The sequence below is a fragment of the Oreochromis niloticus genome, linkage group LG17, assembly GCF_001858045.2.
Source record: "Oreochromis niloticus isolate F11D_XX linkage group LG17, O_niloticus_UMD_NMBU, whole genome shotgun sequence".
NCBI lineage: Eukaryota > Metazoa > Chordata > Actinopteri > Cichliformes > Cichlidae > Oreochromis > Oreochromis niloticus.
Genome location: NC_031981.2, coordinates 37,165,646 through 37,454,003, shown reverse-complemented (window position 1 = coordinate 37,454,003; position 288,358 = coordinate 37,165,646). Strand labels below are relative to the sequence as shown.

General features: G+C 42.1%; 6 protein-coding genes and 1 long non-coding RNA gene across 13 annotated transcripts in view; 3 read left to right on the top strand and 4 right to left on the bottom strand.

Annotated features, from left to right (window-relative positions):
* Window positions 1-49,160, top strand: part of chst11 (carbohydrate (chondroitin 4) sulfotransferase 11) — an 85,602-nt gene extending 36,442 nt beyond the window's left edge. For both annotated transcript variants that reach the window (XM_005475587.4, XM_003449783.5), the window contains exons 2-4: window positions 20,425-20,510; window positions 42,805-43,034; window positions 43,141-49,160. In XM_005475587.4, coding sequence (XP_005475644.1) covers window positions 20,425-20,510; window positions 42,805-43,034; window positions 43,141-43,762 — 938 coding nt within the window. In that variant the 3' untranslated portion in view covers window positions 43,763-49,160. The remainder of the gene's footprint in view (window positions 1-20,424; window positions 20,511-42,804; window positions 43,035-43,140) is intronic.
* Window positions 49,161-70,604: 21,444 nt separating this feature from the next.
* slc41a2b (solute carrier family 41 member 2b) lies at window positions 70,605-107,055 on the bottom strand. 2 transcript variants are annotated; one of them, XM_019347075.2, is made up of 11 exons: window positions 106,903-107,055; window positions 105,318-105,959; window positions 104,069-104,176; window positions 100,845-100,916; window positions 100,133-100,277; window positions 99,830-99,976; window positions 96,067-96,214; window positions 95,498-95,577; window positions 86,245-86,376; window positions 85,534-85,682; window positions 70,605-73,649 (listed from the first exon to the last, which is right to left on the bottom strand). In XM_019347075.2, the coding sequence occupies exons 2-11, from the start codon at window positions 105,858-105,860 to the stop codon at window positions 73,464-73,466; spliced, it is 1,710 nt and encodes a 569-aa protein (XP_019202620.1). In that variant the 5' UTR covers window positions 105,861-105,959; window positions 106,903-107,055; the 3' UTR covers window positions 70,605-73,463. The 2 variants fall into 2 exon arrangements, with proteins under 2 accessions (XP_019202620.1, XP_019202621.1); XM_019347076.2 differs by having other exon boundaries at window positions 106,777-106,915.
* Window positions 107,056-115,035: 7,980 nt separating this feature from the next.
* Window positions 115,036-119,358, top strand: nopchap1 (NOP protein chaperone 1). Its single transcript, XM_019346789.2, has 4 exons — window positions 115,036-115,086; window positions 115,845-115,919; window positions 116,033-116,166; window positions 118,141-119,358. Exons 1-4 carry the CDS (start codon window positions 115,050-115,052, stop codon window positions 118,327-118,329), a joined length of 435 nt encoding a protein of 144 aa, XP_019202334.1. The 5' UTR covers window positions 115,036-115,049; the 3' UTR covers window positions 118,330-119,358.
* A 159-nt stretch (window positions 119,359-119,517) lies between these two features.
* On the bottom strand, window positions 119,518-137,657 carry aldh1l2 (aldehyde dehydrogenase 1 family, member L2). Of its 2 annotated transcripts, none has more exons than XM_025899348.1 (23): window positions 137,360-137,657; window positions 134,769-134,913; window positions 130,648-130,745; window positions 128,389-128,554; window positions 128,137-128,238; window positions 127,483-127,572; window positions 127,266-127,400; window positions 126,968-127,093; window positions 126,766-126,857; window positions 125,010-125,157; window positions 124,795-124,914; window positions 124,571-124,698; window positions 124,259-124,409; window positions 124,103-124,173; window positions 123,890-123,995; window positions 123,714-123,801; window positions 123,259-123,352; window positions 123,084-123,183; window positions 122,779-122,877; window positions 122,496-122,661; window positions 121,837-121,942; window positions 121,552-121,751; window positions 119,518-121,300 (listed from the first exon to the last, which is right to left on the bottom strand). In XM_025899348.1, exons 2-23 carry the CDS (start codon window positions 134,787-134,789, stop codon window positions 121,245-121,247), a joined length of 2,463 nt encoding a protein of 820 aa, XP_025755133.1. In that variant the 5' UTR covers window positions 134,790-134,913; window positions 137,360-137,657; the 3' UTR covers window positions 119,518-121,244. The 2 variants fall into 2 exon arrangements, with proteins under 2 accessions (XP_025755133.1, XP_005475642.1); XM_005475585.4 differs by having other exon boundaries at window positions 130,511-130,745; window positions 137,360-137,656.
* Window positions 137,658-138,520: 863 nt separating this feature from the next.
* On the bottom strand, window positions 138,521-151,325 carry samm50l (sorting and assembly machinery component 50 homolog, like). 2 transcript variants are annotated; one of them, XM_005475581.3, is made up of 15 exons: window positions 151,249-151,325; window positions 149,697-149,810; window positions 147,856-147,957; window positions 147,674-147,761; window positions 147,391-147,497; window positions 145,346-145,476; window positions 142,653-142,740; window positions 142,438-142,566; window positions 142,242-142,313; window positions 141,642-141,728; window positions 141,388-141,458; window positions 141,020-141,087; window positions 140,489-140,635; window positions 140,073-140,214; window positions 138,521-139,290 (listed from the first exon to the last, which is right to left on the bottom strand). In XM_005475581.3, exons 2-15 carry the CDS (start codon window positions 149,790-149,792, stop codon window positions 139,245-139,247), a joined length of 1,374 nt encoding a protein of 457 aa, XP_005475638.1. In that variant the 5' UTR covers window positions 149,793-149,810; window positions 151,249-151,325; the 3' UTR covers window positions 138,521-139,244. The 2 variants fall into 2 exon arrangements, with proteins under 2 accessions (XP_005475638.1, XP_003449834.1); XM_003449786.5 differs by lacking the exon at window positions 151,249-151,325 and adding an exon at window positions 150,545-150,726.
* A 1,573-nt stretch (window positions 151,326-152,898) lies between these two features.
* Window positions 152,899-278,444, top strand: scube1 (signal peptide, CUB domain, EGF-like 1). Of its 3 annotated transcripts, XM_005475582.4 has the most exons (23): window positions 152,901-153,125; window positions 157,246-157,368; window positions 178,061-178,186; window positions 190,056-190,190; window positions 228,799-228,927; window positions 231,219-231,335; window positions 236,318-236,407; window positions 242,067-242,183; window positions 262,375-262,497; window positions 265,765-265,881; window positions 267,879-268,001; window positions 268,102-268,221; window positions 269,646-269,744; window positions 270,594-270,710; window positions 270,828-270,986; window positions 271,127-271,330; window positions 271,411-271,572; window positions 271,882-272,049; window positions 272,897-273,058; window positions 273,166-273,363; window positions 273,739-273,891; window positions 274,004-274,083; window positions 274,227-278,444. In XM_005475582.4, exons 1-23 carry the CDS (start codon window positions 153,038-153,040, stop codon window positions 274,377-274,379), a joined length of 3,063 nt encoding a protein of 1,020 aa, XP_005475639.1. In that variant the 5' UTR covers window positions 152,901-153,037; the 3' UTR covers window positions 274,380-278,444. The 3 variants fall into 3 exon arrangements, with proteins under 3 accessions (XP_025755333.1, XP_005475639.1, XP_005475640.1); XM_025899548.1 differs by lacking the exon at window positions 190,056-190,190 and having other exon boundaries at window positions 152,899-153,125; XM_005475583.4 differs by lacking the exon at window positions 236,318-236,407 and having other exon boundaries at window positions 152,902-153,125.
* Window positions 246,207-248,254, bottom strand: LOC112842636 (uncharacterized). The gene is made up of 3 exons (XR_003214515.1): window positions 248,135-248,254; window positions 247,857-247,969; window positions 246,207-246,857 (listed from the first exon to the last, which is right to left on the bottom strand). It is a non-coding gene; the product is annotated as an uncharacterized LOC112842636 (long non-coding RNA).
* Window positions 278,445-288,358: the final 9,914 nt, after the last annotated feature.

The following is a 288,358-nucleotide window of genomic DNA, read 5'->3' as shown; positions in this document are numbered from 1 at the left end:
CAGAATGCTGATAATGTCGGTAATGCAAGCATTAGAAACTGGCACACTTTGGCTACGTTGAATGAATTGCATGAATCTTTCATTCCCTAACTCACTACCGAACACTTTTGGCTGAGGAACAATTGATTAAATGCTGGGCATCCACAATTATCAGTCTTTTACCACAACGACCGTCCTGACAGAGGCAGATGCTTAACTTCCAAAGAATGTCTGTAGTGACTCTAATGAGTTGTATGTCTGCTGTTGTCTGATGCTCACTGTGTAATTGCTGCAAGAAGACTTTGGGACAAAGCAAATGACTGTCTGCGAGGGTTAACAAACTGCTTTTTACCTAAAAAAAAAGAAAAGAGTTTGATTCCCTTCGGAGGAATCGAGCTTGGGCTAGTGTTGGACCAGGGTCAGGCCCAGCAGGTGTGGGCTGTAGAGCCAAGCTGCCCATCGTTTGCCAGTAGAACAACAGAAGCCAATTAACCGAGCCAGGCTTAGAAAACCGTACCCTTCAGCAGCTACACCTACACTTCCATTTCTCTCCCTTTCTCTTTGCCACCAGCGACTTTTCAGCTGCAACTTTTTTTAAACAAATGTGATCAACTATTAATTTCCAATGCATTGAATTGAATTATCGACCAGTATGAGCCATTTGCTGATCTGTTGAAACACATAACAGTCAGCTAATTTCATGGTGACTGACAGGAACCTCCAGAAACCAGTTGCAAGTGGTCTGGGAATATCCATTTCTTCCTAGAGACTGGTGGTAACCCTGTTGGTCATTGGCCAGTGTCTTTGCCGGTGTGACTAGGCTGACTAGACTAGTGTTAATCAAACAGGCTCAAAGCCTTTGTTGATTCATAGTACAGTTCAAGTCATAGATCTATTATTATTAAACTTTAAATTTTTAGGTTAGTCTGTGTATTACCCAGGCTTTCTGTCTTACCTGTTGTGTATTTCTTGTCTGTGTGTTTCCTGTTTTTCAAGCCTGTGATGTCATGTCTGTGTCTCAGTGTTTCCTGTTTTATTTTGAAAGTCTTGTGTTTCTTTGTTCAGTGTATTTAGTTTTAGTCTTCCCCTGTGATGTTGTTATGTTCATTTGTGTCAGCTGTTTCTCCCGGTGTTTCCACTTTCCCCGATCACCTCCTGTGTGTCTGTGTGTTTTCATTCAGTTGTCAGGTCGTCTGTTTTCCTCCCTTCATGTTACGTCAAACGTTCAGCTACTTCATGACTCAGTTCAGGTGATGCTCATGTCTCATGCTCATGTGTCTTTCCCGCATGCTCCTGCTCTGAATTGTGCTCATGTCTTTTTCATAGTCATCAATCCAGTCTTTCCCAATTTAGGTTTTAGTTTTCACTGTTGTTCATTTTTGGCCTTTTTTGTATTCATGTTTTTCGTCCCAAATAAACGACTCGCCTTTTGTTGTAACTCGGTTCCGTCTCCTTCCGTGTCTGCACTTGGGTCTGCATCATAATTACACTGGTGTTCCTCGCCGCGACAGGTTAGGTGGAATTAAGATACAGAGGATGGTGACTAGTGGTTCAGGTTCAGCGCTCTTGAATATAAAGAGATTTACAGACATGGAGCTAAAAAAGCATGGCAGGAGGGCAGCACTGCTCGTATAACATATCCATCTTTATGGATATATTATACCTTCATCCAATTCCCTGTGGAGAAATTTGGGTTACATCATCATAGCAGTGGTAATAAAATGTGTTCAGGGTAGCACAGTGTGCAACTCCGTTTCATGCATTTACATTTAAATCAGCAGCATAGAGCCTGGTAGTTTCACACATTACTGGCTCCTGGACTACTGGAAATGTTGCCGTTTGCTTTGGTTTCAGCACTTCTTCGGTTACCTTTCTACACTGTTGTGGTTGAAAGATTTCATCTGTTATTGAGGATTTTAGCATCACAGAGTCATTTAAAAGCTCCACATGAGGAAACGTCTTGCAAAACAGTGTCTTAAATCTAGTTTTCTTTTAAGTGATGCTGAGACAGTGCTCCGAGTTAAAGACATTGAATACTGACACAAAATGCGCCTCTGAAATGCAGATTTCTGGACAATATGCTTGAGTGCATACATGTAAAAGCACATCTCGTCAAAGGGAACACAGACCCAGAAACACTGAGCGATATGAATTAGATTGAAATCACAGCACGCATGCTGGAAGCTGTGTATGTGTTTGTGTCTACATATTGCTGCAGGGAAGCATGTTTAGATTGGACAGACAGCTACAATACTTTGCTGTTCAATATTTCAAAGGAGGTTGAGGCTCCAGCAACACTTGTGGTATGAATCAACTTTATTACTTGACCAACACACTTTGGCCTGTGGCCTTTGTCAGGGTCTGTTAATATTTCATGCAGCCACTTATAGACCTGGGTACAGATGATAATAGGAATAAAAGTCAAAATCTCAGTATTGCTCCCTAGAGGCCGAAGCTTTACTTAAATAAAAATGCTGAGAAATAATTTTTTTCACAGGGTCTCACTATGGGGAGAGAAACAAGGTCATGAATAGTAAAGTTTACCCATCAGGCAGCACGATACAACTCAAACAGGGACGTCAGTATTTCTGACTTACTGTTAAAGGTTAATCAGTCAAATCAAAACATTATGTTGATTATGTTGCATGTAAAGATCACAGAACATGATCTCCTGACTCTGCTGTTTCCCGTAGCTCCCTCAGCTGTGTCGTCCATTCAGCATGTTGTTGTTTGTGTGCCCTGCAGTTCTCATGTTCTGGTTTATCTCGTTTCTATCACTGGTTTTTAGACGTTGCAGACTGCTTTTCCAGTGACAGACAAAGTGAGCGACTAGCCAGTCACAATTAGAAACATTATCAGTAGGTGAAGGCCAAAGACAGATCTCACAGTGGAGATTCACTGTTTACTGGGTGCGTTAGTGTTTTATCTTTTACAGCATTTTTTGGTTCCAAAACAAAATCTATGTAGTTTTAAGTGTTTTTGAATTTCTCTGAGGACGGTTACAAACCTGGCTAATACGCATGAACTTTGTTTTAGATAATCACACGTCAGATCTTTTGACAAACACCTACCACTGCAGAAATGAACAATGAACATAGACATCACAACATCACCCAGTCAAGGCCTGTGGTCTCATCTCTCCAAGGATGCTGACATACAGATGCTGTGTGTGCACATGTGTGTCTGCTTTCTTTGTTAAGCTGTTTGCTGATCAGTGCGCTGTGTAAGGTTGTAACCAGTAAGTGCTGTCGTACTTACGCTGATGAGGCTGATGACTATAATGAAAGTGGTTCACGTGGTGTGTGTGATGTGTGTGAGCATGCACATGTGTGTGTCTCTTTGTGTGCTACAGAGCTCAGATGGTTCTCTGTTCTGTAGCTTTTTTGTTTTAAATACCTGGTGGATATTTTTGTATCTGAGTTATGGGTGGCTGTAGCTCAGGAGGCACAGAAGGTCATCTGCTGATTGGAAGGTTGATGGTTCAATCTCTGGCTGCCCTTGGGCACGATACTAACCCCGAGTTGCTCTCTGATGCATCCATTGGAGTGGGAATGTTAGTTAGAAAGCACTTAAAAGTAGAAGTAGTAGTAGTAGAAGACAGTGTGAGTAGAAATGTGCCATAGAAGAATCAGTGTGTTTACCAGTTAGCACTGCTTGTGTCAGTCTGTGTTTGTATTTTCATTGCAGCAGCGCTGACCTCTCCTACTGTTAATCTGACACAGTGAACTGAGCTCAGTGTAAAGAGTGTTTAGCAGTGGTGTCCACCACTATCTACATCTTTATGCAGCACTTCAAGTATTAACTGGTTCTGCACTGTGGAAACATCATGCACACATGATCCATACCATTCTGTAATGGAGCAGCCATATATTTTTAGCATGAGTGGCCCCAGTGGACATAACAAAAGCAGAGGAACTTCAAAGAAATGAAGAAAGATGTGCTTAAAACATAAAACCAAGCACTGATGATTATAAACTCTTCGCCAACCCAGCAGGAAATGTAAATGCCAAGCAGGCAGTTCTTAAAAATGGCACACTGAAAGGCTGAGTCTTAAAAGAGGCTTAGACTGATTGACAGAGGTGTAAAAACTGGATGCACAAAGCTGATCTATGAATACCAAACACCATGATCTACTGTCCAGGATCTTTTTCCACCTTAATTGTCCCTTTTTGGCCAACATGCATAAATCAAAGAACATGTAGAAAAACAAGTGATCATAACTTCTCCAAAACGCTGCGCTGGTGGGTATAAGCTTGGGTTCTGTGTCTCAGTTTTCTCAGACACACACTCAAAAAGTGTTAATTCTGTACACACTGTATTTGTTACTACATAACCAAACTAAATATGAATGTTTAATTTTAACATGTTTATTTAAATCTAGTAACTTTGTTCCGTTTAATATTGATACATTGACTTCATTTAGTGAACAAGCATGTTATAAAAGATTGGCTTCCCTGGTAGGAAGAGCTGCCAGTCCGACTTGGGATTGACTAATTGGTACCTCATGGGTGGATTAATGGATGAATGGACAGATGTGATTTTCACATACTGATCTGTGGGGTTTTTGAACATTTTTCAACAAAAACAGAGTTGTGGTTGAATCAGTGGTAAAAGCATAAACATCTTTAATTCACATGGATCCTTACCAGGGCCAGATTCCTAGAGAAGTAGGAACAAATTCATGCGTCCATTTCCTTAACCACTCATCCACACTAGAGCCTTTCCCATCTGTCACTAGGCAAGAAGCAGGGTACACAACTACTCACACTTAGGTTCCCAGTTCCTGCCGACTAACATGCATGTGTTTGGGATGAACGGAGAAAGCCGTTGCAGGCACAGGGAAAATATGCACTAAACAGAAAGACCCCACAGCTTTGAACCCAGAAGCTTTTTCCCATGAGTGTTGAACACTGCACCACCACACTGAAAGGTGAAAACTCTTAAAGATGTTCAAGAAATGACAACTCTTAATTTCATGCCCTCAGATTGTCAACAGCGGTTTGTTTATTTGCTACTCTTAACATTATGTTGGGATGACTGCAGCTCAGGAGGCAGAGCAGGTTCCAGTCAGACAGCTGGTGGTTTGATCCCAAGTATCCTCGGGTAAAATACTGACCCCAAGTTGCTCTCTGACCCCGTTTTTGGATGTGACTTTTTGATAGAAATCACTTTGGTGAAGACAAAAGTGCTTGTATGACTGAGTCAATCAGGCATGTTGGATAAAGCAGTATAAAGAGTGCTCAGGCAGAGTAGAAAAGTGCTGTTATGCGTTTCAACAGATCAGCAAATGGCTCATACTGGTTGATAATATCAGCTCACCAATAAATCAGTTGGATAATTTAATAATCATGACAAAAACACTGTAGAACTGTAATTTAGATTTGTCCACTGCAAAGAAGTTAAAGCCACTGTGTATGAAGAGAAAAAAACACTTCCCAGTTTATTCTGAACTTGTCCAGAGTGGTCAGCCAGTCAGTATTCAGCTCAAGTCTCCAACTGTGATGCTTTCAGAATAAATGCAAGACAAAGTTTTTCTTGGTAATATTCATGCAAATAGAATCACTGAAGAGTTTTTGGGAAGCTAAAAATATTCTTCCCTAACGGCCAACAGGAGAATCAATTTACTGTAAAATATTCACAACTTACCAGGAGGTCATATAATTTTGCTCTCTTTCCTCAAGCGTCAGGTTCATCCTCCATTTCTGACAGTCAGTGGCGTCATGACGGTCCACAGCACAGCTACTGGAAAACCTGTGCTGATAGACTTTTGGAGCCCAGCAAGAAAGCTTTGAATGAAAGCAGAGTCACAGAGTCTGGCATAAATTTGTCTCTTTACCTTTCACCTCATACGAACTCGTCTGGCATAAACACAGTAATAGATTGGCTGTTACTCGGCGGACTCGTTACTCTTTGCCCACCTCCGTCTTTATAACCTTCCACTACACAAAAGTCCTAAACTGAAGAATCAATTTAGGAAGTGCAGGACATCCCTGCCTACAGGAGAAAAGTTCCACTGTGAAGCAGCTCCGACATTATCACTGAACTCATGGAGTGTGTTGACCAGCACACACTGATTATGTATCAGCCTGAGTGTGTGAGGGGAGTGGGATGTCTCCAGTGCTTCTGGCCTTTGCGGGAGCTCCAACCTCCCATTAGCAGATGCATTTAACTCTGAGCTGTTAGCACAAATGCAGCTCTCACTCGCAGGAAGTCGCTGGGGCATTGCTCCACCTGTGCCTCGTTCATCTTACTCTTCTTGCCACAGGCGAGGCTGCAGTCGCTCCTTATGTTCAGTTTGAATGGATACCTCATCTCTTTACCACTCACGTCACGTCTCCCTGTTCTGACTCATCTGTCTTCATGTGACGATCCTTTGTCTCACTAAGGACACTGAAATATTCACTTCTGCTTCATACATCTGTTATCACACCCCTGTGGCTTTTCATGCTTGGCATCTATATTGTGAGTCGGTGATTTGGGGAGAGTCACGGCTTCTTTAAGCTTGCAGTTGCTGTTAAATTCTCCTGACGCTGTACAAAGCTGGAAAGTAATGTAAATGCAATAGAAGCTCTATTTGTGAGACTCCCTCAGGTTTTCTGCCTCCAGCCTGGCAGAAAACTTTAGGAAGAAGAGTTTTTCTAAATAAATGCTGGTGATAAAAACAATCGCATCCTGGGGTATTAGCACAGAATTTAGTCTTTAATATTGTCGAGTACACAGTGTTAGTGTGTGTTACTGTTGTGATCGGCTGTAGCACATCTTTAGGTGTGTTTGCAGCATGGCTCTATAGAACATCTGCTAACTGCTGTCATGACTTTTGATTTTAAGTTTTGCGATCAACAAATGTCAGTTTTATCCATCCTAACATTCTGCTGTGTTGTGCTTGTAAATCGTGCCCTTGATAACGGAGCACAACTTCAGTTATTTGAACCAAGCCAGCTCGCACATGCCTTGATTATTGCCACTCAATATCTCCCCTTCTTGAAGGATTCTCACGGTTACAAACCCTCATGAATTTCTCACCAGCTTCTCTCTTCTGAGAGCATTTCTCCAACAAGATGTTTAATGCAAAAGCCCTTGGAGTCCAGGCAGCGAGCACCAGGGAAGACAAAGATCATTTTACCCCGTAGCAATGTTGGGAATTTAGTGGCATTGCTGGTGCCTTTTCCTGTCTGAATTATTCATCTCCTTGCGCGCTGCCTGTGTCTGCCGGTGTGTGTGATGGTTTGCAGATGACAGCTCAAATTGTCAGCTTGCCTCAGAAACCTCCGTCTGATCCCAGCATGTCTTTCTTCTTCACTTAGTTGACGTTTGCTTCCATACATGCTTTTTTATTGAAGGGTGGAGTGTGGGGAGGTGGAGGGTGAAAGATGTGAAATGTGTGGATGTGTGACTCCCACAGGGCATGTGTGAAGAGGTTCAGTGAGTTCAATTTGAGCTTTCCAGCCTGTATCCAGGCAGAAGTGTCTCCGTCTCCTCCACTGTCTGACTCGCACCGTCTCTCTCTCTCTGTCTCCTCATGTGTCTGACCTGCGTGTCTGAGCCCGGGGAGCTCCAGGTTTTTTTGTGTCTGCTCCAATGCCCCTGGTTGGCCTTACTCATGTGACTGGCTCTGTCTCCACACTTGGCCACCTTTCAACCAGATTAGGCTATATCTGTGTGTGTGTGTGTGTGTGTGTGTGTGTGTGTGTGTGTGTGTGTGTGTGTGTGTGTGCATCTCGAGGGGGAGGTGGAGTATAAACAGTCATCATTCCTGCCATTCATCAAAACCTACATGAATCTCCGTCTCCCTCCACCTACTGAAATCATTATTACATTGCAAAATGTTATGATGGAATACTCTCATAAACTTTCTGTTATTTGCATATTTATTTGCTAACTTGTTTATTCAATAATCATTTTGGAAAAAAAAAACTCCAAATAAGTATATGATTTCATTTGTGGGAGATTTCCCATCATGCACTGGTCTAAATTCAGGTTCCAAATCTTTCCTTTATAAATAATTAAAGTCTGGAGACTCTAAAAGTCTGGCATGCAAACCATCAAGTTTCCTCTGTCTCACTGAGTAATGCTCAGTTTCCATGCTGACACTTACTCAACACATACATAGCTCGACTATGATACCAGCAAAACACGTGTGGTCGGTTGCCAAGCAAAGACTTAAGTGGACGTTTGAGGTCTTCGTTCCCATCTGAAGGCCACTGAGTACGAATTCCTTCCCTTTTTTGTCGCGGGAATGTTGAGTCATGCAGCGAGCTGTGACTCAGGGCTTCTGGAGCAAATGTGTAAGCAGCATGGTGGCATCATGGACAGTAGTCTGCAGCTGCACATGGGTTGGACTTTAATACTGATGTGTGAAGGTTTCATAACCGTTGGATTCATGTGATAACAAGAAATCTCACCAGATGCACATGAAAGTTAAAAAACAATAAGGAATATTTATGACATATTTCTGGTTGAACGCAGCTCTTAGATTTGCATTGATAACACACACACGACCGTCACACACACTAAATATGCACCGTGCTGCTTTTCTTATCAAATGTCTTTATTTGACACTGTCAGCTGAAAGCTTTGCTCTAAGAGCCACTTCAACACGTAGAAACACGCGAGAACGCTCCATTGACTGAGGAAGGTGTGGGTGACTAACAGTGAGGAATACTGACACTGAAGGCGCACCTGCAGGCTGTGGCAATGAAGTGGTGGAGCTGAGCCTTTATGTTTACATCCCAGCATGAGGTCATGACCTCATGTTGCAGATGCAGGTGAGTAAACTGACTCCACAGAGTCAGAAGGTCACAGGTTAGGAGAGAGGCCAGTGGAGATGGTTTAGGGTGCCTAAGTGACTCCTGTTGTTTGTGTGCTTCCTGCCTGGAGTCGTAAGCAGACGTTGGGGATATCAGCCACCTGTACTGATTGGAGGTGTTTTTCTTTCAAAGCTGGGATAAAATATGCATAAAGTTCTCACAGATACATCCGATTGCAGGGTGGGGATGTTAAAATTCACATCCTCGTGTGAACTGGTGCCTTGTATATGAATGAAGTCGTCAGTGTCAGTAGAAGATGGATAAAAGGCAATAAAAAAACAAGAGTGTTACATGTTGTTCACTTTTTCCACTCTCTGCCACCTTAGAGATATCAGTGTTACCAAAATATGAATCTATAGTCGTTTAGTGCAAATTATTAATATTGTATTAATTCCCCCATCGATTTTTTAATTATTCAGCTAATGAATAAAACTGGCCTTGAAGCTATAAATGTAATATTTATTATTTCTGAGACAAAGGCCTCGTCTAAAAGCTTCTAACATAATGACTTTATTTATTAATCCTGTAGTTCAGGATCCATGAATTCCTCTGGTAGATGTTTTTGGTGCATTGAGGTGAGAGCCAAAGTGACAGCGATCAACATCAGTACTGGATGTAGAAACAACACATCAGGATTTGATTCTGGTTCCATGTGCATTATCTACGTGTGCGTACTGCAGCAGTCCAGTTCATGTTCCTAGAGTAATGCATCAGGGATGGGATTCCTCATGCTGAATGAAAGAAAACTGACGGTAGGATGATGCCCAGGTTATCTGCGTGGCTGCCACTTCTTTGTGTTTCATGCTCTGTTGTGCTCAGTGACAGCTCTCATGTGTTAAAGGAGGCCTGAAAAGTCTGGTCCACTGTTCATGTAGTACAATGTAGATGTTTTTAGAAGCTGTCAGGTGCTGTCTTTGTGCTGCTCGTGGATTCAGCAGAGTAGGCAGAACAATGATCCGACTGAGGGCAGCTCTCCAAAAGTGATCAAGACAAATGCTGTTTTTCTTACGTAATATTAATAATTGTCAAGCTAGATTTGTTTTGGATTTTCAATGTGACTTTATTAGAAGTAGTCTTGATTTTTGGACATTCTGCTCAGACACTACGGGTCGGTTCTTGTGATACCCTCCTTTGTGGCTGTCCATAGACAGCCATGGACATGTCTGCTGTTCCACTCATTTTCAGTCCAGTCTTTACAGAAGTTGTTTGTTTCTTAAGCCTCTTGATGACACTGACCTACGGATCATTTAAGCATAAAGAGGCACCTAACTTAAAGAACGAACCAGTGCTGTGCCTGTGCCAGAAACCTCACACAAGATCTGACAGATGCATCTGGACCTTCAGCTGATCCATCTAATCAAAGCCTTATCAGAAATGGGCTCAGTGGCAGGGCGGCTGTCAGGAAGCTTCTCTTAAGGATAGAAACAAGGCTGAGGATGTCAAATTATAAAAGAACTGGACTAAAAAACCCGTGGCAGCCGGTCTTATGGAGTGATGAATCCAACTTTGTTTACAATTCTTCTTGTTTACCACTTTTTACTAGTGTTAAGATGTGAAGGCATTTCATAGAAGGCTCAATGTTCTCGTTCCACAACCTCGTCCAGTCAGCTGTTCTGTTTAGTTTGAAAAAGAAAGGGAGAATAAAACTAACTGGGTGAGATTTATATTTTCTTTATAATGAGAGAAACTCTGAATGTGTCTCAGTGATAACTTGATTATAGCTTCAAACCATGGTGATTGGCATTTCTTGCCCCCTGCTGTTCTCACAATCAGTCAAAGCTTATTATGATGCATACTGATAATAAGACTGAGCAGAAATGGAGTTTGGAGAAATATTAGATCTTTTTTCCCTCCTGACTCTGCCTGTAAGCCTCAGGTGAGGACTGTCACAGCCATAATTGCTTGTGTATTATCGTCGCGTTAGTAATCATCATTAAGGGGATTAGACTGAGCGCTCCAACCAGGAAAAGACACATGCAGTCAATCATCAGTGGAGACTTGATTGGTTTTATAGCCTACCCACTCACGCTGAGAAAATCACTTCCCCAACTTCTTATTGAGCTTTGTTTAATGAAGTTGTGCCAACATTGCTAATCACCTGTATCTCTACTTCTCTGCTCCAGTTGCATTGTTCATTTAAATCCCAATTACACTGTGGCACTTCACTTTTGTGTAGGACGATAACAAACACACACACACACACACACACACACACACACACACACAGTGTCATAAAGTAGCATACTTAGACCAAATCAGCCCTGCATGTGCATCTGTGTGTGTGTGTGTGTGTGTGTGTGTGTGTGTGTGTGTGTGTGTGTGTGTGTTGGCTGATTATTATGTGCGGGCGGCCCAGTGTGAATTGTCTCTCCTTCCTTTCCTACTGTGAAGGTAAGATTAGTGACAAGTTAATCCTCCAGTGGACCATAATCCTCTGCTGATAGATGATGGCAGATGTTTTGCTTGATTGCAGGCCCGTACTGAGCATGTGCAGAAGCATCCCTGCTGTTTATAAGGTGACTCATTCATAATCAGATGGTGACAAAATTGAATGCAGTGTAATACTTGCTGGCTGCAGTGCTTGTTTTGCATTAGGCCACTTTAAAGCTTGTCCGCTGAGACTGTTTAAACTGCAGCCTCATTTTTAAAAAGACATAATTTTCTACACTGTGCTTTTATTTTTTAACGACATAAGATTAACTTTCAAAAGAAAAGTAAATAAACCTTAACCAGATCTAACTCTCAGAAGCCTGCAGAAGGATACAGATGTTTCACATGCTGATGTGTGTGCATAATGCACATGATAATGTTTGACCTTGTTAAGGTTCATTTTGAGGAGAGAGAGATGGTGGAGATCGGAATAACACACTGACCCAGTCAGTTGGAGTCAACGAATGATTTAATGACACATGTGGAGAGATAAATCCTGTACGCAGACAGCATTGATCTCTATCTCCAAAACTTCAGAACACAGTTTTATACATCGGGGTATTAGAACGCCCCCTCTTGCGTAAATTACATGGATACGTCAACTCAAAACCACAAATGTTCTGTTTGACAACTTGTGACACAATTAAAAAGAACACTGGCTTCCATCTTCTCCCCGGTGGTTTCCCGCAAGCCCGCTCAGCTCTCGCATCGTGCACCTGCTTCTTCATCAAACAGTCACGTACACCAACCTAAAACTGCAACCCTAGCAAAACATGCTTAAACTTTCACCTACAAATGATTCCCTCTAAGTGTGTGTGTGTGTGTGGTTACGTGTGTGTCTATGTGCTAACCACAATCGCACCCCATTTCACCTCGCCGACTATCTCCTGACCTCTCCCCAGACAGAGAGACAGAAGCCGCTCTCGTGTATGTAATAACCGAACCGAAACTATGTATGTGTACTCTACTGAATAAATGTTTTCATCAAGAACCTCTACTAAAAGCTTAATCAAAAGACATAAAAGTATAAAAGATAATAGCATCATCGAAACTGCTCCTCAGACTAACTTTCACTCAGACTCTGGTTTCGGTTTCACTTCCTGCAAAGCATGTAACTTCAAAAACATGTAACTTCCTGTCTTATTTTGGCACAGAGTTACTCTTTCACCATGCCATCTGCATATAAACATTTAAGATTATAAATTCAACTCAACAGTTTAAAGTAGTTATAACTGCACCTGTAATAAAAGCTTAATTGGGTGCCAATATGTTTAAACATCTAAATGCAATATCACTATTAATAAATGCGTCAATGCAAATGCTTGTTATATGATTATGATGCAATAGTAATAACAAAATAATGAAACTAGAAATAGTAAAATGAAATAATAAAAATGGCAGAAAAATAACACCTCATTTCCTTACAACCTAAACTGAAAAAAGTGAGCTTTTTTTCATTAGCATTATTTTTACATGTTTTTTTTAGGCCTTTATTTTAAAACAGGCATCTTCTAGTCTAGAATTTGTTTACTGATAGACTTTTGGTCCTATCCTGTCTTTAAGTGATGACATATGAACCCTGCTTCTGGGCCCAAACTACTGTGTTTATTAAGGCTGGTGTGTTTTTAACATGTTTTAATGCTTTGTATCTTATTCTAGTTCACATGAACAAGCCCCTAAAAAAGGCAGTGATCGCCGTCGGCCTCTGTGGGATTTATTCCCACTGTTCATTTTAAAGCTCAGTTTAAACCTTATGATGTAACTACAGCCCAGCCCATGCAGCAGTATAGTAACAATATGTTCTCATCCCAACGTCTAACACACCAACGACAAATCGTCCGTATGTTACACGTTAGGAGGCCTGAGAGCACATCATTATATAGCAGCTAGCCCAACTTCAGTAACCCTACAAACGTCACTGCTGTTTAGTTTTCTGTCTTCATTTATGTTGGAAGTGATAGCAGAGCTGTACGTTTGAATGTGTCAGAAATCTCTCAGTCAGAACATGCTATATCATGTTTAGGTGGAAGCTAGCGAGCTAACTTCCTGCTAACTTCTAACTCTGTTAAATGTAATAAATTCTGTTTTCATGGATGCCTGGATGTTAAACTTAATTGTTACACCTGGTAAAGCAGCAACGCTGATTGTTTTATTACAGATGAAAGAATTTAGACAGTTTTTAACTCTCAGTGATGCTGCAGTGTTCGTTTGACTTTGGGACCTGAAGTGGACGGAGTTTAGGACCCAGAAGCAGCTAATGACGTCACACTTAAAGAGCAGATAGTTTTGAGCTGTAAACTTAAAAAAACAAAAAAAAAAACAACAGGACTTAAAACAATATGAGTACACATGAGGTGCTTTAACTTGATTTTTCAGCACATTATAAAACCAAAACACAACTATATGTGAAGTGAAAGTTTCCAAATGTACAAAAACTAAGATGGAAATATCATTTAAAAATGAATCTCAACCTTTTTTTCATCTCCCTTTTCACTCTTAGTCTTTGCCTTTCAGAGATTAAACCAGTTTCAGTTTGAACAGACAGGGTTATGAAAGCCCATTTCAAATAAAAGTACATATACATGAATAGTTCTGATCTTCAAAAGGCACATTATTTACTCATGTACAGTAGCATACACCATTCTGAGCACTCTCATGTTTGTCTCTGCTGACAGTCTATTAAATCCTGTCACCGGGCTGAGAAATCGCTCCATGGTACTTTCAGACAAAAACATCTTTACTAGCAAGTCTTTTGTTCTGTCTTTTCAGTAAATTGTGAAATGAGTTTGTTTTTTGTTGCTTATTTTAGAAAGCTGTTCCTCAGGAAGCAGCATGGAAACATTTCTTTTTACTTGAGAATACTTTCAGTGATTTGGCTTTTTCTCCACTTGCTTTTACAAGAGCACACACTTGAAATCAGAACATTTTTGGAGCATTTTCACCAGTGGGATGATGGTGACAGCAAAGAGGAGGAGAGGAGAAGGCATGTGACAGAATGCTGAATGCTGTGTGCACTCTTTATCCGTGGTGCGTATGGATGTTTGTTCAGTGCGCAGAGCGTCTCTTAGTTTCGAGGTAACGCTGGAGACTGCGTGGGCTGCTGCCATTTGGGCTGGCAGGGGAGGGAGTGTTACTGAATGAGGAGGAGGCAGGAACCATGTCAGTGGTGGAAGCGGAGCTATGTCTCAGTCTGCCTCAGTACCTCTGATGGGTTTCAGCTGCTTCTAACCAGTACATTCAATCCTGGCTCTAAAAAACACTTCATGTATCACAAGGAATTAAAGTGCCAGTTTGGAGCTGGTGCCTTATCGCACACCAGTTCTCAGCCAGCAATGCCAGTTTGAGAAGAACACAGAGTGGATGATCTAAAAACTACTAGCAAGAGGGACTGGAGAAGGGATCGTTGTGACTAGCAATACCAAAATATGGCAACCACCAACTATTAAAATCTACCAGCAATTTATTGTCTAATATGTCAAAGAAAAAGATGAAAAACAGGAACTATAGTAGAAAAGTATACATTTAAATAACGGTGTGGCTGGATTGACTCTGTAAAGCAAACCAGTTCGAAGTTCCAAGGCGTCTGAACAAACTCTCAGCTGGGTGAAGGAGCTATCAGATCGTGGCTGGGGTTTGATTTAAAAGCACATTTTTAACCCAGAACAGTTTTAAGTTCACTGACTCATGCTTGATGAGACAGCAGACTTAGAAGAACTGCATCTCAAGGAAAATGAAAGTGAAATAGCATCTTAATGGCTCAGCATGTTCTGCCCAGATCCCCGGAGAGCAGAGGCCAAATGAGGCAATGTCCTTAAGCTACAGAAGAAGAAAGCACTATCTCACAGCTGTAGACTGCTGCTTATATGCCATATCATATACACTAGAAACTATATAAGTTATTTACCACTTGTAGTTTAGACCTTATGCTCTCAAGTGGAGCACTTAAGTACTCAAAGCACTCAAAGTCACACAAACATTCTTACAGTGCTTTTACCTAAGCCTGAGATTTACACACAGTTGTTGTAGTTTAATGTGGAGCTGAAGTCTGTCTGCACACACAGAGTGTAGCCCACAGAGGTAAAGCTAAAGCTTGACCTCATCCAGGAGATACTGTTGGAACTAATGTAAGAAACCATTTCATGAAGACAGAGTAAAGGCTATTTTTTAAAGTACATTTTAACTGGTTATTCAATTAATCAATGGAATAATCAATACAGTACTCAATGACTAAAATCATCAGTAGCTGCAGACCTAAATTATTGTGATAATCTGCCATAGACTAATCGACAGGAATTGGCTCCAGTATTTTCAGCTTTGGCCAGATAGAAAAAACAATCCAACACTATTTCTGTACCTTTATTGTTTTGGACCGAGATATCACTGCAGTGGTGCACGCACTGAATTGCTTGCAACAGTGGGCCACCTCCCTGCCCAGGCCTGGTGCGGGGTGAGCCCCGGTAACCCTTTATTATAGAAGAAGAAGAAGAAGAAATTGTAACAGCTTGAAGAGATAGGAGAAAACTTTGCAGCTGTGTGACATGCAGAGTGCCAGTATATATGTGACAGCTGATGCACCACACAGCTAATCAATAACCAAGGATTTACTTTACTTAGTAATTCACTAACATCCACATGTACTGTACAATATGAGATGGAACTGTTAAAAGCAAACTGTACATATCAGAAATGTTTACAAACAAAGGGTAAGAAGCAGAGCTGAAGATCTGGTTATTGTCAAAGTTTATACATGTTTGTTTATACAAACAAACCATTGCCGTTAAATGTCAAGTATCTCGTTCAAACACATGCAGGGGTCCTGCATTTTTAACATGCTCTGCTAGCTGTAGCATTCGAAATGTGGCATTAGAAATGTACATGTTCACCAGTACGCTGAGAATCTGGGAGTCTGAAAGCTTATTGGCATCCACATCGTGTGTGTGCGCGTGTGTGTGTGTGTGTGTGTGTGTGTGTGTGTGTGTGTGAGTGTACATTATGATGGTGCACAATCAATACTGTCAGCACTGAGGAAATGAATAAGGTTCTGCTTTCCCATGACCTTACCTGATTCCAGAGCTCAGGCATCCAGCCAGCTGGTGCAGGTGATGGTGGAGGTTCAGCTCAGTTCCCACCAATTAAGGAGCCAGGTACTGGTAGAGGTGACCTTGTGTTCCTGTTGACTGGATTACATGCAGAGTTCTGGAAGCTGGTTTTCAGCCTTGTCGCACCAGTCCCAGGGCCTTCATGCGCTGAACCATTACTTCAAGGTAACAGACCACATGCAGGAATACTGGCAGATTAAAAAGTTCATTAGTACATCTGTGCTTGGTGGCTGTGTATATGATGCCTGGAGGCATCAGAGCAGAGAGATAAGGCCTATGTGGACAGATTTAATATAACTTGTACATTATGGTTTGTGTGTCTGTATGTGTGCTTGGGGCAAGTTCCGCACCAAGTGAGGGATTTAGAAAGATGAGCTTTTCTCTCACTTCTTTCTCCAGGGTGGTCTCATTTGCACAAACCTACAGAGAAATTAGTTTTACCTTAAAAATGGAAACACGTAGGCTGAATATAACAGTTCATTCCAGTTGATTTTAGCAGCTTCCATATTTATGTTCCTTCTTCCTGATGTTGATGTCATTTGGTATCGCTACATCGATCACTACGGCCGTCTTCTTCTGTTTATTCACCACCTCTATGTCCGGTTGGTTAGCCACCACCATTCTGTCCGTCTGTATCTGGAAGTCCCACAGGATCTTAGCTCGGTCATTCTCCACCACCCTTGGGGGCGTCTCCTATTTTGACCTCGGGACTTCCAGGTTATACTTGGCACAGATGTTTCTGTACACTATGGCCGCCACTTGGTTATGGCGTTCCACGTATGCCCTGCCTGCTAGCATCTTGCACCCTGCTGTTATGTGCTGGATTGTCTCAGGGGCATCTTTACACAGCCTGCACCTGCTGTGATAGACCCCAGCCTCTGACACACATATATATGTATATATATATATGTATATATATATACATATATATATATACATACATGTATATATATATATGTATATATATATATATATATATATATATACATATATATATATATATATATGACAGTTGGTCAGATTCTGTTATACATCTTTTTCTGTTATACATATAACTAATGCACTTTAATGGCTTTTACTGGATTTATTTAAATGCTGTATTATATTTTCATCCTCCCTGTAGCTTCTTTGTGGTCACGTTGTATCTATTGATATAACATGATAATAACGTTATATCTTTCTACATATTAACTAATATCCACGTTATTAAAAATTAAAATCATTTCTTTCATTGATTCACTGGTTTGTCTCAGGTTTTTTCACCTTCGTGTTTTTTTGCTGTGCTGTTTGTGGTTGCTTTCAGCCTCCTCTTTTATTTTATTGCATCCATTTGTCAAAGAGCATGTGCTTAGATATACAATCATTTTCACCGAGGCAGTAAATAAAATTTGTTACATGTGTAACTGTGCTCTTATGTGAAGTAACAAGTGAAAGGTCCCCGCAATAACACTAGCTCATTTATGTCTATTCAAGCAAAGCTCTTTTTCAATTGTAGTGACTGTTACCGATGCCTGATTTATTATGGCATCCATTCTAGTTAGCACTGGGTCCACTGGTGCTTGTGGATAAGAATCACCCCAGCTGTGTAACCTGTCAGTGAACACAGTGCAATCACACACCCACACAGACACTAAATCCTTATTACCTTGAGACCCACCTCAGGGCTGTGTCCACAGCAATCAGCAGTGGCCAACCGTCTGCTGATTCAGCTTGTACTGACTTCCACTGGTGCTAGAGATGTGTATGTACTGGGTTTGAGCTGGCCTGTGAAAGCATGCCTAAAAGGCAAATACTATGCAACTGCGTTATTGTGCTGCGAGCTTTTGTTCTCCAAGCCAGCATTAATTGCCTATTTACAACGTCCACAGCAGGACGGAGTGCTGAACTGCATCATTAAAGACCAGCTTTAGCAAAACTATTATCAATCACGCTCTCGTGTGTGTCTGTGCATGGTTAATTGCACATAGCGTGTGTAAAGGCATCCCTCCTCTCCCTGTCTAGCATTCCCTTTGGTGTTTGAAGGTCATTGCTGTCTGCTGGGGCTCGTTACACTAACAAGCACCCAGCTCACTCCCTAGGGTTCTGTCAAAGGATTCATGTGAACAGAGGGATTACACGTCTCTTACAAGGATCCAGGGTAGATCTGTGCTCAGTTCCAACCATCACACCCAATTCTTCAATTTTTAAGCAGGATTTGAAAAAATCAAGAGTCTCCTTTTCTGCTTTTTGCTTTGATGCTCTTCTGACGCGGAGGACGAGAGAGAGGACACGCCCCTCAATCAGTCCTGAAGGAAAGTTCTCCACGCAACAGGAAAAATAAATAACTACATAATATTCATAATAATAACAATGACACTCGCAAACAACATCTTCATCAGATATTGTTTACACAGGCTACAGCGCAGAGACAGATTTACATGTTTGCGGTCAACAGATTTGCTAGATGCTGTGCAGATGAGCAAATATCCATTTTGACATTATCAGCTCTGCACGGCAGATTTGCAAATTTGCAGCACGTCCAACTGGCAAAATGAGCACACAGACACACACACTCATAAAGTGTAGGTCTAATAGGACAAAGGTGTTTAACTGGCTTCTGATCCTGAATCATTAACCAATAACTGATAATTAATCAAAGGATTAATTAGAAGCCACGCCCTCCATGTCATGCGCAAAACTGACAGATTCACAAAACGAGATAGCATCTCTTTGTGGTCCAGTCGCTGCACTTTGTAGCCATTTAGTCTCTTTTTGTCTCTCTTGTGTGTTTTGCAGCAGGATTTTTGTGATTTTGTCTGTAATCACATTGTGTCTCTCGGTTTTCTTTTAGTGTATTTTATGTCTTTTGTGTCTCTCTGGTAATTTTGTCTTTTTCATCCCTTTGGACTTTGTTCCTCTTTATTGCAGCGCCTCTGTCTTTCTGGGACTTCCTCAGCCTCTGAGCCCTGTGGCCTGTGTGCAGTAGGCCTGTAGTCCATCCATTTCAAACATACAGTGTATATAAAACTGTGTGTTTGACTGCAGATGCATGCTTTTGTTTTCATATAATTATCGTAGATTTTAACCCATAAGAAGTCTGTTTAGAAACAGGTCTGGCTTTTATTTTAACCCCCGATCAGCTGATCGTTGGACAGTATCAATATGCTTTAAACGTAAACAAAATAATCTGTTGTCCACATATAATCCTACTTTGTTGCTTTGTGATTGGCAAACATGCAGTGAAACCTGATTCAAGGATGGAAACTCGCTGTAGAAACGAATGCACATCTCTTGTTATTCTCATCGTTAGCTTTCCTGATGGCAAGAACACACATTCATCCACGAACACGATGACGTGCAGAACGAAGTGCTATTAAACCCTCGGCTTTCTCGTTAGTGGTTCGTTTCCTTTCCTGTTGATCCTGCGCCGTTCTTGTGCGCTTTTCCGTCCAGAGTAATTGGAGAGAGTGTGCTGGCGGAGGCAAAGTGTTGCGCTGGCTGCTCCCACTGAGCCGGTGCCAGCAGCTACTGCTCTGTATCGAGTTGTATAAAGAGCTGAGATCCAGCCAAATAAACACTGAACTGTGGCTTTGCCCTTGGCATATAGTCACTGCTCTCATTATTTATCCCTGTAGCTTTCTGCTTGCCACTTGCAGCAGTTGGTTGTTCAAGGCGATGCTTCCAAATGTGGTATATTCAAGGAAGGGAGTAAAAAATAAAGGAAAGCTGGAATTTAATCTTTCATCAGTGAAAGGATAAGAGCCCCCTTGGATATAGAGAGACTCGTATTCAGTGTGAGGAATAAAAGGCATTACTATTGTGTAATTACCACATGTGGCCACAGTCACAGCCGCTGAGCAACTATGTGGTTGATCATAGACTGTATAGAAAGGATGGATGTTAACAGGGATTAATTCTCGCTTGCAGCCAGCCTCAAGTGTCAGGAACAGTGGTTGGCGTTCTCACACTGATATCTGCACGAAAAGTAATCCAACCCAAACGATATGTGTTGTATAGGATGGCGTCTGTTCTGCAGTGCATGCTGTCAACATGATTGCTGTGTCAGAACTTTCCAGCTGCAATAAGTCTGAATGTCCTCCATTCTTACTGGAGCATCATCTGTTTTCCAGTCATGCGGAGGAACCCCTTCATGGTGGAAGGCTGCTGTAGGAAAGGATCCCGCAATGCCCTGCAGGAGCTCTACAACCCCACACAGGTAGGATGCTATCTCACTTCCATAAGCGCCCTTGTCAGCTACTTTTCACCACCTGCATCTGTTTTCACGTTTGTATTTTACTCCTTTTCTGGTTTTCACCTGAAGAACGCAGTGGAAGAAGGCCCATATTTGTTTTTGCCTGCATGTTTAGAAGGCAGGTTTTTGCTTTTCTAACTGACTGTGCCCATACAGGATTGATGCTCAGTCTTTACATCAGGACCTGAGGAAACACCTGACTGTTTGTGAAAGCTCAGTATAATGGCCGTTGATGATTCTCTTGGTCAGGAAATGTTGCCGGCCTCAGGTGATAAAGTCATCCTGAGTGTATCATAAATGAGAGCAGACAATAAATCACAAGAAAGGACAGAGGTTTTTCCTCAGGTCTCACAATTTACCCTTTTCAAGGACAGCGATGAAATGACAAACTCCTACTATAAGCTCTTTTCTGCAGTATTTTTTACACATCCCATAAACAGTGAGACTATTACAGTGCTGTCAGTGTCTGTCCCAGCCAGTGAAACCTTGCTTCATCTCATTTTTCACGATTTAAAACGCTTTACAGAATGACGACCATCTGATCGCATGCTGCCTGCTATAACAGTGTGATTGCCAGCATGAAATTAAAGCATATAATGTGATGCCATTTTAATGACTCGAGTTTTACTGGACAGTTTACAGTGAAGAGACTGACACAGGAAAAATCAGAAGGAGATGCAGACACAGGCCTCAGCCTCGTCAGCTAGTTTATGCTTACAATTAAAGAAGCAAAGGACATAAAATAGAGGAAGACGCCTACCATATGAATGACTTTACAAGCAAAGGGAGGGGTACAATCAAATGAATCAAACCATATCAGTGGTTTTGCACATTACTCCTGAGCATATGCTATGTTTGCTATGATTTCCGATCACCCAGAGAGCTTTTTAATTCAAGGGTAAAAAGAAGCTTTTGGCAGCACTTTAAATGTAGCTGCCAAAAAGTGCTGCGTTCATAAGCTATACTGAAGGGGGACCAGAGAAAAGCAAATGTTTTAAAATGATGACACTAACAAAGTAATTGCTAACTTTAATACCAGCTATGGAATATTCTTATAAGTTTTTGTGACATTTTTTTATTTCATGTAAAAATGAGTCTTGTGAAAACTGCTACAATCTGTGCACAGTTAATTCTCACAGAAGGAGAAGGATTCGGCAGTGATGGCTATTATTTTGACCTCAAAAGTCTAAAATTCTCAAACAACCCATAAAGTAGAAGAAATAAATAATAAAGTTCAGCACTCGGTCTAGTTCAGTCTGTCCCTCTCAGATGAATCTTCACTTGTGTCTGTGTGCTTCTTCAAACACACGGTTAAAAAATGCTCCAGTTTGGATAAACATGCATTAAAGAGAATGCAGCGTACAGATAAAGTATAACCGAAATATAATGGATGCAAGAGGAAAGGAAATGCTAACATACAAAAATGTGTTTAATTTTAAACAAACTCATTCAGCCAACCTGATGAGCTGAGGAGGGCTGCTGCAGAGTTTAGGCACTGCAACCTGAAAGGTGTGGTCACCTCTTAATTTAAACAGACGTGCATGTACACAGAACTGAGTACAGCCAGGTTGGTGGAGGAGTGCTGGACGTCACACTCTGTCAGTAATACTGTTCTCAAAGCTGAACTCTGCATGTGCTGCCAGCAAGAGAGAAACTGACCCTCTTATGATTGTTCCCTACCAGTGGCTCTATAGTTTAGGGGTTAGCACACCACAGATCTGACACCTGGCACAAATCTCTGGAAGGGGCTTGAAGCGGGGCAATGACACCCTCTTGTAACAAATTTGCTTGGTTTAAAAAGAAATGAACTATTAGCTATGTTTTTGGATATTGGATATAACTACAAACATCACTGGAATACTTAGTAATCACTGGATTAGAATTGTTTTCTTTAATTACCAGTAAAGTTTGAAGCATGTGAGTCCACCAGTGGCTTGTTTTTTGATGAGTACGAGGAATAGACCTTGACAGATACAGACAAATAGTCAGTAACATGTTGTCAGACATGTGGCGTTACTTGGCTAGCATAATGAAGGATCTGGTTAATCTCACTAGCTGGGTTAGCCCACATAGAGTTTTTAGTAGATAAAGGTGAACAGCTTAAACATGAATTGAGTTTGGGGCCTGGCAGGTGCTCATGTACTAATGAGAAGTGCAGGGAGGCTGGGGCATGAACACGAGACGAACAGCTTGTGTGGGGAGGGGAAGGGGCGTGTTTGGAGGCGTGGTCCCGCTCCTGAAATTCACATACTTTATCTAAAGTTAGAATTTGAGTATTTTACCTTCTTGGAATCCAAATGTAACTTTTTCTCTGGAAACATTCCTGTCCGCCTTATTGCTACAAATACTGACGGTGTATCATCAGTAGGTTTAGTTTTCATCAGAAAACTGGAAGCTACAGCAAGTGAAGCAGGCCGTAGCTGAACCAGCGAGTGTGGCTGCACAGGTGTGAGTCTTCTTGACTTCAAACAGCCTGCATCAGTGAGGAGAACTTTCAGAGAAACACTGCTTGCTGTGATAATGAAACTGTGCCTCGATGTTCACTGTGATGGATTACCAATCTCAAGCAAGTGAGCTGAAACCAATGAGTGCCTCGAAGGTAGAAAATCAATTCAACAACTTAATGTTCAAAAAATGGTTGTAAAGGATGGAAAGTGTACACACTTTACAGTATGTAGTCTTAACTAAATCAGGCATATTTTGGAGCACTGTGGAGATCCACATTTTGTGCAGCTGTGGCTCTCGTGGTTGAGCCGACCTGCCAGCAGTGCAGTCACTGAGGAGAGGAGCATGACAGGAGGACACTGCTGGAGGTGATGCTATCAGGCTGATAGATTGGATAGTTTCTGCTCCTCTTCTGTTCTCTGATCAATGTCCTACCATCTATCACTGCCTGTCTGCCTGCCTCTTTCTTCTGCCGCTAACCCCGACCAGTGTCTCACACTTCCTGTTGTCCTTTATTCACTGTGTTCTGCCGCGTGCTGTCTCAGGCTGCCCTATCCGTCCCTCATCCTCTCCCTCTCTCCGTTTCATTTCACTGTTGGCCATTTATCACCCAGGACCTTTTAAAAGCATACAGCAGGAATTTAAACGGTTTGCTGGACAGCTAAGATTAGACCAGGTGCACATGGGCCCAGCATTAGTTGATTTTTCCACGTTTTCACTCATGTGAAGCACCATTGATATATTTCTGTGTAGAGGAGGCTTTTAGTGCAGCTAGGGTAAATTTTAGCAGGGTGCTTGGGGTCAGTAGTCAAAGAGAGGCATGTGTGTGTGTGTGTGTGTGTGTGTGTCTGTGTGTGTGTGTGTGTGTGTGTGTCTGTGTGTGTGTGTGTGTGTGTGTGTGTGTCTGTGTGTGTGTGTGTGTGTGTCTGTGTGTGTGTGTCTGTGTGTGTGTGTGTGTGTGTGTGTCTGTGTGTGTGTGTGTGTGTGTGTCTGTGTGTGTGTGTGTGTCTGTGTGTGTGAGAGAGACAGTCTTGGGCGTCGAGCAAAAAAAAAGAATCATAAATAGAAATAACAAATGTAAGACTCATATAAATCTAAAAATGTCACTTTGTGTTTTTAGTGCATGCATCTGTAATCCAGTTTTACAAAAAATAAACTTTGCAAGCTGCAGCCTACACGGTGGCTACGCAGCGACCTCATGCATTTATTCACAGTGACAGTAGCAGGTTTACACAGACTGTAGGCGTGTTTCTATCTGTTTTTATTTTTAACTGCTGCATGATAGAAATGATAGAAATGGAAATGCAGAAAATCTAATGAAACTTCAAAATATTGGGAACAGTTTAAATAGGTGGCATCCTTGCTAGTGAACAACATCATGTATACAGTAATATGACAGGATCCATGTAACTGTCCTGTCCTCAGACTGTTCTGTTAGCAGGCCGTGCTGTCTGAGGTATGATTCATATTTGACTGGCAAACACAGCCTGCACACACCAGCATCACTGCTGACAGGCCTGCAGCTTTACTGTCATTATTTGCATGTAGAGATTTACACATATTCATATCTATAATTTCACAGCGTCACTTTTAATACACAGCTCCAGAGTTTATTAAACAAAAGTAAATGAAAGCTTCCCTTGCAGTATTCTCATTTACCCACTCAGCTCCTTGCAGCCCTTTAATATGCTACTCTGTAATAATCTGCACTCCTCTCTCTCCTCGCCTTTCTTTTCTTTTTGGGTGTTTTTGCTTTCAGCTAATACATGCTCGCTGGTTCTCTTACAAAAAAGCTCACTTTAAATAAATCTGAAGTCAAGTGTTTAATTCAGGGCTTAACTTCCCTCTTATTGAGCCCTGGAGGCGCAGAAGGCAGGGAGCTACAAGGTCTCGCTGAGACTTCCAAAAGCTCAATGACACCCTCGTCTTTGTGACTTGAACCTGTGTGTTTTTAGAATACGTTATTTTAAAGCTAAGCTGTGAATCCTCAGGGCTACTTTTATTAACCACAATTTAAATCAGATGCTGAATGTAATAAAGTCATTTAATGTGGCCACACATGTGGTCAGATTTAATCTAAATACAGTAAAGAAACCTGCTAATGATCCTTCTTCCTTTTTAACCTCCAACCAGTAATGACAGGCTGGCTCACAGAGGCAGTTATAACAGAGCCAGAGCCCAGCTCACTCATTATTGCTGAATCAGAAATCAGACTTGAGGCTGGTGGAAAAGGATGCTCAGATCTGTGCCATAGTAAAAGGAATGACTCAGCTAACATCGTCTATGTGTGTTCATTGTGTGTGTGCTGAGCGATCCAAGGATACTCAGATGTTTCAAGTTGTTTTGATGATCCATACTTCTGTTTGGGCTTAAAACATTAGTTTGCCTTAATCGCACTGCCATCGTCTCCTACTCACATCCATATCCACCACTGACATCACCAAAGTCCAGATGCCAGGATTACTTCTACTAAAAGTTAGAGAATTATTTTCTTGTTGTTACTACAAACTTTGTGCCATTTCTGCTGCCAGAAAACCGATTACATGGGTTTGTCCAAAAGTAACAGGACAGTCTGATAGGAAAAAATATACTCGTTCAGAGTTATGCAGGTTTCCTGGTTTGTCTGTGACTTCTTCTCATCAACATTAAGTTGAAAGCCGAACAGTTCAGATATGCATGGTTGTAATTATAGTTTTTAAACAGGAGGATGAAGGTGGCCACAAGGTCAGCGGTTCAATCCCCAGCTCCTCCAGGCTGTGAGGCGTCCTTGGCAAGTCCTGACCCGTGGGTGTGTGTTAATGTTCGAAAAGGCACTTAGGCATAGAATCAAGTATTGCATTAGTGTGTGTGTGAATGAGGCTTGTAATAAGCACTCAGTAAGAGTTGAAGTAAGTACCAATCCATTCAGCATATAAATCCAAAGTCCAAGAACTCAGCTCGCTAGAGGGGCTCAAGGGGATGGCACCACAAAAAATGTCATTTCCCAGATTGATGTGTTCATTTTAAGAGAGTGAAACAGAATTAAACAATGAATACTATGAAGAATGCATGTTACAATCTACCGTTTCCATTATGATCTGCTTGTGTTGTTCCTTTGAATCTCTTTCCCTTCAGACTCTCTTATGCTCCTTTTCCGTGTCTCTATCATGCTCTTTGTTTCGCCTCTTTTTTTGGAACGCCTCCATTCAGCACAGCCACACAGGAGCTATTTGTTAGATGCTACCTGGGAATGGCTGTCACTGATGTACAAGCAGTGTGTTAGTAAAATTCTATTTAAATGTTTCTTGCATCGCATTTTGAGGTTTAAACTACCTGTTAGCTTAATAGTATATTTTTTGAAAAGGCTTGTTATCTCTGTGTTGGTGTCTCACTTTTTTCTCACATTTTCTGTGCTCGGTGTGGAGCACCGGTCAGCTGACATGTCAGAGTAGCTTCCACTTGAGTGTCAGGATCCATGTTTTCACTCACTTCACTGGTTAGCGCTGGCTGATAGGTGCATTTATATTTACATTTTTGCTTGAAATCCTTTTTATTTGAATGGAATGACCTATTTGAAGAGATGCATATGTTGGATTGAACTATGAGCAGCACTGTGTTAAAAGAGGACCAAAAAAACCGATGAATTCTTGCTCTTTCCTAGATTTCCTCAGCAGTGACGGCAGAATTTAAATGTCCCGAGAAAACATCTTAAATTCTGTGGCTCAGATTCTGTGAAAGTCTCTGAGAAAGTCGAGTACAGCACAAAGAAGCCTGAGATGAAACCCCTGTGAGGTCCACAGCAGCACAGAGAGCAGCTTTTCCAGGAGGAAAAAAATAATCAAACAGCAGATTTGATCAGGTTTCACTGGCAGTTTAAACATGTACTGTTTATGGCTGTGGAAGTTAACTTAGATAATGCCAGAAAATAACTGACTGGAAGGAGGTGTTTCAAGATGACAAAACAAAGGCTTTTTATAGGGAAACTTTTATCCCAGGTATCTGGTGTTCATAAAGGTTGTCAAAGGAGTTTGCAAAGAAAAGCGTCTGGACTTCTTTGAGTTGCTTGAAGACGTTTCACCTCTCATCCGAGAAGCTTCTTCAGTTCTAAGGTCAAATGGCCGAGAGTCCCAGATTTAAACCCAGTGGGAGTATCCCCCCAAAGAGGGACAAAGGACCCCCTGGTGATCCTCTAATCACATGCGCCAAGGTGTGAAAGTGGGTGTGGGACCTAATCAGCCAGGGTTTCGGGTGAGCCCATTGTGAAACCTGGCCCCACCTTGTCATGTGAATTCCTGAGGTCAGATGGCCCAGGATGTGAGTGGGCGTTAAGGCGTCTGGGGAGGGAACTCAAAACTGGATTATAGATGGCAGACAGTTGGTGTCGTAAACCACCGCCTCTGTACAAAGATGGTCGCTCACAGTGGACATAGATGGCCTCTTTCACTCCTCTTTCAAACCATCTGTCCTCTCTGTCCAATATGTGAACATTGGCATCCTCGAAAGAGTGACCTTTATCCTTAAGATGCAGATGGACTGCTGAGTCTTGTCCTGTGGAGGTGGCTCTTCTATGTTGTGCCATGCGCTTGTGAAGTGGCTGTTTGGTCTCTCCAATGTAGAGGTCCGGGCATTCCTCACTGCACTGTACAGCATACACCACGTTGTTCAGTCTGTGTTTTGGAGTTTTGTCTTTCGGGTGAACCAGTTTCTTTCTTTGTGTGTTGCAGCAACACACTCAGACACACTACGATGACCTGGATGACTGAGAACCTTCACAGACTTCATAAAGGTTGAATAAACTCCGTACCTGCTGAGGATACCATTCTGCCAAAGGATACTTGGTGTTTTAGGAGTGTTTTTTACAGCTCTATTCATTCATCCTCTTTCATTTCAGCTTTATACTGACATAGCAGAGAGACCCATGAAAAGATGGGTCAATGATGAAACCTGAATCTGACTAAACTTTTATCACCTGCTGTTCAAACTTCATCAGTAACGTGCTGCATTCTGGTACAACAGCCCTTTTGTAGTAACTTGAAATGGTTTCCTTTCTGTTACTGACATAATTTTGACGACTGAACAAATAAATTGATTTGAAAGTTAAGAGGAGGTTAAAGTCAGTGGGTTATGTGTTAAATGTAAAAGTTTGAAATAGGAGGATTTATTACACCCACATCAAGATTCGGAGAATTCTGAACGACAGAAACTCGTGAACCAAAAACTTAATTTAGGTGTAAAAGCTGCGTGAAAGGGCAAAAAATAGCGGTTCCATATATGAGCATCTCAAACCTTCTTCTTGACTCTGACCTCTGTCCTGATAATCACACTCAAGCTGCATTTTGTGTGCACACACATTTCTGAGGAATATCACATTAAAAAGTCTCAGGCTGTGAATTGTCATTCTTTCAGTAAATAGTCAGATCCCAGGGTAATGACTGGATGGTACAGTTGACTAATAACGTGACCGGTAATCTAGTAATCTAGCTGTTACAGTTAAGTTACAGTTCAGATGAGCGTTTGACAAAAATAATGAGGTCATCATCAGAAAGGTGAAAAAGAGCGACTCTAATTCGAAAAAGTTTGAGACGACATAGTGCTCTATGACTCATTACACCAAAGCAACTGACCAATCAACAAGGCTCAACACAAGAAGCCCGCCTCCCACAATAAATGATATTTGTTGTGTCAGTCGAACTGGACATTCATAAACAGGGTCCACCTCTGACAAGCAAAGAAGGCTGTTGTAGACAAAACTGTACATTAGTTCATATTGAACATCATGTAGGGTTGCACATTTCAGACCAGACGTTTTAGGCCACATCATTAGACTTTAATCGTGTTGTGGAGACACGTCGTTTTACTGCTTCATAAATAAATGTAATCAGTGAAAAGAGGAAAGTGTCTCGGTGTGTCTCTGCCACTAGATAATACCTGTCTGGCTGTTTCACCAGCTGCAGATACACCTCTAACCCTGCAATCCACTCACTGCAATCGTGTGTGTGTGTGTGTGTGTGTGTGTGTGCGTCCTCTCCTGCACTCCCTGGAATTGGCACCCTGGGCCAGATTATGCAGGAACACAGCAGCTGAGCCTGGCACAGACTTGAAAGAAGCGTCACACCTTTCACCCACAGCAAAAAGCCAAAGCAGCTGTCTTGAGTGTTCCTCTGCTGTAAAGCCATCAGACCGGAGCACAGCCATACGCTGTGGGTGTGGGTTCTAAGATGTGTGCGCAGGAAGCTGGATAAGTCACTCTGGGTTTAAAGACAAAGGGATTTAGAGGAGGAGGCTTTACTCTTTTTTGTCTCTGCCTATCTCTACAGGCTGCATATAAACAGGGCTGAAGAAAGGCGGTGAAAAGAGAGAGACAAAGGGATTTAAAGGAGATGAGTGCTCTGTTTTGCTCTCAGAGAAGATAAACTGTGTGCATGAAAGAGGAGCTATAGTACAGAAGGCTGCAGAGAAATGGATTAGAGAAATGCATAAATAAGACTTTGTGTGTCATCGAGATCAAAAAGCAAATGTTTCATGATCTTGAAATTACAAGCTTGTTTACTTAAAACCATAAAATAATTATATTGTGTGGTTACACAGAACACACCAAGTTCAAACCAAGCTCGATTCCAGCAGACGTCCTTCCAGAAGGTTTTGGCTCACCACTTTGAATTTTTAGAAAAACTAATCTTGAATTGGTTTTGTGATTCCACTTTAGTCTCCTTTTGTATGTAACTGTGTATTAAAGTAGGTGCTCATTAACATTACCTGCTCCACACTAAGCTTTCATACTGCAGTGGAAAGTCCCTGAAAGTGTGAGATGCACCTACTGCAGGCAGAAGAAAGCACAGCCATGTTTTTCATGCTGTCTAAAGTCTCTGTATGCGATGGATTCTCAGAGCAGAATATTTTACAGCAAAAGTGATTCAGCTGACAGATATTTCGATCTATGCCAAAAATTAAAATACTGCAAAATGAGAGATGCTATACCTGAACTCAGGTCATAATGGAATGTCTGATTCATCCCGAACTGGGTGTGACGGTGTCCAAGGAACAAACGGGAATATCTTGAATTTTCTGTTGGTTGCTTTCCATAGACAAACACTTGTGTTCTCTAACATTCATACTTCAGTGGATGCATCGGAGAACTTGGGGTTACTGCCTTGCCCAAGGATATTTGGCATCAGACTGGGAGCAGGCTGGGAGGAGGCCCCGGGGCAGACCCAGGACACGCTTGGAGAGATTATATCTGTCGGCTGGCCTGGGAAAACCTTGGTGTTGTCCCGGACAAGCTGGAGGAGGTGGATGAGGAGAGGGAGATCTGGGCTTCTCTGCTTGGGCTGCTGCCCCCGCAGATGGATGGATGGATGGATGGATGGATGGATGGATGGATGGATGGATGGATGGATGCATGGATGGATGGATGGATGGATGGATGGATGGATGGATGGATGGATGGATGGATGGATGCATGGATGGATGGATGGATGGATGGATGGATGGAGACTGGGAGCGGGCAGGGACCACTAACCTTTCAGATGAACAGAATCAGCTTTCTGTGATTTCCTTCCCTGGATTATTAAAACTAAAGATAAAAGAGTGAAATAGAAATACTTGGAATAAGTCCTGCAAGATGATGAGTTTGTATTAGTCTACATAAAAGTAGCTGACAGTGGAGTTTTTAACAGCTATAATCTGACTGCAGCAGTAGCTATTGTGTTAAGTCTCAATTGTAAAGGGACAGTTTTCCCATATTTTATCTGGTCTGTAGTGCTATTTATCCATAAAGAGTGTTTTGGTGTAAGTTGCCCAGTTTGGGAGATAAATATGTCTGAGTTCTGTGAAATCAAAAAAAGATATTTACAAGCTCAGCAGTAAGATCTCAACCATTAATCAAAAACAGAAAATCCACTTTGATTTGAGCTGTGTCATGTCAGTAATACACTCAGGGGCCACTTTGATTAGTTACACCTCGTTAGTGTGGGGCAGGGGTCTGCAACCTTTAACACCCAAAGAGCCACTTGGACCCGGCTTCCACGCAAAAGAAAACACTGGGAGCTGCAAATACTTTTTGACATCTAAAATGAAGATAACACTGTATATATTGTTTTTTACCTTTGTGTGAACAACTAAGGTGTGCTGCTTATGAAATCCATGAAGTGCTACAGAGAAAATTACATTATATTTATGTAATCAACACATTTTGAACTCTTAAAGAAATATAACAAAAGGAAAGACACCCAGCTGAACTAAAATGATCCATGTAGCAAACAAAAACTGTTGTCAGCCGCCACCCTTATATCGCCTTTGGGCTTTTGGAGCCTTGACCTGACTTTTAAAAAATAATTGGTAAAAAAGCACTATGCTGCTGAAAAATGAAAAATAGATATTTGCAAAATTCTGCCTAAATATCTATTTTACCTGGTTAATGCGTGCGGCAGGGGTGTGGTCTGCAGCGCCGCTGCAGGGGAGGCGGACGCACCTGAGCGGCACCCGCAATCTCGCCTCGCCGCCTTAAGGTCTGTGCTCTCTCTGCTGTTGTTGTTGGTGGTGTATGTCGGGCTGTGAGCTGCGAAGCTACAGCCGGCTGTATGCGTACAGCAACCATGTGTGAAAAGTGCTCAATAAAGAGATGCTGAAAAGCGCGTTCATGCAAACATCGTCGGGTCTGCCGTGATGTGTTTACAATGGGACTTCTGCTCCTGAACCTCTGCGCACAGCGTCTGCAAATCGGTGCTGTGCGAAGTCAGTTTACGCAGGACTGTAAGCTGTCGTCTGTGAGGCGTGAGCAGTGTTTGTCTTTAACATATTTCACGGTGGAGCTGCTGACATAATGTGGATCCAAAGATCCATAATTGGCCTACCTGGGGTTGAAAGTCTCGATAAATGCACGGGGTTTCGGCGGGTATACCGGCTTCCGCGAGTGTGACGCATATTGAGCGAGGAAAAAATAATAGAATATAATTTTATATTTATATTTCAATATCACAATAATCTTCCAATTTAGAACTACAAGTTAAAAAGAACTAACATAAATAAAATACACTTCAGCTAAATGCTTCTAATTTATTTTCCCAAACCACGCGGAGCCGCAGTATAAGGACTAAAGAGCCGCATGCGGCTCCGGAGCCGCGGGTTGCTGATCCCTGGTGTGGGGTTAGAATTGCCCTTATTCTTCATGGCCCCTCTTCTCTGGCCTCTGGCATCAACAAGACATTTTACCCATAGAGTTGCTGCTCTCTGGACATTTTCTCTTTTTCGAAGCACTCTCTGTAAATGCTAAAGATGGCTGCTTGGGAAATTCCCAGCAGTTTAGCAGTTTCTGAATTACTCATATTAGTATGTGTGGTACCAACAGCAACACAACGTTTGCTTGGTGCTCAGTCTGAACTTCAGCAAGTCATCTCGACTCTTTCTGCAAGCCTAAATGCACCGAGGCTGCTTTCATGTGATTGGCTGATAACAAACATTTTTTATTTTTATTTTCTTTCTTTCTTCCTTTCATTTATATAAATGCATTTGCACTCTTTTACTTTGAAAAATATTTATTTTGAATGCTCTCCGTTTCACGGTTAGTGATCGGTGCAATGACTGAAGAAAACATGGACGACCTAACAGCTCCCCAAAATTAAGCCAAAATGTCTCTATCGCCCCCTGGTGTCTGGCTGCAGTATAGGTCATAAACCCCGCCTCCCTGTTAGCGGATGGGACTGGGCTCAGACCAGTGACTGTAAAAAATGTACTCTACTGCAGTCATCGGATTATTATCCGTGAGAATAATGTCATTTGTGTAGAAACAATATTAGTCCCATCATGTATTGAGTATCGAGAATATTAGTAAATAAGACGGGCTGCAGACGTCCATGCTGAACTATCGGTCGTCTTGTTGATGGGAGCAGGAGCTAGAGGGGGCGTGTGGTTGTGTCCTTTGCCATGTTCACACTGATACCTCATCTTGGCTAGGTTTTTTTTTGGTGTTGGTGTAAAGCAACTGGAACAGATTCCTGGATTCTCTCCAGATGGAGATGGTGAACCTATGCCCAGACCGAACTAAACTCTTGTTTAAGAAACTCATTCTTCTCTCCTGAGAAACACCAAACCAAAGCAAAAAAACCCAACAGAACTAACAAGCAATCCTGACTAATGACCAAAAAGGACAAACTGAAATAATGAGCTCAATAGGACTGTGTTTTTATTATTATTGTTATTTTTGTAAATTGTATCTCATTTCATTTTCACTTTTCTACCAAAATAATAACTATTGACGCTGATTTCCTGCCTCCAGCCATTTCATTTCACACTCACCTCAGTTCCTGTTCTAATCAAACCTAGCAACCTTCCTGTACATTTGGCTTGTCCTAGACTGCTTACCCTGAGTCACACAAGCAGTTAAACATGTGTGCTTAAAAAAGTGGTCAGTGAGTGCATGTTCTTACACTAAAACCAAAGGAATCTCAGAGCTTAGCTTTAGCAGTGTTACCGATCTGAAGATCAGGACTGGACTGATAACACGCAGCTCTACTTTACACTGACAGCAGCAGAGTTAACAGTGCATAATTTTCTTGATAATAAAGACTTCTGAACCCAAACAAATACTTGTTTGCTGCATTTGAGGCCAACAAATCACAAACTCGAACAAAAAAAACAAACAGAAAAGAGAATCTAGTTGTCACTGGGTTTTATTGAAATCCCATTTCTCAGTTTTTCCTTTGACGTCTCTTTTCTGATTTTTTTCTCCCTGAGGGGTGAAACACACGATGCAGAGAGAAAAAAGTAAAGTGCTCGTGAGAGGAAGAAGAAACTTTGATTGCACTGAGGGAAAGTCAGAGCACTTTGTCATTATCTTGTCTTTGGTGCTATAATTATACCCCACACTTTTCTCTTTGCCGTTTAGTCACACAGACGCACGCTGGTTCTCTGCACAAGTGTATATTTAAGTACAACACACTCTCGATCCAGAGATGTACATCAGCACACACGTTCTACATATACAAACAGTAAACACATATCACTGCACAGTGACGGCCTCTGAGTTCATTTCATTCTCTCGTGTCACTGCGCCGCCTGCATAATTCAAACTCTTTGTTGCATTTTAACCCTGGAAACTATAACAGACAAACGTATTCTGATGATAAAGACAAAGCCAGAGGCGGCCACGAGCCTCGTATCCAGAGAGGAAGATAAATAACAAAGTAAATATGAGTAAAACTTTTTTAAGGCTCATGTTTTAACAGTCACAGGAATGCATTTTTAGTCATTAACCTCTGAATCCATTCAGATTATATAAATCCAATAGCTATGTTTTTAAAAAACAAGGATATACTCTCCGCTTTCACTCTGTTAAGCAGTCGGTGGTTCTTCTACAGACCGACAAACTAAAATCGACACTCTCCCTTGTGTAACTTTTCCTCGTCAGGTCGGGTGTAGAAACGAATCAGCTGGCAGAGCAGGTGTCCACAGCATAAAACCCTTGCACATCCAAAGAGTTTACAGTATAACATGTACATGTACATCACACCTGCAGACACTGTCATGTTCTTCACATGAACTTTAAAACATTGGGCTGACATCAGAGATAAAGTGTAAAGACTTATCTCTGTCTTTGTGGGTTAGCTTTCACCTGGGAAGGAGGTCTGTCTCCGGGCTCAGGTTGCTGGTTTAACTTTACCGTGGGATAGGGACGGCCGGCCTTACCCAGGTGTCGAATATCCTGGAGTTTAAAGAATGAAATGGCCATGCTGCAGAGTTCACTAACCTCCTGTCCTCCTGTCACATGCAGGCATAAGTAGGATCCGGTGCCTACCCCCAGAGTTACAACACTGTTAGGGTTGAAAACCTAAAGACTCTCCATAAAATCCTCTGCCAGTTAAATTCTTATGATGGTTTGTTAACAGCTCCCTTAGTGAGGGTGAGGCCTCCAGGCTCCACTGCTGCTTTTACAGACAAACATCCAGGAAGGCTGTGTGTCAAACTGTAGCCTCCAATGCAACATCTGTGTCTGACTGCTCAGGGTGGTGTTTTGGGGATTCCCAGATTATTTTTACTTTATTAACAGTACTTTCAACTGCTACTGCAAATGTCTTAAGAAGTGAACCCTGCAGCAAGTAGCATCATATCGAGCGTGTATATGTGTGTGTTTGCATGTTTACTTGACCTTGATGGCACCTGGCAGGAAAGCTCAGCGCTTCTGGCCCCTGGCATGAACACTGTCTCCATTCATGGCCTTCCCACACTGCCCTTATGTAACAGCGTCGGCACAAAAATCATGAATCAGTAGATTCACAGATTTAAAGCTGTAGCTTAGAAAGGCTGTTTTTGTGATGCTGGGTATTTAAACATTGCACCAGCTATGTTTGAGATAAAACACAGATCAGTCCGAGTTTAGGCATCTGTGGTAAGTAAGTGCATTTTGTTAACTGAATATGAGGCTGACAGGCAGATTGGCATGACATCAGTAAATATGTCAGAATCACCAGGAGCCAATTTATGTGAGTTAGTTAACTGATTATATCCAGCTAGTAGGATACAAGGTTGAGAGCATTCTTGTTCTCAGTTTCTCACTGGAGATGCTTGGTACAAACCCCTACTAATGCTTAATTTTCAAAGTATCACACAGGCAGAAGAGAAAATATGAAAAACAACAAAACTCAACATCAGGAGAGAGATGCTGGACTGCCAAACAGACCACTAGAGCTTGTGTTGGATCTAGAATCACTATCCAAAAATGTGGTGGCTCTTTAACTCTGCTGTACGTATTTGGGGAAATGTGGGCTCATCTCAAACTACATGCAGAAAAATGTCCCTTTCTTCCCATCTCACCTGTGGACTTCTTCAGCTTTAAGTGGAAAGTTGTTGGAGGCTCGACTAACAGATGTCAGTTTGTAAAAGTCTCAGTTCCTCTGAATCTGCACAACCGAGTCACAGAGTTCAACGTTAGCATGACTCACAGAATAACACTGATGGTGGGAAACATGCCTCGTATAAGTGTTTTACGTTTCCCTGAGAGCTGTTGACGTGAAGTTGCCGGCTGCTGTTGTAGCTCAACACATTACTGAAGAAGGTAATAACCACGACCACAGCTTTCCATAAAACATCAAAGCGGGACAAGAGCTCAAAAACAAACTTGACTTTCTCAGTCATCCAGTAATCTGATTTTCCAGTTTCAGTGTAGCAGAGACAGAGAGGGCTAAGATGTGTTTAAAATGTATCCAGTTACACTGTAACAGTCACACTTGCTACTTAGAATGAAGCTGCTATCAGCAGGTACACCCGAGTGCTGTCTGTGTAGAAAAGCCAGCAAGACTCAACAAATTTAGCATTACAAACATTCTGCTTTACAGTCAAATATTTAACATTAAGCTTAATTTTTCTGCAGTTTTCTGTATTTGCCTGCTCCTCCTTCAGAGCTGCTCAGTAGACAGCTGGGCTCTTTTTCTAGGTATGAATGTGTGAGGAATAAATATGAAGCAGAGTGCTTCAGAAAAAGAGTGTGTGTTCTCAGTTATCCCACTGGAAAAATACAGGTAAAGAAAAACTTTTCCTCAGATCCAGTCGGTGTCTCCGTGGCTGCAGGCGGTTATTGTGTCATGGTGACTGCTACTGGACTTCTCATAAATGACATAGTGGAAAAGTCCATGTACTGCTGGTCTTATTGGAAAGGGTGAATCTGCCTCATGAAGCTTTCATAGCAGAGCCTCATCTTGTTACCTTTCACGCAGCGACCCGTTAAGCTCTATGGTTGAGAATCAGGTGTTATTTGGTACAGTTGTGGCACACTGGCAGCTTTATGCCTGCCTGCTTTATGAATGCCAGCCTGTGCGCATAGACACAGACTGCCTTTAGTGCTCAGTGTGTGTGACAGAGAGGTGCTTTGATGAATCCTATTGATCTTTGTTTAGCTGTCTTCACAGCTGGCGAGCAGAGAGAGAAGCTAATTCAGCGACTCAAGACGAGGAGTGCAGACGGATGAATTTTTAGGAGACAAAACGGAAAAGCCATTCTTATAATATTAAGCACCATCGAGCTAAAGACAGGATACATGTTACATGTTGCTGCACTTCACCCTCTCGACATTGGACTTTCTTCTTTTCACACACCCACTGTCAACTCTTCAAAAAACGGAAGACATACACAAAATAAATAGGACGGTTAAATGTACACAGCAGTAATGACTGTTGCAGTGTTTAAATTGCAATAAGGAGCACAATTCTAACTTCATGAATGAACAATGCCTCTAAATTGAGGTATAAATCAAGTTCATTAGTTTCTCTCTTTCAGCATCATAGGGGTCACCACAGTGGAGCGTCTGGCTCCCACACTGACCCTCTGCATAGCCTCTATATTCATGTGGTCTGCTTCTTCTGCACGTGTCCAAACCATCTCAACCTTGCCGCTCTAACTGTGTCTCCAAAGCACTCTGCCTGAGCCGTCCTGATGCACGTGTTTCTAATCCTGTCCATTGTGGTCTCACTACTGTCTCATGAATCTCCCCTTTAGCTTTTGCTGCTGTGCTTCTGTCACATATTTTTCTCCTCTCTTGTGCATCGTCCATTGCTTCACACGGTTGACCTCAGGTATTTAAACTCATCCACCTCCACTACCTGTACTCCTTGCAGCAGTCACACTGTCGTCCTCTCGTTCACACACGTATTCTTACTTGCTTCTAATGAGCTTCATCCCTCTTCTCTCCAAAGCATACCTCAATCACACCAGGTTGTCTTCTGTCTGTTCCCTGCTGTCACTGCTATCTGATCTCATCTGTCAGCCATCACCATTGCAAAGGATTAGAGGCTTAGAGCTGATTGCTGATGTGATCCCATCCCTACCTTAAACAGATCTGTTCACATACTCACACATATATGAGATAATGTGTGACACTCATATATGTGCTGCACCAGCCTCACATACTTCTTTGCCACTCCTGATTCCTGCAGTACCACAGTTCCTCTCCAGGCATGCTATCATATGCTTTCTCTCCGTCCACAGAAGCACAGTGCTGCTCTCCTGACCTTTTCTATGATTCTCCATCAACACTCTCAAAGCAAACATTGCATCTGCAGTGCTCTTTCTTGGCATGGCTATACTGCTGCTCACTGATTATCAGCCCAGCCAGCAACTCTTTCACATATTTTCTTGGTATGGCTCATCAGCTTTATCTCTCTGTAGTTACTACAGCTCTGCACATCATCATTGTTCTTGAAAATTGGCACTTTGTCTCCATTCCTCAAGCATTTTTTCATCCTCCAAGATTGTGTTAAAAAAGTCCACTGCTCTGTCTCTCCTACACGTCCCCACACCTCCACAGGTATGTCATCAGGACCAACCACCTTTCCACTCTTCATCCTCTTCATAGCTGCCCTCACGTTATCCTCACTCCTCCTCTGCACTTGCTGATTCACTAACTGCCCTCCATCTGCCTCTCTCTCTTATTTTCTTTATTCACAAACCCCTCAAAACACTCCCTTCAATCATTAGTACATTTCCTTTCTAGCTGTCAGTCTAGCCAGTAAAGTCCATTTCCCCCTGTATCGACACCATTGTAGACCAGTTTGAGTCCATCTCCTAAGCTCCTAGATCCCTATGAACAAGCACTTTATGGCTGCTGGGAGGAAGAGCCCCCGTTTGACAGGAACACATTCTAAATACTAACTATAAAGTTCTCAATATTCAGTATTATTTATACACTGCCAAATTGTGATAACAGTTGTGTGCAGGTGCTTAGTTTGAAGAGATTTAGTTTCACCAGAAACATTTTTTTTAGAGATATACAAAATGTATGACATAAACCACCTGACCCCTCCCTCACTTGACTGGTCCCTGTACTGGGACCAGCTTATTAATGACTAAATACATTTGCCAACATAAGCTGATATTGCACTTTACTGTCAAGGATAACCAAGGCAGCCAATCAACAGTCTGATGAAGGCTCTGTCAGAAAGTGTCAAAGTGACCAGAGTGATGTGGAGTAACCCTGAGACTTCTTGTGTCCCTAACTTGCTTTGCTTTGTTGATACTTTAGCCTTGGATCTACATTTGTATGTAACCTAGTTTACAGACTTTCACTGGAATAAGTTTCTTCTGTCCTTTAGTAATCACTTCCTGGCTTCCTTTCTTTATCTCTTTCTTTGCTACCATCAGCAGATTAGGAGGAAGCTATTCATTACCACCGCTGCGACAAGCCGCTCAGCGCTGATACAAAGATCATATTTCAAACTCATAACAACTTTCAGAGACAATAACACAGTCGTGGTGAGGAAATGACGACTTGAAATATTGAAACACAATCTCCGTGTTGCCCTTTCATCACTTTCTCACACATTTTAACAACAAATGTGCAACAAGGAGAGCATGTGCATTTCCCATCAAATCTCAGGATAAGGAAGTAAAGTCTTCCCTGTTTGCATATACGCTGCTGACAATGACTTGGATGGTGGGATTAAGGATTTTCAGCCCCCCAGTTTTCTCAAAGTTTTGATGGTGTTTGCCAGAGAGAAATGGGGACTACACCTTCACTTCCATATCAGTCATAGTGCCTGTAACACTAATTCATCATCTAGTATACCTGCATGCAGAAACTGCTGAGCTGGATGTTCGAGGCCCTTATTGGAACAGATCAAACTAAATTAGCCATAAAATGTGACGCTGCTAACTACTTTTATAGCTGTGGTTTTATGATGTTTTATGACACTGGCTCTTATTTGGTGCCGTTTCACTAGCTTGTGTCCACAAAGTCTCAGTGAAGAAATGTGCAAGCATATTGGCTAGTGCTATAGTCTGCTGTCCAATGGGAATAGCTCGACATGGCCGGAGGTCAGTGACCTCCACCACATCTCATCTCCTCCTCCTCCTCCTCCTTTTCATCCCTGTCCTCACTCTTCATAAAAACCGCATGAGAGACTTCACAGAGCTGCCTAAAGATGAGATAAGTGGTAGAAAGTGATCCCAGAGAAAGAAGAGAGATGAGAGGAAAACTGAGGCCAATCCTGAGAAGATCCCCTTGTCTCTTTTCTCGAGTTAAATACAGTTTAAAGTGTGCTGAGATGGAGGGTTGCATGTCTGCTGCAACATTTGAGGGAATTATAGCTGGATGCTCCCACTTCTTCCTGTTCTCTAAGATTTTCATCAACAAAGAGCTGTTATGCCTTAGTGGGCTTTGATGCTTTGCAGTTGATGAACATGAATAACGACGACTGGAATATGTACAAAAGAGCAAACAAGTGGGAGACGCACAAAAGGAGGACTTCATCTTGAGTGGAGACTTTCATTGTCCATCCTGAAAAAGCTCCACTTCCCTTTCCCAAAGCAGGAGTAACAATGGGAATAAAGGACGCCAACTATTGCTTTAATTCTAATAAAGACAGCAAAGTTAGAAAATAGTCTTTTATCTTTGCCCAGTGAAGAATGTTTATTTTAAGAGATCTAGATATTACTGTTTCTACAAAAGATCTGGTGGGAATAAAATACTGTGTCTTGTGCAAAACAGATCTAAAATCAGAGCAAAAAATTATAGTTTTGTGCAGCAATAAGAGCTGTCTAATATGACAGGAAGTAATTTTTTGGTCAGGGAGAGCAAGATTGACATGTGTATTTTATTTATTTATTTATTTTACTACACAAAATTACATTTGACTGCAAAATATCGTAAGTGCTCGGCAACCTTGTTTTTGTATAGGGATATAACCAAAATACAACCAGTTGGCAATGTGTTACACTGAGACCCAGTCAGTGTGAGTCAGTGTGAGTCAGTGTGAGTCAGTGTGAGTCAGTGTGAGTCTTATAACTGAGACACTACTGTGCAAACCTTTGTCAATCTGAGAGCGACTGCGGTCAGTCAACAGCTGTCAGAGACAGGTCGGACCACCAGGTGACTCACAGTATGAAACTGCTTTGCAAACCTGTGAACAGAAAGATAGTCAGCAAAAACTATTGTGAATACTTTATTTTTTAGTTTAGTTCAAGAAGTGTATTTTATAGATATCATTGTCAAATGATTCTGATTTTAAGTCTTATGGACTTATGGGGGGCAGCACGGTGGCATTAAGGCCCTGGGTCCGACTCCCCCAAGTAGCCTTTCTGTACTCCAGCTTCCTCCCGCAGGCCAAAGACATGCCGTTAGTAGGGTTGGGTTAAATGATTATAATTGCCCGTAGGTGTGACTATCTGTTTCTGTGTGTTTGCCCTGCGATCGCCTGTCCAGGGTGTACCGCGCCTCTTGCCCCAGCTGGGTTCGTTGTAGGCTTGTTAGCTACGGGACAACAGGAGCACATCATGCAGTCCCCTACTGTAAAGGATTAACTTTCTCCCATGATGCCGTATCAAGCTGCGCATGTGATGAACTGCACACTTGGAGACATGTTTTGAAAGCTGGCTTCAAAGAGAATCACATACAAACCTCTTTAGTCAAAGCTGTCTTCATGTACAGACTCCCTGTTAGCCCCAGTGTTGTTTCATTACTTCATGTCAGCATCTGTCCCAGCCTCTCAGCCCCTGACAGTGTATCACTGAAAGGCCATGCCTGTGTGGAGTGGGACAGAGTGGTAAGGCTGCAGGCCACAGTAAAATCAATCTAGATACTGTGAGGAACCCAGAGCACTGCCCTACAGGGGAATGTAGACCCAGAGGAAAAATAATCAAGAGGCATGAGCAAACACTCCTGCCCCTAAAATGCAAAACTTCCATACTGCTCTTAGTATTCTCATTCCTTTCTGTAAACGCATCCTTTCTCTCCTGCCACGGTCCGCTTCACCACAGGCATCACTGGGAAGGTGAAATATGCCTCCGATAAATGATTACCGACTGGAGCCACTCATACTGAACTCGCAGGATCTGTAATATTCTCCAATATCATTATTTTCCTCCACACCCATGGACTAATCTCTATCACAGTCTGTGGAATGACTCAAATAAGGCAAAAAGATAGAGTGAATAAAGAGATGAGTATGATAATAAAGCCTAAGATTGATAACTCAGTATCTAACTGCCTGTCTTTTCCACATCCGTCTTCATGCCCTCTTTCTGAATCATTTCAGTTGTAGAGTGCTCTGCTGGAGCTGACACATTTTTCTCACTGCCGTGTTAGTGACCGAGAGCATTAAAACATCTTTAAGTTTCAGAACAAATGTGTGAAATAATATTTTATTATTCTGCTGTAATAACTAGGGTAGTGAGTTAAATATGAATGTTGGTGACTAATATAGTACGTTCCCATACTTGGGGAAAGTTTAGTTGAATTATTGTCAACAAAAATCCCACAATTGTCACATTTTGTTACATTTGGTACAAATTACTTGCACAGAGTTTAGCTAATGATAAAGTGTTATTTCATTTAGTTATCAGAATCTCTATCAACCTATTGGTAATAAAACCAATAGGCAGCTCATTTTTGTTTTTTTGTTCATCCCTTCACACAGATTACAGCCGGGCTTTCATTGGGACACTTCCAAACTAGTAACATGGGAATTGGAGCTTTTCATTGGGTAAATGAAAAGCTCCACTAAAACACAAACTACTGTATCTTTAATCTTGTGGTTAGCTAAACCCAATCAATCACAACTGAAAAAAAAGATTTATTTTTTACATCATTCTAAAAAGGGTTCGTTAGTTTATCTGGTAATTACCCTGAAAGATAAGTTGGCCAGCCAGCCAGTTTGAGCTGGGAACCAGTGTTTGTTCAGGGACCTTTGTTGCACATCACACTTTGTTTACTCATGGATTCTTTGCAACTCTGTGCTGTAAACTACATAATTAAAGTAAAACAGGCACTGACTGTTCACATCTTATGCTATACTTACCCTCCTGAAGCCTTTTATTTGAATTTCACAGTAGTCCTTCTCTCTCTCTCTCCCAGCCGGAGTTATCAGGAGCTGCTGTCCTCCACCAGGCCAGGAGGGATCAGGTAGTCGATGCCTGTCGGGTCTACAGCGCATCGAGTCGTAAGCGGAGAGTCCTGACACCCGGAGACCTCAAACACCTCGTGGTGGATGAAGACCATGAGCTTATCTACTGCTATGTCCCCAAGGTGGCCTGTACCAACTGGAAACGTGTCATGATGGTGCTTACAGGCCGGGGCAAGTACAGGTGAGTTTGGTACTGTACCTATTAGCCAGTAATTAGAGAACAGACAGAGAGGAAGGAAAATAAGTTCTTCTGTTGTTCTTCACTGTCTCGTGCCTCTCTCATGCAGTGACCCAATGGAAATTCCTTCCAATGAAGCCCACATTCCCTCCAACCTCAAGACACTGAATCAGTACAGCATTGCCGAGATCAATCACCGCCTCAAGAACTACCTCAAGTTCCTTTTTGTTCGTGAGCCCTTCGAGAGGCTGGTTTCTGCATATCGCAACAAGTTCACCCTCAAGTACAACTCATCCTTCCACAAGCGCTTTGGCACCCGAATCATCCGCCGCTACCGCAAGAACGCCACGCAGGATGCTCTGCTCAACGGGGCTGATGTCAAATTCAAGGAGTTCATTGAGTATCTGGTGGACCCGGCCACACAGCGGGACGGACTCAACGAGCACTGGCAGACTGTGTACCAGCTCTGCCACCCGTGTCACATCCACTACGACATGGTGGGCAAGTACGAGACACTGGAGGAGGATGCAAACTACCTGTTGCAGCTGGTGGGTGTAGGAGACTCCCTGCGCTTCCCGACCTACGCCAAGTCCACTCGTACCACGGATGCTATGACGGCTCAGTTCTTCAGCAATATCAGCACTCAGCAGCAGATCCAGCTCTACCAGCTTTACAAGTTAGACTTCCTCATGTTCAACTACTCCATACCAAGCTACCTGAGGTTGCAGTAATGGAGGACAGAGATGGGACTCTGAGAGCGGCTGATTCGGTCAAACAGATAACAGAAAATGAGTGAAGGGCAGAATTTTATGGGAACAAACTTGATTTAAAAAACTGTAAAATTGATGTGTAAACAGGTGCCGAAGGTGTGTGATTTTCTTGGAATAATTCAGAGGATGTTCAGTCAGCACTGACTGGACAGGGATGTGGGCTAAATGGACTAGACGCATGCAAAGACTGAAATGTGTGGGTGAAGCAGGTCTTCAAGGTTGTTATCCTCACAGGATGGACTGGATGAGGGATTCTCCTGATGTTGTTCCCTACACGTTTAAGTAAACTGCTGACAAATTAGGCTGCTTCAGATTCTGCAAAGCAAACAGCGTCCTCGCACGTGCCCTGACCCCAAAGCATTATGGGAGCTAAGCTTGTCTCCCCCTCCTTCTGATCAATATAGAAACTCCGCCAAATTGTAAGACACACTTCATGTCTTTCACCGAGCTCTCGGCGTGGCGAGCTAGTATCCATTATGCTTGCTCTCATTAGATTCATACAGCTGAGAGGGAAACTGCCTCATCACCACCTCGAGGATTATTGCGGTCGATGGCTACGATTCCACTCTCAAGACCTCCACATCTGTAATGTGGCGGTGCAGCCTGCAGCCGACAGCTCGCTGTCACTGGTTTCTAACATTAGTTTGTCGGCCCTTCTGCCGCAGCAGTGAAGTGCTTACGTATCATTGCCTGTAACACCAAGCATCCTTAATACTTTGAGCTACAGAACGTGTCTGGAAAGGTACAGGATTTGCTCAGCGGGCGCACCAGCCTGCCTCTAACCTACAGGACAAGAGACGGCCTGTGTGGCTGCTAAAGGGTTAAAGGCACTGAGTCTCATTACCGCCATGCCCTGCATAGAGGAGCTCAGTGGACGTGCCCCGGCTCCAACAACCAAACCTGTTTTTCAGTAAATGATCCTCTCTTCTCGTCTTCATGCTTTATTTGTTTGTAATGTCTTATGAATCATTGCTGCGAGCAGCAATGTAAAGATTATTTAATTTGCTTTGTTGTTTAAACTAAGGTGGAAAGAATTTAATATTTTATTGTCATGGGCTGAAAAACATTTAGGACACTTTAAAGAAGTTCAAACTTCCGTTGTGTCATTCTGATTTCCTACGTCACCGTTTGCCTCTGATACACTGTCAGCGTTTTCATTTCTTGTGGTACATTTTTGGCCCTTGGCTTTGTCTTTCTGTGCTTCAGATCATTAGAAATTTATGTTTTTTTACATTTCTATTGTCAGACGTTTGGTGCCATAATGGCTGAGGGGCTCGGAGACCCACAGTCACTGTTAAGTACACATCATTGACATTAGGACATCCCAAAGAAGACATGCTTCTTCTAGTATACATGTCAACAATCGACATAACAGAGAAAGGATCCTGTAATGTGATTAATGTTGTGTAATGTCAATAACTACACTCTTCATCACAGCCTGGTGTGTAAGCATTTATAGAGGAGGGAGGAGGGGCTGCCTGTCACACACTATAGCGACAGAGGGAGTCGTTCTGTCTTTTACACCAATTTGTACATTTTAATCCACTCCAGCTTCCAATTAAGAGACCTTGTTTCTATTAGCAGTGCATATGAGTGTACCAGAGATGTTCTCTGTCTCTGTGCTAGTGAGAAGACAATGGGGAAAAAGGTGTTTTAATTGTGAAGCTCTATTAGTAATGATAACTAACCACCTATCAGAGCTCATATGCTGTACTGCCTTGTTGTAAACAAATACCAAACTCCCGGGTCCTGCTCTTGATTGTGATGATATTGCATTATCAGATGTAGTCATAGTTATTTTGATGGTTTCTTATCACAAACCAGTCTCAAAGGGCTGTGAAAGCTGTATAACATAAAGTCTAACATTACACACAGCGTTAGAATATTTTTTTTATATAGCACCAAATCACAACAACAACAATCACCTCAAGGTGCTTTATATTGTGAGGGAAAGACCCTACAATAATAGAGAGAACAACAACCCCATTTGAAGCACTTTGGCGACAGTGGGGAGGAAAAACCCCCTTTTAACAGGAAGAACCCTCCAGCAGAACCAGGCTCAGGGAGATCGTCAGATCTGTTTGAGGGGGGATTGTGGTTAATATCATCAATTTAATTCAATTCCATGTTTTTGTATCGCACCAAATAACAACAACAATCACCTCGAGGTGCTTTAGGTTGCAAAGTAAAGACCCTCAAAATGTGAAATCTTTGGCTTTGACGAGAGCTTTCCAGCCGTGATGACATCCTGACATTAGGGTTATCACAGCCTGGGCTTGATCTCATCCTGAGAGATTAGCAAAACAAACGTAAATATATATTACACTACTGATTGTACTTCATTAAGGATTTTGATGGTTTTTGAGTCCCTAACTCTTTGGAGTTGCAGTATGACAGTTTCTTTCTGATAGAATAAATCCAGGTCCACTCTACTTGAAAACTGTCTCGTTATGACCCCTGGTTAGTGAACTGTCAGCACATCTAAATCAGATTACACATACACTTTTCCCCCCTCGGGCTGGATGTTTTAGCTGCAAATCCCTTCTTGTTGCTTTGGACTCATTGCTGGTGTCCCTTTGTGCACACGCCCATGTCTGGAGGTTCGAATCAAACAGCCTCAGTTTTCCTTTTTAACACCCACAGACAGCTGGCTCTAATAAAGGAAAGAGTCTGCTGGGCTGGCTTGTCGCCCCGGTCCTCATCCTCCAGCAGAAACAATGGTTATATTCAAATACACTCACACAGACACACACCAGCACTGCTGCTGAGGTTAATGCCACGCAGCGTCTTACTCAGCAGTTATAGGAAAGGCAGAGCCTCACACTGTCAGAGCTCAGTGTAAACTGCTCATTTTGCGCCCAGAATGAAAGACAAACAATGCACAAAGGACCTCTTAAACTGCAAACAAGCCATTACAGTGGTCTCTCTTTGCGCTCTGGTTTCTCTCCTCCTACATCGCTCCAGAAGTGGCCCCCTGGTTCAAAAACAAAACCAGAACAAAAAGGCTCAGTGTCAGTGATCAGTACTGTCCATGCAGGAAAACACAACCTGCCTAAGCAAACAGAGCTGCTTTAAAAAGCCCGCGGGGACTCGAGCAGCCCTGAGAGGCCCCCGCTGTCTCAGTCGCTCAGTTACAAACAAGCAGCGACATTTAAAGTTATTTTTCCCCCATAGTTGTGTCTATATTGAAGACTAGCCAGTGGGTATATTTGTGTTGTTTCTGAACGACGTCTGCTTTCAGACTGAACTACACATTTGCTGTCTTCTAACAGCAGTTTCCCTCTTAAAGATGAGTAGATGTTATTTTTCTGCTTTACTTTTATTTTATTGTATTGACATGCAGATTTTGTAATTACAAGAAAGAATCATTTCAGAAGCAGGAAAATTGTGTTTGAAGTGAAACTTCCTGAAAATTTGATGGTAGAAAGTTGAAATGGAATACTGACTCAGTTCTGTGCTTTGGGGTGGTTTGTCTGTGTGCCTGGCTCATGATATATACAGTGTAAAAGATGGACATATCTATCATAATCTGACACATTTGTTAGTGACATGCAGCTATGCAGGCTGGAGCTGAGCGTTTCTGTCATTCTGAGTGTTTTGAAACTGAACCTGAGTGTGAAAACAACACCTGGATCCAAACATCTGGATTGATCCAAAGGTTGAGAGGACTCTTTGTCAGTGATGATGTCAACAGGTTAACTCTTTTAGTGTAAATACACTTATTTGGTCAGGTCATTTCTTTGTTTTTTACTTTCAGAGTTCAGATTGTTAACATGCTAAAAAAAGAGCTGATTATAAAGGTAGAAGATCACATTTAAGTGGGTGAGCACGCTGCTAGTTTGGCTAATGACCTGCCCGTTTTCTCACCTGTTTCCACCCAAACGCTGCAAGCTCTCAGTCGGCTCACTCGCTAACTCACAGCAGTGGAGACACAAGGGTAGTTTCAAACTTGTTTTCTTAGTGTGTAAACACAGTCTCTCTCTCTGTGGGGATGCTTTTCATCAGCAGAGACACCATATTTGAAAATAAGCATCATATCATCAGCACAGAAGGACAAAGCCAGGATGATTCCTTACATTCGTTCTCTGCCTGTGTCGTGTCAGACATATCTACAGGATATTTTTGTACAGTCCAAACATGATGTCATTCATTCTGCTGTTGTTTTTTGAGCTGCGACGTTTGTATGTGATATTTATGACTTACTTTGGTTGCCTCATACATACACACACAGACACACCAGTACTCTCATTTTTCTGTGCCTTTCATTCAGAGGCGACACAGAGACACAGTGATGCAGAACGCCTGTTTCCTGCAGTCACATTAGGACAGAAGGCGTACATGCTCAGTTATAACCTTACTCGTACCTGCAATAAAGAAGTGACACCATCAAGTTTGACTTCAGCTGATACTGATAACTTTGTTATAATTGTACAAAATTAACTATCAAATTCAACTATCAACTATCAAAAAAGTGTTTATGAAGTATACAGGCCAAAAATGGTACCTACATAGTAAAGTCAGATTTCCAAAAAACTTCAATCATCTTTTCCCAGTTATTGATCCTATTTAAGATGCAAATAGTTTACTTGGTTGTAACACTGTTACTCTTGCCAATAAATATTTGATAGCAATGACTCCAAAACTAGCAACCCAAGTTATAATAAACTGAGATGGTGTTTATCATAAGTGATCTCAATCAGTGTTTGAAAAGTTAGACGAGAGCCTGAGTAGGCCTGCCCTTCATGCTCAGTGACATCTAGGCACATTTTCAAATCAGTTAGCATTAGCATGGGCATGACCTTACCTGGCCAAGCAGGTTTCACGTGTCTCTGTGCCGCCCTGACGTTGTGTACGTCCTCCTTCAGCAGAGCTCCCACACCTCTCGTGATTGCAGCTGCTTCCCATGCTGCCAGGTGGCACGGATGTTGCGCTGTAAAGTGTAGGTGACCTTTTAATTTAAATGATCAGTGTCTGATGCTGCGTTATCCCAACATCAGCGTTTGCCACCATGTGTGCTGTATCAAAGAGCTATGTGCACGTGTGTGCGCGCTACCACTGCTCCAGCAGGTCGAGACCCTCATTCCAACAGGTACCATTAATTTATTTATTTATTCCTAGATACCGGCCCATACTGCTTTCCTGCTCACGTTACCGTGGCAACACACCCAAACTTTCTATATGTTGCTTTTCCTCGTGGCACAGCCTCTCGCTGTGCTCTTTTACTCTGTTCATTTTCAGGTGTACTTTCCAAAATCATGAATAATTAATAATGTACACTGTGTGGGAGAGTGGGGTGGATCCTACAGCAGCGTGACCCGAGGTTTATCCTGTTTTCACAATAAAATGACACTGAAATTCACATTGTCTGTGTCTCCTTCTGTCTTGTGTGGAACTCGTGTACGCTTCCATCTACGGGGTTGGTGAATATCTAGCTCCTAACTAGTCTGGCCATTTTTATTGACATGCTACTTCAGAAAGGCGATGTCTCTGTCGTGATGCACAAAGTAATTTACCACACTTGTCAATATGTTTTACTGTTATGGGTAATAACTGACCATTCCAATCGCAGGGCATCGATTACTGCTGCTCTGTCAGGTGGTGCTCGGATAGGATCAGAAATTTTACTGAAAGTATGTCCCATCACAATAATCTATGCAGACAAGCTGTAACACGCTCACTGTGATTAAACCTGACTTTAAGTGTCCACATGGGACAGGTTCACAGTAACAGACCTGTTACAATAGTTATAGTGTAATATAGTATAGTTGAAACAGAGACATCTTAGGTCATCTCACATTACACCGTTTAGGATGAAACGTGATTTGGAAGTGCCGGCGTGTCAGTTGACTGAGAAGCGTTAGGCAGGTGATTTGAACATTTTGGAACTGTTTTCCTCCTGCAAGAACAGGAAACTACAATTCATACAGAGTCACCAAAATTAGAAGGAAAAAGTTTGATGATCCTTAATTTTAATGGTAGGGTTGATGTAAACACTATGGCTCTGTCATTCCCTGTTGAATGGGTGGTGTAATGGTGTGAGCTTTGTTTTTCAGCACATCACCATCTGAGCCAGCCTACCAGCTGACCTACGTATGCATCATTTTAGAACAACTTTTTACAAACAGCTCTCCTTCACCGGCCAGTTATCCAAGACCATCCAAAACTTCCCAGAGCTACAGTATCACTGCGTCTAGGCAGGGTCCTGGTTTACAGTCAAGCAGGTAAACCAAATTTCTGAGCCTGTGTTTCGTCTTGTAAATGGTAAATGGACTGGCTCTTATATAGCGCACTCAAAGTGTTTACTTACTTACTTACTATTGCAACAACACATCATCAGTAGGGTAAAACTAACCATGATGGCCTAAAACCAGCTCATATTCCCTATTAATGGGTGAATTCTGCTACAAAACAACAGAAAGAGCCGACATCGAAGGATTAATATTCCATAGGTCAGTTCAAATGAAGGTATTATTCTGTCAGTAAGTCAGCAAGTGTCTCTAAGTGTGTAATTTTTCTAATGTGTTACTATTTAAATTTTGGACAGTGAATTTGCATCAGCTGTTATTGCAGAGCTAATGTGATGTAATTATTTATAGACAACAATCTGTGTCAGGTTTATATGGTTGATTGTCATTTATGCTTAGAAATATTTACTCATATGCTTAGAGTTTATAATCGATGGCATATTGATAGGGGTCTGATCCTTAGTAGTCTGCAAAGACTTTGTGTGCATTCCAGAGTGTTCTGGCATACACACTCACACCCTAGGGTCATGAGAGAGGTCGTATCTTCTCTTGCTGATATATGGTACGGCAAACACACGTATATCTGTTTTAGTATAAGTGCCTTTTGTTTAGATGAACTGCTGGACTTCCAGACCAGCAGGATTAGGGAAGTCGTTTATGGAGTCACATCTTGACCCCACACACGCACACACACAGACGGTACTCTTTGTTCACATGTGTACCTATGTTAATGAACCTATGCATATTCATGTAACCTCAATAAAAGAGCAGGGTTACGAGGGAGCAGACGAGTGCAACTGGGGTCAAGCGAAGGAACGGCGCTCGTCCAGTCCTCTCCCTCATGCATGAGCAACACAAAGAGCTTTGCCTACTTGTGTCTTGCTTTTGCTGTGTAGTAGAATTGTCTTGAACGTTCCGGCTCGAAGGATGATGAATTTGAACTGTGAAACCATTAAAACAGCGTATCATGTAATGTGGCTCCAGCTTCCCGTTATCCCACCACATGGATATAAACTCACAATAAAAGACATTCGTGACCCGACATACTGACTCCTTAGCCTGCAAGTCTCTATGTTCTTTAACAGGCTCTCTCCAAACGGCAAGCAATTGAATGCAATTCTTACATATATAAAATGATTTTTATATTTTGTGCACCTATGGCACAGACAGTGCAGATATACAGCTGGTGGAAGACTGAATAGTCTAAATGTTTTCTGGACCATCTACTTTGCCAGGAAGAGGAATTAGAGGGAGCACATGGCATCTTTTATTCTGGATACTTGATGACACATTTAGCTTTGATGAAAAACTCTTAGCCACTGTGCAAATTTGTCTTAGACAAGAGGGTGATGATGTATCACATTCTCAAGAAGCTACAGATGCAGAGCTAGCAGAATGATGCATGAGCCAAGACAATTGGCCAACCCACTCCTGAATATGACACCTCCTTACTTCCTCATGTGATAGTTGATGGATTAGACCAAACTGAAGCCAAACTTCACCAACAGCAAACATCACTTGAGAAATTAAAAGAGATTGGTGTCCTTCTTGCAGAAGTCAGCAGAGTTATAAACATGGCATGCAGGCTATTAGCTAATCAGAAATGAGTTAGCACCCAAAGTAACAACATTTTCAAACAAAGTGATAGTTCCATAAAGATCAAAGCGTATATGATTTTACACTGAGATATTTGATGCTTTGCACATTTGAAGAGTAGATCCTGTAGTCTCTTGGTTATCTCATTACAGTGGGCCACATAGTTGGGGTTTCAAACAGGCATCTGTGTTGTAGCTGACTCAGATGATTCGTTCCACAAGTGAAACCTAACTCAGGTGCAGGTGGAGGTGGAGGGTGGAGACTTTGATGTTATTTACAGTTTCCTCAGACAGTTTCGAGGGTCCGGCTGCACCCTGCACGTCACACAGCGAGATAGAGGAGGGGTCTGAATTAACAGTGGTTGGGGGAGACTCACAAGGGTCTTGCAAGCCACTGGGTGACCATACACCCGCACACACACACAGACACAAACAACCTACCAGTGTGAGCCTGTCTCTCTTGATCGTATTGTCGTCCTCACTAAACACATGCTGGAGTGCTCTCCAGTCTCAAACCAAGACGTACATTCTTCAAGGCCTCTGGCCACAGTTACACTCTCCGTCTCGTTACACACTCAGAAAAATAAAGTCATCATCAGATCAACTAAAATGATGTGTATCCACACAAAAGAGCTCAGACCCTGTGGGGCCAGACTTTGGGAAACCTGGCTGGTCCCAGTCTGGGCAGGAGCCCCTAGAACCATTCTAATATTTACTAGTCCAAACAACCAGTCTCAATAATTGATCAACATATTGATTCAGCCTTACAGACACATGGTTACAGCAGGGTGAATGCTTACAAGAATCAACACCCCCGAGTCATGCAAACTGTCAGAATGCTGGAAGCACAGCCTGAGGAGGAGTGGCAGCAATCTGTCACCGTAGTTTATGTGTAACCACAGATTTAATTCAGCTGAAAGCCTGACTCCTTGTTCATCTTTACTGTAAACTCAAAAACCAGTAAAAGACTATTTCCTGAGAAACCTCTTCTGTCTCCCCATGTTTGGATAACATTTCCAATAATAAAAAAAAACAGGAACAACTCACGATTCAGTTTTAATCTTTATTAACATGCTACGTATCACAGACTTTTAAGGTGGCGGTGATTAAGCCATTACTTTCAAAGCAAACATCTGACTGTCTTAGCTAACTGTAGACTGATTTCTAGCCTACCTTATATTATAAAGATTCTTGGAAGAGTATTTGTCAGACAGCAACAGTGAAGGTTACAAATGATCTTCTTATAGCCTTTGACAGTGCACTCATCTTGATGCTTGTCCTGCTAGACCTCAGTGCAACATTCAGTTCACAATACAATACTGTTACAGAGAACAGAACACAGTGATGCTATTAAAGGAACTTTGCTGCAGTGGTGTGAATCACATCTATCTGTTAGACTCCAGTTTGTGCATGGACGTGTGTCTGTAACACAAAAGTTAGTCACAGAGTTCTGCAGGATTCTCTGCTGGGACCAGTGCTTCCCCAGTATTATTAGCAAAACTGCACACATTTTCATTGGAATGCAAATGATACCAGCCTTTATATATCACAGTCACAGAGACTGGTCAGTGACCCCTTGTTGCTGGAGTAAAATCCGTGTGCTGACTGTTGCAGGGTGAAACTAGTCATAAAGATCTCCCTTGTGATTATTTAGGGTAATAGCAGAATTGATGATAATTTGCATGAAAAACTCTCCGCAATTACGCTGTGGAAGTAGTGAAAGTGACGCAAACAAGAAATAAAATTAAAGTTAGACCTTGGTGCTGCAACCAACGCATTTCAAAAGGTGCAACTTTTACTTTGAGCCAAAGCGGTCTCCATTCACAGTGTCACTACTCTTAATGAGCAGCTGAACTGCTGGAAACCTGCTAGTGACCAAAGGAATCTCCAGGTGATTGTAAGTGTAACCAGTCTCAGACTGTGGTAGCAATCTCAACCAACCACTCGTCAACTGGTCAGGTAATACAGACTTTTCCAGTGAGAGACACTGGGACTCTGAACTCTTACAGACACTGTCAAAGTGTTTGTCTTTGCCTGATGAGCAGCTTTCTTTACTGTTCTTCAATTTTCCCCTTACTCTGCAACAAGTAAGATTAAAATACCTTTACTGTTGTGTAAGCATAACAATAATATCCTAAAATAGTGAATTTAAATCTTGCTCCTAGTTCACCTTACATACACTTTGCATAACAGCCGATCTACTCATTTAAATTCAGTTTTTACTTTTGTTTTTTGTTTTTAATTTTCTCTCAAACACCATTATACTTGCATCTGAAAGAAAGGGGCTTACAGTATCTTGTATGCCATGAGGAAACCTTGATCTCAGCAACACAATAATTTGTAATTCCATGTGAAAATCCGTCTTAATGATGGGATTGTGATGCTGATAAATCCAATAACTGACAAAGTAATCCTTTCTTCACCAGTTTTTCTTTCTTGCTGTCAGCAGATTGTATTTACATAGCAGTCTCCCAGCCTTACAGTCATACATGATAAATCCATGCAGAGCTTGTTGTGAACACACTTGCACACTGCAGCCCTTCTTTTGTCAAACGTGATGTTCTGCTGTCAGTGTTTGTGATAACTCTTATGCTGCCATTAGCAAGATTATGAAATCCTGGGTTTATTTGTCAAGTTGATCATGTGATGATTAGACTGACTGTCAATTTTGAAGTGAGTGAAACCAGATAATGAAAACACATGTTTGTGCTAGAACACAGGTCCTGGAATGAGAAAAAGTTATTCTTTATAAAGCCTGGATGTGAGTCAGACTGTCACTGAAGGGGCAACAGAAAGTGAGTGGGCAGTAAAGTTTGGTGAGAGCCAGGGCCCCAGAGACATGGAGACTGCTGGCTGTCAAAGTTCTAGAACAAGAGGAGAATCAAAAGTAAGTGCAGGGAAATACAAAAGCAACTTGAAAACAGTTGAACAAGCTAGCACTATGGCTGCTGTAATGACCCGGCACAGAGTGGGTGGATAAGTTGCTCCTTCAGTACTGCAGAGATGGGTGATTAGATGATGAAGTGCAAGTATGTCAGCCAGAACTCGAGCTGGAAGCAGTGAGAAGCCACACCTCTGAAAAGACCTGACAGACACAGATACATTAGGTTCACTCCAGAGGCAAAAGGAGACCACCAACCCCCTCAGAGACAGTGGGAGGGAGTCTACAAAAGTTCAACCACAGCTCATAATGACAGAGTGCAGGACTCGAGGACACAAGTGCATTATCATAGTCTCGAACTGTTTAGAGATTCATTTTTTAAAGTCTTATGTGGATGGTTACAATAATGTAACAAGGTGATGGTTTCTGTGGAATATCTGTAGAGTGCAGTCAAACTTTCTGACCTGGTGTCCAATCTGGGCAAGAGTCTTCAGCCTGATCAGCCAGTCACCAGTAACCAGTGCTGGTCTCTCTACACTTTCCAGCAATGCTGACAATGATGATGCAGGACGGCAGGATGCCCGACAACTTCTGGCCTGGAATTAAATGTGGCTGACAACCTAGAGTTTATTCCAAAGGTGATAATCGAGTAGCCATTGAGGACCTTCATTATGTGGGTAGACTGTCCACTCAGTGAGAGTTGTGTGAGCAATGTTTGGAGGCAGTGACAGAACAGCTACTAGGTCCTGGTTAGCTCTGTCTGATTGCTGGATGTGGATGAAAGGCTGACCTGCACTTACACAGCCCTACTTTTCAACTGTAGAGTTTGAGAAAGAACACCGTTAGTAACATAAAGTATCAGATTTACCAGAAGACCTGTAGTCTGAGGGTGATGAAGTACTTCCTGGACATCTATAGTACGCTGAGGGCTAATGAGAAAAAGAACCAAGGATGGTTTGTCCTTTGTTTTGTCTTCCTCCCATTACCCCCAACTGGTCACAGCAGATGCTGCCTGTCCCTGGGCCTGGTTGCCGGAGGTTTCTTCCTGTTAAAAGGGAGTTTTTCCTTCCCACTGTCACCAGGTGCTTGCCCATAGGGGGTTGTTTGATAGGGATTATCTCTGTAGAGTCTTTATCTTACAATATAAAATGCATTGAGGTTGTGATTTGGCACTATAGAAAGAAAACAGAATTGAATTCAACTGTAATAAGTACATGGAGTATGTTTGTTTGTGTGATATGGGCCCTTAACTGCTTTTGACATTTTTCTCTTACTGTAATTAAATGATCCTTTCTGATAGGCTAACACAGCTGACTGGTTAATGCCAATCTAATATTCACACAGTCCTGCCTGGGCATTAGTGGTAGCCTCAGCAGCTCGTATTGTTACTGCCTCCGATGCTCCTGCTGGTTCTTACTCCTTCTCATTAGAGCTGCAGCAGCTGTGTTTGTATCTCAGCCTACATCTGTGTTTCTGCATCACTGCAGAGACCATCATCTTTTTCATTACACCAACACTGTACTCTGCCACACTTTGTGGTTTCTTGTGCCAGCAGTCCAGGGGACAAAAAAACACCCACATTAAAAACAAGAAGACAGAAAAAGTTTGCTCTAATCTGTGACCCCGACACACAGTGTTTCTAGTACATATATAACCCACTGACTGACCTCTGACCTCTCTGTGCTTAGGGACTCCAGATCAAACTTAACTGTTTAACCTCCTCAGGCTCAATGGAGAGAATCGTTGACCTAATGGCTGCATATTTAAACACAGTTTATAATCTTTAATGCATCTTGAATGACTAAAAAAAACTGGGAACAAGAGTTTTTATTTACTTTGATTTTCTCTAACTTACACGGGGTGAAAAGTATTCATACACTAATATTTGGTTTAATGGCCTTTAGCAAGCTGAACTTCAATCAGAAGCTTTCAGTAGCCGTCAACAGGCTTCTGGCATGATCCCGGCTGGATATTTGACTCCTATTGTTGGCAGAATTAGTAGAGCTCACTTATATTGGTTGGTTCCCTGGCAGGCCTAAAAAAGTATTCACAGCACAGGTACAGTATCTGAAAATTAGCAAGCTGGCGGACACAAAGCCATTCTATAGGAATGAAGAATTTGAAGAAAAGGCTGAACTATGCCAAATGACACAAGAAGTGACAAAAGCCAGAGCATTATTGACGCAGTGTGGGATCATTTTGATGAAGGATGCCAGTCAAACATCCAAAGATCTTCTGAATGTCCTTCAAGAAGAAACCTGCAGAACTAATCCTGAAGACTATTCTAAAAATTACAAGAAAGCTTGTGTAGGAGAGTTCGGTCAGTGTTGAAGGATAACGGTGGTCATACAGCCAAATATTGACTTTTAAGTTTATTATTATACAAAGTCTGGTTTTTTTCCATGTGCTGGATTTGCACCCATTTCCCATTTTCAAGAGCTGAGGCGACTGATACCAGGTTTGGATTGTAATGCAGACACAACAGGCAGCATAATACTCAGAGTGAAAAGACTTTATTAAACACGGGAGACTTGCTTAACAGGTAATCATCAGGAGTGAGGTCTTGATGCATGCTCAATCATCCAGGTAAGTAAATCTCCAAAGGTTGATTCTGTTCATCTGGACGTAGTGTTTGGTGGCAAATGTCCTGTTTATAAGGTTTGGGGAAACCTGCAGTCAGATGAGACTGAAGAAGTCACTGGATGAGTGACGAAACATTTCTCCCACAAAACGCTACGTCCAGATGAACAGAATCAACCTTTGGAGACATCAGGAGTGAGCATCAGAGAGGATGGATTTACTGAAAGAGGACAACTGGGTTACTCCACTACATCTGAAGTAACTGATTTGAAGGAGACTTGGGAGATGGAGAGCTGAGATTCCAGGGGAAGCAGCCAGGTGAGTGTCCAACACGAAGGCCAGCATCTAGGAACCAGGTGAGTTGTAGATATTGAGCCCAGTGCAGGCAGCAGACAGTCTGGCAGGGAGTGAAGGCTCGAGTTGGTCCTTAAATGTTGGCTCGTAATCAACAATGATGACCTGCAGGTGAGATGAACCAGCAGCGGGAAAAGCAGAACTCTGCCCAGGAGGGATAAAACTGGATCCAGGGGTAGAGATGGAAAAACAGTCTCCACAACCTGACACTCACCTGGATGATGACATTTTCCTAGAAAATAAAGAAATGAAAGAGCTTGAAAGCCATTATTTGGTATTTGTTGGTTTTGGAAATTTTGCATCACAGCAACTTTAAAACTTTGTGAAACTTTTAAGTCATTAAGAACTATTAAACTTGAACAGACAGGTCTAAGCCTTAAAGTGTGACTGGACACATCAGTATCCATGTTTGCAGTCAGACCGCTCACATAATAGCTGATGTTCATTAATTATTCAGTCTAATAACTCTGTGAGCTGCTGTGACCTTGAGTAAGACACTAAATCAAAAGATTTCCAGTGATGACCTGTGTGTGTGTGTGTGTGTGTGTGTGTGTGTGTGTGTGTGTGTGTGTGTGTGTGTGTGTGTGTGATGTTCTGGTGGAAAAACACTATATCACTGCACTCATTTACCCTGGCGTTTAGTTTTGGCCTTGAATAGAACTGCTGACAAACGTTTCTCACCCCCACACAGCACCACTGTAGTAGTAGCACTGTAATATAATATGTAAACACTCCTCCTTGTAAACAAGGCGCACCGAAAGGACAGGGAGTGTATACAAGGACTGTATTTTGATGGACTACTGAGTGTACCAAGTGTAGCACTGCCTGTCCTCCTTGTCACCACATACGCATGCAGAAAAACACAGACGTGGAGGCGTTCCTCCTGGCTGACCTTGTGGTCCCAACTTTGAAATACACACTGCCCTCACTAGCCTCTTAGCTACACACCCTGTCATTAGAGGGAGGCCCAATAGCAACTGTGTGTGTGTGTGTGTGTAGGTGCATGTGTGTGTGTGTGTTTCAGTGAAGACTGAAAAATAGCAGTTTCATTTTTCAACAGTGAGGAAAAACAAAGAAAGGCAGCCTAGTAGTTTAAAAAAGGAGTTTTAGTATCTAAACCGGAGTAAGAAAAACATTGAGTTTAAATCTGGATCCAAATCTGAGATGACACATTAGTGATAGAGCTTCACCCTCCACTGCTCAGCCTGCCTTTTAGTACAGGTGTTGTTGATGTACCTTTGGCAGGTACAGTACAACATCAGTGACAGAGAACAGAGATAAAGGAGCCGAGGTTGACTGTTTGAGCTTTACTAAGTGTGGGTGAAGAAAACAGTGGAAGGGGTTCTGGGTCACCTCTACTTTCACTTTAAAAATTCATACACACAAACTGATAGACTAGTGGAATTCAGTAAAGGCTGGCTTTAAAGCTGACCTTAGTAAGATCGTGGTGGGAAGGGTATTAGTGCCTGTATGTAAGATAAATAGATCTACAAGTGTGAAAACTGGACTGCTGAATGGTATTAGGACAGTAGCTACGAAGTCAGCTTGGCCAGCCAAGCTTGGGGAGGGGTGTATGCCCTTTGCCCGAGACAGAAGGGGCCTTACATTAGTTTAAGGCTACAGAGTTTAACGCCAGTATGGGGCACAGTAGATTTATAAATACCAACTGCAGGGCCTTGTGAGGCTTGGGTTAAAACATTATGAACAGTCTTTGCTTTGATTTTTATTTGCATAGCAAATAATTTCCTCTGAGAACAAGGAATGGAGCATTTCAATTGTTATATCATCCATCATGTCTATTTTATGCAGATTAAAAAGTTGTGTTTTGCACATTTCACACATTTATTGTTCATTTCACTCCACAATGAAGCTACCAGTTTAAGGCTAGCATGGAGCTCTCAGCTCTCTAAGGAAATAAGCCACTGGCAAATCAGTGCACACACTTTGGAAGTGTCTAGCAGCAAAATGCAAAACTGCTTGGATTACAGATTTGAGCACTGCTCATAAACCAGATTTCAGATTTGCAGGGACGTTTTTCTTACCCAGGGGTTCCAGTCCCATACCAGCAGGGACTTCCTGTACACATGAATAGGATGTAAACAGCTTTGTAACTCTCTTTAACTGTCCTTATATTATCAGACCGAATGAAGGAAATTATAATATGGAAATATTTCTTAGAAAAAATGTACTCACTGTTTTTGTTTTTGTCAGGAATTAAGTCAGTCCTTAAAAACAGGACAGCAGTAAAGTCAAGAGATTTTAATGAGCTTAAGAGCAACATTACAGAAGACACTGCAATTCAACCAACAGAAGGAAAACAGGAAAATAAACCCAGTATAAGAGAACAGGAACCAGGGCAACTGAGATATCCCTCATATCTGTTTGTACATAGCTAATGTTATAGAATTGCATTAGTATGTATGTTCCTGGTACATCCTAATGTTACTCTAGTTCTGTCATGTATTTGAAACCTGGTGATCACAGAGGGTAGAACTGATTTGGGCCAAGATTGGTACATTTTATAATAATACATACAAATCTAATCGGAAATTTTATTGTCAAGTTTAACTGCAAATGGACCCAAGAAGTAAACTGACAATTGTCCGTAGCATTGAAAGGTTTATGGAACACATGATGGATATTTGTGGAGAGCAGCTGAGTGACTAAAGAAAGTGTTTTCTCTGCAGGGGGAACTTCAGTCTGTCCCTGAGCAGAGGATGAGCAGGTACGTTTCTATTAGTTAAGAGTAAAAATGCTGACTTTACAAAGGAAATGATCCCCATGAGTGCCACCTAGTCCGGTGTTGTCAGATGACGATAAAATCTTTAAAGAACAAAAAGGACACACGATTATTGCTGCAGAAACTCATTAATCTGCTGATTTGGCGCACAGAGCAACAAAATAAACACTTTAATTCAAGTTAATTTTATAGCTGAGTGCGCTCTCAGTGCTGCTATTACGGTGACTGCTGCACATCAGACATCTGAAACTTTACACTGGAGACATTAAAGGTTACGATCCCACATCCTAATAAATGAGACCTGTACATTACTTTAGTGTGTTAGCAGAGCAAAGTGACATTCATGTTATTGACTGAACAGGTAATCTTGGTGTGTGTCCTGTGTTCTAGTGGCTGGAATTTCAGGTTTTCTTAATCATCAAATGAACACAGAGACTTTTCTGCACTGTTTGCGCTTCATTCAGTGTTTTTAGTGAAGTACGGATTAATGACGTATAAATATAAGACTCAGTAAAAACATGGTGTGTAAAGTTTTGAGAGTAAATGTCAAATATAAAAACAGATTTCAAACATAGCCTTAGTCTACATCCAAACATGACATGAGGTCAGCAAGTAGTGTATGTGTCATGATTATATTTTAATGCTTACAGAAATATCAAATCATTGTCAAACTGAATAAAGTTTCGTCTGATAATCTAGATTCATTTCTGAGCTCTTCAGCTAAACATAAAGACTTCATATGATACTGAAAAAGTTTACAGCCTCCTACTGTTTCTGCAGACGTCTGAGAGAGCTCCCAAGAACGGTAACTCTGTTTTCTAGAGAACTGATTAATCAGTGGGCAGTGAGTTCACACCTGCTGATCTCTAAATTAATCCTCACACTATAAGTTATCATGGTGATATGAAGTGAACCACCTTCATGTCCACCTGTAATGCACGCTGGTATTGCCCATTCTTCTCTATGGATCCGAGACCTGGGTCATCCTCAAGCACGACCTCAACAAGCTCGAGGTCTTCCAAATGTCCTGTTTGCATCAGGTTCTCTGAGCGCCCCTCCGTGACTGTCTCAGCAACAGTGCGATATGTAGTGTCACCAGCAGCCCTCGATGGAAGAGCTGCAATGGTTTGGCCACGTCTGCTGCATGAGCAACCACCGCCCCGCCCACTGGATAATCAAGCATGACGCGCCCAAGAAGATGACCTTAAACAACAACGTCTAACCCTCGAGCAAGCGAAGGTCAAGGCCACAGATCGCAAGGCCTGGAAGTGCATCGTTGACCAAGATGGAAACCCTACGGCACCCACAGCGACGTATTGGCTTATTGACATACCACCATTATGGTGACAACGATCTGCCCAGTCATTAAGATCATGAGCCGATTAAGTGATAAGCAAAAGGTTTGGGAGATATAAGAGCATTTTGCAAGGTAAACGTATTAGAGAGGGAACCCCAGTGGTCACATGATCCCTTGTGAGCGAGCACTTGGTGACAGTGGAGAAGAAGACCTTCCCTTTAACAAGATGACAGCCCCAGCAGAACCAGGCTCAGGGAGTTTGATCTAGCCGTTATCTCCGTGGTCGGTTAATGATGCTACGAAGCCTCAAGCAACGAATTTGCGTTCACTTTGATGTTCGGAGCGCTCTGAGCTCTGACAGCGTGGAGCAATTGGGAGGAGGCGGGTTGCACGACTAAGACTTTGACAGGCGGAGTGACAGAAGATCACTAAGTTTAAAGTTGATTGGCTCAAAGAAAGCAGGCAAGAAGATTGGACCAGAGCAATAACGTCAGCACTGAGCTTGGCAGCGTGGGAAATGGAACAGACTAGTAGCCTAGATCTTCCTTACTGCACTAACATATAAGCTTCATTAAAATAAATTAAGATAATAAGATACGATTTTCATGCCTTGTTATCACAGATAATATCAGTTAGGATCAGAGTGATATGGGTGCAGGCTCACACCAGCAACTTTTGAGTGGCTTTAAATCTCAGTTTCTCTACATAAGCTCATACGAGACACGTCCTCCCGTCCTTGAGGAAAGAACATTAGTCAGCAGCACAGATTTGTCAGTGCCCAAATGTTAGGGAGGATTTTGCTGTGAAACAAAATGCAGATGGTTGGTCAATTTTTCTTCCATAAAGATGAAATGTGTTGGCAGGACATGCAGACTGAATGGATTATCTGATGTGATGATGAATCACCCACTGATTTATTCAAGTGATGACATTTAGATTTGAGGTCCCAAAGAACAGAGGAGCGGCAGATCGCAGCAAGCACATCACAAGCATTCTGCTTGCTGATGGCTAATGTTGCGATAAAAGTGTCATCAGTCACCGAGAGGAAGAATTTATAGTATGAGATGGCCTAGTGGTCAGAGAGGGAGTCAGTGGTTCAGAGTGGGAGAAGCTCTTCTATTGGCTGGTGTGCACAGTGTTGATGTAGCTGCCAGTGGGGAGACTGGGTTTCTCCCAGTTATTCTGAGGCTGTTTGAACTAACTACCACTAACTTACTGGTCTTCTCATTATTCTTGCCCTAAAGATGATTCCACAAAATATCCATGACATTCTTCATTCCAATGAAAGAAGCGAGGGATCAGAAGTGTTTGTACCATGTTGGGAATGTAACAGTATCAAGTTTATAGTTAAGCGCATTTTGTCTGGAAATATTCAACATAGTGCTGTAGTATGGTTATTTGTATAGTAATATTATTATGTTAATCAAATAATAGGGACTTTTTTGGCAATGTTAATATTTATATTGTTCAGTCTTTCTATGTTTCATTGTTGTTGTCTTTTTGTAGAAGTCGTCCCGACACACTGGCATGTGTTTATGCTGGAAGCGTTTATTGATGTGACACTCGTGTACGTTCACACCCTGCTCTCACACACCTCGCTCTGGTCTCCGGCTTTGCTGCATATAAAGGGAGGAGCCTCATTGGACCGATTGCCACCACCTGTCCCTCCAGCTTCCTTGGCACCGCCCCGTTGAGCTCCTCCCCTGCAGCTGAACCAGAGACCACCACCACACTTTTAAAAATTACTTCAAACTGGTTTTTGTTGCACTGCATTAAATTCTGATTGAGGAAATTCTCAGATCTTTGTAAAAGCATTCATTGACTTTGATGCATTTCCAAGCCTCCTGCCCCTAAAGTAAACCATCAGAACTGAGTGCCAAACCCTCAGCATATCTGTAACCTAGACCTGAAATCAGTTTTTAATAAAGCCTGCCCAAAATGCCAAAATAAACTGCTAATGAAACTCCTTTAAAATCCCAGTTTGTTCTTATTTTTCATTTCCTATCTTACATCGAGCTTATGTACAAGTGTGTGTGCGGGTGCTCTGCTATGAGTCCTTATGTTGAGCTGCTGCGATGCAACGTCGATATGGACCAAAGTCTCTGAGGAATGTTTCCAGAGAAAAGTATTTATGTTAATGTTTGTATTATGGGGGTGAAAGCTGCTTTTTGTTGAAAAGACCACTGTTAATAATCCAACTAAGCAGCTTTCACTTTTGAATGTTCCCATTTGGTGTTATCACACTTCAACTTCCTGTTTCAGTTGGAAACGCCGTACTACGACATCCTTCATCTAAATCATAGATAGAATATTTATTTCTGAGCAGTTCTTCCTTGGTCCATTTGTTATTCAGACGTGTTCTTATGCTAAATAAAAGAGTAAAACCAAACTTTGGTCAGACACGTCTCCTGTCTGCATCCATATATCTGCTGCTCTCACCATCTGTTTGTCCAGGCCTTTCTCAGCGCAGACAGCTCGTCAGGAATGAGTGGCATCTGCAGAGCATCCTGAAGGTGAAAAGATGCATATTACAGCTTATGGGGCGATTATTCATGCTGAAGATGTAGCTGTCCACCCTCATTTCCAGTCTGGCAAACAGCTTGTAATTGTAGACCTGCTGCTGGGGGAATGTGTCTCCTGACTGAAGTCCGATTCATGGGCAACAAAGAGCCATAAAGCAGATGTAGTCTAATCAAACGTGAACTCCAAAAACTTGACTGAATTTAAAAATAATGAATAAAAATGAAAAAATAAAAGAAGACTTTACTCCTTTCTTCCTGCTGTGCTGTGTTTAGCTGCCCTGCAGTCACACCAGCTATGCAGGTTGTGGTGACTGTGAAAGTGAAGCATCGTGTAGATGTGTTTTAGAACAAGCAGCAAGAGGAAGGAAGAGAGGAGGACGGAGATCCCTCAGACAGAAAGGGAGATAAAGAGTAATCAGCACTGTTAGATGTTAAAGTGTTACTGTTCATCATAGCTGTTACTTTAGCAGGCTGATTACCAATGTTCCCTCTAATGTTTCATGTGTCTGAGCGAACACACAAACTCCCTGAGCGTCCCTTGGACCACTGTGAGCGACATCAGACGTGTGCACTGTGGTCACGCCAGCATCGAATCCATCCAAGTTACATGGTTTATTAAAATAATCAAATCACAGCATTTACATTTATGTTAGACTACTTTTAATTAACTGCTTTAGCCCACTTACAATGAAAATGTAAAAAATCCTGTTCATGACCTGTGTAGTATGTTAACACTATTGGAAGTAAAAATAACTTGAACTCCAATTTTGAAAACACAACTTTCTTTCTTTTTAAATAAAGCTCTGACTTGTATTATGAGTCTGTGGTCTGGGAGAGAGTCTGTAACTCTGTCTGCCAAATACAGTATATAATGACCAATGTTGGGCAATTAATTATATAGTTACTACTTCAAAAAAGTAACTCAGTTTGGCAAACAACAAAGTTTTTTGCAGCTATTTTTTTAAATGCAGCCAAGGCGGTTTTTAAACAAACATTTCAAACTATTTACAGAACAATCAGCTGTTCTGCATCAAATCTGATGCCACACAAATTATTTGTGCCACTCCAAAAAATCATTTCTGTCCACTATGAGATAAAGGAGAACAACAGCCTGATACCTGCAGGCCTGACAACAGGAGATGTATCACTGCTGTAACACCTGTAACATTCAGCAGCCGCCTCATTGTTCTGACACACACAACAAAACTATTGACTACACTACACACTAACTACACACTAACTACACACTAACTACACAAGATTTGCGCTAAACGTCTCAAATCTCTCACATCTCAGAACACCGCCGTCACTCCTAAAACTTCCCCCCGTTTCTTAACAACTAGATGCCACGTTGCCATATCATTTTTTGATTGGTCGACACGGTACTTTTTTCGACCAATAGGAAAGGGTGGGGGGTTTGGTTTAGTTTTTGCTCACAGGCTTTCGAGCGTTTTCCTTATAAAACGCCGTTTTTACCGTTTCTTCCCGCAGTAAATATAAACAACGACAGTATTCAGGAAGAAAACCAAACATTGCAGATATTTTTATCATAACTCTGGTTTTACGTGGCCGATCAACACAATTTAAAAACTGGTATAAAGTCCACACTTTCTCCGTCAGTTGTTCCGTCTGTCCTGCTCACATCTCCAATGGTTGGACACGTTGTCATTAATGTGGCTTCACTGCACATCAGCCACGCCGCTTTGCCAGCTAAAACACCGGTGTCGGCACATAAGGACGCTGTCATAGCCTGTCAACGATGTTGATTGGCTGCGTATATACAAATGTGAATCGCGTTATTGGCTGGACTATGGGATAAGGTGGCATCGTTCTAATCACATATGGGAGCAGCCAGTCACTTACTGACTAACACTGCAAAACAGAATTGTTAAAGTTTTAATTTTAATTTCAATTCAGGTTAGATTTTTTTTGTGCGCAACGCAGATTTTCTGTGCGCAGAGACCGTGCCAGCAGTGCGCAATTGCGCATGAGCGCAGCTTAGAGGGAACATTGCTGATTACCTGTGGGACTATATTCAGAGATTCAAATATAATCAGTCAAATAAATTAGTTTATTGGAAATGAAAAAATAAATCTTAAACATGAACTGTGAAAAATATCTGAATATAACCTTTTTACACTGACTGTCAAATCCATGTTTGATTTAAACACATTTAAACAGCAGAAGTTGAGTGAAAGTGCTTTAAAGACGAGCACATCTAAATTCCAGGTCGCCAAAAAACACTGGAAGGTTTTTATTTTGCTGTGTTCAAAAATTACAGTGATTTAGTCGTCAAATGGTTAAAATGTGCTGAGAATTTGCAAACAGCTTGTGATACACTGTCTCTGTATAACCTGCTGTTAAAAGTTAAAAGTATCAGTAAAAGTACTCTGTATCTACAATACTGGCCTTGTGGCTAGGTGGAGGTTGGACAGCTACTGGCCATTTCTTCTGGATTCACGTGATTGCAGATGAAGATTAGAGGAAACACTGTCACTCACTCTGAAATGTGACTCACTTGTGTCCCTCTGGTCGTGTGCAATTAGTATGTGTGGAGTGTTCACAGAGTGGCACAGCTGTGCATCTCCCCACAGAGTAATAGCTGCCAGCCTCCCCCTGCTGTCTGGGTTTGGCTTTGGTGCCAAATAAGATTGATAACAGTCTAAATAAAGACCGATCGACCGGTGTTTCTCTTCAGGAGCGCTGAGCGCCCGCTGCAGGCTGAGTCATCTGTCCTCACAGCACCATCAATATCCCCCCGTCCAAAGTACAGTTACTGTCAGTGTAAAAAATAGAGCCCACTATGGCAGAGGTGCACAGGTCACGGTGCCATATCCAGACTGGCTACCAGCTGTCTCTGGGTTTTTGTGAGAAATGACTCAACGTTTAAGACAGCGATGATGTTTCCCATGTGAGCAAGAACTCATTGAAGAGGACAGAGAACCGCAGGTCAAAGCACATCAGCATGACAGTTTAATCCTTCAGTGCATACAGCCTGGATGCAGAGGAATGTCACCCTGGGGCATCAGCCAGACTCAGCTCAGACACAATGAAGGCTGACATGATTTACATGAAAGTGCAGATTCCCTTTCATACTGCATTCACTCCCGTGACAGGATGTGTACGTGGTTTTGTGGTGTTTGGTCCCAACAAACAGGAATAGCTTATGGCCAATCAAAAAGCCTTTAAAGCCTTCTACTTGTTGTGCATTTAAGATAAAAATATGATTTTTTCAAAAGATTCTTATACTTGTGCCGCCTTTTGCGGCTGGATTTACAGTGAGGAAGACCAAGAGGCGTTTATTTGTCCACATAGCTCTAAGGCCATGACAGTCATTGGCATGTCAAGCCCTCTCACACTCTCCTGTCTAATGACAACTGGCAGCCTTACTGTAAGACGAGTTTTCCAAATTCTAACCTTCCACCAACAGTCGACAGTAAAACAGTTTATTAAATAAATATATACACACATTTTACATTTTCATATGATGAAATATTTTATATAAATTATAAAAACACTAAAACCTCATGCACAGAGATTCCCCACACTCCCTTAGCCCATGGCCTCCCGCCGGGACCTTTAAATGGTGTCCGGACCCTCGGGGAAACATTTGCCCAAACACCCTGGAGAAAAGACAGGTGAGTAATCACACCTCAGCAGCTACTTTTTTGCACCACCTTTACCTTGCACACACATTTTCCTTAGTGGTAGACCTCATTCGCTCCCAGTAACAGTTCCTCCTCACAGAAAACCACCACACCTCTTGATGAGGAGCAGCTGTGCAGGACCTGGAACCAAAGGCTACCTGCTAATTATTAAAATACTCAATAAATACTTAAAGTGCGATGCTACATAAAGTGTGCTGTAAAGTGCTGTACAAGTTATAATAAATAATATTAGTGAGGGAGTCCTCTTCCTTACACATAAACATCCACTCTGCCACCGTCAGATGATGGGTATGTTATTCTCACTCAATGTTCATGAAGCCAACAAAAGAAAAGAAACAATTTGTTTATTTGCTACAAAGTAAAAATGATAAAAGCACAAAGTGTTGTAATTCCCCACTTTGGGGTTGCACTGTAGGAGACTATTTGTTATGTGCACAACAGTAAGTCATCCAACAGGACTCATGCTTTCTCAGAGACTTTTTGAGAACCTCTAAAATTAGGTTTGTGTAAGTTGATGACAAATCATTTAAAGACATCTAAACAGTTTATAATAACTGATCTAAGATTTATCATCTTATGCTGCAGGTCTCTAATTTAAGTCTGAAATTAAAGCCATCGTACTGCCTTCTACTTTTCCCAGCAACTCTCTCTTATTTATCTTAATATGTATGAATGAACAATAATAATCTGTTAGAGGTTCAGAGAAAAATTCAAATGTTGTTTATTTGTTTTCCTCCCCAAACAGAGTTTAAATCACTGGTTCAAAAATGTGTTGCAGGCCACTCCTGCATGACCTGAACGCTTGAAGAGCTGAACAGCTTTGCAAAGAGGTGATTATGCACAAACATATACAGTTATGCAGACCACATAATACAATGGTTTGATTGTTGTCATGGTCTCAGCAGTTTTGCTTCATGATGCAAAGAGTGTTCTCCTGGAAAAGCTTCCGGCTTGCTTTGGTGTGTGCCGTCTCTGCAGATATGATCTATAGAAACGTCTCCTTTACCCTGGAATATAACGAAACAAGACTACAGTCGCATACAAACTGAGGTCTTTTTCTATAAATCACGACACAGTTACTCAATAAATAAAAAAGATCAATATTAGCCACGTTTGGCTGCTCCCAAGAAGCTGCCAAAGCAGATCTGCATGTGTAACTTGATTTGACACAAGTTTACAGTTTTTTATCTGGAGTTTTATCCTCACCCACCAAACAAAGGGAATTTTTTTACATCCTGTTCTAATGTCACTAGAATGAGCCACTCATCACAGGTCAGGCATGCTTTATTCTACACAGTTACAGTTAGTGGCTGTAGTTCAGTAGACAGGAAATGGCTCCTACATGAAATTTCACACAGTGAAGTTAAAAAGTACATTTCAAAGTGGCTGTTTCCAAAAATTAGGCAGTTTTTACCAAAACAATCTAGCAGGCTAAAGAAGGCAGAGTGAAAATACATAATAATGATGTGAGCGCAACAGTCACCTCAGCTTAAACAGCAGGACGCACAGGCCTCTGGAGAAACGTGTTTCCAATTATGGTGTGAATGAAGCATCTATTGTTCTCCTGACAACCTCAGGTAGCAGCTCAGTGATTCACACAGGCTGCCAGCCATGCCACACTTCTGCTCCATACTAACACACTCCAAGCTAAGAGTTGTGGGTTGACTGAAAGAGCACGGTGGGGCTGGAGGATTAGTCTTTATTGCTGGGTCAATATTGCTCAACTAGCAGCCTGCAGAAGGTGTATATAGCCACAAACTATAAGCATTCAGTTTATTAAGCTAGCAAAATGTCCCAGTCGACCTTGTTAAAAAGGAACCATGTAGACTCTCACAGAGGTGCGTCGTTAAACTGCGTATGAATCAAAGCTTTGCCCTTAGATAATTCAACAATACACCCTGATGCATGACTGGCATAACAAGCCTTTTTTGTGTGCTTGTGCTGTTAGTCGATGCAAACCCCTCATCTAAAGTACATCTGATCTCATCCTCTCAGGCAGCAAAGGAAAATCCATAAACATAAATAATCTATATCTGCTGCTTCTGAGCTTGATCACATGAAGGGCAAGAAAATCTTCTTGACAATCCTGGAAAGTTGTGAAGACTGCTGGGATGCTCCTCACCAAGTTCAAAGAGATATGGGAAACCCATCAGTTATACATCCCAGACTTTGAATTCAGGCCACGCAGAGGATCAGCAGCCCCCCCCCCCTTTTGATCCTCTGTTCTCCTGCTTCCAAGAAATACATGTATTGTGACAATCAACATTCAAGCTGCATCTTATTTCTCGCTGCCATCATGTTAGAGGAACTGTTTTCTCAGGAGCTGCTTGTTTCCTTATCAGTTCACTGAGGTACAGTCGCTTCTTGGCTCCAGCGAATAAATTCTGTTCCCACTTCTGAAAAAACTTTGATGTTTTGTTGTTTCAGTCACAGAGAGAAGAAACCCAACAGTTGGCGTCATGCTTTTAATCATCATCAAACCGGAAGAAAGAGATTTCAGGAAAACTGAAGTGACACGGCACACCCAAATAATTACTGTCAAATATTATCATAGTCACACTGCCTGTGTTTTCTTTGGTTGTAATAAGGACCCATACATGATCATGCTGGGTTTTCAACCTGATGGTCTTGATGGGATTATTGTTAAACTGGTGCAGATAAATGAATCTCTCTCTTCTGCTGTCTGTAGAGCCTTAGCCAATGATGCCTAATGAAAAAGAGTAAGCTGCAAAGCAAGTTCAACCTGTTAAATTGTAAGATAAGATAACCTTTATTAGTCCCACACGTGGGAAATTTGTGCTTCACTCACATAAAAATGGGGATGTCACATGTGCCTCTTCTTCTTCTTCTGGCTTTCCTGCGTACTCAGACATACAAGATACTCAAGCTGACTTCAACAAAAACACCCAGAAATAAACTGCTTTTCAAATCAAGGATATTTATTATTTTTGAATCATTTCTGGCCCACATGAGCCACAAACCTAAACAAAGGGTTTCATTCCAAAAAACAGTCCCAATCCCAATCGGCTTCTCATTTCTGCATGTAGTTTCTCACAATTAGGATGGTGGATATGCTGTTTTGGAATGAAACTCTCCAAAAACTGAGAGTACAAAAGAAGATCATTGCACAGTGTTACAATACAGGAGAAAGAAAGTTGCATTAATGGTGTGACAGAGTGAAAAATACCTCGTCAACCAGTAAATCTCGAGAGGCACATTTTGGGTTTAAAGAGAACCACTGGCTACGTTCACATACGCACATCACTTCAGGATAACTTCAACGAGTGGGTTTAATCTCCCATCTCATTCCCGGAGGAGCTACAGGGAATGATTTAACATCAGGCTGACTCAGCTGAATCACTGCTCTCTGAATAATGAAACAATACATTTGGAAAAAGAATCTTTTCAAGGTGAAATCTGCTGTTTAATCGGGATTCTGAGAACTGATGATTCATCGTGTAAACAGCATGTGACTGGCATGTGATCATCCACTGTGGAACGTCAGTGGTCCCACTCTGTTTCACAAACCTCATTTCACAAACAGACGACAAACAAAAAGCAGAAATTAATTCTTGGTCATATTTGACAGGACTAAAAATGCCCATAATGTCTTTTTTTAGCCTAAAATTTGATGACTTCACTTAAAGTGACCCAAAATACACAAAAATGAAAGTATTTCATTTTTTTTTTTTTTTTTTTTTTTTTTTTTACAAGTGCTACAAACGTTTGCACATTCAGGCTGTTCTGGGTCAAGTTTGCCCCGAGGTGGACTTTTAGACCCAGCAGTGAGGCTCCGAACAAAGAAAACGGTTGTTGTAGGGATTCTTGAAGCTGTACACGCCGTGTCTGTCTGGACTTTTTATGAGACAGTGGTGACAGAGCTCATGTGGACCCTGTAGTGAGAACGCTCTGTGCTCCCACATTTGCCAGGTTCCCGCAGGGACAGGCACCTGCTGGTCTTTGAAGGAATATGAAGGAAAATTCCAAACAGTGGAATTGTAAACCAGCATCAGAGTGATGATACATGAGGAAGAGAGGTCAAACAGAGGTCAGAGGGCGCGCTGACACAGGCACAAGATCTGACCTGGGAGGCGGGGCTGTGGGGTGGTTGGCATTGTTGGTTGCCAAGGTTTACAGGTAAAAAGGACGTGACATTGTGACAGTAAAGAGTGTTGTACAACGTAAGAAATACACTCCCTGCTCTCTGGAACATTAACTATTAATCCTGAATATATAAATGTCAGACGGGCTGTTTATACCTTCTAAACTGATATTTAGTTCAAAATTGGCTGTATCATTAAAAGTGTCACTGTGCACTTGCAGGCTAATTATAGTAATGTTTGTGCTGTGATTATCACGTGTACACATGAAGCATGTGTACACGTGATAATCATCTGAACGTCCCTGCACAGGTGGTTAAAGTGCTCGCATGTAATGTTATGCAGAGTTTCTTAGGCTTCCAGTCTGCAGTTGTCAGGTTTCCAGCATGAGGTCTAAACAATATGTTTGGTAAATGTAACGTTACCTCAGCTAACTGAAGTCTCCAGCATGAACAGACTAAGACAGGTATGTTACTGGTAGTCTCACTGAGTAACTTCATAAACATTAACTCTGAAACTAGCCAGCTGCAACATGGCCAAACATGTAGATCTTAGATTATACAACACCTGATGCTTTCCTGTCACTTTAGTCTTGTGAGTGTAGGTGTTGGAATAGTAACAAAAGAAAAAGACCCCTCATCCAGAACCCACCCACACCTCCACCCCCACTCCCACCAAGTACTGCTCCAGGTAAGTCGTGGGTCAGGAACTTAATCACAGGTCCACTATCAGCAATCTGGCACAATCTGTTTTTACCCCTGTTCACCTTCCAATACAAGCATCTTTAATAAGATGATTCTTGGTTTATAACTTTTAAATTCAAGCCAAGACAGGTACATCAATGCTGAGCAGACTTTTTGGTCCCCAATCCACAAACACTGAGAACACAGAGAAAAAAAGTGACACCAGTGGCTCTCCACAAAATCAGAAAGAGTCGGATCCACGGGGACGCCATCTGAAAACAAACCACACAACCTTAGATTTTTGCTGATAATCCCACACACCACAAGCTGGCCCCAGTATCCAACCCTGACAGCTGATTGGTGATATTACAAACATATAGAACACAGGTACAACATAGAGAGGAAGGTTCCTTAAATATGTAGAGAACAGAGAAATCCAACACAAACTATGAAACAACTAAAGACAAAAATACACAGATGTGGGGAGACAGGTAAACGTTTCGTACCATCAGTACAAACTCACGCTGTTCTCTTGAGTCTGTAGCAGTCACAAGTTCATTTGCTAACAGTCACATCAGGCTTCACTTGATGATGTTACTCGACATGATAGCAGACACAATCCCCCCCAAATATTCCACATATAAGACACGCTTTTAATTTTTCACTGAAGACCTCTTACTGACGCTGGGCTGCAGAGTCCACCAGTTAAGGTTTCTTCGGGTTTGTGGGTGATGGCTGGTGATTTCCTGCTTCAGTGAAGAAAACCAGCAGTGCTTTGGTGCAAATGATGCAGGTCACAATCGCTACACAAAAGCATAAATTTAACGAGTACGATGTGGTTTGCATGTAGAAATAAACAGGAACAGTTTTTAAACCATCGTGTAGATTAAAAGTTTCATCCAGGATGTGAAGTTAAGGAACGTGCTGACCAGCAACAGGGAGCACCCAACGGTACAACAAGGCTTAAGGGCATTAGAGGCGTAGAAGTGGCACGCTTTCAGTCGCCCACGTCGCTGTCCTGATCTCCTATGAGCCACAGGAAGTGAAAGCTGAGTGCCAGCAGGGCGGTGCCCAAAAAGTCCCCTAGCGCTGTCAGGTAAGGGATGGAGAAACTGTCTGGGTCTTTGCCGCTCCTCCACATTGAGTGCACCATCCAGTCTGCTATACACAACAAGAGTAGTACCTAGAAGAAGAGAAGAGAAGGATTAGAAGGCAGCTTCTTTGATCGAGAGCGTACAGACAGTATACATGCATACCAAGGTGGGCTCACGGAGACAAACATGGAGCAGAAAATCTATTATCCCTGTAAGAATGATATGAACGATGAGAATTTCAGGTAGTCTCTGTTTCCTTGCTACGATTAGAGGATTAGAACGTAGTTATTATTATTGTGGGGTCTTTACCTTACAATATAAGTGCCTTGAGGCAACTGTTGTTGTGATTATATAAATATTAGTGCTGTCAAAATTAACGCATCATTGAAATTAATCCACAATTAAAATTTTTAACGCTAATAACGTATCTGGAGTGCAGAATGACTCAAAATCCCTGAAATGTTTCTATCAATGCATTTTGGGCAGTTTGTCCAAGTAGAGTTACCTTCGCACATGCGCAACTGGGCAGTAGATCTGGTGACGGGCAGCTGAACCAATCAACTCAATATGAAGATGATAAACGCACATCGGCCCTCTCGATGGGAAATTTGAGTATTTAAAAAAATAACAAGCTGGAACAGTCGACCGACAGAAAGTATTATGCACATTGTGCAAGAAGGAGTTTTCTTTTCACCGAAGCACTTCCAGCTTAAAATATCACACTGACGCCAAGCAAACGTTAGCCGGGGATGCTGCTAGCACTTTGGCTAACGCGACCGAAAGAACGAGATTGCGAATACAAGCAGCGGAAGTGGGTTTCCTCCAAAGGGTGGCTGGCCTCTCCCTTAGAGATGGGGTGAGAAGTTCGGCCATCTGGGAGGGGCTCAGAGTAGAGCCGCTGCTCCACATCGAAAGGAGCCAGTTGACATCTGACAAGGATGCCCCCTGGGCGCCTCCTGGGTGAGGTTTTCCGGGCATGTCCCACCGGGAGATGGCCCCGGGGCAGACCCACGACACGCTGGAGAGATTATGGCCGTTTATCAATGCCCAAGTACGCGAGTACGTACTCGCGTGCTCGGTGAGTACGTACTCGCCGAGAACGCACGGGAGTACGTACCCGCCGAGAACGCGAGCACGGACTCGTGATTTGTACAGTCGGAACACCAGCGTACGTGATGATGTCACAGGTCCGGAGTTTTTACTGCCGTCCCCTCCTAATTTAACTGTGAGTAACATGTTATGAAGCTTAACTTTAATCACAGCCAAACCGGTTTACTCAGGAACAAATAAAACACTGAAATGAACCAAACATTAACATTTAGAAGTGATCTAAGTGATCATTGTTAACCTCAGTAGTGAAACCTCTATTAATAAAAATAGTGTACATGTACATACGTGTACATACCTTAATAAAAACAAGCAGGTGAGATGTTAGAACGCTTTTATTTCTATTCTAGTGGACACTCAATACTATAGACAGCTGCTGGGGTTTCTTTAACCTGAGTAGTGAGAAGACCGCGAGCGGGGGGGAGGGGCGATGTGCCGGGAGTCCGCTGTTGAGTTTTGGACGAAATGCATTCTGGGATATATAGCTGTCCCAAGTCTACACCGATGCATGCTCGATAAAATGGGCGGATCGAGAACACATCCGGGACTTTTTCGCGTTCTCGGCGTGATGTGTACTTCGAATTGGAACAGTACTTGGTCTCTGACTGATGACGTATCACGAGTACACGAGAACGCAAGTACGCACAAGTACGCATATTGATAAACGCCCTATATCTCTCGGCTGGCCTGGGAACGCCTTGGTGTTCCCCCGGACAAGCTGGAGGAGGTGGCTGGGGAGAGGGAGGTCTGGGCTTCTCTGTTTGGGCTGCTACCTCCGCGACCCGGCCCCGGATAAGTGGAGGAAAATGGATGGATGGATGGAATTGCCCAGTGGACTGCAACAAACTGCAGACCTGTTAATATGGTTGAGAACAGGCGCTGTACACAGCTTTGGTTCCTCGTTTCAAGGACTTGAAGCCTCCCCAAGAGAGACAGAGACAGAGAGGATACATGTTTACAGAGTTTTTGTTAACATGAATGTTCAAGATGTTCAATAAACATGTTAAGTGCGTATATTTCCCCTTTTTTCTGTTTGCTCATGCAAAATGAAATGCAATTAATATAGAATAAAAACGACTGATAGTTAATCGTGATTAATCAAAATGAATCCACAGTAACCCTGTGATGAATCTGATTAAACATTTTAATTCTTTGACAGCACTAATTTATATTATATATTAGTGCAGAGCTTCCCTATTAGTATATAGGTTTTTTAGAAAGTTGTATTTCACAGGAGAGAACCTGTGTTCAAAGACACACTTTGAATTCAAGCATTTAACATTCTTTGTGTTTATTCTGCATTTACTTCATTATATTGCATAAATGTCAGTTACAAGCTTAAATATAAAGTTGAAAAAATGTCATTGCAACCAAGCTATTGATCAAGTAATTACGATTATTCGCGATTAATTACAGAAAATAGTGCGATTAATTAGTTAATTTTTTTTTAAAACAGTACTAATAAATATATTTAATTGAACCAGAAGTATATCAGACTTAATGCCTGTGTTGTAAAATATATAACCAGATATTAAGCTGGAGATTCGTGTTGTTACTCCTTTTTGTCTAAAACTATGACAACTAACTTGTATTTCTCAGTGTCAAACTACTCCATAGAAAGTATAATTATACATACATGCATGCATACATATTATGAGGAAGGGACTGGCTATCACACTGGTGAAAAACAGTGCAGTACGTAACTCAACAAATGTTCAAACTCTCTGAGTGAAGCGGCAAACATAACTGCACAGCAGCATGTTTATATAGCTCTAGACTCTCAGACATGCTGCTTTCTAAACGGCAATAAAATGTAGATAATAATCATAATTATGATAATAGCAATTTTGGGAAGTCTTGACTTTTCCTTCTTTCTTTCGACTTTTCAAGTAGTATTTTTCTATTTTCTTGGCAATCATAAGAAAGAGAAAAGCAACCTTAGAACTTTAAATGAATAGGTGCTTTAAAATGCCAAGCAGAGTAGCGTAAACACTTAAAACTGCAACGGCCACAAAGACGAGGAGGAGTAATGGACAGAGCAGCAGACCGAGAGACGAGTTCTTAGAGTGTTATTCATAATTCAAGTTTCCACACATGAAGTGGAACGGTGGTGAGAGGAAAAGAAAAGTCTATTAAAAGATAAGGACAAGTCTATAATTTAAGAGGAAATGAGCTGTCCAAGTTGGCAGTGAAAACATTCGACAAACAAAGTATTGCAGACATTGATTGATACCATCATGCAAAGTATACGATCAGGGATGATGATATCAGAAGAGGGGGAACGATTTGATTATGACAATAATGTTTTGTGTTTAATAACATTAAAGTATGAGTTCTGATAACCTGTTGACAGCCCTGCTTTGTGGTACAATGTGGTCTGCTGCTTTCACATCTAATAATCTTCAGTCATGACCCTGTGAAGTGTCTCTCAGGTAAATAACAAGCTTTCAAACCTATTCACAAGCACGGGCGTTGTCACTTTGTCTTTCATTCATGGTGACAGGGCAGCACATCCTCTCAGCTGCTGAAATTGTTGCTTTTGAACCATCCTGGATCTAAAAATGCCGACTACAATCTATCATTTACAGTTCACAGCTTAGCTTTGGTTTTCAGGCAGGAGGGGAAGGAGAGGCTCTTGTGTGCAAAGCTTCAGGGCCACGTTTTTTCAATGAATGAGACACATCCAATTTAAAAACTGCGATAAACCAAATGAAAACTGAAAGAAGGAACTCCAGCAGAGTGCCGATCCATCAAGCGGTCTCGATCACAGCGTCTGTACCTGGTTCCTTAATCATGCCTGAGTGAAGAGGAATGATTTGTCTACACAATGAAGCTGTTTGATCTCCGGAGATGGCCATGTCTGACTGCGTCTGCCTTTAAGTCAGTTTTTCGATTACAGTACACTTACACAGGTGACTGAAATAAAAATATAGTTGAAAGAAAGAAGAAATTATGCTGTTCTCATATTGTTCCCCTGCCGCTGAGCGTAGACCTCGGCTAGTTTCGCGGCTACAGCTGCCTTCTTTTTCTCTGGCATACCTCCTCGAGCGGCTGCTACAGCGGCTGCCCAAGCCTGTGAGTCTTTGCTTGGCAGTTTCCAAGGCCTCAGGTATGGACAGCCTGCTGTACTTCTTAGGCACCTTCTTTATCGCACCTTTCTGCAGCTCTGATAAGGCTGTCCATGTTATAGCCAGGCATCTCACTGATCACTGCTGCCATGGTCAAGATCAGCTGATTAGCCTCCGTGATGGTTGCAGCAGGGATCATCCACAGTGCTGCATTCACAACTTCAGGCAGACCTTCTGAGGGTACTTAATGTAGTGTTGGTAACCAGCCACAGAGGGTCCAGGTTTCCAGCTTCGCCATGATCCTATCGTTCAGGTCAGTTCCTCTCGCACTCAACGCTCCTTCTTCCATCGTACTTGGGGCTTGGTACTCAATCTTGGGTTGGAGTAATGATACCCCCCCGACCTGTTGTCCTGGGTCCCCCTTGCCCCCTTGTCCTCTAAGAGCAGTCCCTTCTTCCGAATGTTGGAACACTGAGCTACTATTTGTTGGGAACACTGCAATTTTAAATTCCTGTGTATGATCTGTACACACGGTTTTTGACAATAAAGCTGATATTTACTTTGACTTGACTTTTGCTGTCAGTCTGGATGCTGGGTATTGAAGATTCCCAGTGTCCCAAGGTCCCACATCCTCTTCATGCAACCCCTTCCACTGGGGTTACGTACATAGTAGTGTTTCAACAGTGCCCGGTTCTCATCTCATGCCCACTTGTGCCTTCTTATTCCAGTAGCCCCCCTCTCATCAGTGTGAATGAAAGTAATGAAGCAAGGAACATGGAAGCTTGCAGAACTCTTCCTGCATCCTTCACTTAGTCCATAGGCTGTTAGGTCACAGTCAGACTTGGTTGTCTTGTTAATAACAGCACTCTATCAGGACAAAATAAGTTTAAAATTCTGTTTGCTTTGTAGCTTATTTAGTTCTGGGGCACTGTGGGTTTTTTCAGTTGTGCTACATGGACACACCTGCTCATGTCCAACTAAAGTGAATACAAGCTTTCCAAGGTACAGACTAAACTGTATGAGTGTAACCTAAGAGTCTTTGCTTCATTAAAAATATCAGACTTTACTTTTAACTTGGACCATTTGCAGAAAATGCAATGACTGAGACTCTTGAATGACTGGAGGTTTGCCGAAAAGGACTCTTTATGTTTAGTTTGTGCAGTTGCTGGTGCTTTGCTTCAAAGAACTATGACGACTTGTAATGTTGCAAACACAGAGGAATTATGAGATTAAGAGACAATTCAGGACGCTGCTGGAATCGTTGAATGTCTTTCATGGAAATCCTTTAATCCTGTAAATAACTGGACGTTGCTTGTTACCAGACAGAAAGTATGGACGACTGAAAGTGTTTCTTCTGATACTGGTGAGACAATAAAAAGACATGCAAACCCTGTAAGGTGGTCTGTAATGACTGCAACAAAGACTTGTGCTATAGTGACTCATATATTTATACCTGCACATTTCTCAAATCATTCAGCATACTGAGTACAAAAAACAGACTTTCACGTAACACCGAACACATTCCAGACTTTGACATGAATACATGTTCTGAAATAATCAATGTTTAATCATCTCTGAGAGGTAAAGTTATATTGTGTTGTTGATATGTGCATTCAGCTGTTACATAGACATTTTTTTGCTTACATCTCTGAGCCCCTTGTTCTCTGTATCTCAGCAACATATATGCAGTATATATGTCACCCCTGTGCTCAAAGAAACCTGCAAAACCTACAGTAATACAAACTGTATCACTTGAAGCCACTTTATTAGATACTCTAGTATTTATCATCTGGGCAAACATAATTGGATTTTGCTGTATTCTACAGTAGTGCTCAGTGAAATGCTTGATTTGTGGACCACTGCAAGCTGCTTTATTGAGCCATTATTGAATAATCTTTTCTTTTTCTAGGCTAGAACAAAATTAAGTTTGAGAATGACTTGAATACACAGACTTGGGTATTTTATTATAGCATTTCATTTGTATTCATGTGTTTTGAATTAGAAGATTTAAAATGGAAGTCATTTAATATAAAAGTAGACTGAAAGATCTTTTTTAAGTGGCAAATACTATTAATTTAAGGGAGCTCATTGTATCTGGGAGCATTTCTTATATTCAATATTTTCTCCTCAACATAAATCAACTTTCTTTATGATGCACCTGGACACAGCCTTGGTGCATGGTTCCAAGTTTGCTGCTATGAAAGTCTACTCATTTTTCCAGCATTTTTTTAACCCTTCTAAACTCATAAGTACAAGAAAGCTTTATGGTCTTCATTTAGACTAAAAACCTTTATTACCAGCATCATGTTCTACATGTGACTCTCCACCAAGTGATCGTAAAGCATAGAGCTGAGCCCAAGCTAACTGTCGTGTGCTGTTGAATGCAAACTGAATGACAGTCTCTGCAGTGATTAATAACGCTTCCACGTGTTCACTTATAGTACATAAACCTTGTGAGATTCACTGACTCTAGATTGATCTTGTTCACCAGTTGTTCCCTTCTAGTCATCCTGCTCAAGCTGCACTTAAAAATGAGTGACCTTGAGTTTTTTGCATGCAAAAGGAAAGAGTGCACTTGACTTACATCCACAGAAAAGAAGAAGAGCTTAATAGTAAACGTTTTTGCAAAACAACCCTGAACTGTTTTATTACAATGATTTTCTTTTCACAATTGTGGGAGCCAAAATCACGTCTGAAAGTAAGCTGGTTCTACCTCAAAATTACAATACTGGCCATACTGGGCTTTTGGGGATAGGTATCGGGGGCAGATATCACCAAGCCCCAAGAGCGATGGAAGAAAGAGTGTTGACTGCAAGAGGAACTGACCTGAAAGCTTGAAACCTGGATCCTCCGTTGCTGGTTACCAAGACTACGTGAAGTACCAACATATCATCTACTAGATGATGTGAATGCAGCACTAAGTACAATACGTACCACTACCATTACAGAGACTAACCAGCTGATCTACACTACAGTAGCAGTGATCAGTGAGATGCTTGGCTACAAGTTGAACAGCCTTAAGGAGCAATGTCCTCCATGGAGGAGGCTAGAGGCATGGAGGGAGGTTAGCCAACTATCGGAGCTGCAGAAAGGTGCGATGTAGAAGGTGCCTAAGAAGTACAGCAAGCTGAGGCCTTGGAGACTGTCAAGCAACGACTCACAACCTTGGCCAGCCGCTTGAAGAGATACACCACAGAGATCGAAGGCAGGAGAATAAACCAGCTGTTCTCCACAGAAGCAGCCAAGGTGTACTCTCAGTGGCAGGGGAACAATATGAGAACAGCACCACCAAGACTGGAGACAGAGCAATACTGGAAGAGCATATGCGAGAAGGACGCAACCAGTAACAGCAATGCTCCATGGCTAGTGGATCTGAGGGCAGACCATAGCAACCTCCCTGAACAGGGTCCAGTAACCATCACAGTGGCAGACATCCAAGAAAGGGTCTCCAGTATGAAGAGTTGGACAGCACCAGGCCCCGACATGGTTCACGCCTACTGGCTAAAGAAGCTGACTGCACTCCACAAGCGTCTGGCAGCACAAACGAACCAGCTTGTAGTCGACGAGAGACACCCAGAATGGCTAATCGAAGGTCGGACAGTCCTGATCCTCAAGGACTCCCAGAAGGAACCAGTCCCCTCCAACTACCAGCCAATAACCTGCCTCAGCACCACATGGAAGCTCCTGTCAGGCATCACAGCGGCTAAGATGAACAGGTACATGGCTCTTACTGCAAGCATGATAAACAACATACATCCAGAGATTATATGGATGCATATTACAGAGGCATATATAAATGTCATTAGATTTATATGTCTGTATCAAATCTATGCCATAGGAATGTTGTAACCACAAACCCTTCTAAAACCTTACGCCCTAACCTGATGTGCACCTCCCTTACAATGTATCTGCTGTTGATGCAGCCCACTCAGACACCGGCAACAGCATTGCCACTCGTGTAGTCTCTGCATAGATCCAGCACAGAGGGGCATTAGTGCTAAATTTTACAATAAAATACATGAATTTCATTTACCCAGCAGCCAGGTGCCTTCTACAGTTATCTGTGCCAGCAGCCACAGCCCTAACTTTAAGCATTTATAAAGTTTAATAGTGTGATTTATTAAAAAGCAGTCATCTTGAGTACAGTTGTTATGATACACTTTAACATGGAAGTCTAAAGGGACTGACTGACCCTTGGAGCCAGCCTCAGGAAGCTATTAGAGGAACTCGAGTTTTCAGCATGTCTGCAAAGGCATAATTTTTCAACCCCAAAGTTGCTGCTGGTTGTAAAATCTCTCCGATTTTACCATTACAAAAATCGAGGCATTGTTTGTTTTTGGATTCACATTTCAGCCGTCACTCACATCACACAGCAGTCAAAGCCAAATCAGGAAATAAAATCTGTTTTGTTTTGGTGAATGATGATGATGATGCTGATTTCACATCTGAAAGTGTTAAGCTGGCTACTGAGCGCATTCAGAAACACTCCTCTGTATTTTGCCTCTAGGCAACCTTTCACAGCAATTACTCTATTAAACTAGCAAAATAAGATTCTGCTGCTGCTGAGCACTGCCTGACAGACAGCCTGACTGCGTTTGAGCTGACATTCATACTGCAGAACCGGTGTACTTGATAGGAAAATGTCATGCGTAACCTCAGAGCCTGGCCATTCTGTGTTTCTGATACATGCATGAAGCTGACTGGTTTGCGGACCAAACGCTTGCTGACAGATGAGAGCTCAAACTACGTTCTCCTGAGCTGGATAATATCTGACACTCACTGGAACAATGAGGTCATGTCTTCAGAGTAAGAGATGATTACCTCAGTTATTACTGATTCATATTTTCCTGCGTACCACCTTTGTGTTATCCAATAACTTGGCTTCCATTAACATTATCATAGACATGCATATGCTTCACTATTAAACTTTGTTTAACCTCATCAGACCAAGTTGCTCCAATCCCAATCTGTCAAACTCTCTACTTTCCCTTCACACCACCACTGATTGCACTGTGTTGCCTTAGTTTGTTTAGTATTGCCTCATTCTTATACTGGATATGCTGTGGGCTAACATTACAGCGTGCTGTCTTGTGTGATTTGTTTATGTTTTCATGTTTCATCTCTTGCCATGTTCCAGGCTTTTTTTAATCCCTATGGATTTATGTAAAATTATTAATCACCGTATGCCAAAACATGCAGAAGCCCATTCTTCCTTTCTAACTAGTGACTGTACTGTGAAGCTGGCAGAGATAGCACAATGAGTCAGGCTATTCTGCAGGAATGTTTCAATTTCTCCCCTTATTTTCTATGCTTTCACTTTCAATGGAACACTATCAAACTGTACCATGTGCAGTTTCTGCTTATCACTGCTATTAAAGAAGCAGACTGCTACAGTTAAAGTAGAACTGAATGACACTATCAAATTCTGCCATGTTACAGACTTTTTTTGCCAAATGGGGTCTCGTGCTGCATCGAATGTGGGAGAAAATTTGGAATGACATTGGAAGGTGTGAGAAAAATAAGTCCATACTGAATCTCAACTGGGTATTCGCACAGCCAGTTTGAATTGAGCATTTATTTCTTTAAAAAGACTTACTGGCAAAAACCAAATGAAATGTATCCGTGTGGATAATGTGATTTCAGTTTCCGATGTGCAGTGAGTGCATCGGGGTCTTTTAAGGGCACTGGCCAAGGCTACTTTTTTCTCAGAGCCAGTGGAGAAACAATGTTAAAACTAATGTTCCTCATGAAATCAGATATTATGCATCTTTACAGTAGTAGACAGCCCTCCCTTTACGACCTTAAAGTGTCAAGCTTATCCTCACATGTGAGTTTGCTGTAGGGCATTGCATCATTTGCAGTGGTCTGCATTACAGGCGGAGGCTCGCTGAAGATGAAGCTGCTATCCCCTGCTTATAATCCTCAAACACCCACACATTTGTTTTCCAGCCCTGCAGTCCTGCTCACTCTTCTGCAAGTGCTATTCAGGTTTCCACAATCCTCCCAGAGACACACGACTATTCCTGGACCCCCTGGAATGTGAGATTCTCAAAACTGCAGCGCTTTGCTTCATTAGTTCTCAGTGTAAACACTCCATGATCAGTTTACTGTGCTGTAAACCAACACTGCTATTTGGAAGCCCCATGAGGTCATGTTTGACACAACCAAAACAGAGACAAAGCACACAGAAGTATTTTCTTATTCTCCCTATAAAAAAATATTCACTCTTTTTCGACAGTTTCCACTGCTCATTCAGACGCCATCTGTAGCGGCTCCATGCGCCGCAGTTTGAGAACCAGTGTTCCAGTTGTATTAAACCTTCATCAGGTCATTTTTGTTGTAATATTTGGTCCCTTAAAGCTCCTTTCTAAATTCTTTAGCTACTAAACGCCCCACCATGCTACCTGCGTGTCATCAGCTGTGCCTGTCTGCTGTTTGGAGCAGAGCACAGTGGCTTTTTTTATTTTCTTCAAACGGCTGCCTGCTGAGACACGAACATGTGCAGGCACAGGAAACACAATGCTAACTGAAACATATGAATTTACTATTCAACATTTTCCTCTTGAATATTACAGAGTTTAGCGTCCATCTATATGACGGTGTTAAATGGTGATTTAATGTGGCACGAGGGGAAACTTCGGGCTGTAACTGAGCTTTTATATTTCGTAATAATTAATCTCTGCATAAATACACTGGCGATAAAGCATGCGTACTTCTGGGAGCCATTTCTGCATCTTACTTCAATAAATATTTATACCATAAAACACTTCCATCTATGAAGACGTGCAGAAAGAGCCACACAAAGCAGAATTCAGCGCTTGAACAGATCAGTCACTCTTCTTTGGTGACTTCAATGTGAAAAAGGCTGGATACAAACACTTTCTACTCCTGCAGTCTCAAGAGTCGTCTCTGCCATCTGATGTTCTATTTGGGACTGAAGGATCCTTAAAGCGGCTCTGCTGGCTCTGTTCTTAATTGATTTGGAAAGTCTCCAATTCCTCAGTGACCAGGATTACATCTTAATGTTCTGTGTCTGCGTTAAAGATTTAGGGAAGCCTTAAAAAGCCTTTGGGCACAGCAAGAGTCCGACACACACACACAAAAACCCCCATGCCAACTCAACTCTTCAAATTCCAGACCTTAAAGACAGATCACGATGCACCTAAGACATGAAAGCAGCCAATCATAATTCAAGCTGCTCCTTCATAATTATCATACCTGCTGCCAAAACAAAATCAGGATTCCTTCAGGCACCGCCTCAAACCACAACACTCAAGGAATTCACAGGATACACACACCTGCATCTCCGCCTTGTGTTGAGGAAGACACAACCACAGATTCATCTTCCTCTTATATCTGGCTTGGAATATTTTCACACAGGTTCACAGGTGTTGCTGTTTTCACTGACCCTCTTAAATACAGTTAACACGCCTGATCAAAAACATGCTATCATTTCTTCTGTTTAAACTCTGTAGATGTTGCAAAAAATCAGCTGATGCAAACTGAAGACAACAGGATGAGCGCTGATTTGTACACCGATGAATGTGAGCCTAATATTTTGTCACTAAAGTGGCCCCTGTCAGATCACATATAGTCACTTCATCCAGCATTAGTGCAAAATAGAGGTTAGTGCAGCTTTAAACAGCTGGAATCACAGAGGAGCCTGAGGACTGCCTTTTTGTTGGTGTTGATAACAAAGCATTAAGGTCTGAGATGGGACTGCAAAAAGAGCCAATGAGCTTAAATGCTTCATGTGGGAGGAATATTCTGGAATTCTTTACAGTGGTTACGTACTCACCTGCAGCATAGCAGCAGCTAGGTAGACAGACATAAAGATGGGCGTCAGGGTTGTGTGGCCACTCTTCATGAGGTGGATGATGTAGAGGAAAAGTAGGTGACCGGGGATGACTAAAAAGAGGAGCACCTGTGCAGAACGATGATTGGCGCCTGAGAAAATACAAACAAGACGGAAAAACTTAGAGCTGAACGTGAGGGATCCAAAATACATCTTTCTATTCTTTATGAAAAACACACAGCTGGATAGGCTGGTGACAAATTGCACTCGCTCACGCAGTCCACCAGCTGCCCCCACTGCTTCTTCCAAACACAGAGCTAATTTACGCCTGCAGGAGAGGGCCTCACAACGAACGAGCAGCTCACCAGGGAAATGACTAAAAGCTACAGTTTCAAAGTTTTCAGTGGAGCCTGATCATCATTCTGACACCATTCCTATAAAACATGATATCCAAGCCTACTTTAAACACGTATATGTGTGTGAAAGCCAATTAAACAGTGCCAGACTGAACGACTCCAGCGGAGCCACAACAGTGCTCGTTAGACTGCAAATCATGAAAGGCAGCGCTTCACAGCTGGAAAACAATCCCTGTTGCAGAGTGTGTGTGTGTGTGTGTGTGTGTGTGTGTGTGTGTGTGTGTGTGTGTGTGTGTGTGTGTGTGTGTGTGTGTGTGTGTGTGTGTGTGTGTGTGTGTGTGTGTGTGCTTATACTGACCTGTACCACAGAATGTGCGGCAGGGGTAGTAGCAGCCCTTGGCCTCATCGGGAACTTCCCCAGGAGCACAGTGGAAATGAAGGTGGGTGGAGATCCTGCTTGACTGAATAGCCACCAGGTTACCTCCAATACCTGCACATTACAGAAAGCAATTATCCGACTTCAACAACAGCATGAAAGCTGAAACGAATCACTACTTTTCACCTTTTCCTCAGTGAAAAGACTTCAATATTAAAGAGTTCAAAGACCTGCTAATATATCTCCCAAAGCATGGCTGTAGCTCAGGTAGAGCAGACCATCTGCTGACCCTTAGCTGCTCCAGTCTGCATGCCAAATATCCCAAGTTGTTCTCTGATGCATCTATCAGAGTGTGAATGCTTGTATGAATGGGTGAATGAGGCATGTTTATAAAGTGCTTTGAGTGCTCCAGGGTAGAAAAGTGCTCTATAAGAATCAGTACCAAATATTATTTAGACCAGCGGTCCCCAACCTTTTTTGTGGAAACAGAGTTAACGATAAAAACCCTGAAAACCATAAATAAAAACGACTCACGGCCCGGTACCGGCCCGCTGTTTTTGGCAACATAGCTGAGGCTAATCTAAGACACGTTAGCTCTGCAACATGTTTCGCCTTAAGGATTTTCAAATATAAAATTGTGATTGTGTACAGTGAGACCCTTTACAATTAGATAAAAATGTCTGTAGCGAGGAGACGCCTGTTCTGTTAAAGGATGACTCTATTTGTTACATACGTGCCACGAAAGGTCAAAATGAAAAATGTAGAACAAACTCAGAAAATAGAAAGTAGCAAAACTGGTAGAACTCTGCATGTAGGATGTCTGGGTAATTCTGTTCAACAGCTTCTAATCTGCCAATCTGAAAGGTCACAGGAGAAATCTCAAGATAGATTTACAATTCATAACTCCAATGAAATTACAAATGTTGTGCATTTACCACATTGACATCACTGAGGTAGAGAACAATGATTGCTGAGTGTGTTGCAGGAAAAAAGAACTTGTTTCTGCATGTTGAGAAAAAACACGATCAACCCAAAGTTACCAGAAACTGGTTTTGCTTCAATATGTTATCAATATGTTCACATTTTCCAAGACAGTGTAATGATTACAATCATCTTCTTTATTTCCAAATGCTTTAGATTTGGAATTTTTCATCATGTATTTAATTACCATCAAGCAGATGATCAGTCATGGAAATATGAGACACCAGCTGTACTGACAAACATGCTGATGTTGCATTCACATGCCTCAGCATCACACCTTTCCTTCAGCAGGTGACACACAAACAATTTTCTTGTGTTTTTTTTATCCTGCGAGCACAGCGTGGTGACTAAACCACAGAGGAGAACTTGCATAAAGACATGAAGAACAAGCTAGCAGGCAGGTGTACACAGAGCAGGTCAGGACAGAACAAAGTCTGCTGTTATGTACATAAAGAAGTGTTCAGGGGAGCTGAGAACTGCTAGAAAGGAGGATTATTTATTCAGAAATAATTCAAGTATTTGCTGTTCAGAAGGTTAACAGGACTATACGTCATCAGATGGTCACTGTGATCATGTGCTGGAAACCAAATACAAAGAACAAGAAGCGACGCCGCGTGTTTAAGCCATCCAAATTCGCTTTTGTAGTGCCTATATTAGATTAGACACCGCTGCCACCTCAGGGTGATGTCTACTTTACTCGATCTATTGAAGCTCTTTGTCTGCCTGGTGACTTTTTATTGGAGCATTAGCAGCCCTCCCACAGGGCCTGTAAACAGATATCACTTCACAACGAGTGTTCACACTCTCTACCATCTGTCCCCTCACCTCACATTCCTGTCCTCACCGTTTCCGTCGGCCACAATCTGATGCCATTCTTTAAAGGTACAATGTGGAGACTGATGTGAACCTCGTGTCTGTGTGAAAAAATATAGACAGGAAGTGGGGGCAGGAGAGCTGGCCTGGCTTTGTCTCTGTGGGAAAAAGGGCTGAAAGTTTGAGTTTGGACTGAAAGGAGTTAGATCTCATCAACATGTGGATATTATATTATGTGAAACACCCAAAACAACAAACAGAGAGACAGAGCGAGTGACTGGGTTCGTGTATGTAGTCGATGCAGTTATGTATGCTGGACTCGTACTCAAGGCTCTAAAAGGTACTGTCCACATCTCAGAGTGAAGCTGTGCACTGTTGTCATTCTCCTGTCTGAAGCATCAGCAGCATTAGTGGCTGCACTATTTGATTGCTATGAGGGAACTATAGAAAAGGCTTTGATGACTGCACATCACACTCTTGCTCTTCCAATCTAAACAAAGGTTCTGACTGTATTCTTCACGCTGAGCGACACCAATCACCAATTCCTCAGAGGAAACGATGAACACAAAATACCCTATTTTTTTATTAGTTCTGGGTCTATTGCCTTCAGAACCGCCTCGGTACTTTGTGGCAAAAAAATCAAGAAAGTTCTGGAAACCTTTAGAGTTTGGCTCATACTGACATGACAGCATCATGCAGTCGCTGCAGATTTGTTGGCTGCATGTCCATCTCTCCCATTCACCACATCATTCAAGGTTCTCTGTTGAATTAAGATCTAGTTCCATGTTGTCCTGCTGTAAATGATCACGCTGTAGTCATGAAGGGATGGACAAAGTCAACAACAACACTCATTTAGGCTGCAGTGTTTAAATGATGCTCAGTCACTGCACCATTACAGGATAGATGTCTCCCCCTGTCACATCAGAGAGTTGTTGCCTTTGCATCATCTCAGCTTTTGTGTGATAAAGTGGCAATGAGACGAGGTCAGTCTGCTATCGTTTTGGGTCAAGTTGGCAGTTACATGCAATCTGGTTGAGACACTATAGTGTAAAACTGTGATAAACTGCCATCAACATGCTCTAAAGTGTGTATTCTGATGTTTGGAGGTGAGGACAGGGCGCTGCACACTAGTTGGTTCCCACAACTACTTGGTCTAAACCAGGGGTGTCCAACTCCAGGCCTCGAGGGCCGGTGTCCTGCAGTTTTTAGATGTGTCCTTGATCCAACACAGCTGATCTAAATGGCTAAATGACCTCCTCAACATGTCTTGAAGTTCTCCAGAGGCCTGGTAATAAACTAATCATTTGATTCAGGTGTGTTGACCCAGGGTGAGATCTAAAACCTGCAGGACACCGGCCCTCGAGGCCTGGAGTTGGACACCCCTGGTCTAAACTAAATGGTCACCAAAAGCAATATAGCTAAAAAATATAGTGATATTAGATTTCCCTGATATCGCCCAGCACTAGTACACTATATGCATTTATCACAGCGAACCAAAACCATGTGAGAATGACAGAGTGAACACACTACCAGCATCCACTCGTCATTCTGGGTCAAAGGATTTTCATAGGCAGGGCCCAACACAGACTGTAAACAAAAGATGGTGACGTGGCATAGTGACTCCACCCACTGATTTGTGAAGCCTATTAAAGCCTCGATATTAACATTTTGGCTAACACTACCTTTGTTCCCTCCTTCAGGTCAGACTGACTGAATATTATAAACACTCCCACAGTCAGAGACGCTGTCCTGCAGGGCTGGTTAACTGTTTTTATAAAGGTTTTTTCCCCTCTTCTCCATCTTATGTCTTTGTCTTATGAAAGAAGCACTTGGAAAATGAAATGGATAACTACGTCAGACTTAATGGTTTGGTTTGGTTGCAAAGTAACACAATGGCGCAGCAGCAGGTCAGCGTACAGTCCAGCTGAGTACAACTGTGTCCAAACAATCCAAACAGTCCATCTGCCTACGTGACCAAGATGCCTTTAACTATTCAGAGGACGTGATAAATATTTTTCACTATTTTAAAAACTACTTTTATATATATTTTTATTTTATATGAATAATTTTAGGCCTGTCGTGTTCCAACACATGTTTTGTGGTGTGATAACTATGTTTAACATGGATTTCGGTGCGTCTTTCATACTTCTGTAAATCGACCTCTGTCTTTAACATTGAGAGAGTTCAGAGTACAGACAAACTGAAGAGGGAAGGAAATATATATTAGGCTGACAACTTAAAGCATTCAATTTGTCAAGAGTGTTTTTCCAACCTTCATACATTTGAAAGTTAACTTTTAGTACTGAATTTGGCATTTCAAAAATATGTTAAATGATCACATTTCATAACCTTTATGGTTAATGCAGATGCAGATGGCCCCGCCCCTCCCTGAGCCTGGTTCTGCCGGAGGTTTCTTCCTGCTAAAAGGGAGTTTTTCCTTCCCGCTGTCGCCAAAGTGCTTGCTCATAGGGGGTCATATGATTGTTGGGTTTTTCTCTGTATGTATTAATGTACGATCTACTGTGCAATGTAAAGCACCTTGAGGCGGCTGTTGTTGTGATTTGGCGCTGTATAAATAAAACTGAATTGAATAGTTAATGTGATCGAGCACTGATTCTGACATCCTTAACGACACAGTTTGGGGTATGAGGGTGTTTTTGCCACCTCAGCGGGGCGCAGAGTTAGCTGAAGGTGGTTAAGAGGGCAATCTGGCTTATTTAGGTCACTTGGTCTGACAGGAGCAACGAAGGCGATGAGGATGAGGATGTCTGGGCCACGGCAAACCTTCGTGGAAGCTACAGGGGGTCTGTGCTGCTCTCAACTGGGCCACTCTGCCCGGAGGGAGGGAGGGAGGCGGGTGGTGGTAGGTCTGCGAATCTTGGCTTCTCTTCTCAAGGTTTCATTTATATTGTTTATTCAAATGAGAATGAAGCAGAATGAAAAAAAATACAGAAAAAGCAGAATGAAAGAGAAACACTGACAGAGGAAGGAAAAGATGACTTATTGGTAGGAGTTAGATGCAAAAAACAAAAAAGGCAGACACCTTATCCTGAAGCAAACAACAGAAGGAAAGAAAAATAGGCAAATATGCCAAGATGACAAGCAAAGATTAAAGACTGGGCTGTCTCTCAGTGATGTCTGGTACAAAAATATACAGCATAATGTATCTGCATGTTTGACAAAGTCACATAAAAGTCTCTAAGACACACCTGAAACTGCATTTCAGATCAAAAGAAACAAAAGATGACAAAACCCTACGATGTGCATCGTATAACGTGGACAAGAGGAAACTGTCAGACGCTCCCTCGATGTTAAAGATGTCAGAATCCAGTTTGAGACCCGCAGTATCAGGATCATTTAAGCTTAAACTGAACGAAATAACCCTGAAGCATTAAAATGAAATAATGAAGGTCAGTGTGGGAAAAGAGGGCTTTCTCTCTCCCATCGTTCATTTAACCTGCCTTTTCTTATCAAGCCCTACACACACCCCTCCCCCACTCTTTGCTAATCAAACATCCACATGCTTTCCCCATCTCTGCGCCGTCGGCCCTTTCTTCAAATGTATTTTTATTAGGACAGGAGCGCTGGTGCATTTTTATCTGCCAAAAGACACGAGGCAGACTCCCTCTGTGATTCCTGATGTTGGAAATCAGAGATGGCTTCTGTTCCCAACAGTGCACACAAAATCAAAAAATCCCAGTGCTCATAAACAGACACACAGTGGTTCCACAGCTGCTTTGTGCTGGGGTACGTCTCAGTAGAAAACCAATTAGAGTCAGGTTCGTACTCCATCTCCTTAAATGTCTCTCATTAATGCCATTTAATTAAAAGCTTATCTGTTGTTGTGGCGGTGCCAGAGCCCTGGCAGCCGCGGTTGAGCCCGCTGGCAGTGGGAAATGTGATGAGGGAAAGGTAAGGGAAACTGGAAGAGGACCGGAGACAGACGGACTCCAACTGTCTGCCTAAACCGGTCTCATTAGGTAACTTATTTATGGTGATGAGCATCTGGAGGCTCTTTAGTAACCCTCGTTTATCCAGGGAGTGTGTACCGAGCACACGTCCTTCCGCTGTTCGTACATTCACGTACGTTCACACCTGGGAACTGAACGGCTAGAGGAAAAAGACAAATCGACTCTGCGGTGTGTTATTCATCTTGTGTAGAAACACTGTCTCCATCTCTGCTCCCAGGGTCAAAGACTGCATTAATTATAAAGCTGAGAGAGATAAATGAGACAAACAACAACAGAAGCAGTTTCTCTGTTCCCAAACTTCCAAGTTAAACAGCTCGTTTCCAGTAAAATCAAATGTGCTTTAACGCTGCTGCTCATTAAGATCTGAGAAAAGCGCTGTCAGAAAAACAGCAGAAAACACAGAAAATCCAAAAAGCACCAGCATAGACCTATTCCATTATTTCTAGATGTGGCCTTTGTCTCCTCTGAACGCCATTTTTCTGCCTTCACAGCAGCCCATTGGCCACCAGGAACCTTTACTGCACCAACAAGGCAAGATCCACACCTTCTATCAAAACACAGGGTGACTTCAGGTAGCAAACAACCCTGTAGTTATTTTTTGCAATTTCATTTTCAGTATAACTAAATATGTACAACACATCCCTCCTGACAAAATTATTAACAAGTGTTGTCTCACTACTTAACATTAAATACTGCTAACTTACTCTGAGCAAAGAAAACACCTGCATATACACGTCTTTAAGTTGAGTCACAGCTGCAAAATTGCCAAATCACAACAGCAACACAGAAGTGAACAAAGCCCAAAGTCTAAACTGATCGTAGCAGCGACAGTTCTTTTCCTAATTTAAAGGACAAACCCCGTGATGTGCTTCGTCAGGGCGCTTCGCTACATGTGGAGAAGAGCAGGTTATTACTGAACCTGGCTGTTGATTCATCCCACTTAGCAACACAGTCAGCAAGTGGAGCTCCAGCAAAAGGCTGTGACAGAGGTCATAGAGATGTGGGCACTAAAGACTCTGATTTGCATTAAATGATGTCCATCATAAATAAGTTCTATAAAGCAGTACAGAATCAAAGGTCCAACCCAAAACTAAATGTTTGCTCCAGTGTGAAAGCGATCAGGTGGAGGCTGAGTGTAGCTTGAGGTGTAAAACAAGAACTGCTGTTAGCCAAGTCATCATATTTATAACTGTGCCAAACATGTAAACTATTATATATAAGTTCCCAAATTATGCATTATGGATTTCAGGGAATGTGATCATTCAATAACATCCAAGCCTACATTACAGCCAGAGTGACAACATGCAAAAATTATTACAATCCTTCAGTGACGCCATGTTTTCTGACACAGTTGTTGAACCAAGAAACCGTTTGTGGTTGGGTAGCACAGTGTCACAGGTTAGGGGCTTTATGAGGGTAAATATGTAGCTGTAATGTACCTTTATGAAATCGTGTGTCTGTGAAGCATCACAGAGGTGATCTTAAAAGCCAACAGTAGAAGCTACAGATACAGATGCAGAGGCTTCGCACAGATGCACTGCGTGGTAAAGTAATAAGATGAAAAGAGGAACAGATCAAACAGACTTTGAGAGCAGGTTGGTGGGGCATGGACGCCCAGCTGGCTAGTTCAGGAACGTGCAAGTAAAGAGACGCCTGCATTTAATGTATGGGCCGGACTCCTCGGGTCAGTCTGTCGATCGCTGCCTTTCTCGTTGGTCTCGCAATTGTGTATTTACTTTTGAGATGACTACAGTGCTTCATCAATTCATTTCTGGAAGCAAGAGGAAACTGTTATAACTGAATTTTCAGAAACAGCAGCTATCTACACTTACCTGTGTTAGTATGTACTGCCGAGTCTGATGTCTAAGGCGCAAGGCCTTGAGCGTGACCACATCAAAAGCGGCATATTTTAATTAGTTTGGGCTGTTTAATTAAGTGTTTTTATTTATTTATTTCACTTTTTATCTTAATAATGGTTCAGACATGCAGCCACAACATGAGTAGCCCCAGGGCGTGCCAGTAGCAGCACTCAGACTGGATGTGATGCTTCCTCTCTCATCACAAAAAGAACAATATTAAGCTGGTAACTATCAAATCTATTGTTGAGGACATGAAGCCCATAACGATTATTCCTAAACTGTTCTTGTGCTGGCTTCACAGGTTCAGGTTCAGTTTTGTCTACACAGTATTAGGGGCAGAGACACTGGCTGATTTTAATCATTCATCTTCATCATGCTTCAAATACTAGCTTTGTTTTTCCTTTTTTTAAGGTAAACTCAAACCTGAGACATCAGTAAATCAGGTCAGATGCTTTGGTCTACAACATGTATCTGGTGACCTTTATGTACATTAGTGAAGTAAAGAAAAGCAGAAGAGCAACTAGTCCTCTGGAGCCAATTACAACAGCTGCTATTACAGTAGCAGCTGTGCAGAAACTGCTCATAAACAAAGATGGATGCACACATGAAGTTGAGAGGTGCAGAAACACCAAATATGGACATTTCTGAAAAGGGTGGGTCCTGTCTCTTCAGCTCTAGCAGCATGGACACCTTACTAAGACACTAACTAGGTTTGGTAATAAAAAATACTGCTGGTATTTACAAAGGACTGCATGCAACAGGTGGGAACATTTTTGTAACTGAACTTGTTGCAAATGTATTTCTGAGAGTTCGTTTCAGGTGCAGAATATTAAAGAACTGACTCACTAACATTTGACGCATGAAAAATTACTGCTATTTGCACCAATATTAAACAGAAAAAAAAGCATGCCCCCCCTCCCTGACTGGTTGTGGCAGACGGCTGCTCCTCCCTGAGCCTGGGTCTGCTGGAGGTTTCTTCCTGTTAAAAGGGAGTTTTTCCTTCCTACTGTCACCAAGTGCTTGCTTATGGGGAGGATGGCGTCTGATGGGTGTTGGGTTTTTTTCTCTATTACTGTAGGTGTCTTATAAAGATGCTAGACTAATATTAACACCACTAATTGGGAGGAAGCCGGAGTACCCACGCAAACTCCACACAGAAAGGCTGCAGCCAGGTGGTGGGACCGAACTCAGTGCTAATCACGGCGCCGCTGTGCTGCCTTTACATGTAATACTCACGGTCTCATCCTCATGTGTAAGCAACCGTGTCACACACACACACGGGGACATTCAATATATATACATTCAATATATATTTATATATAAATAAGATGACATGTGATCTGCTATGGTCACCCTACACTGCACAGACACACGACTCCTACACAGAGTGGGTAGGCGTGGGTAGGATGCTGTGTCCTGAAAGAATTAGAGGATGGAAGGAGAAGTGGGATTTCTTCATGTATGTATCTTATAAATCTTGCCAGGATTTAGGAAGCTGTTACTAAAACCTGTCTGGTCTTTAGCCTCTCCGTGTCTGTTCATGCCCCCCCGACACTCAGCAACACCTCTACGCTGCACAGAACAAAAGGAGGAAGCCGTGTCAATACTCACCGTTGATAACGGGGGTGTACACTACAATGCCGGCCAGATTTGGGTCAGACACCGTTTTGTCCAGGATGAGCCCTCCAATGCTGCAGAGCACAACATAATAAGCTCATTAACTCAGGTGTGAGACAAAAGAGAGCATGGAAAGGCATAGGCTCACCTTCATCTAAATGATGTGGACATGTGTGCTTCTCTATAAAAGCTACTAAAATCCTTCATCAGCTGTACTGTACAGAGAGAATGAAGGATTTTTCAATTGTTTTCAGCTGCTGGTGTTCACAGCCCAGCTCTCCCTCCTCTATTAAAGCCTGTGTGGGTCTGTAATATCAGCAGCACTGATGGTTGAGAGGAGAGAGTGAGAGAGAGTGAGCGGGACAATAATTTGCTTCCTACTGGCTCCTCTGTAAGGCCGCCAGGCTCAAGGAGACCTGAGGGTGTATGTGCTCGGATGCTGCAATTTGTTTAGGGGATGAGTCATCATGCAAACCAGACGCTGGGAGGTGCAGACTCGGGATAGCTGTTCTTTTTCCTTCAGAAGACTAAACACACACACACACACACACACACACACACACCTGCTGATGACCATAGCAGTGATGACGGGCTCCCATCCTGAGTAGAGTAGGGTGCGGCTGGCAGGGTGCTTGGAGGAGATGACGATCCACAGCGGAGTCAGACACATGAAGAAGGCCCAAACCAACGACGACACATACGGATAGGAATCTGCAGAGGAGACACACTTGGGTTTCAGTTTCCTGCTCAGGTGAAACTGAGTAACACCTGAAATGTCTCAATGACCCGGGTAAGAAAATCCCAACATGTTGATTCTGTTCATCGCGACGTCCAGATTGTTGGAACATCTGAAATGGTTCAGTACCACAAACAGGACTTTTCTACTTGTGGCTGAGCTGAGCAATGGAAGCCTGAGAGCTACAGACGGATGTCAAATGAAAGGAAAAACCTGAATCGTTGACCCTGTGGTTCCAGTGGAATATCTTCACTGCAACAACAATATTCCCCTCAAGTAAATTTGATGATTATCTCAACCCATCTCATCTCATCTCATCTCATCTATGGGTCTCCCATAGATGAGATGAGATGATCCACCTGTGAGGCAGCACTTTCATCTATATACCAAATAAAAGCTGGAAGAATAAAGTTCAACAGCTCCAAGAGAAAAGAGGAAAAAAGTTGCAGCTAATGTGACGGAAATATTGATACTGTGCTGACTAAAGTTGAGCATGAATGAAAAGCCTCTCTCTGAGACAAAACACGAGCAGTTAGGACAGGACACAGGAGAGGACACTGCCCGTTGGCATCGAGTCCTAAATCCATCCACTAAAACAGAAAATATACACAGAATATTTTCTCTCACTTGCTCTAATAGTAAACGTCTTTGTTGCAACTAAAATATAACACAGTTATTTTGGAGAAGTAATTAGACTAAAGCACCTGCATGAAGCCACCACCAGATGTTTCCAACAGGATCCCATTTCAAGCACTGAATAACTGTCATTAGCAGGCAGTCCCACATTTATTATCTTGATGGTCTAAAGAAAAGAAAGGGCTTGGTGTTCAGCTCAGGATACAACGGGCTCTAGTAGGCCTTGGATTTTAAAATGTGAAGCAGAAACAGATAAACTGAGTCATATATCTGGAGCAGAGCCTTGCCCCAGAGCAGCCTGCCTCTGGAAATGTGACACCAAGTTAACATAGACTAAGTAAGCTGGCTAACAGGGAAAGTCCCAGTTAGACTCTTCTACCTTTTGACGTTGCATGTTCCACTAATCATCTTGCTTCGGTGAATAAACCCACAAGCAAACAATTGATATTCCTGCCCATCCCTGAAGGAATACATTTTGCTAAAACACTCTGCCAGGAAGAGGAACGGAGCAGCTGCCAGCTATCTAAATGGCCCCATTCTTCTAATGCTTGGGAAAGAAATGGTGTTTCCAAATACTGATGATAAGTACAGCCCTGTTTTTAGATGCTAGAAGTTCACCCAGCATGAAGCAGGCAAACAGAAAATAATAACAATAATAGAAGAAAGTGTTTTACTTTCTTGCTGTTAAGAAAACCTGTTTAACAAGAAGGAACCTGCAAAGAGACACGGTGCCAAGGTTACCTGAGCAGGTAGGGACAAAACAAAACAACTGCATTCTTCTTCTGTTATTTCAACTATTTCAAGTCCGACTCACTTCGATCATAGATGATGTGAAGTGGATGAGACTGCAGCATTTCACTGTACTGAAGTCAATGTGAAAAAATATACAGAAAGAGGACATCTGTCATTTAGAGTTGGTGCATATACAGTACAAAGTCCTGCACTATGGCAGTGTCTGTCCCACAACAGACACCTGAGAAAGAGAAGACCCAGACTGATGGATTCTTCCTTATTATCGAAAGGTCAGCCTACAGCATCTTTCACGTAAGCAGTCTTAGTCAACTATAGGCCAAAGTCCAACCTTCATTTGTTAATGTAACTTTTTTACATATTAGGAGATATCCTTTATATTAAAATTGTAGTTCTGCTTCCTGGCACCGGCAGCCTTGTGTCATGGGTGCACACCGTGTTGCATTGAACGATTTTCTGCAGGTTTACATGCAGCCAGCATGTGAGCACTTGAATCTAAACCCCCATCTGTTAATTTGACCTAACACCAATTGTTTTGTGCGATGCATCAACACAACCTGTGCACAAACTCTGGGTCCTGTTCTTGGTGTTAGTGCTTCATCTCACACTCACATTATCCCTGCTTTTATCTATTGTTGAGCCCTCTCAGTATAGCACTGTAACAATCCTGTTGGTTAAAAGCACTCTATAAATAAACTCAAGAGGACTCCACATGATTCCTACAGCTGCAAAGTCTTGCTTGCGTCTCTGCTTGGCTGTTTCCCTCAATGCCTCTAAATGACTCTTGGTTTAGGTTTCTTACGAGAACAGATAGACGTGTGATTTCAATTTTCTTTAGCTGAGAGTAAACTGACTGTTAGTTTGAATTTAGTGTCTGTTTGGCTGGGCTCAAAAACAAGAGAGCCACTGTGAGCGACACAGCCAGACAGCCTCACTGCCCTGCCATGGAAATCTGAAATCTGAAGTGTGTTTAAGAAATTTAGCTCCCAGCACTAACTATTCCTTTCATAATGGAGAACATCTATGCTCGGCAATTAGACCTGACAGGTTCAGTTAGCATGAGATGGTTTCCAAAGGAAAACGCTTCTAATGTGTGCTGTACTGAGTAATACAAGGTGGTGCAGCACAGGTCTGCTGTGACATGAATTAAACATGTGGAATGCACGTCAGGAGGAAGAGAGATGGTCTGTCCTGAAACTGGAGGCTGATATTCTTACAGAGTAAGACAGGAAGGACCTCTGCTGGCCGACTGGGGGAACTGTATGACTCTACAGTACCACATGAAGCTTATTTGAACTGGATATGACTGAATTTCAACATCCACACTCAGACTGAAACACTCTGAGGTGCATTCATGCATGTGATGGCCCACTAATAAATAATCATATGCATGAGGGCTCCTAGGCAGACCCTGTGAGCCCTTTAATGCACATCTCCATACGGTATATCTGCAACTTTATTCCAAATAAAGTACATTTGACATTATCTCTCGTTCTATCAGTAAAGCAACAGCCTAAGAAGATATTCAAAGGAGAATGTTGGTTTAAAAAGTGGGAGGAAAGTGTGGCTGTGGGGGAGGCTGACCCAGGACACGCTGGAGAGATTACATGTCTCAGTCGGGCTCATCTGGGCTTCAGCTGCCAACTCTACAACCCAGCCTTGCATACGCAGCGATGCATCTCCATCTCTGTGTGCAACGAATGCACGGATGGATGTTCACACTGACTTTTACCAGATAAACTGGCACAAGGACTGACATTTTATCATTTCAGCATGCGTCCTGTCAGTGGACAGACAGATAACAGCAAAGACTACTTGGCTGACACAATCCCCTCAGGTGCACAGGTACAATTTCATACACTCTTAAGAATTCGTCATAAAACTAAAAGTGCACACCCTCTGTGCTCTCCAATAATCTTTATTTACGTGCCGATGTTTTCATGATGGGCTCAGGAGCCTGCACAGAGCTCAGTGGAGGCGGAAACTCTCTTAAGAAGTGGCTTCAGAACAGGTGTCCTAATTTTACACTGTACAGTATGAATCAGTAATATATATATGTAATTTTCTTATATGGGCTCTATGAATATAATGAAGAGTAACACACTGTATTAATCAGCCGATTGGCAGACTGTGAAACAAAGCAGGTCCTTGTAATGCAGTCAGAACATGTGCACGTGTAGTAAAGGTAGGAGCTGTTCACCTACCCAGGCACTTGTACAAGCCTTGGCTTATCCAGGCCAGGATCGCCAAGGTTATGAGGTCACCAAAACTGGCTGCAATGGGTGTGGCTACGTTGTCTGGGTTAATCCCCGTCTTCTTCGAGCCCACAATTACCCCCACCATGATGATACCTGAATATGACATCAAGAGGATAAGCACATTACTCACAGCCATCACATTATAGGCAACTGAAACATGAAAATGTACGTGTTAAAAGAGGACTGACGTGAAGCAGCAGCAGTATTACCAGTTTATACTGCACCGTGTCACAGTGTGTGTGTATTTACCCTGCAGCAGGGAGGCTATGAAGGCCGTGGCCACGCTGCTGGAGCAGAGCAAAACAGCGTGGCTCATCTGAAACTTCCCCTCTGGAATCCAACCAAGAACCACGGCTGCTACGGCCGCCAGGAAACCCACAACAGTGGCCTGAACCTGGGGCAGAGGGGCAGGGAGATTATCCAGACTCTCTTATTAGTGACACAAAATGAGCTTTAGCAGCAACATGTGCAGGGCCATTTTTCCCTAACAATTCCTGGTGACACGTTACATGCAGGACGAATAGCTCAGTGTGTAACTTTATCATTACATGCGTCGTGTTGTCGTGTGTTTATCAGAACGTAGGTAGATAATTAACACAGCCTGTACTCGGTCTTACAACACAGTCCAAGATTTTGGTCTGAATAAACACCCACACGGTCCGAACAGTTACCCCCGTGGACCGTATCAATATATATACACTGGACATTAGCCATAGCACTGCATTAATATTATCAAAGATTTACAGTTACATGGTTTTTGTCATGACCAAAAAAGGAAAAAAAACACCTGAGTGAAAGGTGTTTCTAAAAACTGCTCCCATTAAAAAGGAAGAGACTTGATGAAGAACAGAAACTAATAAAACTGCAGCTGGACTCATGCCAATGCAAACAATGGAGGATTGATTCATTTTTTTATGAAAATGTTCTCTCTACAATGAAGACAGCCACCGTGAGCGATTACCTGCTTCAGTGCCAGGTTCCCTATGATTAGATTCCACTTCTCGATGGGAGAATCCATCTTGCCCACATTGACCTGAGTTGGGATGGGAGAGAGTTATTTTACAGAGTAAAGCCTGTATCACAGCCTGTCAGTGACCGCCTGTTGGAAATGCCACTTATTTTCCAGGACTGACACTAAATTGATTAAATGCTACAAACTTGAAATTGGTGCCATTTAATCCTAGTATTTCATATTGTGGTTCCACAAAAGGTTTCCCTGCAAACATCAAAGAATACTAAACTTCCAGATTGTAACAAACAGACTTAAAAATCAACACTAACACAAACACTGGGTCTGGCCTTTTCAGTCATCACACTCTGTAATGTCTCCAACTGAACCATCCCTGCTACACAAACACCCACATTTACTGTTATGAATGTGAAGAAAGCCCTTCATCCCACACCTGATGACATTTACCACAGATGAAGCGCCTTCATGGGTTTATCTCCTTTTTCTGTATGACTGTCTGATCACATGTGTTGTATAACACACACACACATGGGCGCACATGCAAACGCACACACAGTGCTCTTTAAGAATGAGAATATCGTTAGTCATTTTCAACGATGTGTTTTTTCCAGTAACTGGATTAGAATTTAACAAAGATAAATAATCAGAGTCTGTATGCCACTAACAGCTCAGGAATTCTGTCCACAGTGTCGCGACATCTCTCTTCACGAACATTAATAAATTCCCAACCATGTTATAAATGTGACACATAACACAATGGCTGAACAAAATGTTCACACTTTTATAAATACGTCACTCAGACGATGTAAAACTTTCTGACGAATAGCTGAACATGTACACATTGTGTATATATGTAATCATCTTGTGATGTAGACTCACTCATTGTTTGGATGAGTCATGAGAGAAATAAAAAATGTAATCCGATCCATTAAATATCAAAAAAGCACCTCACAAAACTTCCAACACGGCGTAACTCGGCTCATAACCGTAGCAGTCGGAGCAGTGTGCTCACGTGATAGAGCGGCTGTGTGTATTTGTAGCCTCGCTACCAAACCAGCATTTCATCTCCGAGGAAGTTATCCCAGAGAGAAGTAAAGCAAGTGTGTAAGTTCATCTCTGAATGTTTGTAAAGCGTTCCCACGTTAAGCTTAACAACCGATATATGGAGCGACTGCCTCTCTCTCCCTCCCTCTCCTGCTGCTACTTCAATCCTGAAACTGATCAATGATCAGCTGATCGGCTTTTCTGTCGTGAGTCCGTCTCTCTTCTTTGTTTTTGGCCCACTTTGCACCAGAAAGAGGAAACCAGCGGCTGAACAACAGCAGCACGTTTAAGCTTGATAAGCTGTTGTTAGAATGTATTTAATATTACTTTCTAGACCAGGATCCTTTTCTACGTAGCTGACGGCTGGTAACTGTGCAGGGGCGGATCTAGCAAAGTGTAGCCAGGGGGGCCGATAGGGCATGAACAGGGAAAAGGGGGCACAAAGACATACTTTTCTTTCTTATTCTCATTTAAAATGTCGAGCTTTTAATAAATAATTATCCGAATCTTACACCCAAAGTTTTAATCTGATGTAAAATGTATAGAAGTCCATTACTGTATATAGTAACTGTTAAGTCTAATATACCCTAGTAAGCTATAGTACTTTTTCCTTTGGGAAGGTACCATCTGTGCAGTCTGCAATTCTGTTGAAGAAAGATGTTGAATCTATTTAATTATTCTTGAAAAAATAATTTATTTCTGTGCATTTTTTTTCACCCTGCATCAAATTAAAGTTGATTAGTCGATTAAGCATCATGAGGTGGAGGGTGGGGGGTGGTTCCCTATGTTTTTTTTGCTGGGAGTTTGCAACCCTATTAGTTAGGTTGCTTAATATTTCTGCTAAGTACTCTTTAAAATACCAGAATAGGGAGGATGGAGCAGGTTTAAGTTTATTAGATTGATCAGTGTTGCTGAACTATGAAATATTTTGGGTGCAGTGTATTTTTTACATACAGGTATAACAGAATAGCTTTAGTGTTGTTGTTTATTTAAACTGGAGTATGAACTTATACAAAATGCAGCAAGATATTAAAAAAACAGTTTTATTGATTAAAAAACACACTATATCGGATTGATATCGGTATCGGCAGATATCAAATTTATGATATCGGTATCGGACATAAAAAAGTGGTATTGTGCCATCTCTAGTAACAACATATATAAGTCCTCCTGCATATCTCAGCATTCCAAGGCAGAGCAGCTGAGCAGAACAACAGTAACATGAAGACAAACGGTTTTTGGGACACCGCTGAGGAAAATTGGCTCATGCTAAGCTCCACTGTCTATGTTGACACAGTGCTGTGAATGTGGAGCTTGTATGTGGGGAGCAGGGGGCCAACAGGAAGAGCCGAAAACCAACAAAGAGAGAATTCTGCTCAGTCACCTCTTCTACTTGGAGAAACAGGACTGCAACAAGTAAGGTTTATGGACAGAATGAGAGACTGTTTAATGGGACATGGCAGGGTGCAAATACATGCTCACCCTTTTTAGCAGAGCAACAATTCACCGTCTGACTATTTGATCCTGGCTGCAACAGCCTCTCCCAACTCCCTGTCAGCAAACTCCTCCTAACTCCTGATTCCAACTGTTTCTAAAACACTTTAAGTAATTTTTAGGTGAAAACGTCCAAAGTCACTCTAACAGTTGGGCACATAAGCCTGTTGTGTTCACTGCACAGTGTAGACGACACTGGAGCTATAATTACAGACTGGGCTGGATGATGAACACCTAATCACAGTTAGAGGCTCACTCTGTGGAGATGAGTCACGACCACAAAAACATGATGCAACTATGTACACAAACACACAGTGACATCACTGTACTATCAGTGATCCTGTAACAGCAGCTACAAGGACGAGGAAACAACAAACACGCAGGACAAAGCAGCATGACGTCTGATTACAACAACATCGAATGTGAAGACGGAAATAATAGTGACACAGCTCTCAAAATCACAAGTACATAAAAAAGAAAGAATGACAGTTCTTCAGTTAAAGTGCTGTTTACTAGTACCATACGGGTCATGCATATAGAAGCAATTGTGTTGGCGTATTACTTAGAGTGGAAAGGGCTACAGAGTGAGTGAGTGAGTGAGTGAGTGAGTGAGTGAGTGAGTGTGTGTGTGTGTGTGTGTGTGTGTGTGTGTCTGTCTGTCTGTCTGTCTGTCTCACCGCTGTGGACAGCCTCGAGGCCAAAGTCATCTCCAGGTTTCCCTTGAGGCCGAGCAGAGCAGGTACCAGGATGAAGATCTCTGTGATGTACTGGAACGCCTCCCAGTGCTGCAGACACCACAAAGTCACTTGGTTTTTTTGGCTATCACTAAACTTCAGCTGACATCTGCAGTTACATGTTGTGCTTTCATTCAGGATAAGGCGAACTGGGGATTTGCATAATTTAGCTGTGAAGCAGTGAAGTAAATCCAGCAGCACCCACAGACTGGTCAGTCACTTTTCTTTTAAAGGTTCGTAATTCTGTAAAATGTTGCCAACAGGGATAACGTGTGACTGCTGTAATGTTAGCTGAGCAAAGCATGAAACTCTTCTCTTCACTCCTTACTGACTTCCCAGAGCAAAGCTTTCACGTTCGTAGGAAGGACACAGAGGTACACATTTGGAGTGCGACCAGCACTCTTTCAGCTCGTTTGCACACTGTTCCAGCGTCTGACAGATGGTTTGTAATCACCCAAAAAATGTAAATGTGCAGAAACGGGTTGCAGGCAGGACCACGCTCGAGTGAAAATATAAAAAAACAACTCTGCATTTCTACGAGGAAGTAAAAATCTTCAATACATTTGCAAAGTAATACTGAAATAAAAACTACGGTTTAGAAATTGCTTGATCTGGTTGTGCTGCTTCTGTCAGCTTTTCAGGGCAGAAATTACACTAGAAGGAGAAACAGAGGTCCACGTCTCCAACCTGGGACTCATTCCACTTCTATGTAAAATAACCTGCTAACAAACGTGCACCTTAAACATGTGATATGACAGAGTGCAGTTAACAAAGCTCTTACAGAGCGTCCTTGTGAGATTATAGTCATATCAATCTTGGTTGCTAGTATATAACCCAAGGAAGGTTTGGATAATGTGATCATTACTAGTCAGCATTACAGGTCACAACAGTGACGTGAATAACTACTGATTCATAGTTGTATTTAGTTTCTTTTTCCTTCTCAGCCAACACTGTCCTTTTACTGTAGCCTGATGGGATTGGGTAACAATTTTATTTCTATTAACAGGTACTTTCAAATGTAGGCTTACAGCCCAACACTTCCCAGCATTGGTAACTTTGTTGCAGTTGTGCTACTTTGTTCCACCATCACAGAAAGCGAAACTGAACAATACCCATATCTGTAATAAACTTGAATGAGCCTTTAATCCCAGCCTGCCTTGACTGGTTTAATAATGCTGGTTGCTCAATTTACCTGCACAATATCCAGCACCATTCCAGCTGATACGGTTCCAAATCCGGCTAGAAGGAAAGGCACCAAAATCTGAAATGCCATAGCCAGCGCTGACTCCTTTGGCATATTCTGCGTGTTCGATCCCAGCCCTTCCTCCTCCTCCTCTTCCTCCTCCCCATCTGCCTCTTCTCCTGAGAGCCTCTTCTCAGTGAGCATAGGCTCTGTCTCCGAGCAGTCTCCATCGCCACAGTCTGATAAAGTCAAAGAGGCCCGAGAGGCCCGGTCCAGAACCCGTCTTCCTTCTATATGAGACGTCTCCTGTCTGTACCCGTTCTGGAGCGAGTTGGCCTCAGATTTAGCTCCAAGGTCCACCATGGCCAGCCGCTCCTCCTGAAGTTTGGTGTAACCAGTAGGGACCATGGTCTGGAAAATGGAGGCGATCCACCCCGGGGAAACAGGTTTCAGGGAGAGACCGTTCCACCCGCCACCTGCTCCACTCATGCGCACTGTGAGACTAGAGCCAAGAGACTCCCCTATAGCTCCTTGTAGGCTTTGAATGCTCATGATGTGGTCTAGGGCTCCAGTGTCTCATCTCCTGTCATCCGGTCTCAGGGTTGTGTCCAGGCAACGAGCGGTAGAAACGAGCTTCAGGGATTCATCAGCCTAAAGAAAACACGCACGAAATGAAATGAGAAGAGGAAATATCTGCTAGCTGCTGATATGTATAAGATGATACAACAATAAGTGATAAAGAGGAACAAACTGTTCTTAAAGTGGAAATGCAGAGAAACAAGAGGTGACTGTCACTTTAAAACCAAAAGCGTACGTGTCATATCTGTGACATATCAGTGATTGACTGGCCCATCACAGATACATCAGTACCAGCATCACTGCTCACCTGAACACCACTTTCCAAATGACTTTTACCAGTTAGATGATTAAAGAAATTAACAGGAACAGCTGAGAAGCATCCCAAAGAGCACCGGAAATACAATTCACCCGTGTTCCTTTCATTTATGTCTCGTTTGAAGTGATGATGATGAATATAGAAAATAGAAGTTAGCTGCTAGTACCACTGCTGTGGGCTGACAGAAACTACATCCGAGCTACACCGAGCTGCTTCTTTAAATGTACCAACCGAGGATGTTCACAAAAGTTCTCCCATAATTTGCTGCTGTTCTGGTGCCTCCAATGTCTGCTTGCGCTTTAAACCAGTTTATCTGCGTTTCGTTGGTAAAAATGTTCTTGAGACGACAGTTTCCATACTTTTTTAATTGCCACTGTTCAGGCCTGCCTATCGTGTAATTATTACCACCATCCTATTCAGTGCCGTCTTACACCGCAGCTGGCATTCATGGATCATTTTGCCAAACAGGAACAAAACAAACAGGCTGTTTATAGTCGCCACATAACACGGAAATGCTGCTAGCTAGCTGTGCAGGAATCAAAACAGTAGAAGGCACGTCGGCTGCCTACTTACCCAACGTTAAACGTAAACCGGGAGAATACGGTGGCCAGAGTTAGCCAGTAATTACAAAAGTAGATAGGATATGTATAACTCTTCAGTGCTAAAGATTATTATTACTGTTTTTTATCCTTGACACACCTTTTTACTGTGAAGAAATTCCAGCCAGAAGAGATGCCAGTCCTTTCCTCTGACAGCTAGCCAGCCAGAGAGCCGCGTCAGAGCGAAACTGGCCAACCAAGATCGTCTGTGCAAGACGACGAGCGACTCCGTTTGAAAATAACGCCTGGTTACCAGAAGTGATAAATCCGGGTTGACCTGATTACAGATCCAAAGACATAGTATGTCCGACAGATGGGCTGGTTTTCCTCACATCTATATTAAGTAATGCACTTCGAATCTTCGACTACATTATGACTGCATTAACATTACTGTTATAGAATAAAACATCAGCTGCTTCATCGGATTAGAACAAAACTTTCAGATATAATTTTCATTGTATTACGCACATAGTTTTTTTTTTTTTTAAATAAAGGTAAGATGAGTCTATCAGCTGGAGAATTTAAACTTGATAGTCTCGGTCCACATCTGGAGGATGTGCGTTATATTTTACACCTAACGCTGTGTAAACGCCACAGTTCATCCCAAACACCAGGGGGCGCTGTATAACTCATAAAACAAACTTTGCCCCTACCTTTCACACGGATGCGGATTTCGACCCCCCCCCCCCCAAAAAAAACACATGTGGAGGAAAACATTATCGTGTCCTCTCTAAATCTAAAATGGAATTAAACGTAAAGAAAACGAGCTCACAGGCGTTGCTGTCGTGTGGTAACGGAGGAGGTTTGGATGCTTTTTACTTCTTTCTGTTTTGTCAAAATGTCAGGAGAGTTGGAGTCGGAAGAAGTTAACTACAGACGCTAAACTGCACATTCGTACAGGAAAGCCAGCTTCTGTATCAGCCAGTATTTTGTTGTTAATACTAACTGTCTGTCACAGTTTTACTATTTGAATATATGTAAGCAGCTACATGGAATAATGAAAACTACACGTTTAGTTCAATCATCACCAACGTCATATAAACAAAGTTATATCCTTTTACATGAAGCTTTACAAACACTGTCCTAAAATACTGCGGTCGTTACTTTGACTTCAGGCTCTCTAACTTGGCTGCCATAGTTATCGTGCAGAGCGCTGAGGCCTGCTGAGTGTGAGTTCGTCTTATCCGGGTAACTTTAGTGCCACAGTTCAGTGTTGTGGCTCTGCAGGTCATGTTGGGACCTACTGTAACTGTGTGTGGGGATTTAATTGAAACGCAGACTACCTTTATAACAAATAAAACCTAGCTTAGATTAATGGAAGTTAAAACAAAGTCCACGGATCACGTGTTTACAGTGTGGGGGAAAAAACATTTTTGCTTACTTATAAATAAACCAACATTTTTATGGTAGTTTCATTAATTTAATGTAGAGAGACATGCCAGCCACAAAACCAGAAACAGACACCACAGTGGATAAAAGTGACTTATTTCACTCAATGGCGTGTAAATCAGGTTATAATTAGTGTGAATGCTTGAAAAGCATTCAAAGTATTGTTGTTGTAATCTTTATTATTCCGTTTTATATATTCCGTACGTTTTTTGGCATCTAACTCCTTCAACACCGTTCAACTTAGAAAAACCATTCAAACACCATTCGATTCCTCTTCTTTTGGACATTACTACTTCTATTTTTCTCACTTTTAACTTTTATATTTTTTAAATTATTCAACTTTATTCAACAAAAAATTATAACGGATTTCAATGGGGAGACCCTTCAAATTCTCATTCAACTTACTCCTCTTCCAACTCTATCTACTTTGACATACGTTGACCTAGAGCCAACGCTCAGAGATTTGAATTTTTTGAATTGTGTTGCTCAAAGTAGAGGGATAACCTTCTAACTGACCCATAGAAACACATTGTATTTTTAGTCAGGAGTTTGTCTCAACAGCAGGAACGACCCCACTTTTTAAATTGCTTCTGTCATCACATTTTTGACACCACGAGGATAAAAGAGACACTGTTGTGTAGAACAATTCCTTGGGATCCTCATAGTTCAAAAGCTGTTTTGATGGGAGTTAGGGTCTTGGATTTAGATGCAGTTTTTCAACAGGTGCACCAAGGCAGATTTGACAGGGTTTTGCCTAGGGCTGTTCGATATAACGATATATATCGGATGACGATATAAAAACGTCTATCGTTTCATTTTACGCTATCGTTTGTTTCGTGGTGTCGCAAAATAAACTGTTTACGGCAATATTTTTTCATTATTTTGATGGTCACTGTAGTGGCTATATTAATTTCCTAAAGTTCTCTCTTTCTCTTATATTTAATATAACCACACTACAGACGGACAAGCGCTTGTTTTTATGCGTTGTGGTTAGCAACAACGACGGTAAAACCACCTCGTGTCCGCTTGTTTATTTTCCACATAAACCTTTCACAATAAAGCTCAAGATCCTGTTGAGACTTTTCAAAATAAACTGAATCACGTGAAAGATGCAGAGTATTTACGGATGAGAAGCAAAAAAAGAGCCGTCAGGTGCTAAAAAATAAACCTTAGACTCAAACGTTAGAACAGGCTTTTCCCCGCAGCACGCTGTGTAATAAATACTCACAAAGAAAACGGCAGCCGTTACAACCTATATCTAAAAATGTATCGTTTCATGCATCAGTTAAAACACTCGACTCCAGGTACGCGACGCCCAGCTGGAAACACTTCAGGCAAGTCGAGCTGCCCGACATTCACAGAATTTACAGAAAATGTTACATTTTTGTGATTTATATCGTTATCGGACGATAGATGTCTTAATATCGGGATATGAGATTTTGGTCATATCACACAGCCCTAGTTTTGCCACAGAATAATAGTATGCCAGTAGTTAGTGCAGGCCAACTAACTCCTTGGTGTTCATATTTATATTAATAGTTTTCTATGACAAAAAAGTACAAGTGTTCATTTAAATGGTAAATGGTAAATGGCCTGTATTTATATAGCGCCTTTCTGGTCCCTAAGGACCCCAAAGCGCTTTACATATCCAGTCATTCACCCATTCACACACACATTCACACACTGGTGATGGCAAGCTACGTTGTAGCCACAGCCACCCTGGGGCGCACTGACAGAGGCGAGGCTGCCGGACACTGGCGCCACCGGGCCCTCTGACCACCACCAGTAGGCAACGGGTGAAGTGTCTTGTCCAAGGACACAACGACCGAGACTGTCCGAGCCGGGGTTCGAACCGGTAACCTTCCGATTACAAGGCGAACTCCCAACTCCCAACTCTTGAGCCACGAGCCACATTTAAGTAAATAAACAGAGCAGTAAGAGATGTTTTTCAATTTTTTTTTTTCTTTATTTTGATTTGCTGCTAATGACAATTTTTTTTATTTGTAGATTTTGTAGTGCTCCCTACAATTTGGACCTCTCACCTGAATTTTTAAAATTTTGTTCAATCCAATTAAATTAAATTAAATTAAATTCAAGCCCAACAATCAAATGATCCCCTATGAGAGCAAGCACTAGGCAATGGTGGAAAGGAAAAACTTCCTTTTAACAGGAAGAAACCTTTGACAGAACCAGGCTCAGAAAGGGGCAGCCATCTGTCATGACTGGTTGGGTGGTGAGAGGTAAAAGAAAAGAAAAATGAGAGCACAATTTAGATATGTGTTGCTCACATTGCCTAAAATGAACAACACATGGTTTTCTGGACTGTGAAGGAAATCCCTCAAGTCAGTTTTCTGTGAGGTGACTGAAGACTTTGCTGGATGGCCGAGCGGATGCTTTTCAGAAACAGTTCATTTCCTTTCTTGTTTAAATGAACTCCGTCGGGTAAAAAAATTGAGTTGTTGAAAAACCTCAAGCATGGATGCTCAATAATCACTCCAGCAAAGCGGTTGACAGCCTTTCTAATGCTGGCGTTCACGATCTTCCTGTCCTTATTGATTTTGCCTGGATTTCCATATCTCCACACTTGACGCTCATTGATGGATGAATATACAATTGTCATTGAGGGGAACTCTGTGTGCAATTGCATCAATTCCTTCTCAATGACAGAAGAAAGTTGATAAGCAGACATGAGTCCCAAATCATTGCCCCCAGCATGGATTACCAATATGTCAGGTGGGCTCTGTGTGGATAGCTCCTCATAAAAACGAGGAAGGACTCCACTCCAACACATCCCTCCTTTGCCAAACCACTGGACTTTGGCATTAAGTCCGAGATTTTCTCCGAATATCTCTTTTGCGTCACTCTCGCCTCGTCTGATGTAGCTTGACCCAATGATCCAGACTTTTGTTTCTCCCTTCTGGAGATTGATTCTGTGTGGTCTCTCAATGGCAATACATGGGAAGCTGTTAGAGAGGCCAGGGTTGAAAAAGGGATGCCGGAGAACCTCCGAGGGTGTTATGCGCTGGTGTGCATCTAAGGCCAACATCTTTTTAATCAGGCTGACAAATAAGCTTTGGCCATCTTCTGGTCCTCGTCTAACCTTCATTATTTGTTCGAGGTCATCGAGACATTTAAGTTTTATGTATCGAGTCTCCAGGGATGGATATCCTGTCTCGTACTGAAATTGTTGGTCAGTCTTAAATGTCCAGCGCTGTTGCTTGTAGTTGTCTTCAATGAAATAGTCATCAGTGTAAATGCCAGAGTCTAGAACATGATCTGGTAGCTGACCCTGAGTCTCTATGATGAATTTCAGATAATCATACTCATTCTCCGCAGGGTAGAGTGGCACCCCTGTAGCAAGCTCCACAGCTACCAGACCCAGAGACCACATGTCACTTGCTTCATTATAAGGAAGGCCAAGCACAACCTCAGGTGCACTATAACCAACTGTCCCCACGCAGTCACTAGGATTCACTGCAGACGCAGGACATGCGAGGCCAAAGTCTATGAGTTTGACTTTGACTGGAGACTCATGGCAGTTTACAACCATGATGTTTCCAGGTTTGAGGTCAGCGTGCACTATTCCCACAGAACCCAGGTGGGACAGAGCATTTGTCAGTTGACCTAAAATTGGCCTGAATTCGCTTATGGGGAGACCCTGTTTATTCCGGTCCCGTATGTAGTCCCACAGGCATTGATCAAGGAGTTCAAACTTTAGGCAAACCCGTTCTCCGTCTTGGAAAAAGCCGTTCCATTTAACAATGTTGGCGGCTTCTGGATCCAACTTTCGCAGCTGCTCCAGGATGAAAATTTCCAGTTTTGCCTCTTGCTGAACATCAGGGCGGCTCTTGTTGACTTTAATGGCAATAGCTTGGTTGGTTTTTGTGTCGCGACATTTGGCTACAATACCAAAGGCCCCTTCTCCAAGTAAAGCCTCTACCTTGTAGTGGTTTCCCAAAATGCTCCCTTCAACTATTTCAAGCTCATCTGAGTTGAAGGATGGGCTGGCTGACATGTTGATGTGCACTTGTTGAGAAAATTCAACAGAGTTTTGGAAACTGCAGTTGATTTTCTGTGATCTCTTACTTTTCAAGTTTGAAGGCTGCTGAAAGACCACAGGGTTTTGTCCCCTTGTGCTACTCGTGTCAATGCACAGGGAACTCTTAGGGTCGAAAAAGGGATGCTGGAGAACCTCCGAAGGTGTTATGCGCTGGTTTGCATCCAAGGCCAACATCTGTTTAATTAAGCTGACAAACAAACGTTGGCCATTTTCAGGTCCTTGTGTAAACATTACTTGTTCAAGGTCATCAAGGCTTTTAAGTTTTATGTATCGAGTCTCCAGGGATTCATATCCTGTCTCGTACTGAAATTGTTGGTCAGTCTTAAATGTCCAGCGCTGTTGCTTGTAGTTGTCTTCAATGAAATAGTCTTCAGTGTACACGCCAGAATCTAGAACATGATCTGGTGGCTGACCCTGAGTCTCTATGATGAATTTCAAAACATCATAATCTTCATTTCCAGGGTAGAGTGGCACCCCTGTACCAAGCTCCACAGCTACCAGCCCCAGAGACCACATGTCACTTGCTTCATTAAAAGGAAGGCCAAGCATAACCTCAGGTGCACTATAACCAACCGTCCCCACACGGTCACCAGGCATCACTGCAGACGCAGGACATGCGAGGCCAAAGTCTATAAGTTTGACTTTGATGGGAGACTCATGGCGATTTACAACCATGATGTTTCCAGATTTGAGGTCAGCGTGCACTATTCCCACAGAACCCAGGTGGGACAGAGCATTTGTCAGTTGACGTAAAATTGGCCCGACTTCACTTATGGGGAGACCCTGGTTATTCCGGTCCCGTATATAGTCCCACAGGCATTGATCAAGGAGTTCAAAGTTTAAGCAAACCCGCTCTCCGTCGTGGAAAAAGCCGTCCCATTTAACAATGTTGGCGGCATCTGGATCCAACCTTCGCAGCTGCTCCAAGATGAAAATTTCCAGTTTTGCCTGTTGCAGAATATCAGGGCGGCTCTTGTTGACTTTAATAGCCACAGCTCGGTTGGTCTTGGTATCACGACATTTGGCTACAATACCAAAGCCCCCTTCTCCGAGGAAGGCCTCTACCTTGTAGTGGTTTCCCAAAATGCTCCCTTCAACTATTTCAAGCTCATCTGAGCTGAAGGATGGGTTAGCTGACATGATGAAATGTGTCGGCTTGGTCGGTGAATTGCTGAGAAATGTGAAATTCTCTCAAAACTTTCCAAAAGGGCTGTGGTTGCTGTCAGGTCTACGTCTGTTAAGCAGTAAAGTTTAACAGAGCAAAGCCCCTATTTATGGGTTTTGCCTCTCAGCAAGATGATGACATATCAAAGGATCAAAGGCATTCTATTTTGGATAAAAGGCATTCTATTTTTTTCAGTTGAAACACTGAAAAAAATAGTGTTTCAACAGGGCAGGCTGGCGTCCTGTGGGAGGCAGAGGTGATTGGGTAAGGATGCAGAGGATAAAATCCAAGAAAAGATTTACTTATCGGTCAGCTCATCAGCGAGCAGCCGTAGAATCACAGGTGCAGCTTGGCAGGGGATGGACTCAGGGTGAAGACACAAAATCAACAATGACAACAATGTTATTCTTTATTAGTGTGAATGCTTGAAAAGCATTCACACTAACATTTATATTTTTAAAATTATTCAACTTTATTTAAAAAACAATGTATAATGTATTTCAATGGGGAGACCCTTCAAATTCTTCTTCAACTTACTCCTCTTTAAACTGTATCTACTTCCACATACATTGACGTAGAGCCACCATTCAAACTTTAAAACGAAGACAAGACATTCAACTATTCAACTTGTATTTATCTTTTCAATATCTATTATACTTTTTCTTCAGTTCCAGTTTAAGTTTCATGATGTTTTTTCAGCCGTTTCAGAGTTTATAATGGGTGTGTATGGGACGGAATGTTGGCGCTAGAGTGAGACAGCTCAACTGCTAGAGTGAGAGGAGCAAAAAAATTAATCTTAAAATCTTTTTTAAAACTGCTGCTGTGTCCGCGGCGTTTGCTCTACAGGTATGATTTTACCCTCAAAACGTAGCCATCGCTGTCCTCTTTCACCCAATGTGTTTATTATTGTACTAGGTGTTATGATTCTTTCATAAATGTCACCAATGCACAGCCTCCTCCCTCCAACTCTTCCATAGACTAATGTTAAAATGGCTCAGAAGGTTCGTTTGAAAATCAGAAGAGCATGGTGTATTTGCACTATCATCATGTCCATATAATAAACTCCATGGGCATGAAAACTGAGAATTTGGTAGACTGGACATTGCTGCCGCTCACGGTGAAAGAATTTTGTCAATACGACATGTACTTTTCATTTGGGAACAATTTGTTTGGGGCTGACTTTTCTGTTCATTTTAAGCAGCAAAAGTGAGGTGCATGTCTGTGTGCGTGTGTATGGAGCCACTGGGTGCAGTCACTATAGCAACCAGGCTCACACCTGCCTGCCTAACGAGCTCTGTCTCTCACTGTGCCAAGATTCATCTTAAACACTTCTCTTTCAACTGCTGCTGTGTCCACAGTGTTTGCTCTACAGCCATCATTTTACCCTCAAAACGTCGCCATCGTTGTTCTCTTTCCAACACCGTGTCTTTCAAAGCTCAGAGATGTAAACTTTTTAAACTGTGTGGATCCAAGTGGAGGGATCACATTTTAGTCATTCAGTGATTCAAAGAATATGAACTTTTAATATTCATTTAGATGTTTTCTGACTCTAATTTGTTTTTCTCTCATTTCTTAGGTTTTTCTAATTTACATTTAAAACATTTTCAACTATTTTCCAACTTCTTCTCTGTTGATGTCAGCTTTTAGCAGTTCGGCACTTTTGATTTCAGGTGAAAATTTCTGTATTTTCATCTCATTCAACATTTTTAACTTAAAATTCAGCAATTAATTCATTTCAGTGCATACATTCAGATTCAAGCATTCACACTGCAGTTTCTTCAGAAAATGCACTTTCTAGTGTTTATGTGATGTTTTGTTTTGTTTGGGGTGTTGTGTTGATATTCTGTCTTTCTGTTAAAGTAAAAGTACTGTTAGAGTAATTAGAGATGTTGGTTTATTTGTAAGATCGAATAATTATTTTCCCCGTGTAGCTAAGCCTGACATCAAACCAATCTGCCCGCACTATGTCAGAGTCTGCATTTTCCTTCTCTGTTGTTATTTATTTATTTTTTGTCTATATTTGGATTTACATTATAAATTAGTGCGATATATCATCCAACTCTCCCCTGAGAGCCCTCCCTGCTGCCGCTGTGACCCAACTTTGCGGTCCATCCCGATAGATTGATTGATGCCTGATTATTGCTCACTTTGCCAACTTTCTCTGCAGCTTTCCAGACCATGAGAAATTTAGATTAATCATTGTGCTTGAGGATGACTAGAGTAAACCCAAATCTTAGCTACACAGAATGGTCATTTCGCTAACCTTCTTAGGGATCTCTATCAGGGATGTGTTGCCACAACTGCTGTATTTAAAGGATTTCTACACACTAACCCACTCATGAGAAATGTGTCTTTCTTCTCCCCCAGTTAAGTATAGGAGCATAAAGTTTTTCATGAGGAGTAACTGATTTGTTTGTTATGCTGCTAGGTCTCAGTGAGAAGCTTCTCCTCAGTCCAAATGCTGGAAGATCGCTGCAGACAGAGAGAGTCCCCAGAAGCAGCGGTAAGAATGTCGAGCATTCTTTTTAGTGACAAGTTGGTCGATCGTTGAGCTACCAAAAAGCATAAGAGTGATGTTTAGTGATATGTGTGTGGGTGTCTTTGCCTGTGAATCAGTTCTGGACCGGCTGCAGAGCTTCCTGCCTCAGATGGCTGAGGCCAACGAGAAGCTGAAAAGACAGATGGAGGAGGCTCCTGCTGGACGCTTTGACATAGAGAGTGTGGACGAGGCAGAGAGGGTCATAGAGATGGTGAGTATCAGCCTGCCACTGAACCAGCTGCACTGCCACCATATGGTGAAGTACTGAACTGCAACATGGAACATAAAGGACTCTGCAATAGAGAAGTGTTGGAGGTTAGGGCAGCTGGTCTCTGGGAAAATCTGGCAGCTCTTTTCATACAGAGGCTGTGTTATTCCAAATAGGTCTGCTGTGTGTGACTGCTAGCCCTGCAGCAATCCCTCGAGTAACTCAAATAACTCAATTCAATTCAAGTATTTATTGTCATTGTCAAGAACAATGAAATTGTGTTTGGAGCTTCTACAACAAATAATAATAAATACTAAATTCCCCTTAGACCCAAGTGTGACTATTTAACCCAGTGTGACTTCAGTGCAATGAGACGATCCTTAGCAAAAACATGAGAATATGACAGGTAATGTTCATGGGACGTTCAAACAAAGACCTGAGAAATATGACAAAGTGCAACAGTGCAACCCGTTCAATTATTGTACTGTGAGATATGATAAATGTCTATATTTCATGCCAGTTCACAGCTATTAATAAGTTGGATATGGTTATTGTCCGTGAGAGGGGGGGCAGAGAGGGGGGGGCCGAGTTCAGGAGCCTCACAGCCTGTGGATACAGGCTGTTGGCCAATCTGGACGTTCTGGCCTGTATGGACCTGTACCTTCTCCCTGAGGGCAGCAGGTGAAAAAGGTGGTGCGCAGGGTGATGTTGGTCCCGCAGGATACTGTGCACCCTCCTCAGACAGCGAGTGGGGAAGATGTTGCTAATCTCTGGCAGAATCGTTCCAATAATTCTGCCAGCTTCTTTCACCACCCGCTGGAGTGCTTGCTGGTCGGCCTTGGTGCAGCTGGGGAACCACACTAGAAATCCGTACGTCAGAACGCTGCTGATGGCACAGTTGTAGAAGTTCAACATCAGAGGTCTGGGAATGTGTGCGCTCCGCAGTCTCCTCAGGTAGTAGAGGCGCTGTTGGGCCTTCCGTACAGCTGAGGTGATGTGGTTGCCCCAGGACAAGTCCTCAGTCACAGTTACCCCCAAGAATTTAAAACTGCTCACCCTCTCCACCGCCTCACTGCCAATGAAGAGAGGCAGGTGGTTGTTGTGACCTTTCCTCCGGAAATCTACAATAATCTCCTTGGTCTTTTTGGTGTTTAAGACCAAGTTATTGTCGCGGCACCATGACTCTAGTTGTTGCACCTCTGTCCTGTAGTTTGTCTCATCGTTGTTGGATATGAGTCCGAGCACTGTGGTGTCGTCGGCAAAACTCGATTACAAGATGCATATTTTTTTGCTTACCTTTGTTTAAACTACAACTCTGTAGTGCTCAGTCATCACCATGCAGCATGTGGGTGAAGTATTACAGTCCTGAGCCTTGTTTTTCCAACAGCAGCACATGACTCTAACCTTTGAACCATCATACTTTTATTCAACCTTACAACTTAAGTGCAGTTCAGTTAGCATTAATTTACCATTTTTGTCCTGTTCTCAATTCTTTCCTGCGTTTCCAAAACAAAAGTGAAAAACTGAAATTGACTCTATTTAGAGCTCTGTTTAAAGAATTCAGAGCACACGAGGAGAGTCCGTCTCTTATTTTGACAGAACAAAACAGACCCAAACTGTCTGTACTATTTATTACCTTCTATTAACGCCCATAAAGACAAAGATCATTCTGTGTGTGCTCTTCTCAACACCTGGGGCAGAGATCGTTTCAGAACAGCTGTCTGTCCCTAACAGCTCTGCAGAGATGTGAAAATGGCACATAAGCTGCAAAATCCAGGTAGCCATGAGTTGTACTACAGCTGCAGAAGCTTCCACACAGCACTGCCTTAAGGCTCTGAACACTTTCGTAAATGACAAATTTATTTGTTCTTCTGGTGATGGATAAGTCTTGATCTACTTCTCATTTAATCAGTTTTTCTCCATTTAGCTGCTTTAAGTGCGTCTTTGACCAGTCGTGTAATTTTGTCCCCTCCTCAGGATGTAGCAGTCGTGGAGCTCAATGAGTCAGGCAGCAGCTCCGAAGGTGACAGCGAGACGTCGGACTCTGAGGAGTCGGACTGTAGCGATGATGACGGCGAGGTCACAGAGCAGAACTTTAAACTACCTGGAGACAAAGGCAAGAAAAAGAAAGTCAACATCCAGGTTCTGGACCAGCAGGGGGAGTAGATGAGTCAGACAAAGGGACCTTTGGTTTCTTTTCCATGTGAAATGTTTTGCCAAGGAGATCCTCAGATGTCGTGTCGGAGTTTCTTTTTTTTTGTTTTTTTCAAATCCTCTTCACACACAGACAGACAGTGGACAGAAAAGCTGCTGACTCATGTGGGAGTGCTGTGAATACTGAAATGTGCACACAAACTGCCCATAGGGCCAGAACAAATGCTGGGAGTCTACCGTGTGACCACGATGTCTGCATACTGTGTTGTTGTCTCCTCGTTTATGTCCTCTGTTTCATGAACGTGAACACATTCTTGCATCAGTTTGGGCTTCGAATCGTTCACCTTAGCTCTCTGCTGAAGCAGGAAGTGAAGCAAGTACAAATGGTAATGAAACAAAGCCTGCTACATGCTCCACAGCCAGCATCATTGGTGCCTTCACACATGTCCAAGTGACCCATCCCACATGGATTAATGATCCTGGATCCCATTACAGATGCTGGCAGTTGAACTGTGCAGCATATTCTCTTTGTCCCAGTGGATGCAGCATCTATCATTGGACAGTTTTACACCAAATGAGGTGCTTGTTTCTTCTTTGTGTGTGGACACAGCAGGCATGTTCACTGACAGTACAGGTCAAGTGTTCCTGAGCCCCAGCAATAAACTCCACTATAGAGTCGAACAGAGACCCCAGAGATCACGGTCAGTTTCCTTCTCTGTCTCTGTATTTTAGGTTTGTTTGGATTTTCTGAACATTTGTCTGCTGATCAGAACGTTGGTGGTGTAACCCTCAGCTCCAACAAATACACTGTACCCTCATTATGTATCCAGTGTGACAAATAATGTTTCAAGTGTACAGCATACAGCTCTCTCAGCTTTGTCTTAGAATTTGATCCTCTGTGTATATTTGTTGTTTTCACTTCTGTTTCCATCGTCTGTTAATAATTATCATTTGTATTTTCCACAGATTCTCTCCTTTTTTTATACAAGGTTGTGAATGTGATTTTGAACCAACTGAATAAAGTTTAATGATGACATTTAATTACAATTTTTGTAAAAGCTGAAAACATAAAATGGCTAAAAACTGCCCCGAATGCATTTTTCACCCTCTGAGTGTTGCATCACAGTGTTTGTGTTCAGCTCAGTTTTTTAATGACTGATCATCAGGATCGTGGTCTATCCTATAAAACACTGAAACGAGTGTTGGTACGCAGCACGTTTAATTAACGTCAGCATCACAAAGTAAAATGAACACCAAGCTTTCTGAAGCCATACTGTTTATTGACACGATCGCTCTCTTAAAGACTGAGAAAATATTTGCATTGTAGCCCTCGCTGCCTTCACTGACAATGTGGGATAATTAGAAAATTAAGTTTACAACTTTGTCACATGAGTGACGTATAAAACATCTAGCTGGTGTGCTTTAATGAATACAACATAGTGTTACACTACATAGTCCTGCTCGAGTTCACAAATACAAGGTCAAAAATGTATGAAAGTCTTTTTAACCTGTTTTGTTTAAACAAATATTTACAAAGAAAGTCACGTTTCGACACAGAGTGGATGTGTCAGGATGTCTGAACAGACGCGATGTAAACAGAGTGTTTGTGTGGTGAAGCTAAATAGTGACATTAAATACTGGCTTAGCTCAGTTCTAATGCAGCGCCCAGCTCGAGGCGGTTCATCACAGCTTAGAAATATCTCACATTGATACTTTGACCTTTATATTCAGCTGCTAAGCAACCATTTCAGGAAATCAGGATTTCTTGATGTGATGCAGTGAACCACAGAAAATGAGCAGAAACACGAGGAAAACCTAAAAGGAATTTAAAATGTGACTAACTGGTAACTGCACTGGATTACACACCACCCTCCAGTCTCTGAAAGAGCTTCTATGTAGTGTGTTCTAACTAAAGTTTGAAAGCTTAAAATCAATCTATACATTGTTTTTTTTCATCATTAACATTCAAGTCAGTCATTAAGAATAAACCATCTTTTGCTGCAACCAACAGTTTGTTTTTAACCAAGTGTTTAAAAAGTCATTTAACTGCTCAAAATAGTATTTCTTGTCTGAATGTAGTTGTGCTTAAATGTGTCCGGGTGTTATCACAGCACAGGGAGGTTACGACTGCATCAAAGACCTCTGGGTCTGATCAGAAATGCAGAAAAGTTTACATTTTCAGCCAAAGAGATCGAAGTGTATCCAAACAGCGATATCCTGACTGCTGGCCTCACTGTATCCTGCTTCTCACACCGTTTACGTGTTTTCCATTTTCCTAGCCTTATTCCAGAACTGTGTGCTGAGCACGGCTGATCAGGAAGCTTCCTGAAAAGTTGTAAAGCCAGCTATTTTAATGCTGCTTTCTAGACTCAAACATTCCCATTTTTCTGACCAGTACAGATGTTTAATATTGCTATTTTGTTTGCAACCTACACAAAGCTGGCAGTATTTGTGGGTGAGTAAACATGTGAGCCAAAAAGCATCCAACACACACTGCACCCTAATGGCATTCATATACTGATCAGGTGATCCAAGAATTAAAAACGAGAGCAAGGTAGAAAAAAATATTGTAAAAAGGTCTTAAAGGGATGAAGAAGGCAGCATGACGTTTGGACAGAATCAGTGAAGATAACTGATAGTAATAGAGTTTAGTTTTTTGCTGTGCTAATTATTTTTACATCTTAAAAATTACAGCCAGGAGCAGCTCGGCTCCTCAGGGATTTCACACAGAAAACCTGAAAACAAAGAAGGCATGTTGTCCACCTCAGGGTCAACCAAGCTTTCCCCCATCACTCATACAGTACACATGCTCTGAACCATTCGCACACACACACACACACACACACACTGTCTGGAGCTGGAAGTCTGAGTCACTCAGACTGTGGAGTTCCTGTTCTTGTTCGGAGTTCATTGGGAGATTGTGAGCCTCAGTATTCCACGGTCACTGCTTTGGTCTTGAGATACTCCATGAGAGCATCCTCACCTGTGGATACAAACCAGAACTTGTTAAAAGCTTGGACGGTGCAAAAGGTCTCCTAGTTTAAAAAAAAGGAGTTATAATCATGTCATATATTTACTTTGAATAAAGAAAGTTTATCAGTAAGCGTGACCACCTGACATTAAAACTGAAAAGGTCTCGCCAGCTAGCATCATATGAAAAGTCAGAATTGAAACAGCCCTACTGTAATAATGAATATATATAAAATATTTAATAAATTCCAATTTTCTTCTCACCGAGGTCTTTGCCAAAGCCTGACTGTTTGAAACCCCCAAAAGGTGAGGCAACATCAGTCTTGTTGTAGGTGTTCACAAACACGGTTCCAGCCTCCAGCCGCTCGCTCACATACATGGCCTTGTTAATGTCACGGGTGAACACGCCTGAAGCCAGGCCGTACTCCGTGTCATTGGCTCTCTGCAGCACGCCGTCCACATCTCTGGAGTTGGAGGAAAAGAGCAGAGCGAGGATATGAAACACTGAGCGACAGCTCTACAGTGTGATACTCGTTACCCTCGACTTACCCATCTTTAAATTTGGACACCACCATGACGGGACCAAAGGACTCTTCTTTGGCGATGAACATGTGGTCCTCCACATCAGTGAACACGGTGGGCTCCATAAAGAAACCTGAAGGAAGACGGACGCCCATAATCACGCTCCGGTCCAGCTTACATCACTGATGAACTGGGTTACAGTAGCTTTACTTTTTTATTTGATCTTTCTTGTTTTATGTCATTTAAAAAATGAATTCATGCTCCATGACTGAGCCCTGTCAGGTGCTTTTATTGTGAACAGACTCATCATGGATGTTATTTTGTATCAATGACCATGTGAAAATGCTAAATCTATATTTTGGTTTCAAGAAGCCAGATTTCAACAGTTTGTTAGAATATTCTGATTAGTCACTAATGTCGTGATTCCACAGTCAGTGATGGTGCAACCTAACCTGATCACACTGACTTTGTAGTAGTGGCAGAAAAACGTGTTTAATCTGGAATCCAATTTGTTGTTTTTCTGCACCAACTGTTCATGCTCCCAGTTATTTGGCTGGTTTTTGAAAGAGAAAATGAAAATGGTAATGAAAATCACCTTTCTGTTCTAACATGTAGTATTCAAGGACTAAAACAACAGAGGATGTGTGTGAGTGTAGCAGCCTCCAGAGACGGGGCGCGTGTTCTACCTGGCCTGTCAACCCGTTTGCCTCCGTACACCAGTGTGGCTCCCTCCTTCACCCCGATCTCACAGTACTCCAGCAGCTTGTCCAAGTGGGCTTTGTGGTTCTGTGGGCCGTGGTCTGTGGAGCGATCCAGGGGGTCTCCGATCTTCATCTTCTTGATCTCTTCCACCTTTTAAGGAGAGGGTGTAAAGACAGGAATATGATTTTTCTGACAGCTAATAACGTCGGTTTTGTTTCTTCTGCTTGACTTCTTCTAAAGTTACATGATGGATGTTTTGGCACCCACCACTCGGTGGATGAACTCGTCGTGTATGGACTCCTCCACAAAGAGACGGCCGGCAGCGATGCAGTTCTCACCCTTGTTGAAATACACCGAGCTCATGCCCTGTGAGGCAGCACGCACAAACACACACATACACAACCATCAGTGTGTCATTTCATTCACACTCTGTGGCGTTTCAGGATCTCACCAACACCAGCACCTCCAAAGGAACTGAACTGTCTCATGATTATTCATAAATAATATTTATATACACAACTAACTGGTCTACAAAATATCAAAAAATAGTTCCCTGAGTGTTGTTCCCTCACCATGCGAACAGCCTTATCCATGTCACAGTCACTGAAGATGAGGAGGGGGGACTTCCCCCCGAGCTCCAGAGAAACTTTCTTCAGATTACTGACTGCACAGCTGTGAGAGAGAGAGAGTAACGTATTGTGCAGCTGTGGTGTGTGACCAGTAACCAAAGAGTCAGTCGGGTTTTACCTCTTCATGATCTGTTTGCCGATAGGGGTAGAGCCGGTGAAGCCCAGCTTGCGAATGTCTGGGTGCTCGGACAGACGCTGTCCAACCATGCCACCTGGAGGAGATCGAGAAGGTCACGTGACAGAGTCCAGGTGCGATGACACAATCTTCCACATGTGCTGCAGTCAACTGGACACTTCTACATGTGCTGTGAGTAGTTTTGCCTACAGCCATTTCTAATCTTGTAGTCACAAAACTCCAGACAGGCTCAAGGACAAACAAGAAATGCTCCTTTTTTTTCCTGCTGTGTTTGTACAGTTTTAGCTCTCCGGGCTACTAAAATGATGCAAATGAAGCACAGAGAGAAGAACTGAAGTGCTCACAGTCTCTGAGCTGATCTTTGAGAACTTTCCCCAAAGCAAGCAATAACAAAAAGAGCCTGTTTAAACTCCACAGATTCTATTAGTGTTCATTACCAGAGCCTGGTAAAATATTGATGACTCCTTTTGGGATGCCTGCCTTTACTGAAAGCTCAGCAAACTTTAGTGCCGTCAGTGGAGTGACCTGTAAATATCAAAAACAATCATTAAAACACATAAAATGCGCAGGAAGAAGTGAAACCATGCACAGGATGAGGGAACAATCAACCCACCTGTGCAGGTTTAAGAACCAGCGTGTTTCCAGCTGCCAGGCAGGCTGCACTCTTCCACGCCAGCATCATGAGAGGGTAGTTCCACGGGATGACTATGGCACACACACTGTGACAGGAAAAAAGCTCTTCAGTCAGTGAAATCCACAGAAATGTGTATACTGTCTAAACAGCTGAGGATAATTAGGTTCAGGTGAGTAAATGCAGAGCTTTTACCCCAGAGGCTCTTTCTTAGTGAAGGTCAGGTTGCGGTTGGGCCGGGCTTGGTTGATGGGAATCGTCTTACCCTGCAGAAAACAGACAGAGTGTACTGAAGTGAAGAGCTTAGGTTGTGTGCCACTAACACAGAAACCCTGAGAAACCTTCACCTACCTGGATCTTGTCACACCACCCAGCAAAGTAACGGAAGGTTTGGATGGACATGCCGACATGCGTCTTGAGGGCCAGCGTGTACACGGCTCCTGAGTCGATGGACTCGATGGTGGCCAGCTCCTCCTGATGTTCCTCCATCAGGTCTGCAAGCCTGAAGCGAGGAGCTCGATACTAACTCTCAGTCCTACATAATATGAACATCACCTACTTGCTTCTATTTTGCTGTACTCAATCTATTTGGTCTGATGCAAATACAAGGTGGTTATGATTTTTCTGCAACCCCAAAGTAATCCTCTAGATGGAGGTACTCACCTGTAAAGAAGACTTCCTCTGTCTCTGGGGTTCATCTTGCCCCAGGGCCCATTCTCATAAGCTTCTTTGGCAGCAGCCACAGCTCTGTCCACATCACCCACTGAGGCATAAGACACCTTACAGATCACCTGGTTGAAGGTCAAGATCGTCAAACATAATCCACTGAACATGGCATGGAAAATTTCTGTGCATGAGCATAATGTAAGTGTGGTCATGCGACTCACAGATCCATCACTGGGGCTGATGCTGTCATAGGTTTTTCCATTTTCTGAATCCTCAAACTTGCCGTTGATAAAACACTGATATGGCATTTTCACTGTCATGTTGTTTATGTCTTTGGTTGCCTAGGTAACAATGGAGAAAACCCCAGCTGGGTTTGAGTGACGGGATCTCCTCTCGTTACTTGACTGATTTCGCTTTAGCTCGTATTTAGACTCACATAATCAACGACGAGCTCCTCCTCCTGGTCCTCTCCTCGTAGCTTGCGGACAAACATCTGGATGAAGTCCTGGAATGTGGTGGCCATGTACACATCCTCGTTCTGTAGCTGGACGCCAGCACACTTCTGCTTCACCTCCTCAACCAGTCTGCACACAGTGAGGACAGCTCTTTATCACAAACTGCTTTTCTACACATTTATAAGCTTTTGTTTCTGCTTAGTGAACTCACACTTCTGTCAAACATCTCGTTAACAACTAAAGGTGAGAGACACACACAAAGCTCCTTCTGCTGTCTGCTTAAAGGGCGTGAGGTATAAACCAATCACCTCGAATTTAATATCTCTATTCATGTATTATTCACATATACATGTGTGTGTTAAAGCTGTATTGTTGGCAGTGAGACGTTATTATCAAGAATGTCAAATCAAATTAGGTCAGAGGTTTTTTGTATTATCCAGATTGGTATCAGGATACTCTCCAATTGCTACAGTTCCATTCAATGCAATTCAGCTGTCAATTCAATTTTATTTATATAGCGCCAAATCACAACAGGACACTAAACATTACAAAAACAGACATTTATGTGTGGTTACCCCAGGCAGAAAAGTGCAGCTAGTGCATAAGTGGAAAAGATAACAGAAAAACTGCAGTCCCTCTAGTGGCCACTAGAGGGACTGCACAAACACCCATGTTAAAATGCCCAAATACACAGCATTAAAACCACGTTTATAGTCCAGTCTAAAAAGCTTTTAGGCTCTTTGGATAGTGTACCCCTTCATAACAGCTGTGGGGTGAATGATTTTTATTACTAACAAAAAAAAACATCTGTCAAATCTGACTGACAGATGTTCACACAGGGAGCTGTGGCCAATCACTGCCTCACTGTGCTGGTGCCTCCTGAAGCAATTTTAATGGAATTATCTGTGAAATAATATGACTTACTGTTTGGTTTAACTCATTCCAAAGACGTTGTGCTCTCGGAGAGTAAAATTATAGTATTTTATTATGTGCATCTGTGTGTTGGACTGTTTATTAACGCAGCTTGCTTTTGAAGCCAACCAGCTATAGCTAGTAAACACTCACGCTGAGGCTTCAAACTGCATCTGAAAGATGGCTATGTCCATCGTTTATATACAGTTTGTGGTGTAGGTGTAGTGGTTTCCAATGTCCGCAGTGGAAAAAAACCCACATATACAAACAAACACAACTGATATCAGAATGAAGATATACTGGTCAGGTTGGGAAAGCCTGAAAAAGATACTCTGGACTGAAACATCTGCTTTAAAATAATCTTTAAATGTAGAATTCAGTTATTGAATCAGAGCCTGAAATTATGCAGACTCTCTTCTTTGTGTGAAATGTGTTTGTATTACATATGAATATATTTATACCTAAATGTGCACATAGTTGGTTTATCATCTTTTCCTTAAGAAAACAGTGGTTTTTATAAAAGCTATACTATACATTTATTTTAGAGGTTATTTCTGATATGAGCCAGTATCTTTTACCCATAACAAACTTAAAGAAGGCATTAGCTGCACAGTGTTCTGTTTAGACAGTGTTTGAGCCCAAAGATCGGAGATTTTAAATGTGGCCTAAACTCAGTATATTGGAGCTGACTAGAAACTGAGCGTGCTATCTTCAAACACAACTTAAAATACATGACATAATTGTAAAATTAAAAGCTTGTTCTACCTGTGGTTAACAAGAAGAGGTAAAACATTTCTGACCAATCCCTGCACCCGTCTCCCTCACCTGACCACATCCATGGAGGCGGCGCCGGACTTGAAGAAGTCTGTGGTGTCCTCAATGGCTGGCACGTTGCTGAGGATGCCCTTCCAGATGTTCTGCAATTTTTTAAAAAAAAAGGGGGGGTGATGTTCTACATTTAAATCATTTACAGTCTATTGAGAGACAGCGGGCTAAAAAGAATCAGATAACAGAGGGGTTCACTCGCCCTGATCTCCTCTGCCATTGTCTTCTCGTCATCGGTCAGCTCCACACTGGCGCTTTCTCCGGAAGAGAAATATTTGGAAGCAGGAATCATTTTCCCATCTTCAAACTGCAGGTTCTTCACTAGGAGCTGTGACACAAACAGAGTAAAGATGAAACAGGGCATGCTGGCAGTGTATTTGATTTAGTCAGCTGTGTTTGAGTTAACGTTATTCCCTCTGGAGTTCTAATAGAGGCACCAGCACACTCATCCAGCTCTGCTTTTGTTTGCTCTTCATTATTTGTTTTATAGGGTCACTCACAGCTTTGCCGTCAGTTCCATACAGGATGAGCCCGTTTTTGGTGACTCGAGCAGCCTGAGAAGCCCCCTCGATGTCCAGCGGCTGGCCCTCTGGTACTGAACCCCCCAACATGGAGGAGCCATAAAGGGTCACAGACTGAGCAAAGACACAGAGCAGATTTTAAAATACATCCAGAATGTTTGGTATTATCTTTGCTCAGTCATTCTGGAAAACACACCTGGCCATCAATGACAGTCCAAGCACCGGGGACTTTGTCGTGGCCACGGATCCAGTTGTGGATCGCCTCGGCTGGCTGTGCCAGATTCACCTGAGGGAAGAAGCCAGTGTAAACAGTGCCTGAGCTACGTTTCCAAGAAAGAGAAGGAAGGTCAGCTGACGGCCTCCGATTTAGCAACATGTGGAAAAATGATTCTAGAAAATGAGACTGCTCCAAGAATAGCACATTTGTAATAGCTGCAAGCAAACATCTCTCCATGTGACAAATCAGGAAGCAGCTAAGATCAGCTCCACCTCTCTCTTTCACGTTATAGGGAGAACCACCCCAAACCAGTCCTAGCTGCTCACTTGCGCAGCTAATAGGAAACTTCCAGTGAGAGTTATTACACTGAGCAGCTGTTCAGAGTACAAGCTGAGTATGTAAAGAGGGGGGTAATTTGGACTTGGTCGTATAAATGACAAACTCTATCAGTGTTTCTCGTGTGCTACTAGAAAGCCTGAACAACCTGACTCATATACAGCTGTTGAAATGTGCAGGAATAATATCCAGACTGTCATTTTGAAGGTCTGGATACACCCCTGATGGTAATCCAGACCCGATGCATGTTCCTGATATGATGCAGTGCCTGACTTCAGACTGCCGTCTAACGTTCACCTTGGCGTTGGATTTCTTCTGAATGCCTTCATAGCTCGCTCCTTCCTCTGGCTGAGGAATCCGAGGGGCTTTTCCATCAGCAATGAGCTGCACAGACTCCACCTGCACCAAGAAACAGAGTCCAGCTCAATGCTTCAGTTCAAACACAAACACAAAAATTGGGGTTGATGTAGGTTTAGATGCTGATGCTGAAGGTACACTCCAAATGATTAGAACTAGTCCTTTTCATTATACTGAGTTCCATGTGGTTACCATAGCCTTGATGCCCTCGGGGAACAGGAAGCGGTTGTACAGTGTGTCCACAGTGTCATTGGGCTCGACATCACACTCTCGCTGCAGCAGGATGGGTCCGGTATCCAGTCCATCGTCAGCCCAGAACACAGTGAAGCCGGCTTTCTTATCTCCATGGATCAGAGTCCTGGTGACATATAAAAGGGAAACAAAGAGCAAGAGCTGTGTCATTAAACAATTATTTATAGAACAGATAAAGGCTATAAAGTAGACCATTACAGTGTACTAACAGTTAATCCTGAGTCCAGAAAAAACCACAATCAGAGAGCCCTTTAGTGGTGCAATACAAAGAGAAAGTGTGGGAAAAGCCATTGTTACGGTTCTATGGGCAACAGGGTTCTTATTAAAGGCAACTCAGTGCATCGACTGTGTGATATGACAGTTGTACTGCATGACAACTTTAACCATAAAGATTCCACATAGAGACAAATTTGTTTGATTATCTTTGATTCATAGTTTCAGGGTGAGTATTTTATTTATATCAGAGACAGAAAGGAGAGCCTCCGCAAAGAAAGCTAAACAGGAAAGGAAGTTACAGAAAAATTCCATAATGAGGATGGTTTTATGACACACCACGCCACCACCAGCAAGCCCATTGTTTTTTTATGACAGTCAAACCAGGAAACACATCTACCCAACTGCGTTGTTGTTCTATTACAGATACATGCAGAGTGCAGGTGCCCAGCGGTCTTACACGTGTGTTAAACACTTTACTGCCCGCTGAAATGTTACTGAGAAAATATTCTCAACAGTCCTTTCCTTAAAACAATCCTTTTCTACTTAAAGAAAATGGTGACCAGTGTTTTTCTTTTTAATCAAAGTATGTTTATATGTAACTACATTTACAGCTGCACTGAACAGTTGCTGTCCATACTTGAACTTTAAACAGTTCTTAGCTAGCAGTCTATGCTAAGTTAAAGAAACGCCCGGGGAAGACTTCTACAGACATCTGAAAGCAACACATATAATTCATGCTCCTGTTGAGCCAGCATTACATTATGGTGAGTCTCAGCCTTCCACACACAGGTCTGTGGGCACGGCTCGGGCAAACTGTAACTGTCTCTGTGCTCTTTGTCGATCACTGATGGTGCTGAAAATAAGTTAGAAACCTCATTTAACATGAGAGTTTAGGGTTTTTCATGAAGCAGGAGCTTGGAGACTTTTCCTTTTTTGGGTTGAGATTTGTTTGTACAGTGTGTGTCTCTGTGTTGAGAGATAGCATGGGCGGAGAACCAACAGATTAGGAAGTAGAAGAGATAAGAAAGCCAGGCTGCTACGAGTTTGAGGTCAAACGCCGCAGGTTTAAACCTACCAGACCAGGGGTGTCAAACAGATAATTACACATGTCAGTTATTCATGGACTGTTGGCATGTGGGAGCCAAATCTCCAGCACTGCTGGTAGTCCATACAGGCAAAGGTGGGCCAATCACATGCAAAGACAGACTGGGATCATACCATTACGTAAGGAAGGAGGGGGGAAGATGTTCCGAAGGCAGCAGGTGTTTTGGCACAGGCCAGGTGCACAAAGAGGCGGGTGAGAGTCTGAATGAGTCTCACAGGACTGAATGTGCGCTTGAAGCCACTTATAATTCTTAACTTGTTTGATCTCCACAAATAAGCACAAGAATACATTTTGGCCTTTTAACTGTATTTTCATGAGTTGTGCAGCCTTTCCTACTGATAAACCCCTCCCTCATGGCCATTCATGCTAAACAAAGCAATTAACAATTGTTTAAGCCCCAACGCCCCCAATACCGGGGGCGAGAGGGAGAACATCTGGTTTAACGGGCTGTACCGCCAGATCTGTTATTTAAATATAGACGTGTGGTATCCACAGAAACGTCAGAATCTCAGCTAAAAACTCACAAAACCGTTTCAACAACAGCTCAAAGAGCAGGCAAACAGATTGTTGGGTCTTTTCCTCTGACAAGAAAGGCTCATTTCTTAAACCTGCCTATCTTTTGATAGGACAGATGATAATATCTATATTCCTTATTATTAAATCCACTTTGTGCAGTGTACCAGTATCACTGGCATATCCCAAGCTGTCAAACAAACTATTTTGAACCGCCTTCTTTCTCACCAATTGATTGCTGAGGCTCCTCTGTGCAGGGGCAGGATGGAGGGGTGGTAGATGATGGAGCCATGCTTTGGGTGGTCGATGACGTTCATGGGGATGAACTGTGAGCAGAAGGGCATGACATTGAGCTCAGCACCCACCGCCTTGTAGGCATCCACCACTTCTGGGATGGGATTCCCCTTAACCCGCCACCGTGGGAATTTGAACACAGGTGTCCCCTCTTTTTCTGCCGCCACCGCTAAGAGAAAAGAGGACATTTTAGGTATGCAGTTCTGAACGCCACGGCTTCATGGAGGTCCTGAGTAATGAGCTAAAGGTCTAAATGTATGTCAGAAATTAAATAGTGCAAGTTCAGATAATACAAAGACTATAAAATGAATTAAATCAGACAAAGAATGACAGGATGAGCTGGCTGCAAAGTGGCTTGCAGATACACAGCTACTGTGCCAAAGTGTTTAAATAATATGTCTTTGAAGAGATTTTGATGCACAGAAGGATATCAGATGATCTGTAAGGACTGTGAACTTAAAATTAAATTCCACTGAGTGAGAAACAAACTGGAGAATAACTGGAGAAGCCAACACTGAAGGCACAGCTTAAGATTAAGGAAAACCGCAGTCTGAAGACAATGTTAGTAAATAATACATATTTTCAACCAGTTTATTTTAAACTGTGACAACAATATATTTTAATTTAACGTCAACCTTCATTTAACCCTTAAAAAGTCCTTTTACGGAACCTGATTACATTAAAAAAAACAAATCTTAACTTGCTGCATCAGGCACCTTTTAGTTTTCAATTAATTTTTTATGTCATTAATTGGGGATGCTTCAAAAAAATAAAAAGAGACTAACAGTCAGGCCTAGAAGAGCACTCTTTACAAAGCAACACACAGCCTGTGATACAGACTGTGATACAGACTGTGATACAACCTGTGATAAAACCTGTGATACAACCTGTGATACAACCTGTGATACAACCTGTGATACAGCCTGTGATACAACCTGTGATACAACCTGTGATACAACCTGTGATACAGCCTGTGATACAACCTGTGATACAACCTGTGATACAACCTGTGATACAACCTGTGATATAGACTGTGATACAACCTGTGATACAACCTGTGATATAGACTGTGATACAACCTGTGATACAACCTGTGATACAACCTGTGATACAACCTGTGATACAGCCTGTGATACAACCTGTGATACAGCCTGTGATACAACCTGTGATACAACCTGTGATACAACCTGTGATATAGACTGTGATACAACCTGTGATACAGCCTGTGATACAACCTGTGATACAACCTGTGATAAAACCTGTGATACAACCTGTGATACAACCTGTGATATAGACTGTGATACAACCTGTGATACAGCCTGTGATACAACCTGTGATACAACCTGTGATACAGACTGTGATACAACCTGTGATACAGACTGTGATACAACCTGTGATACAACCTGTGATACAACCTGTGATACAGACTGTGATACAACCTGTGATACAGACTGTGATACAACCTGTGATACAACCTGTGATACAACCTGTGATACAGACTGTGATACAACCTGTGATACAGCCTGTGATACAACCTGTGATACAACCTGTGATACAGACTGTGATACAACCTGTGATACAACCTGTGATACAACCTGTGATACAACCTGTGATACAGACTGTGATACAACCTGTGATACAACCTGTGATACAACCTGTGATACAGACTGTGATACAGACTGTGATACAACCTGTGATACAACCTGTGATACAGACTGTGATACAGCCTGTGATACAGCCTGTGATACAACCTGTGATACAACCTGTGATACAACCTGTGATACAACCTGTGATATAGACTGTGATACAACCTGTGATACAACCTGTGATACAACCTGTGATACAACCTGTGATACAGCCTGTGATACAACCTGTGATACAGCCTGTGATACAACCTGTGATACAACCTGTGATACAGCCTGTGATACAGACTGTGATACAACCTGTGATACAACCTGTGATACAGACTGTGATACAGCCTGTGATACAGCCTGTGATACAGACTGTGATACAACCTGTGATACAACCTGTGATACAAACTGTGATACAGACTGTGATACAGCCTGTGATACAGCCTGTGATACAACCTGTGATACAGCCTGTGATACAACCTGTGATACAACCTGTGATACAGCCTGTGATACAGACTGTGATACAACCTGTGATACAGCCTGTGATACAACCTGTGATACAACCTGTGATACAGCCTGTGATACAGCCTGTGATACAACCTGTGATACAGCCTGTGATACAACCTGTGATACAACCTGTGATACAACCTGTGATACAGACTGTGATACAACCTGTGATACAGACTGTGATACAGCCTGTGATACAACCTGTGATACAACCTGTGATACAGCCTGTGATACAACCTGTGATACAACCTGTGATACAACCTGTGATACAGCCTGTGATACAGCCTGTGATACAACCTGTGATACAACCTGTGATACAGCCTGTGATACAACCTGTGATACAACCTGTGATACAGCCTATGACACGGACGCCACAGGATGCTAACAATGACACCACAAACTCTTATGAAAACTACTTCTGCCCAAAATGATCCTTTAGTCTTCCTCCCCCAACCCTTAACTGGTCATAGCAGATTGCGACCCCTCCCTGAGACTTGTTCTGTCGGAGGTTACTTCCTTTTAAAAGGGAGATTTTCCTTCCCCCTGTTGCTAAGTGCTTGCTCATAGTGGGTCATCTGAGGGTTTCTCTCCATTCTCGTAGGGTCTTTAATTATAATATAAAACACCATGAGGAGACTTCTGTTGTGATTTGGTGCTCTGTAAGTCAAATTGAACTGAAAAAAACTCAAACACATACAAACAATGGGATGAGGCAATGAATGCTCGAGGTTATGAATCATAGAGGAACAAATTAAGTTTTCGACAACAGGAGGACGAGGTGCAGAAGCAGGAGGCAGCAGATGATGCTCCATGGTGAGACGGCATCACCAAAGTGCACCCTCCCTGTTGCAGACTTTTCACCTCAGAGCTGCATCTCTGGGCCACACAGGGCCTCTCCTCACACAGACAATGGAGCCCCTATCCCGCAACTAATGCAGAATAAAGGCCTGTCTTTGTCCAGGAGCACTGTAGTCAACACGCATCTACCTCAGCTGCAGCACAGGCCTCTGGTGACCCACAGTTAGTACCAGGGACAGAGCTTTATCTCACCTACAGGCTGTTATTAGTTTTATGCAAAAATTCCAATTTTAATCTCTTTTATTTGTAATGTTATATGTGATTTCAAAGTTTACACAGTCTGATTAACACTGAAGTTTAAATAGTAGTGCTGTTGCCATGCACAAGCATGTAAAAGCCTGCACGTGATTACAGCGTTTAAGCATTACATGATCTTAACGGGGCGAGGAAAAAGAAGTATCCCTATTTGCAATAATGACTGAAAGAAGTAGCATAGCTTGCCCTTCATTTGAATTTATTTCAGCACATTATTTTGATTTTACAGCCTAAGTTTGTTGTAGTCTCAGCTGAACATTTGGCACTGCTAAACTACCTACTCAGCACCAAACAGACGAAAAAACAACTGAAGAGCTCAGGAATTAAAATAGAAGCTAGAACTACACCTGTATTCTTAAGGTGGATCCAAACACCTCTTTTAGATAATTATGAGTTACATGAACAAACTTTAAGTTCCTCCATTGGACAGCCTTCTACAAAGTGTGACATAAACTGACTTAAGCCTTTCTGGCGAGGCTCTTTAAAAGGCCACAATGCCGTTACCAGTTGTGCTAGAGACAAAATTCAAAGTGTTTCACAAAGAAGAGAAAACGGGCTTTATGGGGTTATTTATTCTATCAGTAGCACAAAGCCTTCACGAGGTACTGCAGCCTGAACACAGGCAGAAAAGCAGCTCTGGCTAGATTTCTAAAGGTTCCTATAAGATGAGAATTAATTTCTAATTTTATGGCCAAAATGACAAAACAAGCCCAGGCAGCCTGTTTGATACTTGGGTGATAATGAAACATTTCCTTGTACTGTAAAACACAACGCTTTTCCATTGTTCTTGGGTGTTTATTTTACCAACTGAGGAAGTAGTGACTCCAAATGCCCCACTATTAAAAATAATAATAGCAAACTGGGAAGACAAGAAGACAGCAATGTTGAAAGTTTGGTATCTGACATGTCAGAGAAACCTTGTGAACGAACAGGGAACTTACCCAGGGGGTCAGCCTTGCCATCCTTGTCAGGGACCGTGAACACACCCACCACCTTGTGCCCCTGCTTCCTCAGATTGCTGTAGACCTCCTGACCAAACAGGCTCTGGCCAATAATTGCTAGCTTTAACTTGTTCTGGTAATGATGCTGTAAAGGGAGCAAACAATACACTAGTTTCAACTTCACTGAGAGTATATTAGACATACTGCCAATGCTCGTGCCTTAGATACATGTTTATATGTTGTCACAGAGTCTTTCTTCAGTAGATTTTAGACACTCTTCACTACAGTTCCACAGATTTTATGCAACTTCTATTAAGCTTGATGCTAAGCTAGTCCGTGCAGCACACAAAGGCAGCAGCAAGTTGTATACAGTTGTCAAAGTGGCATCACAGTTATTTTACGTTGACCTACAGTACTGTGCAAGGGTCTTAAGCCACACCTCTTTTGTCTTGGTAGGTAACTGGCAAAAATAATTGTAACAAATTTGTAAACATAAATAGAAACATTTGTGTGGTAGAAACAGGGCATGTACAATTCTACTGAGCTTGAAAGCCAATATTTGGTAGGACCACCTTTATTCTTCAACACAGCCTGAACTCGCTTAGACAGGAATTCTTGCAATGGCGTTAAATAATCGTCAGGAATTGTTCTTTAGGCTTCGTGAAATATATTCCAAAGCTCTTCTTTGGAGGTGGGCATCCTTTTGTTCTGCTCTTGGTCATGATGAAGTCACACCTCTTTAATACTAATACTAATACTACTACTACTACTACTACTACTACTACTAATAATAATAATAATAATAATAATAATAATAATAATGAGGCCCAGGTTCTGGGGGGGGGGGCAATCCATGACTGTGTGTTTAATATTCAGGGATGCATTTGTAGTGCGCGAGGGATCATGAAAAATGAAGCTGTTCCCAGACACTCTCCAGATGTGATCGCGTGGTGGATCAAACTCTGACTGTACTTTCTGTGTCCACCGGCTGGGACGCATCCCTAACCATGACAGAGCCTGCACCGTATTTTAAACATGACTGTGAATCCTCACCTCTGTATATACTGACTACAATTTGAACCAAAATCTCAAATCTGTATTCATCCTCCATAATTATCATCAGTCCAGTTCCTGCATACTTCATCCTTTTCTCCCTGTTTTCCATCCTTAACAATGGATTCCTGACAGCCACGATTCCACGGAGTCAATTTCCCACGAGGTTATGAAAACAGTAGATGGATCAGCTGCAGGGCAGGCGCACTGTTAGGTGCTGTGTGCAGGATTTTATCATTTTCTTACAGAACTAATGTTCAGATATTGGTCATCTGCTGCAGACACTCTTTTATGCCTGCTTGTTCTTCTTTTGTCCTCCAGTTGTCTTCATTTTTTTAAGAACAGAGTGCATCTGGTAACAGCTGTTTGGGAATCACCTTGTTGGTGCAACATACTATTTTATGCCTAAACATGCAGTTTAAAATGGGTTCAGCAGTTCATCCCTTAAATTTGGTACTTTATTCATGCCTGACTGTTTCATAAGTCAGTGAGTTGACAAACAAATTGCTCTGAAAATGGTCAGGTTTAAATACTGGACTCAAGATGAGTAAAGATGTGGCCAATGCCCAAAGAGGAACTTTGAAAGACTTCCAAAAAACCTGGAAAACTATAAATCAAGACCACTTTAAAACTCTTTGAAAGAAAAATATAAAGAAACGAGGGCGAGCTCACGAGTTTTAACAGCACAGCAGTATCTGATTAAACTGACTGTCAAACTGGGGCAGCAGAAACTCTTTGCTTCTGTTTCCCATAATATAACTTTTCACAACCAGGGCAAATGTCTGTCATCATTACGCTTTTTTTCTCTGATTATATATTATTGATTTTTAGTCAATATTTTATTTTACACCCATCATTGCATATATGAGAAATCCTTCAATCTCAGCCTCCCTTGGCGGTCTTAACGGCCTTTAACTCTGTTATTGGCTAAAGGCAGCTCAGAGAAAAGCTATTGGCTGATGAAGATCACAACCCTTATCCAGCAGTGACAAGTGCATGCCAGAACCTCCCCCACATGTGTTAAGCATGGAGGTTTCAGGTTTCCCACGCACATATGTAAGATCCTGTGCACTTGACAGATCTGGCTGCTGCTGCACAGGAACTTCCAAACGACACGGGAAACAGATAAGAAATTAAAGAGCCCGTATGATGCTGCCTCTTTCAGCCCTGCAGAGTCGTAATTAAGCCGGGCTCCAGCCAATACACTGTGATGATGATGCAACTCCTCCAGATATTGTACAGTAAAGGCCAGCTCCGTCCGAGCGTGCAGCGGGAGGAACAGAGGAGGAGGGAGCCGTAACGTGGCAAAGTGTGCACCATCTTTTCCCGTGTTGGCTGAAAATACAGCAGCTGAGTGACTTACTAAGAATGACTGCAGTCAGACCCGAGCCTGGCTCAGTCCTCCTCATGACGCGCAGACCGCTGCATGCATTCAGCGCTACACAGACACATTTAGAGAAACTATGTTCGCAAAATCAGAGCAGCTCACGCATCAAATCCCGGTGATTGTTTGCAGCGGCCAGAGCGACGTTACTCACGGATGAAGTGGAGAATTTCCTCAAGACTTGACTCGCCGTCCACAACATAATGACGCTGTTTTTTGTTTGTTTGTTTTTAATATATATGCGTGCGTGTGTGTTCAATGCAATAGAAATGACAATAAACCGAGACGCTGCAGGATGTGTCAGAACCCCCAGCTGAGGTAGGCGCGCTCCTGTCTTCACACACTGCCCCTTATGCTGTGTCTGTCCGTGTGAGTCGGACACGGCGGACCGTGGTATGGGCTCGTCACAGCCAGCTTATAGTCGACGGCAGCAGACACGGTACGTCCTACTGTACCGGACGTGCGCGTTCCCGTGATGCTTATTTTACCTCCTCGCAGGCGCGTTCACGCGTGGGAATTCTGCATCATACCAAAGCTAAACTGTGGACCTCTGAAAAAGATATTGATCATAATTCACATCAGAAAAATCAAAAATAAAATTTTTCCTGTCCTTTCTCCGTGTATCTGTCAAAAAAAGCTGAAAAAGGCCAAAATATCTACTCTGCTGTGCACCTGCCTAAACTCCCACGTAGAACAGGCTCTAATCAAACAAGCATCTAGCACCATCCACATCCAGCTGGCCAGCACAGGTTCCTTCCAGAGTAAAGGTTCAAACTGACGCAGGCTGCTGGCAGATCAAGCACTCATTCATTCCTGTAAGTGGCAAAGAGCAATCAGTCTTAAAGCTGCCCAACAGACTGCATGCTGTCAGCCTAAAATCTTACTATTAGTATAAGAGCACTTTTTCCAGTACACTGATAAAAAACAGCAATGACTTTAATGATGTTATTACCTGCTCAAATAAGATTCAGATTTTACAACACATGTAAAGGCTGCGGTCCAAAACGTTATCAATTTAGTCACGGTCAAACCCAACAAAGGAGAACGATTTGCTGTTGTAAAATTAAAAACTAGGCCACTGCCCCAGAGCCCTGACCTTCAAAAGAGAAAGCTCTACTGAAGAAAATGTTTACTGTGAGAAACATTTAAACAAATACTTAAATCTTGGCACACGTCCGTGGTATCAATTTGAAGCTCTTATTAGAGCTTCAAACAAACCCACTAAAAAGTATATAAGAGCGATTACCCGCCTCTTAGTTTTATCCACTTGAATTCTGAGCGTGTATTTGAGACACCAAACAGGAGAGAAAAGAAAGCAGGGAGCAGATGTGATTTATTTGTGAATAGCTTGAACAACATCAAAAAGAGGTAAGAGCACTGTTGGTGGATGCTGCTCGGGGGAGGGTTCCCGCCTCTGCACGTCTGACAGATGAGCACGGGAACGCCGCTCCTCTTCGCTTCCTTCCCGCGCCACCGTCGTGATCAAAAAAGTGCTGGTTTCTATACTGCAGTCCATCACAAAGTACAATTCGAGCAAACACGCCAGCTCAGGAGAGCGTGCGGTGTATGTGACGCTCCTGGAGAAGCGGATGGCCTGTTGCATGCCCAGAATATCTTTAAACATTCTGGAAATCATTTATTTTGTGTTGCCACAGGAAACAACTTGGTTGGATTATTTTACCACAAACAAGGTGCCAGTGCTGCTGACCTCAAACAAAGGAAAACCAAACAAATCATGAAGAGGAATCATCGATTAATGACTGCTGAAACGCTTTTTTCACCCATGTTGGGTTTTTCACAGAACTGCTAAACACATTTTATATCAGGTTGCTTCTGACTGTCCAATCAGCTCAGGTCTGTAAAATGTCTTACTATCATTTTGTTGCATGTAAAAGAAGAGTTTGGCAAGGTCAGGCACGTTTTTATCCAGGATCCATGCTAGTGTTACACAGTCTACGACAAGTTACAGGTGACGAATGACAAAACATTTCCCTTTTCACATCAGCGACTGGAGGACTCGGGGCAGCAGAGCGATGAGGTCACAGGAAACGAATTCCAGCTCCAAACTGGACACCGTCACATATCCTACAGAGGAGACAAGAAACACAAGTCAGTCAGTCAGTTACTGACGTAAAGTCAGTTATGTCAGTTATTGATATCGAGCCAAAAACATGCAGAGTTAAGGACGAGCTGGAAGGTTATCTGTAGTTTACATGCAGCCGTGTTTCTGCTGTTCAGTACTCTGAATCTAAGTGTTCTGTGCAGCACTGTGCTCTCATAAAAACATGAATAATGCCTCAGGACAACACTACAACACTGCTGTGATCTCATATCTTTCCCAGGTATGACATCACAGCGATTACCACTGTGTCACAGAAAACAAAGAACAGGAAATACTAGACTGCTCTGATTCCCTGTGGGATTCTTCTAACCCAGCGCTCCCAGGAACAGGCAACTTACTCCTCAACTCATCGTTTATTGGACCCACAAACCCACACCGTGCGTGTCCAGTCACATGAAAGCTCTAACCTGCTGTGTATTAAATTCTACCAATAGGTATTAACTGAACTGTAGACCCCTTGCTGGCTCTGAAAGCAGGCTGGACTGTTTTTTCACTCACTGGACATCTATGTTACTACATTAGGTTGAAAGTAGTCCCAGTTTGTGCCATTCACTGAGGTAGTTTCAGCATTTTTCATTTTTTCCACCTGAAAGAATAACGCCATCATCACCTGACTTTGGACGGTCCTCCTACTCTTTGAAAATTCAGTGGCTGCTAACCACTTAGCCATGCCCTTGCCATGTTATATCTATAGAAAACCCTGAACCCTGTAAAATGGAGTGGTCATGTTGCACCGCCCCCCTACCTGTCCCCACTCTGAACTCCCATGGGCACACAGTAGTTGAGTTCCAGTCTGGCGATGTTTCCAAGCCGCAGTACGATGCCCGCTCCGTACGACCAGCGAATACACTCAGCTAGCTTCTGAAGGTGTGCTCGTGGACCATCACCTGCACAACATAACATGGAACAATGATCCAGCACAACTTGCACACTACAGATTCACAGCATCGTTTCTGTTAAACAGTAACAGCTGATTGAGAAAAAAAAAAAACTTTCTCAAAAAAATGTAAATAAAAACCGTCACAAAGCCTAGATGGAAATAAACGTATTATATCTTACTGTGAAAGAGTACCACTGCCACAAACTGGCAAACGTATCAAAGACAGAGTGGAAGGGGCAAAAAGAAAAAGCTGAATCTCACAGAGGACAGTGTTCACCCACCATAGCTGAGGTTGCACAGATTTCCTGCGTTGAGAAAGAAATGTGTTCTAAAAAGGTCTCCAAAGCCTCCCTTGCCTGGTCTGAATGGTAGAGGGGTGTAGAGGTGCAGACCACCTGCCCAGTATGCTTCTCCACCCAGATAGTCACCTAGAACACACAGAGGAACCACAGTGAACTGTCTATTACACTAACAATGGGGCCACTTTCTTCTTCTGTGCTGCTAAGCTCTGTATTTGTACTGCTTGTTAATATGCTGCATGGGAGTCCATCCACATTCAGACAGTTACAAAACCAACAACCTGAACTGTTGTTGGTTTTGTAACTTTTGGTAAACGGACTGATTCCTATATATTCACCTGGTTCAGGTTGGCTGCAGGCTGTCAAGTCATTTGGAAACAGTGTAACATAGAAGTGTACCCAGTTACAATTTACCTAACGTAAGCCTTGTGACAGAAAAACAGCTCATAGTTTGCAGACTGCTGTGACAGAACACTTGGTGATGTCTGTTATCAGTGTCACAATCAACTTTACCTTCACTCTGTGGCCCAATGCTGTACATCCCAAATCCTCGTACACTAGTTGGGCCTCCAAGGTAAAACCTGGACAAAATACAAAATAACTTCACCATCAGGGGACAGTTTGATGACAAAATTACAAAAACTGGGCAAAGAAAGCCGAGAGCAGTTCCACTGGTAAGTACAAAAGTCTAAAAGAGAAATTATAAAAAATAATTGTCCTCCTTCATAGCAAACTCACAATAAATCCCCTAAAAATGGGCTTCATTATATTTCATTTAGAGTAACTGACTGCTCAAAAAGCTCAGTTTACGTGCTGATGTCTACTGTAGCAGAGCTGGTGAGTCAAAGTCAGACATCAGCTCTTGGAGAAATCAGGTGTACCTGTCAGCTATGCAGCTCGGCTGTCCTCCAATGGGATACAGCATCCCACCCCACAGAGAGGCAGACAAAACCTGAGGAGACATCAAACGTTTCTTATACACGTCACATTTAGTTTAACACAACCGACGTTTTTGTCCCCTGCTGGTTGCCTGACATACACATAAGTATAAAATGACCAAGTGAAACCTTCCATAACACAGATTTTAGTACAGAATCATACTGAACAGGTCATGTGTGACTTATTTCACTCTTACAGAATCCCAGAAGAGCCGTCTGTTGAGCTGCAGCTCAAAATCCTCCTTCAAGAAGCTGGCGTCTCCTCCAGTGTATCCAGCCAGCTCCTACAGATAAACACACACTCGGTTACAATCCTGCAACACCTACTGATCATTGTGATTTTGATGTTGGTAACAAAATCATTCACTGGAAGAGTAGTTCTGTCATTGTGGGTTTAGATACACTGTAAAAAATCTCACATGCAGCAAAAACTTTACTTTTTCTTCATGAACAGAATTCAGGTTCATGTGTAAGTATAAAGATCCTTTGGGGGAAGACTGGAGTGAAAAGGAACCATGGTGTTATATTTAGTAAGACTTGAATCTAGTGACTTATCGGGTCATTTTCTCATAAAACTTGTACTCAGGTCTAAGGCACATCCACTGTGGCAATCCCCCTAGACCATTTTTCCCTTTACGGCCTGTCTGTCTGTCGTAACACACGTATCTGTCAGAGAGGTCAGATGAGGTCGAATACATATTGGCAAATGTGGGGATTGCTACTTTTCAAATCTAATGTCAAGAGCCAAAAGTGTGGCAGACAGATGTGTACGAGTGTACTTCTGTGTGCACACTTACCTGGTTGATGCGAAGTAAGGCACCTCTGCTGGGAAAGATGGCAGAGTTCCTTGAATCAACTGACACAGTGTGCTGCAAACAAAACCAACAAGAGATCTGCTGAACTGGTGCAATCATCAATAATCAATAACTCTCACAACCACGACATGATAATAAAGCACATTTTGAAAGGAACCGTAATAATTCAGTGGCATACAGAGAGAGCAGACTTCAGTGAGTGTCCACTCTCCTCTCGCACAGCAAAGGAAGCGCTGCGTGCCAGGCAGCCCAGCTCCCTCCATACACCCTCCCACTTCAGCGTGTGGTTGGTCACGCCAAGAGGAAACTGCAGAGAGACAGAAATGGAACTCAAGTCTTTCCCTCTCGAAATACCTGTAATCATTTTTTCTGTTTACTATCGTTTCCACTGACATTCAGTTCTGCAGATACGCCTCTGTCAGTCTCTTTTAAGGAGCTCCATGGAAACTGGCCAGTCACTTTGTACATGTTGAGGGTGAGGCTGAAACAGACAACGGCACTTTAGAAAAAAAACCAAGAGGATCTGAATATAAATACATTTCAACACATAGATGCCTATTGGTAAAGGAATGAAGAAAACAAGTTAAATGACAAGGCCTCTGGAGAACTTCAAGACATGTTGAGGAGGTCATTTAGCCATTTGTGTTGGATCAATTACACATCTAAAACCTGCAGGACACCGGCCCTGGAGGCCTGGAGTTCCCCACCCAGTCCTAGGACAATTTCTTCATATTACAAAGAGCCTTTGTGTAGCCTATGGTAGTTCGATGGAGGGGTGGGTACAGACTATAAGTGCAAACTTTTATGTATATTTATAGATCGCCACATCTTAAAGAAGCCATTGTAAAGCATGAATGGATTTTTATGGGGGAACCAGACAGGACAGACAGTTTTGCATCAGCATGATTCTCTAAGATCGGACCTCAGCCTTCAAACCTGTACAAAAGGTGCAAAACAATCATAACATATCCAGGTTTAAAATGCTCAAAACATTTGTGTAATGAACTTTCAAACCAGTCCGACTCTCACTGCCACAGTGACACCTACTGGCCACTTTCCGCTAGTATCACATTTTGAAAATGCTATTCTGTAAAACAATAACACACATGTTGCACAATTCCAAACAATGCACTGACTCTACTGGACTATCAATAATTATGATCAACACATGTGAAACACAGCAAGCTGTGACTATGAAGAACAGTCTGTGTCAGCAAATACCACAGAAAGGACAAAATATTAGGCACCAATGAAACTGAAAGTTTTGGTCAACATTTTCCCGGTGCCTTTCTTGGAATTGAAGTGAATCCAAATGAGCTGAATGCATCTACAGACCCCAGAACAACTGCCCAGATACCAGTGAAGGACTTAGCCAAGTTGGGAATTTAGGAGGCGGTGAACCCTGAGGCAATAAGTAAAGTGACACATTGATAGGCAGGCAGAACTAAACTTGTGTCTATTTTTCTGTCCGGGAAAGAAAAGAAGGCGAACTATGGAATGACAGGAAGTTGTCACTTGGGAAAAAAACCCTGTTATAATTCCTTCAACAAGTGGTCACCAGCAGGGAGATTGTGTGGAACTGATGTGTCTATAAAATAAAGGGAGGCAGCCGGTTTTTCATCTATGGCTGAAAAGAGGATTAAAGAGGAAAGAAAAACAAAAGATCTGCCTGGTCATTGAGTGAAATCGAGTTGAACACCTGTGGTAGATGCATCGATCCCTTCCAAACGGGGAAGCTGCACAAACTTAAAGAGCCTGACAGTACCCTCAGTGAAGACAGGAACAGACTGTGAGGCTGTAGACCACCAATAACTCCACTTCTGCAGAAGAGACACCATCAAGCCACACTGAAGCTTGCTAAAGAGAAGCTGGAAAAAGACTAGGCATACTGGAAATACTGGAAGCACACCCTTTGGTCAGATGAAATAAAAGTAGAGCTCTTTGGCCACAGAGATGCTGCTTATGTTGAGAGAAAGAATGCAGAGGCATACAGCCAAAGGAATACCGTCCTTACAGTGAAACACGGCGGTGGGAGTATTATGCTGCAAATGGAAGAAAGCAGTCTTACATATTTGTTTAATATGTGCGTTGAAGGACATGTCCTGGTCAAAAATGACTCCAAGGTTCCTCACAGTGTTACTGGAGGCCAAGGTAATGCCATCCAGATTAAGAATCTGCTTAGATACCATATTTCTAAGATTTTCAGGGCCGAGTACAATAACCTCAGTTTGATCTGAATTAAGAAGCAGAAAGTTAGCGGCCATCCAGGTCTTTATGTCTTTAAGACATTCCTGCAGTTTAACTAATTGGTCTGTGATACCTGGCTTCATGGATAGATAGAGCTGCGTGTCATCTGCATAGCAGTGAAAATTTATGCTATGTCTTCTAATGATGCTGCCTAAGGGAAGCATGTGTAATGTAAACAGAATTGGTCCTAGCACTGAACCCTGTGGAACACCATAATTAATCATATTGTGTAATCTGCAAGAACAAATTAGAATAGAATAGAATAGAATAGGATAGAATAGAATAGAATAGAATAGAATAATCCTTTAATTGTCCCACAAGGGGAAATTTGGGTGTAACAGCCGCAAGAAAGACACATATACAAACAAACAGTACACAAGACACAGAACAGCAACATACACAATTTTTACATATTTTACAAATTGGAGTCTATTACATAGATATGATTCAAACCACTGCAGTTCCCCTCTTAACATTAGGAGGACTAATAATTTTAACCCTGACAGTTTCTGATGTTTGTGAAATAATTCTGTCTCTGTGTGTAAAGTCAAAGCATCCAAAATAAAAGCCTGTTTGGAAAAGCTGTACTAAAAATTCCTGCTCTGTTTAACAGCTCAGTCTATAGTGGAGTGAAGTGTATATGAATGTAGCTGATTGCAGTTATGGAAGAATATGAGAAAAATCACATAACAATGTCTCCATTTGTCAAAAAACTGAAAGCCTTCTGAACAAGGCTGAACAGAGGAACTGCCTTGTGGAGAAAAAACAAAAAAAAGAGTCCAACTGACTGGAAAACAGTGAAAGAACAAGAACACAAAAGGCGGATTTTGTGCACATACTTGCGTTCAAAGTGTCCGGGTTGGGGCTTAAAGAAAGACAGGCCATAGGACGTCTCCTTGGTCCCATAGGAGAACTGGAAGGTAAGTTTCTCAGCTCGCCCGAACATGTTGGGAAGCTTCAAACCTAGAACCTGAGAGACGTTACAGAGGGTCACAAACACACAGCTGGCAAACAGGCAGTTCTGAGGTATGATAAGTGTTTTTATTATTATATTAATCAATAACATCCACCAGCAACTCAGTTCAAATGTTGTGTCTACCCCCTCTCCAGAACCTTTTCTCTATTTTGAGCCGTTTTCCACTTTTCATCTTCCTGATTTATCTGATATTTCTGAGTTTATATGTAAATCAAAGCCTGCCACATGTCATCTTGACCCCATGCCTACAGGGCTTGTGAAATCCTGCCTCTCTTCCTTACTCCCACTCATCTCTGCTATCATTCACTCTTCTCTCACCACCGGTATCGTTCCCTTCTTATTCAAGATTGCTTCGGTCACTCCCATACTGAAAAACCTTCTTTAGATCGTAACAACTTTAACAACCTCCGTCCGATTTCTAATCTACCCTTCATCTCTAAAATACTCTAAAAAGTAGTTGCAGTTCAACTTCATTCACACCTGGTTAATAATAACATCTACGAGAGATTTCAATCTGGTTTTCGTTCATGTCACAGTACAGAAACTGCTTTACTTAAAGTCACTAATGATCTTCTAATCGGAGCTGACTCTGGTCTTCTCACCATTCTCGTCCTTTTGGATCTGAGCTCAGCCTTCGACACCATCTCTCACTCCGTCCTTCTAAGCAGACTTTCCTCTCTCGGCATCTCTGACACACCCCTCGCCTGGTTTCAATCATATCTCCTTGTCCCAGTTTATTCAACTGAAATCATTCCGCTCTCGCCCATTCCCTTTCACTTCTGGTGTACCCCAGGGTTCAGTCTTAGGCCCTCTTCTCTTCATAATATACATCCTCCCTCTCTGTACCATTTTCCACAAATTTGATCTTCACTGTCACTGTTTTGCTGATGACACCCAGTTATATCTCCCTGCAGACCTGATTCCTCCCTCCCACCTTCTTCCCTCACAGAATGTCTATCTGAATTAAAATCCTGGTTTAGCTCGAATTTTCTAAAACTCAATGAGGATAAAACTGAGATCCTCCTTATTGGCACCAAATCCAACCTTTTGAAGGCGAACCATTTCTCACTCACTATCAATAACTCCACAGTTTTCCCTTCTCCTCAGGTTAAGAGCCTCGGTGTCATCCTCGGCAGTTCACTTTCCTATAAATCTCACATCAATAATCTCACCCGTTCTGCCTACTTCCATCTACATAACATAAACAGATTACGTCCTTCTCTTTACACCCAGTCTACCTCCCGTACTGACTACTGCAGTTCTCTCTTGCATGGTCTCCCCCATAAATCCCTCCATAAGCTTCAACTGGTTCAGAAGTCTGCTGCTCGCATTATCACCAGAACCCCTCCTACCAGCACATCACCCTGTTCTTCAGGAACTTCACTGGCTCCCAGTGAAGTTCCTGATAATATACAAACTTCTTCTGCTCACCTTCAAGGCCCTTCATAACCTCGCACCTCCTTACCTTTCTGACCTGTTAAGCTCTACCTTTTCAATCTTCTTCTTCTATCCAGCTTTCTGTGCCTTCCTTCCGCCTCAGCACCATGGGAAGCAGAGCTTTTAGCTGCTCTGCTCCCAGGCTGTGGAACTCTCTACCCACAGATATAAGAAACACTGGTTCTCCCCCAGTTTAAATCTCAACTCAAAACCCATCTGTTCAAATCTGCATATTCACTGTGAACCCACTGTTTGTTCATTTTATCTTGTGCTTTTGTTTTATTGTTCTTCGTTGTGTCATTGTTCTATTACGTGTTTTATCCTATTGTACAGTGTCCTTGGGTGTCTTGAAAGGTGCTTTACAAATAAAATTTATTACTATTATTATTATTAATAATACGAACTGGGCAAGTTATTCATCACTGTTAACACATGCAGCTTAAATAACATGCCAGCTGTTGTGTCTCTCACCATGCTTCCTTCATTGTTGCCAACCATGGTATTGTAGCTCCCTGTCAGCCTCTTGACCTCCGTCACCTCAAAAGTTACATCCAGGCCATTGGGCAGAGCGTCTGTACCTGAGGAATGAGGTCCAATCAGAACAAAGAATGCTTCTGTCAGCTGAGTGTTTAGCTCACTATGCAGTCACTTTTAAAGACCATCCCCTGCTTCACATGAGAGCAGACAGTGAACACTGATGTGGATGCAGGTGAAATCAATGCTCTGTTCTGGGCTACAGTTGTAAATCTGTTACCTTCAGATGTGTCAATCAGAACCTCGACGTCTTTGAAGATTCCCAGGCGGAGCAGCCTCTGTCTAGCAACATGAGCTCTTTTCATCACCTGAAAAAAGACCTCTGTGGTTATTTACGGATCTCAGATAGACTCACTGAGACGACCGTGATGCCTTCATGAAAAGTAGAACTATGATACATACATCAATGAGATTTTTGGCATGGAAAACATCAGAGATCTCATAGCCAAGCAGATCCTCTTTGGTTCTCCCCAGACCCTGGATGTTCACATGCTGGACAACCACCTGTGATCAAGGATAAAAGTCACATCGTCACCAAACACTTATTTTCTTTTAAAAACTGCTACTTTTAATCAGGTGTCATATCTGGTTAGGATGGTCATATCCTATTGCATGACCTTCTGATTGCAATAGTCAACACACTGCATTATGGACTATGGCAATCTTACTGTATCCTACATTCAGTTTACAGTTCGTACACTTGTATGAAGTGGAGTTTGGTTAGGATCACAGCAATTACTATTATTTTTTTGCACCATTGTGGTCCACAACACTTTACAGCTATGCTCAGCACCGTATTATCAAGCACATATACATTTAGGACTGGAAACAGTCAAACAGTTTTCACAATTATCAGTTTGAAATTGAATAAGAGAAAGCATCTCCAGACATTTCGCACAAATAAAACAGTGTTGTAGCTTCTTAACAATCAATGCAATCATTTTGTTCAACTCCTTGAATTAAGGTCTGTACTTCATTTGCATCTTGATAGTTTCATTCCATATTTTTGGTGGTTTCTCACAGACCCCTAACCTACAAAATGCAGCTGGCACACAAACCACAAAGGCATCTATCTGTGTGTGTGTGTGTGTGTGTGTGTGTGTGTGTGTGTGTGTGTGTGTGTGTGTGTGTGTGTGTTTGACAGATGAGGTGCACAGAATAAAGCACTGTCTAATGGAGGGACGTGAGTCATAGTGTAAAGTGCTTCCAGTGGCTTCTCCGTTCTCACTGAGCACTCAGAGCGCTTAAGACTACAAGCCACATTCTTCAGTTCTCTCTCGCTAACACACACTCATACAGCACTTAACTGTATGCTTTTAAGTTCCCTTTACCTATCATGCACACACTCTGGGTTCTGTGTCTGCCCAAAAGACTGTGGACTGAAAGAGCGAGGGAACAAACCCCTGAGATTGCCATTAGTAGATCCCCGCAGCCACAGGTGCCCCGACAGTGGTCAGTGTGCTACTTGTGCTCTATTTCCAGTTTGACCCATATCTAAAAGCTAGTGTTGCCAACACTGTACCTGAGCTACTCCTGAGAAAACACTGCTTTAAGATCTCCTTCGGCTCCAGTTGTTGTTTGTGCTGCACCAGTATGTCTCTGTCACAAAGAGCTGCAGGTCACCCATTCCATCGTGACAGAGAGGTAGCCAGGTCAAGAGAGAGTCCAGTCCCTGTTAGTATCAGTGGGACTGCACTAATGAGCATGGCTCTTTCTAAGAAGCACATCAATATATGTTCAAGCTCAAATTCTGTCTGAAATATTTAGGAGACAAGACCACTGTATAACAACTGATATAGAAAAGATGGCCGTTTGCATGCACCAAGGACACTACGTCGGTTTTGTGTGACTCACAGTACAGAAAAGTTGTATTACCTTATTTAGTCCTTTGAGTGCTGCCTAAGATTATCGAGTGTGAAACAAGTGTTGTTCTACCTTCCTTCTCTTTACACCCCTTTACCCTAAATCCCAACCGATCTTGTGATCGTCCAAATTCTGGATGCCTGCTGAGAGGCAGCTCGCGAGCTGTTCTGCCTGTCCGCGTGCATGCTGCGCTTGTAGCAGATGACCCTACACAGCAAATGAGCTGACTACATCCAATTGTGACGTATGGGCAGTTTAACTTTTTAGTTGATACTTGGCCACGTTTAATATGAACATCCAAAGCTGCAGAACATACATGACATAAAACAATAAACCATACAAACATACAACTAGCATGTTTTGCCTTGACAACTACTCACATCTTTGTTTTCAAGGATCTCCTGTTTGGAGTCTTGCCCTTGGTCTGGAGTCTCCATGAAATCTTCAGGGTGGACATCCAAGTCCCGGCCATGCATTGGGAGTGGATCCAGACTCTGCACCGAGGACAAATAAAGTGCATTAATGCAAGGAAACACAGCATACCTGAAACAAAATTTACTTTTGCAACGACATGAAAAAGTGTTCATAAAAGAGTTAAATTTGCTATTTCTCCAGGTCTGATGCTGTATTTTATAGTTTGAAATGGTTTGTCACCGTGCAAGAAGGAAATAAAAAGTCTCAAATGGGAAAAAACACTTTGTATGGCACCTTTAAAAACCAGCTGGAAAAGAAGGGCAAGAGAGTCAGTGGGTGGAGCTTTCAGGAAGGAGTGTTTGATGTCCTATAACCAGTGAAAGTCGCTGGACGTGGAGTACTAGCGAAGACAGTAGTACTGAAACGCAGTATGGAATATGACAAATGAATGACAATACTGTACTGGAAAATAATTTTCACACAGGTGTGAAATTTTAGTCTTTTCCTTTTAATACTCGAAGGCAGCAAAGGCCCCTAAAATATAATCACTATAACCAGGTGTTTTATCCAAAACACGGTGACAAACCAGAGGAGAAAAACTCCATTTCGCCTCTTTATGTGAGCTAAAGGCAAAGTGTAGCCGTTTAATCAACAACAGCAATCAACCAGTTTGACGCGTCGCTTTTTATTGTTCTAACTGCGTGTGACAGTACGTGAAGTACACATGCTGGTGAGTCTGTAGCCTGCAGCATTCACTGGGCAGGGAGGTCATGATATAAAATGCACCTAAAGGTTAGGATGAGATAAGCTTTACCTTAGCATGGACAGTCCCCATTTTAACTACCGGCGCCCCAAAACTCTTCACTCCACGTCAGCTGCGCTTTAATACGGAGAAACTGATAAGTGACAGCAGCTACTTTCTCCAGTACCAAACCCCCTTCAAGGAAGACGCCATGACAGTTGCTGAGGTTCAGTGCTGCGTTCGCGTACACCTTGTAATGTACGGAGCTTCGATCAAGGATAACACATTCGGTAAATGTTGACAGTCGGTGAAAGTTATTGTGGTCATGTTTCTGTTCGCTGATAATTGAAACTGAATGAAATAACGTAAATTGAAAGTTTCTTGTTGTAATGTCAATACGAGTTATCAGCTATTGTTTGTACTGTAACGCGAAAATAAAGGCACACTGTTGTCCCCACTAAAGACTCCGTTCATTATTCATTATTTTAGGACATTTTGACAGGTTGTATGCGGTAATGTAACAAAAACAAAATCTCGAGGAGAAGAAACAAATAGGATTGTAACTGCCAAAGCGAACACATTTCTGGCTCTTAAAGGCATCACCGTGGCTTCTTCATGTGATTGGATGGAATGCAGCGCTGCTCTGCTCCGACCTGCCTCCTGGAGGTCTGTGCATGACAGTCAAGCGGACCGATAAAAGACTTTACGTCATTGGACTTGTCCGCCATATAAACGAGTCACGTGACGACTACGCATGCAGACGCGACTCTACTAACCACTCGGGGCTCTGGGTGGGTCCAAAGTCACGTTGACAAAGGGTGTCCAGCAGAAGGAGATGGTCGTCTCCCCGTCGCCGACTTCCACATAGAGGCTAAACAGAGGGAATAAATGTGTTCAACAATAAAGCAAGACAGAGAGGAAAGGGTCGTTTTCACGACCCTATTGAACACATCACTAATACACCTGTAAGGCACACAGCAGCTTTAAATAACTTTTTGAACTAATAAAGCCTATTTGTCTGATAAAAATAAGTTCATTTTCACATATGTATGTTTACAGGGTCATGAACTGTAGTCCTTGAGTTCTATCTGGATATATCTAACAAAAAGAGAAGCCAGGCCATATCTGACCCTTCAGAACATGTGGAATATTTTGTCACAAGACAGCGAACCTCCTACTATCCCTACATTTCTTTGTGCTTTTCCTCTCAGTCAAATGACTACATACTCATTTCCCCCCAAAAGCCTGTTTCCTAATTTGCTACTCCTTCTTAGCCTCTTGACATCAGGCCACTAGGTGTCCTCCTAATCCATGAAAGCTCCAAAGTCATGCCGGTTACAATTCAGAAAACATATCAATGTGGAAGGAATGAGAAACACTGTCATCCTAAAAGATTAAAATTATAGGTAATTTCCCTGTGAAATATGAACCTCAGGGAGATAAAGGAAAACGCACCCATACCGGGGTTCATGGATGTAGGCATGTGTGATGAAGACTTTAACAATAGATTTATGGGTTTATATATAGCATGATGTCTAGTTTGTAAGTAAGAGTATTGTTCATCAGAGGAGGACTACAGCTCACTACCATGTGAGCATACGGTGCCCCTCAGTCTCAAAGCCAGCCTCTGCTCACGATGCTGTGATGGCAAAGGAGCAAAGAATAGTGTAGTGATTTTAAAAATATCACAGACCAGTGAGTGACTGTGTGATGGCCGTGTTCATCTTTTATATACAGTCTATGTATCTGACCCAAGCAAGAAACACAGTCTGACGTGCATTTTAAAGCAAATAATATCTGTAGACATTTAAATAGATTGCTCTTACTCATAACCACCGCCTAGGATTGCTCAAAGAAAATCGCTGCATGCGCGCTGACAGCACTCTCTGTATCGCCGGCGAAAGCTTTTAGTGGCTTACAGCGCGTTTGACTTTTGGCATGTTAGAAATAAAGTGTCATCGGTATTTGTTATATGTCATGTGCGTGGGTTCTGATCAAAAAGTACCTTTCCCTCTCCGTGGCCTCAGGCTATATCCACACTAATGCCTAACTGTTTTAGTCATATAAAGAGGCCCGGAGAGGTTACTATACCAGTGATTTCACACGGGAAAACTTTAATAAATTCTTAAAAATTAAAAAATCAACTCCTGGAATGTCTTGGGGGTCGCTGGCTTTTTTGGTCATTTTTCACAATGATCTTTTTATCGCAGAGTTTTGAGTTTGAAAAGAACCCGAGTACCTCCATCACGTTGTCGTAGCCACTCTGTAGTCGCCCACTCTCTCTCTCTCGTTCTTACCGGCATACACCAGCCAATCAGAAAGCTAGGATTCCCCCACCACCCCTACCCGTCTCTCTCTCCCCCCTCTCTCTCTTCTCTTGCACTGCCAGTCCACTGAAAGCGGTCCTCCTCCTCTCCTGTCACACACACACACACACGCACGCTCACACACACACACACACACACACACACACACACACACACACACACACACACACACACACACCACTCAGTCCAGTCCAAACCCCCAGAAAAGCCGTGCTGAATCCTCACACCGTCTGTCAGCATGGGGAGCGCTTGTTTTTCCCGGGACTTTTGTTTGTTTATCCTCCTCATAAATACTTGCGGGGTGATGGGGAATGCCGGACTGGCAGGTAAGCGCTCCCCTTTCCTCTCTGTCTTGCTTTATTGTCAACCATTAGTACTTTTGTGGTGGCTTCTGTCTTGCCGGCTCCGATGAGGAAATGATGAGTGAAAACCTTCTTGAAATATTGTCGCTGGAGACTTTAAAACAATCTTTCAAATATCCAGACGTCTTTAAACTTACCATTTAATTACAATCGCATTGTGTATTAATACAGCAATGACATTACATGGCACTTGTTTTCATGTGATATAACAGCGCTGTGTTGGTGCAAAAACTACACTTCATGGCACTGAAAACTCGCGTTTGCGCACTATTTTCGCTCGGTGTGAATTTAACTCGGGCGTTTCATAAAAGCATACTTGATCTATTAAGCTAAGTGACACCACCTTGGCAGGACCTCTGCTTTACATCACCGTTTTCCCTCTGTGCGGCATTTGTGACGCGCAATTGGGTTTAGTGGTCTCCCAGACTTCACCGGAACTTCTGTTTCCTGCGCGCAAAGGTCAGTTTCAATCGGAAACCACAGCTTGATCTATGGTCTGGGCTCTCGTTTGCTTTGATTTGGAGTGAGAGCGCTGCTTGTTTTCAGGATTTTACTGAGGGGGTGAGACGGCGCAAGTCATTTAACGAAACGTAGCATCTCGTGTCCGGCTTTGGTGTCCTTTCCAGAGCTGGAGGAGGGGACGAGGAGGAAGGTGTGTGTGTGTGTGTGTGTGTGTGTGTGTGTGTGTGTGTGTGTGTGTGTGTAAATGTGGGGTGAGGAGGGTTTGGTGAAGGTGACAGGAGGACCTTCAAAAGTCCCAGGAGGAACAGGCAGGCAGCAGGCGCCAATAACGACCCTGTAGTAGCAGCAGCAGGAGCATATTGTTAAGACTGTCACCTCTGGGAGCAGGGTGAGGTTATTTAGTGAACCACGATGCAGGCAGTGCAGACAAACTCCTAAAATGCCTGCCCCCCTCAACCCCCCCTCCTATGATCTAATAAAATAAAACGCTATAACTTGTTGCTGTCACCCTCAGACCACTTTTTGCTTTCTCTTTCTCACTTCTACACAAATTAGGTCCAAACTTTTTTTTTCTTTTCATTGGGAAATTATTTATTGGAAAATTCCTTTTAAGGGGTATTCATCGCCTGTAGCTAGCCTACACCTTGGCCTTTTGTATTCTGGTGGAAGCGGAGGATGAGGAAAGCAGCTCTGTGGTGATGGTGAAGGATCTGACAGTAGGATCCAACACATCTCTGTGTCCGTGTTTGTGAATCCCCCCTTCCTGTGAATGTGTGTGTTTATTCCCTCTGTAATAAGCTGGCCCTTTGCCCTTGGATTGAGGCCCAGATGTGACCAGCTCCTCTATCAATAACTTGATCGATTGAAGAGCTGTTAAGCCCTTTGCTCTCTGCATGTAATCTGCAGCTACACCGTGATGGGAGAGCTCTCCTTCACTGTCACACTCTCAAGCAAAACAAAAAGGTAAAATGAATGATTTAAAACAGCAAAAGAGCCACATTAGTCACAATAAAGCTGAATAAGGTAACCAACATCATTTTATTCAAATCATTTATAAACAGCTGGAGGAACCATGGGTTTAACCTGGAGGTTTATGATCTTTTCTCTCACACTTTGATCCATAGAGCAGAATAGTCTGGGTTTTAATATCTCAAACTGTTTTCATTTTTCTTATTGTTTAACAAAACTGTGTCTAATAACACAAATGTCTGATATAATGGACGAGTAATTACACAGTCTTTCATTTGCTTTTATTAATTTGCTGGTTCACACAATATTTTCTCGAGTTTGTGGATACTTGACCTTTATACAATACAAGCTGTGACAGAATAGAGCCTGAGTACAGTTACCCAGGTTTTTAAGTAGAAGTTTGAGTTACACATGTCCTCAACATTGGTCAGGGCATCTGATTAGGATGCCTGCTGGAGTTTAAGGTGAGCTTTTGGGGCGGAGACCTTGGAGCAGACACAGGATAAGAAGGAGAGATTATGTCTCAGTAAATGGTAAATGGACTGGTAGTTATATAGAATCTTTATAGCACCTCTCTACTCAAGCTGGGCACTCAAAGCACTTCCTACTACACATTTCATTCACCCAATCATGCACACACATATCCTACATGCACATATATGCATCCCAGGCAACTTTTGCCAAGGACACCTCAACTAGAGGAGCTGGGGATCGATTCACCAGCCTTCCAGTTGGTAGACCACCCACTCTACCGCATGAGCTGCCTCATCAAGGAATGACTTTCAACAAGACCTTAACCTAGAATCAGGTTCGTTGGGCTGTCCCCCAGCCCAGTCATGAACAGCTCTCCTTCAGCAGCTGAGTCCGGCTATCTGAGACCAACCAGCGGTGCTACGGTAACAATGCATCTGGGCAGGTTTTTTAATTAGAGGCTTTCTGTCATAATCCCACATTGGTAGCTTTGCACCACTGGTTCCTGAACTCATACAACAAATGTCGTTTCCTCTCATACTGAGCAGGATTACTATTGTAACAACACATCGTCAGTAGGGTAAAACCCCATCCTGGAAGTCATTGAGACAGCATTTCAATGAGCTCGTAGCACCTCTGCACAGACAATCTGGGCCCAGATAAACCAAAGCAATCTTAGTGAGTAGATACATGCAGTTAGATATAAAATATAAAAAACAGTTGAATCCTGACAATAATGTATGAGTGAAAATAATGTCATTATATTGTTTTTCTGCATAGAGAACTTTAACTTTTAATACTTTAATTGATTTTTTTTTATAATGAAACTTCCACATACGTAAAATTATAAATGAAGGACTTTCACTTGTTGCAGTTTTTAGTTTTGTTGCTTGGGCCAAGAATGGAAAGCATTCCTTAAATGAAGTTCACAGACTGTATGGAAATGTGGAAGTTGAGTGCTGGAACATTGTTGCACTGTTACAGTATTAAATCAGTGTGTTTCATTGGAGTTATCGGTGGGTGCTTGAACCTCAAACTGTTTCCACACTTGGCCACTCTGTGTTCACATGTGACTGGACGACTCATCGCACAAAGTAGCTAGTTTGAAAGAAGAATATGATGAACCCAAATGTGTCAATGGCAATATTAATGTCAAACTGATGCACACCATGTGTTAATTAACAACTGGTTTATGTTTAAATAACTTTAGCAATTTATTTCTCAAACTATTTTATTATCTCCGGGCGCTCTGACATGCACTCTGCTACATGTACTGCAGACAGTGCTGAGAACAATACAGTCGGAGCCCTCTGCTGGGCAAACTTTGTAATTAAACAAGTCAAAGCATCTTTTTCCAAGTATGTTCTGTATATATGTGTTGGCACCAAAGGACGCTCCTGCCTGGGGAAAGTGCAACAATGACCACTTGCCCGTTGCTGCTGGAGATCAACTGAACACTGTTACAAAGTGTATCCAACACAGGAGCTTTCTGTTTAATAAATGGAAATACCCTTTTTGAATACAAGCGCGCTCATCCACACGGGTGTGCACACGGGTGTTCACTGTTCACAGACACAAACTACACCTTTCTTTCGCTGTCGGTCCTGCGTGCTGCACAACTTTCATTATTTAGTATTTACTGTTATTCACACTTAGATAGATTAATGTGTTTATTATGCTGCTCTCTTTTTTTTCTTGTTTTCTCTCTTTTTTTTTCTCTCAACAGGTGATCCGGGAGGTTTTTTTTCTTTTTCTTTTTAAGTGTCCTTTCTCACTGTCCCTCTTCCCCTCTGTTTTTCTTTTCCTTCATATTTCTTTCTCCCTGTCCTTTCCCCCAGCCATGTCTGTCCCGTCTGTAATAACTGAAAATAAAATAAATAACAACAACAAAGGTCGATCAGATGGACCAATACGGCAAGGCCGTGATGATCCACTTGGTAAAGTAAATCCGTTGGGTATCTTTGTTGGCCTTCAGACAACAATTCTGACGGCTAAAGAACCAAACGGGACAGGCAAAAAACCAAAAAAGGAAATATAAAAACCTGCTGTAATTGTTAAGTTAGCTCACATGTGTAAAGTGATCACATCACAGCAATATATCAATTATCACATACAACACTGTGGAGCTCATTGATCAAGGGACTCCTGTCTAATTGGGTACTGATGTTTTGTGTTTGTGCAGATGTAGATGAGTGCGCAGAAGGCTCAGACGACTGCCACATCGACGCTCTCTGCCAGAACACAGCCAAATCCTACAACTGCATCTGCAAGCCTGGATACAAGGGAGATGGAACACAGTGCGAGGGTGAGTGCTACGTTTCCTTCGGTTCATCCAAGTGAAAGCACAATTAGTACTGGCTGGGATTTACACAGGAATGCACCAGTTGTTATAGAATATGAAGGCAAAGCACATCTTCATGTTACTTCTCTTTAAGAGTGAGAGCACATCCAGAAGCAATAGGTTGAGACAAACAGTCCTCAGTATGCTTTAAACACAGTGCTCGGCAGATCTCGCAATAGCTTGAAACAACCTCTTCATGGAGACGTTGATAGTGTTGGATCAGAACCTACAAACAAACTTTTCTAGCAGTAACACGTCTTTGAATGAAGAGTAAAACACTTGGTTTGAATAATGGCCGCTATTTGATATCTAAAAGGTGTGAGGGTGGTGGTGCATGGTGTCATCTGACAGGCGGTGCTAACTGAACTATGACTCTAATACAAAGGTGTACAATGCAGCCAGTCTGGTGTTTCTCACACAGAGACTCACTTGGGCAGGTTGTTAGGTTATTAACAGTTCTTCGAGCATATTTGGTAAGTCAGTTACTGCTAACTGGGTAGCCCTGGCATTCCCAGCTTGTCTTTATTTCCCAGCTTGCTCAGTGTTTGAGGCTATTTCATCGATTTGTCAAAGACATTAGCTTGCAGTAAGATGTATAACAACTCCATTGTCTCCTGCTTTGGAGATCTGCTGAGAGCAGAAGTGTCACACTAACCAGTACCTGCAGTAGGAGGGGAACTGGTTTATTCTACGCTGATCACAGAGACGGACTATGACAATGATGAAAGTGTACAAACTTTTCTAATAGCACAGCAAATCTTTGAAAGTCTTTGAAAGAAGACTAAAATACTTGGTTGCTTCTGACTTTTTGACTGTTGTATTAGATTTGATTTATAGCTTGTAATATGTGATGTGACACATGTCAGGTACTTGGCAAATAAAATATTTTCAGAGGAGAAACTTATAAATGAATAAATGAATCCCAGATCTGCTTTCCTTCGGCACAGCCTACAAATTAGGGTCGCACTGACACAGAAGTTATAATAAACTTTAATTATAAAGCACACTTAAAAACCAAGGGTATGCCAAGGTGCTTAACAAGTAACATAGAGAATAGAAGGAAGATAATAGAAATAGGACCAAAGCAAGTACTAGGTATGCAAGCAGGTAGCTGTCACTGATACATAGGAAGGCAACAGGTACAGAGCAAACAAGAAATTAAATGAGCATAAAAGTGCATAATATAAAATCATAAAAGAAATATTAACTAGAGGGAAAGGCAAGATTGAATAAGTGGGTTTTTAGTCGTGATTTGAACAGTGCAGTGGAATCAGATGGGCGGAGGTCGAGAGGAAGGGTATTCCACAGTATCGGGGCAGCCAGAGCAAACGCACGGTCACCCCGGGACTTCAGCCGAGATCTGGGTTGGGTCAGAAGTAGTTGAGTGGCAGATCTGAGTGTTCTAGCAGGAGTATGTGGTTTGAGAAGTTCACTGAGATAACTCGGCGCTAATTTATTAACAGTTTTGAATGTGAGGAGTAATATTTTAAATTGAATACGGTACTTTATGGGCAGCCAATGCAAGCTAGCTAGAACAGGAGTAATAGGGCAAAATTTCCTGGTACCAGTCAAGAGGCGGGCTGCTGCATTTTGGACTGTTTGCAGTCTAAGAAGAAGAGAAGAGGGAAGACCGTAGTACAAGGAGTTACAATAATCCAACCTGGAGGTCACAAAAGCGTGAATAAGCTTCTCCAGGTCCTCATGTGGAACATAATGCCTAGCCTTAGAGATAAGGCGCAGTTGGTGGAAGCTAGATCTCACTACAGCAAACACTTGCTTATCGAGATTGAGCGAGCTATCCAGCAGTACACCCAAGTTACTGACATAGTCACAGGAAGAGCTAGCAAAGGAACCCAGGGCAGCACCGAGTTGGGCACGAGGGATTTTACTGTTGAACACCACAATCTCAGTCTTCTTATCATTTAAAACAAGAGAATTACTCAGGAACCATTCTTTGACCTCCCGCATGCATTCTTGAAAGTAGTGTAGGGACACAGCAAGGTCGTCAGTAAGTTCAAAATAGATCTGTATGTCATCGGCGTAACAGTGGAAGGCGATATTGTATTTTTCAAAGATTGCGCCTAGAGGGAGCAAATACAATGAGAAGAGAATAGGGCCTAAAACTGATCCTTGAGGCACCCCACAACAGACCGGAGCGGAGGAAGAGGAGAAGGTGCCTAAGTTAACTGAAAAGGATCTATCAGCGAGGTATGATTTAAACCAGTCGAGGGCAGTGCCTCTAATACCCACAGTGTGCTCAAGTCTTAGTAATAAAATGTTATGGTCGACCATAGAGACCATAGAGCGTCCAGTATCAGTGACTACAAGAATATCATTAAGAACCCTAACCAACGCTGTTTCAGTGCTATGCAATGGCTTAAAGGCAGATTGAAATTTCTCAGCAATATTGTTCGTGTCCAAGTACGCCTGGAGCTGGGAGAGAACTAGTCTCTCCAGGATCTTGGACAAGAACGAAAGCTTAGAGATCGGTCTGTAGTTTGACAGGTCATAACAGTCAGAGTTTCTTTTTTTAAGAATCGTGTGGACTACAGCATGCTTAAAAGCCAAAGGAACACAGCCTGAGAGCAAGGGAAAGTTCATAAGAAATAGGATACTAAGTCCAATTACATCAAAACAGTCCTTAGCTATGCGAGATGGAAGAATGTCAAGCACAGTATTGGTGTTATTCATCTGAACAACTAGCCGCTTAAGAGACAAAAGCGACACAGGCTCAAACTGATGAAAAGTTGAGATGCACTCAGGAATGGGGAGAGGATATAAAACAGGGGGAAGGGGGGACTTAAGAGATGCGATCTTATCTAAAAAGTGAGTTTGACATCGCTCACAAAGAGCCTGAGAATAAATTAAAGGCATGTCCGGGGAAGGGTTAACCACAGAGTTAAAAATTTTAAATAAGGTACGGGGGTTATGGTCATTGGCCAGGATGATTTTGGACAAGAAAGACGCTTTGGCCGTTTTTAATTTATAGATTTATGTCTTGGATCACATGAATCAGGAGGCAGGTTGTTTAAGCTAGTCTTTTCATTACAACACTTTCTGTACGATGCCCAAAGTTATCTGTATGGGATAAACCTCCAGTGGGAATTCTGAGTATCGTTGTAGTTCTAACAACTCTACTACAGGAGGTAACACTCGTCTGAAACTTTCCTTTATATGGAGACTTTAAGCTAAATAATTTTGAACCTTGAATATTTGGCTCATGAACCATATTTAGAAAGCTTTATTTCAGGATGTCATATAAATGAAATACTTGATTCATACATGATATTAGACAATTTAGATTGGGGCCAAAATACTCTGATATGGATCGGTGTCGTCACATAAAGCATAGGTGATGTTCATCATAATTATTGTGAATTTGCTTAGATGTGAGTGCATGAACTGGGCCTCTGATGTAACAGCAGGACAGCTGTTTCAAAACCCCCACACCCACTCCACACCCTACACCCACAGGGTTCTCCTAATTAACGGAGAGAAAGCGGACTTATTGAGGGTGTCGGGGTGAGAAGGGGGCAGCACCCGGCTGTGTGCTCACACCTCCACTCCTGCCTGAAAGCACACCACAGCTGGAGCCACAGCCAACTGCACACATACACTTTCTCCATCTCTCACTATCCCTGTGTCAGGTCTCAGCTGTCACACATTTATTTAAACGTGCTCACACGACCACTGTGATCATCTAATCTGTCCCCACACTGGCTTAATTTAAGACAAGTATATTTATATTTCCTGGTTTATTGCCTCAGATCTGGTTATAATAAATGGAATTTTCAGCTGACTATGAAATAGTCATCATTCCCAACAGCAATGATAACGCACCAATCAGAACTAGAGTCTAGGAACATGTCAGGATCACTGTGACCAGCTGATCTGTAACTCACTGAGTTGGATTGCCACTTTAACTAGATTATGTAAACCAGGTCTAATCAGCTTGTTCAAGCTAAATTGCAGCTTTTTCATTCAGGTCCTCAGTGTCACTGGTCATAGTTGTTCTTGGAGCTCACAATAGTTTGGGAATTTTTCATGTTTTCAGATATTTCATTAGGCAGTTATTCTGTAACATCAGTCCTGTCTTTGTGTTTTCCATTTTCTTTTCTTTTTTAACTTCCCTTGCTAGACGTCTGTTAGCTCTGTTAGCTACTAGCTAGCTAACATTATGTGAAATTCCAGTGAGAAGTGACTGAGTGAAAAAAATAATTCATCCACTTCTTTTTTCAATACAAATATTTGCAAAAAAAAAAAAAATCTTCTTGAAATAAAATGCTACAACATGTTCTGTCTATAGAACATCTTCCACTTTTTACTGTGAGTTTAAAGCACAACAACAACTTGATCTTCTCATCAACTCTTTCCTCTACTATCAGCATGTGCTCCTATCTCACAATGATGTCATTTTTGGATGAACTGTCCCTTTAGACATGCATAATTACTGACTGTGCACACTAATGTCTCAGAATACACTGTTTGCATAGACTGTGTGATTTATTACATTTGACACTCAGTCTTTCTAAACGATGTGTGCTGAATGACAACAGCTTCTCTCTCCTCTGAGAGGAGATGGCAGGAGGGTCCAGACTTTTCAAGGTTATGATTTCCCTCCCATAATGTTGCTGTCTGAGCAGATCTGTCCCATCAGCCACTTTTTATTACGTCACTTTGCACAGATACCTTTGAATCAGTGTGTGCATGTTTGTGCAGTGCACTCTGGATGGACCTTGAATGTCAGCTCGGACATCACTGTTCACTGTGTACGTGTACGTGCACACTGTCCTCCCTTTGCCTCATGACTGTACATTCAGGTCTTTTAAGCTCTTCCCTGGCAATGACGCAACATCTCATGACAGAGACGCCAGATGAAGACAGATGGTGGATGGGAGTTGACCCTTGACCCCGGTGATTAGATATGGTTGCTGTAATTGGCCGGCTGTGTTTTCCATCAACAGGCATTACAGCCCACTTTGCCGGCCAGCACCATTAGTGGCTCTGCTATTCCTGGAAGCACCTGGAAGCAGCAGAGTGTCTGTGCTTGCTCTCCGCAGCTCTAAGGTCATCTCTGTGTCTTTATTATCAGCATCACTCCATATCAGTGAACGATCACTCAGCAGTCTAGTGAAACATGCAGAGGATCATAAAAAACTGTGTCAAAAGCAGTGCTTGTAAGAGACATTTTACTCCCCATTTCTCAAAAGTGCATTGACCGAGAAATTTATGATGGTCCAGACTCATTTGTCATCTTTCCCAGGTCCAGAGCACCTGTATTTCAGAGACCTCCAGATGCACTCTTCATGCTTTGTAAACAGACACGTCTTAAGAACAAAACATATTGTAGCCTGTACTGAAAGTAAGGGCGATGCTGTAGAAGCACTGGCACAAAAGACAGTTATGTGTATAGTGTCAAGTCTGTTTCTGAAGACTTCCATCTTTGCTTTTTGAAACTGGAGGTAATGGTCATGGGGTGGACCTGACAAAATCAAACTAATAAACATCTTAGCACAAATGTAAGGAGGATGTGGGGTGATGGAGGGCGTTATGGTGACATCAGCATTGGCATCGGGAAAGTAAAGCAAAACATTGGGGGTTATAATGACCAGTAAGACTGCATGCAGCAACAGTGTCAGTGGTTGCCCAAGTAATTTTATTAGTATGTTTTCTGTGCATAACTATCGTTTTCTGATGTTAACTTCAGTGAACAGATTGAAATATAATTGGCAACTACTGAAATGTTGCTGTGATGCAGGCTTTGTTGTTGCAGAGTGTGTTTGAGCTGTTTAACATGTCTGCTTTGCTAGTAAACGCCTCTCCATTGCATTGAATTACTACAGACAGTAATTCCAATGTAAAGAAAATTAAGCCAAATTCTGGGTTCCTGAAGTTGTTCATTAGCTGTTATTGCAACACAGCAGTGTGCTTTGTCTGCATCAGCTTTCATTATCCACTTCATGTCTTGATATACTATGAGACAGAACTGACCTCCTCAGTAAAGTCACCAGCAGCATTTTTAACTCACTCACACAGAACACACTGAAGAACCTGAAACTTTAACCTCCAAGCAATGAGTGGACCTCTCATTCTGTACAGGGGCGTTTCGCTCGCATGGTTTTTCTTCCCCCATTGGAAAGAAGCATCGTTTTCCTTTAGCTGAATGAATGTGAATCATGTGCTACTGGCTTTACAGTAGTTTATAATGCCCTTTGTATCATATATGATAGACCTCTATTTCATCAACATCATCAATACTTGTCATAATTTTAAAATGTTATGGACAAAACTCTTTTTTTTTTCCTTAAAATTAAATTTGTCAAGAAAAAGTTGCCAAAAACGCCCAATGTATCAAATGCGATACAAAAATATATAATAAATATCTAATAAAAATATTTCATACACAACACGATATAGCAAAAAATGTTTGTGGATTTTGTTATAAGGGTTAATAAACATCTCAGTTCCAAAAATCAGAATGTTCTGGATATTTTTTGATGGGTTGGCTCATACAGGGTTAAATGGGAGATTTTACACTGATGTACTCTCAAAACACCAAATGATGGCGTGAGACTGAAAGAATTGTGTTTTATTCCTATAGCAGAGTTCAAGATGCTTAGAGAACGAATGCTGAGGTACGCTGAAGCTTTTCTGGCAGCATGTGGTAGCCCAGCATGTTTGTCCTTTGTGTCTATAAACTTTATGACAGTTGTGGGTCAATGTAAGGGGCCATGGAGTTCTCCGAGCATTTGCTTGGTATGCCTCTCCTGACAGTGTGGCTCTGCATGGCATCGTCTTTTAAACGTAAGAAGCAACATGTCACATTTGCATTAGGTGCTAGAGAACCTTTTTTGTGATTTCTCTACCATCAAAACACCTGGATGAGCATCTGACATCTGTGCTGTGAACACAGGGAGCTTGACCTCATGTCCAAAGTTCTTGAGAACTTTGATGTTTCTTGATAAAAAACACCTGCAGATATTTTACTGGAAAATTCTTTAGTTTTGAGAAAGTTTGTCAAACAATAAACAAGTGTCCAAAGAAAGCAACAATGTAGACTGATTTGGTTTTTTCACACCAAAACAATTGCAAAATCTTGAAGGTCTGGCCCATATTCAAGGTTGAAAGAGTTTGTATGGTCAAAAGTTCAGCTAAATATTGAAAATCAGTGTCAATTCATGTAAAGAAACAACAAAACCATAGATTGTGTTGATGATGACATAACTACAACGCAATTTCGAGGTTCCAGAGGGAGTTGGCCTGTGCAGCTCCACTGAGAAACCTCTCACTCTCTCTTGTGCTTTTGTCATGGCTGGGACTCGAGCTCTGGTGACCAAGGGAGATGATCTGTGTGCTCAGTCTACCTTCGCTACACTTTTGCACTACAAATGAGCATTTCCAGGCCATATTTAGCTTCACAAGGTTCAAATCCTACACACACGGATGTTCTCTTATTATCTCCTAACCTGGATTCTCCTCCCATCAGTACCGTGTCCTCACTAGAGTGATTGTCTAAAACAAGTGTGCCGACAATGCTCGCCACGGAAATTTGATATAGTGATTATGAACGTTGCCCTGTCTGTAGACTTTTCCATTAGCTGATACAGTTAGCTTGTTATGGAAAAATGTGAACTTTTATCCCTGTGCTGTAAAATGAAGAGTATGTGGGGCGAGCTGTGTATCACTCGAGCCATGTGCTTGTGTGAGTGTGTGCATATGCAGAATGGGGCCAGAGCCGTCTCTCTCTCTTGTTTTATCAAGAGGTCTAGCAAAACGTAGTAGTATTGTGCACAGGTTTCCCAAGCTCAAACTGAAAACATTCCCAGTGTTTAAAAGCAGGAGCACTGGGAATAAAAGAAACTTGCATTTCATAGTTCAGGGAAGAGATTAGTGAAGGTATTCCAATTCAAAGGAACCCTCCTAAAATGACAAAGATGCCTGTTCTTTCTTTGTTTTATAACATGTAATAATGTTCTCATCACAGGACAATGCACTGTCACATTCCTTCATCTTTTATGGAAAAGTTAGCTCCATTTCAGTGTGTGATGATCCAGGGAGTGAGGACCTGGCTGCTGCAGAGCTGTGGGTTGTCTGCAAAGCCACCCCTGTGGTTACCCAACATTTGTCACTTACAGGCTAACTGGTTTTTCCTAGTTGCAGGGAGGTTTCTGTTGTACTCGTAACAACAGCGCATTGAGATCTTCAATACACAATGTGCACATTTGACTGTAGGAGTAAGTGACAGCTGCCTTGCATCATTGCCTGCTGTTACTCCACCCTGTCACGTACCTTTAGGTTAAGCCTAATTCTAACCACATTCGTCTGCTCTAAGAAATAAATCCCAAAATGATACGAGGAGAAGCTTGACTCTGGATTCCAGAGCTCTCTGCGACACGGTGAGGACGAACACCCAACCTGCTTAACAAAGCCAGAGAAAGAGAGAAAAAGTGCATCTCATGGGAGGAATGGATGATGAGGGAGACAGAGCAGGTGGGAGGGCATGAAGACGAAACGGCAGACAGATACTAGGCCATTGTCTGCCTGGCGTCTGCACCTCCGTCATCAGTCAGCCGCTCTCCTCACTGGCTACCTACAGACACACATAGATGATATAACTCAGCTCACACACTCACAGGAATCCATCCCACCCATCGCTGATTGTGTTCCTGCACCTCCCGCTCTCGCCTGTCTCTCTTTCTGAGACTTCCATGCACACTCTGAGCGGAGCAGGTCAGATTCTCCAAGGCTCCTGCTTTATATATAGATAACGAGGCCTTAAGGCAACATCTACAGCCTGCTTCCTTGGCAATTAGAAATGCCACTCAGAAAAAGTGCAGAAGGAGGAAAGAAATTCCACACAGACTGTTACCGGGCTTAGCCTTCAGTCCATCTCACTCTATACAAAGTTGAAAGACAATGCCCCGATGACATAAGCGGTCTTGACTTGGTAACCACACAGCTGCTTTGTGGCTCTGTATCCAACCACAGTCTCAGCCTGAGCAATAGACTGTGACATGTTATGGTTTCAAAACAAAGTACAAACTTTATGTTTCATTTTCCCTGTCACCCAGACTCACGGATAAGCTCGCATTCATTTTGGGGAATAAATCAGTATGTAGCTGTAAAGACTGTAGTTTTTCTGCTCTGTAGTTGGTTTTAGAGTAGTTGTCAATCAGATGTCTACTAAATACATCCTCCATATAATATGGTAACTGGTAACTGTTTGGGATGTCGCAGTTTACGACATTATTGCTCGCTATACTGTTGTAATACATTCATGCGTCTTTGTTTTTGGGCCACAACTGGGAAGTAGAAGTCTGAAAGAAGATGACAGGCACACAAGCAACAGGTGGTTCAGACATACAATAAGCAGGCAGTCACTGCGATAAAACACGTGACACTAACCATAAGTTTGCATATATCACGCTGACTTGTCTGCCAGCTACTTGCAAGCAAACAATGAAACTGTGTGACGCTAACGGCGACGCTTTGCCTTTAAAGTAAAAGTTGTGCCTTTGAAATGTGTGTTTTGTGTTACACGACTTTTACTTGGAAGACAAATGTTTACTTTGAAGATGAAAATGCTCTCGCATGTTGTGTGAGGTTGTGAAGATTCACTACAACTTGCAGAGTAAATTGTGTTTGTAGAGAAGTGACTGCAGCAGTCTGAGAGTGACCAAAACAATCACATGAGGTTTTCGGGGCAGCACCCTCGTTGCTGATTTACTGATTTCACCAGGCGACAGCCAGACACCACATTACACATTTTCCCCCAGCCATCGGAGGCTGTCAGTCACTAGGCTTGTGTGACTGAGGTTGTGGGTCTGTTTGGTTTCCACTAATGACTGTCTTCACAGGCTTGTTGCTAACTGTACTGTTTGTTTTGGGCCTGGTGGTAAATGACCTTAAAGTTGTTTTGTTGGTTTGTTTGTGGCCAGCCATATTAGAATATGTGGAAAATTCCGACACCAGGAGAAACCCCTGTCTTCGGATGAATCCGAGCTATTTTAGAGGAACAAGGTGGGCTCACACAGTACTTATGTAAGTAACACAAAGTACCTACAGAAGTGTGGTATACATAATCCAGGTGGTTTTAATATTATGGCTGAAGAATGTACAGTTACAATAAAAGCACAGGTAAACTTAACGAGGGTTACTATTCTGTAAGCAGTGGTAGTGAGAGCCTCTTTATTTATTTATTTTTTCTGGTCCTAAACCAAAAAAAAGATTGTAGTTCTTCATTAACCTGTTTTTGGTTGGGCTTGCTAAAATGTCACAATCATCTAAAATAATCACCCACATAGCAAAACTGGCCCGGATCTGGCCCACACATGGGCCAGCACAAGGCCATATGCACACACACTGGTGGTCCTGTGCTGGCCCATGTGTAGACTACGTCTGGCAAACCTGATCTGGGCCACCAAAGGGCCGTCATTCTTTGCCGGATGTGGGCCATGTGTAAGCTGTGTGCAGCCACGGGCCAGTTGCAGACACGCTGATGGCCCTGTGCTGGCCCAGAACAGTTTCAGCTCTGGCCCCAGATGTCAGCCTAATGTGTACCTTAATCAAGCCATGTAATAACAACATGTGCTGGAACATAACAGTGCAAAAGTAACATGAAGAAACTCTGTTCAGACAGTGAATGGACTGATTCATATATAGCATTTTTCTACTCTCCCGGACTACTCAAAGTGCTCTATACAACATGCCACATTTACCCAACCACACACTTTCTTTAAACTAAGTGCTTCCTAACTACATTCATACACAGTCACACTCTTGACATGCAGATTAGAGGAGCCAGGGATTGAACCACTAACCGCCCGATCAGTAGGTGACCTGCTCTACCTCCTGAGCTACAGCCACCCAGTGGACAAAAGGTCTGTAAAAAATGGCCCTAGTTAGCAGAATTAGCTGCTAATTCTGCTAATTAGGGCAATTTAAACAGATGCAAATTTAAATATGTGATCTTATTTATTTTGGAAGCTCACGAAACACTTTAACCATATAGCTAGTTGCAAATCTAGCCACTTACCTATTGGAGAGGCAGAACCAAAACGAGCAAAAACAATAAACCAACAACCCCTCCCAGGACACAGTCCCAAAGTCAGACCGCGCATCCCGCAGCGGTGCAAAAAAGAAAACGCCACAAAACAGTCACAGGCGGCCCATCATCACAACAACAGAGTTCAGGAGGCCTACCTCGAGCCCAATGGCGGCAACGTTGCAGCTCCGGCGGACGGCCATGGGTCCGGCAGCAGCAGCAAAACGGTTCTGGGGGCCTGCCACTGATCCAGTGGTGGCGGAGCCGCAGCTCAGGTGGCCTGCCACAGGTCCGGTAGCAGCGGCAAAACGGTTCCGGAGGCCTGCCCCGGGTCCAGTGACGGCGGCGGCGGCGCTGCTGCTCCTCCGGCGGCTTGCCCCAGGTCCAGAGACGGCGGCGGCGGCGCTGCTGCTCCTCCGGCGGCTTGCCCCGGGTCCAGTGGCGGCGCTGCCGCTCTTCCGGCGGCCTGCCCCGGGTCCAGTGGCGGCGCTGCCGCTCTTCCGGCGGCCCGCCCCGGGTCCAGTGACGGCGGCGAAATTGCTCCGATGAGCAACAGCGAGGAGCGGCACGTGGCCTACGAAGCGCTGGTCGCTGACGTGGATGCGCTGGACGTCGATGGCGTGGAGGGCGCGCTAGTCGTAGAGGTCCCTCCGGCTGCTCCCCAGCTGATGGCACGAGCTCCGGCTGCTCCCCAGCTGATGGCACGAGCTCCGGCTGCTCCCCAGCTGATGGCACGAGCTCCGGCTGCTGCTCGGGCGGCTCCTGCTCGCCGAGCTCCGGCTCGCCGAGCTCCGGCTCGCCGAGCTCCGGCTCGCCGAGCTCCGGCTCGCTGAGCTGCTCCTCAGCTGGTGGCTCACAGAGCTGCTCCTGCTCCTGCTCCTCAGCTGGCGGCTCGCTGAGCTGCTCCTGCTCCTCAGCTGGCGGCTCGCTGAGCTGCTCCCGCGGCTCGCTGAGCTCCTCCTGCTCGCCGAGCTGCTGCGGCTCGCCGAGCTCCTCATCAGGCGTCGCAGGCCTCTCCCGCTCGCCGAGCTCCTGCTGCGGCTCGCCGAGCTCCTCATCAGGCGTCGCAGGCTCCTCCCGCTCGCCGAGCTCCGGCTCGCCGAGCTGCTCTCGCTCCGGCTCCTCCTGCTCCTTCCGCTCGCCGAGCTCCTCAGCCAGTGGCGCTGGCTCCTCCGGCTCGCTGAGCTCCTCCGGCAGCGGTGATACAGCAGCAGGCAGTGGAGATGAAGGCAGTGTAGTGGATGTGGATGGCGAAGCAGATGATAGCTGACCTACAAGCTGGGCAGCAGGCTGAGTTGAGGGTAATGTAGCTATCATGAAGGGTGGTGAGGAAGAAAATGATGCAGCTGGCTCAACGAATTCCAGGGGTCCAGAGGCAACTGAGGCCTCCAGTTCGGCGTCTGGGGAAGCCCTGGAGAGAACCTCCGTCTCCATGTGGCCAGACAGGGCCAGAAAGTCATCTGGGTCTGCATGCTCTGAGCTCCCTAGCTCCAGGCTCACAGTCTCAGAGAGAACATTTTCTGAGTTTTTGGAGGTAAAGCGAACAGTTTCTCTATGGTCAATTGCCGTAGCGGCTATAGTCTCTATTTCCATGTTCACAGGGAGGGAAATTACAACACCGGCAGAGTCCATTTTACTCACTGTGGCGTCCAGAGCCGCAGGTCCCGCGTCTTCAACAAGCACAGGAGTGAGTGTAGATGGGGCTGAACGCTGCTTGCGAGGACGCCGTCTCCTCCGTGAAGGCGGAGCTGGGTGTATGGAAACCCTCCTCTGTTGTTCATCTGTGTTTCGATTTTCAATGACAGGATTAATAGAAACAAATGAGTCTGGTTTACTCACTGCGGTAATGAGTGCTGTCGGTCCGTTGCCAGCTGACCGGGCAGAAACCGCAGGAGTGGGTTGAGGTGTAATGGTGTGATGATGGCGAGGGCGACATCCCTTCTGCAATGGAGGATCAAACAATTGTGCCGCAAGCATCGACGGGAAAGCCCTCCGCCGATGCGCGAAAAACCAAGCGGCTAGAGCCTCTAGGAGAGCAGCCGAACCTTCCTCGCTCGGGCCACCCAAGCCGAATAATTCAAAACTAGAGCTCTCCCTTACACTAGCGACCAATGGCTTGAGTTTGGTAATGTCCAAAAAGTTCATGGTAAAGGTAGTGGATGTGAGATAATTGTCAAAGAACACTACCTGTATATGTCTCTTGTGTGGGTCTACAGCCTGGATTACGCTCCGGCAGTAATCCCATAGCTGCGAGAGCGATCTCTCCTCCGTGGCAACTCCTGAGTCCGCTGGGTCCATGGTGGTTGGCGGGATCATTCTGTCACGGTTCGGCAAGGCAGACCGTGGGGGGTGTAGGGAATGAGGACCCAGTCGCGGTGCTCTGTGTATAAACAGTGCGTTTATTTACAGTGGTGGAAATCACAACAATAAATCCCCGTGTTTTTCCCAGACTCCTGTGTCGTGTTCTCCTAGTGCTCTCTGCTCCCGTGTCTGCACTCCCAGTGCTCGCTGCTCCTCAGACCTTCCACGCTCCTCATGGAGTCTCACGCAATGATCCCGCGTCGGTGGGAGCTCCAAGACTCTCTTAAGTAGCTCCCCCGACGAGGCCTGATCAGCAGCAGGTGTGTGGCTTTGGGTGTGGCCAGTCCGCCAGCAGGGCCACACCCACCTGGCCTGAAGGCGCCCACAGAGACACATACACACACACACACACACACACACACACACACACAGACACATATGCACAGGCATAGAGAAAGGGGGAGCAATACCAAAAATACATAATAATATAATAGGTCCATGACTGCCCAGGGGTCCTGGGTCGCCCAGTCCCAGGACCCTGACAAGTATAGTGACAAATTTAGCTGCATACACATCTCTTCAGACTTCATCTTTCTTCTCACTCCTGAGAAAAAGAACGTCTGTCTCTGGAATTAAACTGGGAGCTTTTCCACAGTAAATCGGCCTGATAGCGGAAAGCTTTGTCTACTATCCTACTGTTGAAAAGTCTAGGAACCACAACAGAACCTGCAGTCTGAAAGTGAAGTACTGTGATGGGACCTGATTTTGTATGAAAATAAAATAATTTTAAACGAAATTCTTAATTCAACACAGAGTCAGTTAAAGGAAGCTTATATGGTCACTCTTTCAAGTTAGTGCTCCTTCTGCAGCATTTCTGATAAACTGAAAGCTTTTCAACTATTCTTTTATCTGAACTCAGCACTAAATCAGTTAAAAAGTCTGCGAAATCAGACAGAAATTCTGATTAAGACCCAGGAAGATGACAGATAAGAACTAAAACTGGTTTGTGACCTTTCCGGCTAGGGTCCACATGACAGCGAGCCAGGCTTTCAGTGAGTTAAATCCTTTCCAGGGTCTTTAGTTGATTAATAGGCTGGAGTGAAAGATTGCTGCCACTCCTCCTCCTTGGCCTGGGTTTCAAGGATTCTGACTGTTTATATGACTCGGCGATGTCGTTTCATTTAAACTAACGTATTTATCCTGCTGTAGCCAAGTTTCTGTAAGGCACTGTAACTGAATGTGTTGATTAATTTTTAAAGTATTTACTAAAAAGAACTGAGAGGAGAGAGACCTAATGTTTGATAGTACACATTTAATTCATTTACTCTTTGTTGTAGGTGAGAGTGTTACATCCTTCTTTCTTTTTATGGTTAATTATTTTTAGCTTTCAATTTTAAATTTCTTGCTGTTTTTATGTTTTTTGATGGTGTGGGGTTTGGAGTTTGAGGGAATGACAGGACGAGAGAAGCTGCAGAGACGTGTGTAAAACTGCAACTATTACTTTTTATGCCACAGTGATGGATACACCAATAAGATCATCCTTTATGTGCTATTGTTCCCTCTATTTAGGACATTTGAAAGTGTGCAGTGCTGTGAAATTAAAATTTCACTCAATGAAACCTAAAGTAGTGAACGAGTTTTGAAAATGCAGGGAGGAGAACCCACAGACTGGGGTGGCCATAACTCAGGAGCTAAAGCAGGGCATCTACTAGTTACAAGGTTACTGATGTTTGGTATGGACACTGGAGCAGCCAGTCTGCATACCAAATATCTTTGGGCATGATACTAACCTCAAGTTGCTCAGGCAATATACTCCCACGCATCCATTGGAGTGTTAGATAGCAAAAGAGGCAAGTTGTGTAAGTGCTTTAAGTGCTCAAATAGAGTAGAAAAGCACTATATAAGAACCCGCCCATTTATACATGTTTGTGTTAAAATGTAGGAAGTAAAAATAAAAAGTTATCAGAAAAATACATTCTGAAGTAAAGTACAGTAACCTCTGATTTACCTATTTATTAATTCCTGCCATAAAAATAGCATTAGTATTCAGTAAACAGAGCATCTAATTATTCAACTTAGAATCCAGACACTAGAAACCTTCAGAAGCCAGTATCCTACCTGAAATGAAAGCTGCATCCTCTCCCTTTCTCATTTACTCCCTGTGCCCTTCAGAACATCTTTCCAGTGTGGGAGTGGGGGTGTAAGTCCATCAGCAAAGGCGCCTAATTCACTTGATGAGACGTGGAGCATAAACATTTCTCTAGCAATTAGAAAATGCGTGCATGTGAGCGGAAGCAGCAGCCACTGAGTCAGTGTTGGGGCACTGCTGTCAGATGTCAGCAACAGCTCAGGGGCAGGAAGTGGCACTGTTTGAGGCAAAGTAGATCCTGTGAAATGCCTTCCTCCTCCTTCTACACAGCTCCCCACCTCCCTCTAATCTCTCTGTCAAACAAACATATGAGCACTTAGTGCTTACGCAATAAGCAGAAGTTCAGAAAAGTTGCCACAAATCAGTTGAATTGTGTGGACTGTTATGCATCCATTGTTTCAAATAGTTTGTTCCAGGAAAACATGAGCACAGAATGTTTTATCTCTTTGATGCTTCTGTGCTGAATGTGGCAAAACTGAAGGTTGTCAGAAGGAGCTTGTTTTGAACATATGATTCAGTTGTGTAACTGACAAATGGACTGGCACTTACAGCCCACCTTTGAGTGCCAACTGAGCACTCAGAACACTTTCTGCTGCAAGTCTCATTCATTCAATCACACACAATCATACAGTGCTTTTATCTGTGCTTAAGTGCTTTCTAACAGTTGCACACTCACTCACATTCACTCACATTCCAATCGAAGCATTGGGGGGAAATCTGAGTTCTGTGTCTTGCCCAAGGATAGTTCAACCGGAGGAGTCGGGGACTGATCCACTGACCTTCCAATAGACTGATAATCTGCTCTTCCACCTGAGCCACAGCTGCCCACAGAGAGCAAAAAGTGTCACAAAAGTGACCGTGGCTCGACTTTTGTTTACTTGGAAACATTTCTATTGTTCATTGCTACTAGCTAGCACTTCTTCATACTGTCTCAGCATGTGTGTTTATTCTATGAACTGTACCACTGATTATTACCATGATGACAACCATGGTTCAACACTAACTCAAATTACACTAATGAGTATATATGATTTAATATTATTGACCAGTTTAAGTATCTTGGTGAAACAGAAAATGACGCTGCAGAAAGGAGTGTTTAGGAATCACAGCACACTACAAAGTGGCTCAGCACATACAGTTTCTCTTTTTTTTTGGCCTTTTATGGATACAGACAGTGCAGATAGACGGGGGAACATATGCAGGTCAGACTCAAACCTGGGCCTACTGCTGTCCAGCCATACAGCATATGGTCACCTGCTCACCCACTGAGCTAAACCAGCATCCCTGACCACGTACAGGTGGCTGACTGCAATAATAATTACCTCTTTTAAAAATGCCAACAAAACTGAGATTATTGCTCCTCCTGAGTTACGTCCTAAAATTAGTCTTTTTGTAAGACTGCTAAGTCCTGCATTTGAAATCTTGTTATATAAATCCTGTCTTCCTTCTCTCACCCCAACCAATCACAGCAGATGGCCCCGCCCCTCCCTGAGCCTGGTTCTGCTGGAGGTTTCTTCCTGTTAAAAGGGAGTTTTTCCTTCCCACTGTCGCCAAAGTGCTTGCTCATAGGGGGTCATATGATTGTTGGGTTTTCTCTGTATGTATTATTGTAGGGTCTACCTTACAATATAAAGCACCTTGAGGTGACTGTTGTTGTGATTTGGTGCTGTGTAAATAAAATTGAAGTGAATTAAATATTTGATTCTTCTCTGCGCTTCGACTCACGTATAAAATCATTGTCTCTTGTGTTAATTAGAGCACTAGGCTCCAGATTATTTATCTCAGCTTCTTACAAAATACACTGCTACTGCTGTCTTCATTCACAGGCTCAGAATTTGTTCGTTGTTCCCTGTACGAGACTAAAGAGTACAGGGAACAGATCCCTTCTGTCTGCGACACCAAGGCTGTGGAACAGTCTTTACATTTTACATTTTTTTGTGACTCTGTAGATTCCTTTAACAATAGTTGAAAAGTAATTTGTTTAAACAAGCTTTGTGTTGAAAAGTTTTATTTAATCATTATTTATTTAAAAACGACCTGTTTATAAAATTATGCTTTATTGTATCTTTTTATTGGCTATTATGGCGCTTGATGCTGTTATTTATTTTACCCCCCTGTGTACACTGCTTTGTGAGCGTTTGTAGTGTTTCTAGTACATTTTTAGTAAGCTCAGTTTGGCAGCAGGTAAGAGTCCCGGGCTACCCCACACCTGTCAGCACAGCGTTATCAACAGTATCTGCATCTGTAGTTGACTCAAGTTATAATGGTAAGCTAGCATTGTGCATGATGTTATGCATTATTTGCATCTATTTAACTACATTGAAAACATAAACTCTACCTTGATTATCAAAAAGAGTGAATCAGAAACGATTGCAGCTCCTACTCCCACTTTACTTTGTGCCATTATGCCCGTCAGATATTACATACTGCGCTTTTAAAAGCCCATAAAGACGTGTATTCAAATATGGCCATCTTAACATAATCCATGATAGAGACTCAGTCCGGCTGTTTGAAACAGTACAGACACCAATTAATCACCCACAGCTTTTCACTCACACGCAGCCCTGAGGCTGTTTCTCCCTATATGCAACTTTAGTTGTAGCCCTTACCTTTCCCTTTGTCTCTGACAGATGAAAAGCAGACAACAAAGGAGGTGCCACATCGTGTTGAACCACGCCATCTGAGCTGGCAGCACAGCAAAGTGTCCAAACAACCTTTCCCCAAACAGACGTCCATTCAAGCTCAGCGTAATTAGTTGCAAATGCCTTTTAGGATGAGCCAGTGATGGCCGTGAGGAGGTTGTATACACAAAGCTCATGCTCTTTAAATGAGTGATTTTTTTTTCATTTTTTTGTTATATTTTCTTTCATTTTAAAATGAACTCAATCTGTTGGTGCTCACATGTAGCTCAATTAAAGTACTTTGGTCACTTTAAAGTTTTTAAACAGGGCTCTGGTTACCTTTTCATATAACAGGATTGAATGTTAGGCAATGATATTAATCTTCTCATATAATCACAATCACATTGGAGCGGTCCATGACCTACACACAGTATGGGCTTGTTTTGTCAGAGATCAAACAAAGTGAATTAAAATGCCCTTGTGTGTGTTTGTCTGCATAATTGGCTTCCGGTAAACATGTCTGTGATGCTTCATGGTGGAGATCATGGCAGTCACAATTGTTTTTAAACCATTAAGTAAAACCTCTGTGATGAGGATCCTGTCATGTTTATGTCTGTCTGACTCTTCAAAGTGATCGCTTGAGCCAACATCACAACATCACTCTTGTGAAAGGAAGTGAATGGCTGAGTGTTTCATTTATACGAGTTGTCCTTATTTCTTTTACTTGTGAAAATGCACATGTACATCATTTCCTGCATGCAGGATAAATGTTGAAGTTTTCTGTGCCGTGCTAGAGTAGGTGCATCTCTCTGATTTAGTGTAATGTGTCGTGTTACCGGTTCCACATCACTGCATGTCAACTATTACTGTGTGCTGTTGCTATGCGAGGCTGTTGTTGGTATTAGGAGCTGCTAGTAGTTGTCATCTGCTAATAAGTTGGACAATAGTCTCTGGAGATCTGTTTTAGCCACAGAAGTAAAGGACTAAAGGGTTTAGTATGTCTCTTAGTCCTCATCTGTGGACAACAGGAGATAACAAATACTGCCTCACTCACAGCTCCAGTTCTAGCTCAGAGTTGCACAAAACTCTTTTCATTGAGTCATCAGGTCATCGGGCAAGGTGCACGGATGAGGTTCTTTCCTGTGAATTTACTCTTAAATTGTCTTCATGTATACAACCTGTCAGATGAACTGTATGGCAGATAGACAGGCAGATAATACAGCAGATGTGTGGAGCAGAGCAAAATGAGACGAGATAAAAAGGGAGAGAGTTTGGAACACAGGAAGACAGAAAAGAAGAATGAAAGGCTGCACATGACTTTGACTAACCCATCCAGGTGGCATCCTACTTGGCTCAAGGAAGAGAAGGTGCACAGACGTCAGACTGAATCAGAGTGCACATATACCTGTGCTGTATCAGCCGCCGCACAGACGGAGCAGGAGGACGTGGGCTTAGGTCTTCCTCTACTGCACGGCAGATCTCCTGCTGTTCACACGGAGGGGGAGGACTGTTTGTTTAAGTGGCTCTGCATGGCAACCACTTGCAAGCTGCTCCGATGAAAACCTCTGCTGGCTCAGCATGGAGGTGGGTGGTTATCCCCAGATGAATAAACACTCACTAACATCCCCCAACCAACTACTGCCTTCCTGAGCTGTACTGTGATGTTTTAGGGGTTACTCTCGAAGGATGCCACTCATCAGGGTTGATGGATTTCCTGCTACCTAAGAAACCAGCGGGAACAGACTTTTAACAGGTTTTTTTTTTCCTGATATGGTGACGTGTGTGTGTCGTTTTAATCGCTGTATCAAACAACAGACATTAGAGTGCCTCTCTAGTGTGTGTTTCCTGTCATTGTCAGTTGTTTTAGTGTCTTTACTCTCATTTGTTTCTGTGCCGAGACAATGTTACTCAAGCTGAACACTTGATATGTCACGCCAAGGAAACCCACTGTCGGGCAGTGATGGTGAAATTGTAAAGACACTCAGAAGCAAGCATAAAACATCACATTCTGCAAATACTTCATATTCCTATGTATAGCACCTTTAACATATTTACATACAATGTTGTTACCTGTAACTTTATTTAGCATTTGTGACCGATGCTCAGACTTGATTCAGTCTTCAGGTTTCAAGGGTTCCAGTTTCATCCAGACAGTGTGAAGAGGTGTGGCAGTGAGTGAGAGCTCACTCACAAAGCTTATTAGATTTTAAGTACACAGAGTGCATTGAGTCATTGATCAGAGCTACCAAATGGAAAGCAAATTTGAAACTTGACTCACAGTGCTAATAAAAATACCGTCTGCATTTCCCCTCAAACAGCAATATTTAGTTCATTAAAGTGGTCATTTTCACATTTACAGTATATAGAAAAAACAAAAATGCCGTTTCAGCCGGTTTATTCTCAATTTACTTCAATTAAGAGTGACCGCCTAAACCGCTGTAACTGGGCTTTAATGACTCAACTGCTACGTCAGCTCTGTAATTCATTTGACATCATTTAGGCCAGCATGATTACTAACCTTTGCCCTCTGCTCTTCATCAGACATGGACGAATGTGAGAATGACTACAACGGGGGCTGTGTCCACGAATGCATCAACATACCAGGCAACTACAGGTGCATGTGCTACGATGGATTCATGCTGGCCCACGATGGACACAACTGTCTGGGTAAGTCTGCTCAATATTTCAGTGCATTATTCCCCTTCATGTCATCTCTTATAACAGGATACAAAGCTCAATGAAATTTGTAGTGTTTTTCAAAATAACTAAGCTTTGTTCAAAATGAGAACATCTTGAGTATTTTGTATGTGTCTGCATACTGCATGCACATTTAGTGATGATGGGTAATCTATATATCTGTGTGTGTGTGTACATGTGTAGAGTTTAGAGTTCTGATGCCTCGCGTTAGGGTAAGCGGCTAAGTCGAAATGAGATGTCCTCACTAAGATATACAAACGAGTGTGTGTGTTTAAGTGTGTGTACTTTTGTCCTTGTACCTCTTAAACCTGTCTGGCTCAGGATGCCTTGCTCGCATAGTCGCTCTGTCATCAGTTGGAGGGTTTCCATGATTTGTGCTGTTTTATGCTCTTTTCTCTGTACTGCAGGGAGGGCGTTCAGGGTTGAAGAGTTCTCCTGCAGATATCTGGCTGTGCTTTAGTACTGACAGATCAGACCATTTAGGCTGAGTGCTCTGTTATCCACTTGCAGTCAGCTAGACTTCTGTTTTTTTTCTCCTGCCCCGTGTAACATGCAGGACTGCGTGGATGTGCTCAAACACATTTTATCTCATCGGTCCTGTGCTGCTGACTGACGACCACAAAGTAACGTCAGAAACACAAGAACAGTCGTTCCAGATGCTGGGATATGTTTTGGCATTTGAAAGTGTTATAACTCATTCTTTAAACTTTTAGAGAGACTAGGTGAGAGATTGATTGCTAAGGCAGCAGCTGCCAGTGCAGACTAGCTGCTGAATTGTGGATTCACCTCACAGGAATGACTTTCAGACAGCTGATATAGAGCAGAGTTAAAGCTAAAGTTGAAGGTCTGCCATTAGAATTTAATTTCATGCACAAACATGGTCAAAGGCATTATTAACTATACTGTCTATTGAGGTACATTTTGAACATTGACTGCACTACCAAACACATGACACACGTTTTTTTCTATCAATAATAACTCCCTGATAAATATTTTTAATGTAAGGTGATTAGTTTAGTTCTTCTCCTTTTTTATTGAAGAGAGGAAAGTTGATCAATTTTCAAAAACTAAGAACAAAACAGCCTTATGATGAAAGGTTGATGCTTCAGTTGACTTCCTGTTTCGTTTTGTAGCGTTTGTGATCACCCACGTCTATCATCAGATCATACTCTATACTCACTTGCTGTGTGGCTGTCTCTCAGACAGTGCTGGTGCAGCCTGCACTTCTTCAGCTTGCCTGTTTCATGAAACAGGACTTCCCCTCTTCATCATCATCATGCTTCCTTGCTAACACGCTAAAGGGAACGATTAAAGGTTTTTTCACACCTTTCCAAGTTTTCATTGTTTTTCTCCCCTCGTTGTCTTGTTGTTTAACACTAAGAGGGCGCTCTGTGCTTGCACGAGCTATTCTGGCCATTTAATTCATTTTAAGTCAGCATCTAGTGGTCATTAAAGGAACTGCATTTCAATCGATTCTCACGAGTTTCGGTTGTGTTTTAAACTTGAACTCAGAATTTCGAAATGTGTAAAATGTGACTGGGCTGAGAGAGACATAATGGCAGCAGCTATAAAAATGTAACCCTGCTTGTTAAAGAGATTTTCCCTGAGAACACGGCAGTTTTACATGTGGAGAAGGGGCTTGGTGGGAAGCTGTCACCATAATTATGTGTTGCTGTGTTTTGTGTTGTTTATTTTCTGCTGGCTTGTCATCCTGTGCCGTTAGCTTGCTGGTTAGCTGTTGTGTCGTCCTTAAAAAGAGGGCATGTGGTTCGTGGCATTTCACCGCACGTGTTTGTGCCACTAATTCAAGTGATACCAACTGTCATCGGTCGCTCTTTGCAGCCCAGTGGCAGGAAATCAGTGCGAGACTTGCTTTATTAGATGGTAACTGAAATTGGCTCTTATGAACTGCTGCGAATTAAAACCAGGTTACTGAGTTCAAACGAGGCAGTAGAGTGTGAAATCAGATGCAAGATGTGTGTGATCGCAATCAGACCGCTACCAGCTACTTGTTTGCCTTTCCTAATTTCTGCATTCCTGTCCTTTTGCTCTGTATTTTGGTATTTGTCATTCAGTTCTCTGTTCTTGTTGATTAGCCATTTTTCCCTTTTTTTATTCTCCTGTTTGTGTATATCGTCCATGCCTTTATTTTGAAAGCATGTTCTCTGATGGTGACCAGTATCTCTGCCTCACAGTCCTCTCTCACTCTGTTACTTGAGTTTTTCTTTACCTCCATCTTTGAAGTGCTTCCTCTGCTGATCTGTGACATGCTCTTTTTATCCTCCCATCTTTCTCTGTCATGTTTTTAGCATGTTTCTCAATCTTTCTGTTTGCTTACCTTGTTTGTTGATCGCTGTCTTATTGCACAGCAGCTACAAATGTGAACAGAAACAGCTATATGTATACCTGGATACATGCCTTTATTTAAAGGTATGTATCCAGGGTTTTTTTCTTTTGTATATTTGTACGTTTTACATTTTTGATCACTGTTCATCTGTGCTGGAGAACTGTGCACCTCAGCCCATGTCTGCACTGAATAGGAGATCTCTGTGACTCATTGTACATGTGTATAGTGTAAAAGGCATTCTCTGTATGTAGGTATAAATCTGTAGAGAGAGAGTTTGTTACTTGTTTACTCATCTACTCCCTCATGTTGCCACCTGTTACAGCTAAAAGGAGGATAAGGAAATGTTCTTCTGTTCATTGAAGAAGCAAATATAGCATTACTACACAAACACTGTTTAAACTAAAAGTCATATTTTCAAAATGCAGACCCATTTTCACGTGCTCATGATGCTGTTCCACATCTGTAGCAAAGAGAATACAACTGAGACAGACAAACAGAAATGTTCAGCGCGTCCCATCATTCACCAGGACCTTGTTGTTTGGGCAATAGCGATCCCAAACACCATGATCAGGTATACAGATGACCCCAAGGGTGTGTAAAGACAGTATTTGTCTCTCTCCCAGATGGGTACAAAGTGAAAATAAATTAGAAAACTACTGTGGCAACCTGAAGTGGTTCAGTGGGGGACGTGATCGATGGTAGAGGATTCTTGTTTTTAGATGGAGAAACCAAAGAAACCAGTGATGCCCATTAAAAAGTGTCACTCTGAATTGTAAAGTTTTCGACCGTGGGGGTTAAATGTATGGACTAGAAGCAAGAGCTTCAGAAATGTGAAGGTTGAAGTGAAGTTAGTTTATTTTTAATGCAGTGTTATGTCCTTTGTGGTGATGTCACTATTGCTACACAGAATATAAAAATGTCAAATGGATTTCTTAATCCAGAAATTAAGTGTATAATTTACTATAAAATTGTTCTTAGATCTTTTATGTCTTAATTGTTCCTATAAATGGTTTGCTTATTAAAAAAAACAATTTAACAGTAAATGATATCTTCTGTTGTCTGGTCCTGGTATATTAATAGAATTAGACGCGTCTTCAGAAATGAAACATGAAACAGAAAATAATTTGCTAAAGTTGCAAGATGGAATGATGTTGTTTTGGGCTGCTGCCATTTATTTACCCACCTGGTGGTTTCGCCATTTCTGTATGACCTCTGTTGAAAGTTTTTTTTTTTTTAAGTTCAGCTGAAAACAAGGAATTCAAATGAGACAAATCCAGTCAGTTTGTGGTCAAAGGTGTTGGGATTAGTCACATGTTCAGTAGTAGCCCTGTGATATGTGGCTTACTCTGATCCCAGATGTTTTTGCAAATGTGGGACGATATCTCATTTTGGAATGCCGTCCTAGAATTTTCCATTTGAAAACTCATAAAACCAAAAGGGGACAGCATTGTTGGCCACAGACAATGCAATCCAGAAGATTAGCTTATACTTCTGATATGATGTGTGTTACATAGAATCCGTCTACATTAAGCCCACTTTGAGAAGATATATGACACTGCAGTTTACGTTCCTGTGTATTGACTCATGGAGACTCTCTGATGCTTCGTGTTTACTGCCGTCGCTAGCTAAAGAGATAAATAGTGCCCTGTGATGCATGGTAACCCTATAAACAGAACTTTCGGAGAGTGACGTGTTGGCCTATTCTCAAACCGCAGTTTAAGCCGAGCTCCAGTCTTGCTCTTCGTGCTGCCCGTCAACCAGAACTACACTATTTGTTATAACGTCTCACTCTCCAGTGTCTCATTCAGCAGATTTATTGTATAGAAAATGTGTTGCACAGCACTGTTGCACACTCGTTTTGTATATGAACACTAGTGATTCATAGACAGATAGTGTCTTGGCTTTCATATTACAAGTTGTCATAACATCGTATGTCAGTGCTGTGGGTTGAATCAGCTGTGATAAGTGCAAAGATGTTGTAAATTAAAGTCATATGTCTTCCATGACTGGTAAAAGAGTCGCTAACAGGCATTGCTCTGCTTTCTGACTCATTAATCATAGTTTGGCGAATAATGTCAATTCCTGCGACACATATGTCTTCAGGTCCGATCAGGATTCAGGTCGTGTGGTTTCACAGCAGGAGAGGTTGCCGATGATCAAAGCTCACGGGGAAGTGGTAAGTTGACTGCGGTGTTTGGTCATCATCAAAGGGCAACAGAATAATATGAAAACAACATTTTTATCCAGCTTGTTTGTTTCAAAGTTCACTCTCAATTTATTTCTCATTTTTCTCACACTCTCTGGGCCTGCCTGTGGAAAACAATAACAACTTGTGGTTTTTAATAGACCCAAAGAATGACATTCAGAAACCTCAGAAACTTGTGGTGTTTTGAAGAAGCCTGGGATGACAAACTGCACTTTGAAAAAGTGTGCCAAGAAAAAAGAAAAAGGGTAAAAGACGTGTGTGAATCTGCAGGAAGTCTCTCCAGATGCACCATGTCAACGAGTCGAGCTCTAATTGATTTAAGATTGCTTAATTTTGTTCTGATTAAAGAGTGATCCTGTTCAGCTCCTTTCTTCTTTTGATTTTGACTTTATTTATTTGGCTTTGGCTTAGACGCAGCTGGCCTCAATGTGTCGATGGTTCGGTGCCCTCTGTGAATGTCTGGTGCTCTCGCTTCAGTTTATTTTTGTTCCGACAAGTTCTTTTTATTTCATGTGGAGATCTGAGAGGTGACTGCACAGTGGGAGAGTCATCAGAGACAGTGTGTCACAGAGCAGTGCAACATGTAAAAGACAAGGTCTGCACGAGGAAGGGAGGGGACAAGCTGAAATATGACAAACTAGCATGCAACTTCCAGTGTATGGAAGAGATGCTGTTGGTGGAATATCTGCACCAACAGATAAGACACAGAAATGCACCAAAGTAAAAAAGTACTTGTACATAGTCATTTATAAGGCTGAGTTTGAAAGTGAAAGTTTTTCTGGGCATCTTCCATAGTTTGACAGTGCACATATTGCCCAGCAAGAGGGAATAAAAAGACTTTGGAAGATACCCCATTGGTGAGATGAAACCTCCATCCATCCATTCTCTTCCGCTTATCGTTGTCAGAGTCGCAGGGGAGCTGGAGCCTATCCCAGCGACCTTGAAACACCCTGGACAGGTCACCAGTAAACCTCTAAAAGTTGCTGTTTGGTTATTCAGATTCTACAGCTCAGCTGAAAAACCCAGCCTATGAAAAGATAAGCAGGAAATTTCATATTAAAAACAGTAAACATCTCTCCTGTGTTCTAGTAGAACATTGTATTATTTTATCCTCTTAAAATGCTAATTTTCTATCATGTTATAGTACAGCTGAGAACTGGTGATAAAAGTTAACTTTCTGTTAATAAATGGGCAAAAAAAGAGAAAACGCAAACGACACTCAATGTAGGAAGTTCACTGAGTACAATGGTGTGTACTACTCTCTTTGCTCTAGCAACGATAGAATGAGAAGAAGGAGGCTTCAGTTGAAAACTGAGCTAGAGGACAAGTACACTTTTACAAGCTAAGTGAGAAAAATCAGGTAATCCTCCCTATTTTTATATTCAGAATCCTTTATTTATCCAGGTAAAAGTCTAATTGAGATTAGATTTACTTTTTCATTCTTGGCCAAGAAGACAGCAGAAGTTACAACAAACACATCACATAACAATGTAACAAGTAAAAAAACTACCATATTTTTGGGACCATAAGGCGCACCGGATTATAAGGCACAAAACAGTCAGATAAGTCAAACTTTACTCAACTCATTCTTCTTGCTTCCTCCACTTCCGTACCATTGATTCATTAATGTTGAATTCTCTCCAGCTGCTCTATTCCCATGTTGTTGCAGTATATTAATGTCTAACCTCGTATTGTGGATGGATTATCTCAGTTGTTCTCCTGACTGAAGTTTGGTCCGTTTACAGCATCCTGCCATGCGATTGCATTTGTCCCTAACCATCGGGAACCCTCATGTTAACTTTTATCGAGTCGAAAAAAGTTAGCGTTCCTCCTCCAGCTACACTATGTTTGTGTTATGCTAACATAGCTGTGTCGCTAGCGATCACGTAGCACATCATTATATACCAGCTAGCCCAACTTCAGTAACCCTACAAACGTCACTGCTGTTTAGTTTTCTGTCTTCATTTATGTTGGAAGTGATAGCAGAGCTGTACGTTTGAATGTTTCAGAAATCTCTCAGTCAGAACATGCTATATCATGTTTAGGTGGAAGCTAGCGAGCTAAATTCCTGCTAACGTCTAACTCCGTTAACCCTTGTATGGTGTTCGGGTCTGTGAGACCCATGCCATTTAGAGGCCGTTGCCCCTTTAGGCAGTATATACCATCAAAACCTGCAAAATATGGTATAAGGATATGTACACTTGATTAGAACTGATTTTATTTTTTTTATAACATTTTATTGACAAAAAACGAGAAGCACATTAATTCATAAATGTGATCGAACAAAGGTAAAAGGAAAAAATTAACCATGTTTGCTGTTCACATGGCTCGTAATTGGGATAAAGTAAACATCTGTTGAGTAATTTAACATAAAATTGTTTGATAGTGTTAATTGGAAAGCCAAAACTCTAGCGGGTCCACCAGACCCATGAACACTGGCTGAGTAACAAAAATACGAACACCATACAAGGGTTAAATGTAATAAATTCTGTTTTCATGGATGTCTGGATGTTAAACTTAATAGTTACACCTGGTAAAGCAGCAATGCTGATCATTTTATTAAAGATGAAAGAATTTAGACAGTTTTTAACTCTCAGTGATGCCGCAGTGTTCGCTTAACTTTGGGACCTGAAGCTGACGGAGTTTAGGACCAGTGTTGCCAACTCCTCAGTAAGAAAAATCGCTATTGGCTGTCCTAAAAGTCGCTAAATGATGTCATCGCCTAATTTGCATAATTGGTCATGCTAATGTAATTGTAACCTATGTTGTTGGAGAGAGAAATAACATCGTGGAAGAGACATAAAGTGAGTAAAAAAATGTCCTAAATGCATTTAGAATTTATTTAGAACTACAAATTAAATTTCTTTTAGCAATTATTGTTTTTTAATGTCACAATTCCAACCCTGCTCCTTTATCCGGGCTTGGACCGGTAAAAGTGACCCGAAATTGGCACTCTGGTGGAGTTACAGTGTGTGTGTGTTTATAAGTAGTTTTAAACCTTGTGATCCACAAAACAGCATAACAGTAAAAGAAGAACTGACTGCGTTACAGTCAGTGTGGGAGCAGCGGCTTCGCTCATGCGCGATTCATTTGCAGTTTGGACGCATAGGTGTGAACATGTCCTGCCCTGATAGCAGCTGGGGGAGGACTATCCTCCGCCTGTGAGCGCTTTGGCACGAGCGAGGTGCCCACGGCAGCACCGCTGCTTGTTGAGAGTAAGAGCGATACGCGCTTTCACGTCATAAATAAGTCTCCAATAACACCAGAAAAAGTCGCCAGATTTGTCGCTAGTCGCTTTTTAGAAAAAAAGTCGCTAAGGGGGTCTGAAACCAAGCTAAATATAGCGACAAAGTCGTTAAGTTGGTAACACTGTTTAGGACCCAGATTACTCCGCGAGGCTCCTGTCTACAGTAGCCGTAATGCTCCGACAATCCATCAGGTGGTGCGGCTTCGTAGCTTACCAAAGTCGGACTAAAACATTTTTTGACAGAGTTTTGAGCGCCGTGTATCACATAAAATCAGTTCAAGGTCAGTAAGCACAACCAGAATCCATACATAAGGCGAACCGTTGATTTTTAAGAAAATTGAAGGGTTTTAAGTGCACTTTATAGTCCGAAAAATACGGTAATACAATCTGCCAAACAGACAAGGGAACACAAACATGTGAATCATATGCATTAACAATCATATGCATTAACAAACTGTTACAAAAGCAACATTAAAGACAGCCACAAAGACCAAAACGGGAGACCTTAAATGGGCCTTAACCACCGTAATGCATGATTCATTAGCTTGTAGAACCACCTTTAGCAGCAGTAACTTGAAGCTTCTCACACCATTGCCAGGGAATTTCAGACCACTGTTCTTTACAACGTTGCTTCAGTTCATTAAGGTATGTGGGTATTCTTTCATGCAAAGCCTTGATTCTTGTAGATTTGATGTGGATGTGGCATGCTTGGGATTATTGTCATGTTTCATGATCAAGTTTTGGCCCAACTTCAGCTGTTGAACAGATGGCTTCACATTAAGAACACTTTGGTATACAGAGGTTTCAGTAACTGGATTGTGCCAACGTCCCGGCGCTTCAAATCAAGCCAAAATCATCCTCATTGTGCTTGACCGTTGGTTTGAGGTGTTTGTGTTAAAATGCAGTTTCCTTTTGTCAAATAGCGCCCGACTGATATAGGAAGACTGATACCAATAAATTTAATCTTAAAAAGCCAATATTCTAAATCAGAATGCTGATATCTAAAGCTGATTGATTTAGATATGCAAAACACGAACAAATTTCTCTAACATATGTTATGTGTAGTTATTTATTTACTTGTTTACGCTTTGCCTGACTGTTCACATGAGCAGGTTGCTACGTTTGTAACATTCCACACGTGTTACCAAGAAGGAAGGTACCTTTCCGTACCTTTTTCCATTTTGTTTTTCACCCTACTTGCCTTGCCTTAAGCCTTGCCTTAATTACCTTGAGGCAACTGTTGTGATTTCGCACTATATAAATAACATTGAATTGAATTGCCTCCCTCAGCCTCTCAGTTGATGTGAGAAGCACATTGTCACTGTGTCCAAACAAACTTTTACACGAGTTTACACAAGCGCAATCAAACAAAACAGACGAGCACATTTTGGAACTGGCCTTTGTTCATGCAGAAATGTTGGCAGAGATCAATTAGACTTGGACATAGCTTCAGTTCTTCTTTCTCTGTCCTCACTCCCTCCCCCTCTACAGTCTGAAAACTAAATGAACCAGTCATATTATGACAAGCATTAAACCATGAGATTTGCTTGAAATAGTGTTAGGAAGTGCAATAAAAACAAAGCTGAGGGTTCAGCGAGGACAACGTGACTTCTGTGCTATTCTTAAACCACTTTATTTACGCATTTACTGGAAGCTCATGCATTTATAAGGCCAGGACACAATGCTTGTCTGGACTCCCATTCATGCACCATCTACAGTAGCCTACATTTGATAAAAATGCAGTGCACTTAAGGTCAGTAGAATAAAAGTCTGAAGTCTAGTTGAGTCTATTGAGTTTAGTCTTTCACAGTTTAAGCTTTGTGACTGCATCTTGTGGTTTAGCACGCTCAGAGAGAGATAAGCACCTGCCAAACTAGTCAAAACCACCTTGTGGTAGTCTCTTGCTACAGCAGGAGTCCATGAAGACATTTTGCTATGATGTCACACACAAACTAAACACAAAATAAGCCCTCCCTTACTTTTACCTGACCACTCGAGTACTATGTACTTTCTATCTGACATTTACACACCAATGGATACATCAGAGAGCAACACGAGGTTAGCGTCTTGCCGAAGGGTATTTGGCGTGCAGACCGGAGAAGCTAGGCACCGAACCATCACCTTTCTGATTAGTCACTGACTTGCTCTACAGCCACCCCAATACTACAGCTTTAGAATGACCTAATTGTGTTGTTTATATAATTCAAGCAGTTACTACAAAGACAGAGTTCCAGTTTGCAAATTCTTTTGCGAAGCTGAAAACCATATAAATGATTTCCCACCGACACAGCGGTCCATTTACTACACCTACTCTTTTTTATGGCCTCCCTTTAAATGAACATAGTATAGAGCTCTGTAACTAGAGGAGTGTCATGTCTGGTGCATGTCTTGTTCTTGTTTTTCTATGTTCCCTGTAGAGCCTCTCTCTTTAACACCATGTGGGGGGCAGCCATAGCAAACAGAACTGAGAAGGAGAAAGTGCAAGAGACAAGAGGAAAGACCTCCCTGTACCTAAGAGTTTCAGATGCTAGCAGACAGGCTGGTCACACTATGCTCACAGTTTTACATTTGATACTGAACATTCAGTGGAAGGTATATGTGAAGGTCCTACGGACCTGTCTCTTGATATTTATTGTCTGAACCCCTCTCTTATCTGACATTAGAAATTAAGGTGCTGTGTTCGATAACATTTTACTAAAGCTGAAAGGTTCTTCAAAATGTAATAAATTACCAGCTTTCCTTTTTGTTATGACAGACTTTCTAAAGTGTTCCTTTCTGAATTGTAGTAAATATGGCTGTTTTAAAGGTGCTGTGGTGGTTAGTACTGTTACATCATCGCAAGAAGATCCTTGGTTCAGCTCCTGCCTGGGGCTTTTTGTGTGTGTGGAGCTTCCATGTCATGGTACTCTGGCTTTCTCCCAGAGTCCAAAGATATGGATGGGTCTGGTTAATTGGTGAGTGAAAGATAGGCAGCTTGTCCTGGGTGTACCCTGTCTCTTGCCCGTTAACATGCAGAAGAAAATGAGTGGATGGCTTATTTGCTTTAAGACCAGTTTAGATGGTGTGCTTTGCTTGCCATTTAGCTAGGTAGAAAACATTTTTATAAACTTACATGTATTAACTGTCATCTAAGGCAAGTCTTGTTTTATTAAGCAGGACAATGCTAAACTACTTTCTGCAAATATATATATATTTAAAGCAAGGTTCACTAATAAGAGTCTAATTTAGTCTACCTAAAGTCCAGAACTGTCACCCGCTAAAATTTGACGTATTATAACAGAAAAAATGTTCTATATTTGATCCCCTCAGTCTCCCAACATGTACAACATCGCCTCTAGTCGGTCTGTCCTTCCTTTTCAATAGTGTGCCTGTGTTTGTGTAACCTGTCTGCACTGTCCGTTAAGTCAACTTCACCACCTCAGACTAAACACAATGCAAAGTCTCTCTCTCTCTCTCTCTCTCTCTCTCTCACACACACACACACACACACACACACACACACACACACACACACACACAGGGGTGGCCCTGTTTGATCCCTCTTAAAGTCAGTCAAGGGTGTTATGTGTTTCCAGTTCACTTCAGGCCCATCAACATGCCCCATTGGAAATTTACTGGCCTTTCATCAGCACAGTCGGGCCCTATAAACACACTCGTGCACCACCAGTGTGCACTAACACACATATAGACGCACGCACGCAATGCAGACACTCACACCAACACACCCCTGTCACCCCCTTTTACAGTGCCTGGAGTTTGGTTGAGCCGCCCGCTGTGCCAGGGTCGGCCCTTAGGACCGCGTGCCTGCCCTTTCTCCCAGTCTGTGTGTGCACGCGTGTGTGTGCGTGTGGCCCTCGCATTCCTGACTCTGGTGTCATCCGTCTCATCAGACATTTCCCGGCACATAAACTCTCACTGACACATGTTTATTTATGAAGTCTAATGGGCTGTTATTCCAGCACGCTGCCGTGGCCGACTTTATCTTGCTCACTTCCCTTTATGTCTCTCTCTCTCTCTCTGTATCTCTCCATCCAAACAGATGTGGATGAGTGTCTGGACAACAACGGTGGATGCCAGCAAGTGTGTGTTAACACCATGGGGAGCTATGAGTGTATGTGCACAGAGGGCTTCTTCCTCAGTGACAACCAGCATACCTGCATCCACCGCTCTGACGGTAAGACATCAGTGGAGAAAGAGTTCACTGTGGACCGCACACAAAACACTTTCTTTGTTGCTGTGAGGCAACAAGTCTAATTCATATGATGGTTCATTGGTTTTGAATCTTGACTTCTGAAGCATATGGCCCAACTAGCAGCATCAAATTATTTGTTCTAAGACAATAACTGTAACTGACCAGTGATGTCATGGATTTGCAGTTTGAGCAAAACATCTGAAAAAACGAAACGTGATAGTGCTCATGATAGTGGGACAACTAATATAAATGTGAATATGTGGAATAAAATTCATTGTAAAATTCCAGAATTTACATTCTCTATCACGGATAATTATGATGATGATGACCTTTTTGCTAATCTCATGAGCACCATACCAAGTGTTGATAAGGAGGATAAAAATAGCTCATAATCATGATGTGAAGCTTTTCCCAGTCAGTCCAGATGGGAATATAATTTTGAGGTGTCAAAATACAACCCAAAACTTTATGGATCTGGAAAAAGAATTGCCATGTAGGCATGAAGATGTAGGCAGGCTACTGTGGCAAACAAACTCTGCGTTTAATTGTTCCTCCAATTCAATTCAATTCAATTCAGTTTTGTTTATGCAGCACCAAATCACAACAACAGTCGCCTCAAGGTGCTTTATATTGTAAGGTAGACCCTACAATAATACATACAGAGAAAAAACCCAACAATCATATGATCCCCTATGAGCAAGCACTTTGGCGACAGTGGGAAGGAAAAACTCCCTTTTAACAGGAAGAAACCTCCGGCAGAACCAGGCTAAGGGAGGGGCGGGGCCATCTGCTGTGATTGGTTGGGGTGAGAGAAGGAAGACAGGATAAAGACATGCTGTGGAAGAGAGACAGAGATTAAGAATAAGTGTGATTCAGTGCAGAGAGGTCTATTAACACATAGTGAGTGAAGAAGAAGAAGAAATCCCCCAGCAGCCTACACCTATTGCAGCATAACTAAGGGAGGATTCAGGGTCACCTGGTCCAGCCCTAACTATATGCTTTAGCAAAAAGGAAAGTTTGAAGCCTAATCTTGAAAGTAGAGATAGTGTCTGTCTCCCGAATCCAAACTGGAAGCTGGTTCCACAGAAGAGGGGCCTGGGAAGGTAGACAGAACATGTTGAATTCAGTAAGACAGTCACAGGAGCCCATAGCCAACCTAGCCTTGGCTGATGAAGAAAATACAACCACTGAATACACTGAATACAAATACAACCACAACAATGTATGCCACCTTGCAGGAGATCTACATCAATGCTGAGAATAAAAAAAACCCCATCTGCACATCATAAAACCTATTGTTCATGCATTTACACACCAGATGTGTAAAATCTGTGAATTGTGTGCATTAAAAATATTTTGATAAGATAAGATAAGATAACCTTTATTAGTCCCACACGTGGGAAATTTGTTTTGTCACAGCAGGAAGTGGACAGTGCAAAAGTTATATAGCAAAATTAGAATACAATAAGAATAAAATACAGTACACAACTGTACAGAATAGAATAAAATAAAATAAAATACTATATACAGTAGAATAAATAGAATAAAATATACAATAGGATAAAAATAGAATGCAAATGCTTTATACAACTGAGTAAAAAATACAACTTTTTCAGAAAAAGAGTATTGCACTTAGTGTTATTGCACATGTGTGTGTTCGATCAGTTGAAGTCTTTGTTGTGGAGTCTGACAGCAGTGGGGAGGAAAGACCTGCGAAGTCTCTCCGTCCCACACCGTGGGTGCCGCAGCCACTGAAGGAGCTGCTCAGTGCTGTCACAGTCTCCTGCATGGGGTGGGAGATGTTGTCCATCAGGGATGACAGCTTAGCCACCATTCTCCTGTCACTCACCACCTCCACTGGGTCCAGAGGGCATCCTAGAACAGAGCAGGCCCTGCGGATCAGCCTGTTCAGTCTCTTCCTGTCCCCAGCAGAGATGCTGCCGCCCCAGCAGACCACACCATAGAAGATGGCTGAGGCCACCACAGAGTCATAGAAGGTCTTCAGGAGTGGGCCCTCCACTCCAAACGACCTGAGTCTCCGCAGCAGGTACAGTCTGCTCTGCCCTTTCCTGTAGAGGGCGTCTGAGTTATGAGTCCAGTCCAGTTTGTTGTTCAGATGAACACCAAGGTACCTGTAGCTGTCCACAGCCTCAATGTCCATACCTTGGATGTTCAGTGGTTGCAGTGGAGGATGTTTGTGCCTGCGGAAGTGTACCACCAGTTCCTTGGTTTTACTGGCATTGATCTGGAGGTAGTTCAGCTGGCACCAGTCCACAAAGTCTTGAGTCAGTCCTCTGTACTCCTTGTCGTCCCCATCAGTGATGAGGCCGACTATTGCAGAGTCATCAGAGAACTTCTGCAGGAAGCACTGGGTGGAGTTGTGGGAGAAGTCTGCAGTGTAGATGGTGAAGAGGAATGGAGCCAGAACCGTTCCCTGTGGGGCCCCCGTACTGCAGGCGACCCTGTCCGACACACAGCCCTGAGTCCTCACATACTGTGGTCGGTCGGTGAGGTAGTCCAGTATCCATGCTGTGAGGTGATGGTCCACTCCTGAATTCTCCAGCTTGTCCTTCAGGACTGTGGGAAGAATAGTGTTGAAGGCACTGGAGAAATGAAAGAACATGATTCTCACAGTGCTCCCAGCGGTCTCCAGGTGAGCGAGGGAACGATGTAGGAGGTGAATGACGGCATCATCCGCTCCAATGCCAGGCTGGTAGGCAAACTGAAGTGGGTCCAGTGATGAGCTCACCAGGTGCCGAAGCTGAGCCAGGACCAGCCGCTCCAGGGTCTTCATCAGGTGGGATGTCAGAGCCACCGGCCTGTAGCTGTTGAGGTCCTTGGGGCGTGAAGTCTTTGGCACTGGTACAAGACAGGAGGTTTTCCAGAGCTGTGGGACTCTCCCCAGCCTCAGGCTCAGGTTGAAGAGGTGCTCCATCACCCCACACAGTTGGTCCGCGCAGGACCTGACGACCCTCAAGCTGATGCCATCTGGACCCACTGCCTTCTTGGCTTTAATCCTCCTCAGTTCCCTCCTAACCTGGGTGGTTGAGAGAGAGAGAGAGAGAGAGAGAGTCAACTAAATTGAGTCACCTGAGCAGCCGTCCACACTGACCATGTAGTGTGATTAATTTTTCTGATCCTAATCAACAGATCTGACCAAGTGCACACATGACTCAACGTGGACCCCAGTAATGAATATACAAATTGTAGAATAATACATTTTTACCTCAGACACATTGCTAGATGCTGGTCTGTGTCTGAAGTGATTTCTCTGCCTCCACAGAGGCAAAACTCTGTAGTTAAAAAGCTACAACAGCCCCAGTAACATCCTAAGATATGTAAGAAATATGCCATGATGCAGCTTCAATTCCTGAATCAAACCTTGAAATTCTCCCTGTTGCTACCTTCTTGTGAGTTTTGGATGAACTCAGGATTCCTTTTCTTGTTTGGAAACATCAGTACCAGCTCACTATGGCTTCATATTGACTTAATTTTCTTCACACGGCGTTCTTTGAGGAGATATTTTTCACAAAAACACGTTCGGTTTGTACATGACAAGTTCAGATCCGGAAAATTATGAAGTTTGTGTCGCTTTCACAATGTGATTAGGGTGTAACGACCTTTACTCTACACTGCTGTACAAAGTATTTGCTCTTTGTCACACATGTTTCAGATCATTAAGAAATTTTAAATATTAGACAAAGATAACCAGAGGAGACACAACTTTCAGTTTTTAATTAATTATTTTATTTATTAAGGGAAAAATCCATCCAAGCTTACCTGGCCCTGTGTGAAAAAGTATTTGCCCCCTAAACCTTATAACTGGTTTACCACCCTTAGCAGCATCTCTAGCAATATCTTGCATTCAGTCTTTCACAGCGCTGTGGAGAAACGTTGCCCCACTCTTCTTTTCAGAAGTATTTTAATTCAACCACACTGGAGGGCATTCATGTATAAGCAGAGTGTAAAACTGATTGGGTTGCAGTTTTAAACAGGACCATACCCCTCCCGATCAACTACTGATGCTCCCGGTGCCAGACATCCACAATCCGCCAAACACTGTGTGCAGGCTGCAGTAGAATGCAAGCTGCCGGGAGGTATGCAGTCGGTCGGAGAGCACAGTGGACTGCAAGAAACACAGTTAAACTGGGACATATGAAAAGTTCAGTGTATCCTAGAAAAAGTTTAGTTTTACAGCTCAGAGTCCTAGAAAGAGATTTCAGGAGAGCCACACTTCTCTCACCTTGGGAGTAGCAGGGAGGCCAGCAAGGTGTCCTTTCTGTTCATTTGTGTGGAGAAGGCGGGTTCTTGTCTGCCCACAAATGTGAGAGGCTGGTAAACTAAGGACACTTTGAATGGAGAGAGACCTGTTGCAGATGAGGTAAGTGACTTATGCGCATATTCAGTCCGTCCATCCAGTACTTGAGCCAACACAGCATAGGTCCGCCTTCCACTCTTGGTTTAATCTTTCTGTTTGTCTGTTAGTGTTTTGATGAAATCCGGAACTCAGGTTAACCTTGGCTCCTAGAGGTGAACGGAAAACCTTCCATAACTGGGATATGAAACGGGTTGTTAGTCTGACACAATCTCCAAAGGAATACCATTGAGCCTGAAAACATGCCCAAGATGGAGATTAAACGTTTCAGTAGCACGAGTTTGATAATTTAGAGAAAGAACGATGAAATGTCTTGATTTGGAGAATCTATGCACCACAGTGCATAGAAGGCCTGTGACAAGGATCCAGCTTAATCTCCCTGGATTATCCTCCCCACTGTGTATAAGCATGCAAGAAAGCTCTCTGGCTTAAGATCATCTCTTTCTGGTGAAAACTCATGGGAAGGGGCATCAGGCTTTATATTCCTTGACCCTGGATGATAAGAAATGGAGCAGTTAAACAACCAAAGAGCAGAGACCAACATCTCTGAATTCTGCCTTTGGTGTTCTTCACATAAGTCAAGTTCCTATGGTTAGTCCATATTACAAAATGTTGCCTGGCCCCCTCTAAGTCCTCTGAAAACATAACCTAGAAAAGTTACTGAGGGTGTGTGAAACACATAGAGGCGGATCTCAGTTAATTGCTGCAGCATACTTAATACAGAGATGTTCAGAAAGTCTCTGAGGACATCAGTTACCAGGACATGAAACATGTTGGGGGAGTGTTTCGTTAGACCAACAAGCACCACCAGGTATTCAAAGTAATCCAGCGGTGTGTTGAATTCCACTTGTCCCCTTCTGGGATTCTGACTAAATGGTGGGCACTTCTGAGCTCAACTTTGTAAAGATGGAGAGGCTTGAAAGCTGAACTGTTTACTGGCAGTGGGTATTTATTTTTGTTACAGTGATCTAAGACCACGGAAGTCCATAAATGGCCTGAGAGCCTTATCTTTTTTGTCCACAAAGAACAACCCTACGCCCACTAGAGATGGTAAATGGACTGGTTCTTATACAGCGCTTTTCTACTCTCCTGGAGTACTCAAAGCGCTTTATACAACACGCCGCATTCACCCCATACACACGAACTATTATCTATACGGTGAGTGCTTTCTAACTATCATTCATACATAGTCGGGGTTAGTATCTTAGTATCGGGGTTAGGCAAACAAACTGGGGGAGCCAAGGATCGAACCACCAACCTTCCGATCAGCAGCTGACCTGCTCTACCTCCTGAGCTACAGATGGGCCTGATTATACCTGCAGCCAGCGACTCATGAATATACTTCTCAATCGTCTCCCTTTCACGCCGCAACTGATTGCAAAGTCAGCTGGGCAGATCCTAACAGAAGGAAAGGGGCAAATACTTTTTCACTGCACTGTACATCACAGAAATGAAAATGGCAGTTTCGCTATTGAAATGATGGTATAACCAATAATAATGATGCTCAAATGGGAAACATGAAATGTTCCTGGAAAAAACAGATTTTATCTTTTGATTTTGACGCTTAATGTGAGTTAATACAATTCAATATAAGGCCTCAAGGGCTTTATATTTTAAGGTAAAGACCCTAATACAGAGAAAAACCCAATAAGCAGATGATCAAGACGACAAAGGGAAGAAAAAACTCCCAGGAAGAAACCTCCGGAAGAACTGGGCTCATGGAGGGAGAGCCACTGCCCTCCCTGACAGAACAAAAGACATGCTGTGGAAGAGAGCCAGAAATCAATAATAACTAATGAAATGCAAAGTGGCATATAAATATCCAGGTAAGGAAAACCCCAAAAATTGATTCTGTTCATCTGGACATGGCGTTTTCAGTGGGAGAAACGTTTCGTCACTCATCCAGGTGACTTCTTCAGTCTCAGCTGACTGCAGGTTTCCTCAACCCTTTGTAAACAGTACATTTGCACAATGACTGAAACTAGCAGCACTGGCGAACAGTGGCCTGTAGGTTGAAGAAGTCACGTAGATGAGTGATGAAACGTTTCTCCCACTGAAAACAAGTCCAGATGAACAGAATCAACTTTCTGGGGCATAACTAAGAGAGATTTCATGTTCACCTGACCCAACAAACAGTCACTATATATATAAACTACAGGGTGGGTCATTTATATGGATACACCATAATAAAATGGGAATGGTTGGTGATATTAAAGTCCTGTTTGTGACACATTAGTATATGTGAGGGGACAAACTCCTCAAGATGGGTGGTGACCATGGTGGTCATTTAGAAGTCGGCCATCTTGGATACAACTTTTGTTTTTTCAATAGGAAGAGGACCATGTGACACATCAAACTTATTATTATTAATGTCACAAGAAGAACAATGGTGTGCTTGGTTTCAACGTAACTTTATTCTTTCATGAGTTATTTACAAGTTTCTGACCACTTATAAAATGTGTTCAATGTGCTGCCCATTGTGTTGGATTGTCAATGCAACCCTCTTCTCCCACTCTTCACACACTGATAGCAACACCACAGGAGAAATGCCAGCACAGGCATCCTGTATCCGTAGTTTCAGGTGCTGCACATCTCGTATCTTCACACCATAGACAATTGCCTTCAGATGACCCCAAAGATAAAAGTCTAAGGGGGTCAGATCGGGAGACCTTGGGGGCCATTCAACTGGCCCACGACGACCAATCCACTTTCCAGGAAACTGTTCATCTAGGAATGCTCGGACCTGGCACCCATAATGTGGTGGTGCACCATCTTGCTGGAAAAACTCAGGGAATGTGCCAGCTTCAGTGCATAAAGAGGGAAACACATCATCATGTAGCAATTTCAAATATCCAGTGGCCTTGAGGTTTCCACTGATGAAGAATGGACCCACTATCGTTGTACCCCACATACCACACCAAACCATCACTTTTGTTGTTCCAACAGTCTTGGAGGGATCCATCCAATGTGGGTTAGTGTCAGACCAATAGCGGTGGTTTTGTTTGTTAACTTCACCATTCACATAAAAGTTTGCCTCATCACTGAACAAAATCTTCTGCGTGAACTGAGGGTCCTGTTCCAATTTTTGTTTTGCCCATTCTGCAAATTCTGTGCGCCGATCTGGGTCATCCTCGTTGAGATGCTGCAGTAGCTGGAGTTTGTAAGGGTGCCATTTGTGAGTAGCTAATATCCGCCGAAGGGATGTTGGACTAATGTCACTCTCCAGTGACATGCGGCGAGTGCTACGTTGTGGGCTCTTGCTGAATGAAGCGAGGACAGCCACTGATGTTTCTTCATTAGTGACAGTTTTCTTGCGTCCACATTTTGGCAAATCCAACACTGAACCAGTTTCACGAAACTTAGCAAGCAGTTTGCTAACTGTAGCATGGGAGATGGGTGGTCTCGTAGGGTGTCTTGCATTGAAATCTGCTGCAGTGACCCGGTTACTGCGTTCACCAGATATCTGCACGATTTCGATCCGCTCCTCACGTGTTAACCTCTTCGACATGTCAATGGCTGTGAACAAAGAGAAACTTGTAAATAACTCATGAAAGAATAAAGTTACGTTGAAACCAAGCACACCATTGTTTTTCTTGTGATATTACCAATAAGTTTGATGTGTCACATGGCCCTCTTCCTATTGAAAAAACAAAAGTTGTATCCAAGATGGCCGACTTCTAAATGGCCACCATGGTCACCACCCATCTTGAGGAGTTTGCCCCCTCACATATACTAATGTGCCACAAACAGGACTTTAATATCACCAACCATTCCCATGTTATTATGGTGTATCCATATAAATGGCCTACCCTGTACCATGGTTTGTCAAAAAGGAACGTTTAAGTCTAATCTAAAAAGAAAAGGGTGTCTTTCTTTTGAATTCAAACTGGGAGCTGGTTCCAAAGAAAAGTGTCCTGAAAGGTGAAGACTCTACCTTTTTACTTTTAAATATCCCAGGAAGCACTAGTAAACCAGCAGACTGAGAGCAGAGTGCTCTGTTGGGCTTATACGGTACTATGAGGTCTTTAAGATAACATGGTGCCTGATTATTCAAGACCTTGTGTGTGTGTGAGGACAAGGACTTTAAATTTAACAGGGATCCAGTGAAGTGAAGCCAGTACAGGATAGCTATGCTCTCTCTCTTTGTAGTCCCTGTCTGTACTCTCTGTCTAGCGTGTTGGTTTAAAAGCTTTTCAGTGAGTTTTTAGGACAGTCTGATAATAATGAACGGGAATTTATAAGAATTTAGCAAGTCTGATTCCATTATCAGTATTACTTATTGAGTCGATTCTCTTATTATTTGCTCAAAATAATATGTAATGTATTACATATTATTGTCCTGCTAGGCACTAAGGTGTAGCAGGACAAGCTCAGAGATGAGTCCACTGTCAGAGGCCATAAGAAAATCATCTGTAACCTTCACTGTGATGAGCTCTGAAACCTGACTGGAACTCTGCAAATAAACCATTCCTCTGCAGTGATGCAATAACGTCACAGCTTAAATTTGTTTTTTAGTCCTGAAAATGTTGTGTTTTTTGTTCTTACGAGCTCTTCTGCCTGCTCAACAAAGCCTGGAAAACATAAGGCGAGTTAAAGAGAGCCACATCCACCGTAATGTACTTCAAGACATTACACCTTCGGTCAGGATTAACTAAAGAAATGCTGTGAATGTTTGGGAAGTTTTTATTTTTGTTTTTGGTAACACAAACTTGTGAAGGAGATCCTTTGTATTTATCATATAAATATTTAGTAAGGGCCACAGTCGGCCATTTAACAGTTAGTGTTTCTTTGCTGTTACTTGGCTGTTTGCAGTGAGTCAGAATCAGTGAATGAATAACAGTTAGCACACTGTTTTGGGTCGTCATTCCAAATGTTTAGAGCCGAGCCATCATATTTGTGGTGCTCAGTAGTCGTGTTTTGATGTAGAGTAGAATTTAATGTGGAGCATTAGAAGGAAATGGGAGGCAAAGTGTCCAATATCATGCCTTTTTGCAATTTTTTAGATTCTTCTTCCCAGTTTTTAAGTCCATCACAAAAATAAAAGCAAAAAACACACAAAAAAAATTAGGTAAAGACCACAGAAGATTTGTATATGTAGTCAGCAGCGCACACAAATGAGGCTGTGTAGGTTAATTTACTAAGCCTGCTTAGGCTACGTTCACACTGCAGGTCTTAATGCTCAATTCCGATTATTTGATCAAATCCGATTTTTTTGTCTGCTTGTTCACACTACAAATAAAATGCGACAGCAAACGCGCTCTAGTGTGAACGCTCAAAGCGGCCCGCATGCGCAAAAGAAGACGTCACACACAACGCGCTCTGTTTAGACCCAGAGCAAACAGTATTGTTTGACTGATGGCCCTTAATATAAAGACTTCGGACTTTACGTTTCCCAATTTTTGCTTTAAGTTATTTTGTTATTTACATAATAATGTAAATAACCTAATAATGATGCTTATTGCTGTTTTAGAGGAGCGGTGCTTCAAAGGATAGCTGCAGGTTTCTGTCAGAATCTGCAGATTATACAGTACAAATAAAATGTTCACGTTGTCTTCCCAACAGTTTCACTGACATCTACACTGGATGGCCAGGAAGCCTTCGCGATGTCTTCTCCGGCGCTGATAATTGGCGTCTGTCTTGTGGCAGTGACGTAAAAGACGGATTTAATGCGACATGACCGTTCACACAGCAGTCGCTTTCTAAAACATCGGATATGTATCGGATTCAGGACCACATACGAAAGTGACCCAGATCGGATTTGAAAATATCGGATTTGTGCCGTTCACACTGTCATACCATGATCGGATATGGGTCGCATAGGGTCAAAAAAATCGGATTTGATGCGCTTTCGCCTGCAGTGTGAACGTAGCCTATGTGCTGACTGTGCAAGAGATCATTTTCTTTCACTTCAATAAACACTTGTTGCAATATCACAGAGCAGAAAAAATGACAGAATTGTCTGTTTATAACACGAAATGTAGTCAGCTGCATGAAGAGGACATGATCATGTCCTCTTCATGTCAGATTTTCTCTGACACCATTAAATAAAACCTAATATAAAGTCAAAGGTCTTCACTTGTATGCTGAACCCAAAACTGTAATCTGGAATTCTTTCACACTGTGTTTTAGTAATGCTGTGTGTTATTTGTCAGAAGGTCGTCACTCATACAAGACTGACCAGAGAGGATCATGTATATTTTAAATATAACTTTCTGCCGGACCGAGTTGAACATTGTGTAGAATGTTCTATGTACACCCTCTGAGGATGATGTGCAGTACCTGTAACATTACGCAAAGCAAATGTCGCTGTCGCACTGTTCATAAAGTGCTATGTTTGTATATTTTCTGGGGGGGGGGCTATGGTGGATGTGTAAAGATTTCCCTCTGAGGGAGCTGCTAATGAAGACTTAGAGCCCTGGTTGATCCCTGCAATTAACTTTAGTGATAAAAGTGAGGATGTTCTACAACCTCTGGATCCAGGAATCCAGACCCAGCTTGGCTACCCTCACTTGGTTTTCCCAAGGCAGCTCTCCAGAACACCTTAGAGCTCTCTCTTCAATTGCGTTCCAGTCATGGCAGCGTTGGAGGTAGTTTGTAAGAGATTACAGGATGACCCCAACCTCAGCAACAGGACCACTCTCAGCACCAACTAAGTGTGTTTGCTTTTGGAACTTTGTCTTAATTCCACCTATTTCACATACAAGGGTCAGTTCTACAGGCAGAAACATGGGTGTGCCATGGGCTCCCCAGTTTCAGCCATCGTGGCCAATTTGTACATGGAAGAAGTGGAAAAGAGGGCTTTGTTGTCCTACCCTGGAACACCACCAAGTCACTGGTTCAGGTATGTGGATGACACCTGGGTGAAAATCAAATCTCAGGACGTACTACATTTCACGGATCACATTAACTCGGTGGACCAACACATCAAATTCACCAGGGAGGATATAAAAATTGGCAGGTTAGCCTTCTTAGACTGTGAGATTTCCATCAGTAATGGGGGACATCTAAAAGCTGATGTGTACTGTAAACCAACGCACACTGATCAGTATTTAACCTCCTAGGACCTGCCGTCCACATATGTGGACATCACATTTTGGGTTATTTAGACCAAAATACTCAATTTTGCTCTACATGGGCCTGATATCCACCTACAAGGACATTATACTGCTACTGTTCTATCAAAATTTTAAATGAATATCCTCATATGTGGCTCTCATTTTTCTTAAAAACAAAAATAAGGTAAAAAAAAATAAATCTAATTCTTTGTTTTTACATTCATTGGGCCCCAATATGCCCAAATATCAAAGAGAAATTAAAAATGCATGTGGTGGAAGAGTTCGGGTCTTAGGAGGTTAAGGTTTGACTCTCATCATCCACTGGAGCACAAACTGGGTGTCATCAGGACGCTACAACACAGAGCGAACACCATCCCCACTGACACAGCGGCCAGGGAGGCAGAAGGACAGCACATCAAGAAGGCCCTGAGTAAATGTGGTTATCCCAGCTGGACTTTTGTCAAAGCTGGGAAGGCACCTAAAGAAAGCTCCAGCCGATCCAGGAGAGACGGACAACCGCTGACTAAGTGAAAACCCATACTGATCCCGTACGTGTCAGGAGTATCGGAGCAGTTGAGACGCATTTTTTCTAAACACCGGGTCTCTGTGGCTTTTAACCCCAAAACACGCTGCGCCAAAAACTGGTCCACCCCAAGGATCGGGTCCCCCGACACAAACAGAGTAACATAGTGTACGCTGTTAAGTGCCAGGAGGATTGCCAGGATTTATACATCGGGGAAACCAAACAAGCTCTGGCGAAGCGGATGGCACAACACAGAAGAGCAACCTCATCAGGCCAGGACTCTGCAGTCTATTTACACCTACAGGCCAGTGGACACTCTTTCAATGATGAGGATGTACACATCCTGGACAGGGAGGAACGCTGGTTTGAGCGCGGAGTCAAGGAGGCCATTTACATGAAAAGGGAAAGACCATCTCTGAATCGAGGAGGGGGCCTAAGGGTACATCTGTCACCATCTTACAATGCTGTGATTGCAGCCATTCCCCAACTCTGTGAATGGTACTCATGGCCATTGATCAGTGTTCTTTTTGAATTTGCATATTAATGATAAAGGAACTGCCCTCCCAGCCCATTGTTCCTTCAGTGGGCTGGTTTCAGTCATTATGCAAATGTACTGTTTATAAGATTGGGGAAACCTGCAGTCAGCTGAGACTGAAGAAGTCACTGGATGAGTGACGAAACGTTTCTCCCACTGAAAACGCCACGTCCAGATGAACAGAATCAACTTTTGGAGGCAGATTTCTTTATGCTTTCCTTCCAAGGAGTCAGACTTTCTTATCATTTTTAAAATGGTCTTGAGTAATCAGATTGATGACCTATCTATGGTGCACCTGCCTCTCATGCTATGACAGGTACTATAGGCTCCAAAATAAGTTAAAGAAAATGGATGGAGCTTCATCAGGCTTTCTGAAGCTCTTTCAGTTTTTCTTCAAATAAACTTAGCAAGCTTCCAGAATGTTTTTTATGCTCAAAGGACTTTAGGGAACTTGAAGTTCTGGAAGTAGACTGTAAAATTATGACATAATTTTGACAACAATTCGCTACAATGTAGGCACCTACAGAGCTCCGTTTTGAGTTACTTTTGGCTAACAAGCCAAAATAAGTTAATGCTGAGACATGTAAAAAAGAAAATGAATTTGGTTTGTGTTTGCATGTTTGACTTGATTTATTTTTTCAGTTCATTTTTACAGTGTTCAGTTTGCATGGTTCTTATTCAAATGTAACCAATAACAGCTTAATGTGGTAGCACATTCTCACTTTATGCTTCTTCCTCCTCCTGTTTGCTACAAGATTGGGCAGGGACAAGAGACTGTGTGGTCTCCTGCCCCTCACCAATCTATACATGGAAACCACATTTGTGCAAAAATGGGTATAATTCCTATGACTGCTGCAGATTATAAGGAAAGATTTTATGGATTAAAGGCACAAAATCACAGCAACAATTGCCTCAAAGTGACTATAAGAGAAAGCCCCAACAATCAGTTGGTTAACAAAAAGTGAGGTTTGTATCTGTGGCACATTCTCTCTTTATTCTCCTCCTGTTTGCTGGTTTGCTATAAGATCGGGCAGGACAAGAGACGCCAAAAAACAAAACAAAAAACTAGTTTAAGAATATGTGAAAAGCTGAAAGGTGCATTTTGTTGTGTTAAATAAGTATTGTGAAAAGTAACAAGCACAATGACTTAGTAGAATCTGCATTGGTATTGACGATACTGGCCCTGTATTTTCTTGGTATTGGATCGATACCAACATTTGTAGCATCGCACAGCATTAGTTATATTGTCTTTGGTATAGTGCAATGGTTAACATCCCAGAGAACACCAATCCCTCAGGCTGTCAGTGCAACAAATATCAGTCATTTAGCAAGATGCTCTCCTGATGTTTGCTGCTATCACAGTTATATTTGTACATTTGAATTTACTTTTCAAATAGTGTTCACTACTATTCTGAATTAATTATTTACATCCTCACTGTGAACACAGAGATAAGACAGAAAAGAGGAAGTCTTGTGAGAGGTCATTATATACTGATCAAATATCTTCATGCATGTGAGCTAAAAGCAAGGCCAGGCTGCAGGACATGAACCATGAACTCAGTCAGCAGTAATATGCATTAACCTACATAATTTCACATTTTAAAGGCACTAGAATTCTGTTCCCCACTTTTACCGATGCCTGTTTACATCCTTACCATTTTCTATTGTCCATCCATCCGTCCATCCATCCATCTATTCCCGTCCCCTTATCCTTTTCAGGGTCGCGGGGGGACTGGAGCCTATCCCAGCTGTCTTAGGGCGAGAGAGCGAGTACACCCTGGACAGGTCGCCAGTCCGTTGCAGGGCTAACACATAGACACAGACAACCATTTGCACCGTATTTTTTTTCTATTGTAACTAAAGTAATTTAAAGTAACGTAATGTAAAGTGATTTTAGACGTTGTAGATTATGAATACCTATGTAAGCACCCATAGCGAGAGCACTGACATGATGCCTCTGACTTTCACACTTAGGCCAGATATGGAACGCGTGACATTTGATGCCAGCTGCAGTTCTTTAAATCCTTTGAAACTTCTATCCTGCTGTCGCGACCCATTCAATCTGTCACATTTAATACATCCACTCAATGTGTGGTGGCAAGGACCACTGAAGGACCAGTGATCCTGACACGGACAGGGGTTGCTTTCTCTTCTCGTTCTATAAATGCAATCAATGGGCCTATGAATGGGCACAGTGTTGCAATCAGGTTCAAAGACACATGAGAAGACAGTCATCTGTCTTCTATTCAGTGACACATAGAGGGGACACTGGGAGAAAGTGCTGAAGGGTGAGTTAGAGGAGAGAAAAGTGAGGTAAAAGGAAAAGGCAGAGATAGACTGGGCTCTCTGTGCTGTCCCTCTGTAGCCTGAGTGGTCACAGTGTTGGTGTGGTCAGGGTGAAGGCATATAGGAGCTAGTATCAGGATGTTAGAGGATTCTCTGTTGAGATGTTCGGAGAGAGAGCCACAAATAGATGTGTGTTTGCTCACTGGAAACACCATAAAATGTATGCTAACGTCTGTCTTTCTTGCTCTCTCCACATCTTACAAAAGGGGAAACCGATTCAGGTGACAGCTAGGGACACTTCCTCTTATTCATTTCTGTATAATGTAGCCGACTGTGTTTTATCAACTATCCACAGCGCAGATTTTTATGTATTTGAAAAACTAAATGGGATATACTACTGATCCATTTCATTTATTTAATCCATACATTTATGTTACCACTAAACTATGTTAACACTAAATTTCATTGAAGCTTTTAGGAATCCACCTTAATAGAGAAACAGCACCTTCTCAGTCGGTCCCAGAATACTTCTGGTCTTCCTGTCTGTCCACCCCGTCCTCTGTGCTGTGTAGATTGTGTAATCCCTGCTGCTGTCAGGGGGATCTTCATGGTAAACAACCAGTGAAGATGCTTGTGGTATATTTCTGCTGCCCTGCTCTTGCTGGCTGTGTCAAGCCTTTAACCGCCACTGCACCGCCCCACCGCCCCATCCAGAGCGCTTCAATCAAGCGCTTGTCTCCTGAACCTCTCACTGGACAGGAATAGCAGCAGCATCCCAATATCCCGCAGGAATCTCCCTGCACATTTCCAAGCCCACCTTCCCTAATCCTGTATCTTCTCCTTCTTCCTGTTCTTTATGTAATCTGTACAAGTTCTGCAGATTACACAAAGAACGCAGCTTTCTATATCTCATACTGTTTCATGGACACATTGCTCAGTACGTGTACATGTAGCACATTAGTGAACATATCAGAGAATCCATTTGTTTTCTCAAATGATGCTGTGATGACACAGATTTCATTTTCTACTTCACTATATGTCAGAAGATGCTGAACAGCATTTATTTCAGAGCTTTAATGAAAAAAATCACATGTATATAAAAGACAGGGTCCCGCTTGGGCCCTTTGTGCCACTTAAGATGTCTAACAGTTCCACCAAACAGGCATTCTTCTTCTAAGCTTCACACATGGTTACACTTAAATAACTAATAACTAAATTATATAGTATTTGTAAAATAATATTTTATAAATAAATCGGTGATTGGCAAAAGTCCTCAAATGAAAACAGATTCATGGAGCAGAACTTTCATTTTCTTCTTTTCCTTTCCTGTTAGTCATCTAATAGCCTCTTAGTTATGTGGTGACTCTTTGGAGGGTGTCCAACCACTAGTTTGGAAACCACTGCAGAAAATTATCTATTCCTAACGTAGGTAAAACTAATTAAAAGCAACTGAGCCCCTCAAAAAACCAGTACTCTGTAACTAGAACGATAAAAATGTACCTTTATGTGGTGCAGTGCAATATATAACTTCTTTAAGCTCTGGTATTTTCGGTATATTATGTTGGTGATAATTTGTAGTTCACCTGACGGTAAATGCTGAGTCAGATTATCTGCATCAAAATGTATTTAGTAGAGTGTACGGAAACATATTATATGGGTTTGTGATGTGTTTAAAGATTTGTGAAGACCAGTAGAAAAGAACAGTTCACCCTCATAACGATCCATACTGTATGACCAGCGTGAGTATGAGCAGCAATGTTTCACACCAGATTATTAATTAAACAAAGATCTAGACAGAGTGAGAATCTCCAACCTTCCAGTTATTTCAGAAAGTCTTGAAAGTAAGGAGTTCATCACAGTACAGAAACAGCACGATGGAAGGTTAGTAATGACCTTCTTATGGACTCTGACAGTGGACTCATCTCAGACCTCCGTGCAGCATTTGATGCTGCTGATCCCAACGTTTAGAACACACTGTAGGTATTAAAAGTTTGAATCATTTCTAATAGACTCTAGAGACAAACCATTAGACATACAACTGTTTGGTGTTTGTAAAAGCAGAGGAGTCTGTGTGAGAGAAGGAGAGACGCTGTGTGTTAGGTTGTTGCTTTGCATATGGTAAGTGTCAGCTCGCGGCTCGTTTCTTTCTTCCTGAGACTCGACTGGGGGATAATAAAGCCTAGCAACAATTGTTTGTTCCATTATGGTGTGTTTTCCACTCTGTTGTGCTTCATAGCTCTGTCTGAAGCACATCCAGACGAGAACCAAAACTCTGGCCTGCGAGCTCCCAATTTTGAGTTGGGAAGTAGCCCTCCCAGCAAATGTTCCCGATCTGTCATGACGTGAGAGAGCTATGACAGCATGAGTCAGGTATGGCTCAAAGGCCCAACGGTGACATGCGTGTTGAACAGAGAGGCTATTTTCCATTTTGGGGAGGTCTGGGGATTTCGAAAATGGGAGATCTGGATTGTCAACTGGGGCTTTGGGTTACCTGCTGACTTCAGGCTGACGTTTGTGCCATCAGTTATTTAGTCATTATTTAATTAAACCAGTGAAAGTCTCATTTTACTGTCTGTGACCCTGACTTTTTATGATTTGCAGCAGCAGTGCAGAGGTTGATTAGTTGCAGTGTAGTATTACAGAATAAATTGATGCTTCTGAGCTGACTGAGGTCTTCTCTTTGTCTGATTTATTTATTGTGCCTTTTGGACAATGTGGCCTCAGCCAAAACACAGTGAAAACAATATGCTTGTAAATTCTTCTCGGAGCTCAACACCAAAATTCCTGGCAAAGTTGGACTTGGCAGCAAGTTGGGAATTTTAAACACCATTTCATGCGGACGCCTTGGTCGGCTGAATCTCTGTGAACTGTGGAACCCAATGACTTGAGGATTTTCAATATTGGACCGTGGGTAAGAAAAACAGAAAGAAAGAATCACGATGCTGATTGTTAGTTATTAAGATACATTTTAACGATTCTGCGTCTGAGTGTTTCCATTCAGTTTGAAAGAACATGAAGTCAGTTTTCAGCCTCACAGTTGTGCGGGAGCTGTCCTGTCCTTTTGGAAACCCCTGCAATCTTATGAACTTTAGATAAGATTAGATTGGAATAGACAGAACTTAGATAGGCGACCGTGGCTCAGGGGGTTGGGAAGCGTATCTGCAACCAGAAGGTCGCCGGTTCGATCCCCGGGCTCTCTGTCCTGGTCGTTGTGTCCTTGGGCAAGACACTTTACCCTACCGCCTACTGGTGATGGCCAGAGGGGCCGATGGCGTGATATGGCAGCCTCGCCTCTGTCAGTCTGCCCCAGGGCAGCTGTGGTTACAACAGTAGCTTGCCTCCACCAGTGTGTGAATGAATAGTGGCATTGTAAAGCGCTTTGGGTGCCTTGAAAAGTGCTATATGAAATCCAATCTATTATTTATTAATCCCTGGGGTGGGTTCCTCTGGGAAATTCAGTAACAGTGGTACTGAATCTGCAACCATGTTAAAACCACCTGCTTAATATTGTTAGTTTGTGGTTAGCCTAAACACCTTTGGTGCCTCAGTGCATGGACTCCGTGTTTTCCTGTAGGTCTCTTTGAGTGCTCATGACCTCCATGCCTGGTCGAACACCTTTGGTAGACACTGGTCATTGTGTACTAGGTTAACCCCACAATGTCTTCTGTTATAGAGATGCTGTATCAACAAGCCCAGCGTTGGGATTGTTGGTAATGTATTACTCATTACGTTTCTTAGAAGTAATCTGCTACATTACTCATTAGATTACTTTCTCATTACTCTGTAAAGTGACCTGAAATGCATTGTCACCTAATTACCAGTTAACAATATAAACCTATAGGGTACAGTCTCACACGTCAACACAAATCCCTAATAAAGATGATGATGATCTTCCTTTTAGTTTTTTAGGTATGGACACCAGGAATGGGAATTGATATGAATTAAGCAATTCTGATTCCATTATCGATGTCACTTATCAGTTCCATTTGGACTCTAAGCACAATATCAAACACATTATATCAATGCAAATTAATTGTGTGATGTGTGGTCACGTGTTTGTGTGTTGGAGGCATTTCGCCTTTTTGTTGTGATCAGTGTTGGGGTTGTTACTCAAAAAAGTAATGTTTTACACATATTACACACAACTCTTCTTAATAATAAGGGAGTATGTTACTTAATTACTCCGAGGGGAAAGTAATTTTTTATACTACTCAAAATGCACTGTCTCCTAATTATGAGTTAACAATATAAACCTATAGGCTACCGTCTGACACACCAACACAACTTCCTGTCCTAATGACAACAGACATGCGATCATTTTCTTAGTATTTAGGTATGACCACAAAGCCCACCTTTGTAACGGAAGCAAGGACATGTTTGTAAGTGTAATGTAACTACTACATTTACAGTATCTTGTTACATTAATGGTTTGTAAGTGTCCTTTGTTTGCTGATGCTTTTTACCCCCCACCTGTAAAAGGCTGATGGGGTGTTGTCGTCACCCTGCAGGTGAGCAGCCAAGATTGTGAATGTGACTCGAGAACAAAGCCTCATAGAACTTTTAAATTGATACCGTAGGTGTATCTACTCAAAATCTCAGACAACTTTGAATCTCAGTGATCTTGAACTTAAGGTTAGAGGTCATAGCTCAAGTTTTCAAAAAATCTTGTGAATGGGATAACTCAAGTCAGATGTCACAGAGGTGTATCTGCTTCTGGCCGCCAGCAGTATTTTTAGCATTTTGAATTGAAGCTGACATTTCTGTAGTATGGTTACATCTATACCAGATGGCAAAAAGGATAGCCCTCTGACAGTCAGAGCAGGCACTTGGCAATGGTGGAGAGGAAAAACTCCCTTTTAACAGGACAAGGCCTTTGGCAGAACCAAGCAAGGATGGGGTTAATGCAAAAGAGCATAGAGAGACCACGAAAAACAACAAGGACAAAATAGGCAAACGTTAGTTATCTTTGGTTAATGAGTAAATAAACTTACCGGTATTATTAAAATGATTTTTTCCTTCTTATTCCTGTCATCAATTCACACTTTTAGGCACAAGTAACTTTTTCAAATGCAGGATTTTAAACAGCTCAACAAAGACAAACAAAATGTTTCTGTGTGGTTTGGTACATAATCTGTCTTTCTAGCTAAAGGTGGACAGGCTGTATGTTAGAAACAATGTATGATAAGGAGGACAGGTGACTCTGACAGGTGACTATACTGGATGGGTGCAGATTGGGGTGTCCACAGTCATTGCTATATTAGGACCTGATAGTAGCAAAGGGAGATGTTGTATAATAATTATGTTGGTGTCAAACATCTAAGAGATTTGTCTGAAAAAAAAGTTCATTTAGATAATGGTTCAAAATTACGGGTCCAATGGGACTGATGAGTAAGAGGAGATGATTCTAGAAGGACTTTGGTTGGACTCATCTATTTCAATTTATATGGGTTGGAAAGCAGCCATAATATCTATGTAACATGTGCTTATATACTGTAGAATATCTTTGGCTACATCAACAAAGAGCAGTAAACCTCAGAGCCAGTAGCAGCACAGGTCAGTGGACCACAGTCTGTCCACCATGAAAACAAATAAACTGAAGCTCACAGTAGAAATTCTTATGTGACTTTTTTCTAAGTGAGTCATTTCTCGTGGTGCATTGCTCTACTGGAACGTAGCGTTCCCCCACCTGTACATCCTGCTTTAAGCCCAGGATATAAATACGTGGAGTTAAAAGAGTGGAATGGAGGAGAGGAAGTCCTCAAGCACCCCGAGCCTATAGCAGCATAACTAACTAATCGAGTTAGGGAATTATTTGAAATAATGAGATAATCCACACTTAATATGTGCATATATATATATATATATATATATGTCAAGAGAGAGAAGGAAAGAGAGCAGTGGGAGCAGGGAGTGAGTGGGGGAGGTGTGTATGTTTGGGTAGAAAAAGAGAAAAATAAACAGTGAGAAAAACATAGTGGATTGGAGCAGCGGTGTTTATTTGGAGCTGTGCGAGGAGAGGAAGCATACTGTGGCTAAGGTTGTTGCACAACAGTCACACACACACACACACACACACACACACACACACAGACACACACACACACAGACATTTATCCATGCACAAAAACTCACACAGTGACTCGCACACATAGCCACATACACATCCTCTTCATGACAGAGGAATTCTCAGTTTAAACAAACCATAGCAGGAAATTGGAGGTACAGAGAGCTTTTAAATGACAGGCTTGGGCCACGTGGGAACCTTAAGTACAGGGAACTCTGTGTACCTGGCTGTTATCATCATATCATCAATTGAAAGCTAAGCTAACCGAAAGCTAGAAAAGAAAAATAATGTTATTATTATGTTAATATTGACAGCTTTACTGTAAATGATTGTTAGTTTGACAATTAGAAATCTGATACTTGTTTTTATAGTGTTTAATGTGTTGATGCAAAAGCCCCTAAAATAGAATCAATGACTGCAGTGACTCAACTGAGACTGAGATAAAAGAAAAAAGGGCAGATTGATAAACTGGATGTTTAAGCTTACATTCAGTATCCTTGTGAAATGTTCCTAAAAGGATACTGAATAATTATTTTTATGTCATGAAAAGTGTGAGAATAGGCTACTGGATACTTTCCAGCAGTCAATAATGGACTACGGGTCAGGCTTGCTGTTAAGGGCAGCATTTATTTTGTATTAGAGTTGATGATGCTCGCGAGTCCCACTTGTGCACTTTCACCTCTGTATACAAGCTTTATAATGGCTAGAGTTTGGAAGGCCTATCACGCCTACAAGCATCAACAATGAGATTAGACTGATTGCAGTGTCGATTATCAGAGGTGGCAAAAGTACACACATTCATTACTTAAGTACACATAAAAGTGAAAAAGTACAGCCTCTGAAATGTATTCAAAAGAGGAACGATGTATGCAAAGCCAGCTGAGCCTCATGCTATATTAAGATGATAATAATATAATAACATATATTAATATAACATATAATATTTTTTTACTTCCCCTCCAAACCTAACAGAAGAATGAGTGCAGTCAGTGGGACTCCTACGATAGTTTGAGTGGGTAAAAGGATCCCAACATGTGCTGCTGTTGCTTTGAGGTTTACTGCTCTTTGTGGATTTACTCAAGTGAATACAACAAGATGCAGCCCATACCTGTAAATGAATACTCAAGATCAGTACAGGTACCTAAAATTTTTACTGAAGTACAGTAACAAAGTATTTCTACTTTGCTACTTTCCACACTTGAAAATATTTGAAGTTTGTTACTACCTACCTAGATTACTGCCAGAAATGTTGGAAACTCTGCAGCTATGAAAGGATTTCATGCATTTCATGCGATCATGGCTCAAGAGTTGGCAGTTCGTCTTGTAATCGGAAGGTTGCCGGTTCAAGCCCCGGCTCGGACAGTCTCGGTCGTTGTGTCCTTGGGCAAGACACTTCACCTACAGCCTACTGGTGATGGCCAGAGGGGCCGATGGTGCGATATGGCAGCCTCGCTTCTGTCAGTCTGCCCCAGGGCAGCTGTGGCTACAACTGTAGCTGCCTCCACCAGTGTGTGAATGAATAGTGGCATTGTAAAGCGCTATATAAATGCAATCCATTATTATTTCTCTGCTGTCCATAAAGATAAGACTGAGTGTATGAATGCTTGCTCCTTGTCATGGTTTATTGGCATATTTGATAAAGCTGAACCATCTTGTTTTGTGTGTTTTCCCTGCGTGATGAGCCAAACTGCAGCACTTGCGGCTTTGGATATCCCACATTAAAGAACCAGACCTAAAATGGTCTATGTTTATCCTTTGTATTAATTTTCCTGGTCAGTATAAGTAAAAAAAACCCTCAATGTTTGCATCTGGCTTTGGATGCTGTGAGTTTCTGAGTATGTTAAATGTTGCCAGGCATGTGTCTCGATTCTGTTTTAACACTTGAAAGCTGCTTTTGTGTGTCTCAGGAGTGAACTATACACTATGGGCTGATCAGATACATTCATATTCATACACACTGGACAATCAAAGCATGAGTGAGTAATGCTTTCCTCCCCAAACCCTCTTCTTTCATTTTATAAATACTTTGTTTAAATATTATTCCAGCTTGTGATTTTTAACCTTTTTAACCTAATGCAAATTCTAATAACTGAGTAATCCCTCTGTTTGTCTTTCTCTCAGGGGTAAATATAACTTATTTACATGAGAGCGGAAGGTCGAATTCCCATTTTTTCTCCCTGTTCTGGCTGTATTTTTAGCTCAGAGTTTGTCTTTGGTAGGTGGAAATGTTTAATACGAGGGCGTGGAGGTGAGCTGGTGAGCAGCCACTGCACAGTAGCAAACACAGGAAACACGGGGAGAGGACTTTATGGGAAATGAGACACATGCACACACACCACACATATATATATGCACATGAAGTAAACGTCTTCGACTCTCATCAGTTCTCAGCTTTGCACACGTGTTTTGTGGTTAAACTATTTCAGTTAACAGTTACTATGTGAATCAAACGGTTCCCTGTTGTCGCTCTCTAACATTAGTAGCTGGACTCCGTTAACATAACACACTAAACTCTGCCTTGCTTTTGTTTCTGGCTGCCATGTAAGCATTGCTGCTTTGACACTATAGCTGTTGCTCAGAGGGCACGAGCACTGCTTGTGTGTTTAAGGAGCATGCTTGTGGTTTGCAGGTTGTACCTCATTAACTACACATTAAGTGTACTTAACATAACTGCTGACCATTTTTCAAAGAACTCCATCAGTTTTTAGATATAGTCCAAGCTCAAGGCAGTCCAGTTCACTTCAGTACACTGTGAAAGACAACTTGCAGGGACTTGTAAGTTGCTTCAGACAGGTGATTAATCACAGTGAACGTTCAGGTGCTTTTAGTCTGTTGACAAAGTTGGGTTATTTTGCAGCACTGACATGTAGTTTAGGCGCTTACAGAGTGTAATCACTCGCGTCCATTTTGTATATTATCTGCTTTGAATCCACTAGCTACTCATGTGCTGTGATTTTTGGCACATGACTCTTGAATCCAAACACCTCTCATGTAATAATGGGATGTTTTTTAATCACTTATTTATAGTTTTGAATCAGAGTGTTAGTTTTGAAGTAAAGACACTACAGGTGAGGGATGGATAGGAAGGAGAAATAGGAAGTGAACCAAAAAATAGTTCTGTTGATCCATCCGTTACTCAGCTGACATTATGTGTTTCTTGGCTCTTTCACCCTATTGCCAAATAGACATTATAGATCATGTCAGGCTTCTTAAGTCGGCATATCATAAAAAGCAGCAAACCAATTTTAGATGTGACTTTTATATTCATTTGGAAACAATGTTATCCGATGTGCAAAAGTCTGTAACCAGCCAACAAGCAGGTTATCTGAAGTGTGGTTGCAGGTGTGCCCATGGGTGTAGGTGTGTCATGTATAAAGAATAAAGCCTTGCTCTCACAGAAAATGATTAAGGTGTTGCCCAACACTTTGTAGCAGGCTTGGTTGGCACTCAACTCAGACATTCTGCTGTTTAAATCCCTGCGAGTTTCTTTACACCACGTGTCCCTTGGTATCAGGACCTGCATCCAGCAGCAGCTAAATTATACACCAACAGATAATAGTCACAGTTCTACATCCTTTTAACTTTTGCTTTTGTACTTACAAAAACTGCTTCATTAGATTTATATAGTGGTCTGGACTAAGATTTGTCAAGATATGCAATGTCTGTGAAGGGCTGCTCACAGACATTGGCACGTGACATGTTGCCCCAGTCGTGTGATTCAAAGCTGAGTTTGTTTAACTTGATACATTGTGTGGATGGAATGGAGTGTAATGGAAAGAATAATTAGCAAAGTCTCTGTCCCACAGCCATAGAGACTGGTAACCAGTTAGCAAAAACATTAGTATGCCCAGACTGGTTGGGAGTGTTAGTGGCTGTGAAACTGAGTGCTAAAGCCACAGTCATGCAGGCCTGGTCTGTTCACCAGCCCTGCATGACTGTGGCTTTAGCAGTTGGTGAGTGGTTGCGTGTTGTTGCTAAGTTAAACTGATGACGATTAGCTATGTGGTGCTGCACAGAAAAACCTATTGCGATTGCTTTGGTTGCTAGCAGACTGTCGCAGCTGCCCGTAGTGTGCAGTGAAGATGCAGACTAGTTTACAAACACTTACAATTACTTGCTAAGCTGTAGTGAAACTGTGAGGAGTGTGATGCAAAGTCATGGTTGTGCCTTTTGAAGGTGAATGTTACGGTTTCACAACCGCGTGGTGGTTTGTTAGTGAGTGCTAACATTTTCCATGCAAACTACAGGCAACCGTGGTAATCTGCTAGTGACCAAAGCCAAGGTGGTTTTTAATGCAGCATCCTGTTTGTGACTGATGTTATGAAATATAATGTTTTAGATTTGTAGAAAAATTGTTCAAATTAAATGAACAAAACAGTTTATATAAACATGTGTTGGATAAAGGAGACCTTCATCTTGACTGAAGCAATATAGCTAATTTCGGAGAGCTCCTGTACTGATAGAGAACAACAATATTACAATTAAATGCCTTTAAACACTGTTTATTTGAAAGTAACAATTTTTAAATCCTTTTTCTCGGCAGCTTTAAAGTCTTTAAAGACTTTTAATAGCACGTGTCATAGTGGTTGCATTTCTGTAAACAAAGACCACATTTCCCTTTTGTTATTTGCCGCCTCTCTGTATTATTTTTCTGGGTGTGTTACTTTTCTTTTTGGCTTAATTTATGTGGAAGATAAAAACAATATTTCCATTCCACATTTCAGAACAATTTATCTGCACTTTATCTTAGTGAATTAATTCAGCTGCTTTCTAAGTTTTACTTCATTGACTACAATGTAATAATAATGACAATACAGCTTCATAGCTTGATGTAATGCTTGTTGAAGTAATTATGCTCATAACTCAAAACCAAAGTTAGTATTTAAATCTGCATTCCTGATATGCCGATATGTCTTAGGTTAGAGCCAGATGAAGGAAAGAAAGCAAAATAAACTCTGTGTGTGTGTGTGTGTGTGTGTGTGTGTGTGTGTGTGTGTGTGTGTGTGTGTGTGTGTGTGTAGGTGGGAATGGTGTTGTTTCCTCTTGTGTTTAACCAGGAGATTGGGGAGGGTTATTAAAAAGGCACAGTCCTTATTTAAAGGAGTTCAATGCAGCAAGTTGAAGAAAAGCTCTCATTGAAATTCATGGCTTAGCACCTATAGCACTGTGGTTTGAGCAGAGCAGTGAGAGACACACAGCCAGCGGCTGACAGATTTCAATTAAAATGGCATTTACAAGAGATGGATGGAAAAGTGGGGGGAGGGGGGCGATGGTTCAGGGGGAGCGGCTTTTTTTCTTTTCTGGTGGAGAGCCTCTTTGCTCCAGTTTGTAAAGAAGATTTCTTCACATCCTATTTCTCCAAGTCAGAAAATGAGAAAAGTTCCACTTTTTGGAACCAGTTGCTGAATTCCCTTGGTTAGGGTTAGTTTTACAATTTTCTGGGTTAGCAAAAACAGTTTAATGTCATCTTTGAAAAATTAAAAGGATGTTTTGCATAGAGGTTGTTTTTTTTTTTTACATTTTGGAAGTATTTCCTCAACTAAAACCACTAAATAGACTTTAACTGTACCCAAGGCACAGCAGATGGCAAGCTGCTCTCTTAGCTAGTCTGCAACTGGGTTTTGTTTGAAGAGGAAACTGTAACAGTATGAACTGTTCCTGTTTGATATCCCAGATTTCAAAGCTTTTATTTAAAAGTGTTCTTTAAAGTGGAGGTTGTTTTTGTTTGTTTGCTTTCTTTTATGGGTGGTTTTCTGACTACTGAACTGGAAACTTCTGCTTGTATGTTTGTGTGTGTGTGTGTGTGTGTGTGTGTGTGTGTGTGTGTGTGTCTTTGTGAGGATTGGCAAACTACTATAATTGTGGGGACCAACAGTCATTAATGGGGACAAAATGCTCGTCCCCACGAGTTTGAAGCCATTTTTGAGGTTCAAAATGTGTGTTTAGTGTCAGAGGGTTAGGCATTCAGTTTTGATGCACATGTGCAGTAATGTATACGATTACATGATACTGGACATGTAGATGTCAAATAACTGGAGTTTTTTTTCCACAGTTCTAAAAAAACAATGCTACAATATTGCCAACTCAATTAAATGAACAGAAGTTTTATAATTTATAAGCTTAGCAGAAGCTAAAAGCTTATGGCTGAAATCCTTATTATGTTCACCAGTTTTGTGGGATGTACAAGAAACATGACAAAATTTCAGGCTCAGGGTTAACGTTAGCCACCAAACCTCCCAGACTATTTAATATTTCTCTGCCTAAACAAAACAGTGTTTTAGCTTGAAATGAATTACTCTCTTATAATCCACGACCAGCATAGCTGACCAGTTTTACTCATTAAAGTATACAGAGGTTGAGTCAGGAGGAAGGAACAAGGCATATATGGGCAAGGACTAATAATAAGTAATGCAATGATACTGGACCATTTGGGAACTATGGATGAGTAGAAAGCCAACATCAACAATGACCAAGAAGCACCTAGTTGCTCAGTGCAGTAACGTCAATGGCTGAAAGCTACTATGAAAGCTGGAGATCTAGGGGCTAGAACGCATTGGAAACAGTATTGAAATAATAATAATAATAATAATAATAATAAACTTTATTTATAAAGCACACTAAAAAACCAAGGGTATACCAAGGTGCTTGACAAAAATAAAATAGGAAAAGGGAGATGGGAGGGAAAAGAGAAAGGACCTGGCACGTATCAATTATAAAACCTTGACAATCATAAGATATAAAAGTAGTTCACAAGCATAACGGATAAAAATGTACCAACGCACACCAAATGTTAACTAGGTGGAAAAGCAAGATTAAACAAATAAGTCTTCAGCCGTGATTTAAACAGTGGCATAGAGTCAGACGCCCGGATAGCAACAGGAAGGTTGTTCCATAAGACCGGGGCAGCTACAGCAAACGCACGGTCACCGCGAGACTTCAGCCGAGAACGAGGTTGCTCCAGAAGAACTTGGGTAGCAGATCTAAGTGCTCTGACAGGAGTGTGTAACCTGAGAAGCTCATTGAGGTAGCTCGGCGCCAAATTATTAATGGTTTTGTAGGTGAAAAGTAATATTTTAAATTGAATACAGTATTTAATTGGAAGCCAGTGCAAGCCAGCAAGAACAGGAGTGATGGAAGAAAACTTCCTGCTACCTGTCAAAAGACGTGCCGCCGCATTCTGGACAGTCTGCAATCTAACGAGAAGGGAGGAGGAAAGGCCAATGTAAAGAGAGTTGCAGTAGTCCAACCTGGAAGTCACAAATGAGTGAATACGTTTTTCCAGGTCATTGTGCGGAATATAGCGCTTAGCCTTAGAAATGAGGCGCAGCTGATTAAAACTAGACCTCACAACAGCAGACACTTGCTTGTCAAATTTAAGCGAGCTATCCAGTAGTATGCCCAAATTACTGGCATAATCAGAAGGAGAGCTAGCAAAAGGCACACAGTTGGTCGCGGGGGATTTTACTATCGAACACCACGATCTCCGTTTTCTTTTCGTTCAGGACAAGAGAATTACTCTTGAACCAACCTTTAACCTCACGCATGCATTCACGAAAATAGTGAAAAGACATAGCAAGATCATCAGTAATCTCAAAATAAATCTGTATATCATCAGCATAGCAATGAAAGGCAATATTATACTTCTCAAAAATTGCTCCAAGAGGGAGCAGATATAGCGAAAAGAGAATAGGGCCTAATACAGATCCTTGAGGCACACCACAGCGTACAGTTACCGAGGAAGATGAGAAGTGGCCCAAATTAACCGAAAAAGACCTGTCAGCGAGATAAGATTTAAACCAGTTGAGGGCAGTGCCTCTTATACCCACAGTATGCTCAAGTCTTAGTAGAAGAATGTTATGATCGACCATATCAAAAGCAGAGGAAAGGTCCAATAAAACCAGGACCACAGAGCGTCCAGAGTCAGTGCTTACAAATAGGTCATTGAAAACTCTAAGCAAGGCCGTTTCAGTGCTGTGCCGTGGCTTAAAGGCAGACTGAAATTTCTCTGCAATGTTGTTCGCGTCTAGGTACGCCTGAAGCTGAGAGAGAACTAGTCGCTCCAGGATCTTGGACAGAAACGGAAGCTTAGAGATCGGTCGATAGTTCAAAAGATCATAACAATCAAGATTCTTTTTCTTCAGAACAGGCTGGACTACAGCATGCTTAAAGGCCAGTGGGACAGATCCAGAGAGTAGAGAATAATTCATTAAGAATAAAATGCTCGGTCCAATTACATCAAAGCAGCCCTTAACAATGCGCGATGGGAGAATATCAAACACAGCATTGGTGTTTTTCAGTTGATCAACCAGCTGCTTCAGAGTCGAAAGCGACACGGGCTCAAATTGATGAAAAGTTGAATTACACTCAGAGGAAAAGACGGGATAAGAGGCAGACGAAGAGGAAAGCTTAAGGGATGAAACCTTATCTAAAAAAAGAATTTGAAAACGCTCACAAAGAGCTTGTGAATACAGTAAAGGCATATCAGGACAGGGATTAACAACAGAATTAAAAATTTTAAATAGCATACGGGGGTTGTGACCATTAGCCAAAATAACTTTGGAAAGAAAAGATGCCTTAGCCATTCTAGCAGCAGTTTGAAACTGTGAGCGGCTGGTCCGTAACATATCATAAGAAACCTGAAGTTTATCTTTTTTCCACCTCCTCTCATCACGGCGACAGACACGTCGTAAGGCACCTGTAGTATCATTTAGCCAGCAATGAGAGTAGGTTCTAGGGCGCTTCATTTTGATGGGAGCAACAGAATCAAGAATAAAAGAACAAACAGATAACAGGATATTAGCACAACCATCAACCGAACAGAGAGAACAGTCGTCAGGTACAACCAAATCAGAGGTAGATGAAAATAATGATAGCAAAGTATCAGCATAACCATCAGACGAGCGAATTGAGCAGCAGTCAGGAATTATAGGCGCCAAATCTAAAAAAGACACAGCAAACTTTGACACAGCTTCAGAGCTGAGTACGCGTAGCGGACGAGAAAGAGCTCCAGGGTGCAGTCCAGCAGCAGATAAGCCAATATCAAAGGAAATTAGAAAATGATCTGAAATCCCAGCGTCATTTATATCCTTAATACAAATATCCAGGCCATACGTAAAGACCAAGTCCAAAATATGGCCTTTAACGTGGGTTGGTTCATTTACCCATTGAAGGAGGTTAAAAGAGTCCATTAAAGCAAGAAAGTCTTTAGCAAGCAGGTCATCCTTACAACAGATGTGTATGTTGAAATCACCAAGAATAAGAACAGAATCATATTTAAAAAGAACGGAACCCAAGCAGTCGCCAAAGTCCGAGATAAAACACTTGTTATATTTGGGCGGTCGATAGACCAACACACATAAAGTGGTCGTGGAAGCAGTCATCTCCAATAACTGAACTTCAAAACTAGCAAAGTTAGGTGAGGAAAGTTGCCGAACATTATATACGTTTTTAAAAACCGAGGCTAAACCACCTCCCCTACCAGAAAGCCTCGGTGAACTAAAAAAGGCACAGTCCAAAGGAAGAAGTTCAGAGAAAGGAATGAGCTCACCAGGGCGAATCCAGGTTTCTGTAAGGAATAAAACATCAAGGCCACTAGTAGAGAATAAGTCATTTAAAACAAAGGTCTTATTTACCAGCGACCTGACATTAAGCAGTGCCATCCGTGGCCAGGGTACTAAGTCACCTCTAGAAGCACGACGCAGAGTGCATAGATTGCTTCGACAAACTCCCCGTCGGCGCGATGTTATCCAAATCCGAGTAGGAAAGCGTGTCGCAGAGCGGGCAGATGCTTGGTGATCAGCCGGGTAAATCCAGCGACAAGTAAGCAGTTTAGCGTCCGGGCAATCCAGGGAGGAGGGAAAAAATGATGGCGTGTCCAGATTAACATGTACATGGTCCGTAATTCTGGCTCTGAGAAAGGCCCTGAGACGGACGCGACGGCCACTCCGTCTTCCACGCTTCCTGTAGAGTTTCTTGTGGAGACTAGGAAGCGGTAGGTAGGAGAAGCCGCAGGACGAATCCAGTTGTGGTAAGTTAGCGCTGCCCACACTCCAGCAGGGGTCGGCCCGAAACGAATGGAAAGAACGAGGATTTAAAAGTGTTTGCCTGTCATATGTAATCAGTCCACAACCACTAGATAAACATAAGACTAGAAAAATAAAGATTAAAAAACACAGTGCCGAGGTCCATAAGGGAAGGTAAGGGAAAAAGGGAGGGGAAAAAGCGGCGAGACGGACGGCAAGCCAAGTACACCGGCGCCATCTTTATGATCCAGCCCTGATAGAAGAGAGCAGTGGAACTGAAATAGACGATGTAACGCTGAAACCATATACAGTGGCTTGCAAAAGTATTCGGCCCCCTTGAACTTTTCCACATTTTGTCACATTACAGCCACAAACATGAATCAATTTTATTGGAATTCCACGTCAAAGACCAATACAAAGTGGTGTACACGTGAGAAGTGGAGCGAAAATCATACATGATTCCAAACATTTTTTACAAATAAATAACTGCAAAGTGAGGTGTGCGTAATTATTCAGCCCCCTGAGTCAATACTTTGTAGAACCACCTTTTGCTGCAGTTACAGCTGCCAGTCTTTTAGGGTCTGTCTCTACCAGCTTTGCACATCTACAGACTGAAATCTTTGCCCATTCTTCTTTGCAAAACAGCTCCAGCTCAGTCAGATTAGATGGACAGCGTTTGTGAACAGCAGTTTTCAGATCTTGCCACAGATTCTCGATTGGATTTAGATCTGGACTTTGACTGGGCCATTCTAACACATGGATATGTTTTGTTTTAAACCGTTCCATTGTTGCCCTGGCTTTATGTTTAGGGTCGTTGTCCTGCTGGAAGGTGAACCTCCGCCCCAGTCTCAAGTCTTTTGCAGACTGCAAGAGGTTTCCTTCCAAGATTGCCCTGTATTTGGCTCCATCCATCTTCCCATCAACTCTGACCAGCTTCCCTGTCCCTGCTGAAGAGAAGCACCCCCAGAGCATGATGCTGCCACCACCATATGTGACAGTGGGGATGGTGTGTTCAGAGTGATGTGCAGTGTTAGTTTTCTGCCACACATAGTGTTTTGCATTTTGGCCAAAAAGTTCCATTTTGGTCTCATCTGACCAGAGCACCTTCTTCCACATGTTTGCTGTGTCCCCCACATGGCTTGTGGCAAACTGCAAACGGGACTTCTTATGGTTTTCTGTTAACAATGGCTTTCTTCTTGCCACTCTTCCATAAAGGCCAACTTTGTGCAGTGCACAACTAATAGTTGTCCTGTGGACAGATTCCCCCACCTGAGCTGTAGATCTCTGCAGCTCGTCCAGAGTCACCATGGGCCTCTTGGCTGCATTTCTGATCAGCGCTCTCCTTGTTCGGCCTGTGAGTTTAGGTGGACGGCCTTGTCTTGGTAGGTTTACAGTTGTGCCATACTCCTTCCATTTCTGAATGATGGCTTGAACAGTGCTCCATGGGATGTTCAAGGCTTGGGAAATCTTTTTGTAGCCTAAGCCTGCTTTAAATTTCTCAATAACTTTATCCCTGACCTGTCTGGTGTGTTCTTTGGACTTCATGGTGTTGTTGCTCCCAATATTCTCTTAGACAACCTCTGAGCCCATCACAGAGCAGCTGTATTTGTCCTGACATTAGATTACACACAGGTGCACTCTATTTAGTCATTAGCACTCATCAGGCAATGTCTATGGGCAACTGACTGCACTCAGACCAAAGGGGGCTGAATAGTTACGCACACTCCACTTTGCAGTTATTTATATGTAAAAAAATGTTTGGAATCATGTATGATTTTCGTTCCACTTCTCATGTGTACACCACTTTGTATTGGTCTTTCACCTGGAATTCCAATAAAATTGATTCATGTTTGTGGCTGTAATGTGACAAAATGTGGGAAAGTTCAAGGGGGCCGAATACTTTTGCAAGCCACTGTAGCTCATATACACCACTACCAGAGTAATCCTAGGAGCACTTGAGTCTAAGTTTAAGGATGCAGGAGGCCCCCAGTGGAGAAGAAGGTTGGAAGTCAAAATCAGGGAAGGAGATTATTTGGTTAACTGAGGTGCAGAAGGGCATCATGCAGAAGGTCCTGGATGAAAAAGACATACAAAAAGATACAGATAACTGAAACTGCCAAACAAAGGGTCACAGCTCTGGCCACAAGCTGAAGAGATATGCTAGAGAAAAAACAGTGCTTTCTATCTATTCTAACATTCACACACATATATATTCTGATGGATGCATCAGAGAGCAAATTGGGGTTAGTATCTTGTCCAAAGATGCATGGCATGCAGACTGGAGCAGACAGGGATCAAACCACCAACCTTCCAATTACTAGTTGACCTGCTCTACCACCTGAGCTACAGCCACCCCGAGGAGCTTCGCTCTCCAAAGATCCATCCAGAGTGTACTCTCAGCTACAAAGGAAGGATCGCACAAGGGCAGACCCACCCAGAGCTGGAAGAACATCTGAGGGAAAGAGTTGTCACATCAATGGCTGGTGGACCTAAGAGCAGACATCCAATAACACGTCTCTGTAATGAAGATCTGGAGCGCACCAGGACCTGACGTGATCCATGCCTACTGGCTGAAGAAGCTAAACGACACTCCATAATTGCCTGGCCGCACAAATAAGGGGGCAGCTTATACCAGATACTCATTCAGACTGGCCCACACAGGGTAGAACAATCTTGATCATGAAGCTCCGAAGGGTGCAACACCATTAAGCTACCAGCTGATTACCTGCCTCTCCACAACATGGAAGCTCTTCTTAGGCATCATAGAAACCAAGCCGAGCAGGTATTTGAGTCAATACATGAACATAGTTCAGAGACTGAAAATAACACCAGAGAGCCGAAGCACAAACCTAAGAAAATGGTTGATGGTACAACAGGACACTAAGACCAGGCAGATCAATCTGAGCAACACTTGAACTGACTACAAGATTACTATTACTCAGTGCCTAAAACATGGATACTGGAGTTCTTGGCACTGTACAAGACAAATAGTCCACTAATAGCATTCATCAGGAACTCAGTGGGACTCAATGAAGATGAACATACACCCTAACAGTCAACAGATACCCATCTGGAATAATGAGCTGGTCACAGGAGGAAATAAATGCCACTGACATCAAGACCAAAACACCTCAAAATGCACTCGCATCTTCAAAGTCTTACCCAGAGGTTCTATGAGCAATGGAAAGAGAGAGGGCCACGATTAGTGAATGATGATCCCCGAGACGAGTTGCTCCAGAAATGACTCAGGCAGCTGAAGCTAGAAAATGATGAGGAAGATGAAGAGGAACTATCATGCACAGCCAAGCCCTTGCGTGAGATATCTATCTGTTCAAAGGAGAAGTGGCTGACATCAAGAAATCCAATCAGTGGTTAGGAAACCAGTGGCCACTAAATGTAATGCCAGTACAGCTGCCAGTGAACAATGGTCATGTTTTTGTTAAATAAGTGGAGATCAATTTACTGCTTAATATTAGGTGTTTTTTACATAGTGGGGAATTAAATGAGTGGATAAAGATGAGAACTCTGATCTTGATATTTTTTAGTGTTGACTGACCAAACTAAGTCTAATCTTTTTTATCTATCAGGTTTCCAGTTTGAACCTAGAACATTAAGTAACTGACAAAAGAAATTCACTTAAAAAGGTGATTTTATTAATCTAATGGAATTTATAAATGTGGTTCAGTCAGAAAAGACACACTTGAAATGATCGTCGTCATTCCCCATGAACATGCCACACAGTTGAATAGAGGAGTAATGAGTAGTTATGCACTTGGAGCGACAAAGTGAAGGTGGGTGTTGGTGGTGTTGGTGGATGTAGAAACAGCAGGCAGGACAGAAGTTCCACTGACATGTCAGGGAAATGTCTTTTTTATTGTGAATTGGCTGCTGAATTGGGAGGGGTGTGTTTGGTACATAATGTGAGCATACTGGGGCGGATTACATTTGTATGATGCAGCACAGTTCAACTGACAGGCCGAGCCAGCTCCCAGACTCCATTTATGTCGTATTTGTATAGGTGTTTCACATTATTGAAACTTTAACATCACATTTGCTCCACAGTTGAATTGAGCTGTCAAATGTGTATTTGTCCCTAGTGGGGAGATCGGGTTGTGAGACTGGCTGTCAGCATCACCTCATTCCTCATCACCCTCAAAGGAAACGGGGAGGAGAGTAACTCTGAGACTCTAAATTATCCCACTCTGCGTCCCTCTCTCGCCTTTCTTCTAACATTCTTTTTCCACATTCCTCTCGTCTTTCTTCAGTTTGTCTCCCTCTATCCATCTCTGTCTTTCACTTCATTCCTTCCTTTTTTTCTGTCTCTGATTGTACTTTGCCAGCCAGACTTTTGGGCTTTGGGGTGTAACGCTGCAAGAGTCAGGTTGTAATAACATGGCCGTGATATGCTTGGACCTCATCTGGAGTCAGACCTCCTGAGAGAGCAGGAGAGGGATGTGAGGACTGCTGGATAAAGAGAAGCAGAGAGGTGAAAGAGAAAGACAGACAGAGGATAATAAAAGAGACAGAGGAGAGCCTGTGTGAGAGGCAAAGTCTATCCTGGGGGCTCTTACAGGGCCACGAGGATGTGTCTCATGTTTTGTCTGGACCTTCTGGGGCTCCCAGCGAGGACTTTCAGTAGTTGTAAACCTGCTGACCTTCTTTGTCTAAACAAAGCTGCACACTGAGCAGGAAAGAAGAAAGGTCAACCCTTTCTTCACCTTTTCACTGCTAAGTGAAGAAATGCAGTCACAATTGGCACAGACAGCACATATCATTTTTTTGGTGTGTTTTATTCACATCAAAGCACCACTCACTCCACAGGTCAGAGGTCAGGTCAGATATATATATATTTTAAATGCATTAATATTCTTTATGCCTTTGAAAAAGCACATTGGCTAAGGGACGTTCAGTCATGCTTTCAACTGTGTGTGTGTGTAGTTTTTTTTGTTGGCCCACATAAGCAGCTGATCTGAATAACTCCTGCAAATATCACCTAACTATACTCACTATAGTAACTATACTCTTTGTTACAGCTGGGGTAGTTTACACTGCATGAGGTCCTATCATTCAGGGTGTTTGTAAAAGATGCTGTTAGGTTGCATTATCAGAAATTTTCAGTTAGCTTTTATGGATTTTGACTCCTTATTACGGTTGTGTTTATTCACCTAACTGTTCCCTTATTGGTGCAACTTTTTTTTAAATGGAAGTTGATTCAACCATTATCATTTTCTCGTATGGGTTTAAAAAAAACCTTTGTTTTATTTTCATACACTTATTATAGTTTTAACGTTTTAAGATCTGGTCCATGAACCTCTGTGGTTATTCACCAGTAACCCCAGAGTGTGTCAGTGAGCTTAGCCAGTCAGCCTAACCCCCTCGTCATGTTGGCCACAGTTCGCGCCCGCAGCTCTGTTTGCTGTTTTAGGCTCAATTGTGCTGACTGCCCGGCCTGTGTCCGTCTTCTCCCTCTCTCTCCGTTTATTTGACTTCTCCAAAGTTTAAACGGGTTGTAGAAACAGTGCTTTCTTATGAGTTTAGTTTTCAAATAAGATCTATGCATGTTTGGCATCTGTTCAGAGCTTTTTAGCCTCTAGCATCATTGGTCTGCTAATTTTATGAGTTGTACAGGGTCCAGATTTGGCTGCATATCAGTACCAGCCAATCTGGCTGAATTATATGATGTGAGGGTGTGAGGTGGATTTGGTTTTACTCTTTGTCGCCTATGTAAATGTATATGTAAATGTATGTTCCTCTACATGCATGAGTGTTTTTGATTTTGCATGTTGATTGAATAGTCAAATTAAAAGTGTACAGTTAAAAATCAAGGGGTCTCTCTGGGGGGAATGGCACAATAATAAAGTAGTTAAAGTGTCCTTGGGCCTTATTTGCCATGGGGACCAGACACTAGCGGTGTGTATCACTGAAGTGCTACAGTTTAACAGTAATGTCATTCCTGATGACTCAAAGGATTCACAGTTTTCACATGGCAGCCATGCTAAGCATGGGAAGCTCAAATCCTGCTCATAAATGCATTAAAATGTGTTGAAATCTAAAAACGAATGTAATCATAACAGGTCACTTCTGCTGTAGTGAAAGTTTGTGTGTGTGCTTGAGGGCAGAGCTTCCTTCTGTTATTATTCATTCATGATCGCTCCCATTTCAGGAGAATAAAGACTGTTCAAAAGTTATTAAGTGAAAGGAGTCATATGAGCAACCAGCCACTAAAAATCTATGCGAGAAAAACAACATCTTACGAGGATGAAACAAACTGTTCTTTAAGGAAATCTCAAACTGAAGCCCCCTATCAAATTTTAAACTTCTGTTTTGTAGAGAAAGTCAGTTGATTGTGACACAAACCCAAATGAATTCCCCATTTCTTGCCAGAGCTCAGTGATATCTTTGGCTGGTGTTTTCCTCACTACTTGATCCTCCATCCTCTGCTTCTTTGCTTCCTCCCCGTCCTATTTCACATATTCTTGCCACAATGTGTTCTGTAAATCACCAGGAGTAGACTAAGAGCACATCAAGCAGACCTCTGTGATTTAATGAATGGATGAACGGACTAGAACACAAGTAGGAGAAGAACAAAGAGCTTGTAAGTGCTGACAAGAAAAAGCCTTAGTGGAAGCTGAGATGGGTCAAAAATTGACATGTAGACTTTAATTGGTCCTGATGAAGATGTGTCGAGATTCTACCGTGTGTGAGGTTTCAGATAGCATCATTCTGGCTCGTAGCATTAGGAAAGAAAAGCAGCGGTTTAATGACCCTTGGCTGTTCAGCTCACCCTGAAGATTGGGCTTGCTGTCACATATAACACATCTAACAGAGAAACCACAGTTCTTCAGTTACAAGTCTCCTTGCTGTCTCCTTTTAATACTGCGGCTGACCTACCGTGTGTGATTACTGCACCCCGAGGGATTTTTACAGCTGTGATTAAGGGTGTAACGATGATGAAGTTGGTGAAGGATGTCAGCAGTGGAATCAGGATAGTCAGCTAGACAGCTAAAAACCACCTTTGGAGTAATATGGGTTTAACTCGGCAAGGCTCCTTTTTGCATTTTGTAATATGTCATGTATTTGTGGTCTGTTACTTCCCCGGCGGCCCAGTCTAATAACAAAATGTGAAATAGCTACTTTTCTCCTCCAAGTGAAAAATAGTGATACATATTTTTAAGAGGATTGTATTGTAAAATCTCCTTGGTTCTCTGGGGAAAGTTTGTTTTCATTGTGACAGCAAAGTGGAAATTACACCACATGACTGTAATATGTGATAATGTGTTAGAAGGGTCACTTTAATTGAACCATATTAACCAAAAGCCATGATTTGTTTCTAGAATGAACATAGTTGTATAAACCTAACTAAAGACAGAAAAAGAACTAACAAGTGAGTAAAAACTAACGTAATCTAAAACAATGTATTATAAAATAACTAAACACTGTGATGATATTAGCATCAAGTTTGGAAAATGGGTTCGGTTATGTACACGTTTTCCCTACGAGACAAAAGCTCATGTTTCGTACTGCAGTCCCATCTAACCTTCAGTTTCAAGGAGTGGCCAATCAGAAGAAAGTAGTTTCAAACAGTGGATTTCTTTAAAGCTAAAAAGGCTTGTTTCACACGGATGAACTGAGGGTCAGTCAAGATCACGACTGTCCTCTCGCTTCTGTACAATCAGATAAAAAAGCTTTCTTTATGTAAAGTGTTAAATATTCTCCATGTTCCCACCCAGATGGAATGAACTGCATGAACAAGGACCATGGCTGCGCCCACATCTGCAGGGAAGCTCCAGGGAAAGGCGGCGTGTCGTGTGAATGCCGTCCTGGCTTTGAGCTGGCCAAGAATCAGAAAGACTGCACATGTATGTATCACATTTGGCCTTCACTTACCCAGACCGACACACACAGTGTCCGTGGCATTGTCAACTCACTGACACAGCATGCCCCGAAAGTCTACAAAGGTTTTTGCATAAATGTGTGTTTGTCTGTGAATGTTTAGTCGGCAGGCTTGTCGTTGTATTTTACAATTCACATGACAGCAAGGTATTAACACTTTGTTTTATGGACCTGATTTTATTGAGGTGATGTATTAGTACGACGAAGGATCAAAATGTTCCTGTTATAAACATCTGCAATAGCAATGAATGGACCAATTCCACCGGGCCTCCCGTGGTAAAATATACGGTTGGACATTTAATACCAAAATCAGTTAAGCGTTTCAAGCCAAGCTGAAGGTGCTGAAGGATTCAGTAGAGCGATTTCATGTCCTTTTGCAACTCAATTCCTGTTTCTCACTCTTCGCACCTACAGCCTACAGCCCTGGAATTTTGGGCTGCTGTTTTTGATGGGGGAAAGTGAGCTTTCAGTTACAATGTTTGGCACATTACCTCGCTCTGCTTTTAGGCAGCGAGAGTGTTAAGATTTTGAAAGCCTCAAAAAAGCTCTAATGTTTCCCCCACTGTGGTAATATTTCATTAGCGGCAAGGGACCCGGTGCTGTGCTGCCTGTTGAGCATGGCAGCAGTGGACGGTAGTAAATGAGTGATGAAAGAACTGGCAGACTGCAAAGCCTCCAGCATCACACATACAGACGCTCAGACCTCACTTTCCTCTTACCTCTTTCCGTCTTTCCTCTGTCATTCTTATGCCTTTTAATCGCATTTCCAGTTCTCTGTGTTTGATATTCTTAATCGACACAGGATGAAGAGTCTTAAGGATCTAAGACTTTCTATTTACACTTGATTTTTGCAAAATAGGAGGACCTGAAAATGTTGGAAAAATGATAACATAGGAATTCATAGGTGATTGTTTTTATGTTCCAAGGAGCAAAAGCTGAAACTGAATTTCTCTGCTAGATACTAAGAACAGACACTGTTCCTGAGCATTACAGGAAGGTGTCTCTTTACCTTCCCTGAATGGTTAATGACCAAACTCAAGCATTTGGTCTTGTATAGAGTTCATTCAGTGGAAGTAAGTAACCACTGTTTGCTCTGTGAAGTTTCATTCAGATCATCCTAATCCAAGGGGCTTGGAAAGAAAAACGTCTGGACATTTTTACGTTTCTTGAAGACGTTTCACCTCTCATAACCAAGTGATTAGGTGGAGGATCAATAGGGGGTCCATGACCCCCTTGGGGACACTTCCATAGGACTTGAATCTGGGACTCTCCACCAATTGCTCTTAAAACTAAAGAAGCTTCTCGGATGAAACATCTTCAAGAAACTTCAAAAAGCTTTTCTTTCCAAGCTCCTTAGACCCCTGGCAGCAGCCAGGATGGCAATCACCAACACAGTCAGTTCTTCTAGTGCCCATGTTGAGACAAAGCTCCTGTAAGCTCCTATAATAATACTTGCTGCAAATAAGAAGGAGGTATTGTCATTGCAGAGCCATAAAGTTAGCTTTCCATCCAGGCTGAGGTGGATGAAAGAGTAAAACATCAGATCTTAACACAGAAGTTTCTACGCACAGTAAATATTGCTGCATCTGAACACTGATTGCTGCTGAGGGCCCAGGAACAGAAACCTGACCACAGCCTAACCGCTACTATTTTAGATAATATGAGTGAGCCAACTTCTTCAGTCTGAACTTGAAACCTGAAACATGGTAGCTGTTTATTACACTAAGGAATTTTCTTCAGAATTTTCCCTGGTATTGATTTTTTTAAAGGCAGGTTAATATTGATGATTTCTTGTTTTTTGTGTGTACTTGTATTTAAAATGTCCAGTCATTTCAGAAACAGCAGCGCATAGAAACTGCTATGGAAATTATTTGAACATGATGTTCAGTTTCCTCTCCGGCCATTAGATCCCAGTGTCTCTCGCTCCTCCATGTCTTTATGCTTCAGTTTCCCCATGCGTTTTCTCTCTCTCGCCCTGTGTGTGTACACTATAATAACTTTTCTCTCCCTCTCTTTTTTACTTGTTCTCCCTTTTCTGCTACCATACGATCTAATTTCCACTCAGTGTATTCTCCTCATCCGTTAGCTCTCTCTCTGTCCTCTCACTCATGTAAACTTGTTGACCAGCATAAATTTGATTGCGTCTTACAGCACAAATGACCGGAGATCAGTAATGTAAACAAATATTGACAAATAAACAAGTAAATTAACATCGGCACTGTATTATAAACTGAACTGATGTCTGTGTTATCTTCAGTGACCTGTAACTATGGAAATGGCGGTTGCCAGCACACATGCAACGACACAGACACAGGGCCTGTGTGTGGCTGCCACCAGAAGTACGCCCTGCACTCAGACAGCAAGACCTGCATTGGTGAGTGACAGCCACCCTGGTTTCCCAGGTTCTCTACACACACCCTGAAGCTCTCACAGCTGCCTGACTGTAACATCTGCTGTATAATGGAAGGCCTCAGACAGTTTTATAGCTTAAAACAAAGAGTAACATGTAAGGGGGGTTGGAGTTGGTGAGTCAACAGACAGATCACCTCAAAGTTCTTCCCCGCATACTGCCTCAACCTTATCGTACTTAAACTCTGTGAACACAAGAGTGCGAGGAAGCTTTTCACACAGACCTTAAAAAAGACAACCAGGGCTTAATCTCACAGCTAACTATGCCTTGATTTACCCATCAATTTCAGGCAATCGGCAATATCAGTAACGGTCCTTTACTGATGGAAATACTTCATCTCACATACCATTTCTGATGGATTCAAAGCTTTGATGAGAATTTCTAGTAATATTTTGGGCTTCAACAGGAAGGGAACACTACAATGCATGTACAGTTATTCATAGTTGGTGACCTGACTGTGACTCATACTTCCAGGACTACTTAAAGTTTTCAGGTCATTTGCCAAACTTAATGTAAATTTATAATATACTCAACTCTTTGGGAATCATATCTGAAAATGTTGTTACTCCAGACTAAATTTTGTTAGCATAGTTAGAACAACTGACACTGTCAATGATGGTTTATATAAATAAGAACTGTGATACTGTAAGATTAAATATGCTTGTGTGAGAATAAAAGTTCGTTCATTATTTAGTCTGAATGCCATTTCTTATTGCATGGGCTGATTTTTTACAATGATAATTAAACACACACACACACACACACACACACACACACACACACACACACACACACACACACACACACACAATAAGACAAGAAAGAATATAGTGCAACAAATGACAATAACTGTGCTTTTTTTTTATAATTGAAGAAACACAAATAAATGTTTTGGTTTTTTCCAAATGTAAAATGCAAATGAAAAATTGAGCGCAATGATTTTCAAACCTGCCCAACTCTGCTCCTGCATCCAAGCTTTAACTTATTTAGGAAAGCTGAAGTTTGTATTTATTAAGCATGACAGCAGTAACATGTCAGGACCAAGGAAAAAGTGGTGACATATTCTAAAGATATATTGAATAATAATCACATTCATTATATCAGAAGTAATGAGCTCAGTCAGCAAGCAGTAGGGAGCTGTTTGTGCTCACACAGATCATTTGTACACATCCTGGTTCTTGCTTAGAGGAGATTTCCCCCAATCAGTAAAGGATGAATAAGGCATCCCAGGTATGTGAAGCCATTCAGAGCTTTTTCGCCACCTTCTTGTTGTTGAAACTTTGCTAAACCTGAAAGCAGTTTTCATCACTGCAGCACGGCTCTCAGAGCACGTTTATTAGAGCTTGTTGTAGTTTAAGTATATGGGTACAAGTGCTATCTGTTACACACGTGTGCCACTGTGGCACACATGATCACTTGTATTTTTGATCGTCAGATTATATATTCTAATGATCATCAGGGTCCTCAGTGTACTTAAATAAATGTTGCTACTGTAAGGATTTGCAGTTGGAGTGGGAAGTGAAGGTGGCCTCTCATGATTCTCAAGCACTTTTCATGGTAAATTCTTGTGTTGGCTAGTTTTGACTGTGAGCTGCGCAGATATTCCAGTGTCTTACAGTTTGGAATAAACAAAGTTTTCACTGTTTGCACAAAGGAAATGGCACACTAGATACAGTCCTGTAAAATGACCATTATTGTGTAATATTTGTGAGCATTATTTAATTTTGGGGAGTTAATTATTAGGCATAGTTAGTCTTTTCAGTTGCTGTTCTTAGTTGGTTATTTAAAGTTTTAAGGAAGAAGCTATACTTCACTTCGGCTCAGTGTGAATGAGAGCAGAGACCGAGCACAGGAAAAATGAATCTCTGTGTCTCCTGCTAAAAGAACTGCTGATCAAAAGGAATGACAATATCCCAGTCAACTAAAGAAAATAGGACAAAAACCAGGCGTTTATGGGTATTATGAGATGGAGGTTGACATCCAATAGCTGGCAGCTCCTCATATTTGGAAAGTTAAGGATAGCAAAATGAACAGAGTCTTATGTGGCTGTTTGGAACTCCAGAAAAGGTCAAATTATGTCTCCAGACAGAAATGCTTGGATTATTAGCAATCAAGTTCAGAGCTTTGAATGAGACTGTGTATCCATGTGACTGACTATGGCTCACAAGTGGTTTTTAGCTTGTATTTGGACAGCTGAACCTCAGTGAACACAACATGTCTACATCAAGGAGAGGTTAAAACCGAAAGTGTGATTTCATATTTAATGTTACGGATGAGCCGATGAGTTTATGGTCAGTCCTGTCTGTGAACACTGGTGAACACATAATTATCTGATGTGATTTTGATGGCTGTGTTTGAACACTGGACACACCTGCATCTCTCTGCCTCGCTGTCTCTCAGCCCTAACTCTGGAGCAGGTTGCTGTGCTGCTCTTCAGCAGCACCGGGTTTTGATTGCCACTAATCCTTTTTCCTTCCAGCTGCTTTGAAGAAGTGGAACACTCGATGAAGAAAAGGCTGTGAAGAGGAAGCAAAATGAGAGCGGGAACACTGCTCTCCCTCTTTTCCCAGTGTCTTGTGTGTTTTCTCTCTCTCTGTCTCTCTCTTCATTTTTTGATCAAAGAAAGGACCCCTCTGTCTGAGTGTCCCAACTGCTTTATGGGCCTACCTTTAACCCCCACCCCCTTTGACCCTTTCTATATAGCGCTACTCCTCTGTTCCTTCTTCCTCCTCCCTCCTCCTGCTTTCTGGTGATAGTACCTGATTGCCTGTCTTGTCTGAGCAACCATGTTCAAACCGAATCAGGTGGACACGGGGATTAATCCTCAGTGCACGAGAGGAAAGAGTGACTATGGGTTGGGGGACCTTTTGTTAGACTCTGTGGTTAAAAATGGAAATCTCAATTGCAGCCTGATCTTAGAGAAAGCTCCCATAAAAGCAAAGCTAACCTCCTCCTCCAGCTCTCTCACTACCTCCTCACCCTCCATCTCTGCACTGAAGCAACAAACAACAGACTGGTTAAAAACCAAAGTCCTGGCAACTCCATCCCCATCCACTTGTACCTGTTCTTGCTCCATACATGTTAACCGAGGAAAAGGGACTTGGAGGGTTCACCCATCCTCACTTTATTACCTGCCATTCCTGCCGCATGCGTCCGCTCACATGCCACATCGACCGTTTGTCTTTCACTAATCTGTCTGGCTGTTTGTTTGCTTGCTCAGCTGCATAGGAGAGCCTGTAATTCACTTTTGTTCTTTTTTCTTTCAATTTTCTTTCTTTTTTAATTGAAGGACTTTTTTTGCTGCTGCTGCTGCTGCTGCTGTTGTTGTTTTTAGCAACACTGGTCCTTCTGTTTCCTCCCCAGTGCATTGGTTTTACCATCTCCTCCTCGCTGTAGTAGTAGAGTGGTTCAATTCTTCCCGCTCCTCATTCTTTGTAGGTCTGGCTCTCTAAAGCAACTCCCCTCTCTATGGGACTTCGACCACCACTTAGTCCCATAGACTCTTTAGGGATGAGTGGCTGGGACCTCTCTCCCTCAACCCCTTCTAAACTTGTCTGACACATCCACATCCGCTATGTCTCCCACTCTGACAGATTATTTCACACAAGAGATGGTATGCACCAGCTCTTGCTTCAGCACTCACACACATTCACATAACTACATTTTATCCACTAGCTCAGCACCAGAAAAGCCTCCATTCATCCCTGAGTGTGCTTCAGAGAGCCCTCCACTTTGTCCATCATGTGCCTGAGAGGAGAGGGAGAAAATGGTCGCTGGCTGAGGCAGACGTTAATTGCCCCCTTATTTATGCCCCTTTCCCCCATCCCCACCTCATAAGACCGAGCATGTACATCCAAGGCCTGTCCTTTTTGAAGCGAGTGGCGTCCATTCACAGAGATGCTCATTCAGGCCTTAATGGCTCAAGCCCAATAAAAGACCACCTCCCTCTCCTACCCATGGCCAAACTTACCATCCCTAATGCAGCACATGCATGCCCCTTTAACAGCCATCCGACTGCCTTCTTCCACCCCCACCCCACCTCCGCTGCCCAGCTTTTGGGAATGTGGTTTTTCCAGCGTTGACTGTTAAAGCCAGTTGTGACATGTGCCATAGACAAACAGGCAACCAGCGCTGCCCCCAGACTACCTCCTCCTGGTTTTTTGTTTCTCTGCATGCTCTCCTTACACCCCCTTCAAACCCCATCCCTTCAGACCTCCTTCCTTCATATAGCTCTCCCACTGTGGGGCATGATGGGACTGATTTTTTTCTTCTTTCTCTCTCTTCTTCTGTGTTTTTCATTCCCTCTCAATCATCTCATCATTGCTCAGTTCTTCAGGCAACTCCTTCCACCCTGTGACCTCTCGTGCATCACTCTTTCTGCTCTTTCTTGTCATCCCTCTCGTCTCTGTGCCCACGTTTAAGGCAGCTTGTCTCGGACATGTTCCACGTGTAACTTCCTCTCCCTCTCTTTCTCGTATCCCTCCATCCTAAAGTGAGGAAATCATTGCTGACAAAGCATGGCTGTTTGATATGAAAGACAGAAACTCCATCAAAGAAATAAACCCCGATCCCACTGTTCATCCCAACCCCATCCCATCCCTAAACCCCCACACCGCTATCATTAAACAAGACAAATCTACTCATATGTGGGCCCTGAAGCTCCTCCCCTTCCCTACCTATTTGCCTACCTACCGCTTCATTTTGAAAGCTCCACACTGATACTGATCATTTTCATTTTATTTTGTTTTGTTCTTTTAATTTGCTCTGGGGGTTCATCATTTGTTTGGGGATTAACACTCTAACAGGGATTTTGGCGCCTCTTCATCGCTTCTTGCTTCTTGGCTTTGGTTTTTTGCTCAAACGCCAAGAGGGGCTGAAGGTCTGGTCATTTGGGCTTCTCATTAACCTGCTGCTCACTGTTTGTCCCCTTGTTACTTGTGTTTTAGAGAAAGATGAGGCTGCAATTGAGAGCTCTGAGTTCAATGCCACGTCAGTAGCTGATGTGGACAAGCGGGTGAAACGGCGGCTACTTATGGGTAACTCTTTTCTTCCTCTTTCTATGTGTTGCTATGGCGCTTGTGCTTGTATTCCCGACTCTACTCCTATCCGCGCCCTTCTCCTTCTCCTCTCTAACTAAATTTTATCAAGAGAAAATTGGAAACCCTTCGGGGCTCACTGCATCTACTCCCACAGTCACAGTTTGCTTTATTTTTTCTCATATCTGATGAGATTTAAAAACACGGGTAAGACAAGTCTTACTGAATAACTCTACTTTTCAAACCTCTGGAGGCCTCGAAGGTTTTCTCAGTGACTAACATTTACTTTCCCAGTTGTACTCCAAATGTTTTGTTTTCCATTTCCTGTATTTCTGATTACTGATGCTCCAAAACAAAAGGCTTTATAGCAAAATAAAGGTCATAGACCCAACTTTCCCCATGTTGACAGAAGTGTAGGATGAACGGTTTCAGCTGTACTTAGCAGAATGTTCTCATAACCGTGGCCATCAAAGAGGTAAGAGGCTGTGAAAGGTGCTGGTGAAACTGTGTGCAGCAGCCAGATCCCTGGTTCACATTGGTTGTTCAGTGATGGTTTGTACCACTTTATGAGGATGTATCCATCTATTCTACCTTTAAATTTATTGTAGATCAGTGTCTGTGCTTTTGGTGGAAATTTTTGGAGCCACTAATAATAATCCAATTTGATTTTGACTTCTTTATCAAGTATTCTATTCCAAAAACACCACGGGTGGGCTAAAAACATCAAACTATGATTGAGTTAATGAAGGTTTCCAGCCTATCATCAAGCGTGGTTACTTTAAGGCCTTTAAAATTGTTTTCAAGGAATGAATTAATGACTTTGTAGCACCTCAATCAATCAGACTTCCACCAAATCAAATGGGTGGATCAGTCAAGATGTGCCTTTTCTGAAACAACACATTTCTACTCTAATTAAATGCATGGGGTCTTTTTGTTTCTCAGACAGGAGTCTAGCAACTTAAAGTCCTGCTGTTACCAACTGTCCTGTATTCTCTGTGGTCCATTAAAACATGTTTCAAACTTACACGAGTTTTCTTTAAGCAGGTTCTGGCCACTGTGGCTTGAAGAAAGGATGGAAAATTGGGTTTCGCAGGCTTTCTCATTCCTCTTTAGCTTTTCTCCCATTTTCTCTCTGCTCCCATTCATCTTTTTACCAAATATTTTATTTGCTCACATTCTAAACCCTGCTTCATCTCTTGTCATATCAGCAGGCCTCCTCTTCTGATTTTGCCCCAAAATAGTGTCACAGGTTTGCTGAAAGTCTGTCATGTACGCGGGAATGACATAAACCTCCCAACAGAGAATTATGATTCTGTAAAAAGCAGCGCCTCTCATTCATTCATGTCATGTGTAATAAATATCTACTCTTTCCTTTTTTGATGCCTAGCTGGTTGTCAACAAGATCTTCCCATTTTAGCTTTTAACCATTAACCATACAGGGTGGACCAATAATAACTATGCAGCAGACTCCCATAAGAGCTGAAAGAAGTCGTACTGGACAGCTCCATGTCCAAAGTGTCTACTGACACAAGATTTACAGCAAACAGCAGGTGACACATGTGTTATCTAAACCAAACTAAATACTTCCAGCAGTAAGAACCCATCTGACGTGACAAGTCAATTCCTGATAATAACCGCTGTAGAATTAAAACTTGACTGACATTGATAAATGCTGATTTGTGCCCTAACATATCATAGATAGATATTAACCTGGTGCTAAATATGACCCTAATTCTGTAAAACATTAATACCTCACATGCTTCCTTCAGATCTGTGAGCATAAATATGTATATGTGGTTGCTTAGAGCACAGAGACCACACCACTGCTGCACTGAAACTGTCTGAGAGCATCAGTATGTTAGAACTGACACTGCTCTCATTTTTCTCTCTGTTTCTGAGAGAAATGGTGCTGCTGTTTAAGACTGATTGAGCTGCAGCCGAGGCTCTAATGAAAATGTGCTGCTAAAACAGGCCATAAGGAGAGGGAGAGGGCAAATAGGGAGGAAAGAGACTAGGCTGAAATCATTCTATGACAGCTCATGGTGTTAATATTGTATGAATAGCTAAAACTGGATCAGGTACAGGAGAGACGAGAGCAAAATGTAAAAATAAATAAATAAATGGTGCTACAAGTGAAATCATCACATCACGTGTGTCATGTGTGTTTATCTGTGTGTTTATATACATAGCTCATTAACATGCCCATCGCAGGATCTACAGTGGATCTTGTCGAGTGCTGAGAGGTCATGCCACTATTCCCTTTTTACAGCAGTGCAGCAGTTCCTAATCCTTTCTGCTTTAGCATGCACAGTTTTATGCTCCCCAGCTTAAATAAACAGAAGATGTGTTCTCCTCCCATGCAAAGAGTTGGCAGCAGCAGTCACTGTTTGTATGTAAGGAGTGTGACAGATATGTATGCACAACTGTTTTACCTTTGATTCCTCTTCTCCTGTGTGGCCTGTTGTAATCCTGACAGCTGAAGCTGGACTCTTCTTCAGTCTGTATCATCTTCCAGCCTCCTCTCAACAATAGCAGTTTTAAAAATGGCTACATCAACAAGTATAAACATATATATGTTTATGGTCAAACATTAAAATTATGTAAAATATAAATATACTACAAAATAGCTAGGCTCTACTGGGCTGAGCTAGGCTTTACATAGGGTATTATCATCCCCACACCAGGTGACGTGGACACCAAAGTTTGTGAATGCTACAACTTGAGAACAAGGTGACCTAAGATTTTGTAGTTGAATCCTTAGTTGTGTCTGTTAGGAGGCTGAGGGGTAGCTCTGGCAGTTGCCAGTATTTTTTATTAAATGGAGCTGGGGGATGATTTCTATGTGAGGCTGTCAGGGACTTAGGTGTTTTTTTGAGGGATTAGCTCACATTCCAGTGACAAACAGTGTTCTAAGAAACATAACAAGCCTTTAAAATGTGTACAAATACACAAGACACAAGGAAAAAGATGTGAGCCCTGTTAGCCACACTGGCAAAAGCAGTTCTGAATGTTTCGCAATGAGAAGACCATTTTTAACTTTACTCAGAGCAGCCATACTAGATGGCGTGTTTTAGGCTACTTACACATTTCAACAATAGACATTCCAAAGACGTGTCACTTACAGAATTCTAAATTTACATTTTTGAGAGAATTCTGCGTTGACCGGAGGCATCGCTTAAGTTTGAATCTTTGAATGAAACCTCCATAATTTGTATATATCACTTTCTTGGGGTTTTTAGAGTCCATATCTGATGTATGGAAGGGATGTTGAATAATCAGGGAGCAGCTGTGCACGCTGCAGGGTCCTCTTCTAATTGACTAAGTAAATTAATATAACCGCTTCATGTAAAGTTCATTTTTTACCCCTTACAACAATCCTACAACGAGACTCTTTTCATCAACTGTAATGTATGGTACACTGCTTGGGGCATACAAGCAACCCGCAATCAGGAAGACGCTGCACTTGATGAAAGCAAAATTTCAATTAGTGTTAAGGTGTGCACTTTAGAGGTGTGAATTGACAGATTTTGTTACTTTTTAACAAGATCAGAGAGAAAGTGAATGAGATTATTTTTGCAGGGCGATCTTTGAGCATCATTGAAATCATCCTATGACGACCTCTGTTTTAATCAAGGCAGCCATCTACACTTAATTGCTCACATTTCATTTATGTTACATACTCACCGCAGAGCCCACAGCTGAAATATTATCTTTAGGTCTACTTTTCTGCATGTTGAACACAAGACTGCAGCGAGTATTTGTTTGGTAGCAAGCACTGACATAAACTTTCAGCAAGCACCAGTGAAAGTCTGTCTCTTTTTTCTTTGCATCCAGCCTCCATCATAGAAAATAAAAATAAAATACAAAGAATGGATTATTGCTACATGTCCCACCACTCACTCTCAAATAAACCTGAAAGAAGTATGTGGAGTTAGAGGCTTGGAGAGGAAAGTATGAGGGGCTTGTGCAGGACGTCAGTCATGCCCGGCATTTCATCGATACTCCCGAGCTCAGCCTGGCCCTGGGGCTGGGTTGGGCTGGGCGTGGCGATAGAGGGGCTCACCCTCAGCTAATGACAGGGCCCACTGTACTCAGTATAAATCACCCTGACCCATAAACAACATCTCCACACACTTACAGGCACATACACTTTTACTGTACACACCTATGAAGACACACTGAGCTCAATGCAATAGACATTTGTGAGACACACACTTGACAGAGGCCTGAGTCCGGGACAGGGCTCTGCTGTGTCTTGCCTGGATGTCGAGGTAACTCTCCTTCCAGTCTTTGCTATATTTTTGCAGCACACCAGCTGCCAGCTGTCATTCTGAAAATGCTTCGTTTGAGCCAGACTTTCACATTTGAAATAATTTAGCATTCTTGCTTGGAAACTTTTCCAGCAAGAGAAATGGACATTGAAAGGACTGCAAATGATGAACGCAGAGTGACAAACACTAACAGACCAGAGAACAGAGATTTACGGGATGATGGCGTGAGACTGATGTTGTTTGGTGCTGCATGAGGGAAAACAAACAAATGTACAAATACCTTCCTGTTTCTTGATAGCAAACATCAGCCATCTTGGCTCAGATGTGTTTGTGACTCTGCATTCTGAAAGGGCATTATGCTAATGCACTGACCTTTAGACGTGGATGTGTTTGCCTGACTGAATAGGCTGTTCCTACTTTGCTCTTTACTTCACTCGGGCACACAATCTCCCAGCATTTTAATTAAGGGAAAAGCTGCCAAAAAGAAAGGGGGTGGGGGGCATCCCTGCCAATGCTATTTAAGGTCCAAAGTGTCATCTTTTTAGGAATTAAATAAATTAGATTGGATGTTTTTGAGATGTTTGTTTGTTTCCTTAAATTTGTTATTATACTATATACTAGTATTCCTTATAGAAATACTTTGGTACGATTTTCTCTGGATCTCAGTCAACCCCACCAGAAGCAGAACAGATACGAAGCCAATCTTCCTTATTAGGTGTAGTTTTAATCAGTTCCTTTGGATGTCAAATTTCAGCCTCCTCAGCACTTCTCTAGGCCCATTGAGCAAGTTTGTGTTGAGCTTTGCTAAAGCAACAGCAGCTAGGCAGGTAAGCCAGAGTTACCATGGACTGTGTTTGTTTGGGATCAGCTCAGGGAATACTTATCTCCACCAGATACAAGAACATTTTTCTCGAGGAAAATATACACTTGAGCTCTGATGAATGTCTTCTAGACTTACAGCACTCAATCCACTAACTTTATTTTTCATCTACTGACCCTTGTATTTTCTTGTCACTTTTGGAAACAGGACCAATCTCACAGAGTTCTTCACACTCCTCAGTGGTTTTCATCTTGTTGTATTGATACATTGTCTATAATAAATCTTGACGTGTGTATACTACCAAGTGTTGTAAATGAATGTGTAAAATCCTTCCATTCATAAAAAGTGCAGTTGTCATAGAATTCATCTGTGTGTTGACAAAGCTACATGAGACGAGAATACAGTTTACTGTGCTGTTATTTCATACTGTATTCTTCTACCGCATGAAGCTTTGTCTCAACCTCTGTCAGGTGTCAGGAATACCTTTTTCATGTTTTCAAAGGTAGGGCTCACATGGTAATCAGCCCTTCTCCTCTTTCCTTTTCCATCTCTGCCCTGCTGTCTGCAGAGACCTGCGCCGTCAACAACGGCGGCTGCGACAGGACGTGTAAAGACACAGCCACGGGGGTGCGTTGCAGCTGCCCTGTGGGATTCACCCTCCAGCCTGATGGCAAAACATGCAAAGGTCAGTAAAGAGCAGATAGTGTGTGAATATACATGTGTCTGACTTATGTGAGTGGAAAGGGTTAGTTTTACACGGTTCATACGACTGCTTTCTGAGTGATCCACAGCCAAACTCTGGCCCCACCGTCCGCTTCACTTCGATCTGCACAAAGCTTCGTTCATGGTCATTTGCTCTGCTGCTGCTTGTTATTGGTTTTGCAGTTGAGCATTTCTCCCCTTCTGGCAGCTGAGCTATGACGTCAATGACGGTGGTCCGAGGAGAAGACGCTGCAGCGCGAGCCCTAACAATCCAAACACATTGTTATAGCCTTTTGACTTTCCTCTAAACAAACCACCTCGTGGAGTAAGGCAAACCTGTGGGTCTGTGGCTGGGTTGGAGCCCAGTCACACACAAGTCTTTATTTTTGTGAGGGCTGGACAAAGTAGCAATAAGAGGGCTTCAAGGTTTTCTGTTTTTGAACTTTTCAAATGCATAAAGAGCTTATAAAGAGCAGAACAGTGGTCCAAAACAATCTGAGGATGTGTCATCAGCTCTCATTTTAAAGACTGCATTCATACGTCCAGTGGTGCAGAGCACGCCATTTCTATTTGTTTGTTTGTCTTCAGTTGGTGGAACAACCCCAGAGGACAGGAGCTTCTCTCTGCTCAGCTCCTTAGGACCTTTGGAGCTTTCATTCAATTCAGTTTGATTTTTTATACAGCCAAATCACAACAACAGGGGGCGCTTAATATTGTAAGATACACAATAATGACGGAGAGCTTTTCTTTAGTGAAAGTAAAGCATTCAAACCCCTATTCTAAGATGAATTACAGAAGTACAGCCAGTTTAAGAAATTCAACTATCAACAAAATTATGTGATGTTTCAGTCACACTAGAGTAAAAATGCAACCTCCTTGTGATTAGGAAATAAAAGTGATTTCTCAGTAATTGCACTGAATGTCACTGTCATACAGACTGGTCAAGGTTTGCAAAAAACTGCTGTCTAATTCATAAAAACACACATTTCTTTGGAATAGCAATTCAAGTGTTTGTCAGCTGGTTCTATATCAAGGCAAGTTTGACAAGCAACGTGTGTCATTTTGTGTGAAATCGTCATCCTGTTACAGCTTGTGGAGGAATTTCTGAATTTCTTTGTTATTTTAGATCTGTGAGGGTCTGGCTGGACTGAATTTAGGTGGTTAGTGTGAACTCTGTTTAATAATGTGAATTAGTGAGGATGTATTCGACGATAGGTTTGCAATTTTTTGCAGTTTATCACAGTTAAACTTCATATTATCATGAAGGATTTTATGTCTTTGCAGATTGAGCGGTTACAGACCTTGTCCCTAGTCCCTGAATTATTTCAACAAGACAACAAGTAAAGCAAACAATATAATATCATGTCAGCTCCACTACCATCTGGAATCATCTCCCTCTGATACTCATCTCGATCACCCTGCCTGCACTCTCTTCTTCACCCACCTGCCCTATGCAGTGTCCATTGCTGTTGACCTCTGTGTTTACACTCATTAGCACTACTCCTTGCATCTTCACTCTTACACCTACTTCATTCTCACATTCTGTCTCGCCTCTATTGACTTTCCTCTTTTCTCCAAAGCATACCTCCACCTCTCCAGACTCTCTTTAGCCTGTTCCCTACTCTCACTATAGATCACAGTGTCATCTGCAAACATCACAGCTCGTCACAGAGACTCCTGCCTGACCTCGTTTGTCCCGTCCATCACCATTGCAGAGCTGATCCCTCATGTAATCCCACACCCACTCTGAAACCATCTGTCACTCCTCACATGCTTCTCTGCCACTCCTGACTTCCTCGTGCAGGACCACAGTTCCTCTCTCGGCACCCACAAAGACACTGTGCAACTCCCGTGTTTCTCCATCAACACTCTTTCTCAGCTTCTACCATTTAGTCCTTTACCTTCTCTCACTTCCTCAATTTGATTTTCAAAGTCATCCCACAGAATGCCATCCAGTGCTGCCTAGTTACATTCTTCTCTGTGTGCACCTTCGTCTAATTTTATATGTTATGCAATGTTGATTCCTCTTCTTAAAGTGTTCAACAGCCATTTCCATCCTTTTTGCTAATTCCACTATTTCTCTCCTTTACACCATACCTATCCATGAGCTCGATTTCCTTCACCTACATCTCTGTTGGAGTCTGTCCCAACAAAGCAAACCTTCTTTGCAGACACTCTGCACCACTTCTTTGAACTTTTCTATAGAATACCTTTGTCTTTTAACTAACATCCAACTTGGAGGCATACACACGGATGTGATGAGCATCGGCACGCCTTCGATTTCCAGATTCAAAACTCATTATCCTGTCTGACAAAGTCTACACCTCCACAACACTTAAGGATGCCTCTGGAAGAAGTAGAATAGGCCGTCTACTCAAAGATCAATTCCCCCGCTCTTTTTACTGAACTCCAAGTTGCCCCATTTTAATAAATGTTAAGCTTATGTGGGAGTGTTCAGAGTCAAAGTCACATACTCTTCCTTCAAGATTACGTAAGTACGGTGGAACAGTTTGAATCCACCTTCCTTGCTTCCCTTCATATCAGCTCACCCTTTACCAGTGATGGCCTCTACATTTCAAGTCCTCACTCTCACCTCTGCTCCTCTGCCTCTAACTGCCCCCAAACACACACCCTGCCTCTCCCAGTTTTTGGTCTTTGGCTGACAGTAGCACTTTTCCCCTTGTGTAATTTCACCTTGCTGACCCCTACCAACAACATATCAGTAAAGATTTGTCAAAAATAAAAGTTTATTTTGGTGTGTAATGGAAGATGTGAAAAGATTTTCAGTGTGGTACATTCTGTGAGTGATATCTGATGCGTAGAGTGGCATTTACAGTGAACAGCCCACAGGTGACGGACGTGAGATAGATGTCAACGTAGAATCAAGGAATTGGTCATTTTGCATAAGACAAGATGTCCAGATTCTGGACAGCTGGTTTTATGGAAGTATGGTCCCATAATTTAAAATACTGTGTGCGTGCATGTCTTCCAGATAAAGTGTGTCTGCAAAATGACTGTGGGGCAGTCTGAGAATGTGGCATGTAGGTGTGTGAAATTCTGGAGCCAGAGCTGTCTCAGGCGTGCTAGGCAGACGACGCGTCGGCAAACTTTGAGATGTTTGAACAGTGAGGCCCACGCTGGCCTTTCTCGCTCTCTCTCTCTGACACACACACACACACACACACACACACACACACACACCCTCTTCTTCCACCTTGATGTGCACACGCTCACACAGACAGCACCATCCAGCTGCAAATACAGTAAATACAGCCATTTACCTGCAAGAGCACTCAACCACAAGGCAAGACGAGTCAGCATAATTTAAAATGATTAATTAATATTGTTAGTCAGTTTTGACTGGATGCATTTAATTAACATGTTATTGTTATGACAATAGAGCTTATATAAAACTAGGTCAACTAAGTAAAAAAAACATAAACAAGGAAATTAATGGAATAAATTATCAAAAAGCAAAGATGCGGTGTAAGTGAAATCATTAAAAAGAGAAAAAGACAAAAGTTAAAATCAGCAAATCAACCAGTAAAAAGGATAAAATCCATGATTTATGATTAATAAGATGACAAAAAATTAAATAATAAAAAACATGATCTTCCATTATTGAGGAGATTTGTTCCCAGTGCCCACACATCATTTGGTTTTAGATGTACACATTACAGTAACATACAACATCGAGTTAGTGTTTTCATGTAACTTTACTGAGCACACACACACACACACACACACACACACACACACACACACACACACACACACTTGTAGCAACATTGAGGTGTTATTTTCACCATGTAGCTTGTAAAGCACTTTATAATAATGCCAAGGTGGTAAGCAAGTGTTTATTTCTCCATTTATATATCATTACTCGTCCTTGGTATGTCATTTATGCCGATATGTTTATCCATCTGCTACTGTTATACGTTATACACTGTTGTACGTGGTGTAACCATGTACTGCTTACAGTGCTACTAATAATCTCTGTCTTCATAAAAGGTATACTAAGGAGCATTAATGCTTTATAAATGATGAATTAAGCACTTGCTAATACCTTAGTAAAAGCTTAATAGGGTGACTGATTTATTTCATTATGACATACTGTACAATAGTAAAGCTGGAGGGGGTCAAAGTAGAACCAATATTCCTTCTTTGCTCAGCCATAAATACTTGAACATGATGTCATTTAAGCATGTAAGACCTGCTTTTGTTTTGAGGTACCTGCTGAAACAACTGATGCTGCATCCTTTTGTTGCTGTTGTTGTTTGATTCTTTTTAAAGAGAGAAATCAGTCAAAGGGAATTATTGCACACGATGCATACTGAAAATGAAAATGATTCCCGTAACCCTTTCAGCACCATCATCTGCTGGCAGTTATGTAAAGATCACAGCTGGGAGATCGTCTCTTCAGATGTCAAGTTAAGAGCCCAGCATGTTGTGCGAACACTTACACTGTCCCTTTGGATGATTTGTGATCCTGACAGAACCCAGCATTTATAGTGGTGAAAAAAAAGAAAAGTTTCCCGCGCTGTTTTTTTTGCCTTGAGTTAGAAAGATGGATAGGAGTGTAGTCCAGCTGTCCCACGCCCACATAATTTGGTTGTGGATCAGCCCCCGGGCTTCATAAATCCAGCGCTGAGGGGAACTGAGAAACACAGAGCAGGCAGCTCACATCAGTCAAAGATTGGAGAAATATGGCCACAGTGTGACATCACCCAAAAGGCCTTAAATGTGGGCTTACTGTTTGACTCTTCATTTGAAATGGCTACAGTGAAACACTGATCAAAGTCAATGCGACCGCATCGCCATTAAAGCTGAAAGACTCAATGACCAATAGGTGGCTGTGTCCATCTTTTACATACAGTCCATGCTTTTACCCTGTGTCTCATGCAGAGTTACTGTTTAGTGCCTTTCTGGATACTGTTCAAGATCCAGTCATGATGTGATAATGGTTCCTGTCTGACGACTGGCTGCAAAACAGTCTCTAGTCTCCACCTATAGCTTGTGACAACTGTTTGCATAAACTCTTTGGATGTGCATTCATTTTCTGAACCATGTGTGATGCCTTATGAGTTCCAATTTTCAATTTACTGGTGTATATTAGCAACAAAATTACACCCTTTTAAGTGTCTTAAGTTAACAATATTTCCTTCACTTCAGCCAGGGCTGCATGTAAAAGATATTTTAACATCTTCCATTAGGTTGTGTTAGTGCAATATCATTACTGTATATATGGGTTCTCAGCATCATTCATTCAAGCAGGGAGACAGCTTCCTGTTACCTTGGAGATGCAACATCCTGCTTTAGGACATATACGCATATTTATGTGCCTTGTGTGTGTGTAGGTGTATTCCACTCTGGTGGCACGTGTAATCACAGTCGTGTTAGCAGTGTATTGTAGTGCATAGGGTATAATTGCTTGCATTTAGCAGTTTACAGAACATAGTAGTTAGTGGCAAGATAAATGCCACGCTATGAGGTGGTCTCTCGTCTAATGTGCCTCTAAATTGCTTGATCGAGACAGACAGCTCTCCTTCGGCCTGTTTGCATCCAACTTAAATCTAAAGCCAAGGGGATGTGCCCTGTCGTGCCTGTCTATCATAATCACTTCAATATAAATATGTAGGGCATGTTTAAAACCCACCAGTCTGATAAACGCTCTTTCATCTGTGCTGACAGACAAGGCGGTTCAGCCTCTCACGATGACAGACACGCCAACCAGAGGAGGCATTTCATCGCAGGCTCTCGTGCCGACAACTGGGTCAGAGAGAAAGACAGAGGGAGAGATTGTTTTTAACAGTTTCCAGATGTTTGATTAGATGGTGCACACTGGTGGTTATATGTTACTGTAGCACATGTGTGTGCGCTTCTGTTTTTGCAGGTTAATTAACGCAGATTTAGGTTGCATGTATGCTGTTGGACCTGTGCGTGTGGTTATCTGTGTTTCTGTGTGGTCGGCGTACAATTCCCACTGCAGTGGCACCGAAGACACGTTCCCACTGGCCTGCATTCCTTCTCTACTTAAAAAGAACTGAAAACAAACACACAAACATACATTCAGATGAAACCGAGACAAGGACATGATCACAGCCATTCATCGGGAAATTAATAGACCTTTACAGAAGGGGAATCATCTAGATGAACAATTGTGCACGTCCCTTACTGTGAGTTTGTCTTTCTGTCACTGTGATCTTTGTGTTTTGAAGCAGAACTAATGACTGAAAAACACAAACATAAAGAAACAACTTGTCAGTTAACACATACCCTGCTTTCAGTCTAGTATAACTGCAGTGATTAATGATGGTTATGTTTCAATTTTCTGCTTCTTAGTTGCAATAGGAAGTTTAATTATGCTACATGTGCTATTAACATTCTGTAAAAGTAAGGCATTGAACATAAATCAGTGTCCCAACACCTGCAGATGAATGTACATTCCTGTTACATGTCGTTGGAGCTCACTCCCCCCCTGAAGGACACGTTGGTGCATTGTAGTGTAGTGTCTCGAGGACCAGTCCACACGGTCACAATAACTGGCTGATATGCAGACACATGCACAGAGCTTCACACTCGTGATGTGACGATGAAACTGTGACACTCTTGTAATGATGCCACTTGCACTTGTGACAACTTTTTTATATTTTGGTACAAAAATGATCTGATAGTGTGGTGTGACAGCATTTTTAATCTTGTTTACATTCTTTATAGATGCGGTCAGCTCCCGGTCAAGAAAACACGGGAAGCTGGTGCAATACAGAAAAGTTAACTAGTGACTACGTTTGACCAAAATCACCATCACAACCACAGTTACTAACAGCATCTGTCTCCTGAGCCACAGACCGCAGTCTGGATGCGACCCGACGTTCATTCAGTCTTTAAATATGGCACGTTTGTCCTACAGTTTATATTGAAACATAATTTAGTAACTCTTATGTCACTTTTGACCTTGAGAGAAGTCACAGGTCAATGAGACCAAACCTGAGACACACTGACTGAATCGCAGCCAGCCGTCTCTGTTCCAGCTGAGGCGAGCTGGATCACTGACTGTTTCACTGTTGTGAGAGTTTGGACCCTTGGCCCACATGCCCTCGTGGAGTGTTTGTTATTAAACAGCGCTAGGATCGAACACTAGGATCATTTAATACCTGAACAAATACACGCTGCCTCCCGGCATGATGTCTGTCCTCTTCACCACTAACACCCCGCAAAGAACACCTACGCTCTTCAAGAAAACTGGATCTCCTTTCCTCCGTGCGTAATTATTTATGGAGGTTCATGTTTCTGCAAATTTATTCCATTTAATTGCTTTTTACTGCAAATATTTGGTAAAACCACACAGCTTATACTCAGGAGGTTTGTGTGCACATTCCTGCAACAAATCTTATATTGGCTTAAGTGACAAGAGTTGTATTCCTGGTCAGTCTGTTTCAACGAAATGGCAGTCATACTGGAGACCCTACCGCTGACCTCTGGAGGCAACAATCAGAGTTGAGTTAGAGTCCATCATTCCTCCTGTTGGCTAGTGTAGTCCACAGCACTGATCACTTGGGCCAGTTTCTAGGTTTTATTCAGGCTCTGCAGCATCATCAGGGTCTCCACTGGAGTCAGATTTCTCATTCCAAACACTGGGCTCCTCAAACCCAGCCCGAGGCTCACAGAGAGAAAGAGAGGGGGTTGGGAGGCCTGTTTCCTTTGGCTAAGGTGGATGTCAGCAAGTCTTCTCATTTGTGATTTTTTTCTCTTTGTGTTAAAAGGTTCCAGAATATTTTCTCTAACAGTGCAGACAGATTTTGCAGGAGTGACTAAGTGAGTGTCATGTCAGGTAATCTTCTCCCTCTCTGTGTTTGAAAGTCCAAACGATGCTCTGCTCTGAGCTTTTTATGACTGTTTCCAGAACCAGAATTTTTCCCTGAGTTTCTCCTCTGCTGCTATACACTGTTAAATTCATTTCTTCCGTGTTAATGCAAATTTTTAATTTCTACTGAGAAACACTCCAAATCCAGCATTGCAATAAACATTTTGACACATTTTCTATCCCTAAAGAAGCCGTTCATTGTCTCTGTAATGTTTGATTTTGTGTTTAGTCCAGACAGCCATCACACTCTCAGAAAATTCATTATCTAGGTTCAGTTGGAAGTGCTCTCGCCAGCTTTTTATTTACTTTATTGTAGTTGATAAATTTCTCTTAAATCCAAATCCTTAAAGTAACTTTACAAAAGGTCTAAAAAGTACTAAATTTGGCTGTTGAACATAAAAATTCATACACAATAGGTTTGAATCGTCTGGTAGACCTACATGATGTTCAGACAGACGTAGTAAAGGATGGAACTATTGATTGGAGGCTGGAGTAAGTTATTGATTGTCTAGAGTAAATGTCAGACATGGATCCCGAGAGACAGCCTGTGGGTGTCTCTGTGTGTGTTTGTGTGTGGTGGTGGTGGTGGGGTTGAAATTTTCAACCACTCCCTTTACAAAGGCAGGACACATCATTGCATGTGTGTACACATTTGTTATGTGTCAGTGAATACCTTTGACTTCAAACTAACCCTGTCAGAGAGTCTCAGCTCAGTCCAGCTTGTTTTGCAGTGCAAAGTGTTATTTAGTTCACCCGCATTAACAAACCCTGCACGATGTTATCAATGTGCTCATTATCCATAAAGGTGTTCTTCTGTTGTTTTCTACTCTCATGCAAACACAAGCAGAGTGCTCTGTTGTTAGCTGTGATAGCACTGCAAAGCCCAGCTACAAATTATGTTGTTTAGTGTTGACTGTACTGTCAGTAAACACTTCCTTGATGATGAATGTCACGTACCTTGGGGGTCCTGTGATTTGACCTCTAGCACCACCCTGAGGTTGCCATTTGTAGTTGTCCAATGCAAATACTCTGGTTTATGATTACCCCGAGTTTCTCAACAGCACTTTTGCTAGGCTTCATGCTTTGCGCTCGTAGCCAAATCACTCTTGTTTCTGATGAGTCAGCTTCCTGTGAGGAACTGCTGGCTGCAGCTAGTCTTGTTTTAGGTGTTACAAGAGACAAATAATTCATCCAGTAAACTGACAAGTATTTTTTGAAAGTGCCTTCTACTCTCAAATGTTCCTTTTAAAGACAGCATGACCCACCTGCTTGCTAGCTGTCAAAGCTTTTCCAACTCATATCAATATCCTTGAGTTCAGTGATCTTATTTGTTGATGTTATCCCATTAGACAGTTTCCAAGGATAAAGTCCCACCAAATGCTGTTGGGTTTTTATTGTCCTGTTTAACTCACTCACCCTTTGGCCCCTTATAAATTCATCATGACGGCTAAAGGCAAAAGGGTGAGCTGTTTGTCTGAATGCAAAATTAAAAGGCTAAGCTTTGTGGAGAGGTGCATGAACCCACTGAACTGTGATGCAGGCAACTTTAAAGTTGTGAAATAATGCATTGGTCTTGGTAGAGGATTGCACTCTTATATAAAATGACTGGGTTCCTCAGGTGATATTTTATGCATTTCCTTAGAGAGAGGATGAAGAGTTCAGCCATTTGCGAGGGAGTCATAGAGCCGCTCCTCCTCCTAACCAGCTGAGGCGGTTTGGGCGTCTGATTCCTGGATTCCTCCTGAATGAGGTCCGGATACATGGATGGATTTGCAGCAGTGGTTCCGTGTAGAAAGATCAACTCTGATATTCCACACATATCACACAACCTCACTTGTCTTTAACTGTCCTGTCTCTTCTCTCTAGATGTGATCATTTCAAGATGTGCTAAAACTTAATGTATTTATTTAACCTCAAAGCTTATTTAAGCTCCATTCAGGGTAATTACATACCCCATTATAAGGTTCAGCGGTCCCTGGAGTGGTCATTAAGTGTGGGTTGTGTGTGCTAGTGCTTGCAGCTGCCAGAATAATTAAGAAGCTGTCTGTGTTGGGTAGATGGTGGTAGCTACCTTTGTTACATCAGAGGCATTAGAGGAGACAATGTGGGCAGAAGGGGAGTGATGGTGTGTGTATGTGTGTGTTCCTTAGTTGGTATATAGGCCGCTATACCTGAGAGAAATTAGGTAAATTCTTTTTAAATGATTACTTAAAATTAACTAGATGCAGAAAATGATTTCCAAAAAAAAAAGCTCTTGACTGCCTAAAGTCTCAACGTCCTGAGGCTGCCAAGTGTACCTGGGCTGTAACCTGACGGGAAACAGTAGCCACGCGTTCTGCGGTCAGCCACAGAGGAACAGGAAAGCAGCTGATTGATTTCCTCAGGGAGAATCAGAGCCTCACATTAGACACGGAATAACGAAACTTTAGGGGAAGATACAGAAAAATACAATGTGTAAAAAAGAAAGTAAGAGCAGATGACACATAACAAATATTTATTATTTATTTATTATTTATTCCTAGGACCTGGCGTCCATATATGTGGACATCGCATTTTGGGTTGTCTAGACCAAAATACTGAATTTTGCTCTACAAAGGCCTGATGTCCACTTACAAGGATGTTATACTGCCACTGTTCTATCGCAATTTAAAGCGAATGTCCTCATGTGTGGATCAAATTTTTCTCAGAAACAAAAATCAGGTAAAAAAAAATAAATCTGGTAATTCTTTATTTTTACATTCATCAGGTCCCAGTCAGCCCAAATAGCAAAGAGAAATTTAAAATGCATGTCATGAAAGAGTTCGGGTCTTAGGAGTTAAATTTCTGACAGTGAAGAGCAGAAAGCAAAAAGGAGCAATCAGCAGTCTCCTTATCTGTAAGTATGACATCACAGTCTGGCGTGTTCAACAGGCTGTTATATGTATCTGGATGCCCTTACCTGTCCTACACTCCATAAAAAAGAAAGATCCCTGAGCCTTATTTTCTTCCCATCAGCCACGGGGAAATCTGTTTTAGCCAAGCCAGATGGAGGGACAATCCCTTTAAAAGGCCGCTGACAGGGCACAGCGGGACACAGAGTTTACTACATTTCTGCTGTGGCGCAAAGCCAGCTCATTCTGGATTCCAGTCTCAGCTCCATATTTAGATGAAGAGTTCATTCAGCAGAAACTCCCTCAGGATAGAGACTGAGATGATCGGGCCAAAGAGGCTGAGTCTGCCCTGCTGGAAAAACACAGTGGATGACTTACTGTTTTATGGGGCTCCTATCACGCCACACTGAGAGAAAGTGTGTGCGTACTCGACTCCTGTGCTCTCACCACCTCTTACTGATCCTGTCAGTAACTGGCTCCAACTTGTTAAAACTACACACTGCATTAAATGCATGCTACTTCTTACATGTAATGGTGCTGTTAACTAACACAACAGTAAATTACCACAGGTGCTCCTCTTCACTGTCACGGTGCCACAACATCACAGTCCCTCAAAATCACAAACTCTGGAAGGTTGATGTCAGCAACCATACAAATCTTAGATCTATTAGTAATTATTCATGAGAAATGTAAGACCTCAGTGACTGCAGTGGATTATCCAGTCTAAGCAGACAACAATGTATGGCAGGACTATGACACGCTAAAATAAACCAGAAAGCTTTTGTGTGTTTGTGCTCTTGTGCTGATTTCTTCACTTAGACCATAAAGATCTACACTTTTAATATATAAGAGTAAGCCATGTAAGTGTAAACCCCACCGCTTGTTACACGTGTTAACATTTTTATGATACCCATGAACAATCATATGTTTTTGCTGCAGGGTTTTAATTTTTTCCCAGTGAAAAATCTCTGGGGAAGTGGGGGGGTTGAAAACTTTTGATTGTGGAAACAAGTTTAAAGCAGGTGATGTGTGTTTGACACTCATTTAGTGCCACTAAAGAGACGACAACAAAGCACTTACAACAAAAGGCACTGTACAAAGATGTACAATAAGATCCAATAAAACTGAGACACAAAGATATGGGGGAAAAGCCAATTTACAACAAAAAGTAAAGACCCAACAATCACATGACCCCCTATAAGGAAGCACTTGGCGACAGTAGGAAGGAGAAACTCCCTTTTAAGAGGAAGAAAGCTCCAGCAGAACCAGGTTTGGAGAGCGGCAGCCCTGCACCGCCACTGGTTGGGGGTAAGAGGAAAGAGAAGAGATCAGAGAGAGACAGGACAAACGACACACTATGGGAGAGACAGCCAGAGTTTAATAATCGCTAATGATTAAAGTATGATGGTGTACAGATACAGGGAGTGACAAGAAATGAGTGAAGAGGAAACAGGGGCCCTCCCACCAGCCTTAGCCTATTGCAGCATAACTAAAGGATGGAAGCTCGTAGCAGAGCCTGATACCTGAAGGTTCTGCTTCTCATTCTGTTTTTAAAAACTCTAGGAACCACCAGTAAGCCTGCAGTCTCAGAGCAAAGTACTACACACTACTATGAAGTTTTAAAGATATGACATGGCCTAATTATTCAAGATTTTGTTTGTTTGGAGAAGCATTTAAATTCAATTCTGAATTTTAGACAGAGCCAATGAAGAGAAGCTAACATGGAAGAAATATAGTCTCAGTCTCAGTTAGTACATGCAGCATTCTGGATAAACTGTAAGGCTTTCAGAGAGCTTATAGAGTGACCTGATAATAATGAGCTACGATAGCCCAGCTAGAATTTATAAATGTATGGGCCTGCATTTCACTCTGAGACAGCATGTTCTGATGACAGTGATGCTGCTCAAATGAATGAGGGGAGTAACACATATTTGTTGAATGTGCATGCTGAAGGACATATTCTGATTAAGAATAACCTCACTGTGTCATGGGAGGCAAATTTAGCCTAAAAGAAGGATGTGTAATGTAAAAAGTACATTGTAACCCGATTAGAAGCATCTGGAACTCTATGAGGAAGGATCCCCATTTAACTCCACAAACCGGAATTTATCACAAAGATATGATTCAGGCGACTGCATGACAGTTAATTTAATAATACCATTGTTCTAATCTCTGTATTACAATGTTGTGGTCAGTGGTAATGAATGCTGCACTGAGCAGGACAAGCACAGAGGTGAGCCAACTGTCAGAGCCAGGTGCAGAGCCAACCATTCTTTGGAAGTCACCAGTTAACTGCTTGACAACTACTCATTTTTGAAATAAAAAAAGTTAGAAATCAATCTATAATTAGACCGGTGGGCCAGGTAAGGCTTTAACTCTCACCATGTCACGGTGAGCTGTGTGGCAGGCCGTGGTTGGACCCAAACGCAGGACTCAAAGACGGAATATTAAACTTGAGGCAGCGGCTTTATTTGCAGGCAAAACAAACTTAGCAACACAACACATGAGTACTATAAAACAATAACAAAACTCAAACTAGGAGGGTTAACCTAAACTGGGAATACATGGCGTGGCATGTCATAACCTGATGACACAGCTAATGCGGAGGACGCAACAACAGGCAGGGGAAAACACAGGGCTTAAATACATACTGGTGTAATATGCGAGCCAGGAGGGAGACACAGCTGGGACAATGCAGGCATGATGAGACACGGGTAAGCAACGCTGAACCCAGAAACGTGGGACAAGGATTACCAAAGTAAAACAGGAAACTGAGACTAACACTGTGATGCAGACTCAGCACCAAAACGTGGAACAAGGGAACATGAAGCACAGAAATGGTGTGACACAGAAACCATAATCCAAGGACTAAGAATGTAACATAAGCAAAAAATCATAGTCAGAACTATCAGTTCAATAATAAACCCAAGGTACTGGGTCCGTGACCCAGTACCTTGGGTTTGTGGTGAAACTTCTTTTAGCATTGTTGTAAAGAATAAGGTCTGAAAGGTGCACTGATGCTATAGAGAAAGATATTATTGTGTGTATGTAAGTAAATATCAGCAGTATACTATGATTAGAGTTACTCTGCTCAAGTGCATCAGTGAATAAATTCATAAAGCCAATGCTAGTTGAATTAATACTTGGCTTAACAGAACACTGGCCCTGTTTTCCTTGATCAGATACAAATAAGAGGGAATAAGATTTCCTAGCTTTATGGAAAGTTTTTTTTTAGAGAGTAAAAACTATTTTTCAAGGCCAAAGATCAACTGAATGAATGCAACAGTATTTTCCTCTCCAGCTTGCATGTAATCTGCTTTAAGGTGCACAGTAATACAAGAGATTCAAGCATCTCTGATTTGTTGCCTTGTTTTTCAGACAAGTATCCAAAGTCACACTGTGAGAATTGATCTCGTTTGTAGGAAAACTTAGGTAGCTGCTCTGCGTCGTGTTAGTATTACAGAAGGCAGCATTCAACATAAACACACAAATTCAGACGGGTCTCATTACATTGGAGTGAACATAACAAGATTATATGTAATAAGAGATCAAGAGCAAAATACTGTAGGTGTGATTCAAACCCTCAAAATACACAGACTTGACCTCTGAGAGTACTGGCTGACTGCTGGAGCATAAAGGAGGCGACGGATTGGCTGACTGACAGGCTAGTCATTGGAGAACTGGCAAATACCACAACTCTGGCAGCAGCAATCCATTGTCCACTTCTGGATCTCAGCACAACTGGAGACAGAAGTTGGTGGGAAAGAGTAGACACTAAAAACACAAAAAATGAAAACTAAAATAAAACCTCAAAACCATAACATTACTGGGTAGTTTGAACTTCTGGATGTACCAAATACACCAGTCTGGTCCTCAGAGTCTTTTCTCATTTATTGGTATATTGAAAAGTAATGTTAGTGTTTTTAACCATTTTACGAAACTAACATTAAACTGATTAGCTATCCGGATATAGAAACAATAAAAAGATAAAAATCTGTCCGTGGTAGTTGACGGTCTATAAAAATAAAACCTTCCTGTTTGAACTGAAAGACGTCATCTAAAAAATAACTATCGATACAACCAAGATGCCAAACGTAGTTGGTGGGAACCTTCTTCCTCGTCCCTCGCCCTTCTTTCTCTGTCATCAGATACTTTCCTAGTCTGACTATCCCTCTGCCTTCTATGTCCTCTCACCCCCCTTCCCCCACCTTCAACACACACACACACACACACACACACACACACACACACACACACACACACACACACACACACACACACACACACTCACACACACACACACACACACTCACACACACACACACACACACTCACACACACACACACTCACACACACACACACACACACTCACACACACACACACACACACACACACACACACACACCACACACACACACACCACACACACACACACACACACACACCCACACCTACTCCACTATTTCTCTGTAGTGTCTTCCTCAACTTATTCCCTGGTTTAAAGGCTTAGGTGTTAATCCCTCACAGTTTTCATCACTTAGAGCACCAATCAAAAAAGGCTTAGTGTGTAGAATATGCCAGACCGTTGTCCTCTTTCTCTCCTCTTTTGTTTTCTCGATTCCCCATCCACCTTTTTTCCTTTGGGCTTAGTTCTCCCTGCTTGAGTAAACAGAAAGACTTTAGTCCTTATCTGGAAAGGATGCACTTGTTCTAAAGAGATTTAAAAGACGAGTACTAAAATGTTATTCTAAGAAAAAGATGAACTATTTTGAAGTTTGGGTTCATCTGAGGACGCGCTAAGCTGGAAGAGCGGAGGAAATAAGATTTGAGGTTTGGAGCTGGTGAAACCAGAAACCAGCAGGTTTGTGGTTGGCAGTGAACCTGGTGCCTCAGGGTTACCTTTGCCTTATTTGTTCTGAATCTGTGGCTGTGGATTGCTGCAGCACACCTGAGCCAGAGCTCAGGTATCCAGATTTTATTTTACTGGCACACACTTTCTACCAGGACCACATAACTGTTTGTTTGAGTGCTGAATCATCACAAATAGTGTTTACTCCAACATAACACTGGCTGACGAAGCATTGTATAATGATTGTTAAGGTCCTAAATCTAAACTGCTTGAGTTTTAGAATTGTCCTGGATTACCAGTGTATAAAACATTGTAACAATAGCTGCAAATGTGCTGTAGGAGAAAACAGACTGAAGAGGACAACAGGGAAAACTGCTCTCGTCTCACCATCCTTGGCAGCATGAAGGAATTATTTTGTAAGGCCCAAATGTGATTTTAATGATGCTTCCTGGCACTCAGTTTCCTTTGCTTCCCAAACGTTTCTTTACTTTACATTTGATACTTTATATTCATATTTATAATTAAAACTTACTGAAGAATTCTGTGACATTAGAATCTGAAAATTTATGCTACTTTTTTTTTTTGCCAAGTATGTTTTTCAGAAAGCCTAATGTAGTATTTTTCAAATGTAGAAATGGACTGTATCTTATGCTTCATTTCAGTCTTTTCTTAACCTTAACTAAGGTTTTTAACCATAACAACCATAACTTAACATTCATTCATGTGTCATTTGCAATGAGCAGATCTTGTCAGGAAAGCAAAGTCAAAGCCAAAATAAACTTTATCGTCATCTCTGCTATGTACAGTACAGTAGAGAGAAGAGACGACGAGGCTCCAGTTCCATTCAGTGCAAAAGAACAACAATATATACAGGAAGAGTAAGACTAAATATACGCTTTGAGACTGAGGTGAGGGGATTAAATATACACTTTGAGACAAAACTGTTAAAGGATAAATTAGGTATTGAAATTATGTGATCTGGCATCCATCCATCCTTCTGCTTGTCCAATTCAGGGTCATGAGTGGGCTGGACTCTATCCCAGCTGTCTTAGGTTGAGAGGCAGGACCCTGGACAGGTCGCCCGTCTGGTGCAAACTTTGTGTGGATGTGCCATCCTGGAGGAGCTGTACTACTTGTGCTGCCTGAATGGGCTGTAGGTACAGTCTCATCCTACCAGCAGTGATAAGGACACTAGCAAAATGCAAAACTAGAGAAAAGTCCATCAAGACAGATAATAAGAGAGAGCAATGGTGTGCGTTCACCACCTGCAAATTTATTCTTTTTTGCAGACTGGTCTTGCTGTTGCCTCACCAGTGCATCTGTTGTCACTTTGTCCTATTGCTGTTTGTACCAAAGTAGCTGAAATTGATTCACAGTGGTTTATGCTTCCAAACTGAACAGACTGATACTCTTGAAGTTGAACTGACTCTGTGTTATACTGTGACTATAAAATGTTCCCTTCATTTTTTGAGCAATGTAAATAGACAAACAGCTAAGATATATGCTCTTATATACATTTATTTTTTCATAAATATATGAATTTATGAAAAAATAAATGCTTAAAATGCTTTTAAGCTGATGGCTACACATTAGACCTCTGAAATTTTAAACTGGATCCATTTAAGCTTTAAAATTACTTCCAACATTACAGTTTTTTATACAGTTTCTAAATCAACTAGATACATGGAGAAGATAATACGCGCACTGCAATCTGGAGGACCAAAATCTTGTCCTGTTCACTACTTCCACAGATTTCTCAGATTTCTTAAAGCGTGGACAGGCAAAGGATGGGATGAGATGGAGACAGATGGTCCACTGTGGCAACCCTTAAATGGAGCAGTCAAAAGAAGAAGTATAAAATGATAAAATCAAGAAACTCTGCAGTTTTCTGCTGAGAAATATAATTCTTATTCTTAACTAATTGGTGAGCTGTTTTGTTTTCATTTCTTCAAAAAAAATTAGATACATATATTGTATTCCATACTCTTACTCATCACTCGTGATTTACAACGCCCCAGTTCTTATGTTTTATAACAATGATGTAGTCAGCTGTTTTCTGTCTGCCGGCTGACCGTTTCCAGTCCTCAATCGTTTCTTTGTGATTCTGCTGACAAGATTGGACACCACAAAAAAACAGTGGGCTGTGAAATATCTGCCTGAGCAACCAGCTTATGTCTTGCTACTGTACCCACATGGTGTATGTTTAAATTAACCTGTCACTTTATCAGCCCCCCCCCCCCCCCCTTTTTTTTGCCTTTTGTTTGCCTTTTGTTATGTTCTGCTTGAGAATATAAAATATAAATGTCAGATGTTTTTGATTAAAACACTTTTTTTTTCACAGCATTATGAGAGATAAATTGGTTTTAATCATTTTCCAAAACTTCTGTCAGGATGTTTGTTGCTGACATTATTACTGGTTATGATATTTGTCATTGAATTACCAGAGGCTTCTTTTCGTGCCCAAAGATGCATTTAAATTACAACAGCAGTCACCTCAAGGTGCTTTATATTGTAAGGTCGACCCTACAATAATACATACAGAGAAAAACCCAACAATCATATGACCCCCTATGAGCAAGCACTTTGGCGACAGTGGGAAGGAAAAACTCCCTTTTAACAGGAAGAAACCTCCGGCAGAACCAGGCTCAGGGAGGGGCGGGGCCATCTGCTGCGACCGGTTGGGGTGAGAGAAGGAAGACAGGATAAAGACATGCTGTGGAAGAGAGACAGAGGTTAATAACAGATATGATTCAGTGCAGAGAGGTCTATTAACACATAGTGAGTGAAGAAGAAACACCCAGTGCATCATGGGAATCCCCAGCAGCCTACGTCTATTGCAGCATAACTAAGGGAGGATTCAGGGTCACCTGGTCCAGCCCTAACTATATGCTTTAGCAAAAAGGAAAGTTTGAAGCCTAATCTTAAAAGTAGAGATAGTGTCTGTCTCCTGAATCCAAACTGGAAGTTGGTTCCACAGAAGAGGGGCCTGAAAACTGAAGGCTCTGCCTCCCATTCTACTTTTAAATACTCTAGGAACAACAAGTAGGCCTGCAGTGTGAGAGCGAAGTGCTCTAATAGGGTGATATGGTACTACAAGGTCATTAAGATAAGATGGGGCCTGATTATTTAAGACCTTGTATGTGAGGAGCAGGATTTTGAGTTCTGGATTTAACAGGAAGCCAATGAAGGGAAGCCAAAACAGGAGAAATATGCTCTCTCTTTCTAGTCCCTGTCAGGACTCTTGCTGCAGCATTTTGGATTAACTGAAGGCTTTTCAGGGAGTTTTTAGGACATCCTGATAATAATGAATTACAGTAGTCCAGCCTGGAAGTAATGAATGCATGAACTAGTTTTTCAGCATCACTCTGAGACAGGATATTTCTAATTTTAGAGATGTTGCACAAATGGAAGAAAGCAGTCTTACATATTTGTTTAATATGTGCATTGAAGGACATGTCCTGGTCAAAAATGACTCCAAGGTTCCTCACAGTGTTACTGGAGGCCAAGGTAATGCCATCCAGAGTAAGAATCTGGTTAGATACCATATTTCTAAGATTTTCAGGGCCGAGTACAATAACCTCAGTTTGATCTGAATTAAGAAGCAGAAAGTTAGCGGCCATCCAGGTCTTTATGTCTTTAAGACATTCCTGCAGTTTAACTAATTGGTGTGTGTTACCTGGCTTCATGGACAGATAGAGCTGGGTGTCATCTGCATAGCAGTGAAAATTTATGCTATGTCTTCTAATGATGCTGCCTAAGGGAAGCATGTATAATGTAAACAGAATTGGTCCTAGCACTGAACCCTGTGGAACACCATAATTGACCTTAGTGTGTGAAGAGGACTCTCCATTTACATGTACAAATTGGAGTCTATTAGATAGATATGATACAAACCACTGCAGTACAGTACCTGTAATACCTACAGCATGTTCTAATCGCTCTAATAGGATATTATGGTCAACAGTATCAAACGCAGCACTGAGGTCTAGCAGGACAAGCACAGAGATGAGTCCACTGTCAGAGGCCATAAGAAGATCATTTGTAACCTTCACTAAAGCTGTTTCTGTGCTGTGATGAGCTCTGAAACCTGACTGAAACTCTTCAAATAAGCCATTCCTCTGCAGATGATCTGTTAGCTGTTTGACAACTACTCTTTCAAGGATGTTTGATATGAAAGGAAGGTTGGAGATTGACCTGTAATTAGCTAAGACTGCTGGGTCTAGAGATGCTTTTTGAGTAAAGGTTTAACTACAGCCAGCTTGAAGGCCTGTGGTACATAGCCGATTATTAGAGATAGGTTGATCATATTTAAGATTGAAGCATTAATTAATGGCAGGACTTCTTTGAGCAGTTTTGTAGGAATGGGGTCTAAAAGACACGTTGATGGTTTGGAGGAAGTAATTATTGAAGTTAACTCAGAAAGATCAATTGGAGAAAAAGTCTCTAAATGAATATCAGTGGTACTGAAAGTAGCTGTAGATAATGTTACATGTAATTTTATGACTCAAGTCACATTTCATAAATCACAAGTTCGGTTCTGACACAAAGTTTTGCTGCTTTTCTCTTTTCATTGTATTTTTTCTGCCCAGACATTGATGAATGCCAGGAGAATAACGGAGGCTGTGACCACTTCTGCCGAAACACTGTGGGCTCCTTTGAGTGCAGCTGCCAAAAAGGCCACAAACTTCTCACAGATGAAAGGACATGCCAAGGTCAGTCGCTCTCAGCTGCTGGTGACACAGTTTGACTTTTGTATATCACCAGCTGTGACAAAGTGCGGTGGCACTAGTGAACACATTGAGGCATGGAATGAAAATCACAGCAAAATAATATATAGTATTATCTTGGATATATTATTTCCTGTTCTTTTTGTAAATAAAATTATTTTAATAAATTATGTTATTATTAGTATATTAGCAGTAGTGGCTTATGCACGTGTTTAAGAGTCTGATCCTGTGAGAAGAAAAAAGTCTGGAAGGGCATCTGGCGTAAAATCAAACCTTTGTGAATAAGGCAACAACTGAAAGTAGCTTCTGATGCTTCTTCTTCTGTTGTTTTATTATAAATTTCAGGCTAAAAAGTCTGCTGATTATGCATTAACTGAAATGAGAGCAATGCTGTTGTGCAGCACTGTATATAAAGTGTTTGAATCAGATCATAAAGTCACTTGTCAAGTGCAAAGATACACTGCAGCTCCTGCCACAGTGTACTGGAACTACCTCCACTTCCTATAGTTGTGCTAAGTGTGGTAAGTTAACATGCTACTGGACCTTTTGGCCTTTTTGTTATCCCGTCTGAACCTGCGGAAAGTTAAATACAAATACTTCCGTAACATCTAAATGTTTCTCAGAATGTGAACGAATGTGTTTGTTGCAACAGTGTAGCTGCTTCCTCAGCTGGGCGTCTAGTCAACAGGCCTCCTTGTGATTAGTGCTTATGCTTATATGACCAAAGGCAGATTCCTGGTTACAAGTCACAGCAAGTGAGACAGGAGGGCAGGCAGACACAAAATGATTTTTTTATTAACAATTAAACCCTGAGGTGCTTCTGCCCTCAGCCCCAAATCCCCAGGATGGAAAACCTGTGTACGCGGAGTGTTGGAGTAACTCTGCATTGCTTTTGGAGTGTTTAATAGCGTGGTGTTGAGTCTCGTCGGCCACATCACAGCACCACTCTCTACTTCTGACACACCTATGCCACTGTTTCGTGCCACCCCCCCGCCTAGCATGTTCAGCCTCAACATAACCTTAAAATGAAATATGCTGTTTCATTTGTAAACATCTTCTGTACCTCTGAGTAATTCCAGAGAAAATAGCTTCTGGTTATACACTACATGCCAACTTTAGAGCATTTTCCAGACCTAGCTGAGAAACTTAAGCAGAAAGATTAGTTGTTTGCCACGGCTGCATCATTAGTTTCCACGAATGATTCCCTCTATTCTTGCTGTTTATAAAGACGGGATATTGCCAGCACTTAAATAAACATCTAAAATAGCTATTAAAACACCTCATCATCAGCAAGGGTGTATCTCACAGAAAAAACGATCACGCTCCAGACATCAGCGCTGTTTCATTCTATACTAAATCACTATATGCAGCTCCTGTGTTCCCACTCGGTTTATTTAAACTCTAAACAGACGAGCTATTCCTGCGTCCTGACATGGACATTTGCCTGGAGTATTTACCGAGCCAACATCCAGCCCTTAAAAACTTCCTCCATTATAACATGTTGTATTTTTAGCCTCTTTAAAGCCCCAGAGAACAGCCTGAAATAAACCAGGTGAGCCTAAAAAGCTGCCCTCCATTCCTGCTAGGTTGATAATATTTGGCGCAGGAGAAGTACACAAAAACACATGCGCAGGCGGGCATGCGCACTCGTGCACACATACTCACACAGATGTAACAGTGAACGCCTCAGCCTCATTCCTGGGAAGTTTTTCTAGCTTTATTAGAATAAGTTATTGTCCTAGTTTAGTGTGGGACGCTTGAATCTGTTTACTGTAACGTCCACTGTGATTAATGAGATGGCCTCTTCAGTACTTGGTGAAATGAGTCTTTACCATTCGATTGTTGATAATCTACTCATTCCACTGACCTTTACTTCCATGCAGCAGGAGAGCCTTTGTATTCTCTGAGATTTATTTGACTGAACCTGTCCAGAGATCCACCAGCAGACTTTTGTGAAACTTTTGAAGTGGAAATACTTAATGCCCTGAAATATTTGTCATCAGAATACAAATTTGTCATTCTTCTCCATAATTGACTGAACATTTGTCACTATCCTTTGTGAATCTCATGTTCTAGTAGCCCCGTGACAGGAAACAAAATGAATATTGTCCAATATTGATGAGAGGGAGGGGTAGATATGACTAGGAACCCAAAGACACCAGGCACACTTGCATAGTAGCAGCTTGTCAAACCCAAACCCTATAATACACCCTGACTGATTTACCCTAATCAGACCATAATGTACAAAGTGAACATCAAATTGTATTTAACAACACAGAACGCCAACTCATTAGATAAGTGCTTAAATCAGTGTGAAAGTTAAAGCAGCAGACAGAGCTATGCTTTTAGTCTTTACCCTTTGAATGAATGTCCAAAATAAAGGACACCATGCTACATATTTAGGGTTATTTAGTGGCACATCATTTTTTTTCCTGGTGATGAGAAGTGTAGGTATGAAGGCACATTATAGTGACAAATCGTGGAACTAACAGTTAGTATTATCTTTCATAGTTTCACAAACTGACTTGAGGTAAAAGATGAGAAGGGAGTCGACACAAGAAATAGACTTAAGTTAAAAAGAACTGATAAAACTAACAAAAACAAACACAAAGGCCAACATAGACTGATGTAAAGTGGGAGGATGAGAGAGCAATGCCCGACACCTGATGGACCTGGTAAGACCCTCCCATGTATGCCATTTGGGATGATGTGATATCGTCGTGTTGGTGTTGTTCCCAGATCATCATCAAAATGTTGTTCCAGGTTCAGCATTGCAAGTGACCAATCACATTGTTGTGACGTTATTCTTTTGTGTGCCAAGCCATTCGTGCATTTATGAAATTCCAATGTTGCAAGGACAATATCAATTCTGCTTAGCGTTTATTAAAGGGTCAGGGTCCATTGATCGGCCGACAGAGGCGGTTTCTCGCAGCTTAAGTACAGTTTTTTGTTTTACGGCGGTTTTTCCCGAAGTCGCAAAAGTATGACGTCACAGCATTCTGACTGGTCACTTGCAATGTTGATCCTGGAACAACATTTAGTATGATGATCTGGGAACAACACCAACACGACGATATCAGATCGTGCTGCCATTTGCCAGATGGGTGGATGCTGGCTCAAAGGAAGCATGCCCAGATTAATGGGAAAACCACTATGAGTGAATGAGGATATTCTATATTATTCATATATTCACTGTAGTATTACTTTGTCTCATTTCCTCCTCGCCTGATGTGTCTTTTTGGTCTTTCTCAGACATCGATGAGTGCTCCTTTGAGAGAACCTGCGATCACACGTGCATCAACTACCCTGGCAGCTTTGAGTGCTTGTGCAACAAAGGATACATCCTGTACGGTCTCACTCACTGTGGAGGTGAGTGTTCAGATATATTTTGCTTCCCAGAGAAAGAGAAGAACACATGAAACACAACAAAATGATGAAACTGACTTTTTAACACAGTTTTTATCTACTCTTAGACAATCGATAAGACCTGTGCGTTTGTGTATAGGTGCGAAGAAAAGGAAACAAAACTACAAAAAGACAGCAGGTAGAGTTGGAAGTGGCACAGTTGAAGGAGCTGGAGTGACCACAATGGACAAGATTGGAAATGAGGATATCAGAGGGAAAACTAAAGGCCAGGCTGAGATGGTGTAGACATGTGCAGAGGAGGGATAGTCGATATATTGGGCAAAGGGTGTTTAATATAGAGCTGGGAGGCACAGAGGCATGGATGTAGTGAAGGAGGATATATTAGGGATGAGGTGAGAAATGGTCCGCTGTGGCGACCCCTAAAGGGAGCAGCTGAAAGAAGAAGAAAAAGTTGTGAGTTGGCTTCATCAAACAGCAACAGGAGAACAAGAGTTATGAATGAAGTCCATTTGTGAGTTAGACAAATCACATTTCATTGAAAATTGCAGAAATCGCTCAACATCAAAACAATGACAGCGGAAGTGAGTAACATTAATAATCTGTAACAGCGCCATTGCCAAGATGTGCAGTGAGCTCTTCAGTATGATGTGTTTGCTTTTATGGGGTGTTCTCAGTATGCAGTGCTTAGTACTTCCTTTGACCAGTACTAATGCTCGTCAAAGGAAGTACAACTGGTAAAGTACTGACAGGGCAATGGGTGCAGAGGCTCACTAATGCCTCGGTTAGTGACGCGTGAGCTCTAATCTGACGGAAGGCTAAAAACATAATGCTGTGAATGCTAGAAAGGCATCAAGACAGGAAATGACAGCCTGCTGTGTAAGGGCTGTGTTTTATACACTGAAGCTCATGATGATGCATGTACTCTGCTGATATCACTTGTAAAGGGCATGAACTGAACTGAATCACACAGCAATGGAAGAAGGTCATTTAACTTTTGAAAAGGTAACAGTAACAATATATAAGTGATCTAAGGAGCCTGGAAAGAAAAGGTTCTTGAAGACGTTTCACCTCTCATCCAAGAAGCTTCTGACAACTAAAGACACAGGAAACATCTAAGCAGAGAAGTAATCAATAATAACATTCAAGTGAAACCAGGAAAAATAGTGACAACACTGAACCACTTTGGTATTCTGAAGGCAAATGTTTTCACCTTTAGCAACTTTGTATATCACAAATGTCCCTACTGGACATACGTAACTGCCTCTTAGGTACCTAAGAGGCAGTTATGTATGTCCAGTAGGGAGAGAGGCTAGATTCTCTACAGTTTGGAGCCTATTTGTGGATTTTTGTTTGAGGCAATGAAAAGACTTGTAAAATGGACAAAGAATCCTTGAGAAATTTAAAACTTAGTCAAGATTTGAGATTGATGTGTGATTTGGAAAGGAGAACTTTGTAAGTAAATTGTACTCTGTGGGCAGAATTTAGTGTGTTCTAGGGCCGTTAATCATAAGGTGCTGGTACATGGCTGGTCTCTAACTTATTTCTCTTTACTTTCATTTCTACTGTCTGATGTCCAATAATATCCTCAAATATAAATAATAAGAAGGAGAGATTTAAAAAAAACAAACGAACACAGAATCAAACTCCAGGATGAAGTCCATGTATAACTGCTGCTCAATTAACCTGAAACAATAGAAAGAGTCTAAAATGACCTTTAAGCCGTATTCATCTGCAACCTTTCCTTAAAGAGCACTAAGTGTGTTGCATAACTCAATCCATCAATTTTCCTAAGTGTTTATCCATTTAAGAGTTGTGCTGGGAGTGAGGGCGTGTGGGTGGGGGGTTGCCTGGAGCCTATCCCAGCTATTATAGGGTGGGAGGTGGGATACACCCTGTACAAATCGTCGGTCCTTCGCGGTGCATAAAATCCATTAAACGTGAAAGCTGAAAAGTGAAATGCCCACACACGTGCTATAATCCTCTCACTGTCTTTGCCTTAGATATCGATGAGTGCAGCATCAACAACGGCAGCTGTGAGTACGGTTGCATAAACACCCAGGGCAGCTACGAGTGTGTGTGTCCACCCGGACAGAAGCTCCACTGGAACAAGAAAGATTGCATTGGTAAGCACCAGCCCACACACACCTGTGTGTAAATTTGGGAATGTGCGAGGCATGGTGGACAGATCACAGAACAGAAGTGATGTGACTCTGTACTCCTCAGAGGGAGTGAAATGTCTGCCCAATGGGAAGCCAGCACCTCGAGCCCAGCTGACCTGCACCAAGAGCGGAGGAGCTGAGGTCTGCTCACTGTCCTGTCCCTCCAATGCCCTCTTCCTCGCAGGTGTGCACAAACACACTCATGTTGGCAACGCTTCAGATCACATCTCATGGCAGAACACAATGTTTCCCGTTAATCATATTTATTTTTCTATTTTTGTCAGTGAACTTTTGGGGCCGTGATCTTTAGGTTAGTACCAGGACATGTTCTATATGTAGGAGCTTGTGTTTTTTTTTGTTTTCCTTTTCATCTGTTGACCACAAATTTTTAATGCTGACACAAATTAAATTCATGCGTTCATTTTTTTCAGTTCATTAAATGGTTGTCAAGTTTGGTGCAAATAGATCTGTAATTGGAATCTGTAAGTATGTAAAGAAACTGATTCAAAAAATGAAGAAAACCTAAACTTGCACTGAATATGTATGAAAAACAGGAAGAATCACAAACATCAGACTATAAGTTTGCAAAAAGTCAGACAGGAAGGAGAGAGCAATTGTTAACCTGCTGTCAGCTTCATTTGCAGCTTCAAGATGATTAATTGTTAATCTAATCTGTAATTAATCCAAAAACAAAAGATTAATTAACAGTAATTCAGCTGAGTTTTATTTATATAGCGCAACAGTAAAAACTCTACATTAACATGGTGGCTGGCAGTTGATTGTCATTTTGTCAGCGATGGCTTTTTATTCTGTCTCTGTAGGCTTGTCTTTGAATGATCGTGAGGCAGGATTTCAGAGATGCACAGGGACCTGTGCTGTATGTCAGAAACAAAGTCCTTTGTGCTGCTCTGATGCAGCATGTGTTGCTGCCCTCTGGTGGTCTGTCTGTGCCATTCCCCTCTTGATGAAGCTTGCGCTCTTTAGTGCCATATTTGTGGATTCTTTAGGGGCTCTCTGCTCAGGCTGATGTGTTTTTCACTCTGAGAGGTTTTGTTGGCTTTGCCCATCCCTCCTTTTTGCTGGCACCGCAGCCTCTCCTCCTGCAATAGTGCTTAACACACATCTGTAAATCGATTGCATTCTTTGATCATGCCAATTTTTCCACAGTGTGGCTGTCGCTTCGTTTTACTTGGCAGCTATTGTGTGAGAATGATGGATCGCTCTCAGACATGAAGTGAAATATTTGTTTTTGTGTCTTTTATGAGTACATCTTAATTTAAGGAGGAATGAGCCATGTAAATTCCTGTGGCTGAAAGGAGCCCGGGCTCTGTTTTAATCCCTCACTTCTCAGTCCAAATGCATCTTTGTCTCTACGTGTATTAACAGAGAAAACGGCTCATAGATCTTTCATCTGGGTCTTCATTTCGCAATCAGAGTTTAAGGTCACATTTTTGTTTATACCACCAAACATCTACAAAACTCTTTTCACTAATGCTGGCAAATGTGCCTTTGGCCATCCTATGAAACAGACAACGAGAGTCCTAACCTGTTCTCATCATCAGGTTTTTGTTTTCTTTGGTCACTTAATCCTGTTGTTGTTTCTCACAGACTCAGAGAACAGCTACACACTGAGCTGCGGAGTGCCCGTCCAGCCTGGTAAACCTCCTCAGAAGAGGAACGTCACCACGGCTTTACCCGCCTGTGCCGGTACAGTAAACATAATGGGACACAGTAGGTGCAGATGACTGATGGGATTTCTGTGCTCCCTGCACATGTACTGACTCTACAACATATTATTTTTGATTTGCTTCGTCTCCACTTGAGAAATTGTTTTTACACAAATTACTCATTAAATTCTGATAGCATTTGTTATTTTAGCACTTATCTTAATTGTAGGTAGTTAGGAGGCAGTAGCTGGGTACATTTGTAATGAAAATACAACATCCATCCATAAATACATAATAATCCATAAATAAATAAGCATAATTCACAACTACATGCAAGATTACTAACTGGGCCTGAGACCATATTTCTGTTATATTTTTGTCTCTTTGTTGACCTTCCCGTTAAATTTGGAATTTAGCTTAAAAATCTTGAATGATCAGGTCCTGTCATATCTTACTGTGTTATACTAACAGAGGACTTTACTGTCAGCCTGCAGGTTTACTGGTGACTCCTAAAGTTTCCAAAAGTAGAGCGGGAGGCAGAGAGTAACAAAATTAAATAACAGAATATGTTATGAGTTACAGTTATAAGTTACCAAATATAACGAAATAGCTCTAATTATATGCTGCAGTAAACTGCGGGGGGCTTCCAATGATGCACTGACCAATTTCTTCTTCACTTGCCTCTTTTTCACTCTCAGTTTGTTCACACACCTAACGAGACCAAAAACAAGCAACTGAGTGATTATACACACAACAAATGTGCAACAAATAGCGAATGAACAGTTATGTGATGGCTGTAGCGTCCTGTAAATGACCAAAAATGATCAAATAAAGAGTTAATTTGTAAAGTGATGTTGAGTTAACAGCTTATGTTGTTCTGTATGAATAGACACCTTGGCACCACCCATCAAGCAGAAGGCCAGGTTTAAGATCAAAGATGCCAAGTGTCACCTGAAGCCCCGCAACAAGGAGAAACACCGAGATGTATCCAAGCAGAACATCCAAGGTACGTCTCACTGTACCGTCATATTTAATCAGCAGCATCTCGTCTGGCACTGATATTATACTGGCAATTATAGCCCAGTCTAAATGTGATCTTCTTCACTGTTTGGTTACCTGAAAGGAGGTCAGTTCCCCTGCACCGATGACTGCCAGGTAACTTTTGTCAACCTCAAGTGTGACTCGTCTAAGAAGCGCCGGCGAGGACGCAAGTCTCCTTCAAAGGAGGTTTCACACATTACCGCTGAATTTGAGATGGAGATGAAGGAGGAAGATGCCTCAGGTGTGGTGATCCTTCTTAACTCTGCTTTAAATATAATTGACACAAAAACATGAAATATACAGAGAAATCAAATCTTGTGATCGAAATTTATACCCGGACATTAAAAATGGACAAATGTGGTCTGAATGTTGTCTCTTCAGAGTCGTGTAACGTGGACTGTGTGCGAGAGAGAATGAAGCAGAGGCTGCAGAGTGCCATGAGGACACTCAGAAAGTCCATCACCAAACAGCAGTTCTACATCCAGTTCTCTGGGACAGAATATGAAGTGGCCCAGAAGCCACCTAAGGCGGCAGAGGGTGCAGAGACCTGCAGCACAGGACAAGTCCTCAGAGATGGAAAGTGTGGTATGTTTCCAGCTGAAAGAGTTGACTGGTTTTACTGTTTCATCAGGATCTATGGATCTAACTTGTGTATTTCTTCTCAGTGAGCTGTGGTGTGGGGACATTTTATAGTGGGGAGCAAGAGCAGTGTGTCCAGTGTCCCCCTGGTACATACCAGGACACGGTGGGACAACTTTCCTGTGAGCCATGTCCCAGTACTGAAGGACAGGGAATCGCTGGTGCCAAGAATGTGTCCCAGTGTGGAGGTACTTCCCTGTCCCATTTTTTCCTCACTAATACTGAGACTGTTTCCATTTTATAATGTCAGAAAATCTGGAAAGGTACAAAGTGTTGGGTTGGCACCACCCCGTTGTCATTACAGTAAACTGAATCTGAGCTGCACCCACAGGAGAGCATTACAGACAATACCTGTGATTTATAGCTAGAACATTACTGTTATTAACAGACAGAGACACTCATTGGGTAATTTATATGGAAGTTCAGTCGACTGTTAATGTAGAAAGAAGTAATGAAAACCAAAAAGAAAGAAAGTTTCTCCTCTATCGTCCCCTCAGGTCAGTGTCCAGTTGGTCACTTTTCTGATGACGGGTTCCGCCCATGCCAGCCCTGCGCGCTGGGCTTCTACCAGCCAGAACCAGGCCGCGTTCTGTGCTTCCCCTGTGGAGGAGGCCTCATGACCAAGTATGAAGGATCTGTGTCCTTCAGGGACTGTGAGGCCAAAGGTGTGTCTTTTGTTCTTTTTTTGGTTTATTTTGAAGATACTTGCCTGAATTGATTTTATAGTGCAAGTTCAGTTCAAATAATACACAACAATAAACAACACAATTTATATAGAAGTGCCAGAGGCGGCCAGTAAGGACTGAGTTCCCTGACAGTGTGCCAGAAACATTTTGATCAAAGTCTTGTCCCACAATTTGACCAAACGTCTTTTTGCTTCAGCCACTGTCCTAAACTCTGCGGCCAGTTGCCACCTGGCTCTGGAGTCTTACAAGCCAACCGAGCTCAGACTGGTTTGATGGCTGCCTTATTGTTAGATGTGTGGAGAGATTGTTGGTTGTTGTCATGTATTCAGGTCAGTCCAAACTGAGATAAGTAAAGTGTATTTAGAAATTTAGCATATTCATTCACTGACGATCAGTAGCCCCAGAGGGTGAAAACCCCTATTTTTGTTTGTTTGTTTGTTTCATTTTAATAAGACTTATGCTGAACTTCTTGTGTTTAAGACAAAATACCTGGAAAATTTCACATGACACTAGCAAATCAGAATATTAATGATGCGTTTAGCTGATTCACACTGATTACTGTGGCTCGTTCTCTTAATGTTTGGCTATGTTTGATTGAATCTGTGATAAACACTATCATAAAGGAGAGCATTGTCTGAATGCTGTCACTTTAATGGGTTAATAAAGCCACATAACTAAGGGGCCATAAAGTAGCGCTCAGATGTGTTGAGATGGAACTTGGTATAAACTGATTTTGTTAGTGAGTGTGCGGTTCAGTGTTTTCTTTGTGTGTCTACTCTTTAATAGAGTTGTACTGTGCGCACACTTACCCCTTACCTTTCCTCAGTGCACTGTGCTCCCGGGCATTACTACAACTCCAGTACCCACCGCTGCATCCGGTGCCCAGCAGGCACCTACCAGTCAGAATCCAGCCAGAACTACTGCATCACTTGCCCGGGTAACACCACCACTGACTTCGATGGTGCTACCAACGTCTCCCAGTGCAAAAGTAAAGTTGCCCACTCTTACCCATTGTGGTTGATAATGAGAAGCATATCACAATATTGTTGCCATTGGCTGAAATACTCCAAAGGGTTTCTACAATTTTGTCCTTAGACCAGGTGTGCGGAGGGGAGCTGGGAGAGTATACAGGCTACATTGAGTCTCCCAACTACCCTGGAGATTACCCATCCAACGTGGACTGTGTGTGGATGATAAATCCACCACACAAGAGACGCATCCTCATTGTGGTGCCAGAGATTTTCCTCCCCATTGAGGATGAATGTGGAGACGTGCTGGTCATGAGGAAGAGCGGTAAACAGAAATATGAATGTATAGAACTGATGATTTCATGTTTCTTTAAATTAAGATGCAAAAGTGTGCCTGTTTGTGTTTTTTGCACAGTAATAGGGTTGGCAGTGCCTGTAAGAAAATATATGGCACTATGGTTCTTTCCTAAATGATTACCTGTGAACAATGACTCTAATGATGCTGCCATGACATGCACGTGTTACATGCCAGTGGCACAATATGTCATGCTGTGACAACCCCTGAACTTGTTTATTTATCATTCATTTCAGACTGTACTGATTTAAAGATCAGCTTTTTTTCTAGAGCTTCAGGCCATTCCACATGCTCCAAGAAAAACAAGCTCTAGAGTATTCTAACTGTGTTGTGTGCTGTTTTCAGCCCATCCCACCTCTATCACCACTTACGAGACGTGTCAGACCTACGAGCGACCCATCGCCTTCACCTCCCGCTCCCGTAAGCTCTGGATCCAGTTCAAGTCCAACGAGGGGAACAGCGGCAAAGGCTTCCAAGTTCCATATGTCACCTACGACGGTGAGTCAGCTTCATCGCAGTTCAGTGACAGCCAACCTTAAACAATCTTACAGCTTTTTATTTCACTGCGTTGTGTATTTTCACCCACTGATTTAACCCTGTTATGCTGCAGAGGACTACCAGCAGCTGATAGAAGACATAGTGCGGGATGGCAGGCTATACGCCTCTGAGAATCACCAGGAGATTCTCAAGGTATGCATGTAATGTGATCATATTACCAGCTGATCTTTGTTCCAAGGTCAAACACTAACATATAAGGTAAAAAAAAACAACTCATCACCTCATAAGCTGGGTCCAGTGTGCTGACAGTCTTTGTATCTTTATTCTCCCCACAGGACAAGAAGCTGATAAAAGCCCTATTTGATGTGCTGGCCCACCCCCAGAACTATTTCAAGTACACAGCAGCAGAGTCCAAAGAGATGTTCCCTCGTTCTTTCATCAAGCTGCTGCGCTCCAAAGTCTCCAGGTTCCTACGACCATACAAATAGACAGGCCCCTCCACGGTCCTGATCAACAACCCTGACATCCTGCATCATTCCAAATCCAGCAAACTAAATGTAACCCGAACCCCATCCCACTTCTGCCCTGCCTCTGTCTATTCATCCATGTATATTTGAGCTTTCTAACTTGTAAGACATCACTAACAATGGAGCTTTCTGTACAAGGTTTGACCGATAGAGGTTTTTGAAGGCCAGTATTTATATTTTTATACTGTATATTGTATTGATATATTCTTTCTTAAATTTGGAGATTTTGCACTGAACTGTTAATTACGACAGGTATGCTATTTGAGTAAGGGTTTATCTGGCAGTAACAATGAATACACATTTTTCAGTAGAAACAGTACAGTAACTATGATAATTTACTAATTTAGTAAAATCATCTGGCAAATATTTCCTTTCTCTGAATGTTTTATAGAATGTATATAAAGTGGTAATCAAGAGGAGGATGTGCAGTGAAACAGCAGTGTCTCAACCTGTAGGTTATGGTACATACCACATGTCAGTTGGTTTCATCTGCAGGAGAGCCCCATGCCCGCCGCCAAAACAAGAAACATGCGCAGCTATGTGGCAAAAAGACGACTCGGTCTATCGACTAGTCTTTACTAGTCTGTCAGTGCTAGGCTAACCAGCCGTAATCCATTCCTCCACTGCATTCTACTTACAACATGGACGTTTTCCGTCTTTGTACTGTTTTATAGTCTAGCTGATCAGGAGTGAAAAGACCTGTAACTGTAAGTCTCTCGTCAAGAGTCAGACTAAAGCCCGAATGCAGAAGCCTGTGCAGATGCAAGGGTGTTTATTCCCTGTCAGACAACTTCAAATACAATAGGTTATGAGAACATAACCAACACAGGCAAACATGTTGCCTACTCCAGCTTTAACAAAACCTCATCTTCTCATCCAACTCTCAAAAAGAAAGCAAATCTATCAACATGTAGCTGTTGTTTAAAACATGCATATTAATAAACTCTAAAGTCATCTAAAAGTCTGAATGCTATTACACAGCAGCACTTAATAAAAGGCCAGTATCAGCTAACCAATATATCGGTCAAACTCTGTTTCTTCTTTTCTCCCAGTCATTTCCCATTTTTTGCACATTCTCTAACAACTGTATTCTACAGTCTTCCTATTTGCTTTCTGTGTTGTTATGTCCTTTTTTAATATTTATACTGAACATTTTGGAACTTGCAGAGGGACGTGCAGACGTTTTAAAAATGACCTGCGAACAAGCGTGTGGACATACACAGGTGCACACGCAGGGTACAGCCTGAACTGGATTTCTTTATTGGCCCTGTCGTGCACAAGACAGAGATGAGAAATTAATCGGTGCACTTAAAACAGAAATGTTAAAGTGGGGACATCTAAATCCACTTCAGTGGATGCTTTATCCATTGGGGAAAGATTAAATTGGGCAAATTGCAAAATCTACATTGTAATTTTGAGATGAGATAAAACTACCTGCAAGTAACAAATTGTTACGTTATAGAGAAATGTACGTGATGTAACTAGTATTTGGAACTTTAATTGCACTTGAATTTTATATTTTAAACTGTAGGGGAAAGGATCTAAGTTACATGTTTTGTTACCTTTTTGTGTTATGTGCCTGGTGTGGTGGTGATAAGAAAAAGAAGCAGCTGTGTCTCCTGATATTGCTTCCACTCTGTAGCTTGCAGTTACCCTCAAATTTGTCTGAATAACACACACACACACAGAGAGTTAGGTAGGCTGAAGCATCTCAAAGCCTTCGACTGTAGAATAAACTGAAACGCATAGAAATACAGTGTAAGCACTGGATTAGCCAGCCATGCTGCCATCGCTACAGTACGTGTTTTCACTCCCCCAGTCCTACTTCAGCCCTCAAATACGTTATATAGCTGCCAGAGAGAAGAAGTGTCTCTGTAAAAGCTTCTTGCATGATGGCATTATACATTACAATATCTACAAGTTTCTAAAATGACTTCAAACAGATGCACACTTTTCCATTAAATAGGAAATGTGAGTATACTATACTTTTCTTTTATAACAAACTAAACGTTTCTGTGTCATTCCCATTGTTACTAATATGTAAACTCCTATACCGCATATTGAAGATGGACTCTATATCTGCACACTGAGACTGGAGTTAGAAAAGCAAGTAAGGAGTGAGTGGAGTGTTGGTCTGAAGGTGAATGTAGTGGCGCAGTTGGAATGAGAAGCATCTCTTGCTCGAGTGTTTGTAGCAACTACAGCTTCACTGAACTTTATCTGTGTGTAATTCTGTTCAACAACATGCATGCTGATGGTAAAAATGTAAAATCCCTTATCAGTGCTGACGTGTTTTTAGAGACTAATGTCCTGTTACCTGTGTCATTCTAGTCTTTGTGCTGGGCACAAGGAAGATAAGGGATAGCCAGCGCTAAATTGGAGCTGGTCACACTGACGTTCAAATAAATTACCACCTTGATGGTTTTGCGACTTTTGTTCTCAAACACTGCTGAGTATTTTTCAAAGTAGAAGATTTTACAGCTACGAAACTTTCAGTGCACTATGACAGTTAACTTTACTTGATATGAACTTGCATAGCATGCAATTTGCTAGCATGGACCATTTTGAAACTCAGAGGACCGTTACTCAACACTTTCAGATTTTTTAGTTTCAGTGTTCAAATTAAACAAATTTGCATTGACTTCTGTGTGAATGTCACAGATAAAGTCCAAAGTATTACTTGACGCTCCCCCAGTGTCAACAGTATTACTAGCTAACTTTAAAGCTAAGGAAAGCTAGGATGAGCCAGCTAGTGGCTATATTATGTATCATGTGTATGTGTCTCTGTTAGTGGGTGTGCTGCATTAGCTGTTAGCCAGTAAATGCCACTTGTCCTCTGAAATTACTGGGTCAACACGTGAAGGAGCATTCGGTAAAATGTAGCTGTTTCATTTTCTGGATCCAAGTCAACCCCCGCTTTTCTTCTGCTAACTGCTAGCTAATGCCAGCATTTTTCTTAACAGATTAATTGAAAGCCATCTCATGTGGCCACATACTGTCTTTAGTATATAATGTCAGTTTCATTCAAACTCCCAGAGGTTATTTGACACTGGCTCATCAGTAGAAACAGCTACAGCACAGAAACCAATTCAATAATCTATTAGAATCGATGGTACAAACTCGTTAGTTACATTCTTAGCTGTGCCTATTTTTACAAAATGACCAGCATTTTTGATTTAATGTTCCAAAAACAAATTTTCTTGAATGTACGCTACAATACAAGATATTACAAAACTATGATGATGAATTTTTAAAGTCTGAAAGTTGATTTTCATAGTGCTCTGAAATGAAACCAGTGACCAGAAGGTAGGAAATCAATCAAAAGACTTTTGCTTTGAAAAACAGTATGCATTTTTGTGAACTACTTGCAATTAATGGGCTGAAGCAAAACCTGCAGTATGGTCCTGCATGGCACTCACCTGGGATAAACTGGTCAAAGTTTAGGGGTTTTGTCCAGGATTTAAAAAAAAAAAAAAGTAAGGAAAATGAAAAACTCTATTTTTGCATTGGCTGAGAATCATCCCTGTAAGACAGACACATGGAAATACAGTGTGTCCTCAAGGCTGTTCTCACCAAATCATTGTGTAATTTCCCAAATTAGTCATTTTGTTAGATATTCAGCTCCAGGTCAGATATACTGCGGTACGGCCTCCTTCTTGTTTGAGGTGGGTGCTGTTCATTATGAGTGTTATGGAAAAAGTTATATGAAATGCTCTAAAAATGTATAATTTTTTTTCTGAGAATGTATTCGGTTGTGAGTGGGTATATGAATGTGGTTTATGAGTGTCAACAGAACGTGTGCGCTGCGTGACTGATTCTTTGTGTGTGAGTCTTTGTGCTGGGTGCCTGTGATAGAAACAGAGGTTGTGTATGTGTACTTTAGCCCATTTTGTAGAGGAATAATTTTAACGTTTGTGTTAGTTGGTTGTATCCAAAGAGAGAAACTGTAACGCAGTGGTGTGCCATTGTTTAGTCCATGAAACTCCAGTACTGAACAAATTAAATAAAATAGTAGCAGAAACCCAATTTGACTTGTGTCATTTCTGACTGTGTGTGGAATCTTCAGTCGAACAGACTCAGAGGAGAACCGCTCCTATCTGCTCATCTCTTATCTCAGATGTGCTTCTACGTGCTACTGGCACAACTGTCTTCCGGTACACTACCGCGAAATTTAGCTGACACTGCTAATACTGCATTTATCATCAAGTGAAACAATCTGTGCCGCAGATCTGGACACTACATCAGAAATACTCGTCGCCATCATCCACACACTATTCCAATTTTACTCAGAGAGGGAGGTGAGATGCTTTGATATTTTTTGGGTCTCAGAAATTTCCAGTTTCTCTCTAAAAGCTTATCAGATGAAAAATCCAATAATTATAGCAATGTACAGCCTGTTAAATATAACTCTGACATATTGTCTCACCTACTCCTAATACATGCATTAATTTAAATCGTGTTAATAATGACCTCTTTTGAATTCATAGCAGATAGAGTTGTCGTTTGTTTTTGTAACAGACAAAAGGTTACAGGTTGGGTGGATGACCTTTGTGATAGTTATAACTAAACTGATGTTTGTTCCAGTATTTTAACTTGATAGCATGATGGCCAGTTGCTATATGAACAAATCAGACAGTAAAGAGGAGACAGAGCCTATCAGTAAGAGAGGATCACATCCATTCTTCTAGAATCAAACCTTTATGTTGCCTCATAATTACAGTGCCTTGCAAATAATAAAAAAAACCCTTTTTTATAAAGCAGCAAACTATTTTCCAGGCTAAATGGTGAGCTTATGAGTTATCTGCACATATATATGATTGCAGGACTTGTGGCATACAGCGATGCTGCAACAGTCAGCTGGTACAACAGCTCCATATGCTGATGCTGCAGCAGCTGGACACTATTCTCAGCTATCACCTCTGTGACACTGTTCCTACACAGGAAACAAGTCTATGCCAGATTTTGTCCACCTCTGCAGATACCCAAATATGCCAGTAGGGGGCACTAAAAGATCTTTTGGTTTTTGGTTTTCTTCTTGTGCATTAAACTCCAAAGTAATGAGGTAAAAGTTACTTTTGCATGCAACAGCTTGTGGATTTACTCACTAGGAATAAAGCACAGAGTATGTGGGCAGTTTTATTATTCTTAATATTTAGTAATGCAGCTGTGTTCTTACCATGGCTTTCATTGTGATTGTTCAAGTGTGTTTTCACTTTTTTTTCTTCCACAACCAGCTGTTACCATTGGTTTGTAACTAGGGCTGGACTGGCAATCTGGCGTACAAACTGGCATTTGCTTGGTGGGCCTACGCACCGGGCCACTTGGTCAATATAATTTTTTTATTCTTTGTGGTTATAATCATGCAGTTTACAGGATGTCTTGAAAGCTTAAGCACTGACAGCAGCCCACTGGTTCAGTTTTACTACCGACAGCAGTAAAAATGCTGGTAGTGCCCAATTAAATCTCTTAACACAACCGGACATCCAACCTTGCCTGTGTGCTTGTGCACCTTGTGTAACAGAGTTTAGTGTTGAAGAAGTGGCTCATACAGATAGACAAGGGGAAAAAAGAGGATCTGAAATGCTACGAGAGGAAACAAAACTAGAAATATATGCAGCAAAAGGTGGAATTAACATGGTTAGATGGAGATGTAATGGGGAAGGCTTTAGGACACAAGGGATCAAAGGGAGGAAGCAGCAGCAGGTGCTCTTCTTCTCTCTTTGTGCTGTTGAGAAGACTTAGTTGCCATTCACACACATTGTGATTATATTGCCCTACAGCAGAGATTCAAGGTACAGATGTTTTTTTTAAAGTCAACTCTTTTTAATTAAGTTTGTTGAAATGTGTCTGATGTTTATTGTACATTGCTTTTTAGTAGTGATTAAGAGGACACTAATTAAGTTGTGTCGTAAACATAGCAGTCAGTTGGAGGTACGGTAATTTAATACGTTCCACAGATAAAAATGTGTTATTTATGCACTGACATGTAATTTATTTTGTATTGTCTCCTGCAGAGCAGGCTGCACATGAGATTGTGTTACTGTTTTTCCTTTTGTCCTTTTGTTGCTCTTCCTCCCTAGTTTATTTTAGATTCTTTTGCATTTGGGTTTGCTTTTTATGTTAACTGGGTCAGGTGCAGTATTAGTTGGCCAATGTGCAATCCCTGAGATGGGGCTCACACATTATAGAAATTAGGCCTTGCATAGGTGCTTTTGGTAAACTGATTTGCTGTGTCTAAGATAACTTGATATACATATATATATATGTATATGGCAGCGCAAATGAACCAGCTGCTAGTCGACGAGAGACACCCGGAATGGCTAACCGAAGGCCGTACAGTCCTTCCTGATCATCAAGGACCCCCAGAAGGGACCGGTCCTGTCCAACCAATGGCCAATAACCTGCCTCAGCACCACGTGGAAGCTCCTGTCAGGCATCATAGCAGCTAAGATGAACAGGCACATGGCTCAATACATGATTGGGGCGCAGAAAGGGATGGGCAAGAATACCAGATGTGCAAAACACCAGATACTGGTAGACCAAGCAGTCAGCCGAGACTGCAAGACCAGACTGACCAACCTGTGCACTGCCTGGATTGATTACAAGAAGGCCTATGACTCAATGCCCCACACCGGGATCCTGGAATGCCTAGAATTGTACAAGATCAACAGGACCCTAAGAGCCTTCATCAGGAACTCAATGGGGATGTGGCGTACAACACTAGAGGCCAACTCCAAGCCCATAGCACAAGTCACCATCAAGTGCGGGATCTTCCAAGGAGATGCTCTGTCCCCACTGCTGTTCTGCATAGGCCTGAACCCCCTCAGTGAGATCATTAACAAGACTGGCTACGGATACCGACTACGGAATGGAGCAATCATCAGTCACCTCCTGTATATCAGGTACTGTGATGGGATAATAAACTGGCCAAAGGAGGAGATAAAAGCTCCTGACCATGCATGGACCCCAAGTCTAGCACCCTGAGCATGCACGCTAAGCGGAAGGAAGGAGGACTGGTGAGTGTCAGCACCACAGTCCAGGATGAGGCAACGCACATTCATGAAAACATCAGGAAGATGGCCCCACTGACCAAGTGCTCAGTGAATACCTCAGGCAGCAGAATGAGGAGGAAGAGGAGGAACCATCATGGAAGGACAGGCCCCTGCAAGTTAAGTACCACCAGCAGATAGAGGAGGTGGCTGATATCCAGAAATCCTACCAGTGGCTGAAAGACAGCACGGAGACACTAATCATGGCAGCACAGGAACAAGCCCTGAGCATAAGATCCATAGAGGCTGGGGTCCATCACACCAGGCAAGACCCCAGGCAAATTAATCCGCCATCACGGTCAACGCGATTAAAATCTTTAACGCAATTAACACATCTAGAGTGCAGAATGACTCAAAATCCCTGAAATGTTTCTATCAGCGCATTTTGGGCAGTTTGTCCAAGTAGAGTTACCTTCGCACATGCGCAACTGGGCAGTAGATCTGGTGACGGGCAGCTGAACCAATCAACTCAATATGATGATAAACGCACATTGGCCCTCTCGATGGGAAATTTGAGTATTTAAAAAAATAACAAGACAGAACAATCGACTGGCAGAAAGTATTATGTCGTGTGCTGCTAGTACTTTGGCTAACGCGTCACCCAGCTTGGACAAACCACTCACGGCGCATCGGGGACGCAGTAAGTCGACCTCGGACATATTGACTGACGCCAAGTGGACTGTATCAAACTGCAGACCTGTTAATATTGTTGAGAACAGGCGCTGTACACAGCTTTGGTTCCTCGTTTCAAGGACTTGAAGCCTCCCCAAGAGAGACAGAGACAGAGAGGATACATGTTTACAGAGTTTTTGTTAACATGAATGTTCAAGATGTTCAATAAACATGTTAAGTGCGTATATTTCCCCTTTTTTCTGTTTGCTCATGCAAAATGAAATGCAATTAATATAGAATAAAAACGACTGATAGTTAATCGTGATTAATCAAAATGAATCCACAGTAACCCTGTGATGAATCTGATTAAACATTTTAATTCTTTGACAGCACTAATTTATATTATATATTAGTGCAGAGCTTCCCTATTAGTATATAGGTTTTTTAGAAAGTTGTATTTCACAGGAGAGAACCTGTGTTCAAAGACACACTTTGAATTCAAGCATTTAACATTCTTTGTGTTTATTCTGCATTTACTTCATTATATTGCATAAATGTCAGTTACAAGCTTAAATATAAAGTTGAACAAATTTAACTGCAACCAAGCTATTGATCAAGTAATTAGTAATTACAGAAAATTGTGAGATCAGTTAATCAGTTAACTTTTTTTCAATCGATTGTCAGCACTAATATATATATATATATGTATATATATATATATATATATATATATATATATATATATATATATGTATATATATATATATATGTATATGTGTGTGTGTGTGTGTGTGTGTGTGTGTGTGTGTGTGTGAGGGGACTAAGAAGAGAAAGAATAACAGTAAAAATACACTTGAACAGTCACATCATGACAGTTCATAGTTCTTAGATTCACTTTCCTGTTATTTTGCAAAGGAAAGCATTGAGTATGATTATGCAGAGACTGTTGTAATGCTGAATAGCTTTATATCTTACCAGGACTGTTTGAGAAAGCTGAGATGTAGATGCATTAATAATATTCAATTTTTAGTTTTATTTATTGAGGTCTTAAAAAGGTCTTAAATAGTAGTGATTATTTCTTAAATCATGCAGGAGCCATACTGTACACTTAAAGAGAGCCAGTTTCAGTGAGAAGCTGTGCAGAGATCAAGAAACATCAAGGAATCTGTAAAGTTTAAAAAACACATGAATAAATATTTGAAAATAACAATTTTCTTTTATTCAACTTTTAAAAATAAATATGCACTGCACAAAGTACATAATCAGACTAGGTTGTATTTTCTTTCCTAGTATGCAGCTGTAATATACTTCAAATGCATATTTATGCCAATGCAGTCACTGTTATTCCCACCTTTTAGTTTTCAAATACTAGAAGAGTCTTTCTTGCTGGATGGGGTTAGAGGTGGCAGGGACAGAGTGGAGCTTGTGGCCCTCTGTAGTTGTCTTTCTAATACTAGACTGTAGATATATAAATATGAACATGCGGTGACCTTGGATAAATTATACACATTTCAATGTGCACAAAAAGAAACATATTTGTCCCCACTTTCCTCAGTTTTTGTTTTTTGTGGAATAGAAATATCCAACAACGTTACTATTAGTTTGAAATGGAAGCAAAAGCCTCCACAGAGTGAGATAATGCACCATAGCATACATACTTTCATTCATTTTTAATCTTGTGTTATTGTGTCAAATGATTGCTTTGACATCATAGTTGCATTCTCTACTCTTTCAGTCGTATGACACCCTCGTGATAAATCAGTGGTGATGTATTTTTTGTCTTCAGTTTCTTCCATTTTAAGAACAATCATTTGTAATTATATCAAATCTATTATATGTGATTTAATTGTTAATATATTCCCAATTTTACTGGCCTGTACCTGACTGGCAGCAGCAGTCTACTTTAATGTTTGAGTTCACTGCCTGTTTATAATATTACTGTAACTGCTGAGCTTCTCTGCTGTTAGTAATTAATCATATTTGACAGGCAGATCTGATATTTCCTACATGATCTTTCCAGGACGTCCAATCAGCTGCCAGCATCTGCAGGCAAATGCGACTGTGCCAGATGCTAAGATTACTCTCCCTTCGCTGTCTTGTCTGCCTTCCTCATTCATTTGCTCTTCTGAAAGTTCACTGGCTATGAAGTGATAAAGACAGAACATGGACTGATAGGCTTAGGAAAATGTGACCATTAGAAGGTATCTGCAAAAATGCAACTTTATTCTGTTTATTTTCCCATTATGTGCATAATATAGTGCATACTGAATAAACCAGATACTGAACTTTTAATATATATGCAGCCAACACTGTAAGAATTTGAACCACTTCATGCTTTCCACTTCAGCAAAATCAGCCAGAAATCAAGTGTCTCATCTGCAATTTGGTGATTTTACCGCAGTATTGAAAGAACTGAGTGTGACGTATGTCTGTGAAGGTTCTCAGTCATCCAGGTCATCGTAGTCTGAGGCGCTTGGGAAGAACAGCGTCTGGACTTCTTTAGGTTTCTTGAGAAGCTGAGAATCTGAGAAGCTTCTTGTGTGTGAACAGTACTGAAGTCCATTACTACTTAGAAAACAACACATTTTGCTTTTTGTAATTTTGCTGTATACCACTAAAGATTTGTGTTCAACACTCTCGAGGAGGAAGCTATGTCATCGTCAAAGGATGCACGCAAGAGATCAAGAGGGATCACAACAGGATACAAAAGCCCAAAACAGACGTTATTCTGAGTAACGGTAATTTTGTTGGTCAGGTGTGAGAGGGTGTTTTTTATTCAACTGAATTTTTTGTACTTGCTTTGTCTCTCAGTGAAGTGACCACCAGATGGTGCACTCACTTCAGCCTGTTCCTCTGGAAGCTTCCACTGTGGGCACATATTTGAGTTCCGGATTGTGCTCTGTTTGTTCAGCTCATTACTGGCCTAAATCCCAGTCCAATTACCTGAGGATAAACAGGAGCAGAGGTGGTGATGTGCTGTAATGCTGTAATTTGACTGATTATCCCTTACACAGCCAATAAATGATGAAGTTCTCCTTTCAGCAGAAATGTTGAAGATTTTACAGGCCTTTGCTTGCTTTGCTTTATATATTAATAACATACATTGTAATGAACAAGGAAACAGGTCACAGGTTGAAGGAAGTGAAACACGTTACCTACAGAAATCTGCTACAAAGATGCATTTTATTGCTGCAAGGCACGCTGCCATAGTCATGGGCCAAAGGGATCAGGGCCACCACACTGCTGTCAGCTCCTTTTGCATGAATTATCTTCTGATTCTAACATTTATTGTACAGCATTTCTTTTAATTTCTTTTCTAACAAACTACCACAGCACAGGGCAGAGTGTGTAATTGTCACTGCTTGAAGTTCTTCAAACACATTTGGCTGCAGATTCCTTTAAAGGCAGCTTTCAAGCATGGTTGAAAAATCATTTGTGTCTGATACTGAATCCTCCTTCCTCATTAAAAACTATGAACATACAAATATTGCTCATTTATTCTGCATCACTGGAAGTCTGTTTTAAGTGTCTACAGTGCTCTGGTTGAAGTTACCTTTTGGATCAGGGCTCAAACATCTATTCAGTTTTATTTATATAGTACCAAATCACAACAACAGTCGCCTAAAGACACTTCATATTGTAAGGTAAAGATCCTATAATACAGCGAAAGCCCCAACAATCATATGACCCCCTGTGAGCAAGCACTTTGGTGACAGTGGGAAGAAAAAACTTCCTTTTAACAGGAAGAAATCTCCAGCCGAACCAGGCTCAACGATGTGCAGCCATCTGCCGTGACCGGCTGGGGGTGAGTGGAGAGACACAAGACAAAAGACGTGCTGTGGAAGGGAGCCAGAGAATGATAATAACTCATAATTAAATGCAGAGAGGTGTATAAACACATGGTGAGTGAAAAGGGGTGAGAAGGGGCGGGATTCTACGGTGACAATCTGAGCATCACATGTGCTGAAAGCCACACATGGAGAAAAGGACACTCACTAAAAACATCTGTGGTTTTGAAGAAAATACATCTTGTGTTTGTTGAATAGCTGCGAGCAGTGGCAGCGATATAGTTACCCCTAATCCTGCTCGTGGGTACAATATGTACATTTATTTTAATATTAGATCATGCCGACATTGTTTATATTTTTAATCAGTGGATAAATGACTCAGTGCAGCTCTCATTAAAGCATTATAAATTGCAATATTATGTTAGAATTGCAACATTTGTAACATTTTGATATGACAGTTTTGTCAATTTTGACTAAAATGCCCAACAGCAGTGGCTGAAATGCAGCCCCAAAGCATGACAGAACCTCCATTGTGTTTTCAAATTTCACATTTGGATTAACACTCTGTGGCAGCTGTTGCCACTGATTTTCAGTCCAGGTCTTGTGTAATTTGGCACACATCAGCCGTCCCGCCGTCTTTCAGTTCCTTCAGAATGGCTTCTTGATAGCCACCCTTCACCTGAACGCATTTGTGATGAGACTGCATCAACCGAAGGGTCAGATGCATCTCTCAGGTCCTCTTTCAGATATTCATCTGCTGTAGATAGTCTTTTAGGCGTGCATCTTCTTGTTTTACCTTCCACTTGTTTCATTTCCTCAATTTTTTAAGGGCATACTGCATCCCATGTCAACATATGTATGTTAACATATGTATGTATCAAAAACTGGAGAAAGTGAGATGGTGACATTTTTTTTCTTTTGTTTCTCTATTCCCTGGGATCTTTTTATCTGTATTTAATAAGAACACACTTAATAAGATGATAAATATATCCAGAGAGATTGCAGGTCATCGACGACACAGTACAACAACGCGATGTGTCACAGCCTCTCTTTTGTAAATTTGAATGGATGCAGTCTGCACAGAGGTACAGGATAACATGGGGTGAACTCTCTGTGGCCATAGAGCTTTTTCTGATATAACTGATGTTTCTTGTATTGCTTTGATGCTATTGAAATGGGTTGTTGCTGTTATTATGAAGGACTTTGTTGATTCCTTCTTTGCTGTAGTTGTATTTATCTGGCAATTGCCACCAAAACAAATAGAATTTCTGAAAGGACAATAATAAATGGAGCATAAATTCTATTACTGGATTATTAGTATTCATCGATAGAGGTGGAGCTCATTTTTATCACCCAGTTTTTTCATCCAGTAATAATCATTAGTGCCAGTTGTACTCAACTAGCACTAATGATTATTTTCATTTGGTTTGTAAATAATAAGAGAAATAGTGAGAAGTGTTTCCACAAGTTTTAAATGATCTATCAGTTAGCATTATGGTCAATTGATCGCTTAATTGATATTTCAGCTATATTTGTATAATCTATTTTTTATGTATAAAAATCCCAGTTTATAAAGTAGCCAGTAACTAAACAGCGTCAGACAGTGAAAGTTTCTTCTCTTCTGAAATGTGGAGTAGAAGCAGAAAGTTGTATGCAAAGGCCTAAAGTGCAAGTAGCTCCGATCTGTGCTTTATTGCAGTACTTCACTATGTTTACTTACAATCCCCGACTTCTATAAAGTAGTTCCAACTGTTCAGCTGAAGAAATAAAATGCCAGGATGCGCTGGCACAGAGGCACGCGAGTGTTCAATACATGTGTTTTTCCTTCTTTAAAGCAAACCACAGCATTTGATAGAAAGTGAAATCGGACATGTTCAGACTGAGGTTGTGTGTCCACTTGTGGTTTCACACAGATTATTTTACCGTCGCGCTTGTTTCACACATGTTGGCTTGTATAATAAACAAGAATCCAAACCCCAAAACTTGACAATTAACTTTGTTCTGTTTGACAGTTTTTGTAGTATTTATCCTCGATTTCTATTTTCTTAACTGCTTATTCAAGTTAGGGTCAGATGGGGGTAAAGCCTTTCACAGCTTTCATTGGGTGAGGGGAGGGTTCACCCTAGACAGGCTGCTAATCCATCTGAGGGCTAACACTGCATAGAATCGCACAGAGAGAACATTTTATATTTTTTTCTGTAAATGTCACAGAGCTGCGGTAGGTTTCTGAAATTATAAAGAGCAGCTTGTATTGTTGTAAGTATATGTGTGGCTGTTTGTGATCTTCTTTAGTGGTTTTCTGATAGAAATGTTTCATATCTGACATGTTCATTGTCCATCTAAACATTAATCCTGAGGTCGTTATTTTCTTTGCGTAAAACGGAAACTTGAAGCAGCTCTGTAAGATACAGACAACGTCATGAGCATCGCGTGTGACTGATCCAAAACTCCAGGACACCGTCAAATGGTGGATGGACACGGCCCGTGTGTT

What these genes read in the sequence shown, in the direction of transcription:
- slc41a2b (XM_019347075.2), bottom strand. Translation starts at nt 105,860, where the DNA reads ATGAGCATTCAAAGCCTACAAGGAGCTATAGGGGAGTCTCTTGGCTCT. An exon ending in ACTGCTATGGTCATCAGCAG is followed by an intron (nt 95,578 to 96,066) that starts GTGTGTGTGTGT and finishes TGTGCTCTGCAG; the next exon opens with CATTGGAGGGCTCATCCTGG. An exon ending in CCGCACATTCTGTGGTACAG is followed by an intron (nt 85,683 to 86,244) that starts GTCAGTATAAGC and finishes GTATTTTCTCAG; the next exon opens with GCGCCAATCATCGTTCTGCA.
- nopchap1 (XM_019346789.2), top strand. Translation starts at nt 115,050, where the DNA reads ATGTCAGCTTTTAGCAGTTCGGCACTTTTGATTTCAG. An exon ending in TTCGGCACTTTTGATTTCAG is followed by an intron (nt 115,087 to 115,844) that starts GTGAAAATTTCT and finishes TTATGCTGCTAG; the next exon opens with GTCTCAGTGAGAAGCTTCTC. An exon ending in CAGAGAGGGTCATAGAGATG is followed by an intron (nt 116,167 to 118,140) that starts GTGAGTATCAGC and finishes TCCCCTCCTCAG; the next exon opens with GATGTAGCAGTCGTGGAGCT.
- aldh1l2 (XM_005475585.4), bottom strand. Translation starts at nt 137,407, where the DNA reads ATGTTGTGGACGGCGAGTCAAGTCTTGAGGAAATTCTCCACTTCATCC. An exon ending in GGACTGTCATTGATGGCCAG is followed by an intron (nt 127,401 to 127,482) that starts GTGTGTTTTCCA and finishes GTCTTTGCTCAG; the next exon opens with TCTGTGACCCTTTATGGCTC. An exon ending in TGGTTCTTAAACCTGCACAG is followed by an intron (nt 123,802 to 123,889) that starts GTGGGTTGATTG and finishes TGATATTTACAG; the next exon opens with GTCACTCCACTGACGGCACT.
- samm50l (XM_003449786.5), bottom strand. Translation starts at nt 150,565, where the DNA reads ATGGGGACTGTCCATGCTAAG. An exon ending in ATGCCAAAAATCTCATTGAT is followed by an intron (nt 147,762 to 147,855) that starts GTATGTATCATA and finishes GTCTTTTTTCAG; the next exon opens with GTGATGAAAAGAGCTCATGT. An exon ending in CCCGGACACTTTGAACGCAA is followed by an intron (nt 142,741 to 145,345) that starts GTATGTGCACAA and finishes TGTCTGTTTCAG; the next exon opens with CCTCACCCTCAACATGTACA.
- scube1 (XM_005475582.4), top strand. Translation starts at nt 153,038, where the DNA reads ATGGGGAGCGCTTGTTTTTCCCGGGACTTTTGTTTGTTTATCCTCCTC. An exon ending in GAAACGGCGGCTACTTATGG is followed by an intron (nt 236,408 to 242,066) that starts GTAACTCTTTTC and finishes TGCTGTCTGCAG; the next exon opens with AGACCTGCGCCGTCAACAAC. An exon ending in ATCACCAGGAGATTCTCAAG is followed by an intron (nt 274,084 to 274,226) that starts GTATGCATGTAA and finishes TTCTCCCCACAG; the next exon opens with GACAAGAAGCTGATAAAAGC.